This window comes from Mesoplodon mirus (genome assembly GCF_964341445.2).
Source record: "Mesoplodon mirus genome assembly, chromosome: 10".
Lineage (NCBI taxonomy): Eukaryota > Metazoa > Chordata > Mammalia > Artiodactyla > Ziphiidae > Mesoplodon > Mesoplodon mirus.
In genome coordinates, this window is record NC_138986.1 from 106,908,789 (window position 1) to 107,197,146 (window position 288,358).

At 43.7% G+C, this 288,358-nt stretch overlaps 3 protein-coding genes and 1 long non-coding RNA gene across 4 annotated transcripts; all 4 read left to right on the forward strand.

Annotated features, from left to right (window-relative positions):
- Positions 1-24,188: 24,188 nt before the first annotated feature.
- On the forward strand, positions 24,189-129,958 carry LOC309811221 (protein FAM170A-like; the record flags this gene model as incomplete). The annotated part of the gene is made up of 4 exons (XM_082633809.1): positions 24,189-24,258; positions 27,549-28,063; positions 126,491-126,674; positions 129,948-129,958. The coding sequence occupies 4 exons, from the start codon at positions 24,189-24,191 to the stop codon at positions 129,956-129,958; spliced, it is 780 nt and encodes a 259-aa protein (XP_082489935.1).
- A 74,422-nt stretch (positions 129,959-204,380) lies between these two features.
- On the forward strand, positions 204,381-229,823 carry LOC309811267 (BCL-6 corepressor-like). The gene is given in 15 exon segments (XM_082633878.1): positions 204,381-204,419; positions 205,491-205,619; positions 206,982-207,539; positions 208,192-208,245; positions 208,718-208,904; positions 214,283-214,528; positions 215,774-215,955; positions 216,286-216,303; positions 216,307-216,540; positions 221,421-221,587; positions 222,738-222,883; positions 223,319-223,396; positions 223,554-223,710; positions 225,137-225,424; positions 229,292-229,823. Coding segments are annotated over 13 exon segments (2,316 nt in total). The 5' UTR covers positions 204,381-204,419; positions 205,491-205,619; positions 206,982-207,065; the 3' UTR covers positions 229,377-229,823.
- A 6,703-nt stretch (positions 229,824-236,526) lies between these two features.
- On the forward strand, positions 236,527-239,905 carry LOC309811269. The gene is made up of 3 exons (XR_014295126.1): positions 236,527-236,715; positions 239,358-239,496; positions 239,821-239,905. It is a non-coding gene; the product is annotated as an uncharacterized lncRNA (long non-coding RNA).
- A 10,621-nt stretch (positions 239,906-250,526) lies between these two features.
- On the forward strand, positions 250,527-254,353 carry LOC309811222 (centrosomal protein of 78 kDa-like; the record flags this gene model as incomplete). The annotated part of the gene is made up of 3 exons (XM_082633810.1): positions 250,527-250,615; positions 251,651-251,793; positions 252,742-254,353. The coding sequence occupies 3 exons, from the start codon at positions 250,527-250,529 to the stop codon at positions 253,287-253,289; spliced, it is 780 nt and encodes a 259-aa protein (XP_082489936.1). The 3' UTR covers positions 253,290-254,353.
- Positions 254,354-288,358: the final 34,005 nt, after the last annotated feature.

A 288,358-nucleotide genomic window follows, 5' to 3' on the forward strand; every position in this document is an offset into this window, starting at 1 on the left:
AGAAATCTAAAAATTGAATGCAATTCCGATCAAAATCCCAGTAGCAGAAAAATATCTTATGATTCTTATGGAGCCTCAAGTAGCCATAACAATCTTGTAAAAGAACAAAGTTAGAAGCCTCACACTTCCAGATTTCAAAACACAGTACAAAGCAACAGCAATCAACGTGGTATGGTACTTGTAGAAAAACATTTAGACCAGTTTAACAGAGTAGAGAGCCTAGAAATTTACCCTTGCTTATATGGCCAAACGATTTTTGACAAAGGTGCCAAAAATACACAATGGGGAAAACACAATCTCTTAAACAAATGATATTGGAAAACTGGATATCTACTTGCAAAAGAATAAATTAAAGAACGAAGTACAGGGGTTCCCTGTGGCGCAGTGGTTGAGAGTCCACCTGCCGATGCAGGGGACATGGGTTCGTTCCCCTGGTCCGGGACGATCCCACATGCCGCGGAGCGGCTAGGCCCGTGAGCCATGGCCGCTGAGCCTGCGCGTGCGGAGCCTGTGCTCCACAACAGGACAGGCCACAACAATGAGAGGCCCGCATACCGCAAAAAAAAAAAAAAAAAAAAAAGAAAGAAAGAAGTACAGGACCAAAACTATAAAACTCCTAGAAGCAAGCATAGGGTAAAAATTTTAGGACATTACATTTGGCAATAATTTCTGGGATACGATACTAAAAGCACATACAACAATGCAAAAGTAGACAAATAGGACTACATCAAATTTTAAAACTTCCATGCAGGTAAGGAAACAATCAACAGAATGACAAGGCAACCTATTGGAATGGGAAAAATATTTGAAAATCTTATATCTAATGTGGGATTAATATCCAAAATATCTGAGGAACTTCCACAACTCAACAAAAAAAACCCACAAATAACTGATTTTTTAAGTGCAAAGAACTTGAATAGACAAGTCTCCAGTGAAGATATACAAATGGCCAACAAGCACATGAAAAGATGCTCAACATCACTAAACTTAAGAGAAATGCAAATCAAGGACACAATGAGACATTATCTCACACCCATTGGGATGGCCACTGTCAAAAGAACAGAAATAACAAGTGTTGGAGAGGACACGGAGAGGTTAGAACCCTGTGCCCTCTTGCTGGGAATGAGAAATGGTGCAGCCACTATAGAAAATAGTACAGAAGTTCCTCAAAAAATTAAAAATAAAATTACCATATGATCCAGCAATCCCACTTCTGGGTTTATATGCAAAATAATTCAAAGCAGGATCTCAGAAATAAATCTGCACACTCTGCAACATTATTCACAATAGTCAGGAGGTGGAAGCAAACAAAATATTCCTTCACAGATGAATGGACATACAAACAATGAAATATTATACAGCCTTAAAAAAAAAGAAGGGAATCCTGTCAAATGCTACAACATGGATGAATCCTGAGGACATGATGCTAAGCAAAATAAGCCAGTCACAAAAGGACAAATACTGTATGATTCCTCTCATATGAAGTATGTAGAGTACTCAAAATCATAGAAACAGAAAGTAGAAAAGTGGTTGCCAAGGAAGGGCTGGAAGAAGGAGGGTGGGGGAATTAGTGTTTAATGGGTATCGAGTTTCAGTTCTGCAAGATGAAAAAGTTCTAGAAGTCTGTTGCACAACAATGTGAAAACACTTAAAACACTAAACTGTACGCTTAAAATGACTTAGATGATAATCACTGTCATGTGTTTTTAGTACAATTTTTTAAATATATACTGACATCTGAGTGCTAACCACAGAGAATATCATTTAATTTGTCTGGGATGCAGACTGGACACTGGGATTTTATTTTATTTTTTTTAATTTTTTTTTGTGGTACGCGGGCCTCTCGCTGTTGTGGCCTCTCCCGTTGCGGAGCACAGGCTCCAGAGGCGCAGGCTCAGTGGCCATGGCTCACGGGCCCAGCCGCTCCATGGCATGTGGGATCTTCCCGGACCGGGGCACGAACCCGTGTCCCATGCATCGGCAGGCGGACTCTCAACCACTGCGCCACCAAGGAAGCCCGACACTGGGAGTTTTTAAAGGCCTCCTGTAATTCATCAGTGCCATACAGGACCATGGGCCTAGTGTCACATGTTATGATTTTTCCAAGACAGGCTAAAATCAAGATTTTTATCTTTATTTGTAATGTTTATATAAACACTGCTGGTTTTTTTTTTAACGCTGGCAACTAACTTTTTAAATTCTGTGCAAACCAAACACACCACTCTTGCTGCCTCTTGGGCTACCGATCTCCAAGTTCCTTTCTAGTTTAAAATGTCTGTGGATCAAAATTAAGTTTCCTGTGTCTCAGTAGGTGGCCTCCTTACCAGGGGACTCTCCTCTGGCTTTTGAATCTTCCTATGTGAAATACTCATCAATAAAATGGGTCACTATGCACAATGGGGTGTCCCAAGAAGTGTATCATGTATCATGGTTACAAGTCCTTGGCATGTGTGGGTTATCGTTTTGGTCAGTAAAGTCGATTGGAGGTTTCTGAACAACAATTTCAGGCAGAGAAACCTGGTTGTTTTGAGGGGGTGGGGGGATGTTTGTTTATTTGATTTCCAGTTTGAGAGAACCCTGTAGTTTAAGCTGAATAGTACATGGATTCCTAAATACATTTACCATACAAAAGTTGAATGGCTTTGATGTAAGTAGGACTGGAGAAGTGGGAAGTGAATGACTGTAATTCATCTCCTGCCTTATCAACAGGCTTTTCTGTCCTGAGCAAACTCGGCTCCACAGAGCCTCCATCCAGGTTCAAAGGGAAAGGTTCAAGGGCTGGAGGAGGGAAAGCAGTGAGCTGAACATCTTCATTCCCTGCTCCTGAGTAACCACTGCTCTTACCCACTGTACTGAGCTTCTACTTAAGCTTTTGTTAGAAAAGGGGTTCAAGTGCTTTAAAGAAAGAAGTTAAAAAAACCCTGACCTAGATGAGGGTATCTAGAATACTCATTAATTTTTCAGATAACACTAATAGAAAAGTAACTGCACAAACAGAAAATACAAGCACCAATGAACAGTGAATACATGGATGGAAAAGAAAGTGGAATTCTGAGGCTATCCAACAAACCAAATCATACGTTATTGTTTATAACACAACTTCAACCTAGAGAAAGCCTAAGTAAAAGCATGGGGATGTAAGGTCCCTTGCAGCCTGCCCACTCACCTTCCGCGTGGAGCAACACTCCAGGCTAGATTTTAGTGTCTGTGAGAGTGAAAAGCATGCTTAGCAGTGAGGTTAAGTAAAGGTCTATAACATGAATCTTGAGGAAAGAGTAAAATAACCAAGATTATTCTTTCAAGATAAAAACACTATAAAAGATTGAATCTAAAAAGACAAAGGCTGCAGAAGCAGCCAAAGAAAAAAAAATAGGTAAATTGGACTATATCAAAATTTAAAACTTTTATGCATCCAACTTTTGTACTATCAACAAAGTGAAAAGGCAGCTCTTGGAATGAAACAAAATATTTGCGAATTATCTGTCTGACAAAGGGTTAATATCAAGAATATAAACAGAACTCCTACAACTCAACAACAAAACAAACAAACAACTCAATTTAAAAATGGGCAAAGGACTTGAATAGGAATTTCTTCCAAGAAAATATACAAATATCTAATAAGCGCATGAAGAGATGGCTTTACATCTCTAATATTAGGGAAATACAAATCAAAACCACAGTGAGACACCACTTCCCATTCGTCAGAATGGTTATTATCAAAAAAACGGAAAATAACTATTGCTGAAGATGCGGAGAAATCGGAACTCTTGTGCGCTGCTGGTGGGAATATAAAACAGTGCAACACTGTGGAGAGTAGTGTGGCAGTTCCTCAAAAAATTAAAAATAGGATTACTATCTGATCCAACAATTCCACTTTTGGATATATACCCAAAAGAATTGAAAGCAAGGATGTGAAAAGATATTTGCCCACCCACATTCATAGCAGTAGTATTCACAATAGCCAAAAGGAGGAAACAACCCAATTGTGCACCAACGCATGCATGGATAAAGAAAATGTGGTATACACCTAGCGTGAAGTATTATGCAACCTTAAAAAGGAAAGAAATTCTGACACATGCTACAACATGGATGAACCTTGAAGATAGTATGTGAAGTGAAATAAGCCAGTCACAAAAGGACAAATACTGTATATTACCTCACCTATACACGATACCTAGAAGAGTCAAATTCATAGAGACAGAAAGTAGAATGATAGTTGCCAGGGGCTGGGGGAAGGGAGGAAAGAGGAGTTATTGTTTAATGAGTACCGGGTTCCCATCTTACGAGATGAAAAAAGTCCTCGAAGTGGATAGTAGTGATGGTTGCACAACAGTGTGAATGCCACTGAAGTGTATACCTCTTTATAAAATGGTTAAAATGGTAAATTACATGTTATGTATATTTTACCACAATGTTTTCAAACATTTTTTAAAAACAAAGACTATAAAATCATGAAAGCATGTTAGCCCACATGCCAAGTGAGTTTCATGAGATGCCAGCCATACGGACTTAACGTATTTCTTCTTTACAATATCATCCCACTTCATTTGATAGACATGAGAACCTGTGATCCACCAGGGTGAACTCTGAGTGCACCTGCAATGGCAGGACTGGTCATAGGGACTGTGACTTAGGAAGGAAATCAATGGAAACATTAAAGAAAGCTTAGAAGGGCTGGTTGAACACAATGAGGTGAGCAGGAATACTGAAAACATTTCAGCCCAAAGGGATTTTAGTGAACCTGATGATTCTCGAACATTACTGGCAAGGCTACTTATAACAGACATCAAACTACTTATTATAACAGGGGAGATAAAAGTCAACTGGTACAGTTTGTGAGAATGAAGTCTTTAGACTACTAACAGGACAAAAGTGTAGACAGTAGGGACTGTTTATCAGACACTAAATGTAATACAGAGAGAAACTAAAGGATCTCATTCCAAAAACACATAAAATTGCCTCATGGATGCTGAAACAATCTTGCGGTTGGAGACAGCAATGATTTCACACATTTTACAATATTAGAAGGTCTGGCCCCCCTTCCTCTGGAAAAGTGAAGATGCTGATTTTTTTTTCATCCTCTCTGCTTCAGATGGATCTGAGAAACTCAGACGTGTTTGGCATGACGTGTACCACCATTAAATATGCTTAAAGGAGTTACAATATCAACGGATAATGAATAACGTAAAATTAACCATGAATAAAAGACAGACCAAATTTGATACTTCCACGAATTGAGAACTAAGAGCAAATTCACAGCAAGTAAGAGAAAGCTCCAACAAAGGAACCTGGAAAAAGCTCCAAAAGATTTAGTTATAACGTAAAAAAGAATTTTCAAGAAAACGTGTCAATTAAGCTTTTGGCAAGATTTAAGAGCAGAGGCAAAGCTCTCAAGTTCATGGTGGTGCTAGAGGATCCAATCCCCCTGCTGTGCCTGAGGTAGGCAGTGAGGGAAGAAGATAAAGACATGATGCTTCGTGGGAGCAGGAAGATACACAAAGAGCTGCCAATGAGCTCCATCAGCAAGTGGCCCCCCAGCCCACTGGCAGCACAATGGGAACCAGACACCTGCGCACAATGCCTGAAGCACACACCAGAAGGATGCTCTGCGTCCAGAGACATGCCAAGCTTCAGCGGCAAAGACCTCTCCAGGTGGGAAAAATGTAATTGACCTATGTGCTTTTCTTCTTTTCATTCCTCTTTTTATTGATGTCAGGTCACTGAATATTCATATCATAAAAGCTATGTTCCATTTCACAGAGATAGCCATTTCAGGGTTTGGGATTTAGACAAATGATCTACTTCACAACAACCATCCGTAAGACCCACATCACTTTACTTCTCAGTATTCAACCTTCCTAAATCCTCCCAGATGGCTACATTTTACCGAAAGACGTCTCTCCATTCACAGGAGCAGGGCTTCATGGGGGAGCAATTGTTCACACTTTCTGTGACTCGCCAACCACGTTTCTTGTGAGTAAAGGTCACCACGGCTTAATAACACTTTCTGTGTAGAATACGGAGAGGAACACAATTGCATTTTATAATCAGATCTACGTTTGTCCTTGTGACATAGCAACAGAGGAGAATAAAACATTCACTGACTGTCAAGCCTCGAAAGATGACTTTAAATCACCCAGCTTTCTGTTTCAGTGGCCTTTCTTATTGAAACATAATCAACTCATATTTGATGAAACAGACACAAGACTATGGGAAGAACAACGATTCCAAATGTGGAGAAGGTCTGGACTTCTTACTGTTTGTTATTTCAGTAATTTAAGCATTTTGAGATTCAGGTCTATGAAACTCCTTTCTAACCCAAGTCAAGGACTTGGTCTCTCTCCAAAGTTTTTTAAAGAAAACACGGATTGAAAGTCAATGCACATCAGTCATGTGGGGGAAAGGCGGCTTTTGTAGTGAGATATGGATCTAAATCTCAGCCTTATCACTTATTAGTTACATGACCTGACATTAGTGTCGTTACCTCTCTGAGCCTCAATTTTCTGTCTGTAACATGGTGCTGATAATGCTTACTTCTGCTGCTTGCTGAGGATATTAAATGGGGTAATGAATCAACATTACCTGGCACAGAGCCAGGGACAGGGCCAATGTTTTAAAAATTGAAGGTAAAAAGAGGTTAGGACATTTCTGGCTTCTATATGTGCTGAGGAGAAGGAAGAAGGTGGGGAGAGAAGGAAAGAAAAGAAGGAGTATCACAGCACAATGCACTGATACCCCTAAGATACGTCACTATCCTAACATCCTTTCTAACAGAAACACAGAATAGAATCGAAGACCCATCTTATGCAGCCAACTCATAAAGCAGGTATAGGACTCCCACCATAACATCAGGAGTCCAACGGGTTCCACTGTAATTAACTTGGATTTGTACTCAGACCATTCAGATGTGAGGATAAAATCATTTCTTAAATAAACTAAAGGGAACTTAAAGCTATCCCTCTACCCCCAGTCTCTACTGCAAGGGCTAAAGAATTTCCATATTCGTCTCCCTTTCCCACTCACTTCAGACATGCCATGTCCCACCAAGATGCAGTTATCCTACTTCCCTCTCTTCCGTCTCTGTTTGGGTGAAAAAAAAATCATCCATTCCTGTATTGGTTCAGTCTTTTGGACCATTTCTAACCGATTTTCTTCATATCTCATCACAGAATGATAACTTTAGGCAAGGCTTGAAGAGTAAACTGCAGCCAGCTAGCAAATTCAAAACAAGCCCAAGGTCAGCAGCACACCAGTGAGACCAGGGTTCATTACTTAAACGTTAGAATCATTTCACATGAAAATGAAAATGGTTAATCAGTTAATGAATCTGGCACGGCAGCATCCAGAGCGGCAGGGGAGGACAAAACACTGAATGAGTTCAGAAACCAAGGAGACATTATAAACAAAGAGGGCCATTGCCTACATGTCCCTGCTTCTCTCCTTAAGATCTGAATGTCCTTTGAATCCTAACATTTAAGAGTGCAACCCTTTCCAGCTCTGGGAGGCTTGAATGCCTCTAGTGAAATGCCAGCGTTAATGAGAGTCTAATATACCTTTCCACCTGCAGCACCTGTGCAGACAAATTGTACCAGGCTTCAGACAAGCTGAAAAGCCTCCGTGTGCTGTAGATGGAACAGCTGGTAGAGTCAGTGTTCATTTGCTGAATGGTTCCTGTAGTCCCAGCTTGAGCTGGATAGGAAACTCTACAAAGGTAGCTAACTCGGAGCTTCCACGCAAGAAACATCTGTCAACTAAACAACTTTGTGTGAGACGCCTGCCTTCTCGGCTGTGGCGAATGACGACAAAGACTGCCACCAGATAGACTGACAATGGTAGTCAACGCGTCCTTTCTGAAGTGACACAGCAAGACTCCATCGCCACTAGCTCCAGTTGTTAAACAACATCTGGCACAGAACCAGGGTCATTTACCCACCCCCCTCCTTGGAATAAAATGAACACTTGGTTATTCACAATGCATTTGGTCCCCTTCCATTGAGAGGTATTTTAGCTACCTATTTGTTCTATCTATTGAGTTTATTCTGCATCATTGTATCTACTCTACAAAGCCTGTAAGCATTATTATCCAAAAGAAAGATGAAAAACACCTTTTCAGGAACAGAGTGGTAGAAACCTTCAAACCACCCAACTAACTTCAAAGCATTATCTAACTCCCAGAATTACCCCAGTGGGTACAAGCACATACTATGGAGAGAGTGTATTTTTCAATAAAATATTCCCTTTGTGGGCTGAAACATGCCCTATCTTCTTATGAAATTATTAGTTCGTTATTAAAATGCTTCAATTGAACTATTTCTTGAGATCTGTTCCTCTGCTGACTCATACCCACTATCACTGATCCTAATCCCACCCTGTACCAGAGATTCTCAGTAAAAGGAAACGAGAAGATTGTACATACACAAAGCCTACGTTCACACCTTCTCTCCAAAACTAATACACCAATAAAGCCAATAAACCAGTTGAAAATCAACAAAGAGAAAAAGAGATCCTTCCATGCTCCATGCCCACCTGATCTCACATTGTCCTACTTCTACTCTCAGCTTTGTCTTCCATTTCTAGATCTTTTCCTACCTTTTGGGAAAATCTGAACTTATCTTCTGAATGAGAAAACTAAATGCCTTTAGTGAATACTCACCCCTACATCTTCCTTCACTACACAAACTTCACCATGCATTTTCAAGGCAAGCACCTTATCTGAGCTCCCCCTGACTCTCCACAATGAGGGAAGGGGACTGTCCAAAATTTCCCATCAGAATGAAGTTGGATGCAAACAAAGAGCCATCCGAACTTTAAGGCTAGAATAGGTTGTTCTGAATTTCACTCTTTGAGGAAAAGCATTTCTTTAAAGGATGGTCCTTTAAAATGTTAATCTATTGCCAATGTGCTTCAGCATCACTTTAGGGAAAATCAAATGACACTCTGTTTCCTATAGACACTTTACAGTCTACAAGCTGAGGTGATCAACGCTTGATATTCAGTACAACATGGTGGCCCAAAAGCTAATAAGAAGCTTATTATGAATGACTTCACAGCCTAAGACAGTAGCCTACAATTCCTTCCCATTACTGGTTCTGTCCTCCAAGTCTAATGAGTATTCCTGCACATAACTTTACACTTTGATTTTTTATCATTACCAAGCCATCAGACATGGATTAGGAGCAAAGTCAAAGTAATAGGAAGTTATATCCCAATATTATTTTTGAGCAACTAACAGTTCTCACTTGAATGAAGTGAATTTTATTTTACACCAAACTCAATGATATAGCTGTCGTCTGGAACTTCAGTGCTATACTCTACTTCCTGGAAGTTTAGCTCATTGGATTCCTGGATTTCAGCACAGAAACCCTGAGTTCCACTCTTCAGGCCTGCCATTGAGTTACTATGTAATCATGCCTAAGTCATTTTTTGATTTGTTTGCTTTTTCTCCATTGGTAAAATGGCAATAATCCAAATTCTCCAAGCCAGGGACCTCATTTTAGGATTTATTTTTAAGCTATGTTTCTAGAAGCCCTAAAATTCTGCATAGTTGTTTCAGGTGTTACATACAAATAATTTAGTCCAAATGTTTTATTTTTAGTGTATATTTTAACACTGTGGGAATATTCTAGGAGTCACTGACTCACAAGTGATATATATTAGGTTTTAACACATTTTGGTGAACCCCCTTGCAAGGCATGTCTGGTTAACTCATTCTTGTCTGCAAATCTCAGTGTAAGACTCCTACCAAATGTGTGTATATAAATGACCTTACTTTAAATATGTTATTTATTAGTAAGTGTGTAGATTGGCCCTGGTCATTTTTTTAAAACAGCAGTACCTGGTTTGCTCTCATTTCTAAAGATGTGTAATCAAGTCCTCATGTCTGTGAAAGCCTTTGTCAAAGCCTACATGCTAAACCAGTCCATATGGGGTATGTGCAGTACCTAGTCTTATCATGCAACCTTTGGGCAATGAGGCAAGATGGTGCTAGTGGTATAGTGAGAAACTGCTAGAGCCAGGTTACAAGGGCTGCTTGATTAATGGCAGATTTTGCAATCATGTTGGGGAATCATGCTGGATTTTCAGGGTGACAAACAATTTTCAGGATCATAAAGGGTTAGATGAGACACCATTCTGGGTTTCATGCAACTGGATAGGACCTCAGAGAATGGAAAATCCATGTTCCTTGAACATCGCACAGACTGGCCTATTGGTACAATTGGCTAAGTACATATCATCTAAGTTTATCACGGTAAACTGTCCCTTCTCTAAGATTTATATAATAAGAGAATTCCGTTTTCCCCTATCAGTAACCCACTTCTACAATAACATGCCCCTCCAATTTCTATACCATGTAAAATTCAGACTCATCTACCTGGAACCCAGTCTTATCACATAATAGTCAATTACTCAATAACTAATTTCTAACAGATAATGTTTTAATATTACTTAGTTATAAATCTTTTAGTACTTATTAGAAGTTTTGTGTGCTTCTTCCCTGACTTTGATGCTTATGATAAGAAATACAAGGGCTGGGCCTCCCTAGTGGCACAGTGGTTGAGAGTCCGCCTGCCGATGCAGGGGATACACATTCGTGCCCCGGTCTGGGATGATCCCATATGCCGCGGAGTGGCTGGGCCCGTGAGCCATGGCCGCTGGGCCTGTGCATCCGGAGCCTGTGCACCGCAACGGGGGAGGCCACAACAGTGAGAGGCCCGCATACCGCAAAAAAAAAAAAAAAAAAGAAATACAAGGGCTTCCCTGGTGGCGCAGTGGTTGAGAGTCCGCCTGCCGATGCAGGGGATGCGCACTTGTGCCCCGGTCTGGGAAGATCCCACATGCCGCAGAGCGGCTATGCCCGTGAGCCATGGCCGCTGAGCCTGCGCGTCCGGAGCCTGTGCTCCACAAAGGGAGAGGCCACAGCAGTGAGAGGCCCGCGTACCGAAAATATAAAAATGAAAAAAAAAATACAAGCAGTAGTTAGGCATTGTTGGTGATGCAATTTTGAAATGGGATTTCTTACTATACCTCCCATGGGTTTCTGGGTAAATAATAACTGCAGAGTGTCCTGAGAGCACACAGCAGTCCATTACCATTTTCAGCTACCTGCCTGTCACATCAGTATTTTCATAATATAGTTTATACTATGGAGTTCTAGAGAAAATTATATTTGTAAAAGGAATCAATCACTGGGGGGGAAAAAGTTTGAAAGCTGCTATTTTGACGATACAACTGCTGGCATCATTTGTAAATCAACCTGATAGATAAAACCAAAACATCCAACGTGTATTCCATGTTGTATTTTGTCTGAGTTATGAGTAGGCATACCCACTGAGAGGGAGACTGCTTACTTCAGCCCAACTCAAAACACAGATGGAACAGCTCTCCAAAATCAATTATGCAGTCAATGCATGAAAATAGAAAAAGTAAGTTTTGTGGGGAGACAGAAAATTTGGGTTTCATCTGAATCAGAAAGAACACACAGAGGTCTCATGATGATACTATCATGTCACTGATATTTATTATAAATATTGGATGCCTCTGGCCTGGTTGTATATTTATGATAAGGAATTAAACCAGTTGTTAAACGCCGAGCTGTGATTACACATGGGTTCTGGTCAGATTCAATCTTTTCTTTTCTTTTCTTTTTTAACATCTTTATTGGGTTATACTTACTTTAAAATGGTGTGTTAGTTCATGCTTTATTAAAAAGTGAATCAGCTATATATATACATATATCACCATATCTCCTCCCTCTTGTGTCTCCCTCCCACTCTCCCTATCCCACCCCTCTAGGTGGTAACAAAGCACCGAGCTGATCTCCCTGTGCTATGCGGCCGCTTCCCACTAGCTATCTATTTCACATTTGGTAGTGTATATATGTCCATGCCTCTCTCTCACTTCATCCCAGCTTACCCTTCCCACTCCCCGTGTCCTCAAGTCCATTCTCCACATCTGTGTCTTTATTCCTATCCTGCCCCTAGGTTCTTCAGAACCTTTTTTTTTTTAGATACCATATATACGTGTTAGCATAGGGTATTTATTTTTCTCTTTCAGACTTACTTCACGCTGTATAGCAGTCTCTAGCTCCATTCACCTCACTACAAATAACTCAATTTTGTTTCTTTTTATGGCTGAGTAATATTCCATTGTATATATGTGCCACATCTTCTTTATCCATTCATCTATCGATGGACACATAGATTGCTTCCATACCCTGGCTGTTGTAAATAGAGTTGCAATGAACATTGTGGCACATGACTCTTTTTGAATTATGGTTTTCTCAGGGTATATGCCCAGTAGTGGGATTGCTGAGTCGTATGGTAGCTCTATTTTTAGTTTTTTAAGGAACCTCCATACTGACCTCCATAGTGGCTGTATCAATTTACATTCCCAACAACAGTGCAAGAGGCTTCCCTTTTCTCCACAGCCTCTGCAGCATTTACGGTTTGTAGATTTTTTGATGATGGCCATCCTGAGTGGTGTGAGGTGATACCTCATTGTAGCTTTGATTTGCATTTCTCTAATGATTAGTGATGTTGAGCATTCTTTCATGTGTTTCTGGGCAATCTCTATATCTTCTTTGGAGAAATGTCTATTTAGGCCTTCTGCCCATTTTTGGATTGGGTTCTTTGTTTTTTTGATATTGAGTTGCATGAGATGTTTGTGAATTTTGGAGATTGATCCTTTGTCAGTTGCTTCGTTTGCAAATATTTTCTCCCATTCTGAGGGTGGTCTTTTCATCTTGTTTAGGGTTTCTTTTGATGTGCAAAAGCTTTTACGTTTCATTAGGTCCCATTTGTTTATTTTTATTTCCATTTCTCTAGGAGGTGGGTCAAAAAGGATCTTGCTGTGATTTATGTCATAGGCTGTTCTGCCTATGTTTTCCTTGAAGAGTTTTATAGTGTCTGGCTGTATATTTAGGTCATTAATCCATTTTGACTTTCTTTTTCGTATGGTGTTAGGGACTGTTCTAATTTCATTCTTTAACATGTAGCTGTCCAGTTTTCTCAGCACCACTTATAGAAGAGGCTGTCTTTTTTCCATTGTGTATTCTTGCCTCCTTTCTCAAAAATAAGGTGACCATATGTGCGTGGCTTTATCTCCGGGCTTTCTGTCCTGTTCCACTGATCTATATTTCTGTTTTTGTGCCAGTACCATACTGTCTTGATTACTGTAGCTTTGTAGTATAGTATGAAGTCTGGGAGCCTGATTCCTCCAGCTCGTTTTTCTTTCTCAACATTGCTTTGGCTATTCAGGGTCTTTTGTGTTTCCATACAAATTGTGAAAATGTTTGTTCTAGTTCTGTGAAAAATGCCATTGCTAGTTTGATGGGAATTGCACTGAATCTGTCGATTGCTTTGGGTCGTATAGTCATTTTCACAATGTTGATTCTTCCAATCCAAGAACATGGTATTCCTCTCCATCTATTTGAATCATCTTTAATTTCTTTCATCAGTGTCTTACACTTTTCTGCATACAGGTCTTTTGTCTCCTTAGGTAGCTTTATTCCTAGGTATTTTATTCTTTTTGTTGCCATGGTAAATGGGAGTGTTTCCTTCATTGCTCTTTCAGATTTTTCATCATTAGTGTACAGGAATGCAAGAGGTTTCTGCCCATTTTGTATCCTGCTACTTTACCAAATTCATTGATTAGCTCTAGTAGGTTTCTGGTAGCATCTTTAGGATTCTCTATGTAAAGTAGCATGTCATCTGCAAACAGTGACAGCTTTACTTCTTTTCCAATTTGGATTCCTTTTATTTCTTTTTCTCCTCTGATTGCTGCGGCTAAAACTTCCAAAACTATGTTGAATAATAGTGGTGAGAGTGGACAACCTTGTCTTGTTCCTGATCTTAGAGGAAAGGGTTTCAGTTTCTCACCATTGAGAACGATGTTAGCTATGGGTTTGTCATACATGGCCTTTATTATACTGAGGTAAGTTCCCTCTATGCCTAGTTTCTGGATGCTTTTTATCATAAATGGGTGTTGAATTTTGTCAAAAGCTTTTTCTGCATCTCTTGAGATGATCATATTGTTTTGCTCCTTCAATTTGTTAATATGATTTATCACAATGATTGATTTGTGTATATTGAAGAATCCTTGCATCCTGGGATAAACCCCACTTGATCGTGGTGTATGATCCTTTTAATGTGCTGCTGGATTCTGTTTGCTAGTATTTTGTTGAGGATTTTTTCATCTCTGTTCATCAATGATATTGGCCTGTAGTTTTCTATCAATGTGACATATTTTTCTGGTTTTGGTATCAGGGTGATGGTGGCCTTGTAGAATGAGTTTGGGAGTGTTGCTCCTTCTGCTACATTTTGGAAGAGTTTGAGAAGGAGACGTGTTAGCTCTTCTCTAAATGTTTGACAGAAGTTGCCTGTGAAGCCGTCTGGTCCTGGGCTTTTGTTTCTTGGAAGATTTTTAATCACAGTCTCAATTTCAGCACTTGTGATTGGTCTGTTTATATTTTCTATTCCTTCCTGGTTCGGTCTCGGAAGGTTATGCTTTTCTAATAATTTGTCCATTTCTTCCAGGTTGTCCATTTTATTGGCATAGAGTTGCTTGTAGTCATCTCTCACGATCCTTTGTATTTCTGCAGTGTCAGTTGTTACTTCTTCTTCATTTCTAACTGTTGATTTGCATCTTCTCCCTTTTTTTCCTGATGAGTCTGACTAATGGTTTATCAATTTGGCTTCTCTTCTCAAAGAACCAGCTTTTAGTTTTATTGATCTTTGCTACTGTTTCCTTCATTTCTTTTTTGTTTATTTCTGATGTGATCTTAATGATTTCTTTCCTTTTGCTAACTTTGGGGCTTTTTTGTTTTTCTTTCTCTAATTGCTTTAGGTGTAAGGTTAGGTTGTTTATTTGAGATTTTTCCTGTTTCTTGAGGTAGGATTGTATCGCTATAAACTTCCCTCTTAGAACTGCAGTTGCTGCATCCCATAGGTTTTGGGTCATCATGTTTTCATTTCACATAACTGATGTGTCTTAGATGCTTAACATGAAAACAAATATTCTAAAATCAGCAGTGTCCTTTTGCTTTTTGTATCACTTCTATATTATATCATTATTTAAACAATACTGTAGCCAATTAATGTGCATAGGGAAAAATGAATCGACCATAAAGAAAGCTTAAGTTTTTCTAGTATTTAATATCTTTTCATAGAAGGCAACTTGACAACTGTTTTCTCTCAAGAAAATGACTTCCTATGGGTTCTCCCAGAATCAAACCCAGTCATAAACATTCCAGTTCAAATAGTTAATATGAGAAATGGAAGAAACTCCAATAGGAAAGTGAGATAGGGAAGAGAAGGCAAGCATTAAATACTGTGTTATAGCCAGGTAATAGTGTGGAAAAGTGGAGGTAATCCACAGACAAACTCTGGGAAACACAAGCTTCCAACTTGAAGGGCCAGGGAGCTGGGGCATTTAGATGCCCACTCCCATCAGTCCTTGGTTGAGGACTGCTGCTGGGAAGCTATTAATTCCCCTCACTTCCTTCCTGCCATCTACACAGGCAGAGCAGACTTCAACAGCTTCAGAAGTTCCTGGGCTGGAAAATGCCAAATAATGGCAATTGAAAGTTTGCCACATGCACAAAATGGTAGGGTCTAAGAAATATAGGAGGGACATTGAACAAATTGCCAATAGCAGGCAACTGGCAAATGCAAATTCAGAGGGCTTCACAAGTCATCTTAGCAATTAGAATAGATAATAAGAAACCTCTCTCAACAAGAGCCTGAGATGCACTATTCTTATCATTTGAATAATGAGTGCTGGTTTCCATTTATTAAACAGTTCTTATGTGCCAGGTACTGTACCAATGGCCCAACGTCCATGATCTCATTTAATGCCCACAACAATCTTATTAGTACATCACCAGTTTATAGATGAGGAAGCTGGACTCAGGGGCATTAAGTAATTTACTCAAGTAACAGACACCAGCCCAGGTCTCTCAGTTGCCAAAATATTTTCTCTTTCTGCCTCCCACTGTTTTCAGCGTCCCTAGATGGACAGATATATTTTCTTTAGCTTGAGTATGTCATTAGCTCTGGAAATTCTATCTAAAAAACGTCACAGTCTGCCCCTTTCAGAGAAAGACCTGTGTCTTCATATCTTGGAAATTCCAGCCTGTGTACCAAACATGGAGAGACTTCCCACCTGGTGCCCCTGTCATCTCTGCCGCGTGGACTTTTACGAGAGGCTCTCATTTGGTGCTCTGCACCTGCCCCATGGTGGTTAGCACTTTCAAAGGGCTGCAGGCTCCAGGAATCACAAAACCATCTCTGCTTCTATGTCCTTTCCCACCTGATTTCCATTTGCTCTGCCTGGTCATGATGGGAAGTTTCTTTTTTTGTAGCATCATTCCAGTCTGACTTTTCTTTCACCTCTTCACATTCCACATTCCATCAAGTGGCAATTTTATTCTACGATCACCAGTTAGAACTTTAAAATAGATTTTCAAAGAATATCTGACTGTTAGAACTTCAAATAGCTCAAATATAACCATTTTCTTCAATAAACCTAAATTCTAATCTCTTTTAAATAGTATTTTGAGCAAAATAATAATTCATGCTCACTTGTATTAGTCCCTTTTCACTCCTGAGTCTCCAAGTCATTCTTAAAACCTTCAAACTTTAAGTCCTCTAATGCTATCACAGCACACTTTTAATTACTGGTATCAAAAGAAAGGGACTATCATAGGGGAAAAGCCTTCTATGTTATTTTACCAGCTTAATTTCTACACAAAAGCTTTCAAGTAATCAACAAAAAGAAGAAATGCGAATCCAAATAAGCCACAAACTGGGAAGACAGTCCAAGAATGAACAATGAAGGTCAAATCCAAGTACAACAAACCCCATGGAGAATACTGATGTTTTGCTGCAGTGACATTTCATGGTTAATTGGTGGTTTGTTAAAGATTACATTTCCAAGATCAAAAAGAATAATGACAAAACACACTCAGAAATGGAAAGCAAGGGCTCTAGAAACAGTAGCTGTTTGGAAATTATAAATGGTACTAAATGACTAATGAGGAAGATAGAGAGCTTACCAATTCTCAGGGAATTTTGTAACTTTCAAACCACAGACTGTTGTGGGCAGGATTTGATCAAAGGTCTCTAGAGTACACTTTCATCCTCATGAGGTTGGGGTCAGGAAGAGGAGAAGGTAAAGAGGACCAGGAGCTATAAGGCTGTGACTTGGAAAGGCCTTTTGCAGTCATCTACTTCCAGCATCCTGCCCCAGAATTCCTCAAATTCCATGTTTTCCCATAAGCTGTTATTTCCATCCAGGTGTTACATGTACCAGACCCCTTTTCTACAGCAATGGCCCTTTCAGGTCTTGAGGGAATTTAAAATCATACAAAGAAAAATCTGCCTTGCAGAATCTTAGGAGATTTCACTGATTTCACATTGCTCTTAATGGAACGAAGGCATGGCATCATCTGCCTAGCCTCATATAAAAAAGGAGGAAAAAACCAAAAAACATTCATTGCCCCATTGAATCTGGTGCCCTACATAGTCCCATGTGTGACACTGGTCCCACACAGAAAAATTTGAGCTTACTGTCCACGCTCATGCTCAGTTAAACCCACCCTATACACAGTCACCTAAGTGGCTTTTCTAGGACACAGTCTGATGGAGGCACTCCTCTGCCTTCACCTTCAATGAATCCCCATTGATTACAGAACAAAGTCTAAATGACAGAGCCATGGCTCTCGTTCCAGCCATATCTCCTATCAACCCCCTTTCTCAGAGTTCATGTCCCAGCCATGCTGAAGAACATACAATATCCTCTTTATCTTAAGGATTTTGTACAGAGTGGTCCCTCTGCCTGAAACTTCCTTCCTTCCTTCCATCTTTGCCTGGGAAGGTCCTGGAAAATTGCTACTCACCCTGCTGATCTCCACTATCACTTCGTTCAAGAAGTCCCTCTGGGTCTCCCATTCCCTACCTCCACAACTGGACTTAGTTAAATTTACCCTCCTGTTTACACCCACAAACACCTACTTCCTCTATCAAATGACTTATTTCCTATGTTGTAATTACCTATTTCTTTATCAGTCTCTCTGACTGAACTATACACTCCTTAAAGACCGAGAAGTTGTTTCCTTCACTATCGTATCACAAAACCTAACAGACTAACTGACACATGATAGTAACTCAGTAAATACGTGTTGGATGAATGAATGAATGAATGAACGAATGAACAACACACTAACCAGCTGTATGAGCTCAATCTCTAGTCCATCCCTCTGTCCCTTACCTGCAACCTAAAACAATCCCAGTACTTCTGGTTGTCTTCCTTGGTCCTGGAGCATTTGTGAAATTGCAACATCATTCCCATCCCAGACAACTCCACTTCCAATAATTTGTTGTCCTTGTCTATAGTAACACCAGTTACCTAAATTTGGCCCATCTACTCCAACCACATCCCAAACCCTCTGAGCCAGGAGCAGCAGCTTCCTTTCACAATGCTAGGACCCACCACAAAAGAGATGATAATCCCTTTGCACATTTCAAGGAGCAGCACCAAGGGAACAGTACCTGGGACAGGCCATTGACAGCTCAGAATATCCAGGGCATTTCTAGAACCTCGGCACTGCTCTCGCTCTAGGAATGAAGGTCCAAAAAGCATGTCAGAGAATGTTCATAATTGTAAACAAGCTCCACCTTTGAAACACAATCTAGATAGAACCAAATATACAAGCCTGCACAATGGATGAAGCCAACGTCTCCTCCATGATTGCCCTTCTGACAACCTTATTGTCTCCGCAACCATAAAAGGTGAACTTCAAACTCACGACCTTGCCTTGTCACCAGAAACATCCAAGCTTGGATCAGTCTTTCCAAGACCAGATATTTGCTCTGTGAGCTACTAGAGACTTGTCACATACACCCAGGTAGAACAGGATTATTTCTATCTACCTGGGGACCTGGAGTCTTTCACATTGCTCCTGTTAAAACTCTCACAACAGCAAAACTTTACCTACAAAGGGTTCAAGCTATGGCACTCCCAATTTTCACAAACCTCCTCATCTCTTGTGAGTCAAATGCAGCCAATTCCAGGAATTGGAAACATGGTTGTGAGGATGAAACTGACTTTGGGGCTCCCCTTGGATATGGTCTTCCAGACTTACCAAAAGGCCATTAAGAGGAAGGTTTACCCCACCTCAGGGAAACCCGAGGCAGTACTTGCAGTCAAGGGCTGGCCATGGCTTCTGAGCTACATCCAAAAAGAATTTCATACTGTACCTGGATCTGCTGGAGCCATTTCTGACTGTCCGAGAGCCAGCATGTACCGTTCCTGAACTGCCTCCATTGTGGATGATCAGTAGGGCAGTCAGATTTACTAAATAAAAATACAGGATACCCAGTTAAACTTGAACTTCACATGAATAGTAAGCCATCACTTTTAGTTTAAGTAGATCCTATGTACTATTTGGGGCATACTTATCTTAAAAATGTACTCGTTGTTTTTCTGACATTCATATTTAACTGAAGAGCCTCTATTTTATCTGTCAACCCTACTCAGCAGAAACGATGGAGGCTTATAGAGATCCAAGAGATGCCTCAGAGCATCCTCAGCTTTTATTTCTATGTCCTGGACAGTGAGCCCGAGCTTCCCACTCCCCTTAATTGCCTGTAATGGCGTATATTCTCCATTTTAGAGTCTTTTCTACTTGTCATTGTAATTATCTTCCTTATTTTAAAGAGATGTATATTTTTTTCCAAAGTTAATAGCTCATCCAAAAGTATTTGGAAGTTCATTCGACAAGGGAAAAACAACATGATTCTGACAAGCGAAGGAAGCCGCCTGGTGCTTAGTAAAGAAGTATTAGGGAGATTGAAAAAGCCAAACTTAATAAGCAAATCTCTCCAAGGGTATTTTCAGAGCTTGATACCCTCCCACACCCTGAAAATATTATTACATCAAGAAGGTAGAACCTGCTAACCAAATGTAAGGCTCCCATATGATTCTATCAAACTGAGGATGTTTCTTTAGTAAGCAGTGAGCCCACTTGCTGCCCCAGGGACCTTGGCAGTTGCAACACAGAGCTCTTCCCTTTGGGATGGAAACAGCAAGTTTTCCTGTGGTCTTCGCACTGGCCCCAAAAATACTACAGTCCCAATACTTGTCAAATTTAAGTATTTTTCTGCATATCTTCATTTTTCTGTTACTATTTGGACTACATCCTAGGCTTGACATTACATAAATTGCATTCAAGAAGCTATTTTTAAAAGTTGGTAGGAAATCAAAAATCTATAGCTTGCAGTCCCTGGCTTACTTTCATCCAGGTGCATAAGGGTTTTCAAAAGTACTCAGGTTAGTTACCCCGTATCACAGTCCCACGCTTGTGTCACAGATATGAAAATGGAACATGATATTTAAGGTTTTAGTTGCCAAATCATCAAGCCTCCCAGACAGAGGCAACAGAGCAAAATGATTACAGAGGCATGGATTTTGATTTGCTCCAGTGTCTTGGGCAAGTCACTTGGCCTCTGTATTTATTTGTACTTATCACCACTTATCTGTCACTTGGGGGTCATAATTGTACCTGGTCCATGGGTATGTTGTACAAATTAACTGTAAAGTAGTTAGAAGATACCGACACAGAGTAAGCACTCCACAGACATTGGCTATTAGCTACTGGAAATATTTCTCCATGAAACAGATGACTTTAACAGTGGATGACTCGGTGGGAGACAGTGAATCACAGAATCACAGCATGTTGAAAGTGACCTAGTTCACACTCTTATGTGAAAAAAAGAAAAGTGTGCATGTGTAGAAAATGTCTGAAAGTTTACATAACAAATAGTTCATCATGTTAACTTTCAGGATTAGAATAAATCAGGAAAGGAGGAAAGCAAAACTTGAGTGTAATTCAATTTCTACATCATTTGTGTTTCTACACAGAGACTCTGAATACACAGGAAGTGCAATTTTTTTTAATGTGGCGGGATAAAGGTTTTCAAGTTTTCCTGATCCATCCGTATTATTATCTCAGAATTGCTGGCAGTTCTTGCCATCTTCGGATCTACAGACATTTGAGTCAGGGGGCCATTCTGGACGGAGGAGATAATAGAGCAGAAGTGAAGTGAGAAAAAAGGAGAGAAAAGATTTTCTCTTTTCTCTTCAAAGAGGAAACGTCTTTGGAATGGGAACAACTCACAACCAAACTTTGGGGAAAGGATGTGATGGAAAATGAGACAAACATCCTACCCCTGTGATGAGAAGGATTCCCTGGGCTGGATGGAGGGAGGTCACAGGTGGCTGGACAAGGAAACCAACTAGGGAGAAACACACACAAGTGCAGAGCAAACACCCCGAGGCCACTCAGCCTGACTCCATGCAAACATGTGTCCAGCAGACAGCCCTTCACCTGTGGCTCCCCAGCAAGTCAGGTACCTCGGGAGTGCCAACTCATTTTGAGTCCATTATGCCTGCCCATTCATAAACCGCTGTCTAACGTGTGAGGAATAAACTCTAAATGTTTATGAGGAAGTTGGGGAAGGAGATTGAAAGGTTACTTAAACGGAAAAAAAAGAAGTTCAGGAAGGCAGGATGGTAGAGAGACAAAAAAAAAAGACCTTAAAAGATAGAAAGGATTTGCCAAAGAAGAGAAAGAAAAAGAAATGATTCCGAATGGGTTAACCTGCAGCTAGGAAGTTAAGGAAGATTATTGATGGGTGAAGTCTATGGAATAAAGTGAATAAAATTTATCAGAAGTTGCTGAGACTATGGTAAGCAGCATGATTATCAAATTATGATTGGCTGCAATGGCATTCTAGGGGGACACTAGGAAGGGGAAGCAAATGTTCATGAGATGACAGTGGCAGGTGGAAAGTTGTTTCAGGGGAAGATCAGTCTTGCAGAGGGTGTATCAGAGGAGGGCAAGTGTGAGCAAACAAGGAAATACTAATTGTATACGATTCGTTCACTGAGTGCACCCAGCCCCGTGGTCAGCCTTGAGAACAAGCAGGATTTCAGGTACTGGAGCTACATTTCAGTCATCAACACTTGAGAAGACACCCTTAACTCAGGTCTTCTCTTCAAACTCCATCTTTCCTTCTTGACCTTCATTTGGCCTCTTCCCTTACCCTCAAGCTGTGGACTGAGGCCACAGAGCAAGACGGGTCACTAGTGTCCTCCATCCCCTGGCGACTGTGGTTCACATCAGTGGAGTACCAAAGGCAATAACCAAGTAACAGACACAAGAGTGTATGAAGAAGAAGAGATTCTGATAAGGCTTTCTGTGACAGTGTGGGCCGAGTTGGCTGTATATGCCTGCTATCACCTGAATGATGAGCAGCCTTAGGGGCGAAGTGCTCAGAAGGCAGAGCCTGGCTCTCTACAGGCTCTGCGTCCTCACAGGCTACTCGAAGACCTCAGTTGCAGCTTCGGCCACCAATCTCTCTCCCTCTGCCTACTCACAGTTTTTGAAGTCTTCTTTCCTCCACATTTCTCTTGAGAGGTGAAGGAGGAAGATGAGCTTCAGGCCAGCTCAGACTCCCCTGGGATCCCAGCAGGATGCCTATCATTAACCTCCCACCTTCTAGGAAGCTCCTAAGATCTCCACACTTGGGGGAGTTTTCATTTCATCAGTGCTTCAAATTGCTGGCTGGAGATGGCCTGTTGAAAGGTGGCTAAAAGCAAGTAGGAACCTTTGGGCAGCCTGGCCCTTCTCGAATGTCAGACATCTTCAGGGATATTCTAGGAAACATTGCTTGTTTTAGAGAAGGGAGGGAAACAATCCAATTGTCCAATAATGCTTGAATGGAAAATAAATGATGCTATACGAATGTGATGAAATAATACCAAACAGTCAAAAATAAAAGACCTAGATCTATATGGATTCACGTGGATAAATCTTGAAAACATAATATTGTTTGAAAGAAAATAAGATAAAGAATGTTAGATTATGATAACAGGTATGTAAGTATTTAAATATTTAAATCAATTCAACATATTGCTTCTATATATAGAGATGCAAGAAAATAAACTTTATCCAATGAACACATTATTTACATTTAATATGTTCATTTATCTAGGAAACCCAAAAGAACCCACCGATAAACTAGCAGGAACTAATAAGACGGTTCAACAAGGCACACACATACAAGATGAATAAATTTTAAAAGTCAATCACGCTCCTCTATACTGGACATAGCAAATTAGAAACTGTAAAAGAAAATAAGAAAAAATAAGATCTAAAAATTGTCACAAGAGCCATATAAATTACTTAGAACTAAGCATACGTAAAAGTAAATAAAACTGACAAACTGAGTACGACCACTTAAACTCCGCCCAACCCAAGGATTAGAAAACGACTGTTCTTACTTTATGAGAACACGCCCTCTTCCTAAGTAGCAGATCAGTACGTGAGAGTGAATCAAAGAAACACAGCATTTGAAAAGTCAACTAGGCCAAGCCTCTCGATCGCACAGACAGAAGCTGAAGCCCAGACAGGTTGAGTTACTTGGTAAAGGGCCCAATGTCCTGACTCAAGGACTAGCATTTTTCACTCATTCATAAGAAACAATCAAATTCAGTACCTTGGAAAGAGATGGGAAAAAATGAAGAAATCAATTATATAGTTACTCATCTTTAAGTACAGAAATAGCTGTGACAAAATTACACGTATTGAGGGAAAATTGAAGTGCAGAGTTTAAAATGTCAATAATCCACAGGGAAACTGGAGACCATTTAAAATATTCATATTAAATCTCTATATAAAAGACATTAAAAGATCTCTACTCAAAATGTTCATTTTATAATAGATATGGTATGATACAACTTATAATAGATATGGTATGAACCTTTCCCTTTCACGGGAAAGCTTCGGCTGGGAAACAGGAATTGTTCTTGAAAACGGGGCCTGTGCTATTGCAGACACTGTGCTCAACCTAGGTCCACCGAATGCTCTGATGTCCTCACTGCGGTCACAGAATTCCACTGTGCGCCTGGCAACTTTGCAAACATAACAGCCCTGGTGAGCACTAGGCAGTACTGCTGGTTCAGTAAGTGGTACAAGTTTTTCAGCCATTTAGGAGACTTGACTATTTTTGTTTGTATTGAATCATTTCAACGGATTGCCCAAGAGCCAAGAAGGGCCAACCTGTAGGAAAGAGGAGGAGTTGGACATCTCTTGAGGCATCTTCTAAGGGAGACTTCTAGTTGGTACCATGAAAGGGCGACAAAAGAGGAAACATCTGGAAAATGAAGAGTCCCAGGAAACTGCCGAGAACGGAGGAGGTATGTGGGGGGCAACTTGCTGGGGCACATGGGTTTCTGCCAAACTAAACCTTCTCTAGGATGGGGGGGACTGAGAACGTGTCACCTGTGAAGCAGGGAGCGAGAGACCTCGTCTCACTGAGGCTGCCAAATCTATCCGGAGCGTCCCTGTGGTGTGAGACGGCACAGAACGGCCAGATGCCCCTGGGAGATGGGAGGTAAGCTCTGCTGGTCTGGGGACTCTCTCCTGGGGCTGCCGGGCCTGGAGCTTTGTCGGACTCACAGCAGGCTGCATCCTGCTTGCACAGACCTAGAGTTGCATCTTTTCTCAATCCCCGATTTCTCTCTTATGCTCTTGGATCTTTCCCTGGGGTCATGAGGTGGGGGATGTGAAGGATGCAAGGATGCTGAGAGAGACCCATGAGTTTCTTGGCCTCTTTTACCAAAGTGGAAAGAGAAGCCCCATGAGTTGAAGGCCCTGTTGAAAAGTATCTTGTCAAGTGGAATGCAGTTCGAAAGAAGATTGTTTGTCTAGGGATGGTGTCATATTGAAAGCAAGGAGGTTTTATTCCTTCAACAGGAAGAATTTCCCAAAGGAGATCAAGGGAAGGGAAGGGTTTTCCAGAGACTGAGACCGCGTGTGCGGGGGTGAGAAATGTCCTCAGGGTCCTGCGCGGAGCTCTGAGAGCCACGGGCCACGGGGTGACTGCGTGCATTAAATGTAGGCGAGTAGCTTGCCCTGGGCGGAGGTGCTCACACCAGAGTTCCAGCTAGAGGCCTCTGCCCGAGATTAGAGCCCAGTAGCTCCTACCAGGCCCAGGACACTTGAGACTGTAGGGTGGGCCCTGGCAATGGAGGTCTAGACAGCAGGCAGATTTTCAGGCAGTGGCTGGGACAGGCTGGGGAAGGCAATGACTGCCCCTAGCCATTCTGAATATTTTTCTCTATGTTTCTGTGTGTGTCTGTGTGACTGTATCTGTGTGTGTGTGTGTGTGTGTGTCATAGTGCAGAGATTAGCAGGATGAATGGGGGTAGAGTGCTTATCAGATATAAAGTCTGCGTGGTAAAATTCTTGTCACCCTGCCTGGACGTGGGTGACACTCGGTGTACATAAGAGTGAATACAGAATTCTTGTTAGGGGTGTTTTATGAGACAGTAACTCATACACCCATGTACACTCTGATACAGCAAAAATATCACACACCCCACATATAACTTCCTTAGTAAACCACACACAGCACATAGAGGTATATACACGCATCCCTCCTATACTACGTTCTCATACAACCCATCTGTACCACAATCCTGTCCTCCAACACCAAACGCTGGAGATGAGATATGTATATAGACACACACACTATATATATAGGACACACACACACAGACACACTATATATACATGTATCTGCTCAACTGTCGCACAAACACAGCTAACTTCAGCCATCGCTAAATACCTCTATAAGAACCAGTCACGTGTCATACACACCACACTTGTAACACATTCTTGAGTAATGCCAGACCCGCTTTGTACAAACCACAGTAAACCACAGTCTCAGTAACCCATGTCAGGGTTGCCAGAGAAAATATGGGCTATCCAGTTCAATTTGAATTCCAGATAAACAACAAGTAATTTTTCAGTATCAGTATGTCCCAAATATTGTATGGGCCATACTTACACTAAAACTAAGTCAGGCCAAATACTGCATGGGAATACTTACACTAAAAAATTATTCTGGTTTTATCTGAAACTGAAATTTAACTGGGTGCCCTGTATTTTTCTTCGCTTAGTTTGGCAACCCTTATATACTTACCAGCAGCTCAGGTATTATATATTTATTGTATTTTTGTTTAGTCTGTGTCTTCCACTACTAGAATGTGCAGCATTACCAGAGACTAGAACAATGGAAGAGTGCCGGATACACAGGAGTAGCTGCTTACTGAATCTTGGTGAATGAATGAATGAACACACACCATAAATACAAGCCACACCATGTAATGAGGAAAAGTTACATGTCCAAGAATTCCTGACTTGTGAACAGAAACCATGCACACAAAGGCCACAGACACAGATAAGACACATCTGCACCGTGCTCCCGATGCTAACCCCACACTTACCACAGACTTAACTGATACACATCACTCACTCTTCCCACATACTCACAGTCACCACCGAGGCCTACATTACCAACTAGACAGTGAGAGAATAAGTATTGATTGGAATTAAATCCTGGAGGATCCACTGGGAACCACACTCTCAACTGTGTGTATTCACTGCACCTGACACGTGTCACACACTCAGTAAATATTTGTGGACAGCGAACTGATGAACCCACCCTGAGCCTTTCATTCCTCCCTCAGGAATCTCGAAGTCACAAGAGGATCCCCCTCACCTTGGATCCACTGTGGTGGCCCAAGGCTGCAGCCCAGGGGCAGGGGAGGTCTCCTCTGCCCCTAAACACTTCTCCTGTGCTTCTTCTCCGCGCAAGCTCATCTACGCCGGTAAGGGCGCGGGGCTCCTCAGGTGAGGGGGTGCTTGGCTGTGAGGCAGGAGGCACACAGATCCCAGGGAGGCTGAGAGGAAACCCAGGGTCATCAGAGGTGATGAGGGCTCTGTGGAGGAGCCTGGGCAGGATGGCAGAGCTGTTACGAGGGCGTGGATGCCAGCTGTGTCAGGGGTGGGGGGCGGGTGTGAATCCTGGTACTACCATGGTGGGGAAGTCAAGGAGCAGGGGCCGGAAAGGTCTGGACTTGAGGTGGAGGGAAGAGGGACCAGATTAAGCATCTTCAGAGGAAAATGTAGGGTTTCTCTTTGCCTTTGCTTCCAGAGAAGGACAGAGTTCTGCATCATAGTCCTCCAGCCTGAGAGCAGGACCATCCAGCTCAGGTCCACACAGCTCACACACACATGCGCCCTCCAGGCACAGCCCTTCTCAGTGCACACATGAACCCCAAGCACGTGATCCACAGTACTCTCCTCCTGCACCACCGCCCCATTCCACAAGGAATGCACCACGGATATTCCCAAACTCACACTCCTCATCATACACGCATCCATCCGCATCCCTCACATACCACAGTCCTCACCACTGTACTCCACACCCGTGTATACCGACACCGCTCCAGTATCCCCCAACACGCAGAAAAAAGCCCACAGATGACACCAGATACACCACTGCCTCCTACGGCCAACAGACACCAAGCTCACAACATAGCTATTCCGTGCCAATGTCCCTCTCTCGTCTAACACACCTGCTCCCTCAGCTTCCGGCATGGCCCATGCATGTTATTATGTTTTTAATTTCCTTTTTCAGGAATCCGGAGATCACATCGAGACACTGCCCAGCCTACCGCACCCCTAGCCCAGGTTCAGGAAAAAGGGGAGACCGCTCCCCCATCACACTGTGTCTCCTCCTCACCCTCTTCACCCTGTAAGAACGATCTGCACACAGACAAAGAGGAAAGGGGCATGAAAATATACTACATGCAGGTACAAGTGAACAAGGGTGTCGCTGTCTCCTGGAAGACAAACAAACCCTTGGAGTTGCCTGAAAAGCAGCTGACGATAGAAGAAGTGACCCTTCCTGAGGATGCGTGCACAGTAGGCACTTACCCCTCTGATGTGTCCACCGAAAACCTCCTGTCTGACAGTGAGCCCACTGGGGAGGAGAAAGAGTATGAGGAAGGGGCAGAGCCAGGCAGCCCATCAGGGTCACCTGCCGTCGAGGAGACACCCAGGGCCAAGACACCGGACTGGATGGTGACCATGGAGACCGGCTTCAGGTGCATGGCCTGCTGCCGGGTCTTCCCCACCTTGGAGGTCCTCCAGCAGCACGTGAAGGGCGGCATCCTGGAGGGCTTCAGCTGCCGTATCTTTCATCTCAACATGGCCCAGTGGATGGGCAATGTGGAATCCGAAATCACCCCGAGGAGGAGGACAAGGAGGACGAGGAGGACGAGGAGGACGAGGAAGAGAAGCAAGAAGGCCCCAGCCCAAAGAGACCCCATAGGCAGGCTCTTTCCTCTCTTTTGATTTCAACACAGCAACTGAGATTCATGGGACAGAAGATCCTGGAGACGGTGTGGTCTTGGAAGAGGTAAGGCTTGAGGCTGGCAGTCTTCTGAGCCTATGTCACGAGGGCCCAGAGGAGTCTAAGGGAAGGAGCCGCACAGATGTGCTGGTTGACCTAATGGCTCTGAAGTTGCATCAACTTGGGACACACCCAGCACTTCCAAAGGAATTGAGCTCTGTTGACTTAAACAAGAAGGTGGAGCCTTTTCCTAGGAGTTTTCTCAGGGTCTGCACGATGGACCTCAACTCTTAGAGGACGTACCACCAGCAGCTCCTTGTCAGCAGAGAGAGCCAGGAGTGGTCTCAAGAGAGGACAGGGGCTCTTGCAGGACCAGAACTTTGAGGTCTGAGAGCCTTGGGCCTGAGCTGAGATCTCACCCGGACCACTGGACCTAGGCTTCTGTGACAAAGGGGAATATGAAAGAGAGTCACGTGGAAATGAGGTTCCCCGAGATATGGAAGTGTTCCAGAACCTTCGTTGCGTGGTAGTTGATCTGGAGCCAAGCTCACTGTGGTGTGTGTGGCTCTGAGCATTAAGGCAACGCTGGAGGGTAACCCTGACCAGCAGAGCTTGGAGTGCTTCTTGTCTCTTCCTGTTCTACCTCAGTTGTTTTATCCCTTCCAGGGAGAAGAAAGCACCCTCGGGATAGTTGGTAGTAAACCAGGGTATATCCTCCCTCAAGGGGACCCGGCCTGCCCTTCATTCAAGATGCTCTGGAAATGGGAACTGACTCATGTTATCGAATTGGCTGAGGGAGCACAACTCCCATGTTGATTCCGGTCAGACATGTTCATTAGACCTAGAGCTTTTCTCCTGATTCAAATCAAGTAGGGTATTAGTAGACTTCCCATTTATTTCAGCCCTAGAGATAGCACATGAGCAAATATAAAAAATCTCTGTGTATCAAAGCATTCTAATGAGCCCTTTCATTTTGCTGTTCATTGTGAAAAACACGCTCACTTTATCTCTGCCAATGAAGTGTTTCCACTTGTCCAATGATGCCCCACGATCCCATTAGCCTCACTGAATTTAGGGAGCCCATTATGATGACATAATTTCCCTCTCATTCCTGGCCTGCAGAGAAGAGCAGCTACAGAGCATTCCAAGACTGCTAACGCTCCCCTCACCAAAACGTTTCTTAAACCTCTGGCAAAGGAAGTGTCCTCTGAGCCCTCCCAGGGCACATAGGGGGTTTGGGTGAGCAGATCTTATGTGATAAATCCACTCCAGTGGTCTGGCATTCCTATGCCTTTGTAAACCTTCTACAGTGGTGGTTCTCAGCTGGGGACACTTTTGGTCCCCCCTCCCAGGAAATATGTGGCAGTGTCTTGAGACTTATTTTTTTGTGTGTGGAATGCGGGCCTCTCACTGTTGTGGCCTCTCCTGTTGTGGAGCACAAGCTCCGGACACACAGGCTCAGTGGCCGTGTCTCACGGGCCTAGCTGCTCCACGGCAAGTGGGATCTTCCCGGGCCCTGGCACGGACCCATGTCCCCTGCATCGGCAGGCGGACTCTCAACCACTGCGCCACCAGGGATGCCCCTTGAGGCTTTTTCCTTTAAGGAGCTGTGTTATGAATGAGCCCCACGTGGCTGGTGCACACGGATGTATCAAGGCACTTTTTTTTTTTTTTTTGGTACGCGGGCCTCTCACTGTTGTGGTCTCTCCCGTTGCGGAGCACAGGCTCTGGAGGCGCAGGCTCAGCGGCCATGGCTCACGGGCCCAGCTGCCCCGCGGCATGTGGGATCTTCCCGGACCGGGGCACAAACCCGTGTCCCCTGCATCGGCAGGCGGACTCTCCATCACTGCGCCACCAGGGAGGCCCTCAAGGCACTTTTTATTGTTACAACTAGGGTGGCAGGGAAGAGTATGTGCCACTGGCCCATCTTACATTGCACAGGACAGCTCCCAACAACAAAGAGCTATCCAGTTCAAAATGTCAGTCATGCCAACGTCAAGAAATTTTGCTACAACATACTTAGAAAGTCCTGGCATTTTGACTTTAGCATATGCTAACTTTGGGTACAGGTGTCAGTCATTTGAGCAAACTGTTGAAGGCATTCCCAGGTAGCCAAGCTAACACGCTGAGTCTGGAATGGGTGTTGAATGTACTCGTATCAACAAATCCAGCCTAACCCAATATTACATTACTCCCACCTGCTTCAATACCTACAAAATCCACACACATTATTTCTCAGGTTTCTATTGATATAAATTATAAAATTCCTTATTTTAGCAGAGAGTGTCTCCTCATGGTCATCCTTTATACCTGGTGGGTACCCACCCCTTCCCTGCTCCGGTCCCCATTTCAAGGACTCTAGTCTGATTACTAGGTCTGGAAAAACGAGAGGTAGTGGAGGCAAGTCTTGAGGATCCACAGACCCCTGCAAGGAAACTATCTCAGAGTAGAGGCAGACTTCCTTCTAATAGCACAGCAGGCTCAACTAAGAGGTCACAGGTCAGAGGTCACAGGCCTCAGCTTTGTTGGAATCTGCCCATGTATTTCCACCTCAAATTTCCAGGATTCTACTCCTTCCCACTGATGCCCTAGGACATAAGAGAATCTACAAGGTTGTGAATCAATGTGTTGTCATTCAGCCACTGACTGAATTTGACTTTGGATCCCCTTAAAAAAATAAATAAATAAAAAGGAAGGAAAGATAGAAATGCTGATTATAACAAGTCCCCCAAAGTGTTGCTATGTAGCCAAGCTCAAAGCTAAGACAGAAAATCCCCAACGGTAAAAACAGATTTCGAGCTCAAGCTATCAACTGGGAGTTGAAACTGAAGGCCCTACAAAGGCCAATGGAACTGGATACAAAGCTAAAAATTTAGTCTTTAGCATAGGTGGGAGTCAAGGTTAGAGGAAGCCATGCACTGGGAGTGAGTTGTGAACTACTCAACACTAAGAATGGAAGAGCAGCTCTTTCATTGAATGTGAAGAAAGAAACAGGTAGTCCCTAGTTGCTACCACTGTCTTTGAACCAAACTAAAGAACAAGGTCAACCAGAAGGGCAGATATGAGAATCAAAAAGGAAACCTCTCTGGAATCCTCACTGAACCAAGTCTAAGTTCTGCTCTACTTGTGGTCTTTCACTTACAGAGACAAACCTTTTGGGCTTACCACAGGGATCAACAGACTTTTTCTCTCAAGGGCCAGAAAGTAAATATTTTAGGTTTTGTGGGCCACCAGTGCTCGTCACAACCACTGAACACTGTCAGCACAATGGGAAACACTCAAAGATGGTAAATAAATGGATGGGCCAATAAAGAGCTTTTATGTTCCAATAAAGCTTTAAAGGCAATGAGCCAGGTTGGGCTCACAGGAGGTAGTTTTCCAGCCCTTGACTTAACTCACTAAACTACAAATTACCTTGAGAGTTGGTGGTTTGATAGCTACCAAACCAAACCAAACAAGAAAGCCCTAGGATTTCTGACATCTAATGCAATGCAATTTGAGGTAGCATGGACTTTACATACACATGTGAAGGTGTGGTCTAGGAAACCAATCTTGGAAACCTGCCTCTCACATTAAATACATCTTTTGCTGAGTAAAGCCCTTTAACCAAGTAAGTGTTAAACATCAGTGAAATGACTAAGAAGTAGGAAATGGTATGCAAACCTCCTCCTTAGCAACTTGTTCCCATCATTCGAGGTTTCTTCCCTATGCACATTTTTCCTTAGGGAATCGTTGATAAATTTTACCTCTAAAACTTACCTATTTCCACTCTCTATCTTCAGGATTTGCCCAATCACTGTTACTTTGTAAACAATTTAAAAAAGTTTTTTGGGGGGTAAATTCCTTTTTCCCCACAGCTAATGGTTCTCTGTGTCATAGTGTCTGGAACGACCCAGCTACTTCTCCAGTCAGACCAAGCACTTGAAAGGACAAGCCGGTACCCCGAGCTATCCATCCATTCACCCAGTAAGGAAGCCTGATGAGGAGAACTAGGATGTGTAAATTTCTACTGTTGGAATTAAAACAGAATATTCTGGGCTGCATGGATTTATCCTAAACTTCAAATGCATTAATTATAAATAGACCGTTACACTGACTACTATTCTGTATCTTTGAATAACCATATACATTTTTTCTTTTTATAACTGATTTCTAGAGGTCTATTCCTTAATTTTGGCCATATATATGTAGACCTCATGATGATAGGATTTCTTACTGTGAGGGATTAATATGTTCTTAGTAATTTTTAATATTATATTTTACATTATTTTACTACCTATGTTACTACAAAAGTAACAGTATTTTACTGGAAAATTGATGCTCAATGAAAAATTTAAAATATGGAAGTTACATGTGGAAAAAATCCCTGAAAATCTTGCCACTGTTTACCTAAGGGTGAATATCCCTTTACAGATGATAGGATGCATTAACACACACACATACATGTTTGATTAAGGTATGTGATGTACCTACCTAAAATACATTAAACTGTTACATGCTTCTGTCATTAAGTTTAAGCCATCATTTTAACAGACCTGTTATTACATAACTATCTTAAAATATAAAGACATTCCTATTGAATATTTCACTTTTACAAATTTAGTAACATTGACATGCTACTCACCTTTTCTATTTGAATTTCCTAATTATAAGGTCCTATTCTGTGATTTCTATATCAAAGGGACACACGTTCTATGTTTTGATATGTACTCAGCAACTTCACTTTGAAAATCAATTTTTCAATCCACCGCTAGGAAAAAGTGTGCAAGTCAGTCATTGAATAAATATGTTTGATGAAATTACCATATTTCAACAAATAATTTTTTTCTTTTTATCTCAGGCCAGAGAGGAGTAAGGAGATAGAGAACTTGACAAAAGTAATCTACTTCAAACAGCCTCTTTTCTCTACTTAAGAAGTCTTGATGAAAGTAATGCTAAAACCCTTGGGAGACAATCACATCAAAACCTGGACGGAAATGTGGTGAATAAGAAACCAACGATCAGTTCATTTACTAAGAAATGTTTGTCCTCTGTCACTGTCATTAGTAACTCTTTCTGACACTTAAACCTCTGCCTTGACATTCTTGAAAAAAGGGTCAACAGTATGCTTTCTGTATTGCAAGATGAACAATCCATTTTCAGTAAGTCTATACTGTCACAAAAGATAACTAAATTTGTACTGTATAAGATTCACAGAATATTAGATAGACAAAGTCCAAGATAAGATCCAACTTGAAGCGAGGCTGGGGGGAGACAAATGGAGCTCATCATAACAGGACGATGCCACATTAATATTACAAATTGCAATACTGAGTGGTTTTCTAACACTTCAAATTTTTGTCTCCCTGAATTACTTTTAAGGCCAGATTTAGGTTAACTGCTCTGAATACAAATTTTTATGAAATTTTGGAGGGGATTGCAACATAATTTTCAAAAAGTTTTTCCTCATTCATTAACTGAACAAATATCGAGCACCTACAAAGTAGCTGACAATGTTCAGACTGTAGATTCAGAACAAACGTCGCTGCATTCGTGGAATTTACGTTGTAATGGGCATACATTTTGGCATGTTCATCATACTTTTGTACAAGGCCTGCTAAAACTCACACTAAGGCTTCTCCCCTAATATTTAATAGAGGTCAAAGTTCCAACTTACTACACCATTTACCAGAGTTCTCTGCCGTGTGGCCTCCTGACTACTGGGACATGTTGAGCTATGGCTGAAACACCGACTTTAATGAAACAAATGATTTTTTTTTCTTTTGAACTTGATGACTGGAAGAATTCACATGACACCTGAGTTGTTTTTGTTTTTGTTTTAATCATTTTATGGAACTTTTCTCGTGTGTGGGCTCTCTGATGGTCTTACCACTCCTCTCACTTTTATAGGATTTATCAGCAGCATGATGGATTCTGTGATGAACTGTTAGACTGGAGCGCCAACTGAAGCTCTTACCACAGGTCTCACACTTGTAAGGCTTCTCCCCTGTGTGCACTCTTTGATGAGACTGGTGCCATTTCCATGCAAATGGAAACCAAAAGAAAGCTGGAGTAGCAATTCTCATATCAGACAAAATAGACTTTAAAATAAAGACTACTAGAAGAGACAAAGAAGGACACTACATAATGATCAAGGGATCGATCCAAGAAGAAGATATAACAATTGTAAATATTTATGCACCCAACATAGGAGCACCTCAATACATAAGGCAAATACTAACAGCCATAAAAGGAGAAATCGACAGTAACACAATCATAGTAGGGGACTTTAACACCCCACTTTCACCAATGGACAGATCTTCCAAAATGAAAATAAATAAGGAAACACAAGCTTTAAATGATACATTAAACAAGATGGACTTAATTGATATTTATAGGACATTCCATCCAAAAACAACAGAATACACATTTTTCTCAAGTGCTCATGGAACACTCTCCAGGATAGATCACATCTTGGGTCACAAATCAAGCCTTGGTAAATTTAAGAAAATTGAAATTGTATCAAGTATCTTTTCTGACCACAATGCTATGAGACTAGATATCAATTACAGGAAAAGATTTGTAAAAAATACAAACACATGGAGGCTAAACAATACACTACTTAATAACGAAGTGATCACTGAAGAAATCAAAGAGGAAAGTAAAAAATACCTAGAAACAAATGACAATGGAGACACGACAACCCAAAACCTATGGGATGCAGCAAAAGCAGTTCTAAGAGGGAAGTTTATAGCAATACAATCCCACCTTAAGAAACAGGAAACATCTCGAATAAACAACCTAACCTTGCACCTAAAGCAATTAGAGAAAGAAGAACAAAAACATCCCAAAGTTAGCAGAAGGAAAGAAATCATAAAAATCAGATCAGAAATAAATGAAAAAGAAATGAAGGAAACGATAGCAAAGATCAATAAAACTAAAAGCTGGTTCTTTGAGAAGATAAACAAAATTGATAAACCATTAGCCAGACTCATCAAGAAAAGAAGGGAGAAGACTCAAATCAATAGAATTAGAAATGAAAAAGGAGAAGTAACAACTGACACTGCAGAAATACAAAAGATCATGAGAGATTACTATAAGCAACTCTATGCCCATAAAATGGACAACCTGGAAGAGATGGACAAATTCTTAGAAATGCACAACCTGCCAAGACTGACTCAGGAAGAAATAGAAAATATGAATAGACCAATCACAAGCACTGAAATTGAAACTGTGATTAAAAATCTTCCATCAAACAAAAGCCCAGGACCAGATGGCTTCACAGGCGAATTCTATCAAACATTTAGAGAAGAGCTAACACCCATCCTTCTCAAACTCTTCCAAACAATATCAGAGGAAGGAACACTCCCAAACTCATTCTACGAGGCCACCATCACCTTGATACCAAAACCAGGCAAGGATGTCACAAAGAAAGAAAACTACAGGCCAATATCACTGATGAACATAGATGCAATAATCCTCAACAAAATACTAGCAAACAGAATCCAACAGCACATTAAAAGGATCATACACCATGATCAAGTGGGGTTTATTCCAGGAATGCAAGGATTCTTCAATATGCGCAAATCAATCAATGTGATACACCATATTAACAAGTTGAAGGAGAAAAACCATATGATCATCTCAATAGATGCAGAGAAAGCTTTCGACAAAATTCAACACCCATTTATGATAAAAACCCTGCAGAAAGTAGGCATAGAGGGAACTTTCCTCAACATAATAAAGGCCATATATGACAAACCCACAGCCAACATTGTCCTCAATGGTGAAAAACTGAAACCATTTCCACTAAGATCAGGAACAAGACAAGGCTGCCCACTCTCACCACTCTTATTCAACATAGTTTTGGAAGTTTTAGCCACAGCAATCAGAGAAAAAAAGGAAATAAAAGGAATCCAAGTTGGAAAAGAAGAAGTAAAGCTGTCACTGTTTGCAGATGACATGATACTATACATAGAGAATCCTAAAGATGCTACCAAAAAACTACTAGAGCTAATCAATGAATTTGGTAAAGTAGCAGGATACAAAATTAATGTACAGAAATCTCTGGCATTCCTGTACACTAATGATGAAAAATCTGAAAATGAAATCAAGAAAACACTCCCATTTACCATTGCAACAAAAAGAATAAAATATCTAGGAATAAACCTACCTAAGGAGACAAAAGACCTGTTTGCAGAAAATTATAAGACACTGATGAAAGAAATTAAAGATGATACAAATAGATGGAGAGATATACCATGCTCCTGGATTGGAAGAATCAATATTGTGAAAATGACTCTACTACCCAAAGCAATCTACAGATTCAATGCAATCCCTATCAAACTACCACTGGCATTTTTCACAGAACTAGAACAAAAAATTTCAAAATTTGTTTGGAAAAACAAAAGACCCCGAATAGCCAAAGCAATCTTGAGAACGAAAAACGGGGCTGGAGGAATCAGGCTCCCTGACTTCAGACTATACTACAAAGCTACAGTAATCAAGACAGCGTGGTACTGGCATAAAAACAGAAAGATAGATCAGTGGATCAGGATAGAAAGCCCAGAGATAAACCCACGCACATATGGCCAACTTATCTTTGATAAAGGAGGCAGGAATGTACAGTGGAGAATGGACAGCCTCTTCAATAAGTGGTGCTGGGAAAACTGGACAGGGACATGTAAAAGTTTGAGATTAGATCATTCCCTAACACCATACACAAAAATAAGCTCAAAATGGATTAAAGACCTAAATGTAAGGCCAGAAACTATCAAACTCTTAGAGGAAAACATAGGTAGAACACTCTATGACATAAATCACAGCAAGATCCTTTTGGACCCACCTCCTAGAGAAATGGAAATAAAAACAAAGATAAACACATGGGACCTAATGAAACTTCAAAGCTTTTGCACAGCAAAGGAAACCATAAACAAGACCAAAAGACAACCCTCAGAATGGGAGAAAATATTTGCAAATGAAGCAACTGACAAAGGATTAATCTCCAAAATTTATAAACAGCTCATGCAGCTCAATAGCAAAAAAACAAACAACCCAATCCAAAAATGGGCAGAAGACTTAAATAGGTATTTCTCCAAAGAAGATATACAGACTGCCAACAAACACATGAAAGAATGCTCAACATCATTAATCATTAGAGAAATGCAAATCAAAACTACAATGAGATATCATCTCACACCAGTCAGAATGGCCATCATCAAGAAATCTAGAAACAATAAATGCTGGAGAGGGTGTGGAAAAAAGGGAACACTCTTGCACTGCTGGTGGGAATGTGAATTGGTACAGCCACTATGGAGAACAGTATGGAGGTTCCTTAAAAAACTAAAAATAGAACTACCATATGACCCAGCAATCCCACTACTAGGCATATACCCTGAGAAAACCATAATTCCAAAAGAGACATGTACCAAAATGTTCATTGCAGCTCTATTCACAATAGCCCGGAGCTGGAAACAACCTAAGTGTCCATCATCGGATGAATGGATAAAGAAGATGTGGCACATATATACAATGGAATATTACTCAGCCATAAAAAGAAACGAAACTGAGCTATTTGTAATGAGGTGGATAGACCTAGAGTCTGTCATACAGAGTGAAGTAAGTCAGAAAGAGAAAGACAAATACCGTATGCTAACACATATATACGGAATTTAAAAAAAAAAAAAAAGTCATGAAGGACCTAGGGGTAAAACGGGAATAAAGACACAGACCTACTTGAGAATGGACTTGTGGATATGGGGAGGGGGAAGGGTAAGCTGTGACAAAGCGAAAGAGAGGCATGGACATATATACACTACCAAATGTAAGGTAGATAGATAGTGGGAAGCAGCCGCAGAGCAAAGGGAGATCAGCTCGGTGCTTTGTGACCGCCTGGAGGGGTGGGATGGGGAGGGTGGGAGGGAGGGAGATGCATGAGGGAAGGGATGTGGGAACAGATGTATATGTATGACTGATTCACTTTGTTATAATGCAGAAACTAATAAAATAAATAAATAAATAAAATAATTAAAAAAAAAAACAAAAAAATAAAAATGTCAAAAAAAAAAAGAGGAAAACCTGTGTCCAACCTGAGTACAAAAATGGCGTTTTTAACAGCAAGAAAGGCAAGCTCTACTCACCTGGAATGTGCTCATTTTCTCTCTCCTTCTGGGGCAGTGCAGAGTCCTAGCAAGACAGACAGGGAAAGAAGAAGTCAAACTGGAAACTGGTTTAAAGAAAAAGAAGTCACTAACCCACGTGGTGCTCATTGTGAATTACCAAGGCTCCCAGTCCTCGGGGTGGCTACAGCTGATTATGCTTGATGAGCAGAGCCCCACGCAGATACCAGATGCCCCCGTGAACCCCCTCAGTGGCTGTGTGAGGAATGACCTGCCCATCCATACACAGTGGCCCCCTCACAGGGTGCCTGCAGCTTCCACAGGGGTCATTCTTATTCTGGGTATGGTGTAAACAGAGACCATGTAAGTCAGAGTAGGTTTTGGAGTCAATATGCGTGGGCTCTGATCAGGCTACGCCATTCACGAGCAGTGTCACCCTGGGCAAGTTATTCACATCTCTTCGCCTCAGTTCTGTCCTCTGCCAGTAGGGGAGAACACGGGCATCCACCTCGTGAGATCGTCATAAGGTAGGAAGCTCTGAGAACACCACTGTCAGGGTTTCTTATTTCTTAGCAACTGCGGTAAAGCAGATGATATTTTAGTTAGAAATTATCCTTAGAGATGTGATTTCTACCAACAGAAGACTGTCAGACATGTGGAGGTCATACGTTGTTGCCCTGTTATGTGAGAGTCTTTATAGACTTCTGAAAATCTCTGCTTGTCTTCCTAAAGATTTTGTGACTGCAACAATAATATTTAAATTGACATGGACAACTTTTTACAAAAGGTATAAAAAGACGTTAAGTTTCTTTTTAAACAGGAAGTACCCTTTTGACAATTATGCACAGAGGTAAAGAGAACTAATAAAAGCCAGGATTCTGCAACAACAGTAAAAAATAGTTTGACAGTCCATACCTAATTCAAATGAAAAAAAGACAGGAATCTGAATTGTAATTATATCATTATAAATATAGGAAAGTTTAAGAAATAAATGGGAGACTTCCCTGGTGGTGCAGTGGATAAGACTCCACATTCCCAATGCAGGGGGCCCGGGTTCGATCTAGTACAAAAGATGGCAATGATTCCACTCCCCAAAGCTTGGGAGAGAGATATCTTCACAACTTCTAACGACCTCCATTTTGACTCTACACTTGCTAGCTGTCTTCTGCTCAATTCAGAATTCTGAAAGGGGCCCTGACAGTTGACAATAATTAGTGGGGGAATAAAGTCATTGGACTAAGTAGGCCTTTGGTGAATCCAGCTCAGTTTTATCTGTGACATCCAGCAGGGTCAATTTCCTCGGCCTCAGTTTCCAGAAAAGACCCTCTCTTGAGCTTCTCGAATTTTCAGGTGCATGTGAATTACTGCGGGATCTTGTTGGAACGCAGCCTCCTGGACCCCCTACGCAGAAATTATAAATCAGAAGGTCTCGAATGGGGCTCAAGGCTGGGCACTTCTATCCAAGTGATGCCAAGGCCGCTGGTTTGTGGACCACAATTTGAGTAGTACTGCAGTGTAACATCAGTCCCACAAAAAACAGCCTCCACTACACAGAAACATACACAAAGAGTAACCAGACAAAAAGGCACGAAAACATTAACAACTGGTATCTTTACATCCTAAAGTTACAGATAATTAAAATTTTTCTTTATGTATATATCTGCATTTTTCCATAATGATTATGCTACTTCTATGATATACATATTATTTGAAATAAAATAAATGACCCAGTTGAGAAAACTATCTTAAAAACTCATAAAATTGCCTAAACCTTGCTCTCAAGGTCCCCACAATTAAGTCCCGACCTCCTTTCATGATATGATTCTAGCCAGTACCCTATGCTCAAAGAGAATATACCAAAGGGATTAGCAAACTCAGCTGCTGGACTCAAACTGCCTGGGTCCCAACCCCAGCTCTGCCTCCTACCATCTGGGTGAGGATGGGCCAACAGGGTTGTGTTCCCTGCCCCCAGCTCCTCAGCCTTAAAGTAGAGAAAACAGCAGTACCAATTCACAGAGCCACCGCCTGATGGAAAAGTGTTCATTTGCATAAAGCTTTTAGAATGGAAATTAGTGACCAAGGCTCAGTTATCATCGTTACCCATGTCTCATACGTTCTACAATTTATAGGAATACCTTAAGTAGAAGAATGCCAAGTCCTACTCACGTGGGGCTCTGTTGCCTCTTCCTCCGTGCAGTGCTTTGTGAGAAGCCAGGGCTGGGGAAGGAAAGGAGACTGTGAAATACCAGGGCTGTGTTTCCATCCCCACTAATTCATACCGCACCCCCTTCCGCCCCCGTACCAGCTACAAGTCCTCTCCTCCCAAAACAGGCCAGGAGTCCAGGACAATTCAGCTTCCTGGGCTCACAGAATCCCGCTGCGAAATGGGTGCCTCCCGAATTAGCGTAGTATTAATACCAACAATGTATCAGGCAGTTGTAGACCTTTTACTTGTGCTATCTCGTTTCTTCTCACAACACTATATTAACAAGGCGTTCCTTTTCCCCCCCTTTTACCGAACAGCAACGGAGGCACAGAGGAGTTAAGCAACTCACCCAGTGTGACGCCGTATGAAGCGGTAGGGCTAGCTCATAGGTGGGGGACGGGGTCAGGTTAGGGGTGAAGAAAACCGGGGAGACCCTCAAACCCCAGGAGGCACGACCTGAGCCCACCCCATCCCGGGTACGTTACCAAACGCAAAGAAGCTCCGCCCGCGGGGCGTACATCACCACTCCAGGCCCTCAAACCTCCGCTTTTAGCCGCTCCTCCTCTTTCTCCCCAAATGAAAGGTCTGCAAAGGGGAAGCTTGAATGGGTCGTGAAGAGCGGACCTGAAACTCCGTCATCAGGCAAAACATGGCTGCTGCGTGTCCTCCTGGGGCGGAAGTGCCTGCGACTAACCCGGAACTCCTGGACCACATTTCCCAGAATTCCGCGGGTAAACCTTTACAGCGAGGCGTTACTGTAGCTGCAGTATATGGGACTACACGAGTTTACGAGCTCTGGACTACATGTCCCAGAATGCAAGGGTGGTTGCGGGGGTGTCTACCGGCACGAGCTCTGGACTACATGTTTTCACTCTGGTTTTCACTTTCCGGAATCCCTGAGAAGGTCTCAGGCCGTCTTGCCGTTCTACTGTGTAGGCCTCAGAAGAGTGTAGATTCTGTTCATTGAAAGGCGTACAAACTCAGTAGAATTTTGGACGTCTTCCAGAGGCTAAGCGACATAAAAGCATTACCAGCCACGAAGGCTTCCTGGTAAACCCCAAAGAGTTTCACCATTGGAATAAGGGGAGGAGGAAACTGGGCTTTCTTTGGCAGGGACTGAAGCCAAACGCCAAAACACCTCATTCCCTGAAATTGTGTAAAGGTGAACATGTTTTGTTAGCATCTTACAACCCGTGCAGAAGCAAGAGAAAATCCTTTCTAGAGACAGACATCAACATCCTAGGTCTCAAGTTATTTCTGTAATTATAAAATCTGTGACATTGCTATTTGACCAAGTGAACTTTAAGGGGAAGGAAAAAGCATTACTTGACATACGGAGGGACACTTCACAGTCATAAAAGTTTCAAATTCTCAGAAACTAATAACTTCAGCTGATACTTTATAAAGCAAACATTGACAGAACCATGAAGAGAAACATTCAAATTCACAATTGGATCTGGAGATTTGAACACATACATAGAGGGAAATGTTGAGCCTTAAAAGCATATATTAAAGTAGAAAGGGGGGCTTCCCTGGTGGCGCAGTGGTTGAGAGTCCGCCTGCCGATGCAGGGGACACGGGCTCGTGCCCTGGTCCGGGAAGATCCCACATACCACGGAGCGGCTGGGCCCGTGAGCCATGGCCGCTGAGCCTGGGCGTCCGGAGCCTGTGCTCCGCAACGGGAGAGGCCACAACAGTGAGAGGCCCGCGTACAGCAAGGAAAACAAAAACAAAACAAAACAAAACAAAGTAGAAAGGAAGTTGAAAATTGATTCAGAAAACATCCATTTCAGGAAATTAATAAATGAATAATAAAACTGAAGAAGGCAGATGGAAAAATATAAGATCAGATGAATGAAGTACAAAATAAAGTAGATCCCACACACACCCACAAAACAGAAATTAAAGAAACAAACAAAACAAACAAAAAAAGATCATCCATAGTATAAACAAAGATTTTTTCAAAAATGTGTTCCAAATTCTTTCAGGAAAATATCCTCCAAGGACTATTCCTGACTTAAGCCAACATAGCACACAGGATTTCTTTCCACTACAAGTAAAGTGAAATCTTGGATATAGCATGATGAAATACGGTAACATGATTAAGTTTTATTTATTCACCTCCTGTTCCCTATGGCACCCTCCACTCCCTTCTCTACCCCGTAAGCTACCATTCTAATTTGTTTGATGTGTTTTCTTTTGGGTGTGTTCTTGTGCAAAATGTGCACTTGTGTATAGTTTCAATTCATATAAATAATATTGTGTCATAAAATTCATTCTGGTGTTTATTTCCTTCATTCAGGAGTATATTTTTAAGATTCACCCATCCAGGCTTCCCTGGTGGCACAGTGGTTGAGAGTCTGCCTGCCGATGCAGGGGACGCGGGTTCACGCCCCAGTCTGGGAAAATCCCACATGCTGTGGAGCAGCTGGGCCCGTGAGCCATGGCTGCTGAGCCTGCACGTCCGGAGCCTGTGCTCCGCAGCGGGAGAGGCCACAACAGCGAGAGGCCCACGTACCGCAGAAAAACAAACAAACAAAAAAAACATTCACCCATCTATCTAATTTGTTTCATAGAGTTCCATTTTCTGCACCCACATTTTACCTGTACTCTTCCAACTGCCATGCCAATGATAATAAAATAAACATCTTCTTGCATTTGTTTATAGACGTATCTGAGAATTTCTTTGGAGTACATACCCGAGGGAAATTATTTCATAGCAAATATGTATACCTTAATAATATAGCCAGATTGACTTCCTGAACGGCTACACCAGTCCAGATTACCAAAGAGTTGCACGTCAGGTTTTTGTGCAACCACTTACCTTCATTTGGACGACTCATCACCATTTTGCTAGTGTATTAAATGTATAGTAGTATCTTGTTTTAGTTAAATTTCTCTGATTTCTAATAAGTTTGATCTTTTTTCAAATGCTTGGTAGCTTCATCTATAAGTGTCTACTTACAACTTTTGCCCCATTTTCTAATGTGGATGCTATCTTTTTCTTCCTCATTTCTATTACATATTCTGATTATTAATACCTTTTCAGTTTTACCAATTACAAGTATCCTTTCCTAATTGGGCACGTGTTTCTAAAATTTTTCTATTGTGTTCTTCATGGAATAGAAATCTTTCATTATAAGATAATCAACCAATAATTTCTTCATATCTGTGCTTCTGAAACTCCTCAGGTGAAAAAATATATTTCTACCTTTTAAAAATTAACTTTCTAGACTTATCTTTCACATGTAGGTCCTTTAAATATTTTGGAGTCTATTTATGTACATTTTATTACATGGGATCCACTTTTATTTTTCTCCAAGAGAAATTCTTAAAAATAGTGATATTCATGGCTTGAAGATTCAATATTACAAAGATATCAGTAATCCTCAAAATGATCTATAGGCTCAATCAAACCCCAATAAAAACATCAGCATTTTTTCCCTTGGAAATTGATGAGATGTTTACAAATATTATGTGGGAAAGCAAAGAGCTACAAGAAGAGCTGGGGGCTTCCCTGGTGGCGCAGTGGTTGAGAATCTGCCTGCTAATGCAGGGGACACGGGTTTGAGCCTTGGTCTGGGAAGATCCCACATGCCACGGAGCAACTAGGCCCGTGAGCCACGTACTGAGCCTGCGCGTCTGGAGCCTGTGCTCCCCAACAAGAAGCCGTGATAGTGAGGCCCACGCACCATGATGAAGAGTGGCCCCCACGATGAAGAGTGGCCCCCGCTTGCCACAACTAAAGAAAGCCCTCGCACAGAAACGAAGACCCAACACAGCAAAAATAAGTAAATAAACTCCTACCCCCAACATCTAAAAAAACATAAAAATAAAAAATAAAAGAAGAGCTGGGACAATCTGAAAGAAGAATGAAAAGAAAGATATGAGTCACATTAAATCTTACTATAAATCTACAATATAAGATAGTCTGGTGTTTGCTCAAGGATAGACAAGATAATAGACATCAAAATCCATGTTGAAACAGACATTATAACAACGTGTAAAAAGAAAACACTGCAGGGAGCTCCCTGGTGGTCTAGTGGTAAGGATTTGGCGCTTTCACTGTGGTGACCCTGGTTCAATCCCTGGTCAGGGAACTGAGATCCTGCAAGCCACGCAGCACGGCCAAAAGAAACAAGAAAGAAAAGAAAACACTGCAGCAGAGAGGGGAAAGAACTCTTGCTAATACAGTTGATCCTTGAACTAGGGTTCAAGGGGGTTAGGGGTGCCAACCCTCTGCTAAGTTGAAAATCCAAGTATAACTTATAGCCAGTCCTCTGTACGTACATGGTTCCTCCATAATCGGCAATTCTGCATCTGAGGATTGAACCAACCTTGGATCGTGTAGTAGTGCAGTATTTACTATTAAAAAAAATCCTCGTATAAGTGCACTTGTGTAGTTTAAACCCATGTTGTCCAAGGGTCAACTCTTGGTTCTCAGTCAGCTGGATATCCATATGGGAAAAATATTAATCATTACTGCATAGGATATAAAAATATAAATTCCAGAAGATCTGCAGACTTAAATTTGAAAAGTAATCAATGATGCTTTAGGAAAGAAACGTAAGATAACAGCCTTTTTGCCTTGGAGTAGGAAGAATTTCTTCACCAACTGTGAAAGAAAAAATTGAAAAATTGGACTATTTCAAAGTTAAGAAACACCGTAAACCCAAACGCAGCACTCTTGGGCCAAAAGTGAGAGAGATTTTAAAAACATCTATGGAATAAAAGACTCAGATGCATCCCTCATGCCCATGCATTCTTCAAGGGTCAACTGTATCTACCAAAGTTGAACATATACCCTATAACCCTTTGGTTCCACCCATAGAAATATCCCTCAAACAAGTGCACAAGGCACATTCTAGATTGCTCACATCACCACTAACTGTGATAGCCAAGAATGGGGAAGTACCCAATACCCACCAATAATGGGATTAATAAATAGATTTTGATATGTTTACACACTGCAATAATATCCACCAATGAAAATGAATCAACGGTATCCACTCCCATCAATATGGATAAATGTCATGGATATACTGTGGAGCAAATGAAGCCAACACAAAATAGCACCTATTACATGACTCCATTTATATCAAGTACAAAATAGGCTAAGTGAATCTACACCATTACAAACTAGTGGCTACCATATGGAAAGGAAGGTTACTAGAAAGAGCCAAAAAGGGATGCTTCTAGGGTTTGGGGTTTGTCCTGGTCCTCCAAGAACTAGACGGCAAAGTGCTGAGAAAGACTTTAATGAACAAATATTTCATTAGGGGAAACATCGGAGAGAAAATGGCAGGGAGCTCTGGAAGGCTGGCAGAACTATCAGCGCATAGTGCAAGTCTGACCCTGAGTGAAGATTTGGAAGAAAGATTTGGTAAATCATCCGAGACTGCCTTGTCATCTACGTAAAATCCTTCAAGGCTGTCAGAGTCCTTGAAAACAGGTCACTGGACAGAGGAATGCTGGTCTCCAAGAAATGGCCTGCCTTAGGATCCCTGCTGTGCTGACTAGGAGCAATCAGGGGCAAGGCCGGCCTCCAGGCAAACGTGGTGATGGATTTAAGAGCAGCAGCTGGGACCTTTGGCCAGTTATGCTCCCTGTGGTCATAACTGTGAAACAGGAGACTCTCAACGTGGATGCTTCCTTGTGATAAGATCGGGTTGTTTATTTCTGTCAGAAATAATACTGAAGCAACGTTGCGTCCTTCTCAGTATATCATACCCCAGAGATCTAAAACGTTCGTTTGTTCTGTTATTGATAATGTTCACCTCTTGGCTAAGGTAGTGTTCACCAAATTTATACCTACTGTATTTCTTGTTGTGATCAATACTTTGTGGAGAGATATTTTGGGTTTTGTAGCATCCTGCTCCTTGTAAACTTTCAACCAGTAGTTTTATAATTCATTGATTACTCTTGCCAGAACCTATCATTACTATGATGGTTGTAAATAATGATTTTTACATTACGTCATTCCTTCTATATATTTATGGTTTGGCATTCTATTATGAGAGCCCTTCCTTCCCTCCCTTCCTCTTTTTTTATTCATATTCTGTATGATAATTATTTATTTTAGGGTCAAATTGCTCAGATTTACCCAGTGTGAGTCTCTTCAAGCTGGATCTTTTTACACGTCCCACCACTCTTTCCTACTTTCTGGCACAGTAAATTTTCTCCAGGATCATTCTACACTTTCCTTGCTCCAGCCCTGAAATAGAAACGTGGATATACATGCTTATATACATCACATACACATGTGTGTGTTTGTGTATCCTCGCACTTCCATATCTACTTCGGTAAATACCTAGCACGTGCACTCACTCCCTCTGTCTCTCTACAGATGGGTGGACGGATGGATGGATGGGTAGACAGATCTGTATAAATAACTTATGGTCAGACTTCCATATCCGTGGTTCCTCTGTATCTGCAATTCTGCAACCATGGGTTCAACCAACCACAGATCATGTAGTACTGTAGCAATTACTATTAAAAAAAAACCCTGCATATAAGTGGACCTGCCCAGTTCAAACCCATATTGTTCAAGGGTCAACTGTAACTTGCTAAATAAAGCCCTTTAACCAACTATATTAAAAATACCACCATTGGTCTGCGTATGGAATGCCATCCAAACCTGCTTTGTCCTCACTGGTTCCACATCCAGAGGGTCCTCTGCTATTATGCTCAGTTCTCTCCTCATGTGCATCTTTTCAACAAGAGAAACTTTTTTTTTTTAAACCTCCACAATGTAGGTATATCCACTTTTGTTTCTAGCTCCAGGATTTTCCCTCTCCCTATTATGGATCTGTAGTTAAAGCACAGCATAAATAATAAAGCTTCAACTGTTGAAACTCATGAATTTTTCTGTGTATGCAAAATAGTCTGAGAACTGTTTTGTTTTTGAAATTGGCTTCCAGAGTTCATACCATAATTTTGATCTTATATGCCTTATGACAATATAGAACAATCATATGAGGTCTTAACTGCAAGGGATAATTATTTAATACATTTTCAAATTCTATTAAAATAATTTCCTGCTTTGGCAATACCCACTATTCAATGAAAAAAATATAACATGAAGTTATAAAATGGAAAAATATCACAAAATGCTCCTTGCCTAGGAAAACCACTCTGGAAGAGTATCCCTTTACACATGATCTTATGCATGTACACATACATGTGTGCACATGCACACATACACAAACACTAACAAAGATTTATGGTTGATTATACTATGAAGGCTACAATCTGTGACCTCTCAAAGCCCATATTGTGTATCTCCTGCGATTATTATATGTCATAAATTTTTAAAATAAATTTTTATTTAATTAATTTATTTTTGGCTGCATTGGGTCTTCGTTGCTGCGTGCGGGCTTTCTCTAGTTGCAGTGAGTGTGGGCTACTCTTCGTTGCGGTGCGCGGGCTTCTCATTGCAGTGGCTTCTCTTGTTGCGGAGCACAGGCTCTAAGCACGTAGGCTTCAGTTGTTGTGGCACACAGCCTCAGTAGTTGTGGCACACGGGCTTAGTTGTTCCACAGCATGTGGGATCTTCCTGGACCAGGGCTCGAACCCGTGTCCCCTGCATTGGCAGGCGAATTCTTAGCCACTGTACCACCAGGGAAGTCCCTGTCATCATTTTACTGGCTTCAGATTAATATAGGAATCTATCAAAACTCAAATTCTTACAGCTGTACACTAATTTCCATTAAAAAATTTAGTGACATCATTGATGTGGTGTTCATCTTTTTGGTATTTTAATCTCATAATCAATAACTTCCAATTCTATGATTTCTAAATCAAAGAGATCTAATATATTCTGATATATATACTCCTTTGCTGAAACCATGCTTTACTGCAACCAATAGGGAAAAGCACATAAATGTCAGTCTTGTCTCAATAATACACTGGATAATTTTATCAAATTCCTACAAGTTTTCTGGGTATTTGCCTCATGGATGTGGGGGAAGAATATGGCATAGCCCCTACCTGAGAAGTTTAGAAGAAATGCTACAATAATTAGAAGGCAAACAATTCAAAGTCTGGATGAAAATGCAGAGAATTAGAAATCAGTAAGTTCAAGGTCAACTAAATTTTTTTTTCTAGGGACAAACAATTTTTGTGACACTTTCAAAGTGTTACAGTAAACCCTGCCTTAATATTGACAGACAAAAAATCAATTGTATACTATGCAGTTACTGTTGTTGCAAAGTTAATCATGTTTTTTCACTCTGTACCTTCAGAAAAAAAAATCACAAGGTAGTTCAATTTCTACTGAACACAGTCCTTGGAAAACTGGACGGGGTCTCAAATAACCACCCAACTTGAGAACAGAGGCTGCGGGAGGCAAGGAGCCAGTTGCGATAGGCTAATAGCATATTAATATTGAAGACTGGAGGGCTTCCCTTCCCTGGTGGCGTAGTGGTTAAGAATCTGCCTGCCAATGCAGGGGACACGGGTTTGAGCCCTGGTCCAGGAAGATCCCACATGCTGCACAGCAGCTCAGCCGCGTGCCACAACTACTGAAGCATGCACACCTAGAGCCCGTGCTCCACAAAGAGAAGCCACTGCAATGAGAAGCCCATACGCTGCAATGAAAAGTAGCCCCCACTCACTGCAACTAGAGAAAGCCTGCGTGCAGCAATAAAGACCCAAGGCATCCAAAAATAAATTTAAAAAATATATATTGCAGATTGGTTTTCTGCAGTGGTTTTCAGTATTTCAACAAAAGTTCATGTCCTGAATTAATTTTATTTTGCAGGTTTCCCCATCTGGATACAACTTTCATATATTATACATTTCCCCCTTTTGGTTTATTTAAAACACAAGTACTGAGCACACCTAAAAGCACTAGTCAATGATAAGGTTGTGTAGATTCAGCAGCCAAGTCCCTGCCCTCATGGAGTGCACATTCTCATGGACATCAATTTTGACTAGCTCATCCTTACACTTTTGTTAAAGCCCAGACCAAACTCTTTTCCTTTCTAAGTGCTATCTCCTAAGTGACATCTGATAAATGTCAAAGTTCTGAATGCAGCCCTTACTGCACCACTCAGAAGGGATCTCTGCTGTGTGCTCTGCTGAACACTAGGATCTGTTTAGCTACTGCTTCAACACCAACTAATTTAAAATACTTTCTCTCCTATGAGACCTGACGCTTGCAAGAATTCACGTTGCACGTGAGTTTTTTGAAAACAACATTTTGTAGAACTTCTATCCTCTGACGGTTCCTTGATGTTCTTACCACTCTCGCTGCTTTCATAAAATGTATCCCCAGTATGCATTTTGTGATGACTTATAAGATTGGAGCACCAACTGAAGCTTTTACCACACGTCTCACACTGGTAAGGTTTCTCCCCTGTATGAACTCGCCTGTGATACTGAAGCTGTGAACACCGACTAAAGACTTTACCACACACATCACATCTGTACGGCTTCTCTCCAGTGTGGATGCTCTGATGAAACTGAAGACTTGAGGCCTGACTGAAGTGCCTACCATGCTCCCCACACTTATATGGTTTCTCTCCTGTGGGGACATTCCGATGCATGTCGAGGTTCAGGCTCCACATGAAGCCCTTCCCAGTGTCTTGGGCAAGTCACTTGGCCGCTGTATTTATTTGTATTTATCTACACTTATCTGTCACTTGGGGGTTATAATTGTACCTGGTCCATGGGTACGTTGTACAAAACATCTGTAAAGTAGTTACAAGAAACTGACACAGAGTAAGAACTCCACAGACATTAGCTATTAGCTATTGGAAATCTTTCTCCATGAAACAGATGACTTTATCAGTGGATGACTCGGTGGGAGACAGTGAATCACAGAATCACAGCATGTTGAAAGTGACCTAGTTCACACACTTATGTGAAAAAAAGAAAAGTGTGCATGGGTAGAAAATGTCTGAAAGTTTACAAAACAAATAGTTCATCATGTTAACTTTGAGGATTAGAATAAATCAGGAAAGGAGGAAAGAAAAACTTGAGTGTAATTCAATTTCTCTATCATTTGTGTTTCTACACTGAGACTCTGAATACACAGGAAGTGCAATTTTTTTTAATGTGGCGGGATAAAGGTTTTCAAGTTCTCCTGATACATCCATATTATTATTTCAGAATTGCTGGCATTTCTTGCCATCTTCGGATCTACACCCATGTGAGTCAGTGGGCCATTCTGGACGGAGGAGATAATAGAGCAGAAGAGAAGTGAGAGGAAAGGAGAGAAAAGATTTTCTCTTTTCTCTTCAAAGAGGAAAGGTGTTTGGAATGGGAACAACTCACAACCAAACTTTGGGGAAAGGATGTGATGGAAAACGAGACAAACATCCTACCCCTGTGATGAGAAGGATTCCCTGGGCTGGATGGAGGGAGGTCACAGGTGGCTGGCGAGGAAACCAACTAGCGAGAAACACACACAAGGGCAGAGTAAACACCCTGAGGCCACTCAGCCTGACTCCATGCAAACATATGTCCAGCAGACAGCCCTTCACCTGTGGCTCCCCAGCAAGACAGGTACCTCGGGGGTGCCAACTCATTCTGAGTCCAATATGCCTGGCCATTCATAAACCGCTGTCTAACGTGTGAGGAATAAACTCTCAATGTGTATGAGGAAATTGGGGAAGGAAATTGAAAAGTTACTTAAACGAAAGAAAAGAAGTTCAGGAAGGCAGGATGGTAGAGAGACAAGAAAAAGACCTTAAAAGATAGAAAGGATTTGCCAAAGAAGAGAAAGAAAAAGAAATGATTCCGAATGGGTTAACCTGCAGCTAGGAAGTTAAGGAAGATTATTGATGGGTGAAGACTATGGAATAAAGCGGAAAAAATTTATCTGAAATTGCTGAGAATATGGTAAGCAGCATGATTATCAGATTATGAATTGGCTGCAATGGCATTCTAGGGGAGCACTAGGAAGGGGAAGCAAATGTTCCTGAGATGACAGTAGCAGGTGGAAAGTTGTTTCAGTGGAAGATCAGTCTTGCAGAGGGTGTATCAGAGTAGGGCAAGTGTGAGCAAGCAAGGAAATACTAAGTGTATATGGTTCCTTCACTGAGTGCACCCAGCCCCGTGGTCAGCCTTGAGAACAAGCAGGACTTCACGTACTGGAGCTACATTTCAGTCATCAAGACTTGAGAAGACACCCTTAACTCAGGTCTTCTCTTCAAACTCCATCGTTCCTTCTTGACCTTCATTTGGCCCCTTTCCTTACCCTCAAGCTGTGGACTGAGGCCACAGAGCAAGATGGATCACTAGTGTCCTCCATCCCCGAGAGACTGTGGTTCACATCAGTGGAGCACCAAAGGCAATAACCAAGTAACAGACACAAGAGTGTATGAAGAAGAAGAGATTCTGATAAGGCTTTCTGTGACAGTGTGGGCCAAGTCGGATCTATATGTCTGGTATCACGTGAATTATGAGCAGCCTTAGGGGAGAAGTTCTGAGAAGGCAGAGCCTGGCTCTCTAGAGGCTCTGCGTGCTCACAGCCCACTCCAAGACCTCAGTTACAGCTTCGGCCCCCAATATCTCTCCCTCTGCCTGCTCACAGTTTTTGAAGTCTTCTTTCCTCCACATTTCTCTTGAGAGGTGGAGGAGGAAGATGAGCTTCAGGCCAGCTCAGACTCCCCTGGGATCCCAGCAGGATGCCTATCATTAACCTCCCACCTTCTAGGAAGCTCCTAAGATCTTCACATTTGGGGCAGTTCTCATTTCAGCTGTGCTTCAAATTGCTGGCTGGAGACGGCCTGTTGGAAGGTGGCTAAAAGCAAGTAGCAATCCTTCGGGCAGCCTGGCCCTTCTCGACTGTCAGACATCTTCAGGGATATTCTAGGAAATGTTGTTTGTTCTAGAGAAGGGAGGGAAACAATCCAATTGTCCAACAATGCTTGAATGGAAAATAAATGATGCTATATGCATGTGATCAAATAATATCAAACAGTCAAAAATCAAAGACCTAGATCTATATGGATTCACGTGGATAAATCTTGAAAACATAATATTGATTGAAAGAAAATAAGATAAAGAATGTTAGATTGTGAAAACAGGTATGTAATATTTAAATATTTAAATCAATTCAACATATTGCTTCTATACATAGAGATGCAAGAAAATAAACTTTATCCAAAGAACACATTATTTACATTTAATATGCTCATTTATCTAGGAGACCCAAAAGAACCCACAGATAAACTAGCAGGAACTAATAAGACGGTTCAACAAGGCACACACATACAAGATCAATAAATTTTAAAAGTCAATCAGGCTCTTCTACACTGGCGATAACAAATTAGAAACTGTAAAAGAAAATAAGAAAAAAAGAAGATCTAAAAATTGTCACAAGAGCCATATAAATTATTTAGAGCTAAGCATACGTAGAAGGCAATATAACTAACCAACTGAGTACGAACAGATAAACTCAGCCCAACCCAAGGTTAGGAAAAGACTGTTGTTACTTTATGAGAACAGACCCTCTTCTTAAGGAGCAGATCAGTAAGTGAGAGTGAATCAAAGAAACACAGCATTTGAAAAGTCAGCTAGTCCAAGCCTCTTGATCGCACATACAGAAGCTGAAGCCCAGATAGGTTGAGTTACTTGCTAAAGGGCCCAATGTCCTGACTCAAGGACTAGCATTTTTCACTCAGTCGCAAGACACAATCAAATGCAGTACCTTGGAAAGAGATGGGGAAAAAATGAAGAAATCAATTATATAGTTCCTCATCTTTAAGTACAGAAAGAGCCGTGACAAAATTACACGTATTGAGGGAAAATTGAAGTGCAGAGTTTAAAATGTCAATAATCCACAGGGAAACTGGAGACCATTTAAAATATTCATATTAAATCTCTCTAGAAAAGACTTTAAAAGATCTCCAATCAAAATGTGAATTTTATAATAGACATGGTATGATACAATTTATAATAGATATGGTATGAACCTTTCCCTTTCACGGGAAAGCTTCGGCTGGGAAAAAGGAATTGTTCTTGAAAATGGGGCCTGTGCTACTGCAGACACTGTGCTCAACCTAGGTCCACCGAATGCTCTGATGTCATCACTGAGGTCACAGAATTCCACTGTGTGCCTGGCAACCTTGCAAACATAACAGCCCTGGTGAGCACTAGGCAGTACTGCTGGTTCACTAAGTGGTACAAGTTTTTCAGCCATTTAGGAGACTTGACCATTTTTATTTGTATTGAATCATTTCAACGGATTGCCCAAGAGCCAAGAAGGGCCAACCTGTAGGGAAGAGGAGGAGTTGGACATCTCTTGAGGCATCTTCTAAGGGAGACTTCTAGTTGGTACGATGGAACGGCGACAAAAGAGGAAACATCTGGAAAATGAAGAGTCCCAGGAAACTGCCGAGAACGGAGGAGGTATGTGGTGGGCAACTTGTCTGGGGCACATGGGTTTCTGCCAAACTGAACCTTCTCTAGGAAGCGGGGAACTGAGAACGTGTCACCTGTGAAGCAGGGAGCGAGAGACCTTGTCTCACTGATGCTGCCGTATCTATCCGGAGGGTCCCTGTGGTGTGAGACGGCACAGAAAGGTCAGATGCCCCCTGGGAGATGGGAGGTCAGCTCCGCTGGTCTGAGGACTCTCTCCTGGGGCAGCCGGGCCTGGAGCTTTGTCGAACTCATAGCAGGCTGCATCCTGCTTGCACAGACCTAGAGGTGCAGCTTTTCTCAGACCCCGATTTCTCTCTTATTCTCTTGGATCTTTCCCTGGGGTCATGAGGTGGGGGATGTGAAGGATGCAAGGATGCTGAGAGAGACCCATGAGTTGCTTGGCCTCTTTTACCAAAGCGGAAAGAGAAGCCCCATGAGTTGAAGGCCCTGTTGAAAAATATCTTGACAAGTGGAATGTACTTTGAAAGAAGATTGTTTGTCTAGGGATGGTGTCATATTGAAAGCAAGGAGGATTTATTCCTTCAACAGGAAGAATTTCCCAAAGGAGATCAAGGGAAGGGAAGGGTTTTCCAGAGACTGAGACCGCGTGATCGGGGGTGAGAAATGTCCTCAGGGTCCTGCGGGGAGCTCTGAGAGCCACGGGCCACGTGGTGCCTGCGTGCATTAAATGTAGGCGAGTAGCCTGCCCTGGGACAGGGGTGGTCACCCCAGAGCTCCAGCTAGAGGCCTCTGCCCCAGATTAGAGCCCAGTAGCTCCTACCAGGCCCAGGGCCCTGGAGACTGTAGGATGGGCCCTGGGAATGGAGCTCTAGACAGCAGGCAGATTTCCAGGCAGTGGCTGGGACAGGCTGGGGAAGGCAATGACTGCCCCTGACCATTCAGAATATTTTGCTCTATGGTCCTGTGTGTGTGTGGGTGTGTGAGTGTGTGTGTGTGTGTGTGTGTGTGTGGTAGAGCAGAGAAGAGCGAGATGAATGGGGTTAGAGTGCTTACCATATATAAAGTCTGCGTGGTAAAGTTCTTGTCACCCTGCCTGGACCTGGCTGACACTCGGTGTACGTAAGAGTGTATACAAAATTCTTGTTAGGGGTGTTCTATGAGACAGTAACTCATACACCCATGTACACTCTGATACAGCAAAAATATCACACACCCCACATATAACTTCCTTATTAAACCACACACAGCACATGGAGGTATATACACGCATCCCTCCTGTACTACGTTCTCATCCAACCCACCTGAATCACAATCCTCTCCTCCAACACCAAACGCTGGAGATGAGATATGTATATAGACACACACACTATATATATAGGACACACACACACACACACACACTATATATATATGTATCTGCTCAACTCTCGCACAAACACAGCTAACTTCAGCCATCGCTAAATACCTCTATAAGAACCAGTCACGTGTCATACACACCACACTTATAACACATTGTTGAGTAATGCCAGACCCTCTTTGTACAAACCACAGGAAACCACAGTCTCAGTAACCCATGTCAGGATTGCCAGAGAAAATATGGGCTATCCAGTTCAATTTGAATTCCAGATAAACAACAAGTAATTTTTCAGTATCCGTATGTCCCACATATTGTATGGGCCATACTTACACTAAAACTAAGTCAGGCCAAATACTGCATGGGAATACTTACACTAAAAAATTATCCTGGGTTTATCTGAAACTGAAATTTAACTGGGTGCCTTGTATTCTTGTTCGCTAAGTCTGGCAACCCTTATATACTTACCACCAGCTGATGTATTATATATTTACTGTAGTTTTGTTCAGTGTGTGTCTTCCCCTACTAGAATGTGCAGCGTTACCAAAGACTACAACAATGGAAGAGTGCCGGATACACAGGAGTAGCTGCTTACTGAATCTTGGTGAATGAATGAATGAACATGCACCATAAATACAAGCCACACCATGTAATGAGGAAAAGTTACATGTCCCAGAATTCCTGACTTGTGAACAGAAACCATGCACACAAAGGCCACAGACACAGATAGACACGTCTGCACTGTGCTCCCCATGCCAACCCCACACTTACCACAGACTTAACTGATACACATCACTCACTCTTCCCACACACTCACAGTCACCACCGAGGCCTACATTACCAACTAGACAGTGAGAGAATAAGTAATGATTGGAATTAAATCCTGGAGGATCCACTGGGAACCACACTCTCAACTGTGTGTATTCACTGCACCTGACACGTGTCACACACTCAGTAAATATTTGTGGACAGAGGACTGATGAACCCACCCTGAGCCTTTCATTCCTCCCTCAGGAATCTCGAAGTCACAAGAGGATCCCCCTCGGCTTGGATCCACTGTGGTGGCCCAAGGCTGCAGCCCAGGGGCAGGGGAGGTCTCCTCTGCCTCTAAATACTTCTTCTGTACTTCTACTCTGCGCAAGCTCAGCTACGCTGGTAAGGGCGCGGGGCTCCTCAGGTGAGGGGGTGCTTGGCTGTGAGGCAGGAGGCACACAGATCCCAGGGAGGCTGAGAGGAAATCCAGGGTCATCAGAGGTGATGAGGGCTCTGTGGAGGAGCCTGGGCAGGATGGCTGAGCTGTTCCGAGGGCATGGATGCCAGCTGAGTCTGGGGGTGTGTGTGTGAATACTGCTACTACCATGGTGGGGAAGTCAAGGAGCAGGGGCCGGAAAGGTCTGGGCTTGAGGTGGAGGGAAGAGGGACCAGATTAAGCATCTTCAGAGGAAAATGTAGGCTTTGTCTTTGCCTTTGCTTCCAGAGAAGGACAGAGTTCTGCATCATACACCTCCAGCCTGAGAGCAGGACCATCCAGCTCAGGTGTACACAGCTCACACATACACGCGCCCTCCAGGCACAGCCCTTCTCAGTGCACATCAACCCCAAGCACGTGCTCCACAGTACTCTCCTGCACCACAGCCCAATTCCACAAGGAATGCACCACCGATATTCCCAAACTCACACTCCTCGTCGTACACGCATCCAGCCGCATCCCTCACATACTACAGCCCTCACCACCATACTCCACACCCCTGTATACAGACACCGCTCCAGTATCCCCCCCACGCACATGAAAAGCCCACAGATGACACCAGATACACCACTCCGTCCTACGGCCAACAGACACCAAGCTCACGACATAGCTATGTCGTGCCAATGTCCCTCTCTCGTCTACCACACCTGCTCCCTCAGCTTCCGGCATGGCCCATGCATGTTATTATGATTTTCATTTCCTTTTTCAGGAATCCGGAGATTTCATCGAGAGACTGCCCAGCCTAGACCACCCCTAGCCCAGGATCAGGAAGAAGGAGAGACCGCTTCCCCATCACACTGTGTCTCCTCCTCACCCTCTTCACCCTGTAAGAACTATCTGCACCCAGACAAAGAGGAAAGGGGCATGAAAATATACTACATGCAGGTACAAGTGAACAAGGGTGTCGCTGTCTCCTGGAAGACAAAGAAACCCTTGGAGTTGCCTGAAAAGCAGCTGACGATAGAAGAAGTGACCCTTCCTGAGGATGTGTGTGCAGTAGCCACTGACCCCTCTTCTGATGTGTCCACCGAAAGCCTCCTCTTTGACAGTGAGCCCACTGGGGAGGAGAAAGAGTATGAGGAAAGAGCAGAGCCAGGCGGCCCATCAGGGCCACCTGCCGTCGAGGAGAGACCCAGCGCCAAGACAGCGGACTGGATGCTGACCATGGAGACCGGCTTCAGGTGCATGGCCTGCTGCCGGGTCTTCCCCACCTTGGAGATCCTCCAGCAGCACGTGAAGTTCGGCGTCCTGGAGGGCTTCAGCTGCCGTGTCTTTCATCTCAACATGGCCCAGTGGATGGGCAATGTGGAATCCGAGAAAACCCCTGAGGAGGAGGAGGAGGAGGAGGAGGAGGAGGAGGAGGAGGAGGATGAAGAGAAGCAAGAAGAAAAGGAGAATGAGGGAGAGCAGCCCACGGGGGAAGGCCCCAGCCCAAAGAGACCCCGCAGGCAGGTTCTTTTCTCTCCTTTGAGTTCCAAACAGCAACTGAGATTCATGGGACAGAAGATCCTGGAAGACGGTGTGGCCGTCCCTTGGAAGAGGTAAGGCTTGAGGCTGGCAGTCTTCTGAGCCTATGTCACGAGGGCCCAGAGGAGTCTAAGGGAAGGGGCCGCACACATGTGCTGGTTGACCTAATGGCTCTGCAGTTGCATCAAATGGGACACACCCAGCACTAACAAAGGCATTGACCTCTGTTGACGTAAACAAGAAGGTGGAGCCTTTTCCTAGGAGTTTTCTCAGGGTCTGCACGATGGACCTCAACTCTTAGAGGACGTACTGCCAGCAGCTACTTCTCGGTAGAGAGCCAGTAGTGGTCTCAAGAGAGGACAGGGGCCCTTGCAGGACCAGAACTTTGAGGTCTGAGAGCCTTGGACCTGAGCCGAGATCTCACCCTGACCACTGGACCTAGCCTTCTGTGACAAAGGGGAATAGGAAAGAGAGTCACGTGGAAATGAGGTCCCCCGAGATATGGAAATGTTCCAGAACCTTCGTGGCGTGGTAGTTGATCTGGAGCCAAGCTCACTGTGGTGTGTGTGGCTCTGAGCATTAAGGCAATGCTGGAGGGTAACCCTGACCAGCAGAGCTTGGAGTGCTTCTTGTCTCTTCCTGTTCTACCTCATTTGCTTTATCCCTTCCAGGGAGAAGAAAGGACCCTCGGGAGAGTAGCAGACAGAATGCCGTGGTCTGAAGGAGGATGAAGGGACCGGCACTCAGTCTAACATCATATGACAATAGAAGCGTCCTATGCAATAAAGGGCATTTTCCAAACCTTTCCTGGAGCTTTGATTTAATGACATTTTTCTATCTATGCATCTATCTGTCAGCTACATCTGTATCTTTCAAGGTTTGTGAACAAGCTTTCACATAAGCACTAGAGACGTCCGCCAGCATTTTCCAGAAGAGGCCTGCAAATTGCTGGGGACTCCTCACAAATAGGGAACGGCCACAACCCCTGCCACACAGACTCTGCGCGTGGCCCTCCTGACGTACTCCCACTCTCTCTCTGAATTTCCCAACGTCTGAGATGAGGGTGCTGGCTGGAGGCAATGATCACGTGCAGGCTGAATCTTCTCCAGATTCTGATTCTCTTCCTGGGCATATCGTCCTCAAGCACAGTTTCCATGTCCCTGGCCACACTGATCTCTCTCCTTCAGTCCTTCCCTCCCTCCCTCTCCTGCCTCCCAGTGCAGAGAATACTTTTTTGCATTTGAGACGACATTTAGTTTTTGTTCACAGAATTCTCACCTGTTTTACTGTGGCCTCCGTTGTGAACATTCCAAAGCTGAGACTTTTCTTTTTTTCTCCCTCATTTCTGCTGAGTCTTTACCTTCCTAATGCAGTGAACTCAGAGTGCCTAGCTGACTGGATGGGGAAAAAGATCCAGGGAGCAAAGAGAAATAATAAAAGAATATATTAGTTAATGTTTCATAGTGTTATCCAACTATATATTTTTAAAATTTTGGAATAATATTAGGAATCTTCTCTTTATAAAAAACTGAATTATTGGGCTTCCCTAGTGGAGCAGTAGTTAAGAATATGCCTGCGAATGCAGGGGACATGGGTTCGAGCCCTGGTCTGGGAAGATCCCAGGTGCCACGGAGTAACTAAGCCCGCGCGCCACAACGACTGAGCCTGCGCTCTAGAGCCCGTGTGCCACATCAACCGAGCCCACGTGCCACGACTACGGAAGCCTGCGTGCCTAGAGCCCATGCTCCGCAACAAGAGAAGCCACTGCAATGAGAAGCCCGTGCACCACAGCCAAGAGGAGCCCCGGCTCACTGCAACTAGAGAATGCCCGCTAGCAGCAACAAAGACACAATGCAGCCCAAAATAAATTAATTAATTTAAAAAAATTGAATTAGTTTCAAGGGTACAATGTATAAAAGTACAATAAAAGCCCCCCTTCATAACCCCCCAACCCCACTCTCAAGATGGAATAGATATGCTGTGATACAATTTATAGTCGTAGTACTACTACTCCTCCCACCACATCCGAAATCCTCTGAGCCAGGTGCAGCAGCTTCCTTTCACAATGCTAGGGCCCGCCACAAGACCGATGATAATCCCTTTGGACATTTCAAGGAGCGGCACAAGGCAACAGTACCTGGGAAATGCCACTGACAGCTCAGAATATCCATGGCATTTCTAGAGCCTCGGCACTGCTCTCGCTCTGGGAATGAAGGTCCAAAAAGCACATCGGAGAATGTTCATAGTTGTAAACAAGCTCCACCTTTGAAACACAATCTACATAGTACCACATATACAAGCCTGCACAATGGATGAAGCCAAGGTCTCCTCCATGATTTCCCTTCTGACCACCTTATTGTCTCCTCAACCATAAAAGGTGAACTTAAAACTCAGGACATTGCCTTGTCGCCAGAAACATCCAAGCTTGGATCAGTCTTTCTCAGACCAGATACTTGCTCTCTGAACTATTAGAGACTTGTCACATACACACAGGTAGAACAGGATTATTTCTATCTACCTGGGGACCTGGAGTCTTTCACATTGCTCCTGTTAAAACTCTCATAACAGCAAAACTTTACCTACAAAGGGTTCAAGCTATGACACTCCCAATTTCCACAAACCTCCTCAGCTCTTGTGAGTCACATGCAGCCAATTCCAGGAATTGGAAACATGGTTGTGAGGATGAAACTGACTTTGGGGCTCCCCTTGGATATGGTCTTCCAGACTTACCAAAAGGCCATTAAGAGGAAGGTTTACCCCACCTCAGGGAAACCCGAGGCAGTACTTGCAGTCAAGGGCTGGCCATGGCTTCTGAGCTACATCCAAAAATAATTTCATACTGTACCTGGATCTGCTGAAGCCATTTCTGACTGTCCGAGAGCCAGCATGTACCGCTCCTCAACTGCCTCCATTGTGGATCATCAGTAGGGCTGTCAGATTTAGTAAATAAAAGTACAGGATACCCAGTTAAACTTGAACTTCACATGAATAATAAGTCATTATTTTTAGTATAAGTAGATCCTATGAACTATTTGGGGCATACTTATCTTAAAAATATACTTGTTGTTTTTCTGACATTCATATTTAACTAAACAGCCTATATTTTATCTGTCAACCCTACCCTTCAGAAATGATGGAGGCTCATAGAGATCCAGGAGACGCCTCAGCGCCTCCTCAGCTTTTATTTCTACGTCCTGGACAGCGAGCACGCACCTTCCACTCCCAGTCATTGGCTAGAATGGAGGATATTCTCTGTTTTAGAGCTTTTTCTACTTGTCATTGTTATTATCTTCCTTATTTTAAAGAGATGTTTATTTTCTCCCAAACTTAATAGCTCATCCAAAAGTATTTCAAAGTTCATTAGACAAGGGAAAAAACAACATGGTTCTGAAAAGTGAAGGAAACCGCCTGGTGTTTAGTCAAGAAGTAGTAGGGAGATTGAAAAAGCCAAACTTAATAAGCAAATCTCTCCAAGGGTATTTTCAGAGCTTGATACCCTCCCACACCCTGAAAATATTATTACATCAAGAATGTAGAACTGCTAACCAAATGTAAGGCTCCCATATGATTCTATCAAACTGAGGATGCTTCTTTACTAAGCAGTGAGCACACTTGCTGCCCCAGTAACCTTGGCAGTTGCAATGTAGGGCTCTTCCCTTTGGGATGGAAACAGCAAGTTTTCCTGTGGTCTACACACTGGCCCCCAAAATACTACACTCCCAATACTTGTCAACTTTAAGTATTTTTCTACATATCTCCATTTTTCTGTTACTATTTGGACTACATCCTAGACTTGACACTACGTAAATTGCATTCAAGAAGCTATTTTTAAAAGTTGGTAGGAAACCTTAAATCTATAGTTTGCAGTCCCTGGCTTACTTTCATCCAGGTGCATAAGGGTTTTCAAAAGTAGCCAGGTTAGTTACCCCATATCACAGCCCCACGCTTGTGTCACAGATATAAAAATGGAACATGATATTTAAGGTTTTAGTTGCCAAATCATCAAGCCTCCCAGACAGAGGCAATAGAGCAAAATGATTACAGAGGCATGGATTTTGATTTGCTCCAGTGTCTTGGGCAAGTCACTTGGCCTCTGTATGTATTTGTACTTATCTGCACTTATCTGTCACTTGGGGGTCATAATTGTACCTGGTCCATGGGTACGTTGTACAAATGATCTGTAAAGTAGTTACAAGAAACCGACACAGAGTAAGCACTCCACAGACATTGGCTATTAGCTATTGGAAATAGTTCTCCGTGACACAGATGACTTTATCAGTGGATGACTCGGTGGGAGACAGTGAATCACAGAATCACAGCATGTTGAAAGTGACCTAGTTCACACTCTTATGTGAAAAGAAGAAAAGTGTGCATGGGTAGAAAATGTCTGAAACTTTACCTAACAAATAGTTCATCATGTTAGCATGGAGGATTAGAATAAATCAGGAAAGGAGGAAAGAAAAACTTGAGTGTCATTCAATTTCTCTATCATTTGTGTTTCTACACTGAGACTCTGAATACACTGGAAGTGCAATTTTTTCTAAAGTGGCGGGATAAAGGTTTTCAAGTTTTCCTGATCCATCCGTATTATTATTTCAGAATTGCTGGAATTTCTTGCCATCTTCGGATCTACACCCATGTGAGTCAGTGGGCCATTCTGGTTGGAGGAGATAATAGAGCAGAAGTGAAGTGAGAGAAAAGGAGAGAAAAGATTTTCTCTTTTCTCTTCAAAGAGGAAAGGTCTTTGGAATGGGAACAACTCACAACCAAACTTTGGGGAAAGGATGTGATGGAAAACGAGACAAACATCCTACCCCTGTGGTGAGAAGGATTCCCTGGGCTGGATGGAGGGAGGTCACAGGTGGCTGGACAAGGAATCCAACTAGGGAGAAACACACACAAGTGCAGAGCAAACACCCCGAGGCCACCCAGCCTGACTCCATGCAAACATGTGTCCAGCAGCCAGCCTTTCACCTGTGGCTCCCCAGCAAGACAGGTACCTCGGGGGTGCCAACTCATTCTGAGTCCATTATGCCTGGTCATTCATAAACTGCTGTCTAACTTGTGAGGAATAAACTCTCAATGTTTATGAGGAAATTGGGGAAGGAGATTAGAAAGTTACTTAAATGGAAAAAAAAAACAGAGTTCAGGAAGGCAGGACGGTAGATAGAAAAGAAAAGGACCTTAAAAGATGGAAAGGATTTGCCAAAGAAGAGAAAGAAAAAGAAATGATTCCGAATGGGTTAACCTGCACCTAGGAAGCTAAGGAAGATTATTGATGTGTGAAGGCTATGGAATAAAGTGAATAAAATTTATCAGAAGTTGCTGAGACTATGGTAAGAAGCATGATTATCAAATTATGAATTGGCTGCAATGGCATTCTAGGGGGACACTAGGAAGGGGAAGCAAATGTTCATGAGATGACAGTGGCAGGTGGAAAGTTGTTTCAGGGGAAGATCAGTCTTGCAGAGTTTGTATCAGAGGAGGGCAAGTGTGAGCAAGCAAGGAAATACTAAGTGTATATGGTTCCTTCACTGAGTACACCCAGCCCCACGGTCAGCCTTGAGAACAAGCAGGACTTCAGGTACTGGAGCTACATTTCATTCATCAAGACTTGAGAAGACACCCTTAACTCAGGTCTTCTCTTCAAACTCCATCTTTCCTTCTTGACCTTCATTTGGCCTCTTCCCTTACCCTCAAGCTGTGGACGGAGGCCACAGAGCAAGATGGGTCACTAGTGTCCTCCATCCCCTGGCGACTGTGGTTCACATCAGTGGAGTACCAAAGGCAATAACCAAGTAACAGACACAAGAGTGTATGAAGACGAAGAGATTCTGATAAGGCTTTCTGTGACAGTGTGGGCCGAGTCGGCTGTATATGCCTGCTATCACCTGAAGGATGAGCAGCCTTAGGGGAGAAGTCCTCAGAAGGCAGAGCCTGGCTCTCTAGAGGCTCTGCGTGCTCACAGCCCACTCCAAGACCTCAGTTGCAGCTTCGGCCACCAATCTCTCTCCCTCTGCCTACTCAGAGTTTTTGAAGTCTTCTTTCCTCCACATTTCTCTTGAGAGGTGGGGGAGGAAGATGAGGTTCAGGCCAGCTCAGACTCCCCTGGGATCCCAGCAGGATGCCTATCATTAACCTCCCACCTTCTAGGAAGCTCCTAAAATCTCCACACTTGGGGGAGGTTTCATTTCATCTGTGCTTCAAATTGCTGGCAGGAGATGGCCTGTTGGAAGGTGGCTAAAAGCAAGTAGGAATCTTCGGGTAGCCTGGACTTTCTCGAATGTCAGACATCTTCAGGGATATTCTAGGAAACGTTGTTTGTCCTAGAGAAGGGAGGGAAAGAATCCAATTGTCCAATAATGCTTGAATGGAAAATAAATGATGCTATACGCATGTGATGAAATAATATCAAACAGTCAAAAATCAAAGACCTAGATCTATATGGACTGATGTGGATAAATCTTGAAAAGATAATATTGATTGAAAGAAAATAAGATAAAGAATCTTAGATTATGATAACAGGTATGTAAGTATTTAAATATTTAAATCAATTCAACATATTGCTTCTATATATAGAGATGCAAGAAAATAAATTTTATCCAAAGAACACATTATTTACATTTAATATGTTCATTTATCTAGGAGACCCAAGAGAACCCACAGATAAACTAGCAGGAACTAATAAGACGGTTCAACAAGGCACACACATACAAGATCAATAAATTTTAAAAATCAATCAGGCTCCTCTACACTGGCGATAATAAATTAGAAACTGTAAAAGAAAATAAGAAAAAAAGAAGATCTAAAAAGAGTCACAAGAGCCATATAAATTATTTAGAGGTAAGCATACGTAAAAGTAAATATAACTAACAATCTGAGTACGACCACTTAAACTCCACCCAACCCAAGGATTAAAAAACGGCTGTTCTTACTTTATGAGAACAGGCCCTCTTCTTAAGTAGCAGATCAGTAAGTGAGAGTGAATCAAAGAAACACAGCATTTGAAAAGTCAGCTAGGCCAAGCCTCTCGATCGCACAGACAGAAGGTGAAGCCCAGATAGGTTGAGTTACTTGGTAAAGGGCCCAAGGTCCTGACTCAAGGACTAGCATTTTTCACTAATTCATAAGATACAGTCAAATTCAGTACCTTGGAAAGAGATGGGAAAAAATGAAGAAATCAATTATATAGTTCCTCATCTTTAAGTACAGAAATAGCCGTGACAAAATTACACGTATTGAGGGAAAATTGAAGTGCAGAGTTTAAAATGTCAATAATCCACAGGGAAACTGGAGACCATTTAAAATATTCATATTAAATCTCTCTAGGAAAGACATTAAAAGATCTCCAATCAAAATGTGAATTTTATAATAGACATGGTATGATACAATTTATAATAGACATGGTATGAACCTTTCACTTTCACGGGAAAGCTTCGGCTGGGAAAAAGGAATTGTTCTTGGAAATGGGGCCTGTGCTACTGCAGACACTGTGCTCAACCTAGGTCCACCGAATGCTCTGATGTCATCACTGAGGTCACAGAATTCCACTGTGCGCCTGGCAACCTTGCAAACATAACAGCCCTGGTGAGCACTAGGCAGTACTGCTGGTTCACTAAGTGGTACAAGTTTTTCAGCCATTTAGGAGACTTGACCATTTTTATTTGTATTGAATCATTTCAACGGATTGCCCAAGAGCCAAGAAGGGCCAACCTGTAGGGAAGAGGAGGAGTTGGACATCTCTTGAGGCATCTTCTAAGGGAGACTTCTAGTTGGTACGATGGAACGGCGACAAAAGAGGAAACATCTGGAAAATGAAGAGTCCCAGGAAACTGCCGAGCACGGAGGAGGTATGTGGGGGGTAACTTGTCTGGGGCACATGGGTTTCTGCCAAACTGAACCTTCTCTAGGAAGCGGGGGACTGAGAACGTGTCACCTGTGAAGCAGGGAGCGAGAGACCTTGTCTCACTGATGCTGCCGTATCTATCCGGAGGGTCCCTGTGGTGTGAGACGGCACAGAACGGCCAGATGCCCCCTGGGAGATGGGAGGTCAGCTCTGCTGCTCTGAGGACTCTCTCCTGGGGCAGCTGGGCCTGGAGCTTTGTCGGACTCACAGCAGGCTGCATCCTGCTTGCACAGACCTAGAGGTGCAGCTTTCCTCAGTCCCCGATTTCTCTCTTATTCTCTTGGATCTTTCCCTGGGGTCATGAGTTGGGGGATGTGAAGGATGCAAGGATGCTGAGAGACACCCATGAGTTGCTTGGCCTCTTTTACCAAAGTGGAAAGAGAAGCCCCATGAGTTGAAGGCCCTGTTGAAAAATATCTTGACAAGTGGAAAGCACTTTAAAAGAAGATTGCTTTTGTAGGGATGGTGTCATATTGAAAGCAAGGAGGATTTATTCCTTCAACAGGAAGAATTTCCCAAAGGAGATCAAGGGAAGGGAAGGGTTTTCCAGAGACTGAGACCGCGTGAGCGGGTGTGAGAAATGGCCTCATGGTCCTGCGGGGAGCTCTGAGAGCCACGGGCCACGTGGTGCCTGCGTGCATTAAATGTAGGCGAGTAGCTTGCCCTGGGAGAGGGGTGGTCACCCCAGAGCTCCAGCTAGAGGCCTCTGCCCCAGATTAGAGCCCAGTAGCTCCTACCAGGCCAAGGGCCCTGGAGACTGTAGGATGGGCCCTGGGAATGGAACTCTAGACAGCAGGCAGATTTCCAGGCAGTGGCTGGGACAGGCTGGGGAAGGCAATGACTGCCCCTGACCATTCTGAATATTTTGCTCTATGTTCCTGTGTGTGTGTGGGTGGGTCAGTGTGTGTGTGTGTGTGTGTGTGTGTGTGTGTGTGGTAGTGCAGAGAAGAGCGAGATGAATGGGGGTAGAGTGCTTACCAGATATAACATCTGTGTGGTAAATTTCTTGTCACCCTGCCTGGAGCTGGTTGACACTCGTCGTACCTAGGAGTGTATACAGAATTCTTGTTAGGGGTGTTTTATGAGACAGTAACTCATACACCCATGTACACTCTGATACAGCAAAAATATCACACACCCCACATATAACTTCCTTAGTAAACCACACACAGCACATGGAGGTATATACACGCATCCCTCCTATACTAAGTTCTCATACAACCCACCTGTATCACAATCCTCTCCTCCAACACCAAACGCTGAAGATGAGATATGTATATAGACACACACACTATATATATAGGACACACACACACACACACACACTATATATACATCTATCTCCTCAACTCTTGCACAAACACAGCTAACTTCAGCCATCTCTAAATACCTCTGTAAAATCCAGTCACGTGTCATACACACCACACTTATAACACATTCTTGAGTAATGCCAGACCCGCTTTGTACAAACCACAGTAAACCACAGTCTCAGTAACCCATGTCAGGATTGCCAGAGAAAATATGGGCTATCCAGTTCAATTTGAATTCCAGATAAACAACAAGTAATTTTTCAGTATCCGTATGTCCCACATATTGTATGGGCCATACTTACACTAAAACTAAGTCAGGCCAAATACTGCATGGGAATACTTACACTAAAAAAATATCCTGGGTTTATCTGAAACTGAAATTTAACTGGGTGCCTTGTATTCTTGTTCGCTAAGTCTGGCAACCCTTATATACTTACCACCAGCTGATGTATTATATATTTATTGTAGTTTTGTTTAGTGTGTGTCTTCCCCTACTAGAATGTGCAGCGTTACCAAAGACTACAACAATGGAAGAGCGCGGGATACACAGGAGTAGCTGCTTACTGAATCTTGGTGAATGAATGAATGAACACGCACCATAAATACAAGCCACACCATGTAATGAGGAAAAGTTACATGTCCCAGAATTCCTGACTTGTGAACAGAAACCATGCACACAAAGGCCACAGACACAGATAGACACGTCTGCACTGTGCTCCCCATGCCAACCCCACACTTACCACAGACTTAACTGATACACATCACTCACTCTTCCCACACACTCACAGTCACCACCGAGGCCTACATTACCAACTAGACAGTGAGAGAATAAGTATTGATTGGAATTAAATCCTGGAGGATCCACTGGGAACCACACTCTCAACTGTGTGTATTCACTGCATCTGACACGTGTCACACACTCAGTAAATATCTGTGGACAGAGGACTGATGAACCCACCCGGAGCCTTTCATTCCTCCCTCAGGAATCTCGATGTCACAAGAGGATACCCCTCGGCTTGGATCCACTGTGGCGGCCCAAGGCTGCAGCCCAGGGGCAGGGGAGGTCTCCTCTGCCTCTAAATACTTCTTCTGTACTTCTACTCTGCACAAGCTCAGCTACGCTGGTAAGGGCGTGTGGCTCCTCAGGTGAGGGGGTGCTTGGCTGTGAGGCAGGAGGCACACAGATCCCAGGGAGGCTGAGAGGAAATCCAGGGTCATCAGAGGTGATGAGGGCTCTGTGGAGGAGCCTGGGCAGGATGGCTGAGCTGTTCCGAGGGCATGGATGCCAGCTGAGTCTGGGGGTGTGTGTGTGAATACAGCTACTACCATGGTGGGGAAGTCAAGGAGCAGGGGCCGGAAAGGTCTGGGCTTGAGGTGGAGGGAAGAGGGACCAGATTAAGCATCTTCAGAGGAAAATGTAGGCTTTGTCTTTGCCTTTGCTTCCAGAGAAGGACAGAGTTCTGCATCATGCACCTCCAGCCTGAGAGCAGGACCACCCAGCTCAGGTGAACACAGCTCACACATACACGCGCCCTCCAGGCACAGCCCTTCTCAGTGCACATCAACCCCAAGCACGTGCTCCACAGTACTCTCCTGCACCACAGCCCCATTCCACAAGGAATGCACCACCGATATTCCCAAACTCACACTCCTCGTCGTACACGCATCCAGCCGCATCCCTCACATACTACAGCACTCACCACCATACTCCACACCCCTGTATACAGACACCGCTCCAGTATCCCCCCCCACGCACATGAAAAGCCCACAGATGACACCCGATACACCACTCCGTCCTACGGCCAACAGACACCAAGCTCACGACATAGCTATGTCGTGCCAATGTCCCTCTCTCGTCTACCACACCTGCTCCCTCAGCTTCCGGCATGGCCCATGCATGTTATTATGATCTTCATTTCCTTTTTTAGGAATCCGGAGATTTCATCGAGACACTGCCCAGCCTAGACCACCCCTAGCCCAGGATCAGGAAGAAGGAGAGACCGCTTCCCCATCACACTGTGTCTCCTCCTCACCCTCTTCACCCTGTAAGAACTATCTGCACCCAGACAAAGAGGAAAGGGGCATGAAAATATACTACATGCAGGTACAAGTGAACAAGGGTGTCGTTGTCTCCTGGAAGACAAAGAAACCCTTGGAGTTGCCTGAAAAGCAGCTGAGGATAGAAGAAGTGACCCTTCCTGAGGATGTGTGCGCTGTAGCCACTGACCCCTCTTCTGATGTGTCCACCGAAAGCCTCCTGACAGTGAGCCCACTGGGGAGGAGAAAGAGTATGAGGAAAGAGCAGAGCCAGGCAGCCCATCAGGGCCACCTGCCGTCGAGGAGAGACCCAGCGCCAAGAGAGCGGACTGGATGCTGACCATGGAGACCGGCTTCAGGTGCATGGCCTGCTGCCGGGTCCTCCCCACCTTGGACATCCTCCAGCAGCACGTGAACTTCGGCGTCTTGCAAGGTTTCAGCTGTCGTGTCTTTCATCTCAACATGGCCCAGTGGATGGGCAATGTGGAATCCGAGAGCACCCCTGAGGAGGAGGAGGAGGAGGAGGAGGAGGAGGACGATGAAGAGAAGCAAGAAGAAAAGGAGAATGAGGGAGAGCAGCCCACGGGGGAAGGCCCAAGCCCAAAGAGACCCCGCAGGCAGGGTCTTTTCTCTCCTTTGAATTCCAAACAGCAACTGAGATTCATGGGACAGAAGATCCTGGAAGATGGTGTGGCCGTCCCTTGGAATAGGTAAGGCTTGAGGCTGGCAGTCTTCTGGGCCTATGTCATGAGGGCCCAGAGGAGTCTAAGGGAAGGGGCCGCACACATGTGCTGGTTGACCTAATGGCTCTGCAGTTGCATCAAATGGGACACACCCAGCACTAACAAAGGCAGTGACCTCTGTTGACGTAAACAAGAAGGTGGAGCCTTTTCCTAGGAGATTTCTCAGGGTCTGCACGATGGACCTCAACTCTTAGAGGACGTACTGCCAGCAGCTACTTCTCGGCAGAGAGAGCCAGGAGTGGTCTCAAGAGAGGACAGGGGCCCTTGCAGGACCAGAACTTTGAGGTCTGAGAGCCTTGGGCCTGAGCCGAGATCTCACCCTGACCACTGTACCAAGCCTTCTGTGACAAAGGGGAATAGGAAAGAGAGTCACGTGGAAATGAGGTCCCCCGAGGTATGGAAATGTTCCAGAACCTTCGTGGCGTGGTAGTTGATCTGGAGCCAAGCTCACTGTGGTGTGTGTGGCTCTAAGCATTAAGGTAATGCTGGAGGGTAACCCTGACCAGCAGAGCTTGGAGTGCTTCTTGTCTCTTCCTGTTCTACCTCATTTGCTTTGTCCCTTCCAGGGAGAAGAAAGGACCCTCGGGAGAGTAGCAGACAGAATGCCGTGGTCTGAAGGAGGATGAAGGGACCGGCACTCAGTCTAACATCATATGACAATAGAAGCGACCTATGCAATAAAGGGCATTTTCCAAACCTTTCCTGGAGCTTTTATTTAATGACATTTTTCTATCTCTGCATCTATCTGTCAGCTACACCTGTATCTTTCAAGGTTTGTTAACAAGCTTTCACATAAGCACTAGAGACGTCCGCCAGCATTTTCGAGAAGAGGCCTGCAAATTGCTGGGGATTCCTCACAAATAGGGAACGGCCACAACCCCTGCCACAAAGACTCTGCGTGTGGCCCTCCTGACGTACTCCCACTCTCTCTCTGAATTTCCCAACGTCTGAGATGAGGGTGCTGGCTGGAGGCAATGATCACGTGCAGGCTGAATCTTCTCCAGATTCTGATTCTCTTCTTGGGCATATCGTGCTCAAGCACAGTTTCCATGTCACTGGCCACACTGATCTCTCTCCTTCACTCCTTCCTTCCCTCCCTCTCCTGCCTCCCAGTGCAGAGAATACTTTTTTGCATTTGAGACGACATTTATTTTCGTTCACAGAATTCTCACCTGTTTTACTGTGGCCTCCGTTGTGAACATTCCAAAGCTGAGAATTTTCTTTTTTTCTCCCTCATTTCTGCTGAGTCTTTACCTTCCTAATGCAGTGAGCTCACAGTGCCTAGCTGACTGGATGAGGAAAAAAAATCCAGGGAGCAAAGAGAAATAATAAAAGAATATATCAGGGGCCTCCCTGGTGGCGCAGTGGTTGAGAGTCCGCCTGCCGATGCAGGGGATACGGGTTCGTGCCCCGGTCTGGGAGGATCCCATATGCCGCGGAGCGGCTGGGCCCGTGAGCCATGGCCGCTGGGCCTGCGCATCCGGAGCCTGTGCTCCGCAACGGGAGAGGCCACAACAGTGAGAGGCCCGCATACCGCAAAAAGGAAAAAAAAAAAAAAAAAAAAAAAAAAAAAAAAGAATATATCAGTTAATTTTTCATAGTGTTATCCAACTACATATTTTTAAAATTTTGGAATAATATTAGGAATCTTCTCTTTATAAAAAACTGAATTATTGGGCTTCCCTGGTGGAGCAGTAGTTAAGAATATGCCTGCGAATGCAGGGGACATGGGTTCGAGCCCTGGTCTGGGAAGATCCCACGTGCCACGGAGTAACTAAGCCCGCGCGCCACAACTACAGAGCCTGCGCTCTAGAGCCCGTGTGCCACATCAACCGAGCCCACGTGCCACGACTACGGAAGCCTGCGTGCCTAGAGCCCATGCTCCGCAACAAGAGAAGCCACTGCAATGAGAAGCCCGTGCACCACAGCCAAGAGGAGCCCCGGCTCACTGCAACTAGAGAACGCCCGCTAGCAGCAACAAAGACCCAATGCAGCCCAAAATAAATTAATTAATTTTAAAAAATTGAATTAGTTTCAAGGGTACAATGTATAAAAGTACAATAAAAGCCCCCCTTCATAACCCCCCAACCCCACTCTCAAGATGGAATAGATATGCTGTGATACAATTTATAGTCGTAGTACTACTACTCCTCCCACCACATCTGAAATCCTCTGAGCCAGGTGCAGCAGCTTCCTTTCACAATGCTAGGACCCGCCACAAGACAGATGATAATCCTTTTGGACATTTCAAGGAGTGGCACAAGGCAACAATAACTGGGAAATGCCACTGACAGCTCAGAATATCCATGGCATTTCTAGAGCCTCGGCACTGCTCACACTCTGGGAATGAAGGTCCAAAAAGCACATCGGAGAATGTTCATAGTTGTAAACAAGCTCCACCTTTGAAACACAATTTACGTAGAACCACATATACAAGCCTGCACAATGGATGAAGCCAAGGTCTCCTCCATGATTTCCCTTCTGACCACCTTATTGTCTCCTCAACCATAAAAGGTGAACTTGAAACTCAGGACCTTGCCTTGTCACCAGAAACATCCAAGCTTGGATCAGTCTTTCTAAGACCAGATACTTGCTCTCTGAACTATTAGAGACTTGTCACATACACACAGGTAGAACAGGATTATTTCTATCTACCTGGGGACCTGGAGTCTTTCACATTGCTCCTGTTAAAACTCTCACAACAGCAAAACTTTACCTACAAAGGGTTCAAGCTACGACACTCCCAATTTCCACAAACCTCCTCAGCTCTTGTGAGTCACATGCAGCCAATTCCAGGAATTGGAAACATGGTTGTGAGGATGAAACTGACTTTGTGGCTCCCCTTGGATATGGTCTTCCAGACTTACCAAAAGGCCATTAAGAGGAAGGTTTACCCCACCTCAGGGAAACCCGAGGCAGTACTTGCAGTCAAGGGCTGGCCATGGCTTCTGAGCTACATCCAGAAAGAATTTCATACTGTACCTGGATCTGCTGAAGCCATTTCTGACTGTCCGAGAGCCAGCATGTACCGCTCCTCAACTGCCTCCATTGTGGATCATCAGTAGGGCTGTCAGATTTAGTAAATAAAAGTACAGGATACCCAGTTAAACTTGAACTTCACATGAATAATAAGTCATTATTTTTAGTATAAGTAGATCCTATGAACTATTTGGGGCATACTTATCTTAAAAATATACTTGTTGTTTTTCTGACATTCATATTTAACTAAACAGCCTCTATTTTATCTGTCAACCCTACCCTTCAGAAATGATGGAGGCTCCTAGAGATCCAGGAGACGCCTCAGCGCCTCCTCAGCTTTTATTTCTACGTCCTGGACAGCGAGCACGCACCTTCCACTCCCAGTCATTGGCTAGAATGGAGGATATTCTCTGTTTTAGAGCTTTTTCTACTTGTCATTGTTATTATCTTCCTTAGTTTAAAGAGATGTTTGTTTTTTCCCAAACTTAATAGCTCATCCAAAAGTATTTCAAAGTTCATTAGACAAGGGAAAAAACAACATGGTTCTGAAAAGTGAAGGAAACCGCCTGGTGTTTAGTCAAGAAGTAGTAGGGAGATTGAAAAAGCCAAACTTAATAAGCAAATCTCTCCAAGGGTATTTTCAGAGCTTGATACCCTCCCACACCCTGAAAATATTATTACATCAAGAATGTAGAACTGCTAACCAAATGTAAGGCTCCCATATGATTCTATCAAACTGAGGATGCTTCTTTACTAAGCAGTGAGCACACTTGCTGTCCCAGGGACCTTGGCAGTTGCAACGTAGGGCTCTTCCCTTTGGGATGGAAACAGCAAGTTTTCCTGTGGTCTACACACTGGGCCCCAAAATACTACACTCCCAATACTTGTCAACTTTAAGTATTTTTCTACATATCTCCATTTTTCTGTTACTATTTAGACTACATCCTAGACTTCACACTACGTAAATTGCATTCAAGAAGCTATTTTTAAAAGTTGGTAGGAAACCTTAAATCTATAGCTTGCAGTCCCTGGCTTACTTTCATCCAGGTGCATAAGGGTTTTCAAAAGTAGTCAGGTTAGTTACCCCATATCACAGCCCCACGCTTGTGTCACAGATATAAAAATGGAACATGATATTTAAGGTTTTAGTTGCCAAATCATCAAGCCTCCCAGACAGAGGCAATAGAGCAAAATGATTACAGAGGCATGGATTTTGATTTGCTCCAGTGTCTTGGGCAAGTCACTTGGCCTCTGTATTTATTTGTACTTATCTGCACTTATCTGTCTCTTGGGGGTCATAATTGTACCTGGTCCATGGGTAGGTTGTACAAATGATCTGTAAAGTAGTTACAAGAAACCGACACAGAGTAAGCACTCCACAGACATTGGCTATTAGCTATTGGAAATAGTTCTCCGTGAAACAGATGACTTTATCAGTGGATGACTCGGTGGGAGACAGTGCATCACAGAATCACAGCATGTTGAAAGTGACCTAGTTCACACTCTTATGTGAAAAGAAGAAAAGTGTGCATGGGTAGAAAATGTCTGAAACTTTACCTAACAAATAGTTCATCATGTTAGCATGGAGGATTAGAATAAATCAGGAAAGGAGGAAAGAAAAACTTGAGTGTCATTCAATTTCTCTATCATTTGTGTTTCTACACTGAGACTCTGAATACACTGGAAGTGCAATTTTTTTTAATGTGGCGGGATAAATGTTTTCAAGTTTTCCTGATCCATCTGTATTATTATCTCAGAATTGCTGGCAGTTCTTGCCATCTTCGGATCTACACCCATGTGAGTCAGTGAGCCATTCTGGACGGAGGAGATAATAGAGCAGAAGTGAAGTGAGAGGAAAGGAGAGAAAAGATTTTCTCTTTTCTCTTCAAAGAGGAAAGGTCTTTGGAATGGGAACAACTCACAACCAAACTTTGGGGAAAGGATGTGATGGAAAATGAGACAAACATCCTACCCCTGTGATGAGAAGGATTCCCTGGGCTGGATGGAGGGAGGTCACAGGTGGCTGGACAAGGAAACCAACTAGGGAGAAACACACACAAGTGCAGGGCAAACACCCTGAGGCCACTCAGCCTGACTCCATGCAAACATGTGTCCAGCAGAGAGCCCTTCACCTGTGGCTCCCCAGCAAGACAGGTACCTCGGGGGTGCCAACTCATTCTGAGTCCGTTATGCCTGGGCATTCATAAACCTCTGTCTAACGTGTGAGGAATAAACTCTCAATGTTTATGAGGAAACTGGGGAAGGAGATTGAAAGGTTACTTAAACGGAAAAAAAAAGAAGTTCAGGAAGGCAGGATGGTACAGAGACAAGAAAAAGACCTTAAAAGATAGAAAGGATTTGTCAAAGAAGAGAAAGAAAAAGAAATGATTCCAAATGGGTTAACCTGCAGCTAGGAAGTTAAGGAAGATGATTGATGGGTGAAGACTATGGAATAAAGTGAATAAAATTTATCAGAAGTTGCTGAGACTATGGTAAGAAGCATGATTATCAAATTATGAATTGGCTGCAATGGCATTCTAGGGGGACACTAGGAAGGGGAAGCAAATGTTCATGAGATGACAGTAGCAGGTGGAAAGATGTTTCAGGGGAAGATCAGTCTTGCAGAGTGTGTATCAGAGGAGGGCAAGTGTGAGCAAGCAAGGAAATACTAAGTGTATACGGTTCCTTCACTGAGTGCACCCAGCCCCGCGGTCAGCCTTGGGAACAAACAGGACTTCAGGTACTGGAGCTACATTTCAGTCATCAGGACTTGAGAAGACACCCTTAACTCAGGTCTTCTCTTCAAACTCCATCTTTCCTTCTTGACCTTCATTTGGCCTCTTCCCTTACCCTCAAGCTGTGGACTGAGGCCACAGAGCAGGGATGGGTCACTAGTGTCCTCCATCCCCCGGCGACTCTGGTTCACATCAGTGGAGCACCAATGGCAATAACCAAGTAACAGACACAAGAGTGTATGAAGAAGAAGAGATTCTGATAAGGCTTTCTGTGACAGTGTGGGCCAAGTCGGCTCTATATGGCTGGTATCACGTGAATTATGAGCAGCCTTAGGGGAGAAGTTCTCAGAAGGCAGAGCCTGGCTCTCTAGAGGCTCTGCGTGCTCACAGCCCACACCAAGACCTCAGTTACAGCTTCGGCCCCCAATATCTCTCCCTCTGCCTGCTCACAGTTTTTGAAGTCTTCTTTCCTCCACATTTCTCTTGAGAGGTGGAGGAGGAAAATGAGCTTCAGGCCAGCTCAGACTCCCCTGGGATCCCAGCAGGATGCCTATCATTAACCTCCCACCTTCTAGGAAGCTCCTAAGATCTTCACATTTGGGGCAGTTCTCATTTCAGCTGTGCTTCAAATTGCTGGCTGGAGACGGCCTGTTGGAACGTGGCAAAAAGCAAGTAGCAGTCCTTCGGGCAGCCTGGCCCTTCTCGACTGTCAGACATCTTCAGGGATATTCTAGGAAATGTTGTTTGTTCTAGAGAAGGGAGGGAAACAATCCAATTGTCCAATAATGCTTGAATGGAAAATAAATGATGCTATATGCATGTGATCAAATAATATCAAACAGTCAAAAATCAAAGACCTAGATCTATATGGATTCACGTGGATAAATCTTGAAAACATAATATTGATTGAAAGAAAATAAGATAAAGAATGTTAGATTGTGATAACAGGTATGTAATATTTAAATATTTAAATCAATTCAACATATTGCTTCTATACATAGAGATGCAAGAAAATAAACTTTATCCAAAGAACACATTATTTACATTTAATATGCTCATTTATCTAGGAGACCCAAAAGAACCCACAGATAAACTAGCAGGAACTAATAAGACGGTTCAACAAGGCACACACATACAAGATCAATAAATTTTAGAAGTCAATCAGGCTCTTCTACACCGGCGATAACAAATTAGAAACTGTAAAAGAAAATAAGAAAAAAAGAAGATCTAAAAATTGTCACAAGAGCCATATAAATTATTTAGAGCTAGGCATACGTAGAAGGCAATATAACTAACAAACTGAGTACGAACAGATAAACTCCGCCCAACCCAAGGTTAGGAAAAGACTGTTGTTACTTTATGAGAACAGACCCTCTTCTTACGGAGCAGATCAGTAAGTGAGAGTGAATCAAAGAAACACAGCATTTGAAAAGTCAGCTAGTCCAAGCCTCTTGATCGCACACACAGAAGCTGAAGCCCAGATAGGTTGAGTTATTTGCTAAAGGGCCCAATGTCCTGACTCAAGGACTAGCATTTTTCACTCAGTCGCAAGACACAATCAAATGCAGTACCTTGGAAAGAGATGGGGAAAAAATGAAGAAATCAAGTATATAGTTCCTCATCTTTAAGTACAGAAATAGCCGTGACAAAATTACACGTATTGAGGGAAAATTGAAGTGCAGAGTTTAAAATGTCAATAATCCACAGGGAAACTGGAGAACATTTAAAATATTCATATTACATTTCTCTAGAAAAGACATTAAAAGATCTCCAATCAAAATGTGAATTTTATAATAGACATGGTATGATACAATTTATAATAGATATGGTATGAACCTTTCTATTTCACGGGAAAGCTTCGGCTGGGAAAAAGGAATTGTTCTTGAAAATGGGGCGTGTGCTACTGCAGACACTGTGCTCAACCTAGGTCCACCGAATGCTCTGATGTCATCACTGAGGTCACAGAATTCCACTGTGCGCCTGGCAACCTTGCAAACATAACAGCCCTGGTGAGCACTAGGCAGTACTGCTGGTTCACTAAGTGGTACAAGTTTTTCAGCCATTTAGGAGACTTGACCATTTTTATTTGTATTGAATCATTTCAACGGATTGCCCAAGAGCCAAGAAGGGCCAACCTGTAGGGAAGAGGAGGAGTTGGACATCTCTTGAGGCATCTTCTAAGGGAGACTTCTAGTTGGTACGATGGAACGGCGACAAAAGAGGAAACATCTGGAAAATGAAGAGTCCCAGGAAACTGCCGAGAACGGAGGAGGTATGTGGAGGGCAACTTGTCTGGGGCACATGGCTTTCTGCCAAACTGAACCTTCTCTAGGAAGCGGGGGACTGAGAACGTGTCACCTGTGAAGCAGGGAGCGAGAGACCTTGTCTCACTGATGCTGCCGTATCTATCCGGAGGGTCCCTGTGGTGTGAGATGGCACAGAACGGCCAGATGCCCCCTGGGAGATGGGAGGTCAGCTCCGCTGGTCTGAGGACTCTCTCCTGGGGCAGCCGGGCCTGGAGCTTTGTCGGACTCACAGCAGGCTGCATCCTGCTTGCACAGACCTAGAGATGCAGCTTTTCTCAGTCCCCGATTTCTCTCTTATTCTTTGGATCTTTCCCTGGGGACATCAGGTGGGGGATGTGAAGGATGCAAGGATGCTGAGAGAGACCCATGAGTTGCTTGGCCTCTTTTACCAAAGTGGAAAGAGAAGCCCCATGAGTTGAAGGCCCTGTTGAAAAATATCTTGACAAGTGGAATGCACTTTGAAAGAAGATTGTTTGTCTAGGGATGGTGTCATATTGAAAGCAAGGAGGTTTTATTCCTTCTACAGGAAGAATTTCCCAAAGGAGATCAAGGGAAGGGAAGGGTTTTCCAGAGACTGAGACCACGTGAGCGGGGGTGAGAAATGTCCTCAGGGTCCTGCGGGGAGCTCTGAGAGCCACGGGCCACGTGGTGCCTGCGTGCATTAAATGTAGGCGAGTAGCTTGCCCTGGGAGAGGGGTGGTCACCCCAGAGCTCCAGCTAGAGGCCTCTGCCCCAGATTAGAGCCCAGTAGCTCCTACCAGGCCCAGGGCCCTGGAGACTGTAGGATGGGCCCTGGGAATGGAGCTCTACACAGCAAGCAGATTTCCAGGCAGTGGCTGGGACAGGCTGGGGAAGGCAATGACTGCCCCTGACCATTCAGAATATTTTGCTCTATGTTCCTGTGTGTGTGTGTGTGAGAGAGTGAGTGTGTGTGTGTGTGTGTGCGTGTGTGTGTGGTAGTGCAGAGAAGAGCGAGATGAATGGGGTTAGAGTGCTTACCAGATATAAAGTCTGCATGGTAAAGTTCTTGTCACCCTGCCTGGACCTGGCTGACACTCGGTGTACGTAAGAGTGTATACAGAATTCTTGTTAGGGGTGTTTTATGAGACAGTAACTCATACACCCATGTACACTCTGATGCAGCAAAAATATAACACACCCCACATATAACTTCCTTAGTAACCCACACACAGCACATGGAGGTATATACACGGATCCCTCCTGTACTACGTTCTCATACAACCCCCCTGTATCACAATCCTCTCCTCCAACACCAAACGCTGGAGATGAGATATGTATAGAGACACACACACTATATATATAGGACACACACACACACACACACACACACACACACTATATATACATGTATCTCCTCAACTCTTGCACAAACACAGCTAACTTCAGCCATCGCTAAATACCTCTGTAAGATCCAGTCACGTGTCATACACACCACACTTGTAACACATTCTTGAGTAATGCCAGACCCGCTTTGTACAAACCACAGGAAACCACAGTCTCAGTAACCCATGTCAGGATTGCCAGAGAAAATATGGGCTATCCAGTTCAATTTGAATTCCAGATAAACAACAAGTAATTTTTCAGTATCCGTATGTCCCACATATTGTATGGGTCATACTTACACTAAAACTAAGTAAGAACAAATACTGCATGGGAATACTTACACTAAAAATTATTCTGGGTTTATCTGAAACTGAAATTTAACTGGGTGCCTTGTATTCTTGTTCGCTAAGTCTGGCAACCCTTATATACTTACCACCAGCTGATGTATTATATATTTATTGTAGTTTTGTTTAGTGTGTGTCTTCCCCTACTAGAATGTGCAGCGTTACCAAAGACTACAACAATGGAAGAGTGCCGGATACACAGGAGTAGCTGCTTACTGAATCTTGGTGAATGAATGAATGAACACGCACCATAAATACAAGCCACACCATGTAATGAGGAAAAGTTACATGTCCCAGAATTCCTGACTTGTGAAAAGAAAAAATGCACACAAAGGCCACAGACACAGATAGACACGTCTGCACTGTGCTCCCCATGCCAACCCCACACTTACCACAGACTTAACTGATACACATCACTCACTCTTCCCACACACTCACAGTCACCACCGAGGCCTTCATTACCAACTAGACAGTGAGAGAATAAGTATTGATTGGAATTAAATCCTGGAGGATCCACTGGGAACCACACTCTCAACTGTGTGTATTCACTGCACCTGACACGTGTCACACACTCAGTAAATATTTGTGGACAGAGGACTGATGAACCCACCCTGAGCCTTTCATTCCTCCCTCAGGAATCTCGAAGTCACGAGAGGATCCCCCTCGGCTTGGATCCACTGTGGTGGCCCAAGGCTGCAGCCCAGGGGCAGGGGAGGTCTCCTCTGCCTCTAAATACTTCTTCTGTACTTCTACTCTGCGCAAGCTCAGCTACGCTGGTAAGGGCGCGGGGCTCCTCAGGTGAGGGGGTGCTTGGCTGTGAGGCAAGAGGCACACAGATCCCAGGGAGGCTGAGAGGAAATCCAGGGTCATCAGAGGTGATGAGGGCTCTGTGGAGGAGCCTGGGCAGGATGGCTGAGCTGTTCCGAGGGCATGGATGCCAGCTGAATCTGGGTGTCTGTGTGTGAATACTGCTACTACCATGGTGGGAAAGTCAAGGAGCAGGGGCCGGAAAGGTCTGGGCTTGAGGTGGAGGGAAGAGGGACCAGATTAAGCATCTTCAGAGGAAAATGTAGGCTTTGTCTTTGCCTTTGCTTCCAGAGAAGGACAGAGTTCGGCATCATACACCTCCAGCCTGAGAGCAGGACCATCCAGCTCAGGTGCACACAGCTCACACATACACGCGCCCTCCAGGCACAGCCCTTCTCAGTGCACATCAACCCCAAGCACGTGCTCCACAGTACTCTCCTGCACCACAGCCCCATTCCACAAGGAATGCACCACCGATATTCCCAAACTCACACTCCTCGTCGTACACGCATCCAGCCGCATCCCTCACATACTACAGCCCTCACCACCATACTCCACACCCCTGTATACAGACACCGCTCCAGTATCCCCCACCACGCACATTAAAAGCCCACAGATGACACCAGATACACCACTCCGTCCTACGGCCAACAGACACCAAGCTCACGACATAGCTATGTCATGCCAATGTCCCTCTCTCGTCTACCACACCTGCTCCCTCAGCTTCCGGCATGGCCCATGCATGTTATTATGATTTTCATTTCCTTTTTCAGGAATCCGGAGATTTCATCGAGAGACTGCCCAGCCTAGACCACCCCTAGCCCAGGATCAGGAAGAAGGAGAGACCGCTTCCCCATCACACTGTGTCTCCTCCTCACCCTCTTCACCCTGTAAGAACTATCTGCACCCAGACAAAGAGGAAAGGGGCATGAAAATATACTACATGCAGGTACAAGTGAACAAGGGTGTCGCTGTCTCCTGGAAGACAAAGAAACCATTGGAGTTGCCTGAAAAGCAGCTGACGATAGAAGAAGTGACCCTTCCTGAGGATGTGTGTGCAGTAGCCACTGACCCCTCTTCTGATGTGTCCACCGAAAGCCTCCTGTCTGACAGTGAGCCCACTGGGGAGGAGAAAGAGTATGAGGAAAGGGCAGAGCCAGGCAGCCCATCAGGGCCACCTGCTGTCGAGGAGAGACCCAGCGCCAAGACAGCGGACTGGATGCTGACCATGGAGACCGGCTTCAGGTGCATGGCCTGCTGCCGGGTCTTCCCCACCTTGGAGATCCTCCAGCAGCACGTGAAGTTCAGTGTCCTGCAGGGCTTCAGCTGCCGTGTCTTTCATCTCAACATGGCCCAGTGGATGGGCAATGTGGAATCCGAGAGCACGCATGAGGAGGAGGACGAGGAGGAGGAGGAGGAGAACGAGGAGGAGGAGGAGGAGGAGGAGGAGGAGGAGGATGAAGAGAAGCAAGAAGAAAAGGAGAATGAGGGAGAGCAGCCCACGGGGGAAGGCCCCAGCCCAAAGAGACCCCACAGGCAGGGTCTTTTCTCTCCTTTGAGTTCCAAACAGCAACTGAGATTCATGGGACAGAAGATCCTGGAAGACGGTGTGGCCGTCCCTTGGAAGAGGTAAGGCTTGAGGCTGGCAGTCTTCTGAGCCTATGTCACGAGGGCCCAGAGGAGTCTAAGGGAAGGGGCCGCACACGTGTGCTGGTTGACCTAATGGCTCTGCAGTTGCATCAAATGGGACACACCCAGCACTAACAAAGGCCTTGACCTCTGTTGATGTAAACAAGAAGGTGGAGCCTTTTCCTAGGAGTTTTCTCAGGGTCTGCACGATGGACCTCAACTCTTAGAGGACGTACTGCCAGCAGCTCCTTCTCGGCAGAGAGAGCCAGGAGTGGTCTCAAGAGAGGACAGGGGCCCTTGCAGGACCAGAACTTTGAGGTCTGAGAGCCTTGGGCCTGAGCCGAGATCTCACCCTGACCACTGGACCTAGCCTTCTGTGACAAAGGGGAATAGGAAAGAGAGTCACGTGGAAATGAGTTCCGCCGAGATATGGAAATGTTCCAGAACCTTCGTGGCGTGGTAGTTGATCTGGAGCCAAGCTCACTGTGGTGTGTGTGGCTCTGAGCATTAAGGCAATGCTGGAGGGTAACCCTGACCAGCAGAGCTTGGAGTGCTTCTTGTCTCTTCCTGTTCTACCTCATTTGCTTTATCCCTTCCAGGGAGAAGAAAGGACCCTCGGGAGAGTAGCAGACAGAATGCCGTGGTCTGAAGGAGGATGAAGGGACCGACACTCAGTCTAACATCATATGACAATAGAAGCGTCCTATGCAATAAAGGGCATTTTCCAAACCTTTCCTGGAGCTTTGATTTAATGACATTTTTCTATCTATGCATCTATCTGTCAGCTACATCTGTATCTTTCAAGGTTTGTGAACAAGCTTTCACATAAGCACTAGAGACGTCCGCCAGCATTTTCCAGAAGAGGCCTGCAAATTGCTGGGGACTCCTCAAAAATAGGGAACGGCCACAACCCCTGCCACACAGACTCTGCGCGTGGCCCTCCTGACGTACTCCCACTCTCTCTCTGAATTTCCCAACGTCTGAGATGAGGGTGCTGGCTGGAGGCAATGATCACATGCAGGCTGAATCTTCTCCAGATTCTGATTCTCTTCCTGGGCATATCATCCTCAAGCACAGTTTCCATGTCCCTGGCGACACTGATCTCTCTCCTTCAGTCCTTCCCTCCCTCCCTCTCCTGCCTCCCAGTGCAGAGAATACTTTTTTGCATTTGAGACGACATTTATTTTTTGTTCACAGAATTCTCACCTCTTCTACTGTGGCCTCCGTTGTGAACATTCCAAAGCTGAGACTTTTCTTTTTATCTCCCTCATTTCTGCTGTGTCTTTACCTTGCTTATGCAGTGAACTCAGAGTGCCTAGCTGACTGGATGGGGAAAAAGATCCAGGGAGCAAAGAGAAATAATAAAAGAATATATCAGTTAATTTTTCATAGTGTTATCCAACTACATATTTTTAAAATTTTGGAATAATATTAGGAATATTCTCTTTATAAAAAACTGAATTATCGGGCTTCCCTGGTGGGGCAGTGGTTAAGAATATGCCTGCGAATGCAGGGGACATGGGTTCGAGCCCTGGTCTGGGAAGATCCCACGTGCCACGGAGTAACTAAGCCCGCATGCCACAACTACTGAGCCTGCGCTCTAGAGCCCATTTGTCACAACTACTGAGCCCACGTGCCACAACTACGGAAGCCTGCATGCCTAGATCCCATGCTCCGCAACAAGAGAAGCCACTGCAATGAGAAGCACGTGCACCACAGCCAAGAGTAGCCCCCGCTCACTGCATCTAGAGAACGCCCGCTAGCAGCAACAAAGACCCAATGCAGCCCAAAATATATTAATTAATTTAAAAAAATTGAATTAGTTTCAAGGGTACAATGTATAAAAGTACAATAAAAGCCCCCCTTCATAACCCCCCAACCCCACTCTCAAGATGGAATAGATATGCTGTGATACAATTTATAGTCGTAGTACTACTACTCCTCCCACCACATCCGAAATCCTCTGAGCCAGGTGCAGCAGCTTCCTTTCACAATTCTAGGACCCGCCACAAGACAGATGATAATCCCTTTGGACATTTCAAGGAGCGGCACAAGGCAACAGTACCTGGGAAATGCCACTGACAGCTCAGAATATCCATGGCATTTCTAGAGCCTCGGCACTGCTCACGCTCTGGGAATGAGGGTCCAAAAAGCACATCGGAGAATGTTCATAGTTGTAAACAAGCTCCACCTTTGAAACACAATTTACATAGAACCACATATACAAGCCTGCACAATGGATGAAGCCAAGGTCTCCTCCATGATTTCCCTTCTGACCACCTTATTGTCTCCTCAACCATAAAAGGTGAACTTGAAACTCAGGACCTTGCCTTGTCACCAGAAACATCCAAGCTTGGATCAGTCTTTCTACGACCAGATACTTGCTCTCTGAACTATTAGAGACTTGTCACATACACACAGGTAGAACAGGATTATTTCTATCTACCTGGGGACCTGGAGTCTTTCACATTGCTCCTGTTAAAACTCTCACAACAGCAAAACTTTACCTACAAAGGGTTCAAGCTATGACACTCCCAATTTCCACAAACCTCCTCAGCTCTTGTGAGTCACATGCAGCCAATTCCAGGAATTGGAAACATGGTTGTGAGGATGAAACTGACTTTGGGGCTCCCCTTGGATATGGTCTTCCAGACTTACCAAAAGGCCATTAAGAGGAAGGTTTACCCCACCTCAGGGAAACCCGAGGCAGGACTTGCAGTCAAGGGCTGGCCATGGCTTCTGAGCTACATCCAAAAAGAATTTCATACTGTACCTGGATCTGCTGAAGCCATTTCTGACTGTCCGAGAGCCAGCATGTACCGCTCCTCAACTGCCTCCATTGTGGATCATCAGTAGGGCTGTCAGATTTAGTAAATAAAAGTACAGGATACCCATTTAAACTTGAACTTCACATGAATAATAAGTCATTATTTTTAGTATAAGTAGATCCTATGAACTATTTGGGGCATACTTATCTTAAAAATATACTTGTTGTTTTTCTGACATTCATATTTAACTAAACAGCCTATAGTTTATCTGTCAACCCTACCCTTCAGAAATGATGGAGGCTCATAGAGATCCAGGAGATGCCTCAGCGCCTCCTCAGCTTTTATTTCTATGTCCTGGACAGCGAGCACGAACCTTCCACTCCCAGTCATTGGCTAGAATGGAGGATATTCTCTGTTTTAGAGCTTTTTCTACTTGTCATTGTTATTATCTTCCTTAGTTTAAAGAGATGTTTGTTTTTTCCCAAACTTAATAGCTCATCCAAAAGTATTTCAAAGTTCATTAGACAAGGGAAAAAACAACATGGTTCTGAAAAGTGAAGGAAACCGCCTGGTGTTTAGTCAAGAAGTAGTAGGGAGATTAAAAAAGCCAAACTTAATAAGCAAATCTCTCCAAGGGTATTTTCAGAGCTTGATACCCTCCCACACCCTGAAAATATTATTACATCAAGAATGTAGAACTGCTAACCAAATGTAAGGCTCCCATATGATTCTATCAAACTGAGGATGCTTCTTTACTAAGCAGTGAGCACACTTGCTGCCCCAGGGACCTTGGCAGTTGCAACGTAGGGCTCTTCCCTTTGGGATGGAAACAGCAAGTTTTCCTGTGGTCTACACACTGGCCCCCAAAATACTACACTCCCAATACTTGTCAACTTTAAGTATTTTTCTACATATCTCCATTTTTCTGTTACTATTTGGACTACATCCTAGACTTGACACTACGTAAATTGCATTCAAGAAGCTATTTTTAAAAGTTGGTAGGAAACCTTAAATCTATAGCTTGCAGTCCCTGGCTTACTTTCATCCAGGTGCATAAGGGTTTTCAAAAGTAGTCAGGTTAGTTACCCCATATCACAGCCCCACGCTTGTGTCACAGGTATAAAAATGGAACATGCTATTTAAGGTTTTATTTGCCAAATCATCAAGCCTCCCAGACAGAGGCAATAGAGCAAAATGATTACAGAGGCATGGATTTTGATTTGCTCCAGTGTCTTGGGCAAGTCACTTGGCCTCTGTATTTATTTGTACTTATCTGCACTTATCTGTCACTTGGGGGTCATAATTGTACCTGGTCCACGGGTACGTTGTACAAATGATCTGTAAGGTAGTTACAAGAAACCGACACAGAGTAAGCACTCCACAGACATTGGCTATTAGCTATTGGAAATAGTTCTCCGTGAAACAGATGACTTTATCAGTGGATGACACGGTGGGAGACAGTGAATCACAGAATCACAGCATGTTGAAAGTGACCTAGTTCACACTCTTATGTGAAAAGAAGAAAAGTGTGCATGGGTAGAAAATGTCTGAAACTTTACCTAACAAATAGTTCATCATGATAGCATGGAGGATTAGAATAAATCAGGAAAGGAGGAAAGAAAAACTTGAGTGTCATTCAATTTCTCTATCATTTGTGTTTCTACACTGAGACTCTGAACACACTGGAAGTGCAAATTTTTTTAATGTGGCGGGATAAAGGTTTTCAAGTTTTCCTGATCCATTCGTATTATTATCTCAGAATTGCTGGCAGTTCTTGCCATCTTCGGATCTACACCCATGTGAGTCAGTGGGCCATTCTGGACGGAGGAGATAATAGAGCAGAAGTGAAGTGAGAGGAAAGGAGAGAAAAGATTTTCTCTTTTCTCTTCAAAGAGGAAAGGTCTTTGGAATGGGAACAACTCACAACCAAACTTTGGGGAAAGGATGTGATGGAAAATGAGACAAACATCCTACCCCTGTGATGAGAAGGATTCCCTGGGCTGGATGGAGGGAGGTCACAGGTGGCTGGACAAGGAAACCAACTAGGGAGAAACACACACAAGTGCAGGGCAAACACCCTGAGGCCACTCAGCCTGACTCCATGCAAACATGTGTCCAGCAGACAGCCCTTCACCTGTGGCTCCCCAGCAAGACAGGTACCTCGGTGTTGCCAACTCATTCTGAGTCCATTATGCCTGGCCATTCATAAACCGCTGTCTAACGTGTGAGGAATAAACTCTCAATGTTTATGAGGAAATTGGGGAAGGAGATTGAAAGGTTACATAAACAAACAAAAAAAAAGAGTTCAGGAAGGCAAGATGGTAGAGAGACAAGAAAATGACCTTAAAAGATAGAAAGGATTTGCCAAAGAAGAGAAAGAAAAAGAAATGATTCCGAATGGGTTAACGTGCAGCTAGGAAGTTAAGGAAGATTATTGATGGGTGAAGACTATGGAATAAAGTCAATAAAATTTATCAGAAGTTGCTGAGAATATGGAAAGCAGCATGATTATCAAATTATGAATTGGCTGCAATGGCATTCTAGGGGGACACTAGGAAGGGGAAGCAAATGTTCATGAGATGACAGTGGCAGGTGGAAAGTTGTTTCAGGGGAAGATCAGTCTTGCAGAGGGTGTATCAGAGGAGGGCAAGTGTGAGCAAGCAAGGAAATACTAAGTGTATACGGTTCCTTCACTGAGTGCACCCAGCCCCGCGGTCAGCCTTGAGAACAAGCAGGACTTCAGGTACTGGAGCTACATTTCAGTCATCAGGACTTGAGAAGACACCCTTAACTCAGGTCTTCTCTTCAAACTCCATCTTTCCTTCTTGACCTTCATTTGGCCTCTTCCCTTACCCTCAAGCTGTGGACGGAGGCCACAGAGCAAGATGGGTCACTACTGTCCTCCATCCCCTGGCGACTGTGGTTCACATCAGTGGAGTACCAAAGGCAATAACCAAGTAACAGACACAAGAGTGTATGAAGAAGAAGAGATTCTGATAAGGCTTTCTGTGACAGTGTGGGCCAAGTCGGCTCTATATGGCTGGTATCACGTGAATTATGAGCAGCCTTAGGGGAGAAGTGCTCAGAAGGCAGAGCCTGGCTCTCTAGAGGCTCTGTGTGCTCACAGCCCACTCCAAGACCTCAGTTACAGCTTCGGCCCCCAATATCTCTCCCTCTGCCTGCTCACAGTTTTTGAAATCTTCTTTCCTCCACATTTCTCTTGAGAGGTGGAGGAGGAAGATGAGCTTCAGGCCAGCTCAGACTCCCCTGGGATCCCAGCAGGATGCCTATCATTAACCTCCCACCTTCTAGGAAGCTCCTAAGATCTTCACATTTGGGGCAGTTCTCATTTCAGCTGTGCTTCAAATTGCTGGCTGGAGACGGCCTGTTGGAAGGTGGCTAAAAGCAAGTAGCAATCCTTCGGGCAGCCTGGCCCTTCTCGACTGTCAGACATCTTCAGGGATATTCTAGGAAATGTTGTTTGTTCTAGAGAAGGGAGGGAAACAATCCAATTGTCCAATAATGCTTGAATGGAAAATAAATGATGCTATATGCATGTGATCAAATAATATCAAACAGTCAAAAATCAAAGACCTAGATCTATATGGATTCACGTGGATAAATCTTGAAAACATAATATTGATTGAAAGAAAATAAGATAAAGAATGTTAGATTGTGATAACAGGTATGTAAGTATTTAAATATTTAAATCAATTCAACATATTGCTTCTATATAGAGAGATGCAAGAAAATAAACTTTATCCAAAGAACACATTATTTACATTTAATATGCTCATTTATCTAGGAGACCCAAAAGAACCCACAGATAAACTAGCAGGAACTAATAAGACGGTTCAACAAGGCACACACATACAAGATCAATAAATTTTAAAAGTCAATCAGGCTTCTCTACACTGGCGATAACAAATTAGAAACTGTAAAAGAAAAATAAGAAAAAAAGAAGATCTAAAAATAGTCACAAGAGCCATATAAATTATTTCGAGCTAAGCATATGTAGAAGGCAATATAACTAACAAACTGAGTTCGAACAGAAAAAGTCCGCCCAACCCAAGGTTAGGAAAAGACTGTTGTTACTTTATGAGAACAGACCCTCTTCTTAAGGAGCAGATCAGTAAGTGAGAGTGAATCAAAGATACACAGCATTTGAAAAGTCAGCTAGTCCAAGCCTCTTGATCGCACATACAGAAGCTGAAGCCCAGATAGGTTGAGTTACTTGGTAAAGGGCCCAATGTCCTGACTCAAGGACTAGCATTTTTCACTCAGTCGCAAGACACAATCAAATGCAGTACCTTGGGAAGAGATGGGGAAAAAATGAAGAAATCAATTATATAGTTCCTCATCTTTAAGTACAGAAATAGCTGTGACAAAATTACACGTATCGAGGGAATATTGAAGTGCAGAGTTTAAAATGTCAATAATCCACAGGGAAACTGGAGACCATTTAAAATATTCATATTAAATCTCTCTAGAAAAGACATTAAAAGATCTCCAATCAAAATGTGAATTTTATAATAGACATGGTATGATACAATTTATAATAGATATGGTATGAACCTTTCCCTTTCACGGGAAAGCTTCGGCTGGGAAAAAGGAATTGTTCTTGAAAATGGGGCCTGTGCTACTGCAGACACTGTGCTCAACCTAGGTCCACCGAATGTTGTGATGTCATCACTGCGGTCACAGTATTCCACTGTGCGCCTGGCAACCTTGCAAACATAACAGCCCTGGCGAGCACTAGGCAGTACTGCTGGTTCACTAAGTGGTACAAGTTTTTCAGCCATTTAGGAGACTTGACCATTTTTATTTTTATTGAATCATTTCAACGGATTGCCCAAGAGTCAAGAAGGGCCAACCTGTAGGGAAGAGGAGGAGTTGGACATCTCTTGAGGCATCTTCTAAGGGAGACTTCTAGTTGGTATGATGGAACGTCGACAAAAGAGGAAACATCTGGAAAATGAAGAGTCCCAGGAAACTGCCGAGAATGGTGGAGGTATGTGGGGGGCAACTTGTCTGGGGCACATGGGTTTCTGCCAAACTGAACCTTCTCCAGGAAGCGGGGGACTGAGAACGTGTCACCTGTGAAGCAGGGAGCGAGAGACCTTGTCTCACTGATGCTTCCGTATCTATCTGGAGGGCCCCTGTAGTGTGAGACGGCACAGAACGGCCAGATGCCCCCTGGGAGATGCGAGGTCAGCTCCGCTGGTCTGAGGACTCTCTCCTGGGGCAGCCGGGCCTGGAGCTTTGTCGGACTCACAGCAGGCTGCATCCTGCTTCCACAGACCTAGAGGTGCAGCTTTTCTCAGTCCCCGATTTCTCTCTTATTCTCTTGGATCTTTCCCTGGGGTCATGAGGTGGGGGATGTGAAGGATGCAAGGATGCTGAGAGAGACCCATGAGTTGCTTGGCCTCTTTTACCAAAGTGGAAAAAGAAGACCCATGAGTTGAAGGCCCTGTTGAAAAATATCTGGACAAGCGGAATGCACTTTGAAAGAAGATTGTTTGTCTAGGGATGGTGTCATATTGAAAGCAAGGAGGATTTATTCCTTCAAAAGGAAGAATTTCCCAAAGGAGATCAAGGGAAGGGAATGGTTTTCCAGAGACTGAGACCGCGTGAGCGGGGGTGAGAAATGGCCTCACGGTCCTGCGGGGAGCTCTGAGAGCCACGGGCCACGGGGTGCCTGCGTGCATTAAATGTAGGCGAGTAGCATGCCCTGGGCGGGAGTGCTCACCTCAGAGTTCCAGCTAGAGGCCTCTGCCCCAGATTAGAGCCCAGTAGCTCCTACCAGGCCCAGGACACTGGAGACTGTAGGGTGGGTCCTGGCAATGGAGGTCTAGACAGCAGGCAGATTTTCAGGCAGTGGCTGGGACAGGCTGGGGAAGGCAATGACTGCCCCTAACCATTCAGAGTATTTTTCTCTATGTTTCTGTGTGTGTGTGTGTGACTGTGTCTGTGCGTGTGTGTGTGTCATAGTGCAGAGATGAGCAGGATGAATGGGGGTAGAGTGCTTATCAGATATAATGTCTGCGTGGTAAAGTTCTTGTCACCCTGCCTGGACGAGGGAGACACTCGGTGTATGTAAGAGTGAATACAGAATTCTTGTTAGGGGTGTCTTATGAGACAGTAACTCATACACCCATGTACACTCTGATACAGCAAAAATATCACTCACCCCACATATAACTTCCTTAGTAAACCACACACAGCACATGGAGGTATATACACGCATCCCTCCTATACTACGTTCTCATACAACCCTTCTGTACCACAATCCTGTCCTCCAACACCAAACGCTGGAGATGAGATATGTATATAGACACACACACTATATATATAGGACACACACACACACACACACACTATATATATATGTATCTGCTCAACTCTCGCACAAACACAGCTAACTTCAGCCATCGCTAAATACCTCTATAAGAACCAGTCACGTGTCATACACACCACACTTATAACACATTCTTGAGTAATGCCAGACCCGCTTTGTATAAACCACAGTAAACCACAGTCTCAGTAACCCATGTCAGGGTTGCCAGATAAAATATGGGCTATCCAGTTCAATTTGAATTCCAGATAAACAACAAGTAATTTTTCAGTATCTGTATGTCCCAAATATTGTACGGGCCATACTTACACTAAAAGTAAGTAAGACCAAATACTGCATGGGAATACTTACACTAAAAAATTATTCTGGGTTTATCTGAAACTGAAATTTAACTGGGTGCCCTGTATTTTTCTTTGCTTAGTTTGGCAACCCTTATATACTTACCAGCAGCTCAGGTATTATATATTTATTGTATTTTTGTTTAGTCTGTGTCTTCCACTACTAGAATGTGCAGCATTACCAGAGACTAGAACAATGGAAGAGTGCCAGATACACAGGAGTAGCTGCTTACTGAATCTTGGTGAATGAATGAATGAACACACACCATAAATACAAGCCCCACCATGTAATGAGGAAAAGTTACATGTCCCAGAATTGCAGACTTGTGAACAGAACCCATGCACACAAAGGCCACAGACACAGATAAGACACATCTGCACCGTGCTCCCCATGCTAACCCCACACTTACCACAGACTTAACTGATACACATCACTCACTCTTCCCACATACTCACAGTCACCACTGAGGCCTACATTACCAACAAGACAGTGACAGAGTAAGTACTGATTGGAATTAAATCCTGGAGTATACACTGGGAACCACACTCTCAACTGTGTGTATTCACTGCACCTGACACGTGTCACACACTCAGTAAATATTTGTGGACAGAGGACTGATGAACCCACCCTGAGCCTTTCATTCCTCCCTCAGGAATCTCGAAGTCACAAGAGGATCCCCCTCGGCTTGGATCCACTGTGGTGGCCCAAGGCTGCAGCCCAGGGGCAGGGGAGGTCTCCTCTGCCCCTAAACACTTCTCCTGTGCTTCTTCTCCGCACAAGCTCATCTACGCCGGTAAGGGCGCAGGGCTCCTCAGGTGAGGGGGTGCTTGGCTGTGAGGCAGGAGGCACACAGATGCCAGGGAGGCTGAGAGGAAACCCAGGGTCATCAGAGGTGATGAGGGCTCTGTGGAGGAGCCTGGGCAGGATGGCTGAGCTGTTCCGAGGGCGTGGATCCCAGCTGAGTCAGGGGTGGGGGGCGGGTGTCAATCCTGGTACTACCATGGTGGGGAAGTCAAGGAGCAGGGGCCGGAAAGGTCTGGACTTGAGGTGGAGGGAAGAGGGACCAGATTAAGCATCTTCAGAGGAAAATGTAGGGTTTCTCTTTGCCTTTGCTTCCAGAGAAGGACAGAGTTCTGCATCATAGACCTCCAGCCTGAGAGCAGCACCATCCAGCTCAGGTCCACACAGCTCACACACACATGCGCCCTCCAGGCACAGCCCTTCTCAGTGCACACATGAACCCCAAGCACGTGATCCACAGTACTCTCCTCCTGCACCACCGCCCCATTCCACAAGGAATGCACCACTGATATTCCCAAACTCACACTCCTCATCATACACGCATCCATCCGCATCCCTCACATACCTCAGTCCTCACCACTGTACTCCACACCCGTGTATACAGACACCGCTCCAGTATCCCCCAACACGCAGAAAAAAGCCCACAGATGACACCAGATACACCACTGCCTCCTACGGCCAACAGACACCAAGCTCACGACATAGCTACGTCATGCAAGTGTCCCTCTCTCGTCTACCACACCTGCTCCCTCAGCTTCTGGCATGGCCCATGCATGTTATTATGTTTTTAATTTCCTTTTTCAGGAATCCGGAGATCACATCGAGACACTGCCCAGCCTACCGCACCCCTAGCCCAGGTTCAGGAAAAAGGGGAGACCGCTCCCCCATCACACTGTGTCTCCTCCTCACCCTCTTCACCCTGTAAGAACGATCTGCACACAGACAAAGAGGAAAGGGGCATGAAAATATACTACATGCAGGTACAAGTGAACAAGGGTGTAGCTGTCTCCTGGAAGACAAAGAAACCCTTGGAGTTGCCTGAAAAGCAGCTGACGATAGAAGAAGTGACCCTTCCTGAGGATGCGTGCACAGTAGGCACTTACCCCTCTGATGTGTCCACCGAAAACCTCCTGTCTGACAGTGAGCCCACTGGGGAGGAGAAAGAGTATGAGGAAAGGGCAGAGCCAGGCAGCCCATCAGGGTCACCTGCCGTCGAGGAGACACCCAGGGCCAAGACACCGGACTGGATGGTGACCATGGAGACCGGCTTCAGGTGCATGGCCTGCTGCCGGGTCTTTCCCACCTTGGAGGTCCTCCAGCAGCACGTGAAGGGCGGCGTCCTGGAGGGCTTCAGCTGCCGTATCTTTCATCTCAACATGGCCCAGTGGATGGGCAATGTGGAATCCGAAATCACCCCGAGGAGGAGGACAAGGAGGTCGAGGAGGACGAGGAGGAGGAGGAAGAGAAGCAAGAAGGCCCCAGCCCAAAGAGACCCCGTAGGCAGGCTCTTTCCTCTCTTTTGATTTCCACACAGCAACTGAGATTCATGGGACAGAAGATCCTGGAGACGGTGTGGTCTTGGAAGAGGTAAGGCTTGAGGCTGGCAGTCTTCTGAGCCTATGTCACGAGGGCCCAGAGGAGTCTAAGGGAAGGGGCCACACACATGTGCTGGTTTACCTAATGGCTCTGAAGTTGCATCAAATGGGACACACCCAGCACTTCCAAAGGAATTGAGCTCTGTTGACTTAAACAAGAAGGTGGAGCCTTTTCCTAGGAGTTTTCTCAGGGTCTGCACGATGGACCTCAACTCTTAGAGGACGTACTGCCAGCAGCTCCTTCTCGGCAGAGAGAGCCAGGAGTGGTCTCAAGAGAGGACAGGGGCCCTTGCAGGACCAGAACTTTGAGGTCTGAGAGCCTTGGGCCTGAGCTGAGATCTCACCCGGACCACTGGACCTAGCCTTCTGTGACAAAGGGGAATAGGAAAGAGAGTCACGTGGAAATGAGGTCCCCCGAGATATGGAAATGTTCCAGAACCTTCGTTGCGTGGTAGTTGATCTGGAGCCAAGCTCACTGTGGTGTGTGTGGCTCTGAGCATTAAGGCAACGCTGGAGGGTAACCCTGACCAGCAGAGCTTGGAGAGCTTCTTGTCTCTTCCTGTTCTACCTCAGTTGTTTTATCCCTTCCAGGGAGAAGAAAGCACCCTCGGGATAGTTGGTAGTAAACCAGGGTATATCCTCCCTCAAGGGGACCCGGCCTGCCCTTCATTCAAGATGCTCTGGAAATGGGAACTGACTCATGTTATCGAAATGGCTGAGGGAGCACAACTCCCATGTTGATTCCGGTCAGACATGTTCATCAGACCTAGAGCTTTTCTCCTGATTCAAATCAAGTAGGGTATTAGTAGACTTCCCATTTATTTCAGCCCTAGAGATAGCACATGAGCAAATATAAAAAATCTCTGTGTATCAAAGCATTCTAATGAGCCCTTTCATTTTGCTGTTCATTGTGAAAAACACGCTCACTTTATCTCTGCCAATGAAGTGTTTCCACTTGACCCATGATGCCCCACGATCCCATTAGCCTCACTGAATTTAGGGAGCCCATTATGATGATATACTTTCCCTCTCATTCCTGGCCTGCAGAGAAGAGCAGCTACAGAGCATTCCAAGACTGCTAACGCTCCTCTCACCAATACGTTTCTTAAACCTCTGGCAAAGGAAGTGTCCTCTGAGCCCTCCCAGGGCACATAGGGGGTTTGGGTGAGCAGATCTTATGTGATAAACCCACTCCAGTGGTCTGGCATTCCTATGCCTTTGTAAACCTTCTACAATGGTGGTTCTCAGCTGGGGACACTTTTGGTCCCCCCTCCCAGGAAATATGTGGCAGTGTCTTGAGACTTTTTTTTTTGTGTGTGTGGTATGCGGGCCTCTCACTGTTGTGGCCTCTCCTGTTGTGGAGCACAAGCTCCGGACGCACAGGCTCAGTGGCCGTGGCTCACGGGCCTAGCTGCTCCACGGCATGTGGGATCTTCCCGGGCCCTGGCACGGACCCATGTCCCCTGCATCGGCAGGCGGACTCTCAACCACTGTGCCACCGGGGATGCCCCTTGAGACTTTTTTCTTTAAGGAGCTGTTATGAATGAGCCCCACGTGGCTGGTGCACACGGATGTATCAAGGCAATTTTTTTTTTTTTTTTGGTATGTGGGCCTCTCACTGTTGTGGTCTCTCCCGTTGCGAAGCACAGACTCCGGACGCACAGGCTCAGCGGCCATGGCTCACGGGCCCAGCTGCCCCGCGGCATGTGGGATCTTCCCGGACCGGGGCACAAACCCGTGTCCCCTGCATCGGCAGGCGGACTCTCCATCACTGCGCCACCACGGAAGCCCTCAAGGCACTTTTGATTGTTACAACTAGGGTGGCAGGGAAGAGTATGTGCCACTGGCCCATCTTACATTGCACAGGACAGCTCCCAACAACAAAGAGCTATCCAGTTCAAAATGTCAGTCATGCCAACGTCAAGAAATTTTGCTACAACATACTTAGAAAGTCCTGGCATTTTGACTTTAGCATACGCTAACTTTGGGTACAGGTGTCAGTCATTTGAGCAAACTGTTGAAGGCATTCCCAGGTAGCCAAGCTAACACGCTGAGTCTGGAATGGGTGTTGAATGCACTCGTATCAACAAATCCAGCCTAACCCAATATTACATTACTCCCACCTGCTTCAATACCTACAAAATCCACACACATTATTTCTCAGGTTTCTATTGATATAAATTATACAATTCCTTATTTTAGCAGAGAGTGTCTCCTCATGGTCATCCTTTATACCCGGTGGGTACCCACCCCTTCCCTGCTCCCGTCCCCATTTCAAGGACTCTAGTCTGATTACTAGGTCTGGAAAAACGAGAGGTAGTGGAGGCAAGTCTTGAGGATCCACAGACCCCTGCAAGGAAACTATCTCAGAGTAGAGGCAGACTTCCTTCTAATAGCACAGCAGGCTCAACTAAGAGGTCACAGGTCAGAGGTCACAGGCCTCAGCTTTGTTGGAATCTGCCCATGTATTTCCACCTCAAAGTTCCAGGATTCTACTCCTTCCCACTGATGCCCTAGGACATAAGAGAATCTACAAGGTTGTGAATCAATGTGTTGTCATTCAGCCACTGACTGAATTTGACTTTGGATCCCCTTAAAAAAATAAATAAATAAAAAGGAAGGAAAGAAAGATAGAAATGCTGATTATAACAAGTCCCCCAAAGTGTTGCTATGTAGCCAAGCTCAAAGCTAAGACAGAAAATCCCCAACGGTAAAAACAGATTTCGAGCTCAAGCTATCAACTGGGAGTTGAAACTGAAGGCCCTACAAAGGCCAATGGAACTGGATACAAAGCTAAAGATTTAGTCTTTAGCATAGGTGGGAGTCAAGGTTAGAGGAAGCCATGCACTGGGAGTGAGTTGTGAACTACTCAACACTAAGAATGGAAGAGCAGCTCTTTCATTGAATGTGAAGAAAGAAACAGGTAGTCCCTAGTTGCTACCACTGTCTTTGAACCAAACTAAAGAACAAGGTCAACCAGAAGGGCAGATATGAGAATCAAAAAGGAAACCTCTCTGGAATCCTCACTGAACCAAGTCTAAGTTCTGCTCTACTTGTGGTCTTTCACTTACAGAGACAAACCTTTTGGGCTTACCACAGGGGATCAACAGACTTTTTCTCTCAAGGGCCAGAAAGTAAATAGTTTAGGTTTTGTGGGCCATCAGTGCTCGTCACAACCACTGAACACTGTCAGCACAATGGGAAACACTCAAAGATGGTAAATAAATGGATGGGCCAATAAAGAGCTTTTATGTTCCAATAAAGCTTTAAAGGCAATGAGCCAGGTTGGGCTCACAGGAGGTAGTTTTCCAGCCCTTGACTTAACTCACTAAACTACAAATTACCTTGAGAGTTGGTGGTTTGATAGCTACCAAACCAAACCAAACAAGAAAGCCCTAGGATTTCTGACATCTAATGCAATGCAATTTGAGGTAGCATGGACTTTACATACACATGTGAAGGTGTGGTCTAGGAAACCAATCTTGGAAACCTGCCTCTCACATTAAATACATCTTTTGCTGAGTAAAGCCCTTTAACCAAGTAAGTGTTAAACATCAGTGAAATGACTAAGAAGTAGGAAATGGTATGCAAACCTCCTCCTTAGCAACTTGTTCCCATCATTCGAGGTTTCTTCCCTATGCACATTTTTCCTTAGGGAATCGTTGATAAATTTTACCTCTAAAACTTACCTATTTCCACTCTCTATCTTCAGGATTTGCCCAATCACTGTTACTTTGTAAACAATTTTAAAAAGTTTTTTTGGGGGGTAAGTTCCTTTTTCCCCACAGCTAATGGTTCTCTGTGTCATAGTGTCTGGAGCGACCCAGCTACTTCTCCAGCCAGACCAAGCACTTGAAAGGACAAGCCGGTACCCCGAGCTATCCATCCATTCACCCAGTAAGGAAGCCTGATGAGGAGAACTAGGATGTGTAAATTTCTACTGTTGGAATTAAAACAGAATATTCTGGGCTGCATGGATTTATCCTAAACTTCAAATGCATTAATTATAAATAGACCGTTACACTGACTACTATTCTGTATCTTTGAATAACCATATACATTTTTTTCTTTTTATAACTGATTTCTAGAGGTCTATTCCTTAATTTTGGCCATATATATGTATACCTCATGATGATAGGATTTCTTACTGTGAGGGATTAATATGTTCTTAGTAATTTTTAATATTATATTTTACATTATTTTACTACCTATGTTACTATAGAAGTAACAGTATTTTACTGGAAAATTGATGCTCAATGAAAAATTTAAAATATGGAAGTTACATGTGGAAAAAATCCCTGAAAATCTTGCCACTGTTTACCGAAGGGTGAATATCCCTTTACAGATGATAGGATGCATTAACACACACACATACATGTTTGATTAAGGTATGTGATGTACCTACCTAAAATACATTAAACTGTTACATGCTTCTGTCATTAAGTTTAAGCCATCATTTTAACAGACCTGTTATTACATAACTATCTTAAAATATAAAGACAATCCTATTGAATATTTCACTTTTACAAAATTTAGTAACATTGACATGCTACTCACCTTTTCTATTTGAATTTCCTAATTATAAGGTCCTATTCTGTGATTTCTATATCAAAGGGACGCACGTTCTATGTTTTGATATGTACTCAGCAACTTCACTTTGAAAATCAATTTTTCAATCCACCGCTAGGAAAAAGTGTGCAAGTCAGTCGTTGAATAAATATGTTTGATGAAATTACCAGATTTCAACAAATAATTTTTTTCTTTTTATCTCAGGCCAGAGAGGAGTAAGGAGATAGAGAACTTGACAAAAGTAATCTACTTCAAACAGCCTCTTTTCTCTACTTAAGAAGTCTTGATGAAAGTAATGCTAAAACCCTTGGGAGACAATCACATCAAAACCTAGACGGAAATGTGGTGAATAAGAAACCAACGATCAGTTCATTTACTAAGAAATGTTTGTCCTCTGTCACTGTCATTAGTAACTCTTTCTGACACTTAAACCTCTGCCTTGACATTCTTGAAAAAAGGGTCAACAGTATGCTTTCTGTATTGCAAGATGAACAATCCATTTTCAGTAAGTCTATACTGTCACAAAAGATAACTAAATTTGTACTGTATAAGATTCACAGAATATTAGATAGACGAAGTCCAAGATAAGATCCAACTTGAAGCGAGGCTGGGGGGAGACAAATGGAGCTCATCATAACAGGACGATGCCACATTAATATTACAAATTGCAATACTGAGTGGTTTTCTAACACTTCAAATTTTTGTCTCCCTGAATTACTTTTAAGGCCAGATTTAGGTTAACTGCTCTGAATACAAATTTTTATGAAATTTTGGAGGGGATTGCAACATAATTTTCAAAAAGTTTTTCCTCATTCATTAACTGAACAAATATCGAGCACCTACAAAGTAGCTGACAATGTTCAGACTGTAGATTCAGAACAAACGTCGCTGCATTCGTGGCATTTACGTTGTAATGGGCATACATTTTGGCATGTTCATCATACTTTTGTACAAGGCCTGCTAAAACTCACACTAAGGCTTCTCCCCTAATATTTAATAGAGGTCAAAGTTCCAACTTACTACACCATTTACCAGAGTTCTCTGCCGTGTGGCCTCCTGACTACTGGGACATGTTGAGCTATGGCTGAAACACCAACTTTAATGAAACAAATGATTTTTTTTTCTTTTGAACTTGATGACTGGAAGAACTCACATGACACCTGAGTTGTTTTTGTTTTTGTTTTACTCATTTTATGGAACTTTTCTCGTGTGTGGGCTCTCTGATGGTCTTACCACTCCTCTCACTTTTATAGGATTTATCAGCAGCATGGATTCTGTGATGAACTGTTAGACTGGAGCGCCAACTGAAGCTCTTACCACAGGTCTCACACTTGTAAGGCTTCTCCCCTGTGTGCACTCTTTGATGAGACTGTAGCTGTGAAGGCCGACTGAAGACCTTACTGCATCTGTCACATCTGTACGGCTTCTCTCCAGTGTGGACGCTTTGATGAAGCTGAAGACTTGAGGCCTGAATGAAGTGCTTCCCACACTCCCCACACTTATATGGTTTCTCTCCTGTGTGGACCCTCTGATGCATGTCGAGGTTCAGGCTCCACTTGAAGCCCTTCCCACACTCCTCACATTTGTATGGCTTTTCTCCAGTGTGGACTTTTTGATGGGCTTGAAGGTGTGAACTCCGACCAAAGCTCTTCCCACACTCTTCACATTTGAATGGTTTTTCTCTGCTGTGGACTCTCTCATGGGCCAGAAGATTTGAGGCCTGCCTGAAGACTTTCCCACACTCCTCACAATTATACGGTTTCTCTCCGGTGTGGATTCTGCAATGAATTTTAAGATCTGCTCTACGACTGAATCCCTTCCCACACTCTTCACATTTGTATGGTTTCTCACCGGTATGGATCAGCTGGTGGATCTGAAGTCGTGAACTCTGATTGAAGCCCTGCCCACACTCCTCACACTTGTAAGGTTTCTCTACACTGTGGGCCTTCTGATGGATTTGAAGATATGAACTCTGACGGAAGCCCTTCCCACATACCTCACATTTATAGGGCTTCTCCCCTGTGTGGACAACCAGATGAACTTGATAATGGGAGTTCCTCCTGAAGCTCTTCCCACACTCATTACATGTGTATGGTTTCTCTCCTGTATGGACTCTTTGATGTGCCTGAAGGTTTGAACTCAGAGTAAAGCCTTTACCACACACATTACGTATGTATGATTTCTCTCCAGTGTGGACTCCCTGATGGGCCTGAAGACTTGAAGGCCGACTAAAGCCTTTCCCACATTCCTCACATTTGTAGGGTTTTTCTCCTGTGTGGACCCTCTGATGAATGTATAGATTTGAGCTAGAAATGAAGCCCTTCCCACACTCCTCACATTTGTACGGTTTCTCTCCCGTATGGACTCTCTGATGGGACTGAAGTTGTGAATTCCGACTGAAGCTCTTATCACATGTGTCACATTTGAATGGTTTCTCCCCAGTGTGGACTCTCTGATGGTCCTGAAGGTGAGAGGCCTGACTGAAGGCCCTCCCACACTCCTCACAATTACAAGGTTTCTCTCCCGTGTGGACTTTACAATGAATAGTTAAGTGCTGACCTACGGCTGAAGCCTTTCCCACATTCCCCACATTTGAATGGTTTCTCTACAGTGTGGACTTTCTGAGGAGTCTGCAGCTGTGAGCTCTGACTGAACTCCTTGCCACACTCATCACACTCACTATGTTTTCCTCCCGCGTGAACTCTCTGATGAATATGAAGAACCGAGCTGTAACGGAAGCCTTTTCCACACTCACTGCACGTATGAGACTTCTCTTTTGAGTGCAATTGCTGGTGAAGATCAAAGGTGGAGAGGTCGGTGAAGGTTTCTTTACGTTCATTACACTGGTAAGGTTTTTGTCCTGTGTGAATCATGGTATTCTGATCCAGTGTTGAAACCCTCGTGCTATCTTTTCTATAATCACTGTAGCCGTAAGATTTTTGACCCTTGTGTACTCCATGAGCATCAAGGTGGTGTGAAATCCAACTGATGGTGTCAACATCCTCTTTACACTGACACCGTTTATTTTTCATGGAAATTTGCTGGTGTCTATTCTGATCATTCTGTGACTCAGCCAATGAAGTTTTCCTCCAAGAATCCTGGGCTCTCAAAGTTGCAAGCCTTGCATTTCCAGTACTACTGGGATCACCTGCTTTATCATTTCATATACGGTTCTCATCTTCAGAAATTTGAATAGAGTCCTGCCCCAATCTGGCAGGGGGAATCACCTTGTTTGTGGAACTGACAACTATTTATCATGGAGTCTTGGCATCTGGTTAAGTCATTTGCAATTTGTTGCCAGATTTGCCAGCAGGAAAGCTCTTCACGTGATCCTCTGTCTTGAACGGCCCTCAACTCACTTTGATTGTTTTCTTCTAGAAGGACAGAGAATTCAGAGATGTGGACACGTGAAAGCTTTGTTCAAAAATTCAAGATTTTACACTTAAGACACAGTGTGAGACTTTAATGAGCCTCAGGATGGTTCAGCTTATCTTTCGCACGACAAATGAAGTTCTCTGGTTTATATACTAACAGAAACCAAGAGATGGTCTGTTAAACTCCCAAATACTTAGCATTAATGAAACCCATTTAAAACCAAATGACTACTCTGACATACTATTTAAATCATCTTTCAAAAATTACATGTCATTCCTACCATAACACAGTATCAATAAAGACAAGCATTTTGCTGTGCTCACAGCTTTAACAGTGCCTAGCAGTTAGTCAGGGCTCAAGAAATGCATGCACAGGTGAACTCAGTTTGATTTCTAGGATTCTCTACAATTCTGAATCCCAGGTTAAGTTTGAACCAAGTCAGAGAAGCGAAACAGCTTTTACAAGTCAGGTATCAGATACAGGAAAAGGACTGGAAAGTACAGTTTTGCTTAAGTTGAAAGGCTGCACCCGAGGCGGCAGCACACCAAGGGGGTTAGTGCTGAGGAGGATATGAAAGGGGCTAAAAACCGGGACTGCCCCGGTGGCACAGTGGTTAATAATCTGCCTGCCAGTGCAGGGGACACAGGTTCGAGCCCTGGTCCGGGAAGATCCCACATGCCGCAGAGCAACTAAGCCCATGAGCCACAACTACTGAGCCCACGTGCCACAACTACTGAATCCCACGTTCCTAGAGACCGTGCTCTGAAACAAGAGAAGCCACTGCAATGAGAAGCCTGCGCACCACAACCAAGAGCTGCTCCCACTCACCACAACTAGAGAAAAGCCCATATGCAGCAATGAAGACCCAATGCAACCAACAATTAATTAATTTTAAAAAAGGGTCTAAGAATCAGTGGGGTTAAAAAAGAGCATGAAGACCTATGCACTGGATCCTTCTCAGGCATTTGTGCTGCCTAATATGTTCCTCCACTCCCCCTGCCAAGCAGGAGTCAAAATTTAGAGGCTAGGGAAGAATGCTGTCTCTTTAAAAACAGCATGGAAAATTTTTGGACACAGATACATTGGTCTTTAACAAGAATGAGTTCCAAAGTGAAGAATGGGCTTTATGAGTGAGCTGGGAATAAATTCCATAGCCTGTGATAAGTATTGAGAAGAAACAGACTAGAAACTATTGAAGAATGATCAAAGCACTCAAGGTGACATTATCTAAAATGCCTTCTACAAGGTACATACAAATGCACACACACACACACACAAAATGTTTGTAGAGCTAACAAAGATCGATTTCTTATTAGTGAGGTGGGCTTTGGAGGAGGCAAATGGGACGCAGCGGGGCAAATCTTTTAAGGGAAAGGCTAACTCACCAGCTGGCTGTTTTCTGAGACCTGTTCTCCCCTGGTATAAGGGATAAGGAAATAGAAATTTCTTTCCTTCTATGGGAGGGTTACCTAAGAAGTAGACATAAGAATCCTCATTCCAAACACTATTTCCTCCCCAAATGAATTTGCTCTGCTACTGAGAGCTCAAGGAAAGTCACAGGGAAAGCATTTTACTCAGTTTGGTTATAATTACAGGTTCTATACATATTTTTTGTGCAAGTTGATGAGGGCCAACTTGTACAGAAAGGCAAATACACACATACACACATCATGGGCACCTGAGAAGTTAGAATTAGGCTAGGAATTCATTTGAAGACAAAAAAACATTTAGCAATATCCCTTATTCACTCGGATTTGTTCACCGCCTACTAGCTATTTTCATGGAAGGCTAATTTCTCTATCCATTAACTCATTCGTTTATTCAAGAAATATTTAAGAGTTCCTGTCATGTACCAAGACTATGCTAAGCACTGAGGCTAGTGAGCAATAAACATATAACAGCCCGAATTCCTCCTGCACTCCTGGATTACCCTCCAGTGGAAGACAGAGAGGTGAGAAACAGGTGAACAAAATGTACATGAGTGAAACGCTTAGAGACAAAACAAGGCAGGGCAGAGAGAGTAAGAAAGAGAGGACTGTATTTTCCATAGGGTGGTCAGAGGACAGCCACCTCCTCATCTTTAAGGTGACTGACTGAAAGAAGTAGAGGCCTAAAAGATTACAGGTGAAAGAGTATTCCAGGCAGAGAGAAGGACCAGGAAAAGGCTCTGTGGCAGAAGCATCCTCTGCAGGTCTGGAAAAGATAGGGTAAGAGGGAGGAGAGGTGGTGTATTCAGGGAGGTGGTGGAGAACGAACAGCAGCCCACAGAAGGCTCTAGAAGCCACTTTAAGTGGTTTTTATTCTAAGTAAAAGAAGCCACAAGAGAATTTTGAAACAAGAACATAACCTGACTTAAAGTTACAAAAGATCACTTTGCCACCTAAAGAACAAACTGTGGGAGGAGAAGGGTGGCAACAGGTGACCAGTACAAAGACTATGCAATAATCCTGGAAAGAGATTTCCAACTGGGACCAGGTGATGGGCAGCACAGGGCTGGTGAGAAGCAAAACAGATAGAGAGCTAACCACAGGAACTCACGGCTGCTTGGTTCTCACCTAAATTTCTATCTGGGTTGCTGAATTCATCAACCAAAGCCTCTCTTCTCTTTCTATATGTTTTGTATCTCGTTTGAAGAATGAGAACATGCAAAGTCACAAGTTCACATGAACGGGCTAGAGCGAAAGTTTACTAGAAATTTGAGTTCCAACTGCATATTCAAGGTATTGAAAGCTGTGTTTTTCAAACTTTGTATCACGACCCACTGAAGAAACAGCATTTATTTCACAACCTAGATACACAGGTAGAAAAGTATACATTACTAAAACGAAGCTTGAATGACCTATATCTAACCAATGTCTCCTTTCATGAAATCTGTTCCCACTGGCTCTCACACCACTCATGCCATCGCCCAGAGTTTCTGCTGCAATGTGTTGTACTCTTCCTAAGAAACTCTGATATTTTCTATACTATTTTATTTCATTAAAAAATCACACGTAGGGCTCAATAAATTGGCTTTATGATCCACTAATGGCGGGGAGGGAAATCTGAAGAAGAATACACAAGGTACAGCAAGATACTGTCGATTTACAGTTCTTTTACAAAATAATTGAAAAGGACCTGAAACACACTGTTTGGAAAGACCAGAGACATCCTCTCATGTCCCACAGGAATTGCAAAAGTCTGGTCCCCAAACTCAGGGAACCACCTCAAGAGGCCCAAAGCCTTGAAACACCAAGGTCACAAAGACACTCGCAGAGAAAGGCTGTCCTCACCCACTGAGACCAGGTTCCGGAAGTTTTCCACCATCACATCCTGGTACAGCTTCCTCTGGGCCGAGTCCAGCAGCCCCAGCTCCTCCTCTGTGAAGGCCACGGCCACGTCCTTGAAGGTCACCGCCTCCTACGACAAACAACACCACCTCAATCTTATACCCAGTGGCCAGTGGAAGAGGGGCAGCCCCGAGGAGACGAGGAGGATGGGAAGTTGCTCCGGCTCCTGTGAGGTGTGCAGACTTCCCAGCACCCCCTCCTTCCATCCTGCCAATGCCACACACTGACTTTCCTCAGCCTCACCGGACGTGCAGCTATGAAAGAGAAAGCTTTGTGTATTTACCTGGGGCTCTCAGACAACTCATAAGTAAACTCCCTAGAATTCTAACCACTGGATCCTGAACTAAAAAGCTTTCACTCTTTAATTATTATTGCCAAGTGCCCCAGAAACAGTTACCAATTTAGTCCTGGCAGTATTTGATGGCACCTGCTTTCTCACTGAGGTGGGAACCAGCTGAGAAGGAGTGTTATATGTGGAAACTAACCAAAAGGCCGTGCCAGGTCTCTGAATGAAAACTCTCTCTTTCCCCGTTCCTGTCTTTCGCTTGAATGCAATACTCTGACTCCAGACCCTTGGTTTTCTGGGTGAGTCTGAGTTGGTTCCTCCTTTTCTCACAACCCCGATTCTTTATATTTAAAACAAAGATGAAACCAAGCACCTCTTTATACAATTGTTCTGAGCTGTCTATGCAGTGACAAGTGCTTTAAGTACCACTGGACTTTTTCAACTAAGGTCATGTATTACTCTGATTAGAAAAAAATATAAGATGGAAAAAGAAACAAACCAGTAAATAAAATACACAAAGGGTCTGACTCAAGCATGGGGAAGACTGAATCTAACTCTGGTCGTGAGAAAACTTCTAACAATACATGATTTTTTCTGCGTGAAGCAGCAGTTTGATCCTGCTGTGCTCTGCCGTATTTGGATATTCTACCAAAAAACATCCAAGGCACCACATGTAAAACATACCTCTTAAATTCTGAATACCTAAACCTACTATGTTAAGGGCAAAAAGGGGCAATATTCTTCAGAACAGATATTTTGAGAAACAGGTTAAATCAGGAACACCGTCACTGTAGTGCTCCTAAAACAGGAGAAGTCTTTAAACTAAATGTCTGTGAATGAAGAATAGTTTAAAAAATAGGTGCAGGGCTCCCCTGGTGGCGCAGTGGTTGAGAGTCCGCCTGCCGATGCAGGGGGCACGGGTTCATGCCCCGGTCCAGGAAGATCCCACATGCCGCGGAGCGGCTGGGCCCGTGAGCCACGGCCGCTGAGCCTGCGCGTCCGGAGCCTGTGCCCCGCAACGGGAGAGGCCACAACAGTGAGAGGCCCGCATACCAGAAAAAAAAAAAAAAATAGGTGCGTAAGTTTGCAGGAACATGATAAAGCAATTAAAAGTGAATGTTAGCTAGTATTAAATGAAAAAAACAATTTAAAACTGTATCTATGTTATAAATACAAATACACATCCATGAATACATATGATGAAGAGATTACAGAAATATAAAAGCAGCTAATTTGTAAGCACGTAAGCGGTAGACTGGAAGATGTCCTTCATTTCCCTTAATTTTTCTTTTACTTGTAAAATAAAAAAAGATGAAATAAAACAAAAATTAAAACCGAAACCAATTAAATTTAACAGGAATTTTTAAAAAAAGCACACATGGCACACTCAGGTCCTCATATGCTTAGACTCTCCTTGAAAGAGAAAACCCATATGGAACTATACCCAATATTTCGTAATAACCTATAAGGGAAAAGAATCTGAAAATACATGTACATATATGTATAACTGAATCACTTTGCTGTACACCTGAAATTAATACATTGTAAATCAACTATACTCCAATCAAAAAAAAAAAAAAGAAAAAGAAAAAAAAAGAGGAAAACCTGTGTCCAACCTGAGTACAAAAATGGCGTTTTTAACAGCAAGAAAGGCAAGCTCTACTCACCTGGAATGTGCTCATTTTCTCTCTCCTTCTGGGGCAGTGCAGAGTCCTAGCAAGACAGACAGGGAAAGAAGAAGTCAAACTGGAAACTGGTTTAAAGAAAAAGAAGTCACTAACCCACGTGGTGCTCATTGTGAATTACCAAGGCTCCCAGTCCTCGGGGTGGCTACAGCTGATTATGCTTGATGAGCAGAGCCCCACGCAGATACCAGATGCCCCCGTGAACCCCCTCAGTGGCTGTGTGAGGAATGACCTGCCCAGCCATACACAGTGGCCCCCTCACAGGGTGCCTGCAGCTTCCACAGGGGTCATTCTTATTCTGGGTATGGTGTAAACAGAGACCATGTAAGTCAGAGTAGGTTTTGGAGTCAATATGCGTGGGCTCTGATCAGGCTACGCCATTCACGAGCAGTGTCACCCTGGGCAAGTTATTCACATCTCTTCGCCTCAGTTCTGTCCTCTGCCAGTAGGGGAGAACACGGGCATCCACCTCGTGAGATCGTCATAAGGTAGGAAGCTCTGAGAACACCACTGTCAGGGTTTCTTATTTCTTAGCAACTGCGGTAAAGCAGATGATATTTCAGTGAGAAATTATCCTTAGAGATGTGATTTCTACCAACAGAAGACTGTCAGACATGTGGAGGTCCTACGTTGTTGCCCTGTTATGTGAGAGTCTTTATAGACTTCTGAAAATCTCTGCTTGTCTTCCTAAAGATTTTGTGACTGCAACAATAATATTTAAATTGACATGGACAACTTTTTACAAAAGGTATAAAAAGACGTTAAGTTTCCTTTTAAACAGGAAGTACCCTTTTGACAATTATGCACAGAGGTAAAGAGAACTAATAAAAGCCAGGATTCTGCAACAACAGTAAAAAATAGTTTGACAGTCCATACCTAATTCAAATGAAAAAAAGACAGGAATCTGAATTGTAATTATATCATTATAAATATAGGAAAGTTTAAGAAATAAATGGGAGACTTCCCTGGTGGTGCAGTGGATAAGACTCCACATTCCCAATGCAGGGGGCCCGGGTTCGATCTAGTACAAAAGATGGCAATGATTCCACTCCCCAAAGCTTGGGAGCGAGGTATCTTCACAACTTCTAACGACCTCCATTTTGACTCTACACTTGCTAGCTGTCTTCTGCTCAATTCAGGATTCTGAAAGGGGCCCTGACAGTTGACAATAATTAGTGGGGGAATAAAATCATTGGACTAAGTAGGCCTTTGGTGAATCCAGCTCAGTTTTATCTGTGACATCCAGCAGGGTCAATTTCCTCGGCCTCAGTTTCCAGAAAAGACCCTCTCTTGAGCTTCTCGAATTTTCACGTGCATGTGAATTACTGCGGGATCTTGTTGGAACGCAGCCTCCTGGACCCCCTACGCAGAAATTATAAATCAGAAGGTCTCGAATGGGGCTCAAGGCTGGGCATTTCTATCCAAGTGATGCCAAGGCCGCTGGTCTGTGGACCACAATTTGAGTAGCCCTGCAGTGTAACATCAGTCCCACAAAAAACAGCCTCCACTACACAGAAACATACACAAAGAGTAACCAGACAAAAAGGCACGAAAACATTAACAACTGGTATCTTTACATCCTAAAGTTACAGATAATTAAAATTTTTCTTTATGTATATATCTGCATTTTTCCATAATGATTATGCTACTTCTATGATATACATATTATTTGAAATAAAATAAATGACCCAGTTGAGAAAACTATCTTAAAAACTCATAAAATAGCCTAAACCTTGCTCTCAAGGTCCCCACAATTAAGTCCCGACCTCCTTTCATGATATGATTCTAGCCAGTACCCTATGCTCAAAGAGAATATACCAAAGGGATTAGCAAACTCAGCTGCTGGACTCAAACTGCCTGGGTCCCAACCCCAGCTCTGCCTCCTACCATCTGGGTGAGGATGGGCCAACAGGGTTGTGTTCCCTGCCCCCAGCTCCTCAGCCTTAAAGTAGAGAAAACAGCAGTACCAATTCACAGAGCCACCGCCTGATGGAAAAGTGTTCATTTGCATAAAGCTTTTAGAATGGAAATTAGTGACCAAGGCTCAGTTATCATCGTTACCCATGTCTCATACGTTCTACAATTTATAGGAATACCTTAAGGAGAAGAATGCCAAGTCCTACTCACGTGGGGCTCTGTTGCCTCTTCCTCCGTGCAGTGCTTTGTGAGAAGCCAGGGCTGGGGAAGGAAAGGAGACTGTGAAATACCAGGGCTGTGTTTCCATCCCCACTAATTCATACCGCACCCCCTTCCGCCCCCGTACCAGCTACAAGTCCTCTCCTCCCAAAACAGGCCAGGAGTCCAGGACAATTCAGCTTCCTGGGCTCACAGAATCCCGCTGCGAAATGGGTGCCTCCCGAATTAGCGTAGTATTAATACCAACCATGTATCAGGCAGTTGTAGACCTTTTACTTGTGCTATCTCGTTTCTTCTCACAACACTATATTAACAAGGCGTTCCTTTTTCCCCCCTTTTACCGAACAGCAACGGAGGCACAGAGGAGTTAAGCAACTCACCCAGTGTGACGCCGTATGAAGCGGTAGGGCTAGCTCATAGGTGGGGGACGGGGTCAGGTTAGGGGTGAAGAAAACCGGGGAGACCCTCAAACCCCAGGAGGCACGACCTGAGCCCACCCCATCCCGGGTACGTTACCAAACGCAAAGAAGCTCCGCCCGCGGGGCGTACATCAACACTCCAGGCCCTCAAACCTCCGCTTTTAGCCGCTCCTCCTCTTTCTCCCCAAACGAAAGGTCTGCAAAGGGGAAGCTTGAATGGGTCGTGAAGAGCGGACCTGAAACACCGTCATCAGGCAAAACATGGCTGCTGCGTGTCCTCCTGGGGCGGAAGTGCCTGCGACTAACCCGGAACTCCTGGACCACATTTCCCAGAATTCCGCGGGTAAACCTTTACAGCGAGGCGTTACTGTAGCTGCAGTATATGGGACTACACGAGTTTACGAGCTCTGGACTACATGTCCCAGAATGCAAGGGTGGTTGCGGGGGTGTCTACCGGCACGAGCTCTGGACTACATGTTTTCACTCTGGTTTTCACTTTCCGGAATCCCTGAGAAGGTCTCAGGCCGTCTTGCCGTTCTACTGTGTAGGCCTCAGAAGAGTGTAGATTCTGTTCATTGAAAGGCGTACAAACTCAGTAGAATTTTGGACGTCTTCCAGAGGCTAAGCGACATAAAAGCATTACCAGCCACGAAGGCTTCCTGGTAAACCCCAAAGAGTTTCACCATTGGAATAAGGGGAGAAGGAAACTGGGCTTTCTTTGGCAGGGACTGAAGCCAAACGCCAAAACACCTCATTCCCTGAAATTGTGTAAAGGTGAACGTGTTTGGTTAGCATCTTACAACCCGTGCAGAAGCAAGGGAAAATCCTTTCTAGAGACAGACATCAACATCCTAGGTCTCAAGTTATTTCTGTAATTATAAAATCTGTGACATTGCTATTTGACCAAGTGAACTTTAAGGGGAAGGAAAAAGCATTACTTGACATACGGAGGGACACTTCACAGTCATAAAAGTTTCAAATTCTCAGAAACTAATAACTTCAGCTGATACTTTATAAAGCAAACATTGACAGAACCATGAAGAGAAACATTCAAATTCATAATTGGATCTGGAGATTTGAACACATACATAGAGGGAAATGTTGAGCCTTAAAAGCATATATTAAAGTAGAAAGGGGGGCTTCCCTGGTGGCGCAGTGGTTGAGAGTCCGCCTGCCGATGCAGGGGACACGGGCTTGTGCCCTGGTCCGGGAAGATCCCACATACCACGGAGCGGCTGGGCCCGTGAGCCATGGCCGCTGAGCCTGGGCGTCCGGAGCCTGTGCTCCGCAACGGGAGAGGCCACAACAGTGAGAGGCCCGCGTACAGCAAGGAAAACAAAAACAAAACAAAACAAAACAAAGTAGAAAGGAAGTTGAAAATTGATTCAGAAAACATCCATTTCAGGAAATTAATAAATGAATAATAAAACTGAAGAAGGCAGATGGAAAAATATACCATCAGATGAATGAAATACAAAATAAAGTAGATCCCACACACCCCCACAAAACAGAAATTAAAGAAACAAACAAAACAAACAAAAAAAGATCATCCATAGTATAAACAAAGATTTTTTCAAAAATGTGTTCCAAATTCTTTCAGGAGAATATCCTCCAAGAACTATTCCTGACTTAAGCCAACATAGCACACAGGATTTCTTTCCACTACAAGTAAAGTGAAATCTTGGATATAGCATGATGAAATCCGGTAACATGATTAAGTTTTATTTATTCACCTCCTGTTCCCTATGGCACCCTCCACTCCCTTCTCTACCCCGTAAGCTACCATTCTAATTTGTTTGATGTGTTTTCTTTTGGGTGTGTTCTTGTGCAAAATGTGCACTTGTGTATAGTTTCAATTCATATAAATAATATTGTGTCATAAAATTCATTCTGGTGTTTATTTCCTTCATTCAGGAGTATATTTTTAAGATTCACCCATCCAGGCTTCCCTGGTGGCACAGTGGTTGAGAGTCTGCCTGCCGATGCAGGGGACGCGGGTTCACGCCCCAGTCTGGGAAAATCCCACATGCCGTGGAGCGGCTGGGCCCGTGAGCCATGGCTGCTGAGCCTGCACGTCCGGAGCCTGTGCTCCGCAGCGGGAGAGGCCACAACAGCGAGAGGCCCACGTACCGCAGAAAAACAAACAAACAAAAAAACATTCACCCATCTATCTAATTTGTTTCATAGAGTTCCATTTTCTGCACCCACATTTTACCTGTACTCTTCCAACTGCCATGCCAATGATAATAAAATAAACATCTTCTTACATTTGTTTATAGACGTATCTGAGAATTTCTTTGGAGTACATACCCGAGGGAAATTATTTCATAGCAAATATGTATACCTTAATAATATAGCCAGATTGACTTCCTGAACGGCTACACCAGTCCAGATTATCAAAGAGTTGCACGTCAGGTTTTTGTGCAACTACTTACCTTCATTTGGACGACTCATCACCATTTTGCTAGTGTATTAAATGTATAGTAGCATCTTGTTTTAGTTAAATTTCTCTGATTTCTAATAAGTTTGATCTTTTTTTCAAATGCTTGGTAGCTTCATCTATAAGTGTCTACTTACAACTTTTGCCCCATTTTCTAATGTGGATGCTATCTTTTTCTTCCTCATTTCTATTACATATTCTGATTATTAATACCTTTTCAGTTTTACCAATTACAAGTATCCTTTCCTAATTGGGCACGTGTTTCTAAAATTTTTCTATTGTGTTCTTCATGGAATAGAAATCTTTAATTATAAGATAATAAACCAATAATTTCTTCATATCTGTGCTTCTGAAACTCCTCAGGTGAAAAAATATATTTCTACCTTTTAAAAATTAACTTTCTAGACTTATCTTTCACATGTAGGTCCTTTAAATATTTTGGAGTCTATTTATGTATATTTTATTACATGGGATCCACTTTTATTTTTCTCCAAGAGAAATTCTTAAAAATAGTGATATTCATGGCTTGAAGGTTCAATATTACAAAGATATCAGTAATCCTCAAAATGATCTATAGGCTCAATCAAACCCCAGTAAAAACATCAGCATTTTTTCCCTTGGAAATTGATGAGATGTTTACAAATATTATGTGGGAAAGCAAAGAGCTACAATAAGAGCTGGGGGCTTCCCTGGTGGCGCAGTGGTTGAGAATCTGCCTGCTAATGCAGGGGACACGGGTTTGAGCCCTGGTCTGGGAAGATCCCACATGCCACGGAGCAACTAGGCCCGTGAGCCACGTACTGAGCCTGCGCGTCTGGAGCCTGTGCTCCACAACAAGAGGCCATGATAGTGAGGCCCACGCACCACGATGAAGAGTGGCCCCCGCTTGCCACAACTAAAGAAAGCCCTCGCACAGAAACGAAGACCCAACACAGCAAAAATAAGTAAATAAACTCCTACCCCCAACATCTAAAAAAACATAAAAATAAAAAATAAAAGAAGAGCTGGGACAATCTGAAAGAAGAATGAAAAGAAAGATATGAGTCACATTAAATCTTACTATAAATCTACAATATAAGATAGTCTGGTGTTTGCTCAAGGATAGACAAGATAATAGACATCAAAATCCATGTTGAAACAGACATTATAACAACGTGTAAAAAGAAAACACTGCAGGGAGCTCCCTGGTGGTCTAGTGGTAAGGATTTGGCGCTTTCACTGTGGTGACCCTGGTTCAATCCCTGGTCAGGGAACTGAGATCCTGCAAGCCACGCAGCACGGCCAAAAGAAACAAGAAAGAAAAGAAAACACTGCAGCAGAGAGGGGAAAGAACTCTTGCTAATACAGTTGATCCTTGAACTAGGGTTCAAGGGGGTTAGGGGTGCCAACCCTCTGCTAAGTTGAAAATCCAAGTATAACTTATAGCCAGTCCTCTGTACGTACATGGTTCCTCCATAATCGGCAATTCTGCATCTGAGGATTGAACCAACCTTGGATCGTGTAGTAGTGCAGTATTTACTATTAAAAAAAATCCTCGTATAAGTGCACTTGTGTAGTTTAAACCCATGTTGTCCAAGGGTCAACTCTTGGTTCTCAGTCAGCTGGATATCCATATGGGAAAAATATTAATCATTACTGCATAGGATATAAAAATATAAATTCCAGAAGATCTGCAGACTTAAATTTGAAAAGTAATCAATGATGCTTTAGGAAAGAAACGTAAGATAACAGCCTTTTTGCCTTGGAGTAGGAAGAATTTCTTCACCAACTGTGAAAGAAAAAATTGAAAAATTGGACTATTTCAAAGTTAAGAAACACCGTAAACCCAAACGCAGCACTCTTGGGCCAAAAGTGAGAGAGATTTTAAAAACATCTATGGAATAAAAGACTCAGATGCATCCCTCATGCCCATGCATTCTTCAAGGGTCAACTGTATCTACCAAAGTTGAACATATACCCTATAACCCTTTGGTTCCACCCATAGAAATATCCCTCAAACAAGTGCACAAGGCACATTCTAGATTGCTCACATCACCACTAACTGTGATAGCCAAGAATGGGGAAGTACCCAATACCCACCAATAATGGGATTAATAAATAGATTTTGATATGTTTACACACTGCAATAATATCCACCAATGAAAATGAATCAACGGTATCCACTCCCATCAATATGGATAAATGTCATGGATATACTGTGGAGCAAATGAAGCCAACACAAAATAGCACCTATTACATGACTCCATTTATATCAAGTACAAAATAGGCTAAGTGAATCTACACCATTACAAACTAGTGGCTACCATATGGAAAGGAAGGTTACTAGAAAGAGCCAAAAAGGGATGCTTCTAGGGTTTGGGGTTTGTCCTGGTCCTCCAAGAACTAGACGGCAAAGTGCTGAGAAAGACTTTAATGAACAAATATTTCATTAGGGGAAACATCGGAGAGAAAATGGCAGGGAGCTCTGGAAGGCTGGCAGAACTATCAGCGCATAGTGCAAGTCTGACCCTGAGTGAAGATTTGGAAGAAAGATTTGGTAAATCATCCGAGACTGCCTTGTCATCTACGTAAAATCCTTCAAGGCTGTCAGAGTCCTTGAAAACAGGTCACTGGACAGAGGAATGCTGGTCTCCAAGAAATGGCCTGCCTTAGGATCCCTGCTGTGCTGACTAGGAGCAATCAGGGGCAAGGCCGGCCTCCAGGCAAACGTGGTGATGGATTTAAGAGCAGCAGCTGGGACCTTTGGCCAGTTATGCTCCCTGTGGTCATAACTGTGAAACAGGAGACTCTCAACGTGGATGCTTCCTTGTGATAAGATCGGGTTGTTTATTTCTGTCAGAAATAATACTGAAGCAACGTTGCGTCCTTCTCAGTATATCATACCCCAGAGATCTAAAACGTTCGTTTGTTCTGTTATTGATAATGTTCACCTCTTGGCTAAGGTAGTGTTCACCAAATTTATACCTACTATATTTCTTGTTGTGATCAATACTTTGTGGAGAGATATTTTGGGTTTTGTAGCATCCTGCTCCTTGTAAACTTTCAACCAGTAGTTTTATAATTCATTGATTACTCTTGCCAGAACCTATCATTACTATGATGGTTGTAAATAATGATTTTTACATTACGTCATTCCTTCTATATATTTATGGTTTGGCATTCTATTATGAGAGCCCTTCCTTCCCTCCCTTCCTCTTTTTTTATTCATATTCTGTATGATAATTATTTATTTTAGGGTCAAATTGCTCAGATTTACCCAGTGTGAGTCTCTTCAAGCTGGATCTTTTTACACGTCCCACCACTCTTTCCTACTTTCTGGCACAGTAAATTTTCTCCAGGATCATTCTACACTTTCCTTGCTCCAGCCCTGAAATAGAAACGTGGATATACATGCTTATATACATCACATGCACATGTGTGTGTTTGTATATCCTCGCACTTCCATATCTACTTTTGTAAATACCTAGCACGTGCACTCACTCCCTCTCTCTCTCTACAGATGGGTGGACGGATGGATGGATGGGTAGACAGATCTGTATAAATAACTTATGGTCAGACTTCCATATCCGTGGTTCCTCTGTATCTGCAATTCTGCAACCATGGGTTCAACCAACCACAGATCATGTAGTACTGTAGTAATTACTATTAAAAAAAACCCTGCATATAAGTGGACCTGCCCAGTTCAAACCCATATTGTTCAAGGGTCAACTGTAACTTGCTAAATAAAGCCCTTTAACCAACTATATTAAAAATACCACCATTGGTCTGCGTATGGAATGCCATCCAAACCTGCTTTGTCCTTACTGGTTCCACATCCAGAGGGTCCTCTGCTATTATGCTCAGTTCTCTCCTCATGTGCATCTTTTCAACAAGAGAGACTTTTTTTTTAAACCTCCACAATGTAGGTATATCCACTTTTGTTTCTAGCTCCAGGATTTTCCCTCTCCCTATTATGGATCTGTAGTTAAAGCACAGCATAAATAATAAAGCTTCAACTGTTGAAACTCATGAATTTTTCTGTGTATGCAAAATAGTCTGAGAACTGTTTTGTTTTTGAAATTGGCTTCCAGAGTTCATACCATAATTTTGATCTTATATGCCTTATGACAATATAGAACAATCATATGAGGTCTTAACTGCAAGGGATAATTATTTAATACTTTTTCAAATTCTATTAAAATAATTTCCTGCTTTGGCAATACCCACTATTCAATGAAAAAAATATAACATGAAGTTATAAAATGGAAAAATATCACAAAATGCTCCTTGCCTAGGAAAACCACTCTGGAAGAGTATCCCTTTACACATGATCTTATGCATGTACACATACATGTGTGCACATGCACACATACACAAACACTAACAAAGATTTATGGTTGATTATACTATGAAGGCTACAATCTGTGACCTCTCAAAGCCCATATTGTGTATCTCCTGCGATTATGATATGTCATAAGTTTTTAAAATAAATTTTTTATTTAATTAATTTATTTTTGGCTGCATTGGGTCTTCGTTGCTGCGTGCGGGCTTTCTCTAGTTGCAGTGAGTGTGGGCTACTCTTCGTTGCGGTGCACGGGCTTCTCATTGCAGTGGCTTCTCTTGTTGCGGAGCACAGGCTCTAAGCACGTAGGCTTCAGTTGTTGTGGCACACAGCCTCAGTAGTTGTGGCACACGGGCTTAGTTGCTCCACAGCATGTGGGATCTTCCTGGACCAGGGCTCGAACCCGTGTCCCCTGCATTGGCAGGCGAATTCTTAGCCACTGTACCACCAGGGAAGTCCCTGTCATCATTTTACCGGCTTCAGATTAATATAGGAATCTATCAAAACTCAAATTCTTACAGCTGTACACTAATTTCCATTAAAAAATTTAGTGACATCATTGATGTGGTGTTCATCTTTTTGGTATTTTAATCTCATAATCAATAACTTCCAATTCTATGATTTCTAAATCAAAGAGATCTAATATATTCTGATATATATACTCCTTTCCTGAAACCATGCTTTACTGCAACCAATAGGGAAAAGCACATAAATGTCAGTCTTGTCTCAATAATACACTGGATAATTTTATCAAATTCCTACAAGTTTTCTGGGTATTTGCCTCATGGATGTGGGGGAAGAATATGGCATAGCCCCTACCTGAGAAGTTTAGAAGAAATGCTACAATAATTAGAAGGCAAACATTTCAAAGTCTGGATGAAAATGCAGAGAATTAGAAATCAGTAAGTTCAAGGTCAACTAAAAATTTTTTTTCTAGGGACAAACAATTTTTGTGACACTTTCAAAGTGTTACAGTAAACCCTGCCTTAATATTGACAGACAAAAAATCAATTGTATACCATGCAGTTACTGTTGTTGCAAAGTTAATCATGTTTTTTCACTCTGTACCATCAGAAAAAAAAATCACAAAGTAGTTCAATTTCTACTGAACACAGTCCTTGGAAAACTAGACGGGGTCTCAAATAACCACCCAACTTGAGAACAGAGGCTGCGGGAGGCAAGGAGCCAGTTGCGATAGGCTAATAGCATATTAATATTGAAGACTGGGGGGCTTCCCTTCCCTGGTGGCGTAGTGGTTAAGAATCTGCCTGCCAATGCAGGGGACACGGGTTTGAGCCCTGGTCCAGGAAGATCCCACATGCTGCACAGCAGCTCAGCCGCGTGCCACAACTACTGAAGCCTGCACACCTAGAGCCCGTGCTCCACAAAGAGAAGCCACTGCAATGAGAAGCCCACACACTGCAATGAAAAGTAGCCCCCACTCACTGCAACTAGAGAAAGCCTGCGTGCAGCAATAAAGACCCAAGGCAGCCAAAAATAAATTAAAAAAATATATATTGCAGATTGGTTTTCTGCAGTGGTTTTCAGTATTTCAACAAAAGTTCATGTCCTGAATTAATTTTATTTTGCAGGTTTCCCCATCTGGATACAACTTTCATATATTATACATTTCCCCCTTTTGGTTTAATTAAAACACAAGTACTGAGCACACCTAAAAGCACTAGTCAATGATAAGGTTGTGTAGATTCAGCAGCCAAGTCCCTGCCCTCATGGAGCGCACATTCTCATGGAAATCAATTTTGACTAGCTCATCCTTACACTTTTGTTAAAGCCCAGACCAAACTCTTTTCCTTTCTAAGTGCTATCTCCTAAGTGACATCTGATAAATGTCAAAGTTCTGAATGCAGCCCTTACTGCACCACTCAGAAGGGATCTCTGCTGTGTGCTCTGCTGAACACTAGGATCTGTTTAGCTACTGCTTCAACACCAACTAATTTAAAATACTTTCTCTCCTATGAGACCTGACGCTTGCAAGAATTCACGTTGCACGTGAGTTTTTTGAAAACAACATTTTGTAGAACTTCTATCCTCTGACGGTTCCTTGATGTTCTTACCACTCTCGCTGCTTTCATAAAATGTATCCCCAGTATGCATTTTGTGATGACTTATAAGATTGGAGCACCAACTGAAGCTTTTACCACACGTCTCACACTGGTAAGGTTTCTCCCCTGTATGAACTCGCCTGTGATACTGAAGCTGTGAACACCGACTAAAGACTTTACCACACACATCACATCTGTATGGCTTCTCTCCAGTGTGGATGCTCTGATGAAGCTGAAGACTTGAGGCCTGACTGAAGTGCTTACCACGCTCCCCACACGTATATGGTTTCTCTCCTGTGGGGACCTTCCGATGCATGTCGAGGTTCAGGCTCCACATGAAGCCCTTCCCAGTGTCTTGGGCAAGTCACTAGGCCTCTGTATTTATTTGTACTTATCTACACTTATCTGTCACTTGGGGGTTATAATTGTACCTGTTTCATGGGTACGTTGTACAAAAGATCTGTAAAGTAGTTACAAGAAACTGACACAGAGTAAGCACTCCACAGACATTGGCTATTAGCTATTGGAAATCTTTCTCCATGAAACAGATGACTTTATCAGTGGATGACTCGGTGGGAGACAGTGAATCACAGAATCACAGCAAGTTGAAAGTGACCTAGTTCACACTCTTATGTGAAAAAAAGAAAAGTGTGCATGGGTAGAAAATGTCTGAAAGTTTACATAACAAATAGTTCATCATGTTAACTTTGAGGATTAGAATAAATCAGGAAAGGAGGAAAGAAAAACTTGAGTGTCATTCAATTTCTCTATCATTTGTGTTTCTACACTGAGACTCTGAATACACTGGAAGTGCAATTTTTTTTAATGTGGCGGGATAAAGGTTTTCAAGTTCTCCTGATACATCCGTATTATTATTTCAGAATTGCTGGCATTTCTTGCCATCTTCGGATCTACACCCATGTGAGTCAGTGGGCCATTCTGGACGGAGGAGATAATAGAGCAGAAGTGAAGTGAGAGGAAAGGAGAGAAAAGATTTTCTCTTTTCTCTTCAAAGAGGAAAGGTCTTTGGAATGGGAACAACTCACAACCCAACTTTGGGGAAAGGATGTGATGGAAAAGGAGACAAACATCCTAAACCTGTGATGAGAAGGATTCCCTGGGCTGGATGGAGGGAGGTCACAGGTGGCTGGACAAGGAAACCAACTAGCGAGAAACGCACACAAGTGCAGAGTAAACACCCTGAGGCCACTCAGCCTGACTCCATGCAAACATATGTCCAGCAGACAGCCCTTCACCTGTGGCTCCCCAGCAAGACAGGTACCTCGGGGGTGTCAACTCATTCTGAGTCCATTATGCCAGGCCATTCATAAACCGCGGTCTAACGTGTGAGGAATAAACTCTCAATGTTTATGAGGAAATTGGGGAAGGAGATTGAAAGGTTACTTAAACGGAAAAAAAAGAAGTTCAGGAAGGCAGGATGGTAGAGAGACAAGAAAAAAACATTAAAAGATAGAAAGGATTTGCCAAAGAAGAGAAAGAAATAGCAATGATTCCGAATGGGTTAACCTCCAGCTAGGAAGTTAAGGAAGATTATTGATGGGTGAAGACTATGGAAGAAAGCGAATAAAATTTATCCGAAATTGCTGAGACTATGGTAAGCAGCATGATTATCAAATTATGAATTGGCTGCAATGGCATACTAGGGGGGCGCTAGGAAGGGGAAGCAAATGATCCTGAGATGACAGTAGCAGGTGGAAAGTGGTTTCAGGGGAAGATCAGTCTTGCAGAGGGTGTATCAGAGGAGGGCAAGTGTGAGCAAGCAAGGAAATACTAAGTGTATACGGTTCCTTCACTGAGTGCACCCAGCCCCGTGGTCAGCCTTGAGAACAAGCAGGACTTCAGGTACTGGAGCTACATTTCATACATCAAGACTTGAGAAGACACCGTTAACTCAGGTCTTCTCTTCAAACTCCATCTTTCCTTCTTGACCTTCATTTGGCCTCTTCCCTTACCCTCAAGCTGTGGACGGAGGCCACAGAGCAAGATGGATCACTACTGTCCTCCATCACCTGGCGACTGTGGTTCACATCAGTGCAGTACCAAAGGCAATAACCAAGTAACAGACACAAGAGTGTATGAAGAAGAAGAGATTCTGATAAGGCTTTCTGTGACAGTGTGGGCCAAGTCGGATCTATATGGCTGGTATCACCTGAATTATGAGCAGCCTTAGGGGAGAAGTTCTCAGAAGGCAGAGCCTGGCTCTCTAGAGGCTCTGTGTCCTCACAGCCCACTCCAAGACCTCAGTTACAGCTTCGGCCCCAAATCTCTCTCCATCTGCCTACTCAGAGTTTTTGAAGTCTTCTTTCCTCCACATTTCTCTTGAGAGGTGGAGGAGGAAGATGAGCTTCAGGCCAGCTCAGACTCCCCTGGGATCCCAGCAGGATGCCTATCATTAACCTCCCACCTTCTAGGAAGCTCCTAACATCTCCACATTTGGGGGAGTTTTCATTTCAGCTGTGCTTCAAATTGCTGGCTAGAGATGGCCTGTTGGAAGGTGGCTAAAGGCAAGTAGCAATCCTTCGGGCAGCCTGGCCCTTCTCGACTGTCAGACATCTTCAGGGATATTCTAGGAAATGTTGTTTGTTCTAGAGAAGGGAAGGAAACAATCCAATTGTCCAATAATGCTTGAATGGAAAATAAATGATGCTATATGCATGTGATCAAATAATATCAAACAGTCAAAAATCAAAGACCTAGATCTATACGGATTCACGTTTATAAATCTTTAAAACATAACATTGATTGAAAGAAAATAAGATAAGATAAAGAATGTTAGATTGTCATAACAGGTATGAAAGTATTTAACTATTTAATTCAATTCAAAATATTGCTTCTATATATAGAGATGCAAGAAAATAAAATTTATCCAAAGAACACATTATTTACATTTAATATGCGCATTTATCTAGGAGACCCAAAAGAACCCACAGATAAACTAGCAGGAACTAATAAGACGGTTCAACAAGGCACACACATACAAGATCAATAAATTTTAAAAATCAATCAGGCTCCTCTACACTGGCGATAACAAATTAGAAACTGTAAAAGAAAATAAGAAAAAAAAGAAGATCTAAAAATTGTCACAAGAGCAATATAAATTATTTAGAGCTAAGCATATGTAGAAGGCAATATAACTAACAAACTGAGTACGAACAGTTAAACTCCGCCCAACCCAAGGTTAGGAAAAGACTGTTGTTACTTTATGAGAACAGACCCTCTTCTGAAGGAGCAGATCAGTAAGTGAGACTGAATCAACGAAACACAGCATTTGAAAAGTCAGCTAGTCCAAGCCTCTTGATCGCACATACAGAAGCTGAAGCCCAGATAGGTTGAGTTACTTGGTAAAGGGCCCAATGTCCTGACTCAAGGACTAGCATTTTTGACTCAGTCGCAAGACACAATCAAATGCAGTAACTTGGAAAGAGATGGGGAAAAAATGAAGAAATCAAGTATATAGTTCCTCATCTTTAAGTACAGAAATAGCCGTGACAAAATTACACGTATTGAGGGAAAATTGAAGTGCAGAGTTTAAAATGTCAATAATCCACAGGGAAACTGGAGACCATTTAAAATATTCATATTAAATCTCTCTAGAAAAGACATTATAAGATCTACAAACAAAATGTGAACTTTATAATAGACATGGTATGATACAATTTATAATAGATATGGTATGAACCTTTCCCTTTCACGGGAAAGGTTCGGCTGGGAAAAAGGAATTGTTCTTGAAAATGGGGCCTGTGCTATTGCAGACACTGTGCTCAACCTAGGTCCACCGAATGCTCTGATGTCATCACTGAGGTCACAGAATTCCACTGTGCGCCTGGCAACCTTGCAAACATAACAGCCCTGGTGAGCACTAGGCAGTACTGCTGGTTCACTAAGTGGTACAAGTTTTTCAGCCATTTAGGAGACTTGACCATTTTTATTTGTATTGAATCATTTCAACGGATTGCCCAAGAGCCAAGAAGGGCCAACCTGTAGGGAAGAGGAGGAGTTGGACATCTCTTGAGGCATCTTCTAAGGGAGACTTCTAGTTGGTACGATGAAACGGCGACAAAAGAGGAAACATCTGGAAAATGAAGAGTCCCAGGAAACTGCCGAGAACGGAGGAGGTATGTGGGGGGCAACATGGCTGGGGCACATGGGTTACTGCCAAACTGAACATTCTCTAGGAAGCGGGGGACTGAGAACGTGTCACCTGTGAAGCAGGGAGCGAGAGACCTTGTCTCACTGATGCTGCCGTATCTATCCGGAGGGTCCCTGTGGTGTGAGACGGCACAGACGGCCAGATGTCCCCTGGGAGATGGGAGGTCAGCTCCTCTGGTCTGAGGACTCTCTCCTGGGGCAGCCGGGCCTGGAGCTTTGTCGGACTCACAGCAGGCTGCATCCTGCTTGCACAGACCTAGAGGTGCAGCTTTTCTCAGTCCCCGATTTCTCTCTTATTCTCTTGGATCTTTCCCTGGGGTCATGAGGTGGGGGATGTGAAGGATGCAAGGATGCTGAGAGAGACCCATGAGTTGCTTGGCCTCTTTTACCAAAGTGGAAAGAGAAGCCCCATGAGTTGAAGGCCCTGTTGAAAAATATCTTGACAAGTGGAATGCACTTTGAAAGAAGATTGTTTGTCTAGGGATGGTGTCATATTGAAAGCAAGGAGGATTTATTCCTTCAACAGGAAGAATTTCCCAAAGGAGATCAAGGGAAGGGAAGGGTTTTCCAGAGACTGAGACCGCGTGAGCAGGGGTGAGAAATGTCCTCAGGGTCCTGCGGGGAGCTCTGAGAGCCACGGCCCACGTGGTTTCTGCGTGCATTAAATGGAGGCGAGTAGCTTGCCCTGGGAGATGGGTGGTCACCCCAGAGCTCCAGCTAGAGGCCTCTGCCCCAGATTAGAGCCCAGTAGCTCCTACCAGGCCCAGGGCCCTGGAGTCTGTAGGATGGGCCCTGGGAATGGAGCTCTAGACAGCAGGCAGACTTTCAGGCAGTGGCTGGGACAGGCCGGGGAAGGCAATGACTGCCCCTGACCATTCAGAATATTTTGCTCTATGTTCCTGTGTGTGTGTGTGTGTGTGTGTGTGTGTGTGTGTGTGTGTGGTAGTGCAGAGAAGAGCAAGATGAATGGGGGTAGAGTGCTTACCAGATATAAAGTGTGCGTGGTAAATTTCTTGTCACCCTGCCTGACCTGGCTGACACTCGGTGTACGTAAGAGTGTATACAGAATTCTTGTTAGGGGTGTTTTATGAGACAGTAACTCATACACCCATGTACACTCTGATACAGCAAAAATATCACACACACCACATATAACTCCCTTAGTAAACCAAACACGACACATGGAGGTATATACACGCATCCCTCCTATACTACGTTCTCATACAACCCACCTATATCACAATCCTCTCCTCCAACACCAAACGCTGGAGATGAGATATGTATATAGACACACACACTATATATATAGGACAAACACACACACACTATATATATATATATGTATCTCCACAACTCTCGCACAAACTCAGCTAACTTCAGCCATCACCAAATACCTCTGTAAGAACCAGTCACGTGTCATACACACCACACTTGTAACACATTCTTGATTAATGCCACACCCGCTTTGTATAAACCACAGTAAACCACAGTCTCAGTAACCCATGTCAGGATTGCCAGAGAAAATATGGGCTATCCAGTTCAATTTGAATTCCAGATAAAGAACAAGTAATTTTTCAGTATCAGTATGTCCCAAATATTGTATGGGCCCTACTTACAGTAAAACTAAGTAAGAACAAATACTGCATGGGAATACTTACACTAAAAAATTATTCTGGGTTTATCTGAAACTGAAATTTAACTGGGTGCCTTGTATTCTTGTTCACTAAGTCTGGCAACCCTTATATATTTACCATCAGCTGATGTATTATATATTTATTGTAGTTTTGTTTAGTGTGTGTCTTCCCCTACTAGAATGTGCAGCGTTACCAAAGACTACAACAATGGAAGAGTGCCGGATACACAGGAGTAGCTGCTTACTGAATCTTGGTGAATGAATGAATGAACACGCACCATAAATACAAGCCACACCATGTAATGAGGAAAAGTTACATGTCCCAGAATTCCTGACTTGTGAGCAGAAACCATGCACACAAAGGCCACAGACACAGATAGACACGTCTGCACTGTGCTCCCCATGCCAACCCCACACTTACCACAAACTTAACTGATACACATCACTCACTCTTCCCACACACTCACAGTCACCACCGAGGCCTACATTACCAACTAGACAGTGAGAGAATAAGTATTGATTGGAATTAAATCCTGGAGGATCCACTGGGAACCACACTCTCAACTGTGTGTATTCACTGCACCTGACACGTGTCACACACTCAGTAAATATTTGTGGACAGAGGACTGATGAACCCACCCTGAGCCTTTCATTCCTCCCTCAGGAATCTCGAAGTCACAAGAGGATCCCCCTCGGCTTGGATCCACTGTGGTGGCCCAAGGCTGCAGCCCAGGGGCAGGGGAGGTCTCCTCTGCCTCTAAATACTTCTTCTGTACTTCTACTCCACGCAACCTCAGCTACGCTGGTAAGGGTGGGGGGCTCCTCAGGTGAGGGGGTGCTTGGCTGTGAGGCAGGTGGCACAAGGATCCCAGGGAGGCTGAGAGGAAATCCAGGGTCATCAGAGGTGATGAGGGCTCTGTGGAGGAGCCTGGGCAGGATGGCTGAGCTGTTCCGAGGGTGTGGATGCCAGCTGAGTCTGTGGGGGCGGTGTGAATACTGCTACTACCATGGAGGGGAAGTCAAGGAGCAGGGGCCGGAAAGGTCTGGGCTTGAGGTGGAGGGAAGAGGGACCAGATTAAGCATCCTCAGAGGAAAATGCAGGCTTTGTCTTTGCCTTTGCTTCCAGAGAAGGACAGATTTCTGCATCATACACATCCAGCCTTAGAGAAGGACCATCCAGCTCAGGTCCACACAGCTCACACATACATCTGCCCTCCAGGCACAGCCCTTCTCAGAGCACACATAAACCCCAAGCACCACAGCCCCATTCCACAAGTAATGCACCACCGATATTACCAAAATCACACTCCTCGTCGTACACGCATCCAGCCGCATCCCTCACATACCACAGCCCTCACCACCATACTCCACACCCCTGTATACAGACACCGCTCCAGTATCCCCCCCACGCACATGAAATGCCCACAGATGACATCAGATACACCGCTCCATCCTACAGCCAACAGACACCAAGCTCACAACATAGCTACATCACTCAAATGTCCCTCTCTCGTCTACCACACTTGCTCCCTCACTTCCGGCATGGCCCATGCATGTTATTATGGTTTTAATTTCCTTTTTCAGGAATGCGGAGATTTCGAGACACTGCCTGGCCTACAGCAACCCTAGCCCACGTTCAGGAAGAAGGGGAGACTGCTCCCCCATCACACTGTGTCTCCTCCTTACTCTCTTCACCCTGTAAGGACTATCTGCACCCAGACAAAGAGGAAAGGGGCATGAAAATATACTACATGCAGGTACAAGTGAACAAGGGTGTCGCTGTCTCCTGGAAGACAAAGAAACCCTTGGAGTTGCCTGAAAAGCAGCTGACGATAGAAGAAGTGACCCTTCCTGAGGATGCGTGCCCAGTAGGCACTTGCCCCTCTGATGTGTTCACCGAAAGCCTCCTGTCTGACAGTGAGCCCACTGGGGAGGAGAAAGAGTATGAGGAAAGCGCACAGCCAGGCAGACCATCAGGGTCACCTGCCGTCGAGGAGGGACCCAGCGCCAAGACAGCGGACTGGATGCTGACCATGGAGACCGGCTTCAGGTGCATGGCCTGCCGCCGGGTCTTCCCCACCTTGGAGATCCTCCAGGAGCACATGAAGTTCGGTGTCCTGCAGGGCTTCAGCTGCCGTGTCTTTCATCTCAACATGGCCCAGTGGATGGGCAATCTGGAATCTGAGAGCACACCTGAGGAGGAGGAGGAGGAGGAGGAGGAGGAGGAGGAAGAGAAGCAAGAAGAAAAGGAGAATGAGGGAGAGCAGCCCACCGGGGAAGGCCCCAGCCCAAAGAGACCCCTCAGGCAGGGTCTTTTCTCTCCTTTGAATTCCAAACAGCAACTGAGATTCATGGGACAGAAGATCCTGGAAGACGGTGTGGCCGTCCCTTGGAAGAGGTAAGGCTTGAGGCTGGCAGTCTTCTGAGCCTATGTCACGAGGGCCCAGAGGAGTCTAAGGGAAGGGGCCGCACACATGTGCTGGTTGACCTAATGGCTCTGCAGTTGCATCAAATGGGACACACCCAGCACTAACAAAGGCATTGACCTCTGTTGACGTAAACAAGAAGGTGGAGCCTTTTCCTAGGAGTTTACTCAGGGTCTGCACGATGGACCTCAACTCTTAGAGGACGTACTGCCAGCAGCTCCTTCTCGGCAGAGAGAGCCAGGAGTGGTCTCAAGAGAGGACAGGGGCCCTTGCAGGACCAGAACTTTGAGGTCTGAGAGACTTGGGCCTGAGCCGAGATCTCACCCTGACCACTGGACCTAGCCTTCTGTGACAAAGGGGAATAGGAAAGAGAGTCACGTGGAAATGAGGTCCCCCGAGATATGGAAATGTTCCAGAACCTTCGTTGCGTGGTAGTTGATCTGGAGCCAAGCTCACTGTGGTGTGTGTGGCTCTGAGCATTAAGGCAATGCTGGAGGGTAACCCTGACCAGCAGAGCTTGGAGAGCTTCTTGTCTCTTCCTGTTCTACCTCAGTTGTTTTATCCCTTCCAGGGAGAAGAAAGGACCCTCGGGAGAGTAGCAGACAGAATGCCGTGGTCTGAAGGAGGATGAAGGGACCGGCACTCAGTCTAACATCATATGACAATAGAAGCGTCCTATGCAATAAAGGGCATTTTCCAAACCTTTCCTGGAGCTTTTATTTAATGACATTTTTCTATCTATGCATCTATCTGTCATCTACATCTGTATCTTTCAAGGTATGTGAACAATCTTTCACATAAGCACTAGAGACGTCCACCAGCATTTTCCAGAAGAGGCCTGCAAATTGCTGGGGACTCCTCACAAACAGGGAACGGCCACAACCCCTGCCACACAGACTCTGTGCGTGGCCCTCCTGACGTACTCCCACTCTCTCTCTGAATTTCCCAACGTCTGAGATGAGGGTGCTGGCTGGAGGCAATGATCACGTGCAGGCTGAACCTTCTCCAGATTCTGATACTCTTCCTGGGCCTATCGTCCTCAAGCACAGTTTCCATGTCCCTGGCCACACTGATCTCTCTCCTTCAGTCCTTCCCTCCCTCCCTCTCCTGCCTCCCAGTGCAGAGAATACTTTTTTGCATTTGAGACGACATTTATTTTTTGTTCACAGAATTCTCACCTGTTTTACTGTGGCCTCCGTTGTGAACATTCCAAAGCTGAGAATTTTCTTTTTTCTCCCTCATTTCTTCTGAGTCTTTACCTTCCTAATGCAGTGAGCTCACAGTGCCTAGCTGACTGGATGAGGAAAAAAAATCCAGGGAGCAAAGAGACATAATAAAAGAATATATCAGTTCATTTTTCATAGTGTTATCCAACTACATATTTTTAAAATTTTGGAATAATATTAGGAACCTTCTCATTATAAAAAACTGAATTATTGGGCTTCCCTGGTGGAGCAGTAGTTAAGAATATGCCTGCGAATGCAGGGGACATGGGTTCGAGCCCTGGTCTGGGAAGATCCCACGTGCCACGGAGAAACTAAGCCCGCGCGCCACAACTATTGACCCTGCGCTCTAGAGCCCGTGTGCCACATCAACCGAGCCCACGTGCCACGACTACGGAAGCCTGCGTGCCTAGAGCCCATGCTCCGCAACAAGAGAAGCCACTGCAATGAGAAGCCCGTGCACCACAGCCAAGAGGAGCCCCGGCTCACTGCAACTAGAGAACGCCCGCTAGCAGCAACAAAGACCCAATGCAGCCCAAAATAAATTAATTAATTTTAAAAAATTGAATTAGTTTCAAGGGTACAATGTATAAAAGTACAATAAAAGCCCCCCTTCATAACCCCCCAACCCCACTCTCCAGATGGAATAGATATGCTGTGATACAATTTATAGTCGTAGTACTACTACTCCTCCCACCACATCCGAAATCCTCTGAGCCAGGTGCAGCAGCTTCATTTCACAATGCTAGGACCCGCCACAAGACAGATGATAATCCCTTTGGACATTTCAAGGAGCGGCACCAGGGGAGCAGTACCTGGGAAATGCCACTGACAGCTCAGAATATCCATGGCATTTCTAGAGCCTCGGCACTGCTCTCGCTCTGGGAATGAAGGTCCAAAAAGCACATCGGAGAATGTTCATAGTTGTAAACAAGCTCCACCTTTGAAACACAATCTACATAGAACCACATATACAAGCCTGCACAATGGATGAAGCCTAGGTCTCCTCCATGATTTCCCTTCTGACCACCTTATTGTCTCCTCAACCATAAAAGGTGAACTTGAAACTCAGGACCTTGCCTTGTCGCCAGAAACATCCAAGCTTGGATCAGTCTTTCTAAGACCAGATACTTGCTCTCTGAACTATTAGAGACTTGTCACATACACACAGGTAGAACAGGATTATTTCTATCTACCTGGGGACCTGGAGTCTTTCACATTGCTCCTGTTAAAACTCTCACAACAGCAAAACTTTACCTACAAAGGGTTCAAGCTATGACACTCCCAATTTCCACAAACCTCCTCAGCTCTTGTGAGTCACATGCAGCCAATTCCAGGAATTGGAAACATGGTTGTGAGGATGAAACTGACTTTGGGGCTCCCCTTGGATATGGTCTTCCAGACTTACCAAAAGGCCATTAAGAGGAAGGTTTACCCCACCTCAGGGAAACCCGAGGCAGTACTTGCAGTCAAGGGCTGGCCATGGCTTCTGAGCTACATCCAAAAAGAATTTCATACTGTACCTGGATCTGCTGAAGCCATTTCTGACTGTCCGAGAGCCAGCATGTACCGCTCCTCAACTGCCTCCATTGTGGATCATCAGTAGGCCTGTCAGATTTAGTAAATAAAAGTACAGGATACCCAGTTAAACTTGAACTTCACATGAATAATAAGTCATTATTTTTAGTATAAGTAGATCCTATAAACTATTTGGGGCATACTTATCTTAAAAATATACTTGTTGTTTTTCTGACATTCATATTTAACTAAACAGCCTCTATTTTATCTGTCAACCCTACCCTTCAGAAATGATGGAGGCTCATAGAGATCCAGGAGACGCCTCAGCGCCTCCTCAGCTTTTATTTCTACGTCCTGGACAGCGAGCACGCACCTTCCACTCCCAGTCTTTGGCTAGAATGTAGGATATTCTCTGTTTTAGAGCTTTTTCTACTTGTCATTGTTATTATCTTCCTTATTTTAAAGAGATGTTTATTTTCTTCCAAACTTAATAGCTCATCCAAAAGTATTTCAAAGTTCATTAGACAAGGGAAAAACAACATGGTTCTGAAAAGTGAAGGAAACCGCCTGGTGTTTAGTCAAGAAGTAGTAGGGAGATTGAAAAAGCCAAACTTAATAAGCAAATCTCTCCAAGGGTATTTTCAGAGCTTGATACCCTCCCACACCCTGAAAATATTATTACATCAAGAAGGTAGAACTGCTAACCAAATGTAAGGCTCCCATATGATTCTATCAAACTGAGGATGCTTCTTTACTGAGCGGTGAGCACACTTGCTGCCCCAGGGACCTTGGCAGTTGCAACGTACGGCTCTTCCCTTTGGGATGGAAACAGCAAGTTTTCCTGTGGTCTACACACTGGCCCCCAAAACACTACACTCCCAATACTTGTCAACTTTAAGTATTTTTCTACATATCTCCATTTTTCTGTTACTATTTGGACTACATCCTAGACTTGACACTACGTAAATTGCATTCAAGAAGCTATTTTTAAAAGTTGGTAGGAAACCTTAAATCTATAGCTTGCAGTCCCTGGCTTACTTTCATCCAGGTGCATAAGGGTTTTCAAAAGTAGTCAGGTTAGTTACCCCATATCACAGCCCCACGCTTGTGTCACAGATATAAAAATGGAACATGCTATTTAAGGTTTTATTTGCCAAATCATCAAGCCTCCCAGACAGAGGCAATAGAGCAAAATGATTACAGAGGCATGGATTTTGATTTGCTCCAGTGTCTTGGGCAAGTCGCTTGGCCTCTGTATTTATGTGTACTTATCTGCACTTATCTGTCACTTGGGGTTCATAATTGTACCTGGTCCATGGGTACGTTGTACAAATGATCTGTAAAGTAGTTACAAGAAACCGACACAGAGTAAGCACTCCACAGACATTGGCTATTAGCTATTGGAAATAGTTCTCCGTGAAACAGATGACTTTATCAGTGGATGACTCGGTGGGAGACAGTGCATCACAGAATCACAGCATGTTGAAAGTGACCTAGTTCACACTCTTATGTGAAAAGAAGAAAAGTGTGCATGGGTAGAAAATGTCTGAAACTTTACCTAACAAATAGTTCATCATGTTAGCATGGAAGATTAGAATAAATCAGGAAAGGAGGAAAGAAAAACTTGAGTGTCATTCAATTTCTCTATCATTTGTGTTAATACACTGAGACTCTGAATACACTGGAAGTGCAATTTTTTTTAATGTGGCGGGATAAAGGTTTTCAAGTTTTCCTGATCCATCCGTATTATTATCTCAGAATTGCTGGCAGTTCTTGCCATCTTCGGATCTACACCCATGTGAGTCAGTGGGCCATTCTGGATGGAGGAGATCATAGAGCAGAAGTGAAGTGAGAGGAAAGGAGAGAAAAGATTTTCTCTTTTCTCTTCAAAGAGGAAAGGTCTTTGGAATGGGAACAACTCACAACCAAACTTTGGGGAAAGGATGTGATGGAAAATGAGACAAACATCCTACCCCTGTGATGAGAAGGATTCCCTGGGCTGGATGGAGGGAGGTCACAGGTGGCTGGACAAGGAAACCAACTAGGGAGAAACACACACAAGTGCAGGGCAAACACCCTGAGGCCACTCAGCCTGACTCCATGCAAACATGTGTCCAGCAGACAGCCCTTCACCTGTGGCTCCCCAGCAAGACAGGTACCTCGGGGGTGCCAACTCATTCTGAGTCCATTATGCCTGGCCATTCATAAACCGCTGTCTAACGGGTGAGGAATGAACTCTCAAAGTTTATGAGGAAATTGGGGAAGGAGATTGAAAGGTTACATAAACGAAAAAAAAAAAAAAGAGTTCAGGAAGGCAAGATGGTAGAGAGACAAGAAAATGACCTTAAAAGATAGAAAGGATTTGTCAAAGAAGAGAAAGAAAAAGAAATGATTCCGAATGGGTTAACCTGCAGCTAGGAAGTTAAGGAAGATTATTGATGGGTGAAGACTATGGAATAAAGTGAATAAAATTTATCAGAAGTTGCTGAGACTATGGTAAGCAGCATGATTATCAAATTATGAATTGGCTGCAATGGCATTCTAGGGGGACACTAGGAAGGGGAAGCAAATGTTCATGAGATGACAGTGGCAGGTGGAAAGTTGTTTCAGGGGAAGATCAGTCTTGCAGAGGGTGTATCAGAGGAGGGCAAGTGTGAGCAAGCAAGGAAATACTAAGTGTATACGGTTCCTTCACTGACTGCACCCAGCCCCGCGGTCAGCCTTGAGAACAAGCAGGACTTCAGGTATTGGAGCTACATTTCAGTCATCAGGATTTGAGAAGACACCCTTAACTCAGGTCTTCTCTTCAAACTCCATCTTTCATTCTTGACCTTCATTTGGCCTCTTCCCTTACCCTCAAGCTGTGGACGGAGGCCACAGAGCAAGATGGGTCACTAGTGTCCTCCATACCCTGGCGACTGTGGTTCACATCAGTGGAGTACCAAAGGCAATAACCAAGTAACAGACACAAGAGTGTATGAAGAAGAAGAGATTCTGATAAGGCTTTGTGTGACAGTGTGGGCCAAGTCTGCTCTATATGGCTGGTATCACGTGAATTATGAGCAGCCTTAGGGGAGAAGTTCTCAGAAGGCAGAGCCTGGCTCTCTAGAGGCTCTGCGTGCTCACAGCCCACTCCAAGACCTCAGTTACAGCTTCGGCCCCCAATATCTCTCCCTCTGCCTGCTCACAGTTTTTGAAGTCTTCTTTCCTCCACATTTCTCTTGAGATGTGGAGGAGGAAGATGAGCTTCAGGCCAGCTCAGACTGCCTTGGGATCCCAGCAGGATGCCTATCATTAACCTCCCACCTTCTAGGAAGCTCCTAAGATCTTCACATTTGGGGCAGTTCTCATTTCAGCGGTGCTTCAAATTGCTGGCTGGAGACGGCCTGTTGGAAGGTGGCTAAAAGCAAGTAGCAATCCTTCGGGCAGCCTGGCCCTTCTCGACTGTCAGACATCTTCAGGGATATTCTAGGAAATGTTGTTTGTTCTAGAGAAGGGAGGGAAACAATCCAATTGTCCAATAATGCTTGAATGGAAAATAAATGATGCTATATGCATGTGATCAAATAATATCAAACAGTCAAAAATCAAAGACCTAGATCTATATGGATTCACGTGGATAAATCTTGAAAACATAATATTGATTGAAAGAAAATAAGATAAAGAATGTTAGATTGTGATAACAGGTATGTAAGTATTTAAATATTTAAATCAATTCAACATATTGCTTCTATATATAGAGATGCAAGAAAATAAACTTTATCCAAAGAACACATTATTTACATTTAATATGCTCATTTATCTAGGAGACCCAAATGTACCCACAGATAAACTAGCAGGAACTAATAAGACGGTTCAACAAGGCACACACATACAAGATCAATAAATTTTAAAAGTCAATCAGGCTCCTCTACACTGGCGATAACAAATTAGAAACTGTAAAAGAAAAATAAGAAAAAAAAAGATCTAAAAATAGTCACAAGAGCCATATAAATTATTTAGAGCTAAGCATATGTAGAAGGCAATAAAACTAACAAACTGAGTACGAACAGATAAACTCCGCCCAACCCAAGGTTAGGAAAAGACTGTTGTTACCTTATGAGAACAGACCCTCTTCTTAAGGAGCAGATCTGTAAGTGAGAGTGAATCAAAGAAACCCAGCATTTGAAAAGTCAGCTAGTCCAAGCCTCTTGATCGCACATACAGAAGCTGAAGCCCAGATAGGTTGAGTTACTTGCTAAAGTGCCCAATGTCCTGACTCAAGGACTAGCATTTTTCACTCAGTCGCAAGACACAATCAAATGCAGTACCTTGGAAAGAGATGGGGAAAAAATGAAGAAATCAATTATATAGTTCCTCATCTTTAAGTACAGAAATAGCCATGACAAAATTACACGTATTGAGGGAAAATTGAAGTGCAGAGTTTAAAATGTCAATAATCCACAGGTAAACTGGAGACCATTTAAAATATTCATATTAAATCTCTCTAGAAAAGACATTAAAAGATCTCCAATCAAAATGTGAATTTTATAATAGACATGGTATGATACAATTTATAATAGATATGGTATGAACCTTTCCCTTTCACGGGAAAGCTTCAGCTGGGAAAAAGGAATTGTTCTTGAAAATGGGGCATGTGCTACTGCAGACACTGTGCTCAACCTAGGTCCACCGAATGCTCTGATGTCATCACTGAGGTCACAGAATTCCACTGTGCGCCTGGCAACCTTGCAAACATAACAGCCCTGGTGAGCACTAGGCAGTACTGCTGGTTCACTAAGTGGTACAAGTTTTTCAGCCATTTAGGAGACTTGACCATTTTTATTTGTATTGAATCATTTCAACGGATTGCCCAAGAGCCAAGAAGGGCCAACCTGTAGGGAAGAGGAGGAGTTGGACATCTCTTGAGGCATCTTCTCAGGGAGACTTCTAGTTGGTACGATGGAACGGCGACAAAAGAGGAAACATCTGGAAAATGAAGAGTCCCAGGAAACTACCGAGAACGGAGGAGGTATGTGGGGGGCAACTTGTCTGGGGCACATGGGTTTCTGTCAAACTGAACCTTCTCTAGGAAGCGGGGGACTGAGAACGTGTCACCTGTGAAGCAGGGAGCGAGAGACCTTATCTCACTGATGCTGCCATATCTATCGGGAGGGCCCCTGTGGTGTGAGACGGCACAGAACGGCCAGATGCCCCCTGGGAGATGGGAGGTCAGCTCCGCTGGTCTGAGGACTCTCTCCTGAGGCAGCCCGGCCTGGAGGTTTGTCGGACTCACAGCAGGCTGCATCCTGCTTGCACAGACCTAGAGGTGCAGCTTTTCTCAGTCCCCGATTTCTCTCTTATTCTCTTGGATCTTTCCCTGGGGTCATGAGGTGGGGGATGTGAAGGATGCAAGGATGCTGAGAGAGACCCATGAGTTGCTTGGCCTCTTTTACCAAAGTGGAAAGAGAAGCCCCATGAGTTGAAGGCCCTGTTGAAAAATATCTTGACAAGTGGAATGCACTTTGAAAGAAGATTGTTTGTCTAGGGATGGTGTCATATTGAAAGCAAGGAGGATTTATTCCTTCAACAGGAAGAATTTCCCAAAGGAGATCAAGGGAAGGGAAGGGTTTTCCAGAGACTGAGACCGCGTGAGCGGGGGTGAGAAAGGGCCTCAGTGTCCTGCGGGGGGCTCTGAGAGCCACGGGCCACGTGGTGCCTGCATGCATTAAATGTAGGCGAGTAGCTTGCCCTGGGAGAGGGGTGGTCACCCCAGAGCTCCAGCTAGAGGCCTCTGCCCCAGATTAGAGCTCAGTAGCTCCTACCAGGCCCAGGGCCCTGGAGACTGTAGGATGGGCCCTGGGAATGGAGCTCTAGACAGCAGGCAGATTTCCAGGCAGTGGCTGGGACAGGCTGGGGAAGGCAATGACTGCCCCTGACCATTCAGAATATTTTGCTCTATGTTCCTGTGTGTGTGTGTGTGAGAGAGTGAGTGTGTGTGTGTGTGTGTGTGTGCGTGTGTGTGTGTGGTAGTGCAGAGAAGAGCGAGATGAATGGGGGTAGAGTGCTTACCAGATATAAAGTCTGCGTGGTAAAGTTCTTCTCACCCTGCCTGGACCTGGCTGACACTCGGTGTACGTAAGAGTGTATACAGAATTCTTGTTAGGGGTGTTTTATGAGACAGTATCTCATAAACCCATGTACACTCTAATACAGCAAAAATATCACACACCCCACATATAACTTCCTTAGTAAACCACACACAGCACATGCAGGTATATACACGCATCCCTCCTATACTACGTTCTCATACAAACCACCTGTATCACAATCCTCTCCTCCAACACCAAACGCTGGAGATGAGATATATATATAGACACACACACTATATATATAGGACACACACACACACACACACACACTATATATACATGTATCTCCTCAACTCTTGCACAAACACAGCTAACTTCATCCATCTCTAAATACCTCTGTAAGAACCAGTCACGTGTCATACACACCACCCTTATAACACATTCTTGAGTAATGCCAGACCCGCTTTGTACAAACCACAGTAAACCACAGTCTCAGTAACCCATGTCAGGATTGCCAGAGAAAATATGGGCTATCCAGTTCAATTTGAATTCCAGATAAACAACAAGTAATTTTTCAGTATCCGTATGTCCCACATATTGTATGGGCCATACTTACACTAATACTAAGTCAGACCAAATACTGCATGGGAATACTTACACTAAAAAATTATTCTGGGTTTCTCTGAAACTGAAATTTAACTGGGTGCCTTGTATTCTTGTTCTCTAAGTCTGGCAACCCTTATATACTTACCACCGGCTGATGTATTATATATTTATTGTAGTTTTGTTTAGTGTGTGTCTTCCCCTACTAGAATGTGCAGCATTACCAAAGACTACAACAATGGAAGAGTGCCGGATACACAGGAGTAGCTGCTTACTGAATCTTGGTGAATGAATGAATGAACACACACCATAAATACAAGCCACACCATGTAATGAGGAAAAGTTACATGTCCCAGAATTCCTGACTTGTGAACAGAAACCATGCACACAAAGGCCACAGACACAGATAGACACGTCTGCACTGTGCTCCCCATGCCAACCCCACACTTACCACAGACTTAACTGATACACATCACTCACTCTTCCCACACACTCACAGTCACCACCGAGGCCTACATTACCAACTAGACAGTGAGAGAATAAGTATTGATTGGAATTAAATCCTGGAGGATCCACTGGGAACCACACTCAACTGTGTGTATTCACTGCACTTGACACGTGTCACACACTCAGTAAATATTTGTGGACAGAGGACTGATGAACCCACCCTGAGCCTTTCATTCCTCCCTCAGGAATCTCGAAGTCACAAGAGGATCCCCCTCGGCTTGGATCCACTGTGGTGGCCCAAGGCTGCAGCCCAGGGGCAGGGGAGGTCTCCTCTGCCTCTAAATACTTCTTCTGTACTTCTACTCTGCGCAAGCTCAGCTACGCTGGTAAGGGCGCGGGGCTCCTCAGGTGAGGGGGTGCTTGGCTGTGAGGCAGGAGGCACACAGATCCCAGGGAGGCTGAGAGGAAATCCAGGGTCATCAGAGGTGATGAGGGCTCTGTGGAGGAGCCTGGGCAGGATGGCTGAGCTGTTCCAAGGGCATGGATGCCAGCTGAATCTGGGTGTCTGTGCGTGAATACTGCTACTACCATGGTGGGGAAGTCAAGGAGCAGGGGCCGGAAAGGTCTGGGCTTGAGGTGGAGGGAAGAGGGACCAGATTAAGCATCTTCAGAGGAAAATGTAGGCTTTGTCTTTGCCTTTGCTTCCAGAGAAGGACAGAGTTCTGCATCATACACCTCCAGCCTGAGAGCAGGACCATCCAGCTCAGGTGCACACAGCTCACACATACACGTGCCCTCCAGGCACAGCCCTTCTCAGTGCACATCAACCCCAAGCACGTGCTCCACAGTACTCTCCTGCACCACAGCCCCATTCCACAAGGAATGCACCACCAATATTCCCAAACACACTCCTCGTCGTACACTCATCCAGCCGCATCCCTCACATACTACAGCCCTCACCACCATACTCCACACCCCTGTATACAGACACCGCTCCAGTATCCCCCCTCCATGCACATGAAAAGCCCACAGATGACACCCGATACACCACTCCTTCCTACGGCCAACAGACACCAAGCTCATGACATAGCTATGTCGTGCCAATGTCCCTCTCTCGTCTACCACACCTGCTCCCTCAGCTTCCAGCATGGCCCATGCATGTTATTATGATTTTCATTTCCTTTTTCAGGAATCCGGAGATTTCTTCGAGACACTGCCCAGCCTAGACCACCCCTAGCCCAGGATCAGGAAGAAGGAGAGACCGCTTCCCCATCACACTGTGTCTCCTCCTCACTCTCTTCACCCTGTAAGAACTATCTGCACCCAGACAAAGAGGAAAGGGACATGAAAATATACTACATGCAGGTACAAGTGAACAAGGGTGTCGCTGTCTCCTGGAAGACAAAGAAACCCTTGGAGTTGCCTGAAAAGCAGCTGAGGATAGAAGAAGTGACCCTTCCTGAGGATGTGTGCACAGTAGCCACTGACCCCTCTTCTGATGTGTCCACCGAAAGCCTCCTGTCTGACAGTGAGCCCACTGGGGAGGAGAAAGAGTATGAGGAAAGAGCAGAGCCAGGCAGCCCATCAGGGCCACCTGCCGTCGAGGAGAGACCCAGCGCCAAGACAGCGGACTGGATGCTGACCATGGAGACCGGCTTCAGGTGCATGGCCTGCTGCCGGGTCTTCCCCACCTTGGAGATCCTCCAGCAGCACGTGAATTTCGGCGTCCTGTAGGGCTTCAGCTGCCGTGTCTTTCATCTCAACATGGCCCAGTGGATGGGCAATGTGGAATCCGTGAGCATCCCTGAGGAGGAGGACGAGGAGGAGAAGGAGGAGAAGGAGGAGGAGGAGGAGGAGGAGGAGGATGAAGAGAAGCAAGAAGAAAAGGAGAATGAGGGAGAGCAGCCCACGGGGGAAGGCCCCAGCCCAAAGAGACCCCGCAGGCAGGGTCTTTTCTCTCCTTTGAGTTCCAAACAGCAACTGAGATTCATGGGACAGAAGATCCTGGAAGACGGTGTGGCCGTCCCTTGGAAGAGGTAAGGCTTGAGGCTGGCAGTCTTCTGAGCCTATGTCACGAGGGCCCAGAGGAGTCTAAGGGAAGGGGCCGCACACATGTGCTGGTTGACCTAATGGCTCTGCAGTTGCATCAAATGGGACACACCCAGCACTAACAAAGGCATTGACCTCTGTTGACGTAAACAAGAAGGTGGAGCCTTTTCCTAGGAGTTTTCTCAGGGTCTGCACGATGGACCTCAACTCTTAGAGGACGTACTGCCAGCAGCTCCTTCTCGGCAGAGAGAGCCAGGAGTGGTCTCAAGAGAGGACAGGGGCCCTTGCAGGACCAGAACTTTGAGGTCTGAGAGCCTTGGGCCTGAGCCGAGATCTCACCCTTTCCACTGTACCTAGCCTTCTGTGACAAAGGGGAATAGGAAAGAGAGTCAGGTGGAAATGAGGTCCCCCGGGATATGGAAATGTTCCAGAACCTTCGTTGCGTGGTAGTTGATCTGGAGCCAAGCTCACTGTGGTGTGTGTGGCTCTGAGCATTAAGGCAATGCTGGAGGGTAACCCTGACCAGCAGAGCTTGGAGTGCTTCTTGTCTCTTCCTGTTCTACCTCATTTGCTTTATCCCTTCCAGGGAGAAGAAAGGACCCTCGGGAGAGTAGCAGACAGAATGCCATGGTCTGAAGGAGGATGCAGGGACCGGCACTCAGTCTAACAACATATGACAATAGGAACGTCCTATGCAATAAAGGGCATTTTCCAAACCTTTCCTGGAGCTTTGATTTAATGACATTTTTCTATCTATGCATCTATCTGTCAGCTACATCTGTATCTTTCAAGGTTTGTGAACAAGCTTTCACATAAGCGCTTGAGACGTCCGCCTGCATTTTCCAGAAGGAGGTCAGGGAATTGCTGGGGACTTCTCACAAATAGGGAATGGCAACAACCCCTGCCACACAGACTCTGCGCGTGGCCCTCCTGACTTCCTCCCACTCTCTCTGAATTTCCCGAGGTCTGAGATGAGGGTGCTGGCTGGAGGCAATGATCACGTGCAGGCTGAATCTTCTCCAGATTTTGATACTCTTCCTGGGCCTATCGTCCTCAAGCACAGTTTCCATGTCCCTGGCCACACTGATCTCTCTCCTTCAGTCCTTCCCTCCCTCCCTCTCCTGCCTCCCAGTGCAGAGAATACTTTTTTGCATTTGAGACGACATTTATTTTTTGTTCACAGAATTCTCACCTGTTCTACTGTGGCCTCTGTTTTGAACATTCCAAACCTGAGAATTTTCTTTTTTTCTCCCTCATTTCTGATGAGTCTTTACCTTCCTAATGCAGTGAACTCACAGTGCCTAGCTGACTGGATGAGGAAAAAAATCCAGGGAGCAAAGAGAAATAAAAAAAGAATATATCAGTTAATTTTTCATAGTGTTATCCAACTACATATTTTTAAAATTTTGGAACAATATTAGGAATCTTCTCTTTATAAAAATCTGAATTATTGGGCCTCCCTGGTGGAGCAGGGGTTAAGAATATGCCTGGGAATACAGGGGACATGGGTTCGAGCCCTGGTGTGGGAAGATCCAACGTGCCATGGAGTAACAAACCTCACGCGCCACAACTACTGAGCCTGCGCTCTAGAGCCCGTGTGCCACATCTACCGAGCCCACGTGCCACAACTACGGAAGCCTGCATGCCTAGAGCCCATGCTCCGCAACAAGAGAAGCCACTGCAATGAGAAGCCCGTGCACCACAGCCAAGAGGAGCCCCCGCTCACTGCAACTAGAGAACGCCCGCTAGCAGCAACAAGAACCAATGCAGCCCAAAATAAATTAATTAATTTAAAAAAATTGAATTAGTTTCAAGGGTACAATGTATAAAAGTACAATAAAAGCCCCCCTTCATAACCCCCCAACCCCACTCTCAAGATGGAATAGATATGCTGTGATACAATTTATAGTCGTAGTACTACTACTCCTCCCACCACATCTGAAATCCTCTGAGCCAGGTGCAGCAGCTTTCTTTCACAATGCTAGGACCCGCCACAAGACAGATGATAATCCCTTTGGACATTTCAAGGAGCGGCACGAGGGGAACAGTACCTGGGAAATGCCACTGACAGCTCAGAATATCCATGGCATTTCTAGAGCCTCGGCACTGCTCTCGCTCTGGGAATGAAGGTCCAAAAAGCACATCAGAGAATGTTCATAGTTGTAAACAAGCTCCACATTTGAAACACAATCTACATAGAAACACATATACAAGCCTGCACAATGGATGAAGCCAAGGTCTCCTCCACGATTTCGTTCTGACCACCTTATTGTCTCCTCAACCATAAAAGGTGAACTTGAAACTCAGGACCTTGCCTTGTCGCCAGAAACATCCAAGCTTGGATCAGTCTTTCTAAGACCAGATACTTGCTCTCTGAACTATTAGAGACTTGTCACATACACACAGGTAGAACAGGATTATTTCTATCTACCTGGGGACCTGGAGTCTTTCACATTGCTCCTGTTAAAACTCTCACAACAACAAAACTTTACCTACAAAGGGTTCAAGCTATGACACTCCCAATTTCCACAAACCTCCTCAGCTCTTGTGAGTCACATGCAGCCAATTCCAGGAATTGGAAACATGGTTGTGAGGATGAAACTGACTTTGGGGCTCCCCTTGGATATGGTCTTCCAGACTTACCAAAAGGCCATTAAGAGGAAGGTTTACCCCACCTCAGGGAAACCCGAGGCAGTACTTGCAGTCAAGGGCTGGCCATGGCTTCTGAGCTACATCCAAAAAGAATTTCATACTGTACCTGGATCTGCTGAAGCCATTTCTGACTGTCCGAGAGCCAGCATGTACCGCTCCTCAACTGCCTCCATTGTGGATCATCAGTAGGGCTGTCAGATTTAGTAAATAAAAGTACAGGATACCCAGTTAAACTTGAACTTCACATGAATAATAAGTTATTATTTTTAGTATAAGTAGATCCTATGAACTATTTGGGGCATACTTATCTTAAAAATATACTTGTTGTTTTTCTGACATTCATATTTAACTAAACAGCCTATATTTTATCTGTCAACCCTACCCTTCAGAAATGATGGAGGCTCATAGAGATCCAGGAGACGCCTCAGCGCCTCCTCAGCTTTTATTTATACATCCTGGACAGCGAGCACGCACCTTCCACTCCCAGTCATTGGCTAGAATGGAGGATATTCTCTGTTTTAGAGCTTTTTCTACTTGTCATTGTTGTTATCTTCCTTATTTTAAAGAGATGTTTATTTTCTCCCAAACTTAATAGCTCATCCAAAAGTATTTCAAAGTTCATTAGACAAGGGAAAAACAACATGGTTCTGAAAAGTGAAGGAAACCGCCTGGTGTTTAGTCAAGAAGTAGTAGGGAGATTGAAAAAGCCAAACTTAATAAGCAAATCTCTCCAAGGGTATTTTCAGAGCTTGATACCCTCCCACACCCTGAAAATATTATTACATCAAGAATGTAGAACTGCTAACCAAATGTAAGGCTCCCATATGATTCTATCAAACTGAGGATGCTTCTTTACTAAGCAGTGAGCACACTTGCTGCCCCAGGGACCTTGGCAGTGGCAACGTAGGGCTCTTCCCTTTGGGATGGAAACAGCAAGTTTTCCTGCGGTCTACACACTGGCCCCAAAAATACTACACTCCCAATACTTGTCAACTTTAAGTATTTTTCTACATATCTCCATTTTTCTGTTACTATTTGGACTACATCCTAGACTTGACACTACGTAAATTGCATTCAAGAAACTATTTTTAAAAGTTGGTAGGAAACCTTAAATCTATAGCTTGCAGTCCCTGGCTTACTTTCATCCAGGTGCATAAGGGTTTTCAAAAGTAGTCAGGTTAGTTACCCCATATCACAGCCCCACGCTTGTGTCACAGATATAAAAATGGAACATGATATTTAAGGTTTTAGTTGCCAAATCATCAAGCCTCCCAGACAGAGGCAATAGAGCACAATGATTACAGAGGCATGGATTTTGATTTGCTCCAGTGTCTTGGGCAAGTCACTTGGCCTCTGTATTTATTTGTACTTATCTGCACTTATCTGTCACTTGGGGGTCATAATTGTACCTGGTCCATGGGTACGTTGTACAAATGATCTGTAAAGTAGTTACAAGAAACAGACACAGAGTAAGCACTCCACAGACATTGGCTATTAGCTATTGGAAATAGTTCTCCGTGACACAGATGACTTTATCAGTGGATGACTCGGTGGGAGACAGTGAATCACAGAATCACAGCATGTTGAAAGTGACCTAGTTCACACTGTTATGTGAAAAGAAGAAAAGTGTGCATGGGTAGAAAATGTCTGAAACTTTACCTAACAAATAGTTCATCATGTTAGCATGGAGGATTAGAATAAATCAGGAAAGGAGGAAGGAAAAACTTGAGTGTCATTCAATTTCTCTATCATTTGTGTTTCTACACTGAGACTCTGAATACACTGGAAGTGCAATTTTTTTTAATGTGGCGGGAGAAAGGTTTTGAAGTTTTCCTGATCCATCCGTATTATTATCTCAGAATTGCTGGCGGTTCTTGCCATCTTCGGATCTACACCCATGTGAGTCAGTGGGCCATTCTGGACGGAGGAGATAATAGAGCAGAAGTGAAGTGAGAGGAAAGGAGAGAAAAGATTTTCTCTTTTCTCTTCAAAGAGGAAAGGTCTTTGGAATGGGAACAACTCAAACCAAACTTTGGGGAAAGGATGTGATGGAAAATGAGACAAACATCCTACCCCTGTGAGGAGAAGGATTCCCTGGGCTGGATGGAGGGAGGTCACAGGTGGCTGGACAAGGAAACCAACTAGGGAGAAACACACACAAGTGCAGGGCAAACACCCTGAGGCCACTCAGCCTGACTCCATGCAAACATGTTTCCAGCAGACAGCCCTTCATCTGTGGCTCCCCAGCAAGACAGGTACCTCGGGGGTGCCAACTCATTCTGAGTCCGTTATGCCTGGTCATTCATAAACCGCTGTCTAACGTGTGAGGAATAAACTCTCAATATTTATGAGGAAACTGGGGAAGGAGATTGAAAGGTTACTTAAACGGAAAAAAAAAAGAAGTTCAGGAAGGCAGGATGGTAGAGAGACAAGAAAAAGACCTTAAAAGATAGAAAGGATTTGCCAAAGAAGAGAAAGAAATAGAAATGATTTCGAATGGGTTAACCTGCAGCTAGGAAGTTAAGGAAGATCATTGATGGGTGAAGACTATGGAATAAAGTGAATAAAATTTATCAGAAGTTGCTGAGACTATGGTAAGCAGCATGATTATCAAATTATGAATTGGCTGCAATGGTATTCTAGGGGGACACTAGGAAGGGGAAGCAAATGTTCATGAGATGACAGTGGCAGGTGGAAAGTTGTTTCAGGGGAAGATCAGTCTTGCAGAGGGTGTATCAGAGGAGGGCAAGTGTGAGCAAGCAAGGAAATACTAAGTGTATATGGTTCCTTCACTGAGTGCACCCAGCCCCGCGGTCAGCCTTGAGAACAAGCAGGACTTCAGGTACTGGAGCTACATTTCAGTCATCAAGACTTGAGAAGACACCCTTAACTCAGGTCTTCTCTTCAAACTCCATCTTTCCTTCTTGACCTTCATTTGGCCTCTTCCCTTACCCTCAAGCTGTGGACGGAGGCCACAGAGCAACATGGGTCACTAGTGTCCTCCATCCCCTGGAGACTGTGGTTCACATCAGTGGAGTACCAAAGGCAATAACCAAGTAACAGACACAAGAGTGTATGAAGAAGAAGAGATTCTGATAAGGCTTTCTGTGACAGTGTGGGCCAAGTCGGCTCTATATGGCTGGTATCACGTGAATTATGAGCAGCCTTAGGGGAGAAGTCCTCAGAAGGCAGAGCCTGGCTCTCTAGAGGCTCTGCGTGCTCACAGCCCACTCCAAGACCTCAGTTACAGCTTCGGCCCCCAATATCTCTCCCTCTGCCTGCTCACAGTTTTTGAAGTCTTCTTTCCTCCACATTTCTCTTGAGAGGTGGAGGAGGAAGATGAGCTTCAGGCCAGCTCAGACTCCCCTGGGATCCCAGCAGGATGCCTATCATTAACCTCCCACCTTCTAGGAAGCTCCTAAGATCTTCACATTTGGGGCAGTTCTCATTTCAGCTGTGCTTCAAATTGCTGGCTGGAGACGGCCTGTTGGAACGTGGCTAAAAGCAAGTAGCAATCCTTCGGGCAGCCTGGCCCTTCTCGACTGTCAGACATCTTCAGGGATATTCTAGGAAATGTTGTTTGTTCTAGAGAAGGGAGGGAAACAATCCAATTGTCCAATAATGCTTGAATGGAAAATAAATGATGCTATATGCATGTGATCAAATAATATCAAACAGTCAAAAATCAAAGACCTAGATCTATATGGATTCACGTGGATAAATCTTGAAAACATAATATTGATTGAAAGAAAATAAGATAAAGAATGTTAGATTGTGATAACAGGTATGTAAGTATTTAAATATTTAAATCAATTCAACATGTTGCTTCTATACATAGAGATGCAAGAAAATAAACTTTATCCAAAGAACACATTATTTACATTTAATATGCTCATTTATCTAGGAGACCCAAAAGAACCCACAGATAAACTAGCAGGAACTAATAAGACGGTTCAACAAGGCACACACATACAAGATCAATAAATGTTAAAAGTCAATCAGGCTCCTCTACACTGGCGATAACAAATTAGAAACTGTAAAAGAAAAATAAGAAAAAAAGAAGATCTAAAAATTGTCACAAGAGCGATATAAATTATTTAGAGCTAAGCATACGTAGAAGGCAATATAAATAACAAACTGAGTACGAACAGATAAACTCCGCCCAACCCAAGGTTAGGAAAAGACTGTTGTTACTTTATGAGAACAGACCCTCTTCTTAAGGAGCAGATCAGTAAGTGAGAGTGAATCAAAGAAACACAGCATTTGAAAAGTCAGCTAGTCCAAGCCTCTTGATCGCACATACAGAAGCTGAAGCCCAGATAGGTTGAGTTACTTGGTAAAGGGCCCAATGTCCTGACTCAAGGACTAGCATTTTTCACTCAGTCGCAAGACACAATCAAATGCAGTATCTTGGAAAGAGATGGGGAAAAAATGAAGAAATCAATTATATAGTTCCTCATCTTTAAGTACAGAAATAGCCGTGACAAAATTACACGTATTGAGGGAAAATTGAAGTGCAGAGTTTAAAATGTCAATAATCCACAGGGAAACTGGAGACCATTTAAAATATTCATATTAAATCTCTCTAGTAAAGACATTAAAAGATCTCCAATCAAAATGTGAATTTTATAATAGACATGGTATGATACAATTTATAATAGTTATGGTATGAACCTTTCCCTTTCACGGGAAAGCTTCGGCTGGGAAAAAGGAATTGTTCTTGAAAATGGGGCCTGTGGTACTGCAGACACTGTGCTCAACCTAGGTCCACCGAATGCTCTGATGTCATCACTGAGGTCACAGAATTCCACTGTGTGCCTGGCAACCTTGCAAACATAACAGCCCTGGTGAGCACTAGGCAGTACTGCTGGTTCACTAAGTGGTACAAGTTTTTCAGCCATTTAGGAGACTTGACTATTTTTATTTGTATTGAATCATTTCAACGGATTGCCCAAGAGCCAAGAAGGGCCAACCTGTAGGGAAGAGGAGGAGTTGGACATCTCTTGAGGCATCTTCTCAGGGAGACTTCTAGTTGGTACGATGGAACGGCGACAAAAGAGGAAACATCTGGAAAATGAAGAGTCCCAGGAAACTGCCGAGAACGGAGGAGGTATGTGGGGGGCAAATTGGCTGGGGCACATGGGTTTCTGCCAAACTGAAGCTTCTCTAGGAAGCGGGGGACTGAGAACGTGTCACCTGTGAAGCAGGGAGCGAGAGACCTTGTCTCACTGATGCTGCCGTATCTATCCGGAGGGTCGCTGTGGTGTGAGACGGCACAGAACGGCCAGATGCCCCCTGGGAGATGGGAGGTCAGCTCCGCTGGTCTGAGGACTCTCTCCTGGGGCAGCCGGGCCTGGAGGTTTGTCGGACTCACAGCAGGCTGCATCCTGCTTGCACAGACCTAGAGGTGCAGCTTTTCTCAGTCCCCGATTTCTCTCTTATTCTCTTGGATCTTTCCCTGGGGTCATGAGGTGGGGGATGTGAAGGATGCAAGGATGCTGAGAGAGACCCATGAGTTGCTTGGCCTCTTTTACCAAAGTGGAAAGAGAAGCCCCATGAGTTGAAGGCCCTGTTGAAAAATATCTTGACAAGTGGAATGCACTTTGAAAGAAGATTGTTTGTCTAGGGATGGTGTCATATTGAAAGCAAGGAGGATTTATTCCTTCAACAGGAAGAATTTCCCAAAGGAGATCAAGGGAAGGGAAGGGTTTTCCAGAGACTGAGACCGCGTGAGCAGGGGTGAGAAATGTCCTCAGGGTCCTGTGGGGAGCTCAGAGAGCCACGGGCCATGTGGTGCCTGCGTGCATTAAATGTAGGCGAGTAGCATGCCCTGGGAGAGGGGTGGTCACCCAAGAGCTCCAGCTAGAGGCCTCTGCCCCAGATTAGAGCCCAGTAGCTCCTACCAGGCCCAGGGCCCTGGAGACTGTAGGATGGGCCCTGGGAGTGGAGCTCTAGACAGCAGGCAGATTTCCAGGCAGTGGTTGGGACAGGCTGGGGAAGGCAATGACTGCGCCTGACCATTCAGAATATTTTGCTCTATGTTCCTGTGTGTGTGTGTGTGTGTGTGAGTGTGTGTGTGTGTGTGTGTGTGTGGTAGTGCAGAGAAGGGCGAGATGAATGGGGTTAGAGTGCTTACCAGATATAAAGTCTGCGTGGTAAAGTTCTTGTCAACCTGCCTGGACCTGGCTGACACTCGGTGTACGTAAGAGTGTATACAGAATTCTTGTTAGGGGTGTTTTATGAGACAGTAACTCATACACCCATGTACACTCTGATACAGCAAAAGTATCACACACCCCACATATAACTTCCTTAGTAAACCACACACAGCACATGGAGGTATATACACGGATCCCTCCTGTACTACGTTCTCATACAACCCACATGTATCACAATCCTCTCCTCCAACACCAAACGCTGGAGATGAGATATGTATATAGACACACACACTATATATATAGGACACACACACACACACACACACACAAACCCTATATATACATGTATCTCCTCAACCCTTGCACAAACACAGCTAACTTCAGCCATCTCTAAATACCTCTATAAGAACCAGTCACGTGTCATACACACCACACTTGTAACACATTCTTGAGTAATGCCAGACCCGCTTTGTACAAACCACAGTAAACCACAGTCTCAGTAACCCATGTCAGGATTGCCAGAGAAAATATGGGCTATCCAGTTCAATTTGAATTCCAGATAAACAACAAGTAATTTTTCAGTATCCGTATGTCCCACATATTTTATGGGCCCTACTTACACTAAAACTAAGTCAGGCCAAATACTGCATGGGAATACTTACACTAAAAAATTATTCTGGGTTTATCTGAAACTGAAATTTAACTGGGTGCCTTGTATTCTTGTTCGCTAAGTCTGGCAACCCTTATATACTTACCACCAGCTGATGTATTATCTATTTATTGTAGTTTTGTTTAGCGTGTGTCTTCCCCTACTAGAATGTGCAGCGTTACCAAAGACTACAACAATGGAAGAGTGCCGGATACACAGGAGTAGCTGCTTACTGAATCTTTGTGAATGAATGAATGAACACGCACCATAAATACAAGCCACACCATGTAATGAGGAAAAGTTACATGCCCCAGAATTCCTGACTTGTGAACAGAAACCATGCACACAAAGGCCACAGACACAGATAGACACGTCTGCACTGTGCTCCCCATGCCAACCCCACACTTATCACAGCCTTAACTGATACACATCACTCACTCTTCCCACACACTCACAGTCACCACCGAGGCCTACATTACCAACTAGACAGTGAGAGAATAAGTATTGATTGGAATTAAATCCTGGAGGATCCACTGGGAACCACACTCTCAACTGTGTGTATTCACTGCACCTGAAACGTGTCACACACTCAGTAAATATCTGTGGACAGAGGACTGATGAACCCACCCTGAGCCTTTCATTCCTCCCTCAGGAATCTCGAAGTCACAAGAGGATCCCCCTCGGCTTGGATCCACTGTGGTGGCCCAAGGCTGCAGCCCAGGGGCAGGGGAGGTCTCCACTGCCTCTAAATACTTCTTCTGTACTTCTACTCTGTGCAAGCTCAGCTACGCTGGTAAGGGCGCGGGGCTCCTCAGGTGAGGGGGTGCTTGGCTGTGAGGCAGGAGGCACACAGATCCCAGGGAGGCTGAGAGGAAATCCAGGGTCATCAGAGGTGATGAGGGCTCTGTGGAGGAGACTGGGCAGGATGCCTGCGCTGTTCCGAGGGCATGGATGCCAGCTGAAACTGGGTGTCTGTGTGTGAATACTGCTACTACCATGGTGGGGAAGTCAAGGAGCAGGGGCCGGAAAGGTCTGGGCTTGAGGTGGAGGGAAGAGGGACCAGATTAAGCATCTTCAGAGGAAAATGTAGGCTTTGTCTTTGCCTTTGCTTCCAGAGAAGGACAGAGTTCTGCATCATACACCTCCAGCCTGAGAGCAGGACCATCCAGCTCAGGTGCACACAGCTCACACATACACGCGCCCTCCAGGCACAGCCCTTCTCAGTGCACATCAACCCCAAGCACGTGCTCCACAGTACTCTCCTGCACCACAGCCCCATTCCACAAGGAATGCACCACCGATATTCCCAAACTCACACTCTTCGTCGTACACGCATCCAGCCGCATCCCTCACATACTACAGCCCTCACCACCATACTCCACACCCCTGTATACAGACACCGCTCCAGTATCCCCCCCCACGCACATGAAAAGCCCACAGATGACACCAGATACACCACTCCGTCCTACGGCCAACAGACACCAAGCTCACGACATAGCTATGTCGTGCCAATGTCCCTCTCTCGTCTACCACACCTGCTCCCTCAGCTTCCGGCATGGCCCATGCATGTTATTATGATTTTCATTTCCTTTTTCAGGAATCTGGAGATTTCATCGAGACACTGCCCAGCCTAGACCACCCCTAGCCCAGGATCAGGAAGAAGGAGAGACCGCTTCCCCATCACACTGTGTCTCCTCCTCACCCTCTTCACCCTGTAAGAACTATCTGCACCCAGACAAAGAGGAAAGGGGCATGAAAATATACTACATGCAGGTACAAGTGAACAAGGGTGTCACTGTCTCCTGGAAGACAAAGAAACCCTTGGAGTTGCCTGAAAAGCAGCTGAGGATAGAAGAAGTGACCCTTCCTGAGGATGTGTGTGCAGTAGCCACTGACCCCTCTTCTGATGTGTCCACCGAAAGCCTCCTGTCTGACAGTGAGCCCACTGGGGAGGAGAAAGAGTATGAGGAAAGAGCAGAGCCAGGCAGCCCATCAGGGCCACCTGCCGTCGAGGAGAGACCCAGCGCCAAGACAGCGGACTGGATGCTGACCATGGAGACCGGCTTCAGGTGCATGGCCTGCTGCCGGGTCTTCCCCACCTTGGAGATCCTCCAGCAGCACGTGAAGTTCGGCGTCCTGTAGGGCTTCAGCTGCCGTGTCTTTCATCTCAACATGGCCCAGTGGATGGGCAATGTGGAATCCGAGAGCACCCCTGAGGAGGAGGAGGAGGAGGAGGAGGAGGAAGAGAAGCAAGAAGAAAAGGAGTATGAGGGAGAGCAGCCCACGGGCGAAGGCCCCAGCCCAAAGAGACCCCGCAGGCAGGGTCTTTTCTCTCCTTTGAGTTCCAAACAGCAACTGAGATTCATGGGACAGAAGATCCTGGAAGACGGTGTGGCCGTCCCTTGGAAGAGGTAAGGCTTGAGGCTGGCAGTCTTCTGAGCCTATGTCACGAGGGCCCAGAGGAGTCTAAGGGAAGGGGCCGCACACATGTGCTGGTTTACCTAATGGCTCTGCAGTTGCATCAAATGGGACACACCCAGCCCAAAGAAAGGCATTGACCTCTGTTGACGTAAACAAGAAGGTGGAGCCTTTTCCTAGGAGTTTTCTCAGGGTCTGCACGATGGACCTCAACTCTTAGAGGACGTACTGCCAGCAGCTCCTTCTCGGCAGAGAGAGCCAGGAGTGGTCTCAAGAGAGGACAGGGGCCCTTGCAGGACCAGAACTTTGAGGTCTGAGAGCCTTGGGCCTGAGCCGAGATCTCACCCTGACCACTGGACCTAGCCTTCTGTGACAAAGGGGAATAGGAAAGAGAGTCACGTGGAAATGAGGTCCCGTGAGATATGGAAAAGTTCCAGAACCTTCGTGGCGTGGTAGTTGATCTGGAGCCAAGCTCACTGTGGTGTGTGTGGCTCTGAGCATTAAGGCAATGCTGGAGGGTAACCCTGACCAGCAGAGCTTGGAGTGCTTCTTGTCTCTTCCTGTTCTACCTCATTTGCTTTATCCCTTCCAGGGAGAAGAAAGGACCCTCGGGAGAGTAGCAGACAGAATGCCGTGGTCTGAAGGAGGATGAAGGGACCGGCACTCAGTCTAACATCATATGACAATAGAAGCGTCCTATGCAATAAAGGGCATTTTCCAAACCTTTCCTGGAGCTTTGATTTAATGACATTTTTCTATCTATGCATCTATCTGTCAGCTACATCTGTATCTTTCAAGGTTTGTGAACAAGCTTTCACAAAAGCACTAGAGACGTCCGCCTGCATTTTCCAGAAGAGGCCTGCAAATTGCTGGGGACTCCTCACAAATAGGGAACGGCCAAAACCCCTGCCACACAGACTCTGCGTGTGGCCCTCCTGACGTTCTCCCACTGTCTCTCTCTGAATTTCCCAACGTCTGAGATGAGGGTGCTGGCTGGAGGCAATGATCACGTGCAGGCTGAACCTTCTCCAGATTCTGATTCTCTGATTCTCTGATTCTGATTGGGCATATCGTCCTCAAGCACAGTCTCCATGTCCCTGGCCACACTGATCTCTCTCCTTCAGTCCTTCCCTCCCTCCCTTTCCTGCCTCCCAGTAGAGATAATACTTTTTTGCATTTGAGACGACATTTATTTTTTGTTCACAGAATTCTCACCTGTTCTACTGTGGCCTCCGTTGTGAACATTCCAAAGCTGAGAATTTTCTTTTTTTCTCCCTCATTTCTGCTGAGTCTTTACCTTCCTAATGCAGTGAGCTCACAGTGCCTAGCTGACTGGATGGGGAAAAAAAATCCAGGGAGCAAAGAGAAATAATAAAAGAATATATCAGTTAATTTTTCATAGTGTTATCCACCTACATATTTTTAAAATTTTGGAATAATATTAGGAATCTTCTCTTTATAAAAAACTGAATTATTGGGCTTCCCTGGTGGAGCAGTAGTTAAGAATATGCCTGCGAATGCAGGGGACATGGGTTCGAGCCCACGTCTGGGAAGATCCCACGTGCCACGGAGTAACTAAGCCCGCGCGCCACAACTACTGAGCCTGTGATCTAGAGCCCGTGTGCCACATCAACCAAGCCCACGTGCCACGACTACGGAAGCCTGCGTGCCTAGAGCCCATGCTCCGCAACAAGAGAAGCCACTGCAATGAGAAGCCCGTGCACCACAGCCAAGAGGAGCCCCGGCTCACTGCAACTAGAGAACGCCCGCTAGCAGCAACAAAGACCCAATGCAGCCCAAAATAAATTAATTAATTTTAAAAAATTGAATTAGTTTCAAGGGTACAATGTATAAAAGTACAATAAAAGCCCCCCTTCATAACCCCCCAACCCCACTCTCAAGATGGAATAGATATGCTGTGATATAATTTATAGTCGTAGTACTACTACTCCTCCCACCACATCCGAAATCCTCTGAGCCAGGTGCAGCAGCATCCTTTCACAATGCTAGGACCCGCCACAAGACAGAGGATTATCCCTTTGGACATTTCAAGGAGCGGCACGAGGGGAACAGTACCTGGGAAATGCCACTGACAGCTCAGAATATCCATGGCATTTCTAGAGCCTCGGCACTGCTCTCGCTCTGGGAATGAAGGTCCAAAAAGCACATCGGAGAATGTCCATAGTTGTAAACAAGCTCCACCTTTGAAACACAATCTACATAGAACCACATATACAAGCCTGCACAATGGATGAAGCCAAGGTCTCCTCCATGATTTCCCTTCTGACCACCTTATTGTCTCCTCAACCATAAAAGGTGAACTTGAAACTCAGGACCTTGCCTTGTCGCCAGAAACATCCAAGCTTGGATCAGTCTTTCTAAGACCAGATACTTGCTCTCTGAACTATTAGAGACGTGTCACATACACACAGGTAGAACAGGATTATTTCTATCTACCTGGGGACCTGGAGTCTTTCACATTGTTCCTGTTAAAACTCTCACAACAGCAAAATTTTACCTATAAAGGGTTCAAGCTATGACACTCCCAATTTCCACAAACCTCCTCAGCTCTTGTGAGTCACATGAAGCCAATTCCAGGAATTGGAAACATGGTTGTGAGGATGAAACTGACTTTGGGGCTCCCCTTGGATATGGTCTTCCAGACTTACCAAAAGGCCATTAAGAGGAAGGTTTACCCCACCTCAGGGAAACCCGAGGCAGTACTTGCAGTCAAGGGCTGGCCATGGCTTCTGAGCTACATCCAAAAAGAATTTCATACTGTACCTGGATCTGCTGAAGCCATTTCTGACTGTCCGAGAGCCAGCATGTACCGCTCCTCAACTGCCTCCATTGTGGATCATCAGTAGGGCTGTCAGATTTAGTAAATAAAAGTACAGGATACCCAGTTAAACTTGAACTTCACATGAATAATAAGTTATTATTTTTAGTATAAGTAGATCCTATGAACTATTTGGGGCATACTTATCTTAAAAATATACTTGTTGTTTTTCTGACATTCATATTTAACTAAACAGCCTACATTTTAGCTGTCAACCCTACCCTTCAGAAATGATGGAGGCTCATAGAGATCCAGGAGACGCCTCAGCGCCTCCTCAGCTTTTATTTCTGCGTCCTGGACAGCGAGCACGCACCTTCCACTCCCAGTCATTGGCTAGAATGGGGGATATTCTCTGTTTTAGAGCTTTTTCTACTTGTCATTGTTATTATCTTCCTTATTTTAAAGAGATGTTTATTTTTTCCCAAACTTAATAGCTCATCCAAAAGTATTTCAAAGTTCATTAGACAAGGGAAAAACAACATGGTTCTGAAAAGTGAAGGAAACCGCCTGGTGTTTAGTCAAGAAGTAGTAGGGAGATTGAAAAAGCCAAACTTAATAAGCAAATCTCTCCAAGGGTATTTTCAGAGCTTGATACCCTCCCACACCCTGAAAATATTATTACATCAAGAATGTAGAACTGCTAACCAAATGTAAGGCTCCCATATGATTCTATCAAACTGAGGATGCTTCTTTACGAAGCAGTGAGCACACTTGCTGCCCCAGGGACCTTGGCAGTTGCAACGTAGGGCTCTTCCCTTTGGGATGGAAACAGCAAGTTTTCCTGTGGTCTGCACACTGGCCCCCAAAATACTACACTCCCAATACTTGTCAACTTTAAGTATTTTTCTACATATCTCCATTTTTCTGTTACTATTTGGACTACATCCTAGACTTGACACTACGTAAATTGCATTCAAGAAGCTATTTTTAAAAGTTGGTAGGAAACCTTAAATCTATAGCTTGCAGTCCCTGGCTTACTTTCATCCAGGTGCATAAGGGTTTTCAAAAGTAGTCAGGTTAGTTACCCCATATCACAGCCCCACGCTTGTGTCACAGATATAAAAATGGAACATGATATTTAAGGTTTTAGTTGCCAAATCATCAAGCCTCCCAGACAGAGGCAATAGAGCAAAATGCTTACAGAGGCATGGATTTTGATTTGCTCCAGTGTCTTGGGCAAGGCACTTGGCCTCTGTATTTATTTGTACTTATCTGCACTTATCTGTCACTTGGGGGTCATAATTGTACCTGGCCCATGGGTACGTTGTACAAATGATCTGTAAAGTAGTTACAAGAAACCGACACAGAGTAAGCACTCCACAGACATTGGCTATTAGCTATTGGAAATAGTTCTCCGTGACACAGATGACTTTATCAGTGGATGACTCGGTGGGAGACAGTGCATCACAGAATCACAGCATGTTGAAAGTGACCTAGTTCACACTCTTATGTGAAAAGAAGAAAAGTGTGCATGGGTAGAAAATGTCTGAAACTTTACCTAACAAATAGTTCATCATGTTAGCATGGAGGATTAGAATAAATCAGGAAAGGAGGAAAGAAAAACTTGAGTGTCATTCAATTTCTCTATCATTTGTGTTTCTACACTGAGACTCTGAATACACTGGAAGTGCAATTTTTTTTAATGTGGCGGGATAAAGGTTTTCAAGTTTTCCTGATCCATCCGTATTATTATCTCAGAATTGCTGGCAGTTCTTGCCATCTTCGGATCTACACCCATGTGAGTCAGTGGGCCATTCTGGACGGAGGAGGTAATAGAGCAGAAGTGAAGTGAGAGGAAAGGAGAGAAAAGATTTTCTCTTTTCTCTTCAAAGAGGAAAGGTCTTTGGAATGGGAACAACTCACAACCAAACTTTGGGGAAAGGATGTGATGGAAAATGAGACAAACATCCTAACCCTGTGATGAGAAGGATTCCCTGGGCTGGGATGGAGGGAGGTCACAGGTGGCTGGACAAGGAAACCAACTAGGGAGAAACACACACAAGTGCAGGGCAAACACCCTGAGGCCACTCAGCCTGACTCCATGCAAACATGTGTCCAGCAGCCAGCCCTTCATCTGTGGCTCCCCAGCAAGACAGGTACCTCGGGGGTGCCAACTCATTCTGAGTCCGTTATGCCTGGTCATTCATAAACCGCTGTCTAACGTGTGAGGAATAAACTCTCAATGTTTATGAGGAAACTGGGGAAGGAGATTGAAAGGTTACTTAAACGGAAAAAAAAAGAAGTTCAGGAAGGCAGGATGGTAGAGAGACAAGAAAAAGACCTTAAAAGATAGAAAGGATTTGGCAAAGAAGAGAAAGAAAAAGAAATGATTCCGAATGGGTTAACCTGCAGCTAGGAAGTTAAGGAAGATGATTGATGGGTGAAGACTATGGAATAAAGTGAATACAATTTATCAGAAGTTGCTGAGACTATGGTAAGCAGCATGATTATCAAATTATGAATTGGCTGCAATGGCATTCTAGGGGGGCACTAGGAAGGGGAAGCAAATGTTCATGAGATGACAGTAGCAGGTGGAAAGTTGTTTCAGGGGAAGGTCAGTCTTGCAGAGTGTGTATCAGAGGAGGGCAAGTGTGAGCAAGCAAGGAAATACTAAGTGTATACGGTTCCTTCACTGAGTGCACCCAGCCCCGCGGTCAGCCTTGAGAACAAGCAGGACTTCAGGTACTGGAGCTACATTTCAGTCATCAGGACTTGAGAAGACACCCTTAACTCAGGTCTTCTCTTCAAACTCCATCTTTCCTTCTTGACCTTCATTTGGCCTCTTCCCTTACCCTCAAGCTGTGGACGGAGGCCACAGAGCAAGATGGGTCACTAGTGTCCTCCATCCCCTGGAGACTGTGGTTCACATCAGTGGAGTACCAAAGGCAATAACCAAGTAACAGACACAAGAGTGTATGAAGAAGAAGAGATTCTGATAAGGCTTTCTGTGACAGTGTGGGCCAAGTCGGCTCTATATGGCTGGTATCACGTGAATTATGAGCAGCCTTAGGGGAGAAGTCCTCAGAAGGCAGAGCCTGGCTCTCTAGAGGCTCTGCGTGCTCACAGCCCACTCCAAGACATCAGTTACAGCTTCGGCCCCCAATATCTCTCCCTCTGCCTGCTCACAGTTTTTGAAGTCTTCTTTCCTCCACATTTCTCTTGAGAGGTGGAGGAGGAAGATGAGCTTCAGGCCAGCTCAGACTCCCCTGGGATCCCAGCAGGATGCCTATCATTAACCTCCCACCTTCTAGGAAGCTCTTAAGATCTTCACATTTGGGGCAGTTCTCATTTCAGCTGTGCTTCAAATTGCTGGCTGGAGACGGCCTGTTGGAAGGTGACTAAAAGCAAGTAGCAATCCTTCGGGCAGCCTGGCCCTTCTCGACTGTCAGACATCTTCAGGGATATTCTAGGAAATGTTGTTTGTTCTAGAGAAGGGAGGGAAACAATCCAATTGTCCAATAATGCTTGAATGGAAAATAAATGATGCTATATGCATGTGATCAAATAATATCAAACAGTCAAAAATCAAAGACCTAGATCTATATGGATTCACGTGGATAAATCTTGAAAACATAATATTGATTGAAAGAAAATAAGATAAAGAATGTTAGATTGTGATAACAGGTATGTAAGTATTTAAATATTTAAATCAATTCAACATATTGCTTCTATATATACAGATGCAAGAAAATAAACTTTATCCAAAGAACACATTATTTACATTTAATATGCTCTTTTATCTAGGAGACCCAAAAGAACCCACAGATAAACTAGCAGGAACTAATAAGATGGTTCAACAAGGCACACACATACAAGATCAATAAATGTTAAAAGTCAATCAGGCTCCTCTACACTGGCGATAACAAATTAGAAACTGTAAAAGAAAATAAGAAAAAAAGAAGATCTAAAAATTGTCACAAGAGCCATATAAATTATTTAGAGCTAAGCATACGTAGAAGGCAATATAACTAACAAACTGAGTACGAACAGATAAACTCCGCCCAACCCAAGGTTAGGAAAAGACTGTTGTTACTTTATGAGAACAGACCCTCTTCTTAAGGAGCAGATCAGTAAGTGAGAGTGAATCAAAGAAACACAGCATTTGAAAAGTCAGCTAGTATGACTGATTCACTTTGTTATAAAGCAGAAACTAATAAAAAAAATTGTGTAAAAAAAAAAATAAAATAAAATAAATAAAATCAAAACAAAACAAAAAAAAAAAAAAAAAAAAGAAAAGTCAGCTAGTCCAAGCCTCTTGATCGCACAGACAGAAGCTGAAGCCCAGATAGGTTGAGTTACTTGCTAAAGGGCCCAATGTCCTGACTCAAGGACTAGCATTTTTCACTCAGTCGCAAGACACAATCAAATGCAGTACCTTGGAAAGAGATGGGGAAAAAATGAAGCAATCAATTATATAGTTCCTCATCTTTAAGTACAGAAAGAGCCGTGACAAAATTACACGTATTGAGGGAAAATTGAAGTGCAGAGTTTAAAATGTCAATAATCCACAGGGAAACTGGAGACCATTTAAAATATTCATATTAAATCTCTCTAGTAAAGACATTAAAAGATGTCCAATCAAAATGTGAATTTTATATTAGACATGGTATTATACAATTTATAATAGATATGGTATGAACCTTTCCCTTTCACGGTAAAGCTTCGGCTGGGAAAAAGGAATTGTTCTTGAAAATGGGGCCTGTGCTATTGCAGACACTGTGCTCAACCTAGGTCCACCGAATGCTCTGATGTCAGCACTGAGGTCACAGAATTCCACTGTGCGCCTGGCAACCTAGCAAACATAACAGCCCTGGTGAGCACTAGGCAGTACTGCTGGTTCACTAAGTGGTACAAGTTTTTCAGCCATTTAGGAGACTTGACCATTTTTATTTGTATTGAATCATTTCAACGGATTGCCCAAGAGCCAAGAAGGGCCAACCTATAGGGAAGAGGAGGAGTTGGACATCTCTTGAGGCATCTTCTAAGGGAGACTTCTAGTTGGTACGATGGAACGGCGACAAAAGAGGAAACATCTGGAAAATGAAGAGTCCCAGGAAACTGCCGAGAATGGAAGAGGTATGTGGGGGGCAACTTGTCTGGGGCACATGGATTTCTGCCAAACTGAAGCTTCTCTAGGAAGCGGGGGACTGAGAACGTGTCACCTGTGAAGCAGGGAGCGAGAGACCTTGTCTCACTGATGCAGCCGTATCCATCCGGAGGGCCCCTGTGGTGTGAGACGGCACAGAACGGCCACATGCCCCCTGGGAGATGGGAGGTCAGCTCCGCTGGTCTGAGGACTCTCTCCTGGGGCAGCCGGGCCTGGAGGTTTGTCGGACTCACAGCAGGCTGCATCCTGCTTGCACAGACCTAGAGGTGCAGCTTTTCTCAGTCCCCGATTTCTCTCTTATGCTCTTGGATCGTTCCCTGGGGTCATGAGGTGGGGGAAGTGAAGGATGCAAGGATGCTGAGAGAGACCCATGAGTTGCTTGGCCTCTTTTACCAAAGTGGAAAGAGAAGCCCCATGAGTTGAAGGCCCTGTTGAAAAATATCTTGACAAGTGGAATGTACTTTGAAAGAAGATTGTTTATCTAGGGATGGTGTCATATTGAAAGCAAGGAGGTTTTATTCCTTCAACAGGAAGAATTTCCCAAAGGAGATCAAGTGAAGGGAAGGGTTTCCAGGAGACTGAGACCGCGTGAGCGGGCGTGAGAAGGGTCCTCAGGGTCCTGCGGGGAGCTTTGAGAGCCACGGGCCACGTGGTGCCTGCATGCATTTAATGTAGGCGAGTAGCGTGCCCTGGGAGAGTGGTGGTCACCCCAGAGCTCCAGCTAGAGGCCTCTGTCCCAGATTAGAGCCCAGTAGCTTCTACCAGGCCCAGGGCCCTGGAGACTGTAGGATGGGCCCTGGGAATGGAGCTCTAGACAGCAGGCAGATTTCCAGGCAGGGGCTGCGACAGGCTGGGGAAGGCAATGACTGCCCCTGACCATTCAGAATATTTTGCTCTATGTTCCTGTGTGTGTGTGGGTGTGTGAGTGTGTGTGTGTGTTTGTGTGTGTGTGTGTGTGTGTGGTAGTGCAGAGAAGAGCGAGATGAATCGGGGTAGAGTGCTTACCAGATATAAAGTCTGCGTGGTAAAGTTCTTGTCACCCTGCCTGGTCCTGGCTGACACTCGGTGTACGTAAGAGTGTATACAGAATTCTTGTGAGGGGTGTTTTATGAGACAGTAACTCATACACCCATGTACACTCTGATACAGCAAAAATATCACACACCCCACATATAACTTCCTTATTAAACCACACACAGCACATGGAGGTATATACACGCATCCCTCCTATACTACGTTCTCATACAACCCACCTGTATCACAATCCTCTCCTCCAACACCAAACGCTGGAGATGAGATATGTATATAGACACACACACTATATATATAGGACACACACACACACACAGACTATATATACATGTATCTCCTCAACTGTTGCACAAACACAGCTAACTTCAGCCATCTCTAAATACCTCTATAAGAACCAGTCACGTGTCATACTCACCACACTTATAACACATTCTTGAGTAATGCCAGACCCGCTTTGTACAAACCACAGGAAACCACAGTCTCAGTAACCCATGTCAGGATTGCCAGAGAAAATATGGGCTATCCAGTTCAATTTGAATTCCAGATAAACAACAAGTAATTTTTCAGTATCCGTATGTCCCACATATTGTATGGTCCATACTTACAATAAAACTAAGTCAGGCCAAATACTGCATGGGAATACTTACACTAAAAAATTATTCTGGGTTTATCTGAAACTGAAATTTAACTGGGTGCCTTGTATTCTTCTTCGCTAAGACTGGCAACCCTTATATACTTACCACCAGCTGATGTATTATATATTTATTGTAGTTTTGTTTAGTGTGTGTCTTCCCCTACTAGAATGTGCAGCGTTACCAAAGACTACAACAATGGAAGAGTGCCGGATACACAGGAGTAGCTGCTTACTGAATCTTGGTGAATGAATGAATGAACACGCACCATAAATACAAGCCACACCATGTAATGAGGAAAAGTTACATGTCCCAGAATTCCTGACTTGTGAACAGAAACCATGCACACAAAGGCCACAGACACAGATAGACACGTCTGCACTGTGCTCCCCATGCCAACCCCACACTTACCACAGACTTAACTGATACACATCACTCACTCTTCCCACACACTCACAGTCACCACCGAGGCCTACATTACCAACTAGACAGTGAGAGAATAAGTATTGATTGGAATTAAATCCTGGAGGATCCACTGGGAACCACACTCTCAACTGTGTGTATTCACTGCACCTGACACGTGTCACACACTCAGTAAATATTTGTGGACAGAGGACTGATGAACCCACCCTGAGCCTTTCATTCCTCCCTCAGGAATCTCGAAGTCACAAGAGGATCCCCCTCGGCTTGGATCCACTGTGGTGGCCCAAGGCTGCAGCCCAGGGGCAGGGGAGGTCTCCTCTGCCTCTAAATACTTCTTCTGTACTTCTACTCCGTGCAAGCTCAGCTACGCTGGTAAGGGCGCGGGGCTCCTCAGGTGAGGGGGTGCTTGGCTGTGAGGCAGGAGGCACACAGATCCCAGGGAGGCTGAGAGGAAATCCAGGGTCATCAGAGGTGATGAGGGCTCTGTGGAGGAGCCTGGGCAGGATGCCTGAGCTGTTCCGAGGGCATGGATGCCAGCTGAGTCTGGGAGTGTGTGAGTGAATCCTGGTACTACCATGGTGGGGATGTCAAGGAGCAGGGGCCGGAAAGTTCTGGGCTTGAGGTGGAGGGAAGAGGGACCAGATTAAGCATCTTCAGAGGAAAATGTAGGCTTTGTCTTTGCCTTTGCTTCCAGAGAAGGACAGAGTTCTGCATCATACACCTCCAGCCTGAGAGCAGGACCATCCAGCTCAGGTGCACACAGCTCACACATACACGTGCCATCCAGGCACAGCCCTTCTCAGTGCACATCAACCCCAAGCACGTGCTCCACAGTACTCTCCTGCACCACAGCCCCATTTCACAAGGAATGCACCACCGATATTCCCAAACTCACACTCCTCGTCGTACACGCATCCAGCCGCATCCCTCACATACTACAGCCCTCACCACCATACTCCACACCCCTGTATACAGACACCGCTCCAGTATCCCCCCCCACGCACATGAAAAGCCCACAGATGACACCAGATACACCACTCCGTCCTACGGCCAACAGACACCAAGCTCACAACATAGCTATGTCGTGCCAATGTCCCTCTCTCGTCTACCACACCTGCTCCCTCAGCTTCCGGCATGGCCCATACATGTTATTACGATTTTAATTTCCTTTTTCAGGAATCCGGAGATTTCATCGAGACACTGCCCAGCCTAGACCACACCTAGCCCAGGATCAGGAAGAAGGAGAGACCGCTTCCCCATCACACTGTGTCTCCTCCTCACCCTCTTCACCCTGTAAGAACTATCTGCACCCAGACAAAGAGGAAAGGGGCATGAAAATATACTACATGCAGGTACAAGTGAACAAGGGTGTCGCTGTCTCCTGGAAGACAAAGAAACCCTTGGAGTTGCCTGAAAAGCAGCTGAGGATAGAAGAAGTGACCCTTCCTGAGGATGTGTGTGCAGTAGCCACTGACCCCTCTTCTGATGTGTCCACCGAAAGCCTCCTGTCTGACAGTGAGCCCACTGGGGAGGAGAAAGAGTATGAGGAAAGGGCAGAGCCAGGCAGCCCATCAGGGCCACCTGCCGTCGAGGAGAGACCCAGCGCCAAGACAGCGGACTGGATGCTGACCATGGAGACCGGCTTCAGGTGCATGGCCTGCTGCCGGGTCTTCCCCACCTTGGAGATCCACCAGCAGCACGTGAAGTTCGGCGTCCTGCAGGGCTTCAGCTGCCGTGTCTTTCATCTCAACATGGCCCAGTGGATGGGCAATGTGGAATCCGAGAGCACCCTTGAGGAGGAGGACGAGGAGGAGGAGAAGGAGAACGGGGAGGAGGAGGAGGAGGAGGAGAAGGAGGAGGAGGAGGAGGAGGAGGAGGATGAAGAGAAGCAAGAAGAAAAGGAGAATGAGGGAGAGCAGCCCACGGGGGAAGGCCCCAGCCCAAAGAGACCCCGCAGGCAGGGTCTTTTCTCTCCTTTGAGTTCCAAACAGCAACTGAGATTCATGGGACAGAAGATCCTGGAAGACGGTGTGGCCGTCCCTTGGAAGAGGTAAGGCTTGAGGCTGGCAGTCTTCTGAGCCTATGTCACGAGGGCCCAGAGGAGTCTAAGGGAAGGGGCCGCACACATGTGCTGGTTGACCTAATGGCTCTGCAGTTGCATCAAATGGGACACACCCAGCACTTCCAAAGGCATTGACCTCTGTTGACGTAAACAAGAAGGTGGAGCCTTTTCCTAGGAGTTTTCTCAGGGTCTGCACGATGGACCTCAACTCTTAGAGGACGTACTGCCAGCAGCTCCTTCTCGGCAGAGAGAGCCAGGAGTGGTCTCAAGAGAGGACAGGGGCCCTTGCAGGACCAGAACTTTGAGGTCTGAGAGCCTTGGGCCTGAGCCGAGATCTCACCCTGACCACTGGACCTAGCCTTCTGTGACAAAGGGGAATAGGAAAGAGAGTCACGTGGAAATGAGGTCCCCCGAGATATGGAAATGTTCCAGAACCTTCGTTGCGTGGTAGTTGATCTGGAGCCAAGCTCACTGTGGTGTGTGTGGCTCTGAGCATTAAGGCAATGCTGGAGGGTAACCCTGACCAGCAGAGCTTGGAGTGCTTCTTGTCTCTTCCTGTTCTACCTCATTTGCTTTATCCCTTCCAGGGAGAAGAAAGGACCCTCGGGAGAGTAGCAGACAGAATGCCGTGGTCTGAAAGAGGATGAAGGAACCGGCACTCAGTCTAACATCATATGCCAATAGAAGCGTCCTATGCAATAAAGGGCATTTTCCAAACCTTTCCTGGAGCTTTGATTTAATGACATTTTTCTATCTATGCATCTATCTGTCAGCTACATCTGTATCTTTCAAGGTTTGTGAACAAGCTTTCACATAAGCACAAAAGACGTCCGCCAGCATTTTCCAGAAGAGGCCTGCAAGTTGCTGGGGACTCCTCACAAATAGGGAACGGCCACAACCCCTGCCACACAGACTATGTGCGTGGCCCTCCTGATGTACTCCCACTCTCTCTCTGAACTTCCCGACGTCTGAGATGAGGGTGCTGGCTGGAGGCAATGATCACGTGCAGGCTGAATCTTCTCCAGATTCTGATTCTCTTCCTGGGCATATCGTCCTCAAGCACAGTCTCCATGTCCCTGGCCACACTGATCTCTCTCCTTCAGTCCTTCCCTCCCTCCCTCTCCTGCCTCCCAGTGCAGAGAATACTTTTTTGCATTTGAGACGACATTTATTTTTTGCTCACAGAATTCTCACCTGTTCTACTGTGGCCTCCGTTGTGAACATTCCAAAGCTGAGAATTTTCTTTTTTTCTCCCTCATTTCTGCTGAGTCTTTACCTTCCTAATGCAGTGAGCTCACAGTGCCTAGCTGACTGGATGAGGGAAAAAAATCCAGGGAGCAAAGAGAAATAATAAGAGAATATATCAGCTAATTTTTCATAGTGTTATCCAACTACATATTTTTAAAATTTTGGAATAATATTAGGAATATTCTCTTTATAAAAAACTGAATTATTGGGCTTCCCTGGTGGAGCAGTAGTTAAGAATATGCCTGCGAATGCAGGGGACATGGGTTCGAGCCCTGGTCTGGGAAGATCCCACGTGCCACGGAGTAACTAAGCCCGCGCGCCACAACTACTGAGCCTGCGCTCTAGAGCCCGTGTGCCACATCAACCGAGCCCACGTGCCACGACTACGGAAGCCTGCGTGCCTAGAGCCCATGCTCCGCAACAAGAGAAGCCACTGCAATGAGAAGCCCGTGCACCACAGCCAAGAGGAGACCCGGCTCACTGCAACTACAGAACGCCCGCTAGCAGCAACAAAGACCCAATGCAGCCCAAAATAAATTAATTAATTTTAAAAAATTGAATTAGTTTCAAGGGTACAATGTATAAAAGTACAATAAAAGCCCCCCTTCATAACCCCCCAACCCCACTCTCAAGATGGAATAGATATGCTGTGATACAATTTATAGTCGTAGTACTACTCCTCCTCCCACCACATCCGAAATCCTCTGAGCCAGGTGCAGCAGCTTCCTTTCACAATGCTAGGACCCGCCACAAGACAGAGGATAATCCCTTTGGACATTTCAAGGAGCGGCACCAGGGGAACAGTTCCTGGGAAATGCCACTGACAGCTCAGAATATCCATGGCATTTCTAGAGCCTCGGCACTGCTCTCGCTCTGGGAATGAAGGTCCAAAAAGCACATCGGAGAATGTTCATAGTTGTAAACAAGCTCCACCTTTGAAACACAATCTACATAGAACCACATATACAAGCCTGCACGATGGATGAAGCCAAGGTCTCCTCCATGATTTCCCTTCTGACCACCTTATTGTCTCCTCAACCATAAAAGGTGAACTTGAAACTCAGGACCTTGCCTTGTCGCCAGAAACATCCAAGCTTGGATCAGTCTTTCTAAGACCAGATACTTGCTCTCTGAACTATTAGAGACTTGTCACATACACACAGGTAGAACAAGATTATTTTTATCTACCTGGGGACCTGGAGTCTTTCACATTGCTCCTGTTAAAACTCTCACAACAGCAAAACTTTACCTACAAAGGGTTCAAGCTATGACACTCCCAATTTCCACAAACCTCCTCAGCTCTTGTGAGTCACATGCAGCCAATTCCAGGAATTGGAAACATGGTTGTGAGGATGAAACTGACTTTGGGGCTCCCCTTGGATATGGTCTTCCAGACTTACCAAAAGGCCATTAAGAGGAAGGTTTACCCCACCTCAGGGAAACCCGAGGCAGTACTTGCAGTCAAGGGCTGGCCATGGCTTCTGAGCTACATCCAAAAAGAATTTCATACTGTACCTGGATCTGCTGAAGCCATTTCTGACTGTCCGAGAGCCAGCATGTACCGCTCCTCAACTGCCTCCATTGTGGATCATCAGTAGGGCTGTCAGATTTAGTAAATAAAAGTACAGGATACCCTGTTAAACTTGAACTTCACATGAATAATAAGTCATTATTTTTAGTATAAGTAGATCCTATGAACTATTTGGGGCATACTTATCTTCAAAATGTACTCGTTGTTTTTCAAACATTCTTATTTAACTAAACAGCCTACATTTTATCTGTCAACCATACTCAGCAGAAATGATGGAGGCTCATAGAGATCCAGGAGACGCCTCAGCGCCTCCTCAGCTTTTATTTCTACGTCCTGGACAGCGAGCACGCACCTTCCACTCCCAGTCATTGGCTAGAATGGGGGATATTCTCTGTTTTAGAGCTTTTTCTACTTGTCATTGTTATTATCTTCCTTATTTTAAAGAGATGTTTATTTTCTCCCAAACTTAATAGCTCATCCAAAAGTATTTCAAAGTTCATTAGACAAGGGAAAAACAACATGGTTCTGAAAAGTGAAGGAAACCGCCTGGTGTTTAGTCAAGAAGTAGTAGGGAGATTGAAAAAGCCAAACTTAATAAGCAAATCTCTCCAAGGGTATTTTCAGAGCTTGATACCCTCCCACACCCTGAAAATATTATTACATCAAGAATGTAGAACTGCTAACCAAATGTAAGGCTCCCATATGATTCTATCAAACTGAGGATGCTTCTTTACGAAGCAGTGAGCACACTTGCTGCCCCAGGGACCTTGGCAGTTGCAACGTAGGGCTCTTCCCTTTGGGATGGAAACAGCAAGTTTTCCTGTGGTCTGCACACTGGCCCCCAAAATACTACACTCCCAATACTTGTCAACTTTAAGTATTTTTCTACATATCTCCATTTTTCTGTTACTATTTGGACTACATCCTAGACTTGACACTACGTAAATTGCATTCAAGAAGCTATTTTTAAAAGTTGGTAGGAAACCTTAAATCTATAGCTTGCAGTCCCTGGCTTACTTTCATCCAGGTGCATAAGGGTTTTCAAAAGTAGTCAGGTTAGTTACCCCATATCACAGCCCCACGCTTGTGTCACAGATATAAAAATGGAACATGATATTTAAGGTTTTAGTTGCCAAATCATCAAGCCTCCCAGACAGAGGCAATAGAGCAAAATGCTTACAGAGGCATGGATTTTGATTTGCTCCAGTGTCTTGGGCAAGGCACTTGGCCTCTGTATTTATTTGTACTTATCTGCACTTATCTGTCACTTGGGGGTCATAATTGTACCTGGCCCATGGGTACGTTGTACAAATGATCTGTAAAGTAGTTACAAGAAACCGACACAGAGTAAGCACTCCACAGACATTGGCTATTAGCTATTGGAAATAGTTCTCCATGACACAGATGACTTTATCAGTGGATGACTCGGTGGGAGACAGTGAATCACAGAATCACAGCATGTTGAAAGTGACCTAGTTCACACTCTTATGTGAAAAGAAGAAAAGTGTGCATGGGTAGAAAATGTCTGAAACTTTACCTAACAAATAGTTCATCATGTTAGCATGGAGGATTAGAATAAATCAGGAAAGGAGGAAAGAAAAACTTGAGTGTCATTCAATTTCTCTATCATTTGTGTTTCTACACTGAGACTCTGAATACACTGGAAGTGCAATTTTTTTTAATGTGGCGGGATAAAGGTTTTCAAGTTTTCCTGATCCATCCGTATTATTATCTCAGAATTGCTGGCAGTTCTTGCCATCTTCGGATCTACACCCATGTGAGTCAGTGGGCCATTCTGGACGGAGGAGGTAATAGAGCAGAAGTGAAGTGAGAGGAAAGGAGAGAAAAGATTTTCTCTTTTCTCTTCAAAGAGGAAAGGTCTTTGGAATGGGAACAACTCACAACCAAACTTTGGGGAAAGGATGTGATGGAAAATGAGACAAACATCCTAACCCTGTGATGAGAAGGATTCCCTGGGCTGGGATGGAGGGAGGTCACAGGTGGCTGGACAAGGAAACCAACTAGGGAGAAACACACACAAGTGCAGGGCAAACACCCTGAGGCCACTCAGCCTGACTCCATGCAAACATGTGTCCAGCAGCCAGCCCTTCATCTGTGGCTCCCCAGCAAGACAGGTACCTCGGGGGTGCCAACTCATTCTGAGTCCGTTATGCCTGGTCATTCATAAACCCCTGTCTAACGTGTGAGGAATAAACTCTCAATGTTTATGAGGAAACTGGGGAAGGAGATTGAAAGGTTACTTAAACGGAAAAAAAAAGAAGTTCAGGAAGGCAGGATGGTAGAGAGACAAGAAAAAGACCTTAAAAGATAGAAAGGATTTGGCAAAGAAGAGAAAGAAAAAGAAATGATTCCGAATGGGTTAACCTGCAGCTAGGAAGTTAAGGAAGATGATTGATGGGTGAAGACTATGGAATAAAGTGAATACAATTTATCAGAAGTTGCTGAGACTATGGTAAGCAGCATGATTATCAAATTATGAATTGGCTGCAATGGCATTCTAGGGGGGCACTAGGAAGGGGAAGCAAATGTTCATGAGATGACAGTAGCAGGTTGAAAGTTGTTTCAGGGGAAGGTCAGTCTTGCAGAGTGTGTATCAGAGGAGGGCAAGTGTGAGCAAGCAAGGAAATACTAAGTGTATACGGTTCCTTCACTGAGTGCACCCAGCCCCGCGGTCAGCCTTGAGAACAAGCAGGACTTCAGGTACTGGAGCTACATTTCAGTCATCAGGACTTGAGAAGACACCCTTAACTCAGGTCTTCTCTTCAAACTCCATCTTTCCTTCTTGACCTTCATTTGGCCTCTTCCCTTACCCTCAAGCTGTGGACGGAGGCCACAGAGCAAGATGGGTCACTAGTGTCCTCCATCCCCTGGAGACTGTGGTTCACATCAGTGGAGTACCAAAGGCAATAACCAAGTAACAGACACAAGAGTGTATGAAGAAGAAGAGATTCTGATAAGGCTTTCTGTGACAGTGTGGGCCAAGTCGGCTCTATATGGCTGGTATCACGTGAATTATGAGCAGCCTTAGGGGAGAAGTCCTCAGAAGGCAGAGCCTGGCTCTCTAGAGGCTCTGCGTGCTCACAGCCCACTCCAAGACCTCAGTTACAGCTTCGGCCCCCAATATCTCTCCCTCTGCCTGCTCACAGTTTTTGAAGTCTTCTTTCCTCCACATTTCTCTTGAGAGGTGGAGGAGGAAGATGAGCTTCAGGCCAGCTCAGACTCCCCTGGGATCCCAGCAGGATGCCTATCATTAACCTCCCACCTTCTAGGAAGCTCTTAAGATCTTCACATTTGGGGCAGTTCTCATTTCAGCTGTGCTTCAAATTGCTGGCTGGAGACGGCCTGTTGGAAGGTGACTAAAAGCAAGTAGCAATCCTTCGGGCAGCCTGGCCCTTCTCGACTGTCAGACATCTTCAGGGATATTCTAGGAAATGTTGTTTGTTCTAGAGAAGGGAGGGAAACAATCCAATTGTCCAATAATGCTTGAATGGAAAATAAATGATGCTATATGCATGTGATCAAATAATATCAAACAGTCAAAAATCAAAGACCTAGATCTATATGGATTCACGTGGATAAATCTTGAAAACATAATATTGATTGAAAGAAAATAAGATAAAGAATGTTAGATTGTGATAACAGGTATGTAAGTATTTAAATATTTAAATCAATTCAACATATTGCTTCTATATATACAGATGCAAGAAAATAAACTTTATCCAAAGAACACATTATTTACATTTAATATGCTCTTTTATCTAGGAGACCCAAAAGAACCCACAGATAAACTAGCAGGAACTAATAAGATGGTTCAACAAGGCACACACATACAAGATCAATAAATGTTAAAAGTCAATCAGGCTCCTCTACACTGGCGATAACAAATTAGAAACTGTAAAAGAAAATAAGAAAAAAAGAAGATCTAAAAATTGTCACAAGAGCCATATAAATTATTTAGAGCTAAGCATACATAGAAGGCAATATAACTAACAAACTGAGTACGAACAGATAAACTCCGCCCAACCCAAGGTTAGGAAAAGACTGTTGTTACTTTATGAGAACAGACCCTCTTCTTAAGGAGCAGATCAGTAAGTGAGAGTGAATCAAAGAAACACAGCATTTGAAAAGTCAGCTAGTATGACTGATTCACTTTGTTATAAAGCAGAAACTAATAAAAAAAATTGTGTAAAAAAAAAAAAAAAATAAAATAAATAAAATCAAAACAAAAAAAAAAAAAAAAAAAAAGAAAAGTCAGCTAGTCCAAGCCTCTTGATCGCACAGACAGAAGCTGAAGCCCAGATAGGTTGAGTTACTTGCTAAAGGGCCCAATGTCCTGACTCAAGGACTAGCATTTTTCACTCAGTCGCAAGACACAATCAAATGCAGTACCTTGGAAAGAGATGGGGAAAAAATGAAGCAATCAATTATATAGTTCCTCATCTTTAAGTACAGAAAGAGCCGTGACAAAATTACACGTATTGAGGGAAAATTGAAGTGCAGAGTTTAAAATGTCAATAATCCACAGGGAAACTGGAGACCATTTAAAATATTCATATTAAATCTCTCTAGTAAAGACATTAAAAGATGTCCAATCAAAATGTGAATTTTATATTAGACATGGTATTATACAATTTATAATAGATATGGTATGAACCTTTCCCTTTCACGGTAAAGCTTCGGCTGGGAAAAAGGAATTGTTCTTGAAAATGGGGCCTGTGCTATTGCAGACACTGTGCTCAACCTAGGTCCACCGAATGCTCTGATGTCAGCACTGAGGTCACAGAATTCCACTGTGCGCCTGGCAACCTAGCAAACATAACAGCCCTGGTGAGCACTAGGCAGTACTGCTGGTTCACTAAGTGGTACAAGTTTTTCAGCCATTTAGGAGACTTGACCATTTTTATTTGTATTGAATCATTTCAACGGATTGCCCAAGAGCCAAGAAGGGCCAACCTATAGGGAAGAGGAGGAGTTGGACATCTCTTGAGGCATCTTCTAAGGGAGACTTCTAGTTGGTACGATGGAACGGCGACAAAAGAGGAAACATCTGGAAAATGAAGAGTCCCAGGAAACTGCCGAGAATGGAAGAGGTATGTGGGGGGCAACTTGTCTGGGGCACATGGATTTCTGCCAAACTGAAGCTTCTCTAGGAAGCGGGGGACTGAGAACGTGTCACCTGTGAAGCAGGGAGCGAGAGACCTTGTCTCACTGATGCAGCCGTATCCATCCGGAGGGCCCCTGTGGTGTGAGACGGCACAGAACGGCCACATGCCCCCTGGGAGATGGGAGGTCAGCTCCGCTGGTCTGAGGACTCTCTCCTGGGGCAGCCGGGCCTGGAGGTTTGTCGGACTCACAGCAGGCTGCATCCTGCTTGCACAGACCTAGAGGTGCAGCTTTTCTCAGTCCCCGATTTCTCTCTTATGCTCTTGGATCGTTCCCTGGGGTCATGAGGTGGGGGAAGTGAAGGATGCAAGGATGCTGAGAGAGACCCATGAGTTGCTTGGCCTCTTTTACCAAAGTGGAAAGAGAAGCCCCATGAGTTGAAGGCCCTGTTGAAAAATATCTTGACAAGTGGAATGTACTTTGAAAGAAGATTGTTTATCTAGGGATGGTGTCATATTGAAAGCAAGGAGGTTTTATTCCTTCAACAGGAAGAATTTCCCAAAGGAGATCAAGTGAAGGGAAGGGTTTCCAGGAGACTGAGACCGCGTGAGCGGGCGTGAGAAGGGTCCTCAGGGTCCTGCGGGGAGCTTTGAGAGCCACGGGCCACGTGGTGCCTGCATGTATTTAATGTAGGCGAGTAGCGTGCCCTGGGAGAGTGGTGGTCACCCCAGAGCTCCAGCTAGAGGCCTCTGTCCCAGATTAGAGCCCAGTAGCTTCTACCAGGCCCAGGGCCCTGGAGACTGTAGGATGGGCCCTGGGAATGGAGCTCTAGACAGCAGGCAGATTTCCAGGCAGGGGCTGCGACAGGCTGGGGAAGGCAATGACTGCCCCTGACCATTCAGAATATTTTGCTCTATGTTCCTGTGTGTGTGTGGGTGTGTGAGTGTGTGTGTGTGTTTGTGTGTGTGTGTGTTTGTGTGGTAGTGCAGAGAAGAGCGAGATGAATCGGGGTAGAGTGCTTACCAGATATAAAGTCTGCGTGGTAAAGTTCTTGTCACCCTGCCTGGTCCTGGCTGACACTCGGTGTACGTAAGAGTGTATACAGAATTCTTGTGAGGGGTGTTTTATGAGACAGTAACTCATACACCCATGTACACTCTGATACAGCAAAAATATCACACACCCCACATATAACTTCCTTATTAAACCACACACAGCACATGGAGGTATATACACGCATCCCTCCTATACTACGTTCTCATACAACCCACCTGTATCACAATCCTCTCCTCCAACACCAAACGCTGGAGATGAGATATGTATATAGACACACACACTATATATATAGGACACACACACACACACACACTATATATACATGTATCTCCTCAACTGTTGCACAAACACAGCTAACTTCAGCCATCTCTAAATACCTCTATAAGAACCAGTCACGTGTCATACTCACCACACTTATAACACATTCTTGAGTAATGCCAGACCCGCTTTGTACAAACCACAGGAAACCACAGTCTCAGTAACCCATGTCAGGATTGCCAGAGAAAATATGGGCTATCCAGTTCAATTTGAATTCCAGATAAACAACAAGTAATTTTTCAGTATCCGTATGTCCCACATATTGTATGGTCCATACTTACAATAAAACTAAGTCAGGCCAAATACTGCATGGGAATACTTACACTAAAAAATTATTCTGGGTTTATCTGAAACTGAAATTTAACTGGGTGCCTTGTATTCTTCTTCGCTAAGACTGGCAACCCTTATATACTTACCACCAGCTGATGTATTATATATTTATTGTAGTTTTGTTTAGTGTGTGTCTTCCCCTACTAGAATGTGCAGCGTTACCAAAGACTACAACAATGGAAGAGTGCCGGATACACAGGAGTAGCTGCTTACTGAATCTTGGTGAATGAATGAATGAACACGCACCATAAATACAAGCCACACCATGTAATGAGGAAAAGTTACATGTCCCAGAATTCCTGACTTGTGAACAGAAACCATGCACACAAAGGCCACAGACACAGATAGACACGTCTGCACTGTGCTCCCCATGCCAACCCCACACTTACCACAGACTTAACTGATACACATCACTCACTCTTCCCACACACTCACAGTCACCACCGAGGCCTACATTACCAACTAGACAGTGAGAGAATAAGTATTGATTGGAATTAAATCCTGGAGGATCCACTGGGAACCACACTCTCAACTGTGTGTATTCACTGCACCTGACACGTGTCACACACTCAGTAAATATTTGTGGACAGAGGACTGATGAACCCACCCTGAGCCTTTCATTCCTCCCTCAGGAATCTCGAAGTCACAAGAGGATCCCCCTCGGCTTGGATCCACTGTGGTGGCCCAAGGCTGCAGCCCAGGGGCAGGGGAGGACTCCTCTGCCTCTAAATACTTCTTCTGTACTTCTACTCCGTGCAAGCTCAGCTACGCTGGTAAGGGCGCGGGGCTCCTCAGGTGAGGGGGTGCTTGGCTGTGAGGCAGGAGGCACACAGATCCCAGGGAGGCTGAGAGGAAATCCAGGGTCATCAGAGGTGATGAGGGCTCTGTGGAGGAGCCTGGGCAGGATGCCTGAGCTGTTCCGAGGGCATGGATGCCAGCTGAGTCTGGGAGTGTGTGAGTGAATCCTGGTACTACCATGGTGGGGATGTCAAGGAGCAGGGGCCGGAAAGTTCTGGGCTTGAGGTGGAGGGAAGAGGGACCAGATTAAGCATCTTCAGAGGAAAATGTAGGCTTTGTCTTTGCCTTTGCTTCCAGAGAAGGACAGAGTTCTGCATCATACACCTCCAGCCTGAGAGCAGGACCATCCAGCTCAGGTGCACACAGCTCACACATACACGTGCCATCCAGGCACAGCCCTTCTCAGTGCACATCAACCCCAAGCACGTGCTCCACAGTACTCTCCTGCACCACAGCCCCATTTCACAAGGAATGCACCACCGATATTCCCAAACTCACACTCCTCGTCGTACACGCATCCAGCCGCATCCCTCACATACTACAGCCCTCACCACCATACTCCACACCCCTGTATACAGACACCGCTCCAGTATCCCCCCCCCACGCACATGAAAAGCCCACAGATGACACCAGATACACCACTCCGTCCTACGGCCAACAGACACCAAGCTCACAACATAGCTATGTCGTGCCAATGTCCCTCTCTCGTCTACCACACCTGCTCCCTCAGCTTCCGGCATGGCCCATACATGTTATTACGATTTTAATTTCCTTTTTCAGGAATCCGGAGATTTCATCGAGACACTGCCCAGCCTAGACCACACCTAGCCCAGGATCAGGAAGAAGGAGAGACCGCTTCCCCATCACACTGTGTCTCCTCCTCACCCTCTTCACCCTGTAAGAACTATCTGCACCCAGACAAAGAGGAAAGGGGCATGAAAATATACTACATGCAGGTACAAGTGAACAAGGGTGTCGCTGTCTCCTGGAAGACAAAGAAACCCTTGGAGTTGCCTGAAAAGCAGCTGAGGATAGAAGAAGTGACCCTTCCTGAGGATGTGTGTGCAGTAGCCACTGACCCCTCTTCTGATGTGTCCACCGAAAGCCTCCTGTCTGACAGTGAGCCCACTGGGGAGGAGAAAGAGTATGAGGAAAGGGCAGAGCCAGGCAGCCCATCAGGGCCACCTGCCGTCGAGGAGAGACCCAGCGCCAAGACAGCGGACTGGATGCTGACCATGGAGACCGGCTTCAGGTGCATGGCCTGCTGCCGGGTCTTCCCCACCTTGGAGATCCACCAGCAGCACGTGAAGTTCGGCGTCCTGCAGGGCTTCAGCTGCCGTGTCTTTCATCTCAACATGGCCCAGTGGATGGGCAATGTGGAATCCGAGAGCACCCTTGAGGAGGAGGACGAGGAGGAGGAGAAGGAGAACGGGGAGGAGGAGGAGGAGGAGGAGAAGGAGGAGGAGGAGGAGGAGGAGGAGGATGAAGAGAAGCAAGAAGAAAAGGAGAATGAGGGAGAGCAGCCCACGGGGGAAGGCCCCAGCCCAAAGAGACCCCGCAGGCAGGGTCTTTTCTCTCCTTTGAGTTCCAAACAGCAACTGAGATTCATGGGACAGAAGATCCTGGAAGACGGTGTGGCCGTCCCTTGGAAGAGGTAAGGCTTGAGGCTGGCAGTCTTCTGAGCCTATGTCACGAGGGCCCAGAGGAGTCTAAGGGAAGGGGCCGCACACATGTGCTGGTTGACCTAATGGCTCTGCAGTTGCATCAAATGGGACACACCCAGCACTTCCAAAGGCATTGACCTCTGTTGACGTAAACAAGAAGGTGGAGCCTTTTCCTAGGAGTTTTCTCAGGGTCTGCACGATGGACCTCAACTCTTAGAGGACGTACTGCCAGCAGCTCCTTCTCGGCAGAGAGAGCCAGGAGTGGTCTCAAGAGAGGACAGGGGCCCTTGCAGGACCAGAACTTTGAGGTCTGAGAGCCTTGGGCCTGAGCCGAGATCTCACCCTGACCACTGGACCTAGCCTTCTGTGACAAAGGGGAATAGGAAAGAGAGTCACGTGGAAATGAGGTCCCCCGAGATATGGAAATGTTCCAGAACCTTCGTTGCGTGGTAGTTGATCTGGAGCCAAGCTCACTGTGGTGTGTGTGGCTCTGAGCATTAAGGCAATGCTGGAGGGTAACCCTGACCAGCAGAGCTTGGAGTGCTTCTTGTCTCTTCCTGTTCTACCTCATTTGCTTTATCCCTTCCAGGGAGAAGAAAGGACCCTCGGGAGAGTAGCAGACAGAATGCCGTGGTCTGAAAGAGGATGAAGGAACCGGCACTCAGTCTAACATCATATGCCAATAGAAGCGTCCTATGCAATAAAGGGCATTTTCCAAACCTTTCCTGGAGCTTTGATTTAATGACATTTTTCTATCTATGCATCTATCTGTCAGCTACATCTGTATCTTTCAAGGTTTGTGAACAAGCTTTCACATAAGCACAAAAGACGTCCGCCAGCATTTTCCAGAAGAGGCCTGCAAGTTGCTGGGGACTCCTCACAAATAGGGAACGGCCACAACCCCTGCCACACAGACTATGTGCGTGGCCCTCCTGATGTACTCCCACTCTCTCTCTGAACTTCCCGACGTCTGAGATGAGGGTGCTGGCTGGAGGCAATGATCACGTGCAGGCTGAATCTTCTCCAGATTCTGATTCTCTTCCTGGGCATATCGTCCTCAAGCACAGTCTCCATGTCCCTGGCCACACTGATCTCTCTCCTTCAGTCCTTCCCTCCCTCCCTCTCCTGCCTCCCAGTGCAGAGAATACTTTTTTGCATTTGAGACGACATTTATTTTTTGCTCACAGAATTCTCACCTGTTCTACTGTGGCCTCCGTTGTGAACATTCCAAAGCTGAGAATTTTCTTTTTTTCTCCCTCATTTCTGCTGAGTCTTTACCTTCCTAATGCAGTGAGCTCACAGTGCCTAGCTGACTGGATGAGGGAAAAAAATCCAGGGAGCAAAGAGAAATAATAAGAGAATATATCAGTTAATTTTTCATAGTGTTATCCAACTACATATTTTTAAAATTTTGGAATAATATTAGGAATATTCTCTTTATAAAAAACTGAATTATTGGGCTTCCCTGGTGGAGCAGTAGTTAAGAATATGCCTGCGAATGCAGGGGACATGGGTTCGAGCCCTGGTCTGGGAAGATCCCACGTGCCACGGAGTAACTAAGCCCGCGCGCCACAACTACTGAGCCTGCGCTCTAGAGCCCGTGTGCCACATCAACCGAGCCCACGTGCCACGACTACGGAAGCCTGCGTGCCTAGAGCCCATGCTCCGCAACAAGAGAAGCCACTGCAATGAGAAGCCCGTGCACCACAGCCAAGAGGAGACCCGGCTCACTGCAACTACAGAACGCCCGCTAGCAGCAACAAAGACCCAATGCAGCCCAAAATAAATTAATTAATTTTAAAAAATTGAATTAGTTTCAAGGGTACAATGTATAAAAGTACAATAAAAGCCCCCCTTCATAACCCCCCAACCCCACTCTCAAGATGGAATAGATATGCTGTGATACAATTTATAGTCGTAGTACTACTCCTCCTCCCACCACATCCGAAATCCTCTGAGCCAGGTGCAGCAGCTTCCTTTCACAATGCTAGGACCCGCCACAAGACAGAGGATAATCCCTTTGGACATTTCAAGGAGCGGCACCAGGGGAACAGTTCCTGGGAAATGCCACTGACAGCTCAGAATATCCATGGCATTTCTAGAGCCTCGGCACTGCTCTCGCTCTGGGAATGAAGGTCCAAAAAGCACATCGGAGAATGTTCATAGTTGTAAACAAGCTCCACCTTTGAAACACAATCTACATAGAACCACATATACAAGCCTGCACAATGGATGAAGCCAAGGTCTCCTCCATGATTTCCCTTCTGACCACCTTATTGTCTCCTCAACCATAAAAGGTGAACTTGAAACTCAGGACCTTGCCTTGTCGCCAGAAACATCCAAGCTTGGATCAGTCTTTCTAAGACCAGATACTTGCTCTCTGAACTATTAGAGACTTGTCACATACACACAGGTAGAACAGGATTATTTTTATCTACCTGGGGACCTGGAGTCTTTCACATTGCTCCTGTTAAAACTCTCACAACAGCAAAACTTTACCTACAAAGGGTTCAAGCTATGACACTCCCAATTTCCACAAACCTCCTCAGCTCTTGTGAGTCACATGCAGCCAATTCCAGGAATTGGAAACATGGTTGTGAGGATGAAACTGACTTTGGGGCTCCCCTTGGATATGGTCTTCCAGACTTACCAAAAGGCCATTAAGAGGAAGGTTTACTCCACCTCAGGGAAACCCGAGGCAGTACTTGCAGTCAAGGGCTGGCCATGGCTTCTGAGCTACATCCAAAAAGAATTTCATACTGTACCTGGATCTGCTGAAGCCATTTCTGACTGTCCGAGAGCCAGCATGTACCGCTCCTCAACTGCCTCCATTGTGGATCATCAGTAGGGCTGTCAGATTTAGTAAATAAAAGTACAGGATACCCTGTTAAACTTGAACTTCACATGAATAATAAGTCATTATTTTTAGTATAAGTAGATCCTATGAACTATTTGGGGCATACTTATCTTCAAAATGTACTCGTTGTTTTTCAAACATTCTTATTTAACTAAACAGCCTACATTTTATCTGTCAACCATACTCAGCAGAAATGATGGAGGCTCATAGAGATCCAGGAGACGCCTCAGCGCCTCCTCAGCTTTTATTTCTACGTCCTGGACAGCGAGCACGAACCTTCCACTCCCAGTCATTGGCTAGAATGGAGGATATTCTCTGTTTTAGAGCTTTTTCTACTTGTCATTGTTATTATCTTCCTTAGTTTAAAGAGATGTTTATTTTTCCCCAAACTTAATAGCTCATCCAAAAGTATTTCAAAGTTCATTAGACAAGGGAAAAACAACATGGTTCTGAAAAGTGAAGGAAACCGCCTGGTGTTTAGTCAAGAAGTAGTAGGGAGATTGAAAAAGCCAAGCTTAATAAGCAAATCTCTCCAAGGGTATTTTCAGAGCTTGATACCCTCCCACACCCTGAAAATATTATTACATCAAGAATGTAGAACTGCTAACCAAATGTAAGGCTCCCATATGATTCTATCAAACTGAGGATGCTTCTTTACTAAGCAGTGAGCACACTTGCTGCCCCAGGGACCTTGGCAGTTGCAACGTAGGGCTCTTCCCTTTGGGATGGAAACAGCAAGTTTTCCTGTGGTCTACACACTGGCCCCCAAAATACTACACTCCCAATACTTGTCAACTTTAAGTATTTTTCTACATATCTCCATTTTTCTGTTACTCTTTGGACAATATCCTAGACTTGACACTACGTAAATTGCATTCAAGAAGCTATTTTTAAAAGTTGGTAGGAAACCTTAAATCTATAGCTTGCAGTCCCTGGCTTACTTTCATCCAGGTGCATAAGGGTTTTCAAAAGTAGTCAGGTTAGTTACCCCATATCACAGCCCCACGCTTGTGTCACAGATATAAAAATGGAACATGATATTTAAGGTTTTAGTTGCCAAATCATCAAGCCTCCCAGACAGAGGCAATAGAGCAAAATGCTTACAGAGGCATGGATTTTGATTTGCTCCAGTGTCTTGGGCAAGGCACTTGGCCTCTGTATTTATTTGTACTTATCTGCACTTATCTGTCACTTGGGGGTCATAATTGTACCTGGTCCATGGGTACGTTGTACAAATGATCTGTAAAGTAGTTACAAGAAACCGACACAGAGTAAGCACTCCACAGACATTGGCTATTAGCTATTGGAAATAGTTCTCCGTGAAACAGATGACTTTATCAGTGGATGGCTCGGTGGGAGACAGTGCATCACAGAATCACAGCATGTTGAAAGTGACCTAGTTCACACTCTTATGTGAAAAGAAGAAAAGTGTGCATGGGTAGAAAATGTCTGAAACTTTACCTAACAAATAGTTCATCATGTTAACTTGGAGGATTAGAATAAATCAGGAAAGGAGGAAAGAAAAACTTGAGTGTCATTCAATTTCTCTATCATTTGTGTTTCTACACTGAGACTCTGAATACATTGGAAGTGCAATTTTTTTTTAATGTGGCGGGATAAAGGTTTTCAAGTTTTCCTGATCCATCCGTATTATTATCTCAGAATTGCTGGCAGTTCTTGCCATCTTCGGATCTACACCCATTTGAATCAGTGGTCAAGGAGGCCGAGTTCCTTGACAAGTAGGCCGCGAGAGAACAGTTTCCCTGGAGCCGTTGCAGTGCTGAGGAAGTCTAGCTCTCCCCCAAGGAGGTGTGCTGTGCGTTGCCCCGCGCTCGGCATACACAGGGTGACTGACTGGGAAGGGCTTCCGGGCCCGGATGCCGCTGAGCAGGCCAGTGGAGCCTGCCGGTACTCAGGGGTCTTGCAGGGAACAGGGTGCAAACGCGAGGGTCCTGGGTGTCCTGAACGGTGCACGACCTAGAAAAGAAAGCACAGCTGCGACGGAGGCCTCTTGGAAGGTGCCGCATGCCTCCGCTTCAGCAGGGCAATAAAGCGACTCTCCTCGAGGCAAGGGCTGACGTTCGGTCTCCAGCTAGGTCTAGAGCAGAGCAGCGTGAGCTCCCAGCCAGGCCCTGGGCGCACCCGGTTTCACCAGGGAGAGCTCACTTTCTTCCCAGAGCCATGCCTACCGTGACGAGAGGCCCGTCAGAAAGGGCGTCTCTCCGTGTAATTCAAGGCCCGACCGAGGGAGCTTTCAAACTGGGAAAGACGGCCTGTGCCTTCAGGCCCGCATTTCAAGCCAGACAGGCAGGAAACGTAAGCTGGGGATTCCACAAGCCGCAAACCACGCAAGGTACACAGTGGGCCCTTCCCTGAATCCACTTGTTTACGCAGGGTGTTCTGCGTGGAGCGAACGGCCTCAACCAAGGCAGGCTCTCGTTCGGCCTCTAAGCGTCTGCCTCTTCCGAAAGACCGAAGCGTTGCCTGAAGAGCCCTGCTTTAGTCGCCGCTGCAGTGCAAGCTGACTTTCTCCGCGAGGAGAGTGACTTTCCAACCGAGGTGCCAGAGGGCGCTCCAGGCAGACTCTTTCCTCAGGGCAGCCGAGAGACGGTCAATGTGGAAACCTTCCAGGGCACGGTGGACTGGCTAGAAATGCGTTCCGGATGCTGTTGGCGTGCCGAGGAATCGGAGCCGTCCCCTTTCAAAGCGCTGGGTGTGGTCCTTCCCTCGGCGTACACAGTAGCCCCTCTCTCAAGGGCCTAGGGGCCTGGGTGTGGCACAGCATGCCCACGGGGGCCGGGGGTTTCCGCAGGGCAAAGGCTGCGCACCTGAAGCGTCTAGGACTCCCGAAAAGGGCAGCACCGTTCAAATAAAGCACGGCAGGGACTAAGACCTCAGAGAGCTTGCTGTATGCTCCGTTCCTGCAGGGAGACTCAAAGCCTTTCTCGAGGCAGGCCCTCAAGTGGCCGTTCCCTGTAGTCCTACGGCCTGACAGGATGAGCTCCCATCACGGCTCTGGAAGCACCCTGATTATTTAGAGAAAATTCCTTCTCTTCCCCGAGCCCTGCGTCCAGGACCTAGAGGCCCCTCAGAAACGGTGTTATGCAGGTGGTTTCAAGGCAGCATGAGGGGAGCTTTCACGATGGGAAGACGAGGCTTCTGCCGTCAGAGCCCCGCTTTCAGTGAACCCGCGTTTCAGCTCCTTGCGATTTCTGGTAAGTGCACAGGGACACTAGCTACACACTCGCTCCTTCCCTGAATGCGCTTTTCTTCACCGGGTGTTCTGCATGGAGCCAACTCCCTCATCCAAGGAACCCTCTAGGTAGGCTCTATGGGGCCTTAGCCTCTACTTGAAGGCCTGCAGTGTAAGAGGAAGCACTGTACTTTAGGGGCAGCAGGAACGCAAGCTGACTTTCTCCCACAGGTGTGGTGCCCTCGGCGAAGGGTTCCTAGGAGGCCTGCGAAGCAGACTGTTTTCCTAATGGCAGCTCAGACAGGGGCAAGGAGGCCGAGTTCCTTGACAAGTAGGCCGCGAGAGAACAGTTTCCCTGTAGCCGTTGCAGTGCTGAGGAAGTCTAGCTCTCCCCAAGGAGGTGTGCTGGGAGGCCTGGCTGGGAGCTCACGCTGCTATGCTCTAGACCTAGCTGGAGACCGAACGTCAGCCCTTGCCTCGAGGAGAGTCGCTTTATTGCCCTGCTGAAGCGGAGGCATGCGGCACCTTCCAAGAGGCCTCCGTCGCAGCTGTGCTTTCTTTTCTAGGTCGTGCACCGTTCAGGACACCCAGGACCCTCGCGTTTGCACCCTGTTCCCTGCAAGACCCCTGAGTACCGGCAGGCTCCACTGGCCTGCTCAGCGGCATCCGGGCCCGGAAGCCCTTCCCAGTCAGTCACCCTGTGTATGCCGAGCGCGGGGCAACGCACAGCACACCTCCTTGGGGGAGAGCTAGACTTCCTCAGCACTGCAACGGCTCCAGGGAAACTGTTCTCTCGCGGCCGACTTGTCAAGGAACTCGGCCTCCTTGCCCCTGTCTGAGCTGTCCTTAGGAAAACAGTCTGCTTCGCAGGCCTCCTAGGAACCCTTCGCCGAGGGCACCATACCTGTGGGAGGAAAGTCAGCTTGCGTTCCCGCTGCCCCTAAAGTACAGTGCTTCCTCTTACACTGCAGGCCTTCAAGTAGAGGCTAAGGCCCCGTAGAGCCTACCTAGAGGGTTCCTTGGATGAGGGAGTTGAATTAAAAAAAATTCTCTGTTTTATAGCTAGTCCCATCTCTATCATATTTGCCAAATATTGCTTATTTTTTTGATCTTTGTAAAGAACAAGCTTTTGGTTTTATTTGTCAAGTTTACTGCTTTTCTTCTCTATTTTTGACTTTCCTCTTGATTAATTTTGTCCTTCCACTCTTTGGGATTTACCTTGTTCTTTTTCTATGTCTACTGTCCATTTCCTGTAGCTTCAAGAGCCATTTTCAACAACTCAACGAACTCTGCCGGCTATGTCATGGCCACTTCATCATACGCTATTAAAACTTAATCTCATACACTGGTTGAAGTCTCAGCAGTCTTATTTTGCTTTCAAAATTGTTCTATGTCTTTGGATCCTTCTTCTTCTCCTAAATTAGCACTATCATCAGGGAAAATTCTAGTGGGCCTAGAATTCTAGGCTTGCCTTTCCTGCAGTTTCATAATCAAAGAAAAAACTTTTCCACCCTTTTTTTGATGTTGATCGAAAATTTCGCAACAGTTCTTTGCACTGTATTCAAATCCCAAAATATAAGCAAGCCTTCATACACACAGGTTCACTGAAATGTCATAATTTTAAACTATGTATGACCTTGAACAATGACCTTTCCAGATACTCCACTCTCTTACTAGGTGTTCAGTCTTTTTCATTCCTACAACATCTTTTACACATGGTCGATTTGTGTCATAAGTTCCTCCTCACTCCCACTTCTGAGTATATATCCAAAGGAAACATCATCATGATTTGAAGAGATATCTGTACTCCCTTGTTCATTGTAGCATTATGCACAAGAGCCAAGGTATGGAAAAAACCTAAGTGTCCATAGTAGATTAATGGATAAAGGAAATATGATATATATATACAATTGAATATTATTCAACCTTAAAAAAGAAGAAAATCCTATCATTTAAGTCAAAATGGATAAAACTGGAGGACACTATGCTAAGTGAAATAAGACAAAGACAAATAGTGCAGGATGTCACTTATATGTGGACTCTAAAAAAATAGTGAAATATATCAACTCTTCCCTCCCTGGACATTTTCCTCAGCAGAATCTAGCAGCCTCTACTATGAGTCTTATCTTTTTTTTTTTTTATTGTTTGTACCAGATCACAACCCCAGGGAACCTATGTATTTACCGATGTGTATCTACATTATAGTTTACCATTGTTCTTTTTCTTTGTAATTCATTCCTTCCACTTCTGGCATCAGAACCTCATTTTTACTTTGGAGAAGTCCTCGTGATTCAGGTAGGCTGTGTGTCTCCTCCCTAGGCTGTGTGACTTGCGGCTGGCTAGACACAGTGTTTCACATATACTCTATATGTCTTAAGTACTTACTTCTCTGTTTTCCATCATTTTCCCTCCAAATTTTTGTGTATTTATTTTTAATTGACATTTGTATTCCTTTCTTTTGTTTGACTAAGGTACTGTTCAACCAATCTTCTGAGTGCTTAATTTCAACTTTTTTAATTCTAGAAGTTTCTTTTGGTTGCATTTCAGATAATTTTTGCTTAAATTGTACATGTTGTCCTTTTTTTAATACATTAATCATAATTTTAAATAATAGTTTCATTTAGATATAATTTACTTTCCATATTATTTAAAGTGTACAATTTAATGTGTTATGCATCTACCACCACAATCCATTTTAGAACTTTCATCCACCCCCCAAAAGAAAAAGAATCTATTATAGGTCACTCACTCTCTCATTTCTCCAAACCCTAGGCAGCCACTAATATACTTTGTTTCTACAGATTTGTCTAGACTGGACATTGCATACAAATGGAATCATACAATTACTTAGCATGTTTTTTTAAGGTCCATCCATGTTGTAGCATGCATCAGTACTTGATTTCTTTTTATGGCTGAATAATATTCCATGGTGTGGATATTACTATGTTTCATTTATCCATTCATAGTAAATGGCCATTTGGTTATTTCCACTTTGGGGCTCTTATGAATAATAATGCTGCTCTGGTTGGATTTATGTGCAAGTTTTGTATGCAGGTCTAGATTTGTTTTTTAAATTAACACACTATTTAGGAGAAGTTTCTGGTTTACAGAAAAATTAAGCAGAAAGGACAGAGTTCTCATACCTCCTTACCTCTCTAGCCAGTTTCCCCTATTATTAACATCTTACATTAGCATAAGACATTTGTTATAGTTAATGAACCAATATTGATACATTATTACTAACTAATGTCCATGGTTTACTTTAGACTTCACTCTTTGTTTTGTACATTATATGATTTTTGACAAATGTGCAATAACCTGTATCCACCATTACAAAACCATACACAGGAATTTCTTTGCCTTTAAAATTCCACGCTTCACCCATCCTTTTCTCCCTCCCCACAACCTCTGGCAACCACTGATCTTTTGACTGTCTCCACACTTTTGCCTTTTCCTAAATTTCATATAGTTGCAATCATATAATATGCATATAGCCTTTGCAGATTGGCTTTTTTTCACTTAGCAATATGCATTCAAGCTTCTTCCATGTCTTTTCATGGCTTCATAGCCTTTTCTCTTTATTGCCCAATGCTATTCCTTTGTACCGATATACCATAGTTTGTTTATCCATTCACCTATTGAAAAACATCTTGGTTGATTTCAAGTTTTGGCAATTATGAAAGAAACTGTTATAAACATCCTTGTGCAGGTTTTTATGCAGACATAACTTTTCAGTTCCTATGGGTAAATACCAAAGAGCATGATTACTAGATCACTGTATGGTAAAAGTATGTTTCGTTTTGTAAGAAACTGCCAAGTATCCTGCTAGCAACAAATGAGAATTTCAGTTGTTCTGCATCGTCAACAACTTTGGTATTTCATTATTTGAATTTTAGCCATTTGAATAGGTGTGTAGTGGTATCTCATTATTGTTCTAAATTAAAATTCCCTGATGACATGGAATGTGTAGCATCTTTTCATATGCTTATTTGCCATGTGTCTGTTTTGTTTTGTTTTTTAACCAACGCCTACTAACCCTTGTCCTCCTGTGTCTATTTATATTGCCTTTTTTCTTTCTTTCTTTCTTTTTTTTTGAGCTTTTGAGCATTTAGTCTTTTTCCTGGTATGTCCAATTATTTTTATATTAAAATTGGGCTTAACTTATTTTAGGAAACTGTAAAGATACCTCCATATTCTGGATGTTGTTATCGTTCTCTTGAAAAGATTTCCTTTTGCCCATGGCAGACAGTCACTATAGGGACTGGAAACCTTAGTCCATTCTCAGTTTGAGCTCATTCAAAGCTGTTTTTCAGTCTGTGTGAAGGGTGTTCTATTTCTGTCTTGTCCTTCCTCTACGGGTGTTGCCCTTTGGGATTACCATGTGAAAGCCTGGATTCTCCCTATTCCCAACTACCCTTGTATTTGTTAGGCTTTACATGTAATGGTTCCCCCAGCCCTCTGAGACTAAGGATATGTGTAGCTTGTCATTCCATTAGTTGTTGCTTTTAGCTTGAGCTCTTGCCGTTTGGCTTCTGTGGTTACAGTCTTTTGAACTCCTTGGCTTTTCAGCTCCTAGGCTGTATGAGTTGAATCAGCAAATGCCCCAAGGAGAAAAGCTGCACCAAATGTCAAGCTTGCATCTGTGTTTCCCTTCTCTCCAGAACTTGGCCCACATGTCTTGGTGTCTCTCTAACATTCAGATGCTGGCGAACAGATGTTTTCTTACTGTATCCAGGTTTTCTAAAATTTCTTTAGACCTCACCTGATCTTATGTTATTATTGAAGTATCATCTCAATTATCCTTAGGAAGAAAATTTACAATTTTATGTTTTTCAAATTTTCTATATTACCTCAGTTTCTGTAGAGACCTTTTACCTGATTGTTCAGTCTAGTTCCTGTGTTACCAGTGAGATGGAGATAGGTGGAGTCTAAGAATATTGGGGGGAAAATCACTGATGAATGATATGGCTCGTTCTTTTTGTTTATCCTCTCCTTATTTACCCTGGCAGCCTACATTTGCCCTTCTTGATTTGACCCAGTTGCCCAAATAAGCAACCCACTCTGGCAAAGACCTGACTTTACTCTCATAAATGTCTGCATGATAGGATAAGTTAGATGATGGACACCATGCCAAAGTTCTTTCTGTGACCAGTCAGAATGGCCATCATCAAAAAACCTACAAACAATAAATGCTGGAGAGGGTGTGGAGAAAAGGGAACCCTCTTGCACTGTTGGTGGGAATGTACATTGATACAGCCACTATTGAGTACAGTATGGAGGTTCCCTAAAAAACTAAAAATAGAACTACCGTATGACCCAGCAATCCCACTACTGGGCATATACCCTAATAAAACCATAATTCAAAAAGAGACATGTACCACCATGTTCATTGTGGCAGTATTTACAATCGCCAGGACATGGAAACAACCTAAGTGTCCATCGACAGATGAATGATAAACAAGATGTGGCACATATATACAGTAGAATATTACTCAGCCATAAAACGAAATGCAATTGAGTTATTTGTAGTGAGATGGATGGACCTAGAGACTGTCATACAGAATGAAGTAAGTCAGAAAGAGAAAACCAAATACCGTATGCTAACACAGATATATGGAATCTGAAAAAAAAAATTCTTCTGAAGAACCTAGGGGCAGGACAGGAATAAAGATGCAGACGTAGAGAATGGACTTGAGGACACGGGGAGGGGGAAGGGTAAGCTGGGATGAAGTGACAGAGTGGCTTGGACATATATACACTCCCAAATGTAAAATACAAACTAGTGGGAAGCAGCCACATAGCACAGGGAGATCAGCTCGGTGCTTTGTGACCACCTAGAGGTGTGGGGTAGGGAGGGTGGGAGGGAGACACAAGAGGGAGGAGATATGGGGATATATGTATATGTATAGCTGATTCACTTTGTTATAAAGCAGAAACTAACACAGCATTGTAAAGCAATTATACTCCAATAAAGATGTTAAAAAAACGAAAAGTTAGAGAGTAAAAAAATTCAAAAGAATTAGCCACAGTCCTCCAACAGATTCTCTAACATTTAGCAGAACAGAATTCTGCGAACAGATGTTCACAGATTCAACACTGAATCTGGTTTATGAGGAGAAGACAAGTCAACTTGAAAGTGGATCAGAGATGACAACATTTCTTTTCCATGTGCCTGCTTTGGAGCCATATTTATGCTGACCACTCAAAACCTTCCTCTTGAGTATTCTGTGATATATTAGAACCAGGAATAAGGGGTGTTAGTGCTGGAAGGGTCAGCCAGTGGTCTGCGATTTAATTCACATATCCTTTCTGCACCAGACTCTTTAAGATCATTGAGTTAGCCTAAGAATTTTGAAGCTGTAGAATTCAAGACAGTACATTACAATAGGCCAATATTACTATTCTCCTGCTCTGACATTCTCCACTGATGGACAGATGAAGGAGAAGGAAGGGCAGTCACCAGTAAGTGAGAGTAAATGAAACTGGAATATTATAATTCAGTATCATTTGAGTGACGGAATTGGCTGGCAGAGTGTTCTCCAGTTAAGGGTGAGGGAAGATTAATTCTGCACATGACACCACTACTGTGTTTATACAAGTCTACTGGGACAGTTGTTTGCCTTGAATTGTTTTCTTCATTCATTTCAGTCAGAGAGTTGTGTTGACTGATTTTCCTTTTTGATGTATGAAATACCTGTTTGACTGAATTTACCATTTGATTTACACTCATGCACTGTAAAAATGATACATTAGTCAAATTGGATTGGCAGGTATGAAAATGTTTACCCCAGAACTAGACAGAAATATAATATTGCCTTCTACAGAAATTAAGTCATATGCCCTGGATTTTGGGGAAATGTTCCAATTTTAACTATTTTGCCACGTTTCAAAAATGTAGGGCCACTGATCTCATAGTAAAAATAAGAAGATCTGTGAAGTCCAGAAAAACATAGTTTTGTGTGACTCTGACAATCACATAACACAAGAGAAATAACTATTATGATAAATTTTACTGAGTTTCATACTTATCAAGAGGTGTTTCTAGGTTAAACTTTTGAGTCTTATTCTAAAAGTTCTTTAGGGGGCTTCCCTGGTGGCGCAGTGGTTGAGAATCCGCCTGCCGATACAGGGGACACGGGTTCGTGCCCCGGTCCGGGAAGATCCCACATGCCACGGAGCGGCTGGGCCCGTGAGCCATGGCCGCTGAGCCTGCGCGTCCGGACCCTGTGCTCCGCAACGGGAGAGGCCACAACAGTGAGAGGCCCGCGTACCGCAAAAAACAAAACAAAACAAAACAAACAAAAATAAGTTCTTTAGGAACAAACACTTCAAATATATTCATAGAAAACCCTCTTTATTTATAATTCCATTCTTCCAATATTTATAGTTACTATGACAGACCATTTCTCCACGACCCATCCCATGATTCTCTGCTCCTATCAAACATTTGGAAATTGGTGGCATGAGCAGGAAAGTGAAGCAATTTTTGAGATTATTGAATAATGCTGATTTTATAAAGACTGCTTTCTTCCATAGTTGACAAACTTATGATGGTACCGACGGTTGGATACTACTCTTAGAGATGAAAAAGGTCTTAAGGAATCTTCCGTATTCCATTCACCAATCTGTGTTCTTGTTGAAAGCAAAGTTAATTCCTTTCAAAATTAACATATTAGCTTAATAATAATTTTTAATCTTAAAATAATCTATCTGTGAGAATGGGAAGTTTGGGTAGGAAAAAGTGACAGAAGATGGGACAAAAATAATTCATAGAAAGATAAAACAGAATTTTTAAAATAGTGGGTATGAACTTCTGTTTCCAACTATATCAGTTTACCTTAGGCCAGATAAATCATAAGCAACATTGGACTGTGAGCTACTGAGGTAGCCATTACCTAGAAAAGTAAAATAGAGAAAGAAACTCACTGAAGTGAGAACAATATTCTGCACATGCTTTTTCTAGCCCAGTCATTTAGAAACTACTGATGAAGAGCAAAAGTCTGAGAAACCAAATGTGGCTCCTAAGAGATAGAAAAGCCAGTAGATCTTAGGACAATGTCATAGGAGTAAGGAAACCAGAGTTGGAATTGAGAAATAAAAAGGCAGCTAGAATTTTAAGGACCAAAATCACAAAGAGAGTAAAGATTCAGAGAACGGAGCTGGATTCAACAACAGTGTTCCCTTGCAGTATTTTCCATGCATAATAGGTAGACAAGGCAAGATGCTAAGAAGTCAAACAAAAGCTAACTGAAGTCAAAGCAAAGAATTAGTTGGCTCATAATGCTGAAGAGACAAAATTGGGGTTCAGAACCTATGAAAGATTTGTGGCCCAATGGAAAGCTAATGATATGAATTAGGACATTGAAAGTCTCTACATATGTGTGTGTGTGTATGTGTGTCTGTGTTTGTGTGTGTGTGTGTGTCTGTGTGTTAGGAAGGTTGATGAAACATCTACACTGAACCTTATAAAGAAGGAATATGAGTATGAATTTGGTCCAGTGACTGAAGTGATCTTCCCCTCTACTCCCTACCTAAGAATAGGAAATTCTCTCCTCAAGAAAATACAGTTGACCCTTGAACAAGGTAGGCGTTAGAGACGCTGACTCCCTGTACAGTCAAAAATCCACATATAACTTTATGGTCGGCCCTTCTTATCTGTGGTTCCGAATGTGAGGATTCAGCCAACCACAGATCATGTAGTACTGTATTATTTATTGAAAAAAAATCCATGTGTAAGTGGACCTGTGCAGTTCAAATCCAGGTTGTTCAAAGGGCAACTGTAATGTCATTCAGATTCTCTACAACTTGTCATATCCCAAGTCTGGTATTCACTGAAGAACCACCAAGACTACCAAGAAAAGGAGAATTAGAATAAAAAACAAAACAGAATCAGAATCATAGATGACCTAAACATTAAAGTTCATACATATTTTGGTAAATATTATCAAGTTCAAGAAAATAGATGACAAGGTGGAGAACTTAACTTGACAACTAGAAACTATAAACTGATTGAAGTTGAACTGATGGAATTAAAAATTATATGAAATTTAAAACTCGGTAGTGGATTGGACACAGGTAAAGAGAGGTAAGTGAACTGAAGATAGAATAGTAACAATATTAAGACTAAAGCATGGGAAACGAAAAGAATAAAAAGTACACAAAAGCGCATTTGAGACATATGGGCCACAGTAAACATTTTTATCATATGTGTAAACTGGAGTCCAAAGAAAAAAGGAGAGAGAGATTGGGATGAAAACAATATTTCAGAAATATTAACAGCTGAGAGTTCTCTAAAACTAAAAAGAATATATGGAGCCATAAATTCAGTAAGCACTAAAAAATGCAACAAGAACAAATACAAAGAAAACCACACCTAAGATCACCACAGTACAATTCATTAATAGTAAAGAAAATCATGACATTTTAAAAGAAGCCTGAGGAAAAAGAGAGAGATTACTTTCAAAGGAATAATAGGATTAAGATTACAGCTTTCTTCTCAATGAAACTGACTGGATAATAGAAAATAATGGAATAACATTTTTAAGTGCTAAAGAAAAGAACTGCCCATTGGGAATTCTAGAGGCAGAGAAAATGTTGTTTGGAAGGAAAGATGAAATAAGGAAATTTGCAGACAAACAAAATTTAGAAAATATGTTCTCATCAGAACTGACTGAATTAAATTATAAAGGGATACCCGCAGGCTGAAGGAAGATTATCACAGACGAAAATAAGGACTTTATAAAGAACTATGTATAACAGAAAGGATAAATAAGTGGATAAACCTAAATAAAATCTAACTGCACAAAAGAGTAATAAAAGTATATCAAAAATTAGAATGCATTCAAACAAATGGAAGAGGAAAAAGTAGTAAAAGAAATTTAAGATCTCAGCATTGCTTGAGAAGCAGTAAAAGAGCTAATAAGTCATGGTACATGTGTAACTGCTACTTATGTAAAAATAACAAGCTAATACAAGGGAAAATGGAATTTGAAGAAATCTAAAAGGAAGAAAGAAGAGCAGAAGGAACATAACAAGGTGAGACAAATAGTAAACGAGGAGTAAACGGTCTATAAGAAAATACATTAACTGTAAATACTCAAATTAAAGGACAAGGATTATTGAAACAAAAAACCTAATTCTATGCCACCTACAAGAGACAAGAGTCAGATTGAAAATTAAAGGATTCAAAAATGATGTCGTAACAACAATAAGTAAAATTGAAGAAGATTTTTTAATGTTAACATAGATTTGAAAGCAAAAAGTATCACTGGTGATAAGGCAGGATAATAAAACCCACTGTTACTTTACAAGCAATATATTATAAATCTACACTTCAATGCAATAGATGAAAGGAAATTCCAAAAAACTAAGTAGAAATAGAAAAATCTAAATTACCTAGATCAGTAACATAGAACCACAGCAACAAATCAGCAGATTAGAGAAGATCTGCATAACATCATTAATAACTTTGGCCTAAGTTTACATAAAACACGGCACCAACAATGATGGAATATATACATTATGCAGAAATTTTTAGGTGCACATGGCACATTTATAAAATTGACTATATTCCGGTTATAAAACAAGACTCCGAATAAGCAAGAAATTTAAAAATATATAACCAATATTTTACCAAATAGTTGGATATTAAAAACATACTTCTGATTATTATGTAGGTCAAAGATAAAGTCGCAATGGGAATTAGAATTTTATTAATTGAATGATAATGAAAACATGCCATAACAAAACCTGTGGGTTGCAAATAAAGCTGTGGTCACAGAGAAGTTTATGTATTCAAATTATATTCTCTAAATGTAAAAGGGAAAGGAATAAAGCAACTAGAAGATCACCTATCACCCTGAGGTAGGCAGCTCCTGGACTGTACCTGGTGGGGAAGGCAGGGCAGAACTTCAGGAGGCCAGCTGAGAGCACGGTGAACACCATGTCAGGAGCAGTCTCCAAGAAAGGGCACTTAATGTACAAAGGGATGACTAAAATATATTTAAGAGCTAGCACCTGACTCCTCTTAAGGATGACTTAACGTTGCTGGGGAAAAAATAAGAAGTGCTCGATGTAGAAGGTAAATAGCTTTATAATTCCCAGGAGCATCTTGGTACCAGGACCACACAATGAAGAACTTGGAGTCCCCGTGGCTAATCCAGCAGAGAGAAAAGGAGAAACAGAGATGCGAGAGAAACTAAAGGGAACTCTTGGTGCAATTTGGTGCTGCTGCAGGCCCAAGTCCAGGTGTGTGCTCTCTAGCTCCCCATCTTAAATAAAAGCCACCATGTTCCTCAGTCCTTCAGGTACTTAGAATTTCTCTTTAGAACCTGAAAATGGGGTCAGGTTTCCTGTCTGCATTGCTACAGTACAAAATAGAGGCAGGATGTCTGAAATAGTTCTCCATCTGGCAGAGGAGGCCTTGAAGCTGTGAGCCACTCACTGCAAACCAGCAGGACATGAAGGATTCTTGAGCAGATCTGAAGCTACTGGGAGGCCTTTCAGGAGTTAAATCCCATAGTAGGTACTGTACCTTCAATTCTCCCTCTCTTTCCAGTCTTCCTCCACTCCCATGGGGGCCCAAAGGGGCTAAATGAGCACTCTTTGACTTGTACTTGGTGGTCCCAGAACTTGACTTGGGCTTGGAGACTTCCATGAAAAGTCTGCCTTCCACCTACTGGCTTGGGTTTCTTTTTTCTTTTTTCTTTTTTTTTTTTTTTTTGCGGTACGCGGGTCTCTCACTGTTGTGGCCTCTCTCGTTGCGGAGCACAGGCTCCGGACACGCAGGCTCAGTGGCCATGACTCATGGGTCCAGCCGCTCCGCAGCATGTGGGATCCTCCCAGACCGGGGCACGAACCCGTGTCCCCTGCATCGGCAGGCAGACTCTCAACTACTGCGCCACCAGGGAAGCCCGTGGCTTGGGTTTCTTGGTCTCTCTGCTCCAGGCTAATCCCTTCAACCTGATTTTTCCATTTCTGCCAATAATCCCCCTCTCCAGACCTTCCTAATGCTCTTCTGGGGTGGGAGGAGACTTACTGAGGGCAATGTTTATTTCTAGAGGGAGAGGTGACCACATGACTTCACAGTGGTCATCCCCTTGATTCCTCAGTTTCTGTCTAGATTAGTCGTGGGTGTCTGTGCACCCCAGCCTCACCCCCAGGAGGCTGTAGAACACTGTCCTTATCTCAGTCCTGAGCCGCTCTCTATCCTCCTTCCCTCTCTCTCCTTACCCTTCTTTACCCACAGACTCGCAGGCTTTCTGGACCTCTGAGGAAGATAAGCACGTCACAGAACCTCTGCTACAGAACAAAACATACTGAAACAAAGCTATTGAAACAACAGAAAAAGAATACATGAGGATTGTTTCTCCTGAGCGTTCAATTACCTAGGGGGCCTTTAGCAAACTTTGATTGATAAATCTAACCTTTCTTTCCTTGGCAATAGTTGATCACACTGTGAGGAAAACAAGTTAGAGAATGGAAAAATAATATTTGGATTTCAAGGAAATAATAAAGATGCAGGGACTATCTTTGACTTTTGCAAGGTGAGAAGAGAGTTTACATTTTGATTATTGATGGCAGGAATCCCTTTTAAAACAGGGCCAGTCTGCATGATGCATTTAAAAATCAACCTTTTCAAATATAGCCATAGCCCCCACAAGATTTCTTGATTTCTCTGGGGTCAGATAAACCATCACATTTCACAGTGGTGCCCTGTATATGAAAGTGATAAACATAATCTGGAAGCATGGCAGTGGCTAAAAATATGGAGCTGGCAGCCACACGTTGAAAGGATTTTTTGCTTTTAATTCACTGCATAAAATGCTAATGTCCAAATTCAGGCAGGTAGATCTTACCAACCATCAAGAGCTTCAACCCTGCTAACAGCTAAGTATGCACTTTTAAACCCTACTTTGACTGCTCCAGAAATTTACTGGGTTTCTTTAATGCCTCTGTTACTATTTCCTTTGTGTCATTTTGTTTTTCTTTAAAAACACAGCTGTGTGACCTTGGGGAAGTTATATTATTTCCTTGAGACTTGGTTGCCTTCTCTGTGAATATCTGGGTATAATTTTAGTATTGCTCAATAGAATTTTTGGTGATAATGAAAATATTCTATATCTGTACTATGCAAAGCAGTATTCAATAGCTACATGGAGCTAATAAACATCTTTGAAATATGGCAAATGCAACTGAGGAACTGAATTTTTAATCTTATTTTTAAATTTGCTTACATATAAATAATGCCACATAGCTAGCATCTGTTGACAGTACAGATCTACATAATATTTTAAGGACACTCTCCACTCAAAAACTCTACCATTCATTAACTCAATCTAAATATTTTTGCCCTCTGACAAACAGAAAATAATTTATGCTTCCCTTGAAATTATCTGTCAAGACCTTTATCAGTTTGGGGACATTATATTCTTAAAATTGACTTTGCTTTATGAAACTTTAATAATGTTGGAGTTCCCTGCCCTTGGTATCACCTTTGTGATGATGGGAAATATTGTGGATGATCAAGAACCATTTCAAGAGATCATGGAGAGAAACCTCCTTCTGGATTTAATTTCATTATGACGATGTCAAAATGCTTAATTACTTAAAATAAAACCCATACTGTTTTTATGCTGTTATATTCTACATGTAGCTGGAAAAATGTTAAAAATATTTTTAAAGAACTGCACATCTATTTTTGAAGTTGATTTGGCTGTTTAAGGCTTGCTAGCACTTTATCCATCTCAGTACTATTTCACTTAGTAAACAAATGCAGTTGCCATAATTGCTGCATATGTGTCTGTGTTCCCTGCTAGGTTATATGTTTTTGAAGTTCGAAACTATATTTATATCACAGCCCCTATGTATAGCACAATATCCATTGCTAATTCAGATTGTGTTTTAAGATATGAGACAAAATTTAAGACTTTTATTATAGTCATAAACATCTAGCAAACCAACCAGAAAATAAAAGCTAATTTTCAATTGGTTGGCCAAGAACAAAAAAGAGAGGAATACCTAGTGCAAAACCATATCTCTAATAACTACTGTTGGATTTAGAGCATGCAGATGCTAAACTTCTTTTAAAATATCTTCTTATCAAAGATTTGAGGTTGGACCTGAAAAAATTATATCAAAAGTGAAAATAATCATGTGGTCTGACCAGCCTGGATCACACAAAGTAAGTGTATACTATATATAAAGTAGATAAACTACAAGGTCCTACTGTAGAGCACAGGCAACTATATTCAATGCCTTGTAATAACCTATAATGGAAAAGGATCTGAAAAAGAAATATATATATCTGAATCACTTGGCTGTACACCTGAAACACAACATTGTCAATCAACTATACTTCAAGTAAAAAAAACAAAACAAAACAAAACAAAGTAAGTGGAAAGGGAAGTATAGTTTTATAAATTCACCTCTGATATCCAATGGACCAACTTAAAGACAACAGAAACTACAACTTTCTAGGAGACAGGACATAGAATATAGCATGCAAAGAGTTTTGTTCCGTATTCCCAGCCTACTGCCTAGAATAAACAGTGTATGTGGAATTGAGCTCTTTCAGGAAGTAGAGAGGGGGAGAGATGATGGATGTTTGGAAAGAAAAGGATGTTTTCCTCTTTCTCTGTAATAGGAGAAGGAAGAATCAGACTGGCCCCCAAAGTCTTCTGTGTACCTTGAGGTTTTGTATCAAATGGCTCAGGGTATCATAGCAGGGGCCCATTTGAAGGAAAGCTTCTAAGCTCTCCTTTTCTTCTTCTTCTTTTTTTTTTTTTGTTTTTGCGGTACGCGGGCCTCTTACTGTTGTGGCCTCTCCCAGGCTCCGGACGCGCAGGCTCAGCGGCCGTGGCTCACGGGCTTAGCCACTCCGCAGCATGTGGGATCTTCCCAGACCTGGGGCACGAACCCGTGTCCCCTGGATCGGCAGGTGGACTCTCAACCACTGCACCACCAGGGAAGCCCTATCCTGTGGTTTTTAAGTATCCCTGCACACTCTGCCTGTCTCTAGAGTATTAAGTCCAGTTGCGCTGTTTTTACCTCTTTGTTTATTGAGATTATTATTTACTTGCATTAAAATGTACCAATTTCAAAGGTACAGTTTGATTAATTTTGGTAATTGTATACCAGGTGTAACCACCACCACAACCCAGATATAGAAAAGTTACTTACCCTTTAAAAGTTTTCCATCCCAATTTGCCCCAATTCAGTTTTGAGACACTTTATTGAGTTTTACTGCTTTCTCTAACATCGACTCTCCGGGTGATTTAGGAAAGTCACTTTACCTCTCTGGATGTGTTTTTGCTTTTATAACATGAAAAATGCCAGAACAGATGTGTTACCAAGGGCCCTTGCAATACTTTCAGGAAATGAGGGGGTAGGGTAAGGGCGGGAATCTCAGCCTTGCGTCCTCATTCTTCACGTAGCACACGCATGTGGCAGATCCTAGTGGGAAAAGCCTGTGGTCGCATCAGAGAGAATTAGGTTTCCATCTCCTCTCTTGCTAGTGTGTATGTAACCTTTTGTAAGCATCAGCTTTCTCATCTCCAATATCAGGCTTATTAACAAGGCCTATTTGTTTACTGTTGTGAGGATGAATTGAGATGCACCGGCAGCCTTAAATGTTAGTTGGTATTTGTTATTATGGCATAATAGAAAGGCACTGCATTCAACCATCTCAGTTACTACACGTTTATGCAGGCTGATTCTCACAGCCAAAACAGACGCACAAAGTACACCCACCCATTTACCCACCTGGGGAAGCCCGAAGCCTCCCTGCCTGCCTGCCTTACGGGGCTCAGAGAAAAGCTGCGCATGCGTGCAGTGCTTCCAAAGAGCCTCGCTAGGGGGCGGAATGGGAAGCAGGAAGTTCTAACGCCTGTCGTACAAGCGCGACGTAAAGCGGGTCTGCTTTATGGCACCCTGCTTCCGCCGTAAAGCGCCGTTGGCAATCCCGCGTGAGTGGGTTGAGGAGACTACTTCCAGGTGAAAAACGCGATTCTTGGAGGTTGGGTGACTTGACGTCTTCCCCGTGGGCAAACGCGGGAGCCGGAGCCGGCGCCAGAGCCAGCTGCTCAACTCCCTAACTAAAAAGCAGAAGAAGCATCTAAGGGATTTCGGCGAGGAGCATCCCTTCTATGACAGGTATGGAGAGGCAAGGCTGGGACCGGCGCTGCCGGCGTCCTTTCCCGGTGGGAGCCCGCGTGTCCCCGCGTTTGGTCCGCCGGTGCCCCGGGGGTAGTGACAGGGCAGCTCCCGCCGCGTCCCACGCTGCCCCGGCGCCGGCCTAGCTCGCCCGGGGATCCTGGCGGCTTCCCGCCTGAGATGGGATTCTTCACCGGTCTTCCTACCCTTTGTTGAGCCTGTAGTTTTATGCTAGACGGCACGCCTCCTGTGTGGCGACTGGGCAGAGATTTTATAAGCTTGTGTTCGTTTGATATGTTTTTAAAGAATTGCTTGGGGGCTTCCCTGGTGGCGCAGTGGTTAAGAATCCGCCTGGCAACGGAGGGGACAGGGGTTCGAGCCCTGGTCCGGGAAGATCCCACATGCCGCGGTGCAAGTAAGCCCGTGCACCACAACTATTGAGCTTGCACTCTAGAGCCCGCGAGCCACAACTACTGAGCCAGGGTGGTGCAACTACTGATGCCCGCGAGCCTAGAGCCCCTGCTCCGCAACAAGAGAAGCCACCTCTCGCCGCAACTAGAGAAAGCCCGGGCGCAGCAACGAAGACCCATAGCACGCAAAAATAAATAAATTAAATAAGTTAAAAGAAAATAAAAAAAGAATTGCTTGGGACCTTCGACATCACCTATCTATTCAATGACCATGAGGAAACTAATGTTTGGGTAGTTGTGGGTTCCTCTAGAAGTGTCCAGACTCTCAGTTATGATCTTAGTGCTCATCCCACCCCTTTGGGCTGCTTTAGCAACAGTTAGAGGGATAGTCTACTTAAGAAATTTGCTAGAAAAGGTGAACCCCGAGGGCTTTTATTTGCCAAAATTTCCCATCTTTTGGATGAGAGCCTGTTACTGTGTGACTGTAGTATTTGTCATGTGGTCTTGTTAGACTTTTTCATTCGTCTCTTATTATCTATTTGGCATATCCTTCCAAAACCTGTCCAAATGCATATGGAGTTTTTACTTGACAATAGATATAATGTATTTATAGCGGTATAGTCTGCCATGTTCATTTAAAGTTGTATCATTAGACTTTTCCTAATTGCTACATACTAGTAGTTAAAGTTTAACATTGCCTGTTTCTTCTCAGGGTTTCCAGAAAGGAAGCAAAACCACAGACTTGTCAACTGGTAATGCTTTATACCTTCTTTATGATAGTAGATTCTGGACTGTTACTTTTTTTTTAATATTTATTTATTTATTTATTTATTGCTGTGTTGGGTCTTCGTTTCTGTGCGAGGGCTTTCTCTAGTTGCGGCGAGTGGGGTCCATTCTTCATCGCGGTGCGCGGGCCTCTCACTGTCGCGGCCTCTCATTGCGGAGCACGGGCTCCAGACGCGCAGGCTCAGTAGTTGTGGCTCACGGGTCCAGTTGCTCCGCGGCATGTGGGATCTTCCCAGACCAGGGCTCGAAGCCGTGTCCCCTGCGTTGGCAGGCAGATTCTCAACCACTGCGCCACCAGGGAAGCCCCCTGGACTGTTACTTTTAAGATTATATATGGTAATAAAGTTTGGCTACATTTCCACTCTTTTTGATTTTAGATGTAAGCTATATTTTAGTAATATTGCTTAGTTTTAAGTGCAGATGTCTGTTAAAATGCCATTGTGATAACTAATATAGTATAGAGTATGAAACTGTCCTGAGAGATTAGCCTGTTAGAACCTGGTAAGGAGGCTTACCAGAGGGCTCTTGGTGACTCCTAAGAGGGAATGTCATGTTTGCTTAACATAAAATATAGTGCAAAATCATCAAAGGTCTTATTTCATTACCACAGACTCAGAAATAAAGTACACTTTTTTGTTGTAAGTTTTCCTGTTGCTCCTTTAAAGGTGCCAGATGTCTGACACATAGGTTAGATCGCCTTATAACCTAAAGCTCCCTGTGTTTAGTTTGCTGTCTTCCCATGTGGAACATTAGCAGTTCAAAGAAGAGGAAGCGCTTCTAGAATCATAGCTAGATTAGCTGTTTTAAACAAATTTGGTGGTAGGTTTGGTTGAATAGATAGGGTTGCATATTTGCAGAAAAGCTAGTTTTTATTTAGAAAAGTCTGAACTTGGTTCCACTGTGGGCCTGATGATAGTCATGGGGTAGCAACAAGAACAATATAATTTTTGTTTTTAAAATCCCCATTTTCCTTTTAGTCAGAGAGTTTATAGATACTTCCAGTTCTGAAAGTGAAGCACAGAGTGAACCAGAACAAGTTTCTGGTTACAACAGACTACTTGCCACATTAAAGGATGTTTCCAAGGAAGATGAGGAGGAGGAAGAGGAAGAAGACAGTGTTCTAGATGAGACGGAAATGAATCTTGAAGATGGCGATAGTGACATCGTTGTGGAGGAAGAGATGGCGGTAGAGTCTACTGACATGCAGAAGAGTAAGTGTCTCTGCAGGGACCACAGACAGATTGCCCCAGGGGCAGGGTGCCTTGTACCATAGAGCTGGGTGAAAGCACATGGATTCAAAGCAGAGAGTCTTAACATGGTTGGGCCCTGTGATATCTTCAAGAATCTGATGAAAACACAGGACCCTCTGGCCATAAAAATGCAGAAATGACATTTTTGCTTATGATTTCCAGGATTTCATCAATCCTACTTCAAATTCCCCTGATTGAGAGGAAAGGGAACATAATTCTGTTTTTGTAATGGTCTCAATTTATGAAAGAGATGATTGTTCCTGCCTTAGAGGAACCAAGTTTAATGGAAGATAGACATAAAATATACAAAACTTTTCAAGCATCAAATCTGAATGGAACCAATAAATACAAGGTGTTAAAGAGATGCAGCGTGGTCCCATGCTGCCAGGGTGCATGAGGGGAGGCTTCAGAGAAGAGGTGGAACTGAAAGCTTAAAGGAACTCCGTCTCACTCAGACATCTAGGGGACTATTTTTTTTTAAATTATTATTAATTTATTTATTTATTTTCGGCTGCATTGTGTCTTTGTTGCAGTGCGCCGGCTTCTCACTGTGGTGGCTTCTCTTGTTGTGGAGCATGGGCTCTAGGCACGTGGGCTTCAGTAGTTGTGGCACACGGGCTCAGTAGTTGTGGCTCACGGGCTCTAGAGCACAGGCTCTGTAGTGGCGCACGGGCTTAGTGGCTCGGCGGCATGTGGGATCTTGCCAGACTAGGGCTTGAAACCACGTCCCCTGCATTCGCAGGCGAATTCTTAACCACTGTGCCACCAGGGAAGTCCCCATAGATGACTTTTTAATGTAACTTTAAAATCAACTTTATTGAAGTATGAATTACATTCAACAAGGTGTACCCATTTTAAGCATGTAATTTGATAAGTTTTGACAAATGTGTATATCTATATTGTCATTGCCAAAGTCAAGATACAGAACACTTCCAATACCTGCAAAAAGTTCCTTCTTGTCCTTTTACAGTCCGTTTCCCAGGCCTGGCATCAGGCAACCACTGACATGCTTGCTTTCACTATGTATTAGTGTTTCCTGTTCTAGAAATTCATATGAATGGAAGCATACAATAAGTACCCTTTTGCACGTGGCTTCTTTGGCTCCTCATGTTGTTGTGACTCATCCGTGTAGTTCATATTAGTCATTCATTTCTCTTTATTACTGGAATAGTAGTCCATTGTCTGAATATATCTGGGTAACTTTTTATACTCCATTATCTTAATGCCTATTTGCCTTACTGTATTTTTTTCTATACTTTAAGGTGTCACACACCATTCTTAGTATTTTCATTCATCACTTGTACTCGGATAAAAAAAATCGTTGCCTCAGACTTAGGGATTTTTTAAATTTTGTTGGTTTTCCAGTTTTCTTCCATGTTTTAGGTTTTTAAAAATGAAAAGTTTGGTTTTTTAAATTATAAAAGTAATATATATTTACTGTAAAAATTTAAGAGGGTAATATAGTTAACGTATATCTCCTCCACCCTGGGATGAACACCTTTAACATTTTATAGAACCTTCCAGACTAGTTTTTTATGGATGTATGAGTGAATATATATTTGTGTGTATGTGCATAATGGCCTCATACATTTCTGTAAGTTACTTTTTTCTTTAATAATGTAACGTGTGTAACTGTGGGTTACTGCAGCTAGAACCCTGGTGTCCAAACTCCCAGGCCAAATCTCCTTCTACTACATTACACTACCATGGGGAGGTTTAAAAAAGAAAGGGAAAGTATGAAGGGTGATTTTTCCATGAATTAAATCAACTTTAAAAGGCGCATTTGGAGAGTCAGAGAGTATTAATATTGTTAGAAAGAAGAAAGGTTTAAAAGCTGGTTAAATCTCTTTTTTAAAAAATCCATATGTACCACATTGTAAAAAAGAGAAGGAAGACGGCATTCATGATCACTGGGCTGGCAGGGTAGGGGACAGTTGCCTGCTGGGGGTGGCTCTCGTACTGGCTCTTCCACTCTTCACACTTGTGCTCGGCCAGAGCCAGGGACCGCTGAGGGAGATCAGAGGAGAGGGTGGTGCCTTGGGGGTTCCAGGGAGTTGTGCAGTGGGCTCCCTTGCCACCCAGACTGCCCCAGGGTTCCCAGCCCCAAGGATTATGGAGCATCCCCACACCTGTTTGCTCTGCAGTTGCTGTTCTGCACGCATTTTCTCCTCCGGCACTTTCTGCAGTGTCTCCTTGGCCTTCTGCTCATAGCTGTTTTTCTGGTCTTCCATCTGTAATAGCAACTTATTCATTCCCCAAGAAGTGTATTTCTGTAAATTTGAGGCAATTCAACAAATACACATTGACCTACTGTGTGCTAAGGCCTGAGCAGGGATACAGAAATGAAAAGAAATTGGTCCTTGCCCACAGGGCAGAGATGTCAGTAATCTGGTGGACCTTCTTCCAGGCTGGAGGCAGGCAGGGAGAGTCCCTCAGGTGATCTGAGAGGTGAGTGGGGATAAAAAACTGCCCTGGGCATGCTGGGCATTCTCCCATAGGCCTTCCACAGGCACTTGAAATCCGACATTTCCAAAGGGAAATCATCTTTCTACACCTGCTCCTATCTCAGTGGCCAGCATCACCACCCACCCAGTCTCCCAAACCCTAAACCAGGGAATCCTCCTTGATTTCTCTCTCACCTTCTTCAAGGCATCAGTTCATCCTCAAGCTTTGTCAAGTCAGCGTCTCTAACGGCTCATGACCTATGTCCTCTATCCCCACTGCCACCTCCTCAGTCCAGACCCTAGTGACACTATCATATGGGTTATGCAGAGACTATGTAGTATCTTCGTGCCTTGCCTCCCTTCAAACCCTCTTCAGTCCTGCAGCTAGAGAGTTCTTTCTAAAACTTAAATCTGATCCCATCACAACCTGCTTAAATCCCTCAGTGGTTCTCAGAGTTCTAAGAATCAGGTCCAAACTCCTTGGCATGGCTCCTGCTTACAAGCCCAGACTTTCATCTGCTGCCTCCACGCAAGCTGAACTGCTTGTAGGCCCCCTAAGCACTGTGCTTTTCAGCCTCTGCCTTTGCCCATAAAGCTGCTTCTGCTTAGAGTATCGTGACCCACGCTTCTCACCTGGTTAACTTCTACCCATGTTCCAGATTCAGCCCTAGAATCATAAATTCTGATAAACTTGGCCAACCCTACCTCCCCCCCGACTCTTTATGGATTAGGCAGTTTTACTGGTGTTCACATGGTATCTATATTGCTAATCTATTGACTCATCTGTCTCCTTTAAGGGATTGTAGACTCCTTTGGGGCAGGGAGCATTTTCTTAAAAATAAAATTATTTTTGTAGGCTTGGGGATCTGAACACTATTCAGTAAAGTCAAGTTTTAAAAATGAATACATTTGTATTTTTAGAATTTCTCCTGGCTTCAAGGTCAAAAAGAAAAAGACACAAGAGCAGCTTTGCAAATTCACTGGGGGTCTTGCCTTTCCAGTGCTTTTCATTTTTATGTCCTGTGATTTTTGGGAAACCAGGAGCCTTTTAGTGTCGATTCTGGGTTACCCAACTGGGTAAGAGATAGTCTAGATAATGCAAATTTAGAGTTCAATATCAAATCATTTCCATTTAGCTTTGGAGTCATCTGAAAATTTGGATTTAAATGTTGAGTGGGTCTTATGTTCTTGGAACTGTCATTAGAAACCAGATACAGGAGTTACTGGTTGAGATCATACATGGTTATGTCCAGGTTATTGGACTTAACCATACTGGTCACTGACCAGCTTTATTCCTCATTGAAAACGAGTAGACTGGCATTCTGGATGATATGTCAGTCTCTTATGAGCTTGGTTGGCATTACTGAAAAAATAAAAGTTGTGGATCCGCAAACCCATAGACTATATAGACTATGTTCCCCTGCAGAATTCTAACTACGTGGCCACCTTATCTTCCTAATGTCCAGTGGGAGCAGTCTGGCCGGTCCATCTCGTTCTCTTGATCTGGAGTCCTCTGCAAAAGACATCCCCCTTTTCTGCACCAGCACATACGTCACAGCCCTGAAGAACGTGTAGACATCTGAGATACGTTAACAGTGGGGGAGGGCTGATATCCCGTGCACAGACACATAAATGCCTGTTAGACCTGGAAATTGAAAACCAGAGAGGTGGGGCCACACTGGTTTTGGCCCAGGCCACCAGCCACTGGTGTTCCCAGCAAAATGTTCCCAATGTGGGAGTTTGAGGAAGCAGGGAAAGGCAGGTGGTGTGAGTTTATTAGGACTTGAGGCCCTCAGCCTCGCACTGAGGCCAGCTGAACCCCCAGAGCGTGCTTCCTGCCCTCCTATGGGCTGCTACCCCTAAAGGTACTTGGTTTCAACAGTTATTTGTGCATCAGATTAAAGACTGAAGGGAGAGGGAACAGCAAGCCTGAATTCTTCATATCATACGCCACCTCCCTTTCTCTTATTATTATATAAGCAATTCATGTGAAAAACCAATAAGGCCAACAAAACAAAACAAAATTACCTGAAATCTTGCTATCCAAAAGTTACCATGAGTATTTTGGTGTATACTTGTTCCAGATTTTTCTTTATTTTCAACCCTTCATTAAGGCCATTGTAGTCTTGACAGATGATGCTGGCACAAGCACTTGAGATGAGGCTCCTCTTTTTAAAATACTGTATTTGCATTTGGCTTAATTTCTCCCAGGCCCTGCCTTGCCTGGTCCCCAGCGTGGTGTTTTCTGCTGCAGTCTCTGTAAATTGGAGTTGGGGTGATGGGGCGGTCAGGCAGGGCTGTGTGTATCTGTGTCTGTATGAGGGAGGGCGGGCACACTTTCCAGTGTTTCTGGGCAACAAGCAGGCACTCACTGCAGTTTCCTGTCCCTCAGGCCTGGGCTGTGGAGACAGGGGAAGTACCAGGAAGGGGTGGACGACCCCGACCCAGCTAAATGGAAGGCCCAGCTCCGCTGTGCGCTCAAGAAGAGCAGGGAATTCAACCTGATGTACGACGGCACCAAGGAGGTGCCCATGAACCCAGTGAAGATATATCAAGTGTGTGACATCCCCCAGCCCCAGGGCTCTGTCATTAACCCAGGTGAGGCCCCAGCTGCTGGGGAGAAGGTGGACAGTGTGCCAGGTTCTGGGCTGGACCCTGAAAGCGATAGTCGACTTGAAAGTCGCCTCGCTTACAAAGTTGAAGACTGGTAAATAAGGCAAGAAATCCTGTCCCTAGAAAGAACCCAGAGAACAAAAGATATAAACTCAGCACAGTCTTCCTGCCCACCCAGTGGAACAGTAAAGCATTAGAAAGAAGAGGGGGTATTGAGTCCTATAAAAAATAACTTCTCTTGGGACTCAACACTGAGAAGAGAGGCCAGGTAGTTTAGAAGAAGGAGGGATTAAAACTTAGAAGGTCTGAGTTGTTAACCTCGGTCTTTCCATTCCACTACTTGTGGGACATTGAATCAAGTCATTCAACCTTTTGAGCCTCAGCTTCTTCCACTATAAAATCTGGGTTCTCATCTTTCCTGCATATTTCAAAGGCTGTTCTAAGAATCAATTGACATGACATTATGAATGCTATTAAGTTCTCTTTATAAATGATGGGTAAGTGATCATTTAATTTGTATGGTATTTTTCCTAGGAGAATACCACCTGATCCCTATATTTACTCAATGTTTAGCAAGTTCGGACTAAGAGCCAGATAATTTAGACTTGACCTCCAGTGAATCTAGTGAGGCTCTGCCATGAGGGAAGGGTCTGTCTTCACAGTAAGCTTATAAAGGAGAGAAGCTGTGCTCCTTGGGTCCTTAGAAGGGATGCTAATGTGTAGAAAGGAGTTTAGAGTAGGAATTAAAAGATTTCTAGGAGAAGGGAGTAGGGTCTGCAGCTCCTGGATAGGGGAGGGGATGAGAGCTTGCACTGGGGCTCCGTAGGAGGAGCTGGGAGTGGGGTGAACACCCTTGGTTCCCACTCTTTGGCATTGAGGGTGCACACTGAACCCAAGGCACCTCTGTGCTGGCAGTGCCTAGCTTGAACAGTGGGTCAGCTGCAGGGATGACAGTGCAACGTGAGTGCCTCACTTTTGACCTTTGTTTGTGTGTGTGTGTGTTTCTCGGGTAGGATCCACTGGATCTGATCCTTGGGATGAGAAAGATAATGATGTGGATGAAGAAGATGAGGAAGATGAGCTGGACCAGTCCCAGCACCACGTTCCCATCCAGGACACCTTCCGCTTCCTGAACATCCATGGTGAGTGGGGTGGGGGGCGGGACAGAGGCATGGAGAGGATGTAAGGGGCTTTGATTTTGCAACCGTTGACACCATATCCACCATTGCACTGGGAGCAGCGACCAGGCCCTGGGGCCAGGCTGCCAGTCTGTTAGCAAGTAGGAGTCGTAGGCAAAGGAACTCCGTAGGCATAGTTATCCCAGTGGTGTGGCTTCTAGGCAGAGAGAGCATCTTCTGAATCTTATGTGATAATTCAGAGAAATTAAAAAATTAAATTCATTCTCAATCCCGCATACAAATACACAAGCTGTTATAAAGTTTGCTGATTTCCTTCAGGCCAAGTGCAGGGATCATTTTCGTGAATTGTAGGCAAACTCTTGTGCTATTTCCCTCGGTACAAATTTTCTGTCACTGCCTTAACAGCCTCTGCTAAGGCTGTATCATGGGAAACTTGTGGCTCTACAGCTCTTAGTACGAGGCTCTGATAAAATTTCTCTACTAGAGACTTTTATCTTTTTTAAAATTTATTTATTTATTTATTTATTTATTTTTGCGGTACGCGGGCCTCTCACTGTTGTGGCTTCTCCCGTTGCGGAGCACAGGCTCCGGACGCACAGGCTCAGCGGCCATGGCTAACGGGCCCAGCCGCTCCGTGGCATGTGGGATCTTCCCGGACCAGGACACGAACCCGTGTCCCCTGCATCGGCAGGCGGACTCTGAACCACTGCACCACCAGGGAAGCCCTATCTCTTTTTTAAATTGACTTTTTGAATTCAGCTTCCCAGGAGAGATGAGTTTAGAGGCTGGAGGGTCACAGTGAGACACAGCAGGTACTGCACCTCCCACTGCACATTCTGAGGAGGCTCGAGCACAAGGGGAACTGCTCTTCCACAGCATCTGCACTTGAACTTGTCACTGACCTGCTCCTAGTCATATGACTTGCATTCAGTTGAGTAGCTTTTCGCTACTTTTCTAAGTTCCATCTGGCTGGTAGGGTCCCATGAGATCCTTTGGCCACCTAGAGGATTCAGTGTATCAAGAGGATTCCTGTAGGATTCCGGAGTCCCTTCCCGAGGTGATGCCCCTTCTGTTGAGAATCAGGACGTGACTCTTACCTGTCTACTTGCCCTCCTTCACTTACCCTGTTATGTATAACCTTGCAACCAAGTGATGAGTAAAGACAACCATCATAGAGCTCTCTCAGGTTAATATTGCCACGGCTACATTCCCACTTGGTGCAATGTTAAGATTTGGACATTTGGAAATGTGAGATCCTTTCCCAAATCTTTGGCTCACTCATTCTGTTATTCTCACCCCTTAAAAGGATGCAACCCATTTCCAGGATCATGATTTCCCTTTTTTTTTTTTCATGTTTTTTTAAAGCTAATATTGTGTGTCCTTACGTTATGGGCCACCTTGGATCCTTTATGGAAACATGTGAACATATATTAAAAATAAAAAAGTAAAATGTGGCCACACCGGGATTTCATTGCCCTGAGAGAGGAGTTGGGGCGCATCAGTGACTTCCACGAAGCCTATACTTTCAAACAGGCTCCGGGCCAGCCAGTTTCCGGCTTAAGCAAGGAGAATGTTCCAGTGGTAACCAACAAGGAGAACCTGGCGACGCCGGTCTCGACTCCATTCCTGGAGCCGACCCTGGGGAGCGACGGCTCTGCGGTCACTTTCGGGAAAACCCAAGAGGATCCCCAATCATTTTGCCTGGGCAGTGCCCCACCGAGTGTGGACGTCACCCCCACCTACACCAAAGACGGAGCTGACGAGGCAGGATCAACCGATGGCAAAGTTCTGAAACCGAAGCCATCTAAGCTGGCAAAGAGAATCGCAAACTCCGCTGGTTACGTGGGCGACCGGTTCAAGTGTGTCGCTACCGGACTGTACGCAGACTCCAGTCAGCTCAGCCAGGAGCAGCGGGCATTGCAGGTGAGCCCCCCCCACCCGAATTTCAGGAGCCTGACCAGTTGTCAGGTTTTTTTAATGTGTGAAGAGGAGGGGGCCGGGGGTATGATAGGGCAGGACACTGGGCTGATTTGGTTAATGAAGCTTAGGATAATTTAAATGTTTGAAATGTGTCCAGTAAGGGGACGTAAGTGGATACTTTAAGTTATTCTGTAGATTTTAAGCGAACTCCACTCGAATGCCGATAACGGAAGTTTTAATTATTGCGAAGGATGTCTAAAAGACTTCATGACATTGACCTATCAATCGCTTTGATTTCTCTGCCGTTACTGTACGTTAACAAATATACCTAAAAGCGCTGCTTAGAATGCCTTATGTGATACTTGGTGGAGGTGTGTAGCGGCCGCATGTCTGTGAGATTCGTGCAATTTTTTTTTCCACCAAAAAAACAAACAAAAAAACCCAAAAAAACAAACCTTGCTTAAAGGGATAGAGTATGTATTTAACTTGCCAGTGAATGATAGATGTTGTATAGGAATTTCCTTAAGATGTTTTACTTTTAATTAAAAGACAAAGCCAAATTGTTTTGCAGTGTTAAGAAAAAAATTGGTTTATGCTTATAAAAATGGATGAAGTTATCTAAATGATCCATTGAGTGCCCATTTTAATTACATAGATGGAAGGATTACAAGAGGACAGTATTTTATGTCTACCTGCTGCTTACTGTGAGGTCAGTTCTTCAAATTTTTATTACTAGACTCTTACATAAACCTTTTGAGTTAAATTTCATTTCCAAATATACAAAGGGAAGTTTGTGGGCCATGGTCGTCTTTATTCATTGTGCATTTGTTTTCTTTTGTGTTTTTGTTTTGCTTTCTTTGCGTTGTGTTTTTGTTTTGTTTTATTTACCTTCGAAAGAGAATGTCTGCCTCTATGCCACAGTGTATGTATGGCTATACATACACACCACATATATCTCTACATACATATGGCTTTACGAATAAAGAGTGTGTGACTAGTTACACATAGACACTCTTACATTTTTATCGTTCAATTTTAAAATATCTCAGTTGTATCATAAATTGTGGTTGGTTTTGGGCAAACTTTTCTTTGAAAATACTTTCCTTTAAGGTAAGGGCAGTGAAATAGCTTTGGTGGTAAGGTGTGTCTTTTTTCCATCTCCATCTCCATTCTCTTTCTAGCGTGCAGTGATGCGCTTCTCAGAGTTGGAGATGAAAGAGCGAGAAGGTGGCCACCCCACGACCAAAGACTCCGAGGTGCGCAAATTCAGCCCCGCTGACTGGGAAAGGCTGAAAGGAAGTCAGGACAAAAAGCCAAAGTCGGTCGCCCTGGAGGAGGCCATTGCCGACCAGAACGACAGTGAGAGATGTAAGTGAACCCAGGTGGCTCGCGTGTGGTACCACGTCGGTGGGAACGGGGCAGTTCCGCTGCCAGTGCCGAGGGAGGTGAGAGGAAACAATACGCTTGCGACGGCCCAGCGTCGGGGTGCTGGCTGTTCGGAGAACGGGCTGCTCTGGCCACCCTTCCCAGCTGTGGATTGCAAGGCTGGGTGTCCTTTTGAGCGTTGCAGCATCCAGGAGTGAAGCACCTATGAAATGTTGTTTCCTGGCACGCATCTCCTTTTTCCGGAGAAATGCTCGTCCTGTAGTTAGTAATAGTCTGATACAGCAGAGCAGAGGAATGGCAGTGCAAGACCTCCAGCGTCGCAGGTACGTGTTCTGTTTTGTAGCAGGTACGGATCCGGGTTTTTGGTAGCAGTGGAATGACACTTGCAGCCAGAGCCAGACCCTCCAGAGTGACAGTCTCCTATGGGAGGGAGTGGAGAGTACTCGGATTCTCCCTCCAAAGGCAGAGGTTTCTTTCAAATGAGATGAGGGCTGATGAAGGCACCAGAAAGATGAGCATAATTATTTTCTGTGGCAGGCTTGTTTGCAGTCATTAGGAGTTGACGGCACGCTCCAAGGGCGTGGGATAGACGAGGGCGTTCTTCCTACCTGACGGGGTGTATTATGTTTTGGAGGCAAAATGGAGAGAAAGCTAGTGTTTGCCTCGAGTCACACTCTGCGGTCCCATCAGCTGCTCTCCCACTGGGGTTGACTTCGGGCTTTGCCCTCGAGACTTCCTGGGCTAATGAGATGTGTTGGCAGCAAGTGGAGGTCTTTCTCCCGCTTTCTTCAGTGTGCGTGCTTGTGGCCTGCAGCGTGCTCCGGACCCCAGAAACCTCACCGGTGATGGTGAGTGAGGGCACCTAGGTGAACGTCGAGGACAGGGTGGGCGTGACATCCTCCTGAGACGGGACAGTCGGGGGTGGTGGGCACGTTTGGGAGGTCCAGGCCCTTGGACCCAGTCGTAGGGTCGGCGTTCACCCGCACGCTTAGGTCGTGGGTGCCTGATGCAGTTCGGGAAAATTGTGGTCAGCAACAGCGTGTGCTTCTCTCTGCTGCTTGGAGCACTGCCCTCCCCCAGCTCCTCTTTGGGGTCAGACAAAGGCCTGTGGCCAGGGTTCTGGGTAAGCCACACCGGGACCGGTTTGTCCTATGTGGCTCCCGTAGAAGGGGATTTCTGTGGCTAGTCAGTGGCGGCCTTCCCTGAGGGATGGGGCTCTTGTTGTGCCTGGAGTAGACGGTTCCGAGCTCCTCCCCCTCGGGACTGGAATGAAGAACGGAGGGTCCAGGCCACCCTGGAGTGAAGCAGCAAGAAGGCCTCCCTCCTTGCCTGTGCTCACAGCTGACACACAGCCCTTACCCTCCTGAGTGGCCTCATGACTCAGCTCCTGGGGAAGTTTCTCAGAGAGATGTGATAAAAGTGGGCAAGGCCAAGTTCACGGGGATGCGCTTTTCTGAGGAGGGCACCTGCCTGCTCTGGGTGGACGGTGAGGGAGGCTGGAGGAAGGGAGCGGGCAGTTAACCGGCCTCGCGTCTTCTCGCCCTTTTCTCCAGCAATGTGGCCAAACCCAGGGTGGCCGCTGCCCTTCACGTCTCAGTGGCTTTACCCGCCCTTCTTCCCAGAGACGTTTGTGTGCGTCCTTCCCAGTCTTTCCTGCTGAGCTTGGAGACGAGAACTCGGTGTGGCTGATGGGGAGCAGGGCCTGAGCCCCAGACGATTCCAAAAGCCCCCTCCCCCCACCGCCTGCCTCCAATCTTAGACCGACCGACAGGTGTCTTCCTGGAGCACCCGGGACATGGCCCAGTGAGCCATGAATCGCCACCATGGGAGGGCAGGAGAAGGGTTGGGGAAGGTGAGGGGCTCCGTTTGAAAGGTTGGGGCAACGGAGGTGGGTTCCCCACCCACCCTCTGTCTTGTAGAGACGTGGGGTTTGTAAATAGCTGGTCAGGAAAGGTCACCTGAAGGGGCCACTGTTCTTATTGCGGCCTCCACATCCAAGGCACAGCAGGTGTTCATTCCATTCAGCTGGAAATGAATGGGCCTTCTTGTTGTTGGGCCATCATGTCTTGAGCTGATATGGGCTCAGGTCCTGCGCATGGGTGTCGGTGTGGCCGAGAGCCGAGCTGTGAGCACATGGGAGCTGGGGCGGGGATTTGGGGTGGGCAGGGGTCACAAAGAGGGTCCAGGACGCCTTCGAGATGCCTTCACCCTTGTGAGGCAGCCCCTACCCATGGAGGGACCAGGAGCTTCCAAGGTGGTGGGTGCTGTTTGCGTGGCCCTGGTTGTCCTGGTGCGGGTGCATCTTGTTGCTAGGGGCTTGTTTAAAAAAGGAATTAACTTGAAAACACAGGGGCCGAGATACTCATTTATTCTTTATGATCACATGGGTGGCTGAGTGACATTTTTATTTTGGAAGTTCACCAAATGAGTTTGGAGGTTCCTCAGACTTGGAAGTTCATCACTAGGAACCCTCAGTGGCATTTGAAGATGGGGCGGGGCCAGGAGGCATTGGTCCCTTCCTTCTCAAACTTGGAGTAAGCATCTCCCTTGCCAACCACTTGGCTGGGACAGGCCTAGGACCTGCTCAGTGGCAGTGCCTGGCCAGGAGCTGGAGGAAGCCTCCGTCAAGGGGCTTCATGAAACTTCTTTGCTCAGGGAACTTCTGTTCCAGCTGAGCACCTGCACGTTTGTCAACTACTTTGGAACAGAGATCCCCTGCACTCCTTCTGTAGCGGGTGTAACTTTGAACAAGGTTAGCCCTGACTGGAGGTGCTATAGTTAAGCTAGAGAGAAGGGGATTTTAATCCTGGGGAGCCTTCCAGCGACTCAGAACCCTCTCACCTTGTTTAGGCCTCACTGGGCATGGCTCAACCGTGGTGAGGGTGCTTTGCTGCCACAGTGACTTGTAAATGTTGCTGTGGTGATGCTTCTGTGAGGTGATGCTATGGTACAACCATAATGAATTTGGGATATGTGTGCTGTGAGCCATAGGACCATGCTGCAGGGACCACGTTCACATCTTGCTTAGACTGGGTGACCAAGGGCACATGGCTTCCCACTTTTAGAAGGGCCAAAAGTAGCAATGATGGCAAAGCCTGATGGTTAGGATCCCCGTGTATCTATTTCTCTCCCCATCTCCTTTGCCCTCGAGGGTAGTCCTCCTGTGGGTCGTGGTTAGAACAGTCTTGGAGAAGCTCCAGGTGACACGGAGCCTCTACCCCATAGCTGGTGGCCATGGGGCTCTTGGGCAGTCGGGGTGGGTGTCCTTCAGGTTTATTACTGGCCTGGGTAAGGTCACACGAGCGTAAGGTCTTGGGGGGCCTTAGCTGAGGGGAATTGAGATCTTTGCCCTAAAAGGCTCCGGGGTTGGGGGAAGGGTGGATGGACCTAGTTTGGAAAAAGAAACTTTCAAATTGGACATGGGGTTTCTTAAGGTAGCCCTTCCATTCCTCCATGGATCCCCTCCCACGGAGCTTTTAGGAAAGGCTGATTGGACCAGAGAAGTCCGGTGGTGTAACCAGCAGGGCTCACCTCTTAAAATTTCCTACATTTCAGGCCTGAGATTCAGGCTGGTCTGAAAGTCTTGGCATCTTTTGGTTAAAGGGATTTTTCCAGCCTTTCTCTGTGCTGAGCCCGGCCCATGATGATGAAGCCCACCCCTGGAGGGAGGCTAGCAGTAACATTCCCACTTTACAAGTGAAGGGGGCCGAGTTGTAAAGCGGCGCCATTCCTGCCCGAGTGTTTAAGAGGGTCACAGAGCAGCCGGAGTGAGAGTTGCAGCACGCCGTCTTCACCGGGCCTGCAGCAGCCTGGGCTGCATCACCCGTAAGCACAGGCCAGGAGTTTGGGGTTTCTCCTGCTGCCATGACAGGAGACCCTCGTGGTTGGGGTGATTCCACCATTCCGGCAAGAGTAGATGGGGATCCGTCCCACCTTGGGATACCCTCGGAGAAAAGCTAAGTGTGTTCCACCATTGAGAACACAGGTCAGGCTAGCCCAGGCCAGGGTGAGGTTCATCCCCACAATTGACTGCCATTAAATGCTGGGAATGGCCCCAAGAGAGGCTGATCAGGGGACCAGCCGGCTGGGCAGAAGTGGGAGTGATACTTGAAGGGGTCTAGGGAGAGGAGGAGGAATGCGAGCAGCATGTGAGGGGTGTGTCCATGATTTCATCTAGAAAAACGTGCTGTGGGAGCTTAGCTCAGGTGTTAACGAAATACCAAACTCATACACCCACCCCCACCCCCGGCTGGTGATGGACACAGGGTCATCTTCGGGGAACTCTTTAACAGCACAGTGATCGTTATGGAATTATTTGTGTGTTAGAAACAATGTGACTGGCAAAGCAGTTGAACTGTTTCTATGGCTAGAGCAAAAGTGAGGAGTGATGTTAGGCTGGGGTGACTGGAAGAAAAGCCCCAAGTGGATGCTAGATTGAGCACAGGGGGCAGGAGCAACACAGGCGGAGCTGGGGTGTGAGCCGTTCAGCCCTGCTGGCCGCCCCCCCAAAACCCCCCATGAAGGGGGTTGGAGTCTTGTCTTTGAAATGTCCTTAGATGCTTGTTGCCTGGGAAGGAAGGCCTGGAGACGTGCCAGGTGGGTGACTGGTGTCACTGAGGGCCTTCTTCCTAGACAGGAAATAGGAGCAGAGCCTCGATGGCAGTGAAATGCTTTTCCCCCCATGGGTGTGGAAAGAGGACAGACAGACTTGTAGCAATCTGGTTGAGTTCTTTGAAATTGCCCTTGACCCTTGTGTGTGCACCGGGAAGCCTTTCCTTTCCCTTTGCCAGGCTCCTCTTCCCTTGGTCTCCCCAGCTGCCCAGCCTCCCACCATCCCTTCCCTACCCTTTTGCTTCCCCCTCGCCCCTGCTGACCCAAGTGAACATTGGTGCTATGTCTGTGTAGATGGCAGTTGGGGGCTATTTGGTATCTTGATGACATCAGCCTTTTTTGTTTACTAGCAGCTGTTTCCATAGTAATGTGTAGCTCCGCCCTGATGGGTTGGATCTTACTGTGAGGTCACTCACCCCCCTTTAAGAGTAAGCCACCTTGGAGAGTTAAGCAGTCAGGGAGTTATCTCACATGCCTACAGAGGGCTGGTGTAGATGCCTCACCTTGACCCTTGAAGGATGGATTGTGAGTGGGCTACGCGCCTCCTTTTCTGCTTTCTTTGCTGGTTGTGTTCAGCTGTCCTTCCTTTGGGACGTCTTTCTGAGGGTTTAGTGCTTCCAGAGTGTGAGGCCCCTGGTCTCCAAAGGTGGGGGGTGGTCTGTTGGTAGCAGATTGCCTTGGGCATGGGGGTCCTGCCTGCTCCTGGTGACCTTTGTTCCCTCCTTTCCAGGTTGTCTCCCCTCCCCTAGGGGAGTGTTATGATGGAAGCAAACCTGACCCCTTCAAAGCCCCAGAAGACAGTGCTCTTCCTGAGGACATGGACACGGAGCCCCCCAGAGAGTCCCCCGCCGACCAGGCGGCCCCGGACACGTCACGCAGCCCCACCCTCCGCCTGAACAGAAAGCGCAAGGTCTCTGGCGTTAGGAACCACACTGAGACCAGTGTGCTCCCGGAGGACTCTCTGCTGAAAGCCAAGCGGAGACGGGTCTCCAAAGGTGAGCTCGGTTTCGCTTCGGGCCCGCAGGGCACCCTACGGAAGTCCTGGGGCGGAGCAGTGGAAAGTTCCAGTCCCACCCTGGAGCCCTGGGGGGAACCACTCACACCTCCCCACCCCCTACCCCCCACCCCCCCAAAGCCAGGTGCCGGGGCTGGAGCCCAAAGGTGGCCAAAGGCAAATAGGCCCCCTCCCGAGACTTGGTGACAAGTTCCAGCCAACACAGTGGCCACACCCCTCCCCTCCCCCACCCCTGTTAGTGATGTGTAAGACAGTTTGTTTCCCCCCGGCCCGTTCCGTGGGGCTTCTTCATTAATTTGTAGTTGTTTCTCCATTAGCGGACTGGCCTGAGAGGGAAATGACAAACAGTTCCTCTAACCACTTAGAAGAGCCACATTATAGTGAGCTGACCAACCTGAGGTGTGCATTGAATTAACAGGGCTCCATCCCAGAAAGCAGCGCCGCTCGCTGCACCTTAGAGACCGGCAGGAGCAGAGAGCAAACCTGGCCGGCAGGGCAGGAAGGAGGTGGCCCAGGCGGTTCAGCCTGCGGTCACCCCCCAGGGCAATAGCATCTCCGAAGAGAAACCTGGCAGGAAAAGGGCAGAGGCCAAAAGCAACAGAAGCTGGTTGGAGGAGTCCCTTAAATGCAGTGACAGTGAACAGGGTACGCACGGGGCGGGGGCGCTCCTGGAAGGTGGATCACCCGCCCTCTGTGGGAAACGGCCCTGGAGGGGGCCTGAGTGCCATCCAAGTTGACAAGAGTAGCGTGTGGTGAGTGGGGAGTTTTCTTCATGAGGTCCTTTCAGCCTGCTCACTTCCTTATGGAATGGACAGTGAGGCGGGAGCGCGACTTCCTGGGCTGCTCCTCATCACCCAGCCCGCGGCTGGGCAGGAAGGGAAGTCTTGGGTGAGCCCGGGCGCTTGTCAGTGCCCTCATTCCAGCCTCAGGCTGTCCCCAGTCGCCCTGTCCCGAGCCCCCAGGCCCCCCACGGGTGGGGACGGGAGCGCACGAAGGCCTGGCTTCTGCCCGCTCTTGTGGCCCTTTGAAGCGACTTGCCATTTGGCGTGTCGTGGCTTAGCCTATTTGCCGGTTGAATGTGGGATAATTAAAATATTAGTGCTTTGAAAACATAATCGGTATATCTTTAAAAACTGAAGCTGCTCCAACGATCCGTGCTAACAATGGGCTTTTCTTTCCTCACCGGCTACAACTGTGTGACGCCCGCTTCTTCTCCCCCTGACAGATGTGCTGTGCGTGGACGAAGAAATGGATTGGCAGCCTTCGCCCCCGCCGCAGAAAAACACCGACAACAGCGAGAAACCATCCGGGAAGCGACCGTGCAAAACCAAGCATTTGATCCATCAGGAGCCCAGGTGGGGCTTGCCGCTGCCAGGGGACTCCTATGTGGACAATGCGGATGGCAAGGTACCTCTTGCCCCTGGCTCTCTCCTGCCCCCCGGGCCTGTGCAGGCACATCCCGCCTGCCTACTTCTCTGCTTCTGGGGACAAAGTTTTCCTTTTCCTGAACCCCTCCCCCCAGAATATCACTGCCCCTTCCTAGGGGACCTGTCTCCTGGGTGGTGGTGAGGTTTCCAGCTAGTAAAAATGCACCCCCTGCCCCCCGCCCCGCCTCCCCCAGACAGAGAGGAGGAAAAGTGCTTTCCTCCACTCAGGTTTGTAACTCAGGGAGGAGGCGAACCAGGCGGGCGGTGGAAGGACAGCCTGAAATGTGTGCGCTGCCTGGTTTCGTGATAGGTGACCGTCCGGAGATTTTGAAAGCAGCCTGAGCCCAGTTCCGACTATGATCTTTCGCCGGCCAAGCAGGACCAGAAGCCCTTGGACCGTTTGCAGCAATTGTTACCAGCTTCCCAGGCCTCGCAGCTGACGTGCTCAAGCTCCCCTCCAGAGACCACCCAGTCCCGCCCGATGCCACCGGAAGCGCAGAGACTTACTGTCAATAAGAACGTGGGCGAAACCCTCCTACAGCAGGCCTCCCGGCTTGGCTACGAGGTGAGCATGCTTGTGGGTGCCCCGGATCAGGATCCGCCGGCTGCTGCTCCTTGGGTGGGGGACACACTGGCTGGGGATGGGGGGGCGGGTCTCAGAGCCCAGCCCCCTCCACGTGGCGGGCTGGGCTGGGTGTTCCAGCAGGGTGTTTGCGTTGGCCCCGCTCACACTGTGGGCTCTTTGGTGGCTTGTTCAGTCGTGGTGTGAAAAGAAAGGCAGGCCTCTCTGACGTTCCGTTCCCGTTCAGGCAGGTAGGCTGCTTTGGCCAGTCCGGCTCACTTATCTCTGATATAAAATCTGACCTAACCCAGGGCTTGGCGACCAGGGGAATTTTAATGAGCCCTTTGGGTTCTGAATAGCAAGAAGGAGAGTAGTTATTAGCTCTAATAACTTGTGCTGTTTGGGGCAGAGTGATGCCCCTGTGGGGTAGCGGGTGGGAAGTGTCTGTGCAGAGTAGGGGTGGGAGTGGGGCAGACCTGAGCAGTCTCTTTCTGAGAGGGCACGGGAGCCGAGGGCTGATGGGCGGGGAGCAGGGGTTGAGCCTTGCACAAAACTCCTGTCCACACTGCTGTATCCCAACCCAGCACGCTGATGACAGTGATGGCCTCTATTGCTGGAGCAACATAGAAAGAGAGCTGACGTCTGCCTAAGCCCGTGTGACCTGTAGTAACTCCTTTCACCCTTTTAACATCTTCACTGGGAGTAACGAGTTCTAGCCCACTCTCGGATGAGGAAACGGAGCCTCAGAGGGGTTGGCTGATACCTGTACAGGTAGCAACCCAGCAGTGCCCCACAGCCCACCACGCTCCTCAGGAAGACGGGCTCACACTGGAATTGCCCTTTTTACAGTTCAAAACCTCTGTGAGGCAGATGACTGTCTCTGCCCTGTGCAGTTCCCCCACCATACTTGTCAGGAGCAATTGGGATGTAATAGCCCACAGGGCAAAGGCATTTTTCTGTGCTGGCGTCAGCCCTCTGGGAGTTGAATGGTGACAGTAAAAGGCGGTTCAGCAGGCTGAGCGTGGAGGTGTGGCTGAGCACTGGGGTGGCAGGACCCAGGCTGGCCCGCAGCCCTGGCGCCCACACCCTCAGCCAGCTCTGTGCCCCCGTCCCCCGCCTCCCGTCGTGTCCCCCCACCCCAGTCCATAGTGCCGTGAGCCCTTCGAAGTGTGCCTGCCTTGGCCCTAAGGCATGACTGGGGGTGGGAAGTTGGAAGCACTAGGGCTCTGCTTAGTTTGGGGGTGTTTTTTGTTGTTGTTGTGGGTTGAATGTGCTGTTGTTTATATCTCCACGTCCCTTGGAGACCTCTCCATTAGCTAGAGAGCACTTTCTGGTAGTTGGCGCAGTTACTTGCAGGTGAAGTCCAAGGAGCACCCAGTTGGCTTCCCAAGAGCTGAGAGCGGGCGCCTAGGAGGACGGAGCAGATGTTGCACATGGTGCTGAGCTGGACCCCCCGTGGTTGAGAAGATCGTCTCGTTGCTTCCAGCAAACGCTGGAGGTGGGGGGGAGACCCCTCACCCCAACTTTTGGGTTAGGGTTGAGAAAGTAGACTCCCGCTTCCAGCAAGTGCTGGAGATGGGGGGGTGGGGTGCTGCTGCACCCGCCGTGGAGGGCGGGGCTCCGAGCCCCACCTGTGAACTCGGCATCATTTCCAGCAGCCTCCCTTTGGGACCAGAGACGTCAAAAGACCCTCGTTGGTCCTCTAAGACAGTTTCCATTTTGGTTTGGTGGCTCTGAGGCCTGGACCAAGGGGCACTTGATCCATACTGTTTTAGGCTACCTGGCCTTTGATTGCACAGGAAGCCTTGGGAATGTTTACGGTGGGATTTGTTTTTTTCTTCAAATGTAAATTTCAATATGTAGATTACACAGATCACCAGTGTTGATGCTGAACATTGTGACAAGTAGATGAACGCTTTCAACGTTGAACCCAACTTTCTGGGATTTCTCTGGGCAGAATTTTAAATGTTGGGATGATGGCCCAGTTGGGAGATGTGGCAGCTTAAACCTTTTAAAATGGAAGGACAGTTTGCTTAACCATATAAGGGTGTGGTTTGGGAGGGTTTTCCTGAAGTTTTGTCTTCAGCATTCTTGGTTATTTTCTTCTGCTTAGCCAAAGATACCATGTGCAGTATAAAGGCTGTCTGAGCTTTATGTCATGATAATCTGGTTCTGGAAGTTTAGAAACACACTCTGGCTTCAGATCCGCGTTAAACAGATCCCTTGCGTGGCCAAAGACCTCAAACCTCTCCCTCCTGGGAAAAGGGCTTCTATTTCTTAGACTAAAACGCCAGTGTGCAACCACATGCTTGCGCCTTTAGCGGTGATGGTTAAATTTTCTATGAATTGAATAAGTCATGTTTATTAAAACGTTAATGAGGCATTTAATTAATTAACAACGTCGGGCTTATGGCCTTTATGGTTACATTTTGCGGGTAATGGCATTCGGCTTATAGCCGCTGAACAGAGAGCTGTCCGACAAAAGCAGTTTGACTTTGCTTGGGAATGGCTGGGCTGCCCTTCAGACACTCCCGTTTATTTCTAGCGGAGAAAATAAAGCAAGGAATGTGTTGCGTCGACAGACTCGCCCCGCCTCTTCGCCTTTCAGTTAGAGAAAGTGTTGGTGGCGACGGTTGCCATCCATTTAGAGGCCATCACCCTCGTAGCTAGGAGAGTGTAGTCAGCCCACTTGACCCCCAACAGAGAAGGCCTGTGGGATGCTCGTCACAGCGGGATTGCATCCCTCTAACTGGGGCCCTCTTGGGCCTTTTGAATCTTCCCAGCTGACCAGGTACCAAAGCCCTGAGTTATAGGTCTAGTGCTTCATGTTAATTGAACTTGGGATTTAATATCTCTGGGCCTCAGTTTCCAAGTGTTGAATGAGGATAGTACTACCTTCCTTTCGTGCTATCTCCTGGGTTCCTGTGGGTGACAGAAGACGTCCTCATCTGGGGAAATGAGAAGCACCGTGTAAATAGTGGGATCAACGTGGTTGGGTTAGGACAGCCCGTGGCCAAAGGTCTGACCTGGCCGTGGGGCCACTGCTGCCTTTGCTGCCATCTCCCAGGAGAAGAGAGTTGACTTACCCATCGGCTCAGACGGCCTTCCATTTCTAGGTACCCTTGAATCTGCCCTCGTAGTGATGAAGGTTTCCAGGTGAAGGCCATGATTGTCACAGCACATAAACCCTGGGTTGAGTAAATTGATCTGTGCACAGCAGTTGGTGGCGTTCAGAACTGATCCCAGAGCCACGTGACGAGGCCTCTCCCTGGCTGGGGCACACAACTCATTAGCTTGCAGCCGTCCACTCAAGTCTGGCTAGTGAGGGCCTGCTAAAAGAGCAGCAGCTTCATGCGGTGTCCTGGATACCAGGGCTCGGGGCAGGTGGCCTGGGAGCCCAGAGGATTGTGGGCTTTCTGGCAGGTTGGGATGTAAACGGAGAAACGCATTCGTGGGCGTGCCTTTTCTCTTCCTCCTGTTGTTTTGGAAGGGAGCTGCTGCAGTGACCTGAAGTAACAGGGCACCGATGGCCAGGTTTACCAGCATGCCCCATTAGGTTCACGTGGTAAGCAAATGGAACATTCTAGTTCGCTCCCAAGTGAGTGGTCACCTTTGATTGGCGTGTCCTCCAAAGGGCATAAAAGGTTTTACAGAACCCATCTCGCACTTATGGGCGGCTAGAATGACCCCCGTTTTAGGTTTAACAGATGAGTTACCTGAGAGATGTCACAAGGAGGCCTGTTCTGACCCTATCCCATCCCCCCTTACCCAGCAGACCATGTGCTGGGCCACATGCACGTTCTGCCTACTCCCAGCTCTCAGAACCTGACAGCTCTCTGCTGGGCATGACTTACCCAGTATAAACAGTATAACGTGTTTTCTGGTGGCAAATGCTTTCGATGTGTCTGAAAACTTTCTTAAGGTAATAAAACATGGAATAAATTCCTGCTCTGCTTACTGGGAGTGGTTCATATTAATATTTTAACAAGCCAAAGAAATAAGGTTAATAACAGTGATTCTAATGCACAGTGTTGACACAGAACATCTCCGGTGGGCGGGGGCGGTGAATGTTTTATTTGATTCTTGAAATGTGGAGGTTGCAGCCTGTGGTGTATCAGGTTCCTGTCATTAACTTGAGTAAATATGAAAATATTAGACTGATTCTGCCCCGAGAGGGTGGAGTGAGGCAAAATAGAGGGTGGGGTTATTGGAGGCATTTTGTGTCATTCCTCGAGGATGGAGGGAGAGAGCTTCTCTTTAACTCTACTTAACATACAGACAAGAGCATCTGAGGCCCAGGTTCTGATTTGGGGTCTTAACCGGGGCCGCGAGGATGTAGCTGACCTGGGTGTCCCTGCTTCTCTAAGCTGGGGAATGTTCTCCGGCTGATTTAAGCTCTCTTTAAGTGTTGGTCATCCATACTTTTATCTAAACTTGTGTTATCGTCCACTGCCACCGACTGAACAGACCCATCAAGTGAGAATGGTCTGTGCTTGGCAATGTGTCATCTAAGATGTTAGCAGCCGTGACACCTCTGTACTGGTCACGTCGGCCCCTGGGCTGAGGGCTTTCATCGCTATCCGAATGCATCCTCTCAGCAGCCCTGTGGAAGCTTGGAGAAGTTCAAGGGTAACTTGCCCATGGCCAGGCCACTGGTGCAGCAGAGCCTTAGACAACACTGTCTGTATCTCCAAGCCCTTCTCATGCACTCTCGCCCCCCACCAGGATGCCTGCCGCCTGCCCGCGCCATGGTGGGCTTTTGGTCCCCAGGATGTATGCCTTTGAAAGTGGGCACCGCCAAGCTATGGGGAGGTCACCCTTACAAGGTTCACTGTATGGTGGTCTGATGGTATTTCCTCTCCTCTCCTCTCCTCTCTCTGTAGGAAGTGGTCTTGTACTGCCTGGAGAACAAGATTTGTGATGTGAACCACTGCGACAATGCAGGTTACTGTGCCCTGCACGAGGCTTGTGCAAGAGGTTGGCTCAACATCGTACGACACCTCCTTGAATATGGCGCCAATGTCAACTGCAGTGTCCAGGATGGAACCGGGTCAGTGGCGGTCTTGCTCTTGGCCTGGCCCTGCTGGGGCATAGGCAGTGGTTCTCAGGGTGTGCGGGGAACCCCAGAAGGAAAGATGGAGAGTGAGTGCCATGTAAGCACACTGATGGCGGAGTCCTCTAGAATGGAATCGGACAGATCTTTCTGGCAAATTTACATAGAACTTTAAAACTCTGTGACGCTCTTATGGACAGAAGTCCCTGAAAACGTTGAGCCTGCATGAATAATCAGGGGTGTTCTCTTTTAAGGCCCTGGACTCTTCACCAGCGTCTGTTGAATCACAATCTTGAACATATATGTGAGCTGAAAGTTGTAGGAGTTCAGACAGGTCCAGTGGCACCTGGCTTGATAGGACCTGCCGTGTCCACCCACATCCCCGGGCCTGGCCCCCACTCTGTCCTTGACCTCGGTTTACTGGCCAGAGGCCCAGGTCTGCATCAGCCCAAGCGTCTTCCCGGTTGTACCTGGGACGCCACCACGAGGCAGGGCACCAGGGCTTTCCTGACGGTCATGAAATCAGCAGAACCGTGAGGTGTTTGGTGGTTCATGGCGTCCACACAGCATCCTTTCTGGATGGGGCTGCGGCCAGTGTTCCCGACCCCAGCGGACACGGGCAGGAGGACTCTGTGCCCTCCTGAGGACTCGCCCTGCCTGTCGACTGCTGCTGGGCGAGAGGGTTGATCACTCATCTCCAAGTTGGTTTCAGGAGAGGTTCCACTTTGCCCCTAGTTTCTTCTACAAACTGCACTTTTGGGGTTTTGTTTGTAATGGTGTAACAATGGCTTCTCGTATCTGCTTCCGTGATGCTGGGGTTCTTCCCCCGACCCTGCCGTACGTTACCTTCTTACAGTCTGTCACTATTTAAGTTCATTGGAAAAGTTTTCATCGTGGCCTGAGTTCCTCCTTGGGCCATGCATTAAGAGAGATTTGCATTGAAGAATTAGGCCTGAGATGGTCCCTTCACCTGTCCCGTAAAGGGTTATGTGTTGAAATAACAGAATAATTTGTCACAGCGACCGTACGCTCACCTCCTCGGTGAAATAGCGCGCCTACGAGGCTTGGCCGCACACGCTCGATGTTGCCCCGTGTCCTTAGAAGCAAGCGTCGCGTGCACAGGTGTAATCCCCCGCACCTCTCCTAGGCCTCTCCACGATGCTGTCAAGAATGATCGTCTCGAAATTGTCCGCTTGCTCCTCTTCTACGGTGCTGATCCTACCCTGGCTACATACTCAGGTAGAACCATCAAGAAAGTGAACCACAGCGAACTTCTGGAGAAGTTCTTAACAGGTACGGCAGAGGTCAAGACGCGGTCTTGTTCAAGCAACTAGACGGTGACTTCACAGCCTTTCACCTGGGTTCCCCCTACCCCCACCCCCCGTTTACTCTAAGTGACCCTTTACTGGGAAAAGCGGCCCAACATTAGTCTGTCAAAGAAGAGATCCATACTTTGAGTTTTGCAAGGTGGGGGGCTGGAAAACTCTTAGCTAGCCAGGCTAGCTTTTGTTTGGCAGGCTGGGGCGGTGAGGCGGGCAGTCCCTCAGGAAGGCGGGTGGACGCGTGGGGAGGTTTCAGTCAGATATCTGGAGGCGTGTGCAGTGGGACTTGTCAGGAGGTGACACCAGCCCCAGCGTGAGATGTTCCCGAACTCCAGCAGCATTTGCCTCTTACCAGCAGGCGTTATCTTGTTTCTCTCTCTCTCTCTCTCTCCCCCTCTCTCTCCAGACTGTTTAAATAACCTGCAGGCTCCTGACGATGGTAACCCCGGTTGCTCATTGGAGTTCTCTGGCAGCTGTGTGTGTGGTGAGCAGCCTTGTTCGTTTCAGTTGGGCTTGTGGGGGTGGGGGTGGTGCTGTGAGCAGGGCTTGCTTGGGAAAGAATTTTTCCAGGGTCCTTTTGGAGAACAGCTGGAATCTTGCTCCAGCTTACTGACCTCTCTCTTGTTTGCCCCCCCGGTTAGAACCAGATGATGAAAGTGGTTACGATGTTTTAGCAAATCCCCCAGGACCGGAGGACCAGGATGACAGCAACGAGGCCTATGGTGACCTATTGGAATTTGAATTTTCCGAAGACCCCCTTTTGCCGTGTTACAACGTCCAGGTGTCCGTCGCTCAAGGGTGAGCGTGGCCAGCGTGTGGTCAAGAGCCAGCCCAGCTGCTCTGTGGGGTGGCAGGAGTTAGAAATCCCCTTCAGCAGATGAGGGTGGATGGGTTCGGGGGGTGAGTGAATTCCTCACCAAGTGTCCACCGACCTCACATAATGCAGAGGAACTTTTCCAGAAAAGTTTGGGGGGTGGGAGGGCTCCCCAGCCAACTGCCCTCATTGGAACACACCCCTAGAGCCCAAAGGACACGGGAGTCAGTGACTGCAATTGCACAGTTTCAGTCACTAAACTCTTGGGGAAGGGATCCTCCCCAAATGGCTACCGTAGGGGCCTTCCAAGGCGCGTGAGGTCCACGGGACGATACTTATGTGTACCCTCTTCTCGTATAAGATCAGAGAAAGCCGTATGTGGCACCTGGGATCTTATGTGTCTTCAGATTTGCTTAGATTGAGTCTTGTCCCCACGGTCAGGCCACTGTGCCCCATGACCAACCCTTCGGAGTGAACACATCAGGAGACCTTGCTCTGCTGTGTGTTGACCCCGGTGCTTAAGGAGTAGCATCCTCCTTGGACTCTGAGGCTGGGAACGTGTCTGCCTTTGTGGTGACATTCTATTCGGGATAGAGATCATAAAGTGTGGCAGGGTATCAGGAAGGATTGTACCACCTCCCTTCTCGAAAAAGCCTCACTCCCGGCAGCATTGAGGGGCGGGTTGGAGGTGTGGGAAAGGAAAGGAAAGCCAGGTGACCTCGAGTGTTTCTCATGCTCTCTCCGTGAGGGCCGGAGGAGAGGAGAGGTCAAAGAGGTGTTTGCCATCTCCCTTGGGTTGGCATACAGACTGGTTTTCCCCAGTGACTAGAACGGGGTGCACTTACTTGGAGAGGGGTGACCTGAGTTGTGGCCAGAGCCAAGGCAGCACTGGGGTAGCCTGCAACGAGGCTCGTTCAGGGGCGCTGCTCCTGCTTTTGTCTAAGTTGGCTGATCCGCCCTAGGTGGTCTCTTAACACATGCACCTGAGTGCAGAGTTCCCCCGCTAGAAGTAGATCTTCTGGGCTTCCCTGGTGGCACAGTGGTTAAGAATCCGCCTGCCAGTTCAGGGGACACAGGTTCGAGCCCTGGTCCGGGAAGATCCCACATGCCACGGAGCAACTAAGCCCGTGCGCCACAGCTACTGAGCCTGCTCTCTAGAGCCCGCGAGCCACAACTAGAGAAAGCCCGTGCGCAGCAACAGGCCCAACGCAGCCAAAAATAAATAAATAAATAAAATTAAAAAAGAAAAAGAAGAAGTAGATCTTCTAAGGACAGTGAGAAGTGGGGTGGGGGTGGGGTAATCAAAGGGGAAGTAGCAGGCCCTTCCACCGCCAGGAGACGGGTAGTTCATAGTTGGCAGCGCCTCTAATTTTGCCGGAAACTCAAACCACTGTCCTTTCTCTGGTGTAGGCCTCGTAACTGGCTGTTGCTCTCAGACCTGCTCAAGAAACTGCAAATGTCCTCCTGCATATTCTGCTGCAATTTCCCAAATGTGGAAATTGTCACCATCGCGGAGGCCGAGTTCTACCGGCAAGTATCAGCAAGTCTCTTATTCTCTTGCCCCAAAGACCTGGAGTCCTTTAATCCGGAAAGTAAGGAGCTCTTCGATCTGGTGGAGTTCACGAACGAGCTTCAGACTCTGCTGGGCTCATCCGTGGAGTGGATCCTCCCCAGAGACCTGGACTCAGACGACGACTGGTGAGCTCGCCGGGGCCCGCCGTGTACAGTGTGTCATGGTGTTAATCCTCGTGCATATGTGTCATAATACGACTATTTCTGTAAAGAAAGGACACTATGAGACACGACTCGAGTCGGAAGGACTTTGAAACATGTTTATTTCTTTTTAAAATTTTAAGTCAGTTTTTATGAAGTTGTTAATAAAGTTTCTTTACTTTTCAATGAACACATGCTTTGGAATATGTTTGTTTTTACTCGGAACAATTGTTTCTTTTCTTTTTTAAGGAGGAAAAAAAAAGGAAAAGGAGCTCCACACTTTGACTTAATTTCCTACAAAGCTCCGACGACAGAGGCCATAACTATTGAGAGTTGCTTTTGGGGCAAATTAAACCAGTAAAATTTTAAACTCTTCCTCCATATTAAAGGGATTGAATAAATTGGCCACTTTGGTGCACCTGTGTCCTGCGAATTGTCCAATTGGAGATGGAGGTTTAGAAAGTGAGTTTCAGTCTTGTTTAAGTCTCTTCCCATCAGACTGGTCTCGTGATTTCCTACACACCATGTTACTTCCTGTCTACCTTTCCTTGGTGGTGTTCATGCCTGGATTGTCTCCTGTACCTGCTCAAACCTTGGTCCATTCTCATTTGTACCATGGAAGTTTGTCATGCTGGATACTGTCAGAATTAATCTTACTTAAGTTTGTGTTAAGCCACAAACCACATGTTTTGTATATTTTCTGTTTTCTCTGTTTGTTTATATTTTTATGGTTTCTCTTCAAGAAATAGGAAGGGAAATAGCAAGATGTAAGAGCAAAAAAGTCATCATTCTCTTTCAATTGTTAGAACATCTATCTGCAATCATAATTATGCTGCACTGTGGTATGTGTTAAAATAGGAAATATATGTAACGTCCCGTAGGAGCAGCAAACTCAGTGGTGTTGGTGAGGGTGTGTCATGGAAGTAATCACAAAACAGGTGACTCTTGATTAGGGTCCTGAAAGATTAGTGTGCCTTCCCTGTGTCCAGTAGTGGTCTGGAGGGGTCAGGAAGCCTGCCTTTCAATTTGAGGGAACAGAGTGTTTGAGGTCCTCTCTCTTCTATTGCTCTAGTGCACTGCAGAGCAGCTAATAAAATACTGGGTTTATAGTTGACGTTTAAATCACTGATTGATCATCAAGATTGGCATGTATCTTTGGAAATGAAAATAGGAAGAATCGTATGCTTTTACTTTTTTTTCTTTTTTTTTCCTATATCTGAAAAGGTATGTAGTAATTTGCTGAGTGGTTGGGGATAAAGTTTGCAGTATTCAGTGTATTCAGTTTTAGTATCTAAATAGAATTAAAATGTTGCTGTAAACTGGAATAGCATTTTGTTACTGACAAGTTTTAGAATGCATCTGTTCGTCAATTACCTGTTTGGGAAGATTGTAGTTAATGATTTTGAGAATGTGGCTATAAACCTCCAACTGACTCAAGAAAAGCAAATAAGTCAAGATTGACAAATGTATAGGCTCTTCATCTTATTGTGTGTGGTTTTTTTTTTTTTTCCTTTTAGTTATTTGTCAAGGTATAAAGAATTCTATCACACTTAAGACAAGTTAAGTAAACTTCACGGGGTGTATTCTGACATGGCATGGAGCAAATCACATGGCCTAGATCTTAAAGGTGATTTTATGTTTAAACTTTCATGAAAACATATGTGATTGAAGCACACTAACATATTGATACAGAAGGCAGTTAGTTTTTGTCTTTTTGTGTGTGTGTGTGTGGTACTGTTGTGGCCTCTCCCATTGCGGAGCACAGGCTCTGAACGCGCAGGCTCAGCGGCCATGGCTCACGGGCCTAGCCGCTCCACGGCATGTGGGATCTTCCCGGACCGGGGCACGAACCCATGTCCCCTGCACTGGCAGGTGGACTCTCAACCACTGCGCCACCAGGGAAGCCCTAATTTTTGTCTTTTGATACATGTGAGCGCAGCTTTCATTTTGCTGAAAGAATATGACCAGTTTTCAGTTTGGGATTCTACCATTTAGTAAAAATAGTCCACTTAATTTTAGAAATAAGACATTTAATATATAATACCTAATAATACTTTTATGTATGTTTTTTTACTGAAAACATTTATTGTAATACTGTGAAGAAACTATGCCATTCTAGTCTTCAAGACTTAAATGAATCAAGTGTTTATTAGCTGTTGTAGTTTTTAAACTAATAAAAGTCAGTACATCAGCAATTTGTAAATACAGTTTTTAAAATAATGCCTTAACAACTTTACAGTGGTTATAATGACTGTATTTAGGCCTAAAGTTAGTTAATAATTTGACTTGAAGGCTTTTTAATAGTTTGATGGTGCAGATCAGGGATAGGTAAACTCTGGCTGGTGGACCAGATCCAGCCCGTCGCCTGGCTTTGTAAAGGAAGTTTTTCTGGAACATAGTCGCACCCATTGTTTACATGGTAGTTATGGCTCCTTTCACCCTACACCAGTGGGGCAGAGTAGTTGCAACAGAAACTGTATAGCCCACAAATCTGGAAATGTTTAAATTTCGATTTTAAAAATTGAAAAATTCTTTGAGCCTATACAGGGCAAGTCCATTGACCCCTGAGGTAGAAAACAGTCAGGAACTTGTGTGCGGAAGCCAAATGGCCTAGGTTCAAATTCCCTTTCTCCCATTTCATAGCTAGTGACCATGGGCAAATCACTTAACCTCTATGCCTCATTATGAGGTTTAAATGCACTTATTTGTATAAATAGTGCCTGGCACATACTAAGCACTGTGTAAGTGACTGCTGTTGTTTCTGCTTGGAGCTTTAATAAGTTATTGTTAATAGAAAACTGACACTCATGATTTTCCTTTTAGAGTAACAAAGGCACTTTGAGTCTTTTACTTTTTTAGGAATGTAATAAGACTTTTTTCATTTACAGTCAGTGTTCCCTGTTACCAAAATTTACTTTATGAATATAAAGAATTGAATGTCTTCAAGACAGTACTTTTGCTTAAATGTCAAACCATTATTTTCCCAAGGCACATCAAACTGGCTCTGCATAGTCCAGGCCTCTAAGGCTTGTGTGCATACCTTAGGTAGCATGTGAGATACATTTTGTAAATATAGTTTTTTAAATAATGCTTGAGACTTCCCTGGTGGTCCAGCAGTTAACACTGTGTGCTCCCAATGTAGGGGGCTTGGGTTCGATCCCTGCTCAAGGAACTAGATCCCACGTGCCTGCCATAACTAAGAGCCCACATGCCACAACTGAAAGATCTGGCATGCTGCAACTAAAGACCCGGCACAGCCAAACAAACAAACAAATAAATAAATAAATCTTTATAAAAAATAAGTAAACTAAAATAATGCCTTAGGAGTTAGGAAAAGAAAATATTAGAACATTTTTACCTTTGTATTATTTTAAAAAATCTGTGTAGTTTATCATGTACATAAATTATATGTATGGAACTTTGTGTATATAATTTGTTAATAAATAAGATGCATATTAAAAAGTTTTCTTATGGTTTGCCCAGTCAGGTGTTTGGAGGCCATTGGAGGACAGGATGATGAAATATAGGGCCTCAGCAAAGATAGACTTTAGAACCAATTCCCTGACTTAGAAGATAAGGAAAATAATTCATAGACTGTAATTGAGTTGTCCAACTTTACATAAGTGTTCAGCAACAGGAAATCCAGTGGCTAGAATCTAATCACTGACCGAGCAGAGTCTGGGTCACTGTACTCGTAAACCAGAAGTGACTGTTGAATTTCTCAGGTTGATGCTCCTGGCATATATGCTTGATATGTGTGTGTGTGTAAATCTCTGACATAATAAGCCATACTCAGGCACACCCTGTTTCCTTATTCAAGCATCTTAATTTCATCCCATTAAATCTTTGAAGTATCAGACTACCAGAAGGCATGAAGAAACCTGGGCTGAGAGTCTTCATTCCAGGAGACCTGATCTTGACTGCATGGCTGGTTTGAGGCGCATCACTCTGAACTGCAACACGCTCATTGGTGACCTGGGTGCAAGTGCTTTGGCAGAATCTCTTAGGATTTATGGCTTAGAGGTAAATTCTAAAATTGAAAATATTGAATTTTTAATATGAAACATGCTTAGCTTTTGGCATGATACTATTGTGATAGGATTTTTTAAAGCCTCATTTTACTGATAGCTTTTATTTTGCTTTTAAACTTTCTCTAAGAGTTGCATATATCCCTTATAGAAAATACAGAGTAACAAGAGAACAATTACCTATAATTTTAATACCCAGATATAATCACTGTTCATTTTGGTGTATATACTTTCAGTCTTTTTTTGTCTACAAATATATATGTACACTTAGGGATTACAAAAATAGAATTGTAGTATACTTGCTATTTCATATTCCTGCTTTTTTCACTTAATGATGTATCATGTAGTATTGTGTCGTATTGATGTCCCATAGTTTAATCAATTCTTTGCAATTCTATTTAGACAGTTTGCTTTTCCCTGTCAGAAACAATGTGAATATGTTGTATATACATCTCTGTGTCCATCGGGATTACTTCTGTAGAATAAGGTACTACAAGTGGAATGACTAAGTGCAACATATTTTTAAGACATTTGATACACATGGCCAAATTACCACCCAGAAAGGCTATGCCAATTTGTAGTCCACCCCAACAGTAGATGTGAAGCCTGCCTCTCACAAACACTGGCCTGTAGCACTTGTAAAAAAATGTAAAACTACAAAAATGAGTACCTCTCCATTTTCTATGCAAGTGGGATTACTCCAAATTTTATAACTTTTTTCAATTAATTTAGTATGAGCATTTTAGCAAGTCAGTAAATTTGCATCTCCTACATCATTTTTTGTGATTGTTCAGTATTCCATTATATGAATATGCCAGAGTGCACATAGCTTATCCATTCTTGTATATAAGCTTTGTCCAGTTTTTCAGTTACAAATAGTACTCTGATATATATCCTTACCTATATCTCTGACTATTTCTTTTGGTTAAATTCTTAGAAAGAGAGTTGTTGGATCCAAAGTGTATAGACATTATTTAAAGGCTTTTCTTACAGAATCTTGGCTTCATCTGATAGGAGAATAACCACATTTTGTTTTATTTTGTATTCATTTGATTTACTGGTGAGGTTTACTGGCTGTTTGTATTAATTTGGCTATTTGGTTAATTATACCCTGTGTCCATTCTTCTGTAGTGAGAGTTTGTAAGGGTTGTATCATATCCTGTCAGATCCGTATGTCTGACTTGCTATTTCTATGTGTCATGGGGGTGTTGAAAGACTCCAGTTATTTTAATGTGATGGTCCACACAACACTTAAAAAAAAGACTCATGATAGTTTCCTTTCATGTAATATTTTTTAATACCTGTGCTTTAGTGATGATCCCTTTGGTTTAAATGAGTAGGTTGTTCAGCCCCAGAACTACTAGAATTCATGATCAGTTTTTCAGGTTTTTGTCTGACCTTTTACTGCGAGGGTTCTTGACCATCATACTTTCATGATAGGTTTTTAGTATGTATTCTCTATTCACACATTGTTCAAAGTTTTTATTATTTGTATCCTCTTAGACTTGTCTTTTTTTCCTCTAAAACTAACAGTTATTACCTTTCTTCTATTTTGTTTTCCCCTTTGAACTAGTTTCAAGTGTGATTTGGAGCTGAAGATCATGATCAAAAGAATGCAGTGCATTTCTGAGCTCCACCAGGTTTTGCTTGTGAGGTTTACATGCCCCTGCCGCCCTTGCTAATTATGAACTGAGATTCATTTTGTGATGCTTTTTGCTCATAGGTTCTATACAGTTATTCTTCAGTTCTGTAATTGTAAAATATGTTGTATGATTTATTGGTACTAAAGCCAGGGTTATCATTGCACATCCAAGAAGAGGTTTTTAAATTGGATTATGCATTATGTGTGTGCGTATATGTTTCTGTTTTTTTCCATACCCAAAATTACAAACCTGCCATGACTTGTCTTGTGCAGGACTCTTCCACACGTGAGAAAATGAGAGTTGTCTATATGTTAAATCTGTAGAGTTAGCAAGTGACCTTTTGTCTTTCATCGAAAGCACTTGACCTGCAGCAGTGCGGCCTCACCAGTGAAGGAGCAAAGGCTTTACTAAAGGCCCTTGAAACCAACAGAACTCTGCTCGTTCTGGATATGAGAAAAAATCTGCTTGTTGGTATGTGGTCACTTTTTTTAAATTGATAAACACATAGCAAAACAAAAAGAATTTGTTCAGGTATTGACAGTTTTTTAAAACTTAATGTGTTTAACTTTCCTCTTCATATACAGTTGGCCCTTGAACAACGTGGGCTTAGGGGTGTCGACCCCTACGCAGTTGAAGATCTGGGTATAAGTTTATAGTCAGTGGTTCCACATCTGTGGATTCAACCAACCTTGGATCATGTAGGACGATAGTACATATGTATTGAAAAATATGCGTGTGTCAGTGGACCCGCGAGGTTCAAACCCATGTTGTTCAAGCTTCAACTGTACTTTTCTAGTGTTGCACTTCCCTTATGTTTTTAGCAGATAATGTACTAATTAAAGTGAATTATACTTGTAAATTTTTCTTATCTCTACTCTGAATAGAGGTGAACCTAGATACTAAGTCTGCTTCACCAAGAGCATTATTTCTTTCCTGTGCAACCTCTGAATTCTTGCCAGGAGTACTTTATTCATTTGTCAGATTCACAAGTAATTTTTTAAATATCTTCTGTGTGCCAGATACGGGTTTAGGGACTAGGGATAAAGCAGTGAACCAGACAGACAAAAGTCTTGCCCTCATGGAGCTTACATTCTAGTGAAGGAGATCAGATAGAAATGAGTAAACAGATAAGTAATATAATTTTAGAGAGTAGGAAGTGCAAAAATATCTTAATGTAAGGAGAGTGAGGGAGAGCAGGTAGGACTCCATTGGATAGGTTTGTTAGGGGACAGCTTCACTGGAGAAGTGGCATTTGAACGGAGACCTGAATGAAGAGAGGAGCAAGCTATGGAAGATCTGGAGTAAGCACATTCCAGGACAAGGAGGCAATGAGTATGTAGGCATGTAGGTGGGTGGAGTATTTAAGGAAAAGCAAGGAGGCCAATCTGGGCAGAGTACTGAGTGAAGAAGAGTGTGGTATGACATGAGGTCAAGGAGCTAGCCAGGGGTCTGCTCTTGTAAAGTCTTGAAGGCCAGAGTAAAGATGTGGATTATTCTAAATGAGTAGAGGGGTTTGAACTGGAAAAAGGCATGATCCAAATCGTATCTGAATAAGGTGACCTGGTATAGAGAAGGCACTTGGGAGGATAAAGAAGAGGAACAGGGGGCTTCCCTGGTGGCGCAGTGGTTGAGAATCCGCCTGCCGATGCAGGGGACGCAGGTTCGTGCCCCGGTCCGGGAAGATCCCACATGCCGCGGAGCGACTGGGCCTGTGAGCCATGGCCGCTGAGCCTGCGCGTCCAGAGCCTGTGCTCCGCAACGGGAGAGGCCACAACAGTGAGAGGCCCGTGTACCGCAAAAAAAAAAAAAAAAAAAAAAAAGAAGAAGAGGAACAGGGAGACCAGTTAGGAGACTATCACAGTGCTCCAAATAAGAGATGTTTATGGCCTAGGTTAGGTTGGAAGTTTGCAGCAAGTGAAAAGTGGTTGAATTCAGGTTGTGTTTTGAGGGTGTAGCTATCAAGACCTGCAGATAGATGTGAGGTATGAAGGAAATAGTAACAAGGAGACAAGTCGTTGATGATTATGTGTGCAACTGGGTAGTATCACTTAGAAGAAGGGGGCTGATGGGAGGAGCAGCTTTTGAGGGAATATCAGGACTTGGTTTGTTATCTTGGATGCCCTGGTTTGATATCTTAGATGCTCTTTAGGTATCTAAGCGTCTGGACGGTGCTCAGACTGTACTTTGTATCCAAAGGTATCCAAAGCCACTTTAGATGCAAAATGTTTAAAGTTGACCTTTGCTGCTGCCAAAATAGTAGCCACTGTGGGCAGTCTGCAAGATGGCATCTTAGGTTTCTGAGGAAGAAATTAGAATACACAAAAGGGGAAATAAGTGTATAATTATATAATGTAGATTTCATATTTAAATTTATGGGAAAAGCAATAATTAGTTGGCTTTTGGTTTTAAATGGAAATAGCCACTCATTGGAAAATAATTACTCTAATTTCAATTCATTTTACTTTAGATCATTCTGTGATGAAAACAGTTACCAAAAAAGTTCTCCAGATGGAAGGAGTGCCAAGTCAGAGGTATATAACATGTTTCAGTTCTCTCGGAAGAATTTCTCTTTAATGGCTCGGTTTTCTTTCTTTCTTAAAAGAAAATTATCAAGGTACTTTCTGCCATCTTAAAACTAAGATTTTAGTCAAATCAAATGGCTTTTCTGTTTTTGAAAATGTTGTGTGATGCTTTAATTTAGGTTCCCAGATATGCAGATTGAAAACCTTTTAACTTTTTACTTTCTGTAACATATTATCGTTAGTCACAAATAGTCTTTTTTTTTTTGGTGATAAGAATGAATAGCAGGAGCAGCATTTGTGAAACCAAATCTAATATATGAAACTGACTCTTTCTTGTGAGTAAATTTGAATTTTGAAACAGCAAAACAATAAGGTTTAATAAAAAGCAAAATAAATTTTTTATGTTTATGATCTGCCAATTTCCCAGAAAGAGTTTTGTGGTGACTTTAGTTATATACCAGATACATTAAAATCACCAGTGGACAACACATCTTTTATTCAGGTGCCCTCTGAAAGTTTTAAAAATTTGTTGACTTCATATCACTGAACGAACGGTCCACTTTAAAATGGTTAAAATTATAAATTTTCTTTTTTGTCTAGTTTACCACAATTTTTTAAAAATGTGTTGTTTGAAGATTTTGGGGTTTTATAAAGGTATTGTATTAGCATAAAAATGAAAAATTTAAAAGACCACCTCTAATCCCATTATCCTATCAAGCAATATTTACATTTTTATTTTCCTGCTGTCCATAAACATAATTCCACATAGCTTCAATATAATTTGCCATTCTTATCTTTTCATACTAAATTTAAATTCTGTGATTCATAGTTAATACTTTTTAACATTGCATTCACAAGGTTTCATTGAGTAGGTCAATTTTTTAAATTGGTGAAAAATTGGAAATAAACTAAAATAAACTATTGTAAACATCTTCATAAACACAGCTTTTTTTTTTCTACTTAAAGTTGTATGTTTTTGATTCTCTATTAATCAACTTGCTTGGACAATAGTGTATTAAATAAGTTGTTAAGAGTGTTTATGAAGTCAAAAAAAAAGCTTATGATCATCTGCCAATTGTTATTTCAAGAGAGTGATATTTTAATAATCAAATAGTACATTCAAAGAAGTTAAGATTTGTGATATCACACTAATTAGATATTATTATTAAAAATTTATATCATATGTAAAGCATTCTTAAAATAGCTACATTGACTTTTGCTATGATATTAGAAATGGAAATATATATAAATAAAACATGTATATGTAAAACATATTAGGAATTCTGTAAAATTAGTACAGAATAATAGGGCATCATGGAATGAGACCAGTTAAACATTTTTTTTTAGTTAGCATGATTAAACAAAGTGGAAATGTAACTGAAGTATCCAAGCTCATTGAGCTCTTTTAAGAGTAATTTTATTTCTTGGGCTTTTTTTTGTATTTGCCTCCGTTATTTGGAGCAAATAACGGAGGTTATTTAGAGGTAAGCCAAATCAGTATCTGGGTATATACCTAGATCCAGGTGAGTATAGGGGTGAAATAATGGTGTGAATTGTGTCACATTTATATTGTACTTATGTATGCCTAATAAAAGATGGGAACTTTTATTAGAAATTTTTTAATCTTCTAACAAGAAAAGTGTAATTAAAAAAAATTTTAATACAAATGTATTTGCATTAGTTTCTGAAAGTAAAGGAAGGGTATACACATACAAACCATATGCATACAAACATTTTTTTTGATGGCAATTAAGTTAAAAAACAATAAAATAGCACAAAATGAACTGAGCTCCTATATATTTTTAAGAGGCATGTAAATCACACAGGATCATGTGGTGATTATCAATAAGCTACACTCTATGAAATATTTGTCCTATATTACCGCATACACTCCATTTTACCCTGCATCCTAATGCTGCTAAAATATAGTAGAAAGCAGCAGCATAGCACAGGGAGATCAGCTTGGTGCTTTGCGATGACCTAGAGGGGTGGGATAGGGAGGGTGGGAGGGAGGCTCAAGAGGGTGGGATATGGGGACATGTGTATGCATATGGCTGATTCGCTTTGTTGTGTAACAGAAACTAACACAGAATTGTGAAGCAATTATACTCCAATCAAGATCTATTAAAATAAATAAATAAAATAACATAAAATATAGTAGCTTTGAAGGATAAATATAACCATTTTAACCTATGATGTTTGTTTTCAGTAAATTTAAATTAAATATTTAAATGTGAATTTTAATATATGGCTTGTTCTAAGTAAAATATTAACACGTAGGTCTAGTTTTTGCAACCAAATGTTTCATATGAAGATACTTGCCTCTTTACTACTGATATATAGGGTAAAAGTCTCCACATTTCACTCTTTCATCCAGTGGGTTTCATTTGTTTTTGTGTGTGTTTTCTATATGAAATCAAAGGAGCAGTGAAGGTTGACAGGCTTATAGGAGGGTAAAATTGACTCACCTACCCCCCAGCAACTTGCAGCCTTATAACTTGTATTGTTTTTACATAGAAAAATTCATCTTAAATTTAACTTTTGGTCTACTTCTGAAGATTCTGTTTGGCAGAAGTCATGGGTGTATCTGTGTTTCTGTGTCCTTGAGATTCAGAAATGCCAAAGGTGTTCTAAGATTCAGGAAACTTGAGTGTTTCTGCATGATACATAAAATGTATCATACTTTGGGATTTTTTTTAAACTTTATTTTTGCATTTCTGCACATCTCAATACTTTTAGTTAAAATAACTTGTTACTGTAGAGAACTTATATTTTTTAAAAATGCTGGCTTATGTAAAACCTTTGTACAAAACGATCCTCTTTTTACTGGGCTTGGCATCATTGTCAAGTGCCTTTTTGATTCCTTTCGACGTGTGCACGAGTGACAGTTGCTCTGTAGACCTTTGGTGCATCTTGATTCCTTCTTTTCATGCTTTGTCAAACGTAGTCTTGGCCGCAAAGAAGCCTGTAAGTAATGGAAGGAAACACTCTGCTGGTAAAGAATGTTACCCTCCTGAACCGCTACCACCTGGAGTGTCTGGTTTCCGGCCATTGTGTCCTGCAGAAAGTGCAAAAAGCAAAAGGTAACCTGTTTGCATTCCCTGTCTTTTTCAGTCATTTAGAGTTCTTTATTTTGGAACTTCTATATGTGGGTGGTCTCTGGTGCTTTGTGTAGAGGAAGAAAGGTAACTCACACATGGCTTCTGCCTAATGAGCCCTCTAAGGAAGAAAAATTAAAAGTAATTGGGAGTTTCAAGTTGTTTCTCAAGTGTCACAACAAAGGTAACTCCGTGGGAGTCTTGAGGAGACTAAAATTATCACCAATTGTGCATGTGAGAAAAGTTTCATTAAAGGCAGGTGTAGTTGAGCGAAGCCCTACAGCACAGAAGTAGGAATTTGGATACGTACAAATGGGAAAAAAGACATTTTAGGCATGGGAAATAGTTTAATGCAGAATGGATGAAAAATATGCATTAGACCTATTCTAAATCAACTAGCTTATTAACTCAGTAAATCAGATTTAGTGAGTCAAACTAGCATTACCTGATTTCTTATCCAGGGGATAGCTGTTCATAGTAATTTTTGTCACAGAACAGTAAATAAAATGGTTGAATTATAGCTTTAGGCTTGGTAAGTGAAATAGATGGCTCTAGATGATCTTCAGGTGACTTACTTGGTAGTAATCACGAAATTGGGGATTAACAATTGCTTAAGAAAACAAAGAGAATTGATTTTGAATAGTACTTGAAGTAGTTACTGTGTAAAATATCTGTTCAGTTGCTCATGTTAAATGGATGTTTCTAATCCCCACTGGACAACCGACTACTTTTTTGCAAATGGTAATGTGAATTGCTGTTGCATAAACTATAGTGTTGAATCCCCAGTGTTTGCACTTGAGTTTCACAGCTCTGTGGTTTCCTGTCTTCTTCCTGAGACACTTAATCGCAGGTCCATCCTCGTCACACAGGGTGGTAAATTAGAGAACGATTAATATCACCATTTAAAGAAGTGAGACTGAAATCTCAACCATCCTGAGCATAGGAGCTGATGGGGCCTCTCAGCAGTTCAGAGAGTTATTACCAAGCCAGTCGGCTGAATTCTGTTCTGTTTTCTCCGTAGCAGAGCCCTCCAGGTCCTTGTTTTGAGCTTATTTATTTTTATACACAATTCTGTATGGATACTGTTCATACTACTAAATAGTTGTATTAACTGGGTTTAACTGGTGATGTATTTACATGAAGATCTAACTTCGTTTTGTTGATATCTTTTTAGGGGCTTTCCATTCATCAAAGCTCGTGATGTATGTAATCAGTTGCTGGTGTGTAGCTATCATATTTATGATGTATAGGGCTTGAATTGGGAAAGGTGGATGGTCATTCTTCTTGCTTTTTAAACTGACAGAGCCTTACAAGAAGCATTTCCCTCTCTGAAATAAATCCATGTAAAACATGTTTGGTCGCTCTCCCAATGCAACTGTGTAGTTGTGTGGATTTGGCACACAACGGGCAGCCTTGTGGCTATGTCTGTAAACAAGGAAGCCTGTTTTCCAGTCCACAAATCAGCTGTTACACAGTGAAACGAACTTGACTGCCATTTCTGACCCCTCACACGGAGCTGTCATACTCAAGAATGTTCACGTTTTCAAGAAACGTTGTTTGCGGGCTATATGTACAAATTCCTGATCTGAAAGCCAATATAAAGCAGCATCTCCCAAACCTCTGCTCTCTCACCAAGGCCACACACATTCCCTCGCTTATGGCCTCGTGGCAAGCTAATACTGTCAGTATCAGATTCTCCTTCCCAGTGGTCTTGGGAGACTGCATAGTTGGTCTGTGAAAGGCACCACTGCTGAGGTTGAGAGAAGAGCGTCTTGGGTGTCAGTCCTGGCCTTGCGTTCCCAGAGAGAGGGCTGTGCACCTCGTTCTCCTGTTAGGGTTTTCCTCTGCTGCAGGGTTTGCTGCCTGTTGTCAAAATGATGTCCTAGTGACTTGTCTTCTGCGTGGTTATATAATCCCAGCACACTTCTTTATGATCTGTAGACTTTTATGGGGTTGTGGCCAGGTCAGTTTTTAAATGTTTGGAAATGTCCTATTGAACAACTTTGCATTGGCAGTGAAGCTTGCTGGGAGAACTGTTGCCCTAGTTTTGGCTTAAGGGTGGTGAGAAGATGAAATTTTTGATGGGTCAGTTTTAGTTGTGTATGTGTATGTGATTTATTTTTTTAAATTCTAATGTCTATTATTCACAGCTTAGATATGTTGACTTTCTGATTATTCATCAGTCCCTTTACTGATGTATTTTCCTCTGAAAAACTACATTTTCTTCCAGACTGTTTTTGTCTGATGGTGAAGAATAAATTTTTCATTTGCAGTATAAAGTTGATCTGAGAAAAAATGTTTACCTTGGATCTTCACTTGGCTTCTGTGAAAGAAACTTAATAAAATAATATGGACAATTCCCATTACTAATGCTAAGCATGTACAACAGAGGTCTGTACAGTAACATAGCAAAAATAAGTTCCTGTATTTTTACTTAGTCATTGCCTGTTTTAGACTAAGGAGCAGTGAGAGACATTTATAAAGAATGATACCTCAGATCACTTTTGTTAAATGTCCTCTAATATTTGGATACTTGGTATCTGGCTTGTGTTGTCTTTTATACAATCTTGTCTTCTTTCTTTGCACTTTAGTTTAACAACTCTGTGATCTCTTATCTTCTTCCTCAGACACTCAGGTCCATCAGAATTTCCTGTGACTGTGACAGTAGAGAGTCCTTCCTCCTCAGAAGTGGAAGAGGCTGATGATTCCTCAGAACGTGTTCAGGAAGAGCCAGAGAAAATCCGTTTGAAACAAGAAGCAGTGCAGGTACAAAGTTATCACTTTAAAGCTATAGAGAAGATTATTTTTCAAATGGAAGCCTGATTGCAACACTGCACAGCTTGTGTGAGGGTTCTGTTTTCTCCTCCCATCTTCATTGTATCCCTTTGAATGATTCCTTAAGCTTAGACCAAGGTGAATGGTGGACATTTGAACTCTAAGAAATAAAAATCAAAACATGTCGTTAGTAATGTATTTTCCTTTCCTTAGAACCTTAGTATATTAGATGTAGGGAGAACCTTAGTGATCATAAGATAAGGAAATTGAGTTCTGAATGAATACAGTCAGCTGATTCAGTGATCTTGTTTAAAGATGAGAAAATTGACAGTTCTAGTTGAACTCTCTTTTTATAAGAGGAAAATATGGCCTCATTTTAAATAAAAGTAAAGTTGAAAAAAGATTTGATGTTGATATTCTCCTTTCCTAAAATCAAAAATATCAAGAAGCTACATTCTATTACCAAATAAACCTGACCTCTAATGTCATTCCATACTTTTGTTTGTATGGACAGAAAGGAAAAATTGATTTTTATAAGAAATTTTTGCACCTCAAAATTAGTATATTTATTTTATTTCAACTTTAATGCAGAGCTGAACATTTCTAGTAAATAAAGGAACACCATTTGGGGGGGACCTTGTCTTTGTGCTACAAAGTCCATGTTTAATTTTTTAAAATTATTTAATATGACTTTCTCTTCATTTGAAACATGACACCTGACAGGTTTCAGAACTAATTATCCCATTATTGTAAGACTACGGGAATTACTCTTTGATTTTCAAAAGAGAAAGTTAGATTTTTATTTTTTAATTAAAATTAATGATAATATAGAGAAATTTTAAGAAAAGAACTTAGAAAATTATGAAATGTTAGAGTAGGAGAAATCTATAGTTCATGTAGAGTTACTCCCTTTCGTTTTATAAATGAGCACCTACAATTTGTAGAATGTAAGTGGTTTATTAGTAAATGGCAGAGTATGAGAACACCCTAGAGCATCTAACCCGCATTCCTTGTTATTTTAGATGTGGTGTATTCATTTCCTTCACGAATAGACCACGAGATTGTATTTCTAAAAGCAGTAATAGACACTGGGGAAGTCCAAGAAGTTTAAACACTGGGACCACAGAATAGCAGATTCAGAATGCACTGAGAACCCTTTTAGCTCTTCTCTGTTTTGACAAGACACTACAATGATGGTATCAAAGTGTTTCAGTATATAAGCCCACAACAATGAAGAGATTTCAACATAGTTTTCAAAGACAGAAGACAGGTGGAAGAGTGTGAAACCGAAGCAGTAGGACAGAGGAAAAGCATCACCTAGAATATGCACAGGGACCACCTGCAACTGAGGAGGATTCTGGCCCCACCTGAAAAAGTAGCCCCATGCTCAGGTGCGCATGTAGGAGAGAGGGTGGAGTTAGTTAAAAGTGTGACTGAGATAGGGGAGCTCATTGAAGGGTTGTGTTTGGAGGAGTGGACTCCCAGCCCTGCCCTCACGCTCCTGAAATAAGATGATTTCATTTTGAAAACAGTGAAACTGGCGAGAACTGGGGCAGCTTGTGTGAGTTTTTATACCCTAGAAAATTGTGTTTGGGGGAGATCCTGTTACAGTTACTCCCCACTTCTTCCTGCATAAGAAGCCAATCAATCGTTGACTTCAGGGAGCTTTCTGCACTCATTCTTAAATAGAAAATAACTGTCATTTGCCTGTTAGTTGAGTAAAGCTTACAACATGAGAGAGGGGGAAAGAGTGCAAACATATCCTAGTAGGACCAGGGACAATTTAGGGAACAGAATAATTTAAGAAAAAACCCTAATTAGTATCCTGAGAGAGGTTTAAAAAGAGCTAGCAACTATAAAATAAGACTAGGGTATTAATGAAAAGGAGAATGGTCAGAAAGCAAGAGAGGTCTCCTGGAAATGAAAATATGGTTGCTGAAATAAATTCAGTAGGAATTTAAAAACTTTCTCAGTATATAAAAAAGAAAGACACAATGGAAAATGTGATAGAAATATGTTAGAGAGCCTGCATCTGGGAGATCCCGCATGTTACTATTAGAAAGTCCAGACCCAGAAAAAAAATGGAGGGAAGCTGTCAAAGGGCAACAAAATTCCCCACAGCTGAAAGTAGACATCAGGCCTCAGATTGAAAATAGTTATGCAAGACGAGCAAGAATAGCCTCATACCTAGGCACCCTTCATTGTGAAACTTTAAAATACTGAAAAAATAAATTAAAATAGAATAAAATACTGAGAGGATACATCCATTCCAGAGAGAAAACTACTGGTCACCTAATAAAAAGGTTAAAATCTGACTTTATCATACTTATCATCAGCACCATGGATCCTGGAAGGCATTAGAAAGATACCTCCAAAGTTTTTCAGGCACATAATTTTCACCCTAGGGGTTTGTATCCAGCCAAACTATGAGTCATAAGTGGAGGCTGAAGAAGATATTTTGTACAGAAAGAAATTTGAAAAATTGACCTCCTGTGCTACACCTTAAGCTATTTATAGAAATAATCCAGCAAAATGAGGCAATAAACCAAGAAGGAAGGTAATAGGGGATTCAGTGCAGATTGCAGCTAGTCTAGAGTGGAGAGGCTTCTATTGATTGTGTGATTGAGAGCTTAGAAACACCTTGAGGCATATTGTACTTACTAGGTATTGGCACTGTTGGAAGGGAGGAGGGAGAGGAAGAGGAGAAGGAACTTGAACTCCAGAGGAGAAAAGGCTATACGGACATAAACCTGAAGCACACTAAACTATGGTTGATTTTCAACCTACTATTGGTGAGGAAGGGAAGAATCCACTTCAACTTGACACTGTAGATGTCCCCCTTCTCAGTGACACTCAGGGGTAATGACCACCTATCTAGTTTGTTGTCCAAACCAGAACTTGTCCAAACTCCTTACACTTCAGTAGTGTAAGGAGGGACTCTAATGCTGTAACATCAGGACAACAGGTATAAAGTGGAACAGCCCAAGGCGGCTTGGGGTATGTGGTCACCCTGCACAAGGGCAGTGACACTGGCACAGTATGGAACGAGGTGTAGTCTATACACAGAGACACAGTACATCTGGGGTGGGCAATATTAATTTCATTGTAATAATGGCAATGCTGTCTTGGTTTGCAGCTTTTATTGTCAACTTGCATGTAATCACAAATAACTAACGTAAACTATACTTAGTATGTATTAGTATTAACTTGGTATGGACTGAAATGTATTGTGTACTAGTATGTATTTAGTATATATTAGACTCTAAGTGCTTTTGCATATATTAACTCATTTAATCCTCTGAATAGCCTTATGAGGTTGGTGCTAATATCATTCCCACTTTTGAGAACAGGAAGCTGAGACAAGGAAGGAGCTTGCCCAGGCTGTACCTAATTTAAGGTTGGATCGAGGCTTTGAGTTTAGGCTGTCTGCCTGTTCTCTTAAACCTTACTCCGTACTGACTCTCAAATAACAGAAGACTTAACTGCACATAGAACAGAATATAAATTTCAACTTTGACAACGTAAAAGCTAGGTTTGGAAGGTAGACAGGAGGTAGAAAAAAGAGAAGATGGTATGAATGTCCTCATTTTACAAAGCGTGACGTTGAGAGTGTTTCTAGTTGATCAACAATGTAGGTTTTTAAGTATATCACTACAAGTCAAAGAGATCATGAGCAGTGGAATAACTCATGATGACATAACTTTACTGAGCAGTGTGGACATAGGAAAGAGTGTAAAGGAACTAAACCCTTACTTATTAGTAAGTTAGAAAATGAACAGATAATGCCTCCAATTTAGTGAGAAAATAATCATGGAAGAGTATTACTTGGAAATGGAGAAGAATTCAAAATAACAATAGTTGGACCTCCCTGATGGCGCAGTGGTTAAGAAACTGCTTGCCAAGGCAGGGGACACGGGTTCAAGCCCTGGTCCGGGAAGATCCCACATGCCGCGGAGCAGCGAAGCCTGTGCGCCACAACTACAGAGCCTGTGCTCTAGAGCCTGCGACCACAACTACTGAGTCCACGTGCCACAACTACTGAAGCCTGCACGCCTAGATCCTGTGCTTCATAACAAGAGAAGCCACTGCAATGAAGAGTAGCCCCCACTCGCCGCAACTAGAGAAAACCTGCACGCAGCAACGAAGACCCAATACAGCCAAAAGTAAATAATAATAATAAAATAATAAAAAATAACAATAGTTGATGTAAACCTCATAAAAAAGGAAATCCAAACAGTCAGTAAACACAGAAAAGCGTACGACTTCATTAAGTAATAAGAGACAAGTGAGTCAAAACCAAGGAAACTACATGTCAATCAGATTGACAAATACATAAATAAAAAGTCTGGTAGTATCAGGTATTGTAGACCTGGAGTACTATGGGAATCTTCTACCCTGCTTACACTGGAGTACAAATCGACACAACTACTTTGGAAAGCATTTAGCACTCACCATCCACTGAAGGTATATAAATAGCCTGTGAGCCAGCAGCCCTCACCCCCGCCCTGTGTAAATGCACCAGAATAACCGGTACAGCAGGATTCCTGTCCATGATGTGCATTAGCACAAACTGAAAACAAACCAAATGTCCTTAAGAGTCAAAAATTAAATAAATGATGTGTATTTGTACAGTGGGAAAACTATCCAGCAATAAAGTTGAATGAACTAGAGCTACAGGCAGCAATGTGGATGAATTTTTGAAACCAATGTTGAGAGAAAGAAATAAGATAGAAAAGACTTCATATACTATGATCCTGTACATAAAGTTAGATGTTGACACAACTAAACTCTTTTGTTAGGGATGCATGCAGGTTAAAGGAAATGACTGTCAAGAAGTGAGGTTGGTGTTTAACCGGGAAGAGGGAAGGAGCTTGTGATGAGAAAAGGATATGGGGGGTTTTTGCGATGCTGACAAGTATCAATACTTTCAGATTCGAGTAGTGCTTATGTAAGCTCTTTTTATTTGTCACATTGACAGTTTTGTTCTGTGCACTTCTCAGTACACATATCGTATTTTACAATTAAAAACTGCGTAAAGAATCGGTCGCTTCTTGAGTGCTGGATGTGGGAGTGGGATGAGACCGTTCCATTTTAAGCCCTTCACTACTGTTTGCATTTGCATGTTCATTCATTCAGCATTAATTGCACATATTCTATGTACCAAGCACTCTTCTAATTTTATATGTGTTTTAACTCATGTAATTCTCACAAGAGCTCTGTAATATGGGAGCTTATCTCCATTTTATAGATGAGGAAGTTGAGGCCTAGAGTTATAGAACTTGTCCAAGGTTATATAGCTAATGGGTAGTGCCAGGCCCATTTGCCTCAGAGAATCTGAATATTTACAATATAATCTAAAATATAAGCAAAAAAATTGCACATTGGGACTTCCCTGGTGGTGCAGTGGTTAGGAATCTGCCTGCTAATGCAGGGGACATGGGTTCGAGCCCTGATCCAGGAAGATCCCACATGCTGTGGAGCAACTAAGCCTGTGTGCCACAACTACTGATCCTGCGCTCTAGAGCCCACCTGCCACAACTACTGAGCCTGCATGCTGCAACTACTGAAGCCCGTGCACCTAGAGCCCATGCTCCGCAACAAGAGAAGCCACCTCAATGAGAAGCCCATGCACTGCAATGAAAAGTAGCCCCCGCTCGCTGCAACTAGTGAAAGCCCGCACGCAGCAACGAAGACCCAATGCAGCCAAAAATAAATAAATAAATTTATTAAAAAAAAAAAAAAAAAATTGCACATTAAAGAAGATGACAAGTTTTCATCTATCCAGTTAGAGAAAAACACACAGTCTGTCTTTCACACACATACATCTTATATGTACGTGTGTGGCAGGGATTTTCCTTATTAAGCAATTATTTATTGACCGTCTACGTTGTGCTAGGCACAGGTGCTGGGGATAAACACTTAATAAAATACACCCCCTATCTTCAAATAACTTGCACTCTAAGTGAGGAAGTAAGCCAACAGTTATAGTAGAGGTTATATACCAAGTGATACATCGCTGATGGCAGTGTAAAATCTCAGAAATCTTTTGGAAAGAAGTCTGGAGATAGATACCTCAGAGCCTTAAAAATGTTCATTTGCTTTGATCTCAAACTCATTTTTATGGATTTATTGTAAGAATGTTATTCTCAATATGGAAAAAAGCCTTCATGCATAAAAACGGTTATTTTGTCTGATAATATTGAAAAGTTGGAAAGAATTTAAATGTGTAAAATGGTTAACCAGTAAACCCACTCAGTGGAATATTTTGTAGCCCACACAAAAAAATCAAGGTTATGAATCCCCTGATTATATGAGAAATGATTGATTTCAATGTTAAATGGAGAAAAGTTGAACATAAAATTTGATATCCAATATGATGGGAGCTTTGTCCCAGAAAAATCACCCTAGCCGGTGTACAGAAGGGAGGAAGGGAGAGCAGACGGCAGGAAGGAAAATTCTTCCAAAGCCTTATCATTAGTCTTACTTAAGTAATAGAATATCAAGCAATTTTACTTTCTAACTTTTTTGGTTCCATATTTCCATGTAAGGGACATGAATTCTGAATACTTTGTAGGAGGAGGGTACACTTTTTCACAAAAATTTAACACTGTGTTCTAATTCCCTCCATTAGAGGGAGAAACTGTTGCATGTAATTGCACTTTGATGTGCTATTTAGAACCAGTCAGGAATTTTAGTCTACTTTCCTCTGACCGTGCTGAGGGTTTTTGTTTTTTTGTTTATTTGTTTAGAATTTCTTTGAAATCAGTTTTAGAAGATTGATTAAACCATTATATTAAAAGTAGAGGAATTTTGCAATTTTTTCCCCTTTTTCCCCATTGAAAACTTGACTGGCTTTAGTAATGAAACATTAAAGAATTTGAAGTTCTTAGACTCTCAATTTTTTAAACATGTTCGGAATATAAAAATATATGTTCATTGAGCAAATGTTTGAAAACAATGAACAACTTCTTGAAGGAAATAAAAGCCACCTCTGCATGTACACACCCCTAATCTGCTCTTTTGTCTTAAAAAAGTATCAGAAATATTTTGCCATGTCACTAACTACTCTTCTACATCAGAGAATTTGACTAAGCTTATGCATCATCTCCCAGGAAAAACGCACAGGTACATTTTGAATGTAGCACTCCTGAAGCCCATTCATGAACTCTGGTTGAGACCTCTTGTCATTCTTAGTGGCTTCATAGCGCATTCCTTCAGACGATGAGCTGTTTTTATTTAAACCAGTCCCAATTCGGAGGCTCTTAGCTTTCTTCTAGGGTTTGGTTATAAACAATCTTATGACATCATGTTGGTAGATAAATCTTTGCCCACATCTTTGATTTCCTTAGGGTAAACTCCTGATGTAGGATTGTTGTTAGGTACCAAAAGCTACTCTCCAGAAAGTGACACCAGCTCCTCTCCCAATGATGGCAGGTAATAGAGTTCCTCATTCTTTAAGTGATTGTTCAAAGCAGTTAACATGTATAAATATACCTTACTGTTTTCATAAGTATAGGTATTATGATTGTTTATCACTGCATAAGAAACCACCCCAAAACAGTGGCTTAAAACAATGGCAATCATTTATTTTGTTCACGAACCTGGAGGTTGACTAGAATATTAATTCTTTTACTACACTCTTACTGACTGAAAACAATACCTATTTGACTAGCTCAGAGTTCTGTAGGTCAGAAGTCCAGGCACAGTGTGACTGGGCTTCCTGCTCAGATACACATGGGAACATGTGGGTTCCCTCCTGAGAGTGTTAAAGCACGTGAAATTTAAGTGTAAGATATTGAGCCCCAAACGTTGGATGTTCACCATAGTTTGTGTGGGCCACAGAGCTGAAATCAAGATGTCAGTCTGGCTGTGTTAGCGTCCAGAGGCTCTGGGAAAGAATGCCTACAGGCTTCTTCTGGCTTGTTGGCATAATTCAGATTCTGCAGTTGCAGGACAGAGGTCCCCATTTCCTTGCTGGCTGTCAGTCGGGGGAGAGTTTCAGCTCCTAGAGGCCTCTCGCTTGCCTTCCCTGCCGCAGCATTGGACTTCTTCAGAGCCAGCAATGGAGAGTCTCCCTCTTGTCCCTTTTGTACTTCAATTCAGGAAGAGTTCAGGTCCTTTTCATGGGGTGCCTGAGTAGGCCACATCCACCTAAAATAATCTCCCTATCTTAAAAGATCAACTGATTTTGAACCTTAATTCCATGTGCAAAATCCCTTCACTACAGCACCTACATTTAGAGTTTGATTGGATAAGTGGAAGGTTTGTGTACTTCAGTAAGTGGTAATCTTGGGGGCTCTGTCAGAATTCTGCCTATTGCAAGCAGTGTCCCCACTTCAAGGACCGAAGTGTCTTCGTTCCTAAAACTCCTAAGATAGTTAATCAGTGTTCGTTTTATTTCAGTGACCTTGGTGAAGGGAAGACTACCACCTCCATGAGCAGGAATGGCAGCCAGCTTCCTGAGTCCACCGTGTGGCTCTGCTACTTCGTGGTGTGACCTTGGCTGTGCTGCTCTGCTTACTCGACTTCTCTGCCTCTGTGTCCCTCATCTGTAAAATAACATGGAGTTAGTGATCGTTCTTTCCTCATAGGGTTTTTTGTTTTATAAATTTATTTTTGGCTGCATTGGGTCTTCGTTGCTGCTCGCGGGCTTTCTCCAGTTGCGTCGAGCGGGGGGCTACTCTTCGTTGCGGTGCGGTGGCTTCTCTTATTGCGGAGCACAGGCTCTAGGCGCGCAGGCTTCAGTAGTTGTGGCACGTGGGTTCTAGAGCGTAGGCTCAGTAGTCGTGACACACAGGCTTAGTTGCTCTGCGGCATGTGGGTTCTTCCTGGACTAGGGCTCGAACCCGTGTCCCCTGCACTGGCAGGCAGATTCTTAACCACTGTGCCAGTAGGGAAGCCCCCTCTTAGGGTTTTGATGATTCGATTATTTAATACCCAGGGAACTCCAGGAACAGTGCTTGACTGTAAATTGCTTTAAAAGTGATTACTTTTTTAAAACATGCTTTTGAATCTGCAATTATGCAATTCAGGTATGCTAAGCAGGTTCGTTAATAGGACTTCCTGCTATAAAGAGACCCACAAATAAAAATAGAATTTTTCTTTCTTGGTCGTAACTTCTTATTTCTGACTTACTATGTTATATGCATATGCCTTTTATGGTGGGCTGCCACAGATTTATGTTGGAAAGAGTGGAATTTAAATAAATCTTTGCCAATTTGATAGATTTTGATCATTCATTTCACTGGCATGGTATGATATTACCAGTAGCAGACTAAAACCTGAGTTCACTTCTGGCTCTGCCCCTAAACCCTGATGAGACCAATAGCTGGAAAGGCTTTTGGATATTATACTATGAATTACTTATAATATTGACTGTTTGCTTAGGAAACCCTGGAGGAGTGCCTAAAGCAGTTAAAGGAGGAAAGAGTAATAAGACTGAAGGCTGATAGACGAGTCAGTGAGGTAAACACGTTTCATCTGCTTTTGAGAGTGTTTTGGTTTTATTTTGATTTGATTTTAAGCCATATACACATATTTTGTAAGCTTTAAAACTGTAATATGTTGCAAATTGGTTGTATCATATGGACTTTTGCATTTACTGGTATTTAGTGATCATATGATCTATATTCCAGAAAGCATGTTTTTAAAGATGTGAAAATCTGGTTTTGTGTATATGTGTGTGTGTGTGTGTGTGTGTGCTTTTATATGACATTAGCTTATTTCCTGTTCATGATTCTTTGATTCAAGAAGGCACTTTCTGTGCATATATTGTATATACAGTAACATAAAAGACATGATGAGACTCTCCTGGCAGTGAATTAGGAAAGTGAATCATTTAAATAAATTTAAGATATCGGAAAACTTCTAAGAATGCAATGAAAGATAAAAATATATACTATGAGAATTACATTAGGTAATGTGCATGAAAGCAGGGCATAATCTAAAAAGTTCTATCTAAATATAATTTATCACAGGGTGAGTGTAGGGAGGAATTTTTGAAAGTGCATCCATTGGATTGGCAGACACTCACTCAATAAATGTTGAGCACCTGCTCATGTAAGGCGAAAGGGGCATCATGAACATTAACGGCCTTTCTGAGAAATACGAGAGCTGAGCTTACAAGGGGTTTTAAGTGCATAGATGATGAGCGGAAGGGGAGGAGTGCACGGGGTGAATATTTTCCAGAAGCCAAAGAAAACAGTGGTGATTGGACAGTTAATAAATTGGGTTGGGTACAGTTTAGGACTTTTAAACGTAAGCATTAGATATTTTGCTCACTAAAGTTAATTCTTAACATTCAGCAGAGTTGTAATATGTTTTGTTCAAATCAGATTCTATAATTCACTTTCTAATTTAAGGGAAACTTAAAGCAGGTAATTTTCTAATGTGGAATGAGGCTCCATTATGAATTGAACCAGTTAGAAATGTGATCTTTTGTGAAAGATCATTAATAAAACGGTAACTTTGGTTTATTTATATACCACCTAAGTGTTATATAGGAAACTTTGTTGGGTGCCTGTGGGTTTTGGTTATTATGTGATATGGTCTCTGTCTTTACTGGCGGAGGGTTACATTAATTATAAATTAATTACATTTTGAGTGTTTTAGTTTTGTTCCTTGAAACTAGGCAAGACTACTTTTTGTTTGTTTGTTTGTTTTTTGTTTTTTGGGTTTTTTTTTTGCGGTATGTGAGCCTCTCACTGTTGTGGCCTCTCCCGTTGCGGAGCACAGGCTCCGGACGCACAGGCTCAGCGGCCATGGCTCACGGGCCCAGCCGCTACGCAGCATGTGGGATCTTCCCGGACTGGGGCACGAACCCGTGTCCCCTGCATCGGCAGGCGGACTCGCAACCACTGCGCCACCAGGGAAGCCCAAGGCAAGACTACTTTTGATGACAATGAGAAAAAATCATGTCAGACGTTTTCAGTCTTCTTGTATAGCTGGAACATGAAAATGCCCAGTTAAGAAACACAACTTTCTCTTTGTCTGAAGCCCTTCATGCCCACTCATTGACAAGCATGATCCTGGATGATGAAGGTGTTTTGGGCAGCACTGAGAATTCTTTTCAGAAGTTCCATGCTTTCCTGGTTCTCCTTAAAGATGCTGGGTTAGTTCATTTCTCTTCATGGCATTCTTCTCTTTGCGACTATAATGGTAGTTTGCTGAGGAACTGGAGCAATTTTCATCACTTACGTGGCTATATTTAGCCAAATTTAGTGTTATTATAGGTAATATAGTTGACGTTTTAAAATGAGGAATTAAATTTTTTAAGAAATGCAAATAGGGAAGCCTGCTTTGGTAGAGTGGGGAGCCCATTATAAAAGAGTAACCTGTAGACAGAGTAATTAGTAGGTATAGTTGTTTTGTAAAGACTAAATTAAAGGCAGTTTTCATTGAAAATATTCGGGAATGCATAAGAATTTTCCTATCTTTCACTTATTTTGCTTGTTTGATAAGTTTGAATTAAAGTTATCTTTGCCTTAGACATAAAAATGATTATTAATCTGCAGGGGAGATATAGGTCAGTGGTTCTCAACCGGGAGCAATTTTGCTGAAAGAGGGAAGTGGAGATTGATAGTTGATGGAGTGGTGTTTTGTCAGTGAATGAATTGGTGTTGGTGTTGGGAAGGAAGGAACAAACACATTCTTGGAAACTGGAGGAAAGGTGGTAAAGAAGTGTGGGAATGGAGGTGTGACAGGCAGTGCACAGGGTGCATGGTACATATTGAAGCTGCTAGTGAGACAGTGGGATGTCTCCTAGAGGATGAATCTGGAAAGGGCTGAGGATTTGGGGGAGAGAGAGGCTTGTAGTCTGGAGTAGGATGTTGGCTTTTAAGATTTTAGAAGTAGGGCTTCCCTGGTGGCGGAGTGGTTGAGAGTCCGCCTGCTGATGCAGGGGATACGGGTTCATGCCCCGGTCTGGGAGGATCCCGCATGGCGCAGAGCAGCTGGGCCCGTGAGCCATGGCCGCTGAGCCTGCGCTCCGCAACGGGAGAGGCCACAGGAGTAAGAGGCCCGCGTACCGCAAAAAAAAAAAAAAAGATTTTAGAAGTATTTCATGATTGTAGGTCTGGGGAAATCTAAACTGCTCTTCTGTGATTATAATAACCTTTGTCTTTTCTCCTTTCCTCCTCTCGTCTAGGCTTGGGCAGTTGGCCACAATGGCTGGTATAGATCAGTCAGATTTTCATTTACTAGGTCGTCCCCAGATGAATTCTACTGTTAGTAGTCCACCTAAAGAAGAAAAGAAGGCACTTGAAGAAGGAAAATCAGAATCAAAACAGGGTGCCCCATAACAAATGCAAAATATCCAAGTAAATGGACAGAACAGCACTTAATGATTCTAAGAGTGATTAGCAAAAAGGAAATGACCAAGTCAGGGAGAAAACAATAATGATCAGTCTCTAATAGTTCACATGCTCGGGAGCTAGAAGACTCTGGAATCCTTTCCAAATCTGAGATTAGTAAATGTGTGCCCATTTCATGATACTGTACTTTTGTAAATAAGGAGACTGGAAGTTCTTTAGAAAATTTATGAGTTAAAGCAAACTATCCTTAATGAAGAAAGAAGACATTAGAGAAAATATTCCAGATTTTAAATTGTATAAATGTCTATTCTGTTCATATTTTATCTACGTTTCTATTTGTATGCAGTCAGCTTACAATGAAGGAACACTAATGAAGGTACACATACTGATATAATTTTTAAAATAAGTAATCCAGACATAGCTAATAGGTAACATATTAGAGTGAATCACCTGGTTATGGGAATGGGAGGGGAAAACCTGTCAGCTTTTCCTCTAGCCTTACTTGGAGCCCCCATCAACCAATCTCAGAGTGGTCTTGGGAACTGACAGCTTGAGAACACAGTCTGGTCACAAACTGTATACGGTTTACATGTGCCTGGAGGATAGAAAAGAAATTAATTATCTTACAGAATAGGGTTTTATTTTTAGTGAGGGAAAGGAAATGGGTAATAACTACCCCAATCACCAAAGTCTGAAAACGTAGCGGACATAGCCTTGGATATAGCTAGGTTAAGCTGAGAATCACTTGGGTAGATATAATTACAAAAAATACTGGCTCTGAAATCTTCTGATTAATCAATTGACTGTGTTAATAATAAGATTACAGAGTAACATTGAAGTTTTGAACTCTACTTTTTAATGGTTGGCTTTGTTCATCACTGAATTTTTGTCTTTTGTCTTCCCCTCCACTTTCTGAAAATTACAGGTGATGCTAGGATTCCTTTGCCTCTCGACTCCTTCCGTGTCCCAGCGTCTACTCAGGAGGCCTTAGAAACTTCCAAAGACAACCTGGGGGTCCCAGTCACAGAGCAGTGGCAGGAGTCTTTTGAATATTTCATTGCTAGAACATGTTCTCCTTCAGCAGACGTCATTTCTGGAACTGGAAGTCAAAGAAAAGAAGAGGAATTATCTAGAAATAGCAGGTCTTCTTCAGAGAAAATGAGCAAAGCAGGTGAATATACCAAAAAATACTCTGCTAAGAAACAACCTGGGAAGGACCTGCATTCCTGCTCTGACTCACCTGTAAAGCAGAAAAGCAAAGGAATTGGGCAAAATAATTCTTTGGTTAATAAACCAATTAAAAGTGAGTCTTCGAAAAAACACATTTCTGTTAAGAAAGAGAGTAGAATAGTGCCTGTTTCATCAAAGACAACTAAAAGTAAACTCAGTCTACTAGAACAGTCTGAAAGTGATACTCTTGGATCTGATTGTGAATTTCAAGAAAGCATCCATACTCTATCACGCCTAACATAGGTCTAAATCTTTTAAAATTATGTTTTTGCCTTCAACTTTTAATAAATTACTTATGTTTTTATTATAGCATATGGTGTTTTCAGTTACTTGACTGGAAGCCATTAGAGAAAGATTTTTTTATCTATACTTTTTTATTATAATGAAAGTTTTGGTGTACTTTTCCTTGTAACACTTTGCACCATTCATTCAGCTAGTGTTTACTGAGGGCTTCATATGTACAGTACTTTTCTGGGTGCTGTTGCTTTCAGCAGTGAACAAAATAAAGCCTTTACTCTCCTGGAACTAGCACTCTGTGGTGGGAGAAAACATAAACAACAAAGCAGGCTAAGGGTTAAAAAGAGATGGGAATAATAAATGGAATAGTTTTACCATTTGGTTAAACATCAAACTATTATAAATCACACGGCCAGAAGCCATTGACATATTTTAATTCATAATAACCAGAGAGCCTCAAACATTTACCAAGGCACTTAACCGTGTTTATGGATTACAGCAACGCTCTGAGGTAGGGAACTCTTACCATCCCCATTTTATAGATGAACAGTCTGAGGAGACATTATGTGAGTTGCCCAGAATTACACAGCTATAAGTAAGTGGGAAGTTGCAATGTGACCCGAACACATGCTCTTTTTTTTTTTTTTAATGTATGGACTTTATTATCTTTCATTTGTTTCTGATTTATGTGAATTTTTTCTTTAAAGATTTTTTCTGATGTCAACCATTTTTAAAGTGTTTATTGCATTTGTTACAGTATTGCTTCTGTTTTATATTTTGTTTTTCTGGCCTCAAGGCATGTGGGATCTTAGCTCCCTGACCAGGGATTGAACCCTCACCCCCTCCATTGGAAGGCAAAGTCTTAACCACTGGACCACTAGGGAAGTTCCCCTTATGTGACTATTTTTCTGGCAATTTTTTTAAATTTTATTTTTTATTGACATACACTTGAATTACAGTGTTGTGTTAATTACTGCTGTACAGGAAAGTGACTCAGTTACACATTTATGTACATTCTTTTCCATATTCTTTTCCATTACGGTTTATCACAGGATATAGAATATAGTTCCCTGTGCTCTACAGTAGGACCTTTTTGGGGTTTTTTTAAATACATGCACTTTTTAAAAATAAATGTATGTATGTATGTATTTATTTATTTTTGGCTGTGTTTGGCCTTTGTTGCTGCACGCAGGCTTCCTCTAGTTGAGGTGCACATGCTTCTCATTGTGGCTTCTCTTGTTGCAGAGCACGGGCTCTAGGTGCCTGGACTTCAGTAGTTGTGACATCCAGCTTAGTTGCTCTCTGGCATGTGGGATCTTCCCGGACCAGGGCTTGAACCCATGTCCCCTGCATTGGCAGGCGTATTCTTAACCACTGTGCCACCAGGGAAGTCCCATGTAGGACCTTTTTGTTTATCCAACCTGTATATACACCAGTTTGCATCTGCTAATCCCAAACTCCCAATCCAACCCTCTCCCACACCCTCCTCCTTGGCAACCACCAGTCTATTCTCTATGTCCTTGGTTATGTTTCTGTTCACACATAGGCTGTAGCCAGGCTCTTAATTACTTTGTTATCCTGTTTCCTTGTTAAGAAGGGTTTAAGGAAGGCACTGAGAGAGAAGCCAGTGACCACTGGAAGTGCAAAAACAGTGGGGATGTCAGAAAGCACAGCTGTCTCCTTCCCCCATCGTGAGCAGAATTTTTAAATGGCAGAGTATGTAAGAGTATGTGATGACACGTCTCTGGATTAAATTATGTCTCCCTGGTAAAACATGTACAGATAAGTCTTTAGTTCAATCAGAGTGAAAGGTGAGATCAGAGAAAAGCCGGAGTGTCAGATTTCCTGTAGAAGGTCCTGCCTGATTGTTACTAAGAGGGCTACCACAGTACTAGTTAGTTCATTAGTCATGGGTTGAGTGTTAGAGGAGTGAAACAATGAGCAAGATGTAGTGTTGGCCCTTTAGCAGTGGAGTGAGAGGGGAACACGCACAGCAGATGTCTCATCCTGCACGTGACATGCTGTGACGGGCATATTCAGGGCGTTTAGTCAGTGTTTGTGGAAGAAGAGGGGGAGCTGTGAGGCAAAGAAAAGTCATCGAAAGAGGCAGTCCCTAAGCTAAGTCTTAAAGGACTCGTGAGAAACTGGTGAGTCAGCCAGTGAAAGGCAAGGATACTCAAGGCAGAGTGGACAGCGGAAGTCCAGAGCCATGAGTGTGCGAAGGGTGTGTTACAGAGCCACAGGCGCAGGCTCTGGAGGATCCGTGCAGTGTCCCCAGGCAGCGGCAAGTGCCCCTAAAGGAGGCAGCGAGGAGGAGGAGAGCAGGTCTTAACCATCCATGTGCGTGGAGCTGGTTTCCTCAGAAAATAGCTAAGAATGGAAAGGACAAGTTCAGGTGGCATTTTAGACCACTGACGTCAGTATGGATGAGGAATCTGAAGAAGCCTGGGGGTAATTATTCCCCACTCTTCTGAGGAGCAGTGCTTTATATTTTCAAGTGGGATTTTCACGCTGCCACCTCCTCTCCTGTCCCTACTGAAAGGTTTATAGGCCGGAAGAAGGGAGAACCTGGCTTAAGGAAAGTTAACCAGGTTTATTTACTGTACAGATTCTCGGGGCTGCTGTAGGCTAATGTTCATTCTGGATCGTCACAGCAGGCGTATGGTACACAGCCATCCTCAAAGCTATTTGACCCTAGAGTCCTTTTTTAATAGAATGTCTAACAACTGGTTCCACCAAACAGCAATTTCGTAACTTCTAGACCAGGTAATAGCAAGAAGAAAGGGGTCTGAAATAAGGTATAGATGAAGGGAGGAAATAAGTTCTAATTGTATTTAGGAAATTACCAGCAAGACTTGACCTTGGGAAGTAAGGAAGAAGTAGGAGGCGGAGGCTCAACCCCCATCTGTGTGACTAAGGTTGGGTGGTGGTATTGAGTTTGGAAATAGGGGATAAAGAACTGAAGTGGGGAAAAGACTTTAGTTCTGGACATGTAGAATTTTAAAGCACCTGTAGAATTCAAAAGACAAACTGGTAGATAACTGGACATGCACGTGAAGACATGGAAAGATAAAAATTTGCATGTCCTCAGCACATATCAGCAGTCATTAAAATCATGAAAATGGATGAGATTTCAGAAAATTGTGAGTACTGACAACGTTTAAGTAATAAGCAGAGAAAGAACTCTGGGAAGGAGAGAGGTGATAGAGTTTCAAGAAGGAGGAAGTAGATGACAGTGTCATCCTTCAGAGAATGTGAGTGTCCATTGGATTTGGGCAGTTAGGTCCCCAGTGACCTTAGAGCAGTTCAGTGAAGTGGACAAAAAGCCAGATGGCAATAAACTGAGGGTGTAGGGCTGCCTGTCGGGGCCAGGCGGGGCTCGTGAGGACAGTGGGAATAGGCTACTCTCAAGGAGTTTGGATGAAAAGAGAAAATAATTAGCAAAAAAGAATCTTTTAGAATGAGAAGGAAATATATTTTATATGTTGAGATGAAGGAACTGATAAAGGAGATCCTGAAGATGTAGATAATAATTTAGAGAATTGGGGAAACATGGACATATGAATAAGAAAAAAAACCTTGCACAGTATATAAAAATCACTTGTATCCTTCGAGCTGGATGGATACTGGTAAGTTTGGGAGGAAATAAAGGTAAGAAGAGATAGAAGTTAAATAAGTTTATACTGATAGCCTCAGTTTTCTTTGACACAGATTTTTCAGAGACACCTATAGACACATACATAATTACCGTTTGAAAATTCTTTCATAGTTACATGTTTTATTAATCACGTCTGAGAAAAGTCACTGATTTTCATTTTGTACAGCATTATCTTGTAAGGACAAGATACAGTGACAACTTCCATGCTTTTTGCATATCAGAGCTGACACTGAAAGTATCTGCATAATTGAATTTTCACTTCTTATTTGTAATAAGTTTATCCTTAGGAGGATACTTTCATAGTGTTTGATCACAGATGAGTTTGGGCATTGCTATCACTCAATAATGTTAAGCATCTGTCAGGTTCTCTCCTATACTATATATTAATTTTTTGTCCGTTAAGCAAATATTTATTGGCGGCCTGTGGGAATAAGATACACCTAGGTCCTCTTTCCTTGGTATGTTCACAAAAGTCTCTGAAACTAAATTTCCAAGTCAGGCCATACTAAGGCCTGGCAAATGAGTTTTCATTGTTAACAGTTTTTTTGTGTTTGTGGGGGTTTTTTGTTTTTATTTTTTTGAAGCAAGGATAAGACACTGTCTTAACTCAGTAGTTGTCCATTCATTAATAAGTCAAAGAAGACATTGATGAAGCATGGTATTTTGAATATCCTTTCCACAGAATAGGTAATGGGCCATCCTGAAACTCTGGTGAGATGCTTATCATTTTCAGATTTTGGAGTGGCTGAGAAAACCCTATTACACCTTGAATTATCACTAGAAACATGAATTCGGCCAAATAAAAACAGTGCCCCTGCCTACTGAGGTTGTCAATTTCCATCTCAACAAAAGTGACCATTTCTCCTTTAGATTAAAATCAAGAAAATCCCCTCTGTCCAGGATGCAATAATGGGGTGCACGAAAGAGGAAAACTGAAGCTATTCCCTCTTTACACCTGAACAGTGAGTTCATTCTGATATCAAATATTTGTTATGATTCTGTTATGACCAGGTGCTTTATTGTTTAGAGATCAAGTTACTGTTCATTCTTGGTAAGTAAGAAAAATCCACGTTTTAGGACTCTGAATAGTAACTTTATATATATATTATATATATATATATATATTAAAAATACATATGTATATTATATGTAATATACCACCTATTCAACAAAATTGTAACTTTCATCATCTCTTACGAATGATGAACTGTATTCACTCTTTGGAAAGGGCTTAAAGTCTCCATATACTTTTTATATAAGACCGTGGCAACCAAATTCTCAACTGGGAGCAAACTTAGGTTTTGCTATGAAGGTTTATGCTTGCCTGGCCTTAGAGTGGTAGGCCAGGAACTCAAGTTTTTTTCCTCTAAGTTACTTTCATTGATGCCACCCTGAAAAAATTTGGAGGGAGTATTTTTGAAATAGCTTTATCTCAGTAACCCTTTAAAAATGCTTCAGGGTATGGGGAACATAACTGTCAAAATGTTCAAGCAACTCTTGTTGATTTAAGTGTAATTGATCAGGAGCAATACGGGAAGGAGCTGGGTACAAAAGACAAAAGGCGTGAGGCTATTTCATGTATTGTTTTTGGCTTATTGTACAAAACAGAGAAAGTCTCATACACTCGTGCAGCCAAGGTCCCCTACTGTTCTCTCCTTTTAGTAGAAATAAAAGAGAGCTCGTTTCTCAATAGCAGCATTCTATCCTTAAGTGGGTACACAGTGATATTCTGATGGTCTCTGGAGCAGAGAATAATTCCGTGGCAGCTCTGACCTCCAGTCACTGGGTTCTCTGTAACTTAGTCTTTCATGGCCAAGGACTATAATCATTATTTCGATTTATATTTAGCATCTCAAAATTGAAAGGATTCCATGGACAACAAAACAGGAAGTGATTTCATGAAGTGTTTTAGTATGGATAAAACAATAAACTATAAAAATACAAATCATCAGTAAAACCTTTTCTTTCCGGAGAACTATATTCAGAAATTAATGTAAGCCTCTAATGTGCGCATGTGTGTTTTTTCACCCATGATCATGTCTGTACGTGTGTGCCTTCCACTGCTACAGGAGACATGCAAAATGATAGCAGATTTGCTACTGTATGCAGTACTGGTTTCTCCCAAGAACTGTGCTCGCAGGGTTCGTTCAGGAAGGCGAGTGCCCTATCACCACATCACAGTCATATCTCATCACCTTCGGCAGGAATAGTTGACACTTTAACCTCACATGCAGGCTTATTAAATTAGTATTACTCATCAGAACTTGCTTACTAATAAAACAAGCTGAATTAGCCACTGCAGAATCATATTTGGAAATTCAATGAAAATTTTACATTTTTAATAAAGGCCCAGAAATATTATTTCAGAGCAGGTGGTACAGAAAACTGTGGTCAAATTTGACATTCATTAATCATTGAAGTGTGGAACGTGACAGGTGAAAATTGATATTGATTTCTTTCCTCTAATATTTGGAAGAGTTCTAACAGGTAAATCAAATGAGATAACAAGACATATCAAGTCTCACTCATTTCTATGATCACATCCTCCCCACATATCACTCCTTCGCCTGCCATGTTTTGAATAATTCAATGCCCATAGTCTTTCCAGTCCAGTGTATTATAAGACACACTCAAGCTGGGTTTCAATCATATTAGACTGAAAGCTGAACATTTTATGAAGGATTATTTAAAACCAAATGCGTCTTGAGCCCAACAGCCTTTGAAACCAAACAATCCTGGGAGTTCAGTTGGATTCAGAAAAGTCAGTAATCGTATTTGATGTATGTTAACCGTATCAATATTAACAACCTTCTGCTGGATTTCAGCACTGATTTGAGAGCTGAGTTACTACTGGTCTTGTATTTTACCTAGTTGTGAAAGCACTGAGAGAGTTGTTCTTGGGTTGAACTTGACCTGACTCTGGGAATGCTCTCTGTTCTATCCATCTTGAAAAGCTTTATTCAAGTGCATTTCGCTGCCTTCCTTCTCTTCACTTGCACCCCTTGGGGAAACGAAAGATGCTCAAATATAGATGTTAACACTGCAGGTGCTCTGCTTGGCAATGGTGTCTTTCAGCTTCCCAATAAAAAACTATATTGCTGACCACCCATTTGACTGGAAAGTGACTCATTTTACTGACAGATATCTGGATTGAGATGCCAAAAGAAATAGGTCATTTCAAATTTCCTTTTTAAGTCATAGCTTTGTGTTGCAACACTCCTTGTTCAAAACTTAGATCATGAAGGTTCCTTCCTATGACCTGCACATAATGAAAATGTTCTTCAATAGGCTATGTAAAAAGCAAGCAGAGGGGCTTCCCTGGTGGCGCAGTGGTTGGGAGTCCGCCTGCCGATGCAGGGGACACGGGTTCGTGCCCCGGTCCGGGAGGATCCCACATGCCGCGGAGCGGCTGGGCCCATGGGCCATGGCCGCTGGGCCTGCGCGTCCAGAGCCTGTGCTCCGCAACGGGAGAGGCCGCAGCAGTGAGAGGCCCGCGTACCGCAACAACAACAAAAAAAGAAAGAAAGCAGAATATTCCTAATTATCAATCTTTCTCTTGAGTCATATAGTTCTTGTAATTTCAAGGAAGAGAAACTCAAATGTAAAGTGTTACAATAGCCAAACATACCAGCACTATTATCTAACCATTCAGCAATTTTCTCTGCCAAGTCACTCTGAACCTTAGACTACTGAAGATGTCTTCTTAATTAATTTTTAAGGTTCTCCTCTTTTGAGTTAAAAAATGGTCACAATTTTATAAGGAAAATTAAAGAAAAATACCAAATAGAACACCTGAGATGTTTCCATTAGGCATTATATATATATATATATATATATATATATATATATATATATATATATATATATATATATATATACACATAAATTTAATATATATACATATATAAATGCACTGGGATAAATCTCCATCTTCTGTGTCAGTCGGACTAGGTCCATTTTCTTAGGAATAGGGAACTCCTTTCACAATGGAAGTGAGGAAATTGGCTGGACCATCCTTCTTGAAAATAATTCTGTGAAGCCGCCATTCCTTCTAGCAATCTACTACTCCAACAGTGTGTAGTTCATCAAATTCAGGTCTTCTGAAGCCAGGCTAGAAATGCAAAGTGAAGTGGACGACTAAGGTAACTGACCAAAAAGGAGGAAAGGAAGAGGAGCAAAACAATTTCCCAATTTCTTTCTTTCCCATATTCTCTGTGCTTGACAAGGGAAAAAATATTCGGGTCTGAGTGCCTTTCATTCTTAGCCATTGTTAGTTCAAAGTCTGAGAAAAAAAAAAAGGTAAAAACGAAAATATGGAGTCCAGAATTCCGTTAGCTCTCTTGCATGCAATATCACAACTTAAAAGGCCTTCCAAAATGGAGGGATAAACTTTTAAAAATATAGCCCAATCTTTTCAATCTAAACAAGTAAACACTAAAAATATATTTTAGAAATCCAGCAAACATACTAACCACAGTCAAAGCAAAGGAAGGCTTATGGCTTACCAAATGACAGTGGCTGTCTACAAGAGAGAGAAAGAGAATAGTCCAAAATTCTATCTGACCTGGCAGAGCTAGGAGGGTGCCCTGGTTAGGGTCTTTCATATACAGTTATTCAAGCTCAGACTTGATCATCTGTCAGGGATGCTACAGTAGGGAGAGTTTTGCCGTAACTGTGAGACTCAGCAAGATCACTTCCAACTCTAAAACCTACAACTTTAATTTAATCACCAACACCAGCCATCATTAAGAGCGACCTCAAATAACTCCAAATCTGTTCATCTACTCACATATTCTTTACACACACAACAGACCTCGAGTGATTACTACATGCCAGACACAGTTCTAAGGCCCAGAATAAGGGGTAAGAAAGGTAACAACCTCTGTCACTGTGGGGCTTGAGTTCTTTGGGAAGAAGTTCATCTAAATACAAAGAGACACCAAAGATAACATTTGGTTTGATTATTATTCTGTGAAAGAAGTAAGGTAATCTGTTAAATTGGGACTGAGTTAGGCTAGTAGGACAATCAAGGAAAAAATATCTTTAAGAGATGAGTGCCAAAGAATAGAAAGGAATCAGTTATGGAAAATTTTTCTGGAAATAATATTTCCAAAACATGGGAACAGTGAATACAAAGTCCCTGAGGCAAGATGAAGCTTAACTACAATCAAGGAACAAAAAGAAGCTAAAAGGTTAGGTCAGGAGATAACCACACAAATTTACACCAGCTGGTCCCTAACTTCAAGTCTACGTGGGTATATTCTTCAGGTGAGTTACATATATATCATCCAAAAAACAAACAAAAAAAATTGACTCCAAAATTACCCTGGAAATTCTGAGTGAGATTCTTTACAAAGGCACAACCATATTAAAGATCACAGCCATCATTCTCCAAACTCCACTCTGGGCATCACTTGCAGGCATTTAACGGGGGTGTTTCATATCCTCTCTAAAATATTGGGCATGAAGAACAAACATCCTAGCATGTCTGCACTGTGCACCTAGTGTCTCACAATTGAAAAGTAGCTGGAGCTCACCCTGCTGATGGCTTTGCTGGGTTTTTTTTAACCATTTATTAAGAGTCCCATCTCTTTTAAGAACTGGGATATATTTTTTGAGGAAATAAACTACAGGAAAATTCAACTGACAGAGATCATACTGTAGTTGACTTTTCTGTTCTTTGTTACATTTATTCGTTGAGACAAACGTCTGTTCTTAGCCTTTTTTTAATGGCTCTGTTAAATAGAACGGGCACAGTACACTGCACATACTTAAAAACACAATTTAAATTCTGAAATATGCATATACCCATGGAACTGCCAACACAATCAAGAAAAAGAACATATCCATCACTTGCAAGTGTTTATGCCTCATTCATAAAGCCCCTTTTTTCCCCTCACATTCCAGCCCTCCGCATCCCCAAGTGAGCACTGATATGCTTTCTTTCATTATAGACATGTTTGCATTTTTCTAGAAATTTATATAAAGGGATTCACACACTGAGGACTCTTTTATCTGGCTTCTTTCACTCAATGTAATTATTTTGAGAGTAATTCATATTTTGGTGGGTGTCAATAGTTTATCACTTTGTTTTGCTGAATAGTGTTTCACTGTATGGGTATACCACAGTATATTTATTCATTCTCTTGTTGATGGGTGCTCGAGGTTGTTTCAATTCTGTCTATTAAAAATAAAGATGCTATGATGATCCATGTACAAGTCTTTGTATGAACATATGCTTTCATTTTTCTTACATAAATATCCAGGTGCAGAAAGGCTGGATCATACGGTAGGTGTACGTTCAACTTATAAAGAAACAGCCAAACTGTTGACTGAAGTGACTGTACTATTTTCCTTCCCACTAGCAGTGTAAAAGACTTGCAGTTCCTACACTGCCTCACCAATACTTGGTGTGGTTGGACTTTTCTAATTTTAGCCCTTCAATAGGTGTGTAGTGGTATCTCCTGGGGCTTTCATTTCCATATAGCTAATAATTGATTACATTGAGCAACTTCATGTGCTTATTTGCATCCGTACACCTCCTTGGCAGGATCTCTTTTTAAATATTCTTACCCATATTGTTAATTTAAAAATCTTTTTCTAATTACTGAGTTTTGAGAGTTCTATACATGTTAGAGACACAAGTCTTTTCAGGTATATAATTTGTAAATATTTTCTTCCAACCTGTGGCTTTTCTTTTATTAATAATGGCTTCCAAAGATGAAACCCAATTTATTACTTTTTTTCTTTTATGGATCTTGTTTTTGGTGTCATCTCTAGGCTTAACCCAAGGTCAAAAAGATTTTGTCCAAGTTCTAGAGATTTATGTTTTGATCTACATTTAGTTAATTCTTTATATGGTGTGAAGTAGGGATCAAAGGTCATACTTTTGCATATGGCTACCTAGGCACTATATCCATGTACTACATGCTTCCAGCACCATTTGTCAAGAAGACTATCCTTTCTCCTCAAAATTGGCTTTGCACCTCTGTTGAAAAATCAATTGTCCTTATATGTGTGGATATGTTTCTGGGATCTACATTCTATTTGATTGACCTATTGTATCTGACTCTTGGTTATAATATATTCTTTCACTGATTTCTTTTCACTTGCTCATGTAAATAGTCTCCCAGTAATATAGCCTTACCATTTGACTGGACATACCTAGGTATACCTGAAATGCATTTGATAAATCGATGGAACTTGCACTCAAACTAGGGTTACTTTCCAAATACACTTAAAATGTTGAGGTGTAAAAACGATGTACTCTACAGCCTTCCTGCCTCAACCAAGTGTATGTTAACACATCGCCACACAAGCTATTTTGCATGTGTATGGGGCTGTAGAGTCTGGGGAGTATGAGAGTGGTATGTGCTGTCTATCCCAAAAGATCATCATAGGAGGCAAAGGAAACATTAAGGAAATAATAGATAAGAATAATCAAATGCCAAATGTTAACATATTTCTCATGCGTTTTTAATATTTACATTGAGATAAATAAGTAAATTATTATAAAATAAAATACAAAACTTTAGAGAATATTTCAAAATGCTCTTTTTTGCCAGATGCAACAAGATACTGGGAATAGAGGGATTTTCTGGAACAGGCTTATCTTTCCTTTTTTTATCACCATCGAGTGATGGGGTTGTATTTTATTCAGTGTATTGTACATGTGGGTGTGAATAAGATGTAAGTTGTCTCAAAAAGAGAAATGAGCAAAGAATATATGTCATCAACTTGTCTAAAACACTTTTTCATGTTCTGACTCATTTTTCTTTGTATTGGCATTTCAAGGCATTTTGTTTTTTATTGACTATTAAAAAACCTTGATAATTTCAGTGAAATCCCATGAAGATAATATAAACAACAGTAATGGAAAATGAAAAGATGATAATAGCAACCAGCACTGTGATATTTCTTGTCACTGTTCTTTACTATTTAGAATAGTAACAAATCCCATATTAATTTGACTTTTTGAACTTTGGCCTTTACTTTGGTGGAAGAAATTCCTTACACTTTGCTGATTATCTGTTTGCAATTAAAAACAATTAATGACCATACTTTGATATGATCATCTTAGAGTTGAACAGAGGGAGGATATTTATGCAACTATTTATATATCTATGGGTTCAAGGAAGTTTAAAGGCTTGATATTTGAATCCTGTGGAAAGTAGCCTCCTTTCCCAGAGGGAAATGAACATATACATGTACTTAATGTAGTTTAAACTAAAGCAACACCTGTTCGTAGAGGCACCTTCTATTCCAGGTATGTTTAGGTATAGGGAAGGGGAACAAGAGCTATAAAACATAATTCTTGTGTATAAGAAGTTTACAGGGGCTTCCCTGGTGGCACAGTGGTTGAGAATCTGCCTGCTGATGCAGGGGACACGGGTTTGTGCCCCGGTCCGGGAGGATCCTACATGCTGCGGAGCAGCTGGGCCCGCAAGCCATGGCCGCTGAGCCTGCATGTCTGGAGCCTGTGCTGCGCGTCTGGAGCCTGTGCTCTGCAACAGGAGAGGCCACAACAGTGAGAGGCCTGCATACCACAAAAAAAAAAAGAAAAAAAAAAGTTTACAGTTTAGGGGGGTTGAGGGCACTCAATCACTCAATGCGGATGAGCCTGATGCAGGTTACTAAAAGGTCACCCTTGAATAAACTCTGCTTTAGGAAAGACCAGCCTACTCTTATTCTGTTAAACTCTTTAATGTGGTGCTCAATATACCTGAATATCAATGTCAAAGGCCACTTTAGAAATGTTTCCAGGGGTGCTAACAGCCAACAAGTTAATATGATTCCTATACACTTGACACAACTCACCAGAGGTCTTGAATTTGGTGAGCATATTGGCCTCCTTTAAGAAAGATCACCCATTAAACTTCGAATGCTACGTGCTAAGAGAATGAAGTAAGTAATAAGTGATATTCAGGTTCAGAGGTGGAAGAGAAACGATGTCTCACCTTGAGTAGAACATTTTGTTGGATTCTCCAAAGTGGCAAACAATAAGGAGAACACTAAATAACTAAGACTGAATAAGTTGAGAAATAAGATGAAAGCCTAAGATGGAGGTCAAAATGTCCCCTAGATTTAAGGATACATTTAGGCTGAAAGGGAAACTATTGAAAAAGATGTAGAAAGTACTAAATATTTCACAAAAAATTATTAGAACAAAAAATGTATTAGAATAAACTTAGCAAAGTTTGTTTGCAGAATATTAAATCAACATACACACATCACTTGCATTTCTGTACATTAACAATGAACAATCTGAAAAAGAAATTAGGAGAACAATTCCATCTACAATACCATCTAAAAGGATAAAATACTTAGCAATAAGCTTAACCAAAGACATGAAACACTTGTACACTGAAAACTACAGCAGTGTTGAAAGAAATTAAGGAAGACATAAATAAATGGAAAGACATACCATGTTCATGAACTATTGTTAAAATGTCCATGTTACAAAAAGCTATCTACAGATTTAATGCAATGCCTATCAAAATCCCCTGTTTTTGCAGAAATAGAAGAAACCACTCCAAAATTGATATGTAACCACAAAGGACCCTCAATAACGAAAGCAAACTTGAAGACCTCACACTTTCTTTTGAAATGAAGTTTTCTTGTTATTGTGGGTTAAAAATCCAAAGTCCTAAGTGTCCATAAATTATCCTCCTAAATTTATATTTTGGTTCATTCTAAGTGACAGAGTTTTCAGTGCCTGAGTGGTATTGAGGACCCCTTCAATATCTGTAGCTTGGACTCCTGTCACTGACATGGTGTGGGTATCTCACAGCCTTGGCTGTTTTACCAGTTTATCAAGTCCCAGATGAACCATGCTCAGAAGGGCACCACACTTGCTTGGTTTCATGCTCTGATATTGCTGTCTTAATATTCTTAATGATTTTATCTTTGAACTTACATTCTGTAAGTAAAGTTTATGGGACAATAAAATATACGCATGAGCAGAAGAGACATGTGCAATATGTGTGTCTGCCACCATTCTTGCTGCCCCATTCACATCTAGTTTTCACCCTGCTTATGGTGTGCTTTCCATGACGTGCTTATTTGGTACCCATTTGGAGTCTTACTGTGTTCCACCAGAATTCTGTGCTACTGGTCACATCCAAGACTAAGTGAAGGTGTTAACAGATGCGGAGGCCATGCTTTCCATTTGAATCTGAACTTACTTCTAACACAGAAAGAAAGCATTGTTTTTTAAGAAACAAGAATGTCCAAGGAATCTTATCATATCCTTTCTTACTCGTGTTACTTCCCAATATTAGCCAAACATTCTGCTGAAAAAGATGACATGTATGAAAAAGAGAAGAGAGAACAACCCACAGAACCCATTTAGGGCTCATCCTAATCTAGTATGATGTCATCTTATCTCGATTCTATCTGAAAAAAGAATTTACTTGGGCACATTCACAGGTTCCAGGTGAACATGAATTTGGGGAGGACACTATGCACCCCAGTGCAAATACTTTCAACAAGACTTTTTCTTTGCAGTTTGAACAAGAGGCACTATATTTTCATTTTGCACTGGAGCCCACACATTATGTCACTTGTTACTGTTAGAGCCCATGTTGGAAAATGGGGCTTCATGACATAGCCAAGTGAGTCTGTCAACTGAATTCTAGAATTATCCAGACTTACCCACTTTGTTGCAGCAAGTTAGTTCCAGGCAAACCCAGGTGAGAGGGGCATGTCCACAGTGGAGCAGAGAACTTTTCTCTCTCTATCACCAGACTCACTCCCAAGATGAAGGAAAGAAGAGCTTAGCAAAGCATGGCCAGTAATTCTTCCCAACTTTGCCCATCAGGTAGGTCACCTCACCTAGCCAGTGTCAGTGAACATAAGAGCAGGGAGGTTAAAAGTTATACTAATCAAATTCCTTTCACATGCTGGTACCCATAGGAATGAGAAGGGAAACTGTCACTAATGCTCCCCTGGTTTTTTCAATCTCTTAAACCCACTCAACGATGCTTTTAAGCCTATAATTAATGGGATATGGCTCTCCCTTCAGGAAAAAGAATAGACCTTTATCAGGACAGTCCTGCTCACACTTTTATGGGGCTACTCGTTTGAGTGGCCTCCAGGAACTGCTGGTGGATGCCTTAGAGTTTCATCCCAGAAGTCTCTGATATGGGTGAGAAATTGCATTAATTCAAATGAACTCCAAGGCTACTCATATCCAATGATCAGAAACAACTTTTTGTTCTACCAGCCATCTACAACATAGCTAACCATAGACATTTGATGAGGTCAAATGATAAACTAAGATTAAATACGTAAAAGCATCCAGTAATACAATTCAGAAATCATAGAAATGTTGCAAATTTGTAAGTACACCTTTGCCAGTATCAAATTCTTCACAGAGAAATTAAAAGGGCACACATGACACGCTCTTATGAATTAAGGTTCCAAAGTATTAAATCCCAATTTTGAAATCAAGTTTCCTTGTTACTGTGGGTTAAAAATCCAAAGTCCTAAATGTCCATAAACAATCCTCCCAAATGTACATTTGGTTCATTCTCAGTGACAGGGCTTTCATTGCCTGAATGGGACTGAGGTCTCCTTCAGTATCTGTAGCTTGGACTTCTGTCACTGACATGGGTGTGGGTCTCTCAGGGCCTTGGCTGTTTTATCAGTTTATCAACCCTCTCATGAACCATGCTTTTAAAGAGTCTAAAGAGTTACTAAGATACAATTTGATTTTACAGCACTATCCCCCAAATTTAAAAACAATCTCAAAAGCAAGCCAATCCCCCACTCTTAGAAGAGTGAAACTAGGCACATTTTTGTTCCCGGAATCCAGTAAAGACTTTGACCAAAGAACATAGCAGAAACTCAATGGCATTTGAGAGAAAGATAAAGTCTCTTTGGTTTTAGCCTCACTAGAATGTCCATTAGTCTATGCCATTTAACTGAAATTTCTGACCTGCGAACTTCGAACCAGGAGGAAACTTTTAGCTTGACATTGATTTGTCACTATGAATTTGCCATGTGCAGTGCACAGCCCTGAGCATCTGTCACACATGGACTCTTGAGTTATCCTTCCTCTTTGATGACCTTGTTGTTTACACTGCAGTACTGAACTGTTTATGGGTTCTGTCGAGCGACATTACACCTCCAGGTCTGAGGCATAGATTTGACAGTCCTATGCCACCATGGCCATTTTCACTGCCTCCTGCTATGGAACTACATAGACCAAAGGCGGCTGCCTTTAGGACAACACTTCTTTCTCCAATATAATTGACAAATCCAGTGTCAGCTTGGGTCCACATGTAAAGGGCGTCACTTGAGCCTACGGTAGACCATATGTGTCAATGCCGACAAGTTCTATAAAACATGTTTTCCTTATAATTGAGTCTTTGTCTCAGTCAAGCCTGCTTGGGAAAAACTGTACCTGAAGAGTAAGGCAAGGTGGACGGCTGCCTGAGACTTTCCTGCCCTGTAAACTCCTGCACACTCTCAAGTCAAGTGCCAGGTAAAGGTCTCTGTATACTAAAGACCCTCCAGGTGCCTTATTCATTCCGCTCCAGGTATTGCTCAGTCACCTGCAACTCCCTAATGCCCCTTTTTTTATATCAGACCTTTACTTAAGTGGCTCGAAAGAAACAGCCACTCTCCCACACCATAAGCTGCAGCCATCAGCCAAAATCAAAGTATCTTATGGCTGGTGTAGTGGGTTGGATGGTGGCCCCCAAAAGGATATATCTATGTCCTAATCCTTGACTGTTACCTCATTTGAAAAAAAAAAGGTTTTGCAAATATCATTAAAGATCTTGAGATGGGATTTCCATCCTATATTAGCTGGATGGGTCCTAAATAGAATGACAATTGTCCTTAATATACAAGAAGGGCAGAGGGATATTTGAGACACACAAAAGAGAAGATACAGACACAGAAAGGGGGTGATGTGAAGACACAGACCAAAACTGAGTGATGTGGCCTCAAGCCAAGGAAGCTGGCAACCACCAGAAGCTGAAAGAGGCAAGGGATAGAATCTTCCCTAGAGCATCAGTAGGGAGAGCAGCCTTGCTGACACCTTGACAGCACACTTCTGGCCTCTACAACTGTGAGATAGTAAATTTCTATTGTGTTCAGCCTCCAAGTTTATTAGTCTCCCAGCAAGCACGGCACATTTATAAAGCATGCATTAAACGTTTTCTAAGCTTCAGCAGTTTACTGCACAAACCTAAATATTTTCAAACAGTCAAAGGTCTCAACATCCCACCATACATTAAAGACCAAGACAGTAGAATACCTTCCTTGGCAGTAACAAAAGATTTTCCATATGGACATCTTCCTCTCCAAAATGTCTGCTCCTGTCTTTTTATTTCTCAGTGTTCCCAGGTAATGCACCAAGTGTTAGGGACTTCTAATTACCTTTCAGCAAGTACAATGCCTTAATTCCATTTGGTTTGGAATAAATTAGGAAATAAGATAAAAGAGAAAAGATGGAGGGCCGAATATTCCTGTTACTGTTGATAACCCTGGCTTGAGAATCCAGTTTGAATGAAATGATCACATAACTGAACCACAGAATTGGGCAGATTTACTAACTAGTAATACACAGAATGAGAGAAACAGAAGACACTCACTCACACTCTCAAGGGAGAGAACAGAATTAGTCAAGGCAAGCATGCTCACTTAATTTTCAAGCTTTCTATATAAGTCACTTGATCACCCTGGGGCAGGGTCAGTAAAGAAGCAGCGCTGATAGGACCCTACGAGCTCTCTTGACAGGACTGAAACATCAGGAGAAGGAAAGGAACATTCCCTCACTCCCCACCACCACCACCCCCAGCAGTAAAACTATGATCATCCACATTGACAATGTAAAAGAAATCAGAAACTACGCTAACTCTGATTCACTCTTAGTATACCAACAGCTAATCGGGAGCCTTGTGAAAAAACATCTTGATTAGTTGCTAATAAAACTCCTTAGGGGCCTGGGGGAATATGGCAGAAGAGTAAGACGCGGAGATCACCTTCCTCCCCACAGATACACCAGAAATTCATCTACACGTGGAACAACTCCTAAAGAACACCTACTGAACGCTGGCAGAAGACCTCAGACCCCCTAAAAGGCAAGAAACTCTTCACGTAACTGGGTAGGGCAAAAGAAAAAAGAATAAACAGAGACAAAAGGATAGGGACGGGACCTGCACCAGTGGGAGGGAGCTGTGAGGCAGGAAAGGTTTCCACACACTAGGAAGCCCCTTCGAGGGCAGAGACTGTGGGTGGTGGAGGCGGAAAGCTTGGGAGTAGCGGAGGAGAGCACAGCAACTGGGGTGCGGAGGGCAAAGCGGAGAGATTCCCGCACAGAGGATGGGTGCCGACCGGCACTCACCAGCCCGGGAGGCTTGTCTGCTTGGCCACCGGCGTGGGAGGGGCTGTGAGCTGAGGCTCGGGTTTCGGGTTTCTGTCGGGAGCACAGGGAGAGGACTGGGGTTGGTGGCCTGAACACAGCCTGAAGGGGTTAGTGCACCACGGCTGGCCGGGAGGGAATCCGGGAAAAAGTCTGGACCTGCCGAAGAGGCAAGAGACTTTTCCTTCCCTCATTGTTTCCTGGTGCGTGAGGAGAGGGGATTAAGAGTGTTGCTTAAAGGAGCTCCAGAGATGGGCGTGAGCCGCGGCTGAAAGTGCGGACCCCAGAGGCAGGCGTGGGATGCTGGGGCTGCTGCTGCCACCGCCAAGAGGCCTGTGTGCGAGCGTAGGTCACTGTCCATGCCCCTTTCCGGGGAGCCTTTGCAGCCCGCCAAGGCTGGGGTCCCGGGATCCAGGGACGGCTTCCCCGGGAGAGGGCATGGCTCACCTAGGGCTGCTGCAACATCACGCCGGCCTCTGCCGCCTCAGGCTCGCCCCGCACTCCGTACCCCTCCCTCCCCCAGGCCTGAGTGAGTCAGAGTCCCCGAAGCAGCTGTTCCTTTAACCCCATCCTGTCTAAGCAAAGAACAGACGCCCTCTGGCGACCTACATGCAGAGACGGGGCCGAATCCAAAGCTGAGCCCCGGGAGCTGTGCGAACAAAGAAGAGAAAGGAAAATCCCTCCCAGCAGCCTCAGAAGCAGCGGATTAAAGCTCTACAATCAACTTGTACCCTGCATCTGTGGAATATATGAATAGACAAGGAATCATCCCAACTTGAGGAGGTGGACTTTGAGAACAAGATTTATGATTTTCTCCTCTTTTCCTCTTTTTGAACAACACAATAAGTGAAATTAAAAATACTCTAGATTGGATCAATAGCAGAATAACTGAGGCAGAAGAACGGATAAGTGACGTGGAAGGTAAAATAGTGGAAATAACTACTGCAGAGCAGAATAAAGAAAAAAGAATGAAAAGAACTGAGGACAGTCTCAGAGACCCCTGGGACAACACTAAACGCACCAACATTCGAATTAAAGGGGTTCCAGAAGAAGAAGAGAAAAAGAAAGGGACTGAGAAAATATTTGAAGAGATTATAGTTAAAAACTTCCCTAATATGGGAAAGGAAATAGTTAATCAAGTCCAGGAAACACAGAGCGTCCCATACAGGAAAAATCCAAGGAGAAAAAGGTCAAGACACATATTAATCAAACTGTCAAAAATTAAATAGAAATAAATAAAAAAGAAAACATATTGAAACAGCAAGGGAAAAACAACAAATAACACACAAGGGAATCTCCATAACGTTAACAGCTGGTCTTTCAGCAGAAACTCTGCAAGCAAGAGGGGACTGGCAGGACATATTTAAAATGATGAAGGAGAAAAACCTGCAACCAAGATTACTCTACCCAGCAAGGATCTCATTCAGATTTGATGGAGAAATTAAAACCTTTACAGACAAGCAAAAGCTGAGAGGGTTCAGCACCACCAAACCAGCTTTACAACAAATGCTAAAGGAATTTCTCTAGGCAAGAAACACAAGAGAAGGAAAAGAACTACAATAACGAACCCAAAACAATTAAGAAAATGGGAATAGGAACACACATATCGATAATTACCTTAAATGTAAATGGACTAAATACTCCCACCAAAAGACACAGATTGGCTGAATGGATACAAAAACAAGACCCATATATATGCTGTCTACAAGAGACCCACTTCAGACCTAGAGACACATACAGACTGAGAGTAAGGGGATGGAAAAAGATATTCCATGCAAATGGAAACCAAAAGAAAGCTGGAGTAGCAGTTCTCATATCAGTCAAAATAGACTTTAAAATAAAGACTATTAGAAGACACAAAGAAGGACATTACCTAATGATCAAGGGATCGATCCAAGAAGAAGATATAACAATTGTAAATATTTAGGCACCCAACATAGGAGCACCTCAATACATAAGGCAGATACTAACAGAGATAAAAGGGGAAATCGACAGTAGCACATTCATAGTAGGGAACTTTAACACCCCACTTTCACCAATGGACAGATCATCCAAAATGAAAATAAATAAGGAAACACAAGCTTTAAATGATACATTAAACAAGATGGACTTAACTGATATTTATAGGACATTCCATCCAAAAACAACAGAATACACATTTTTCTCAAGTGCTCATGGAACATTCTCCAGGATAGATCATATCTTGGGTCACAAAACAAGCCTTGGTAAACTTAAGAAAATTGAAATTGTATCAAGTATCTTTTCTGACCACAACGCTATGAGACTACATATCAATTACAGGAAAAGATCTGTAAAAAATACAAACACATGGAGGCTAAACAATACACTACTTAATAACGAAGTGATCACTGAAGAAATCAAAGAAGAAATCAAAAAATACCTAGAAACAAATAACAATGGAGACACCACAACCCAAAACCTAGGAGAGGCAGCAAAAGTAGTTCTAAGAGGGAAGTTTATAGCAATACAATCCTACCTTAAGAAACAGGAAACATGTCGAATAAACAACATAAACTTGCACCTAAAGCAATTAGAGAAAGAAGAACAAAAAAAAAAACCCCAAAGTTAGCAGAAGGAAAGAAATCATAAAAATCAGATCAGAAATAAATGAAAAAGAAATGAAGGAAACAATAGCAAAGATCAATAAAATTAAAAGCTGGTTCTTTGAGAAGATAAACAAAATTGATAAATCATTAGCCAGACTCATCAAGAAAAAAAGGGAGAAGACTCAAATCAATAGAATTAGAAATGAAAAAGGAAAAGTAACCACTGACACTGCAGAAATACAAAAGGTCATGAGAGATTACTACAAGCAACTCTATGCCAATAAAATGGACAACCTGTAAGAAATGGACAAATTCTTAGAAATGCACAACCTGCCAAGACTGAATCAGGAAGAAATAGAAAATATGAACAGACCAATCACAAGCACTGAAATTGAAACTGTGATTAAAAATCTTCCAACAAACAAAAACCCAGGACCAGATGGCTTCACAGGTGAATTCTATCAAACATTTAGAGAAGAGCTAACACCTATCCTTCTCAAACTCTTCCAAAATATAGCAGAAGGAGGAACACTCCCAAACTCATTCTACAAGCCACCATCACCCTGATACCAAAACCAGACAAGGATGTCACAAAGAAAGAAAACTACAGGCCAATAACACTGATGAACATAGATGCAAAAATCGTCAACAAAATACTAGCAAACAGAATCTAACAGCACATTAAAAGTATCATACACCATGATCAAGTGGGGTTTATTCCAGGAATGCAAGGATTCTTCAATATACGCAAATCAATCAACGTGATACACCATATTAACAAATGGAAGGAGAAAAACCTTATGATCATCTCAATAGATGCAGAGAAAGCTTTTGACAAAATTCAACAACCATTTATGATAAAAACCCTGCAGAAAGTAGGCATAGAGGAAACTTTCCTCAACATAATAAAGGCCATATATGACAAACCCACAGCCAACATTGTCCTCAATGGTGAAAAACTGAAAGCATTTCCAATAAGATCAGGAACAAAACAAGGTTGCTCACTCTCAACAATCTTATTCAACATAGTTTTGAAAGTTTTAGCCACAGTAATCAGAGAAGAAAAGGAAATAAAAGGAATCCAAATCGGAAAAGAAGAAGTAAAGCTGTCACTGTTTGCAGATGACATGATACTATACATAGAGAATCCTAAAGATGCTACCAGAAAACTACTAGAGCTAATCAATGAATTTGGTAAAGTAGCAGGATACAAAATTAATGCACAGAAATCTCTGGCATTCCTATACACTAATGATGAAAAATCTGAAAGTGAAATCAAGAAAACACTCCCATTTACCACTGCAACAAAAAGAATAAAATTTCTAGGAATAAACCTACCTAAGGAGACAAAAGACCTGTATGCAGAAAATTATAAGACACTGATGAAAGAAATTAAAGATGATAAAAATAGATGGAGAGATATACCATGTTCTTGGATGGCAAGAATCAATATTGTGAAAATGACTCTACTACCCAAAGCAATCTACAGATTCAATGCAATCCCTATCAAACTACCACTGGCATTTTTCACAGAACTAGAGCAAATAATATCACAATTTATATGGAAACACAAAAGACCCCGAATAGCCAAAGCAATCTTGAGAACGTAAAACGGAGGTGGAGGAATCAGGCTCCCTGACTTCAAACTATACTACAAAGCTACAGTAATCAAGAGAGTATGGTACTGGCACAAAAACAGAAAGATAGATCAATGGAACAGGATAGAAAGCCCAGAGATAAACCTACGCACATATGGTCACCTTGTCTTTGATAAAGGAGGCAGGAATGTACAATGGAGAAAGGACAGCCTCTTCAGTAAGTGGTGCTGGGAAAACTGGACAGGGACATGTAAAAGTATGAGATTCAATCACTCCCTAACACCATACACAATAAGAAGCTCAAAATGGATTAAAGATCTAAATGTAAGGCCAGAAACTATCAAACTCTTAGAGGAAAACATAGGCAGAACACTCCATGACATAAATCACAGCAAGATCCTTTTGGACCCACCTCCTAGAGAAATGGAAATAAAGACAAAAATAAACACATGGGACCTAATGAAACTTAAAAGCTTTTGCACAGCAAAGGAAACCATAAAGAAGACCAAAAGACAACTCACAGAATGGGAGAAAATATTTGCAAATGAAGCAATGGACAAAGGATTAATCTCCAAAATTTATAAGCAGCTCATGCAGCTCAATAACAAAAAAACAAACAACCCAATCCAAAAATGGCCAGAAGACCTAAATAGACATTTCTCCAAAGAAGATATACAGACTGGCAACAAACACATGAAAGAATGCTCAACATCATTAATCATTAGAGAAATGCAACTCAAAACTACAATGAGATATCATCTCACACCAGTCAGAATGGCCATCATCAAGAAATCTAGAAACAATAAATGCTGGAGAGGGTGTGGAGAAAAGGGAACACTCTTGCACTGCTGGTGGGAATGTGAATTGGTACAGTCACTATGGAGAACAATATGGAGGTTCCTTAAAAAACTACAAATAGAACTACCATATGACCCAGCAATCCCACTACTGGGTATATACCCTGAGAAAACCATAATTCAAAAAGAGTGATGTACCAAAATGTTCATTGCAGCTCTATTTACAAAAGCCCAGAGATGGAAACAACCTAAGTGTCCATCATCAGATGAATGGATAAAGAAGGTGTGGCACATATGTACAATGGAATATTACTCAGCCATAAAAAGAAATGAAATTGAGCTATTTGTAGTGAGGTGGATGGGCCTAGCGTCTGTCGTGCAGAGTGAAGTAAGTCAGAAAGAGAAAGACAAATACCGTATGCTAACACATATATATGGAATTTAAGAAAAAAATGTGATGAAGAACCTAGAGGTAAGACAGGAATAAAGACACAGACCTGGGGCTTCCCTGGTGGCGCAGTGGTTGAGAGTCTGCCTGCCGATGCAGGGGACACGGGTTCATGCCCCGGTCTAGGAAGATCCCACATGCCGTGGAGTGGCTGGGCCCGTGAGCCATGGCAGCTGAGCCTGCACGTCCGGAGCCTGTGCTCCACAACACGAGAGGCTACAACAGTGAGAGTCCCGCGTACCGCAAAAAAAAAAAAAAAAAAAAAAAAAAAAAGACACAGACCTACTAGAGAATGGACTTGAGGATATGGGGAGGGGGAAGGGTAAGCTGTGATACACTACCAAATATAAGGTCGCTAGCTATTGGGAAGCAGCCGCATAGCACAGGGAGATCAGCTCGGTGCTTTGTGACCACCTGGAGGGGTGGGATAGGGAGGGTGGGAGGGAGGGAGACGCAAGAGGGAAGAGATATGGGAACATATGTATATGTATAACTGATTCACTTTGTTATAAAACAGAAACTAACACACCATTGTAAAGCAATTATACTCCAATTAATATGTAAAAAAAAACTGTCATGAAGAACCTAGGGGTAAGACAGGAATAAAGACACAGACCTACTCGAGAATAGACTTGAGGATATGGGGAAGGGGAAGCGGAAGCTGTGACAAAGCGAGAAAGTGGCATGGACATATATACAGTACCAAATGTAAGGTAGATAGCTAGTGGGAAGCAGCCACGTGGCACAGAGAGATCAGCTCGGTGCTCTATGACTACCTAGAGGGGTGGGATAGGGAGGGTGGGAGGGAGGGAGACACAAGAGGTAAGAGATATGGGAACATATGTATATGTATGACTGATTCGCTTTGTTATAAATCAGAAACTAACACACCATTGTAAAGCAATTATATTCCAATAAAGATGTAAAAATAAAAAATATAAATGGTTTAAAACAGCACGTAAATATCTATGTATTGCTAGAAAAGAGATAATTTAATGATGAGTTTTCTTTATTAGTCATATTTTATACTGTTAGAAGAATGAGACTGTCAACTGAATTCTGTTCCCCCAAAATTCATATATTCAAGCTCTAAGAAAGTGATGGTATTTGGAGATGGGGCCTTTGGCAGGTAATTAGATTAAATGATGTCATGAGGATTAGACTCTATTAGTGCCCCTATAAGAAGAAACCAGAGAATTTTTTCTGTCACTCTCCAACATGTGAGGACACAGTGAAAAGACAGTTGTCTGCAAGCCAGCAAGAGAGCCCTCACCAGGCACTGAATTGGCCAGCACCGTGATCTTAGACTTCCAAGCCTCTAGAACTGTGAGTTGTTAAAGTCACTAAGCCTATAGTATTATGTTATGGCAGCTTGAGCTATAAGAGTACTAAATGGAAGAGACATGGAGGAACCCTAAATGCATATTGCTAAATGAAAGATGCCAAACTGAATTGGATACATGCTGTATGATTTCAGCTATATGACATCCTGGAAAACGGAGGGCACTTAACCTATTCTGTATGATACTGTAATGGTCAATGCTTGTCATACATTCATCAAAACCCATAGGATATACAACAGAGTAAACTGTAATGTAAACTATGGATATTAGTTAATAATAATGTATGAACATTGGCTCATCAATTGTAAAAAAATGCCCCACACTAATGCAAGACGTTAATAATAGGGGAAACTGTGGTTTGGGGAATAGATGTGAGGGGGTATATGGGAACTCAATACTCTGCTCAAAAATTCTCTTTAAATTTAAAACTACTGTAAATATAGTCTACCAATTTATTTAAACAAAATAAATCTAAGTTGCCTCATCATATTGTGAGGTTATTAACCATCTTATAGTTTTTCTATATTCTATTTCTAAAGACCTACTTCTTTAATGTTCATTTCTATCTTCTTTTATCCTTGTAAAAATATATCAAATGTTTTGTATTATTTCACCTCTCATCCTATTATCTTTTTAGTTATATGTCTTTCACAAACATTCATTAGAAACTACATTAGATATCCTTGACTTATTACACTCTATGCCCATTACTATTTTCACCACCTCCCTCGTAATGCTTGAACCTTGGCTATGACCCATTGTTACCTCTGGACAAATAGTTTCTGCTCTATTTTCTGTCTTCTGTCCTTCTGGGCCACTTCTATCTACCATCATTACCCAAAGAACTGACTTTACAGATTCTATATGCCAGTGTGTAAGACTTGCAGTGTTTTAAGAAGTATCCCAACTTCATGATGATGATTTGGGGTCATTACTAAAGCACTCGGGATCATACATATTTTTTTAAGGTAGTTTTACAGGACAACGCACATTGGTATTTTTCTCCTATTAACAGAGTAGGAAATTGTGGGTTGATTTGCAGTTATTTCGATTAAGAAAGCAAGTTATGAACACTGCTTCTTTGCTGGGGTACTTGGCACTGCTCTTTCTCGTGCTGGGACATATTTTGCGCCTTTACAGCCTTGCATCTAGGTGTACTGATCAGACTAATGTTTGGCTTTATTGGATACGTTGACCAGTCTGATTGATATTCAGGTACATACAGGGTACTTGGTCATGGTTGCTCACCTCTGAACCTCAGCTTCATCACCTGCAAAGTTCAACTAATAGCATATCCGCTTTGTGGGGTTTTTATGGGTTTGGCAAGCGTCATAGTGCCTGGTACATGCTAGAGACTCAGGTGATGCAGTAATTACTCAAATGTGCATTTTCAGTGGATCCTTCCCACCTGGACAGGGTGACTTAACAGCCTTGGGAGAGTAAGAGCAGGACAAACAGCAAGGGCAGCATGGGCCAAGGGAAGGAGGTGAGAACTGACATGCAGGGAGCCCTCTTGCTGGTATCACCAGAGGGCCCATAGTGAGCCAGGATGTGGGGAGAGACTGGCCGCTCAGTAAGACCAGGCCAAGAAAGGCCGTGTGAGGGGGCTTAGCTTTTACCTTGTGGTAGAGGCCATCCAAAGGAGAAAGTGGAAGATGGGTAGGTATAGACTTCTCCCTTAGGAATTGTCCTCAGGGCCTGTTTATCTCCTGGCAGGGTGCGTTCAACGAGTTGGCCTCTCCAGAACATTCTAGAGAGGACTGGCCATGTCTGACCTTCTGGAGATACAGCCCTGACCTCCTGGCCACCTCACTGAGGAGAGGGCTCATGGGGGAATCAGCTTCACTCTGCATCTGTCCACCAGTCCTGCACCCTGGACTCCAGGACCACTCACTTTCAAGAGGCACATCCAGCTGCCAGAGGAAGTGACATTTCCTGACTCATCTGGCTAGGAATGAGCAGAGTATCGCTGACCATTCCAGGGGAGTAGCTGCCACAGAAGATCAGGATGCGGACAAGCCACAGAAGATCAGAAGAAACAAAAGTCAGTCCACGTGGGAGTTCACATGGGTGCCTCACAGTCCCCAACAGGCCCTCGAGTTTCCCTTCCAGCCCAACACACACTCCACCTGCCCACAGTCACCTGTGCCACCATCACAGAGCCCCACAGAGCTCCAAACATCCTCAAACACACAAACTCCCTACTTATAAGCAAATGCCTGACTGTGTGCCCAGAACCCTCCTGCTCCAATATACATGCACTACAAACCCCAATAAAATCACAACCACAGTCTTGAATACAAAAACACACCCCCAACGGCCCCTGATAATCAAACACCTAAATCCTCATACCCCACAAAAATCCACCCAACCCCATATAACCCCTCAATGCAAACACACAAACCCTTCAACAATAGCCAAATATATTCAAACCAAACTCACATACTTCTTAATATAAGACACAACCCCCCAAATCCAAATAGAACACATACAGTCCGCACACAGCTGTCAACATCCACATATGTACAATGCCTCAGAAGCTGAGACAAACACAAAATACCATCAGAGAGACACAATGTTTCCAACCTGCTCCTAAATACTCCCCCCAGAACACATCATGACCTCACACCCCCAATACAAACATACACCCATCTCCCTCTTGAGATACTATAAACAGCCTCTGTCACATCCCCTGATTATTCACATACAGCTAGCAGCCCCAATTTACACTGACAACCCCAATCTCTGCAAATTCCTCCACATCAAACATACACTCCCTGGACTCTTACCCTACAGGATGAGCATGTGTATAACCCCTGCACTCTGAATACACACAGATCCAACACACAAAGCATTAAAATGCATACCCCTACCTCTTCTCAAATGCCTGCACACAGAGCCTCAAAACACCCAGAAGCAGCCCACCACCCAGCCACACCATGCTACACCAACCGTACACTCACAAAGGCACTCATGCCCCTCATCTCTCCCCAGATCACACATACACAGTCTCTACACAGCTTTACTATTACCCCAAACCATCCTATACCCTAAACATACATCCAAGAGTTCCCCACACAGCCCTAACCGATGATAGAGGTAGCTGTACCAGGGGCATCATGGTACCCTGAACGGGCAAATGCCGCTGAGGTAAGTGCCTCCTATGTTGCTGCATTTCTTGCTGCTGTTGCAAATCATCCCTTGACCCCACCGAGGCTGACTGGGACACCCTAAACAGGAAGTGGCAGCATATGAGTCAGGAAGAGGAGACTCCATTCCAGGTGTTCCCTGTCACCATCCATTGCACCGAAACATCGGATGACCAGCATGAACAAGAAACAGAGACATGTAACTATACCATGATTGAAATGCAAATTTTTCTAGAAAAATTTGTCCAAGGGAAGGGGAGAAGGGTGTTCCCCTAACTATAAAGCCATGAAACGTCAGATACAGTACAGCAGGCATGGGACTGCATCCACGTTGTAGCTGGATACGAAAAAGATAATTTTTCGGAAGCCCCAAAGCTCACTTGCCAGTAAAGGCACATGGGCCCCGCTGCCCCATCAGCCAGGAACCAACAGAGGACCTTAAGGGATATAGGGACTTCTGGGACCCTTACTGGTCTCCACCAAGGGGTGGTGCCATCACACAGCTCCATCCTTCATGATATGACTAACAGACCTCCCTGTATGGGCAGCTCTGGAGATCGGGGGTCCCTAATGATGTAAACTTGATACCGCCCAAGCACAAGTAAGAAATTTTTGCTCAGGCACTGCATTCTCTTCAGGAGACTGGAGTGATGGGTAGCTGTCACCTCTCCGAATCCTGTACCCTGACCTCTGCCAACGCCTCTGCCTTAGGGACCTGGCAGATCCCTGGAGCGTGGCCCTCCTCTGGGACACTTGCCCATATACTTCTCTAATTTTCCTTGGGACACACATAAAAAAATTTTCTTATGGCTCTCATTGACAATGGGAGCTCAAATTACAGTGCCTCCTGGGAACCCCTCCAATTATAAGCAAGGGCCACACTTTAGATTACAAGGCATAGTAGTCAGGGGAGTAGAAAGCATTCAACTTCCATTGAATGTCACTATTGAAACAATCTTTATTAAAAATCTTTTAGTGGTGGTAGCCCCTTTGGCCCTACCCTTTCCTGTTACAGCTATGGATGCCTCGATGTACTGCAATGCCATTTGGAACAAACTAAAAATTCCTGGCCTTCCTGGTGGAAGCTGAAACTGGGAGCCCATCAGACTGCCACCTAAGACAGTAAATATCCCCCAATAACATGTATGACAGGGGGCTGTGGGATTGCAGCCCATAATTCAGAATTTATGAAAAGAAGAAGTCATTAAACACACCATTTCTCCTTTTCAATTTCCCCATTTGGCTGCTATTAAAGCCTGCTATTAATGAGTGGTGACTTATAATCAACTACTGAAATATAAATGCTGATCCCCACTATTAAGGCTCCCATTTCCAACATTGTCCAGTTCATTAAGGATATCCAAAGGGATCCAGGGAATTACTTTGCTGTGACAATCTAGCTATTATGTTCTATTCAGTACCAGTTATTAAGGAGTCCCAGCTGCAGTCTACTTTTACTTCAGAAGGCACCCGGTATGTTTTAACCTGTCTGCCTACTGGCTATCTTAACAGCCCAGCTATTGCCCACAGTCTTTGCTGGCAAGACCTGGTGTCCCCTTGCACCATCTGGCACTATACTGATGTTCTAATCCACAGCCCCTCAGGAGACTGGTGCACAAGGCCCTAACATGGTTGGTGACCCATCTATAACATACAGGTGGGCTATTTATTGCCCCACATAAAATTCAAGGGCTGTCCACAACTATTAAATTTCTGGGCATTAACTGATCCTCTAAAAGCCAGGAAATTCCTTTTGCAGCTAAACCTCAGCTGTTAACTATTCAGCCCCCCAACACACTATAGCAAGCCCAACACATCTTACTTAGGTCTCTCCACACTTTGGAGGCAACGAATACCACACTTGTCCATCATTCTTAGACTCCTTTATGCAGCCATGTACAAACCCTCCATAGTTTACTGGCGAAGAGCTAAACAATAAGCTTTATAGCAGGCACAAAGCTCAATTAGTCAAGCCCTCCCACTGGTTCCCCCTGGCTGCTCCTTCTGGGCTGAGAATGGACTATGTGTCCCGGAGCCTTTGGACTAACACAGCTCCTCCTAGCTGCCTGTGGGCTTCTGCACCAGACGGCTGCTCTCTACACCACTACACCCCCTCAGAACCGATTTGGGAACTGGTTTGTTGGTTTTGGTCTTGGTCTTGTGTGCACTGATGCCAGAATTTGTTTGCATATTTTGCGTTTTCGTGTACAAAATGGGAAATACTCCATCAACCCTGAAGGAGAGCCCTTTGGGGCCTATAGTAGATAAATGGGTGTAACATAGCCCTGAGCCTATGACTAAGAAAGACATGTATACTATTGTAATAGGGTGTGGACCCAAAATATAGGATCAGAAGGGCGGTAGCCCCTAAATGGCTCACTCAATTTTTATAGGATCTCGCAGTTAGAAGTGTTTTGCAAAACAGCAAGCTGCACCGGCAGTTGTTCCACCTGCCCACCCTCCCCCCATGCCGCCATCATATTCACCACCTCCTGTTTCCCCTGCCCACGGGGATCAAATAGAAGTTTCTGTGTTAACCCCCAGAGGACAGGAGCCTGATTTAGTATCACCATCTAAGACTCCACAAGCCACCCAATTTGGACTGGGAGCCACATCCACAGCAGGGCAAGTTCCCTTGTGCGGACATCCTATAAGAGGCCAGGGGACTCCCTTGGACTTGAGGCGTCCGATTCTAATTTCCCCACAGGAGCCCCAGGGAACTTTGACAGTGGGGAACGAGTTGATTGACTCTCCAATAGATACCACTCCCCAAACCCTCCCTGTTTATCTTAAGAGGCTTGTAAATATTAAACAAAGGGGAAACAAAGTCATCCTAGGAAAAACTTGCCTGTATCTTTGAGATGCAAATGTCCTTTCTGGTCTTCTCAGGAACTCTCATCTCTGCCATCTTTTTAAAATGCACCTTTTTGAAAGAGGGTAAAGTAATTTAGAAACTGACTTATCAAGGATAAATAAAAAACCTAAGTGTCCTTTCTGTAAAAATTCAGCCATCTAGACAAGTGAGTTTGATTTGCTCCATCTGCCAGAAACCTAATTTGAATCCAACCTCTTTTTGTAAACTGATGGGCTTCACATGGCTGTACCTGACTCAGTGCTGAAATTCTGAAATGACAACCATGACGTCTCTGTATGTTTGTGTCCTTGTATGTGTCTTTGTCTTTGGATAACATTGCTGAGGTTGATTTGTGGATGAGCTCTATTTAATTGGCTTAAAGAAAAGTAAGCACTTACACACCAAACTATTCTAAATACAAGAGAAACTGAGCTAAATGAGCTTCAGGTTCATGTGAACTGGGAAATATTCAGTATTAATTAAGACCTGGTATTAACGTTTGTTTGTTGATCTAATTAATATAGACATGCTGTTAGAGTCATCAACATTAAGTATAATACTTTTATTGTGCCTAGGTTTAATATAAGCTAAATAAAATCTTGTTATATCTGTTGCAAATTTGTCAGCAAGGAAATAACTTGATGTGAAGAAACTTTTAAGGAAAGAAAATGCAAATGAGATAAGAGCTTTAGGTGAACTTTTTAAAATACTTATCTTCTAGGAAGGTCTATCTAAAATTAATCTCTCCAGATATTTGACCACTTGAAAGTCAGAATTGTGCTAAAGTAAGTGACAGAAGGTTTATGGAAAGTGGACCCTGAAAAAAAGGGTTCTGTACGTGGTCAGGACTAAGTTTAAAATAAGTTTAATTGAGTAAATAAATTTTAAAAGTAAGCTGGTGCACAACTTGAATTTCGCTTTTCTCTCTGTTAAGAAGACAAGGTTTCTTAAGATTTTGGACTGCCTTTGATACCAGATTTTAAGTTTTTCTACCTTTTAAGAGATTTGTTCTGTACTTGCCTTTGAAATCTTTTATTGTTACTTTGGCTAAGTGAATAACTATTGTTTCACAGTGACACGTGATCCTATCTGACTGTTTTAAACCCTTTTCTTATTTTTTTGACAAAACTTCCCAAATCAAATTATAATGAAGTTCCTTTGACCTCTAGCTAACTTTGGGGTGCTTCAAAGGGCCCCTGAAACACCCCAAAGAGAGATATTAACTAATTAGGTTGAATTACACAGGAAGTGTTGTCAAATAAGCAATAAATCTTCTTAGGTTATATTGTATGCCAAATGACACAGGTATTCTACAGATTATATGGAGTTCCTAAAATTTGGTATGTCCTGGTAAAATGTTACCAGTCAGAATTCTCTTTATTATCTGAAAGTGTTGCATGTCACCGCAGTAACCACGTTACTTTCTCAATTGCACTGTAATCAGATTTAAACGTGCCTTCTTAAGTCTTTCACCATTGTACAGTCATGGTTTCACTCTGGTGCCTTTGCAAAAATGTTTCCTCTTCAAGAAGATTTATAGAAAGGACCTTTGGATAAATACAAGTTTCTGATTTTCAAACCATAAAGGAGAACTGGGTAAGAACTTGAAGAATTCTAATGGGAAACCTGATGACTTCATAAAGCTGTTAACAAAAATGATTAGTTGCACATGCCTGGGTAAAAGGGTTATAATTATGGTTATAATTTTGGTTATAATTATGGTTATAATTTTTATGGTTTCTATCTGAAAAATGACTGTTTTAAATCTGTTTTCCAGGTGTAAGCAAAACGCTCCCCTTAAACTCATTATGATTTACAGTCATTTGTTAAATTATACCCTTGTAAGCAGAATTGAAACATTTATCTTTTTCTCTCTACCTGGGTGATCCTGCCAGTAGCATATGCTTGTCTCAAAGATTAAGCCATGCATGTCTAAGTACGCACGGCCGGTACAGTGAAACAGCGGATGGCTCATTAAATCAGTTATGGTACCTCTGGTCGCTCGCTATTGCAATTGGATTACAAGTAGTTATACTGATCATTGTTCTTTGTTTCCAGATTGTTTGCTCTTTGTGTCTCCCTGCTGTACTGTGTCTTTATTAACATTACTAGCTGCATTACTTATATCCTGTCTACTTTATAAGATTGGTGTCTCTTACAGTACCCAGTATGGAACCAGGCCTCCAACAATACTTCAATGGCTAAACACCTTGAGGAAATAGACCACATTTATAACATGAAATAATTGTAATAGTGTGATTCTAGGTACAGGAGGAAGCAACAAGGGAAAATGTCTCCTGGATCATAATTAGATAGAGGATCCAGAAGACCTTTAATTATCAATACGGCCTAATCCAAAAACTAGCACCTGGAGTGGCATATCCCTGACCTGGGATGAGCCTCCCAGCGCCGTGGGACAAAATTTGATCCTGAAATGTCTCCCAAATATTGGTCAAAATCCTGACCAAGAGGAGAGGATCTGAGAAATGGAATATAAAGTAAGTGACAGAAATGGAATATTTCCTGACACATCAGTCATTAGTGACTGCAGCCCCCCAACATAAGCCGGTGAGCCCTGACGAAACTCAGGATATGAGAATATAGGATACAGGCCCCGGATAGCTGAAGTACATATCAAATGACTGATTTCAGTGAGCCCAGACTATTGCATCTTCCCATACATAGAAAAGTGCTAAATTCCTTAACTTGAGATGCTGCCTCCCAGGCTTGAAGCCCTCAAAATTCCCATCAAAGAGATCATAACTCTCAACTTTTAGGCTGAGAATATTTTTTTAAGGCTACAGGTGTAAAGGAGACACTTTCCAGAGAGGAACAACAACAACAACAAAAAAACAAAAACCCAACGTTTGGAACACTGGCACCAATGGTGGACACTCCCGGAAAGATCCACCTGATGAAGCAATTAGAAGGGCCGTCACCCCCTTTTTTCCACAAGACTGTGGAATGGACATTGACAGTAGGGAATTGTAACAGGGAAGAGCCAAATCGGACTACACATTGGATCTGTTCCTTTTACTTTAACCTTTGCCTTCTGCTGCTTTTGTTCACTAAAAGGATACTGTCTGTACCTGTACATAATGGCCTGCCTCGGGGAACCCTGTCCCTCTGTCTGAATGTTAAACCAAAGTGCCTTTGTTCAGGGAAACATAGGGACTCCTTCCACCTGTGGATGGCTACAATTAAGAAGAAATTAACACATCACCTCCCCGAGGATGGCCATTCCAGGGGCTATTCGCAAAACTTATGGCCTTCTTACTTTACCTCCTCATCTCCTCCCCATCTCTGTATTATAAAAGAAACTGGCACCCAAACCCCGACAAGATGGTTATTTTGAGACTTTACTCTGCCATCTTCTCGGTCTGCTGGCTTTCTGAATAAAGTCACATTCCTTGCCTCAACACCTCATCTCCGATTTATGGCCTGTCGTGTGGCAAGCAGAGCAAGCTTGGACTTGGTAACATCTTTACTCAGGACACGGTGTCACAAAATGGGACACTGTTTTCTGTTTGTTTGTTTTGTTTTTGTTTTGGGCCGCGCCATGTGGCTTGTGGGATCTTAGTTCCTCGACCAGAGATCCAACCCGCGCTCCCTGCAGTGGAAGCTCGGAGTCCTAACCAATGGACTACCAGGGAATTCCCATGGGACACTGTTACCTTGCAGTCATGGCCCTCACCTTTGTGAGACAGAGGTAGTAGTGTAGCAGGATTGAGAACGTTGTAACGTTTAAAGATTAGGTGGTGAAAGCAGGATTTCACAGGAAGTTAATCTAGTGATACTTGCAGAGAAATGTTGTCAATTCAGCGTTAAGAAGACTGTGGACAATGTGTGGAGTTTGCAAATAAACTTCATTTTCTAGAGTCAAATCTGCCAAGGCTTCCACTAAGTTTGCAGTTGTGGCTATAACCTTAAGACAACTGAGACAGGCAAAAGCAACTGAATCAAGTTGTATGCTATAACAGGCCTATGTTTACTACCATGCTCACACAGTTCTGCACGGCCTGACTATGCCTTTCATGCACAAATAAAGTAAAAGGTTTTGAATAACCTAAAGTTAATCTATTAAGTAGAGATCTCTTTTCGAACTTAAAAGGGCTAATATACTTTGCCTCCAGTGGAGATCTCACCTTAAAGTATCCGGATCGGGCTTCCCTGGTGGCGCAGTGGTTGGGAGTCCGCCTGCCGATGCAGGGGACACGGGTTCGTGCCCCGGTCCGGGAAGATCCCACATGCCGCGGAGCGGCTGGGCCCGTGAGCCATGGCCGCTGA